Below are 288,358 nucleotides of genomic sequence, written 5' to 3'. Positions count from 1 at the left end.
CCCCCGCCCCTGAAGGAGGTCTGGCATCCCTACATGTCCCTGAGGTATTTGATACAATAATTTCTGTTCATACCTCATCCCTGGCTACTTTGAACAATGTTTGGAAAGAAAGTAGAAATGAGAAAAAAAACAAGAAAGCATGTTTTCTTCCTCACTCTGTGAGGTGGGTGGGGCTGAGAGAGCTAGAAGCTGTGACTGACCCAAAGTCACCCAGCTGGCTTCAAGTCGAGGAGTAAGGAATCAAACCTGGCTCTCCAGATTAGAGTCCCGCACTCTTAACTGCTACACCAAACTACATGCATGTATCCTATGCATGGTTATTATGATGGTTGAGGTTTTAAACTTTCAATATTTTAGTGACTGTAGTTATTTCTCTTGGGGCCCCAAATGGGACCAAAAGTTGACATATAAGTTATAGAAAGGAAGGAAAGAAGAAAGAGAAACATTCAAACTTACCTCCAATAGCAAAAGGCGAACATTAGTTGTGAATTAAAATTGGAGGCAACCTTCACTTTTTATCTTCAGAGGCGCCTACTGCTGTGTTTTTATCAGGGCTGAGAGGAAGCAGGTATGGAGTGTTGGTAAGATACTGGGTGAAGCTTTATCTCCCATCTTCTGCTTTGAACCTTCCTTGTGAGGCAGGACTGGTGGAAATTGAACTTGCTTCTACTTCTGTTTTTTGTGTGAGTCACTGTGTTTCCTCATTGGAAGGAGCAGTGAACCAAGCAGAGATGGACAGTGCAGTTCTAAGCAAAGTCATACCCTTCTAAGTCCACGGAAGCCAATGGACTTAGAAAGAGGACTGCGTGGGTAGCCTTCTCTGAAAGTAATGCTTCCAATCACATTTGATGCAGAGATGCAGCAGAAATGCTCCTATCTTATTCTGGCTTGGAGCGTTACAGGCCAAACAAGACGCGTGCTGGAAATTCCGTGTTTTGGTCCGGCCTTGAAGCATGCAAGGGAGAGCCTCTTTTGTGGATGGATGCCTTGAGCTCATAGAAACCACTTTGTAAATGAATTTTTCATGGCCTGCTGTTGTGCCCTGGCACGTAGTTTTAGAATTATCGGGTTAGATGACTGGTGAGAACTTTCTAGCCTAAAAGCTCTACAAGTGTAGGAGAAAAAAGATGTAAGGGGTACAGCTGATCCAGATCAAAGCCGCTGGAGATAGAGAGAGACAAATTCCTTTTGGCTTTGCGTGCTGAAAGCCATACAAATCTGCCCGCCACTGAGCAGCGTGCGACAGATCGAACGGAAGTGTGAGTGAGACGTCCTTTGAGCGATGAATGATATCGCTCGTTCTGAACACTCTTTGGAGCCGTTTTTATGCTTCTTTTGAAATAACACAGTGATTATGAGAGACCATCTCGTTTATAGAGGGGTGAGAGCCCCAACAAATCCTGACGGCTTGTCAAGAGCGCGTCTCTGCTTCCAGCCTCTTTGTCATACCATTCTCATTTTAAAGGAAAGGCAATTGAGAGAAAGTTATTGACCTAGCCGAGGGTCTGGGAAGGAATCCAGAAGATAATTTCCTTTCCTGTGGATGCAAATACCACACTCCAGTATGATCCCCAGAGAGTTAGGCAACAGCCTTTTCTTTCCAAGGCTATAAGTGCCCCTAAGAGGAAGGGGGAGATGCTAAAGAGAATCTGTATGGCAATCTCTAGTTAAGGATTTAAAGGGTTTCCCGATTAGGATCCAACATTGTTCCTGGCTCTTTTTGCTCTGCAGAACACAATATGCACCTCGGCTGCTTTAAACTTGCAAAGAAGTCCACGAAAAGTTACAAACCTAAGTAAATACCGGGTAATCTGTCATGTATTCCTAGGACTTAGCTCCAACCTCACACCGATGCATGGATTGTATTAACCATAGTTTGACTTCCTGCCAAATCCTAAGACCTTTTCAGAAATTATCATCACACGTACTCAACTCCTACCAAGTACAACAGGAGAGCACATGATACCTGTGATCCTTCCAATATGTGCAATCACTGTGTTGTGTGAATAGGGGGTGACACGTGTAATTACTATGCATGTATAACTTCAGGATATGTTAATTGGACTTTGCAGGGTTCATATGCACATATACCAAGGCTGGTATGTGTATGGTAAATACAAGTCTCGCCCTTGTTCATACAATATGGTGACCATATCAGGGATCGCAGGGAGTTCATGCTCCCATTATATGCAATTGGTAAAAAATTGTGTGATCATAACGTCTAGAAAGGACAGTACTCATTGTGGTTTGCAAACCCACTTACAAAACCACTGTACAGATAACATATTTGTGTATAGGACCAGTGCCTGCAGAGGGAAATGGAATCTATGGCAAATATGGATGGGTAGTGGTGGAATACTTTCAACCCTGAGAAAACTAGGTAACCACGAAGGTTAAAAAAAGAGAAACCTTTTGTGTACAAATAATATGGTGTGTGTGTGTATGCTAATAAATAAATAAATCCCCAAATCTTTAATTTTAAACATTAAAACCATATATTAAAAATCCAGCAATTTTGGATCCATATCTTCCCCTAGTATAATTTTTAATATAACACCTGTATGTTCCATAAATCTTGCCTATGACCAGGTAGAATTAGTTGGCCCATTAAATACATGTATACCAAAGCAAACCAAGATGCAGAGGAGTTAGCCGTGTTAGTCTGTGGTAGAAAAATCAAAAAGAGTCCGGTAGCACCTTTAAGACTAACCAATTTTATTGTAGCACAAGCTTTCGAGAATCAAGTTCTCTTCGTCAGATGCATGGTACAGAAACTGGTCAAATATAGAAGAGGAGGGGGGAGGAGGGGAGGAGAGAGAAGATGCCGCCGAGCAGCGCGGAGGGCAATCTAAACTCCCCTCTGCCTGGAGATCAGGGGGCGGGGCCACCAACCATGTGACCATTTTCTCTGAGGGCAACCCACTGAGTTCCACCACCTCTTTCCCCAGAAAAAAAGCCTTGGTGTGTAGTTAGGCTGGCCAATTCACAGTTGTGAAATACCTGGAGATTTAGGGGTGGAGCCTGGAGAGGACGGGGGTTTGAGGAGGGAAGGGGCCTCTGTAGGGTATGATGCCATAGAGGTCACCCTTCAGAGCAGCCGTTTTATCCAGGGAAATTGGTCTCTGTTGCCTGGAAATCAGTTGTAATTCTGGGAGATCTCCAGCTACTACCTGGAGGCTCGCAACCCGATGTATACAAAAATTTTAACCACTGAGAAAGGCCATATGGCCAAAAGACGTTTGGTTTGCTTTAGTATTCATGTATTTTATGGCACAGCTAATTGTATCTGGTCATAGGCAAGATTTCTGTAACATATGACATCCCTATGTGTGTTGGTGATATTGTTTTTATTTAAAAAACTATAGTAGGGGAAGGTACTGATCTATGTTTCCAAAACTGAAGAATATTTAGTATATGGGTTTAAGGTTTTAAATTAATTAAAGATTTGGAGTGTTTTTTTTTAGCTTTCTTTGGATATATACTTTATTATTTCTGCACAAAAGGTTTATCTTCTTTCGACCTTCGTGGTTCCTGAGGAATGGCGTGTATGATACCAGCTGTGCCCTCACTTGTGGTCCAGGCCGAATACAGAAATACTTTGTGTTGTCCAAAATAATAATGATTTTGGCAAACTCTTTCTCAGAAAGTATCATAAATTCATTAATGTTTGGGCTCCTATGCTTCAAATTTTATCACAAAAAGAGGTTTTACCATTCGAGCCCTGGTATGGAAATATGCTTTTATTTTAAATGAAGAAAATCATACTTATAGGGGTTTGAAGAATAACAATATTAAGTAGATTTCTTGGAGTATGTTGCCTTAGGTCTGCTAATTATTGTAGCTTTCACTTTGTTTAATTAGGTTTTCCCTTTAGGAGTCAAAAATCAGATGCGTAGGGCTATACCATTTGCACTAGGGGTATGAATAGATATGAGTTATCTTCTGGATAACTCATATCTATGGATTGTAACTTCTTAATATTTTTCTGTTATCTTCTGTATTTGAAATAAGTATTTTAATAAATATTTTTTAAAACTTGTGGTCCAGTGTAGTAGCCTCATCCCCTCCAACGTGCAGTCTCCTGAATGTGGTCAAAGTATGTCATGGCTATTGACTGAAAGATGGATTGAATTGTTGCTTCAGCTAGTTCATAACTATATTCCCTTGCATCTCCTCTCTCTCTTAAATATTTGCAGCTGAAGCGAACAGAAGAGCGGTGGGGGGGGGGGAGCCCACAGGGACTGATCTTATCAGAGAAAAAGGAAATCGGGTTTGTTTGCTAAGTAACGAAATAATGGTGTATAGGCTTAATTTAGACTTCCCAAAGACTCAGTCATGACCCGTTTGTTGCATCTAAGGCTTCTATAGCACGAAGGAATTTGCAGCTCGAGAAGAAAAGGAGCTGTACGCACAGACATTTGGACGTCTAAGATAAAACCTAAAGAACTATCATGTTTTCCCCTAGCTGAGCACATTTAATTTCAAACTGGGTCATACAATCACTTTGAGGTTTAAGGAAAGGAATTTAGCTAAAACAATATGAAGGGATTAGTGAAATCCAAGTAAACTTAAGATAGAATGATCTAGTTATTTGCTTTTGGTTGAGTGGGGTCATGTTAGTTTCTGTCTGAAGTTCAAAGATCTGTTTGTTAAAAAAGAAAAAGGATTCGGAGACTTCCTTTGTGTAAGTATTAACCATGACTTTTGCCGTGCTAATGAGAATTACGGTGGCTTGAATCCACCAGAGTGTCTGTGTAGATAGAAGGATTTCTGCCAGTGGAGTATAACTTTCTTGTCTCTCCCTGCAACTTCAATTACTCCACCCCATCCCCATTTGCTCCACTATACAATATTTAGTGATGAGGATGGGATTCCCCAGCTGCTAAAACCTCCAGAAGCTGTAAGAATCCGCTGGTTCCAGCTTCCGTTCCTTTCCATATCATTGCTGATTCATTACAGAAATGGTTCGCTCCGAGTCCTGCCGGGTTAGCCTCTAAAGAGGCAGTATACAACAACATCAGGCAACTCGCCTCTCCTCAGCTCTCCATCCCTGGCGTAGTTGATTGGAACCTGGCCACCCTTGGACTGTAGATAGGGTTGCCAACCTCGAGCTTGTGGCTGGAGATCTCTGGGAATTACAACCAGTCTCCAGGGATCAGTCCCTCTGGAGGATACATCTGCTTTGGAGAGTGAACTAGCATTGTATCCCACTGAGGTTCCTCACCTTTCCAAATCCTGCTCTTTCCATTGCCAAAATCTCCAGGAATTTCTCTACCTAGAGCTGGCAACTCTAGCCATAGGCCTCTGCGGTGGGGAATCCCCTGGCATGGGCATCCTCTGCTCTCTCTCTCTTGGCATCTTCTGGCATTGCCTGGCTGGGCCTGTCACAAGCGTGCTCCTCACTGGATTAATGCCTGGTCCTTTGAATCACTGACAAGTGTCCAACCTGTGTCAGGCGTCACTTGTAGCTTGGCTCTAAGACTGACCCAATGTTACCCAGCTGGCTTCAAGTGGAGGAGTGGGGAATCAGACCCAGTTCTCCAGATTAGAGTCCTGCCGCTCTTAACTACTACACCAAACTGGTGTAGTGTTTGTATGTATATCTAGAAAACTCGATGGCTATAGCTGTGAAAATTGTCACACTTCTAGAGTTGGCTACCGTCACCTGAGCAGTCATGACATGTTTCCTGTTTCTCATAAACACATTTGGATAGGAGAAGGAAGCTGAAACCATTTTATGTCACTATTTTGTCATAAAAATTTGACTCAAATGTATCCTTCAAAAACTTCATCACCATCAGTTTATTCAAAAGAACATCAGTGTCTCTTTTGATGTTAAACATCATAGATAGAACAAAGTCTTTTTGAAAAATAGAGAAGATACGGTTTCTCTTCTGTCGCAAAAGAGCTGAACGTTCGGTGAAGGAACCATTAATTGTTTTGATAGTAACAGAGATCTTGTCTTTTGGATAGAGCTCAGAAGAACTCGATTGTAAATAGACGGAGGCAACTTCTATTGGGCAACATTTTTCTCTGATGGTCTGAACTTAGTTTTTACTTTATTTGAAGGCTGTAAGACTTGATAATATAGAAAGGACTTCTTCTTTCCTTTTCCAAAAAAATAATGAAAGAACAATCATGGGATTGTTTAATTTGTACAATGCTCAGGACATGGTATACTTTAACATTTTCTTGTCATGTAAATGCAGAAGGAACTGCTGTCCGGCTTCCCTTACAGGGTAGAAGAGCGGTAATATTCAAAACTGAATTGCAGCACGAATGGCACCAAAACCATTTTGAACTGATGTGGCTCATATTGAAATCAAAGTTGAGCTGATTAGCCAATGCTCTTTGCCACATTAGAGAGCTAATCAATTGATGCGGGCGGATTTTTGGTGCAAAATATATGTAGCACCACAGGAGGCTAGCAAATGGAGAGAAGATGCTAATTGCATTATCTTTTATGATAACATGCAATACAATCCATTTAGCTTATCCCGGTTAATTTGAGAACTTGTTTAGTCCATCCAGAATGTGGAAAGTGTATCCGTTTTCCTGCCTTTCCAGAATAGCCTCCTGATTAGAATTTAACGAGATGTTATAAGAGACGAGGAGCGGGTGGCAGGTCTCTCTCACAAATGCTAGTTAAACCCAAGCAATAATCTAAATGCTTTGCTGTTTTAGCCGTTGATGATCGCGTTGGGCAAATCACCTTTTTGCCTTGTCATGTTGTGGCCTGTTAGAGGTGAGCAATTAGGGTTTGAGAAGCGAAGAATCACATCCTTGCCAGCTTTGCCGCATCGGCTAGGAAATTGTCTATTCGTAGGGCTGTGAAATGGAGAAATTCACAGACGAGGTCTGGGGTTCTAGGTTGTTGGAGGAGTCCCAAGGAACCCTGAATAATCCTGGTTGCTTGTTTTAAAAAAAGAAGGTGGCGGGGAACACACTTGCTTTTTGGATGTTATGAAATGTTGAGGAAAGTCAGTTTTTAAAAAAGGAAAACCAAAGGGGAGTCAAAATAGGCCCTCGAGGGACTCTTCAAGCCTTAGGTTGTAGGGTTGCTAGCTCCAGCTTAGGAAATTTTTTGAATTTGGGGACTAGTGCCTGGAGAAGGTAAAGTTTTGGAAAGGGAAGGGTTTCCAACTTCCAGGTGGAGCCTTGAAATCTCTTGGAATTACAACTGATCTCCAGACAACAGAGATAATTTCTCCTGGAGAAAATGGCTGCTTGGGAGGGTGAACTCCATTGTGCTACACCTCTGTTGAGGTCCCTCCCTTCTCCAAACCTCTTCTTCCTCCAGCTGTACTTCCAAATCTCCAGGAATTTCCCAACCTAGAGTTGGCAACCCTTGTTGACACTGGAATGCATGCTAGTAAAATAGAGCCAGCCACTCTCAAAGAAGAGTTTTATTTTCCATTTCACAACTGGTTTTTGCATACTCAAGAGTAGGGAAGTCAACAGGCCTGGACAAAAGTGCTCTGCCCCTTTAATAGAGGCTTAATGCATAGAAATGGACAGCTATGGATTTTCATGGCATGGAGGTAAATATTATCATCTGATTAACAACATTTTTCTCCCTGCCATTTGGCAACTCTGGTGGTATGTGGTTCCAGGCATGATGGAGAAGTGACTAGCTACTTCCTGCCCTCTTTCTGAGATGCTTCCACTGATACAGATGCCAACTTCCCAAAGAAAAATGTCTTGTTCCGTGCCATGAAAATCTTCAACTGTCCATTTCCACATATTAAGCCTCTATTTAAAGGGATAGGGAATTTTTCTCCAGACCAGTTGGCAACCCTATATACTGAAGATAAGCATGACTAAGCATTAGCTGAGCATGACTGTGGTGGAAGACGGCCTGCCTGTTTTCTGCCCTTCCTTTGATGGCTTCATCAATAGCTGTTCAACTCTTTAGGCTGATAAACTGCTAAACATTAATTTTGAAAAGAACAGCCCTATAAATTGTCAAGTCAACATGCCTTTGGGAGTACCAAATAACTAGGACAAAATATTCTGTTTTAAATTCTTATTTAGACTTTGGATTTTCATATGAGAAATGTACGCTGTGTGTTATCTTTTACAACTTTGTCGGAGCCTCTCTTTGAAGCCAAATTAAGCCATCTCATTTATATGTTAATTGATAGTGTGAATGACTGGATCTATTGCCTGTAAATTGTTTGTTGCAGTGCCATGTAGATCTAAAACAGAACCTTAAAAGAGGGCACAAAATTATCTAGCCTGTACAAATTTTGCATTCTCTGCTGGGGAACAATCAGATATAATGTAAACTGAAAGGCACCGTGTTTGAACTGAATAATCTTCACTTTGATTGTTGTTCATCTGAACATTGGAAGAAAAAAAGATGACAGCTGGGTATGAAGTTGTCTGAGTCTTGGATACAAGCATGCAAATGAGCTCCCTTGCTTTGCATAAAATCTGCAAAGCCAAGGTATTTCCACACAACAACAACAACAACAACAACAACATTTGATTTACATACCACCCTTCAGGACAAATTAATGCCCACTCAGAGCAGTTTACAAAGTATGTCATTATTATCCTCACAACCAGGGCTCATTTGGAGGGGGAACGCGCCAGAACGGCGTTCCAGTAGAGCTGAAAAGTGGTCACGTGGGTTTTGGCCCCACCCACGTGATTCCTTTTCCTCCCCTCTGCCTCTCCTCCAAAGGAGGCTAAGCTGCTTCAATTCATTCTGCTGCTTTATTTTCATTCATGAGAGCAAGCGAGCGAGTGAGTGAGTGAGTGCAAGCTGGACTGCTGGGCCAGGATCTCCAAAGGAGGGTAAGCTGCTTCAATTCATTCTGCTACTTTATTTTCATTCGTGAGAGAGAGAGAGAGAGAGAGAGAGAGAGAGTTGAATTTCCAAAGGAGGAGGGTAAGCTGCTTCAATTTCTGCTGCTTTGTTTTCATTCGTGACTAGTGAGTGAGTGCATCTGTGCAAGTAGGGCTGCTGGGGCTGGCTCTCCAGAGGAGGGTAAGCTGCTTTGAGTTCATTCTGCTTTATTTTCAGGAAATACCTGGAGATTTTTGGGGAAAGGGGCCTCAAAGGTGGGTGTTGCCTTCTGACACACTTCTGGTGATGTCAGGGTGTGTGGCAAATGCTAATGAGATATGCTAATGAGTTATGCTAATGAGTTCCTGCAGTTCTTTTTCTACGAAATGACCCCTGCTCACAACAAAACACCCTGTCAGGTGGGTGGGGCTGAGAGAGCTCTGAGAGAGCTGTGACTGACCCAAGGTCACCCAGCTGGCTTCAAGCGGAGGAGTGGGGAATCAAACCTGGTTCTCCAGATTAGAGTCCCGCACTCTTAACAGCTACACCAAACTAGCTCTCACAGGGCCTTCTGAATCATATTTTCAGTAGAAGAGGTTGGTTTTCTATTTGGTTTCCTTATACCATCAGCTATTTAAAGATGTTGTGTGTGGTATGCATAGTGAGCAACAGTCAATTAGACTTGCCTCTGAAAGATGAAGAGATGGCAATATATATGGTCATAGATTCGGGTTGCCTGCTGGCCTGGAAAAGCTGTTCCTGCTTCTTCTTATGACTTTGATCTGCAGAAATCCACCGGTGAAGCTTTTCTTAATAAAGAGATCCTACTTAAAAAAAAAAAGAAAACAAAAAATAGAATAATAAAAATATAAAAACATAAAACATAAAAAAATAAAAATGCAAAAAATAAAACATAAAAAATTAAAAAGATAAAGTTAAAAAAACCCCTCCCCCCAAGACTCTACTAATGACTTCAGATCTAGTTGCTGCTATAAGCACAGGAGCAGTGGCTTTTTAAAAAGTTGGCATTGAGAAAGCTGATGTGATGTTGTCATTAGCGTAGAATCCAGGAGGCCTGGGCTCAAACCTCCACTCCATCATGAAGCTCAGTGGATGACATTGGGCCAGTCATTCTCTCTCAGTCTAAATGACATCTTAGTGGTTGTAAGGATAAGATCAAGGAAGGGAGAATGATATAACCAGCCTTGAGCTTCTTGGAAGAAGAGCAGAATAGGGATGGCACCAGCGGCATATCTTTATTCATGGCCCACAGTGCCCTGAATTGCTGTCTTAAAGGCAAAAACACATAGTACAAAATCAATGCATAGAGATTTTGCTTGGATTATTTCGTCCTTAAAATCAATTGGGAGTCTTGAGACCTAATCAAGAGATTCTGAGACTCCGGCCATCAAAAATGAAGTTTGTCAGTGCCTGTGTATTGCCTTTCTCAGATGGTGATGCCAGAGCACTTGATGGGAACCCTCGCTGTTCTTCAAAATGGAGCAAGGATACTGATGGAAGCAGGCTGGATCAGTGTGTTTGGGCTGCATGCCTGTTTGGACTTTCTAAATGTCCTATCTTCACTTGCTTTCTGGTCTATCTGGAGGGGGTAGCTATAGTTTAAAAGAGGTGGACTGCACTGGTGCCTTTAGTAGAATCTGGGACTGACTAGAGGATGGATCTCGTGCCAGGAGAGGCAGCGAGGGGGGTAACTTTGGGATCTCCACCTCTGTATATGGCAAGAGAACTCTTTCAATGACCAGACAGATGTTTCAACTAAAAAGGGGATTTTTATTGAAAATAACATAGATCAATAGTACTCAAAACACACGCAGCACACGTTCAGAGCTAACTTGAAAGCAGTAGTGAATGTTGGATAGAGTTTAAGGGATTGGGTGATATTTACTGTCCAGAAGAGTGTGTCCGGGAGAGAGAATGTTGAGCGACTAGTGCATCGAGGTGGAAGAGCTCTAATGGAGGCTTGAGGGTGGATGCTGGATCCAAGAACATGCACACAGCAGGGGCAGTTCAATTATACTGTGGAGTCTACCCAGGGGCAAGACTGCATCTTCTGCCCCCCTAAAGAAGACTTAAGGGTTGTTCCTGTGGTGGGACAAAGGATTGAGAAGTTGTCTCCGGGCAAGACAAAGAGCTGGCAAACTGATTCCGAAGTGGGACCATGGACTGGAAAACCATCTCCGGGGTGTGACAAAGAACTAGGAAGGTTTGATTAGGTCTTCCTAGGCAGGACTAAAGTTATCAATAATGATTGACGATCCATGAAGTATGGATGGGTGAGGTTATCAGCTCCCTGAGTTGCCTAAGAATAGGGAAGTGGTTAGGGCAGATTGATAAGGGTGTGTTGTGGTGATTAATTCAGGAAGGCCCTATTGTATCTGGATCCTTAGCCCGTTTCTGAGGTGTGGAAGGAGGTGAGCTGGCCTCACCTGTCACCTCACATGCTAACAATGTTCCATCTCCCGGCCGGGATCTGGCTTCCATATTTCTGCCTGCTTGGATGGCATGTCTGTGTTTTAAACACAAGAGGAGAGGGGCTTATGATATTCCTTAATAAGTCTTCTTAATATTGTGAGGGCAAGTCTGACCAATAACCATTGTTGGTAGAGTGTTTGTAGCTCTCTCTCTCCCTTCCAAGGATGGGAATATGCTCTGATGAAGATCTTTCTCTATAAATATAAATATAAAGTATATTCAAGCGCAAAGTGACTAGTGCTTATAAATATATACTTATATACTTCTAATAAATATTCATACAAAATGTTCCAGTATTCAAAATAGGTATAAATATTATTATTAAAGACACACAAAACTGGTGTCAGCCGTATAAATTAAGTCCACAGATTCTCTTACGAATGTCTTTTTCTTTATCTTATGTAGCTAAAGCCGAGAAGACGACTGCAATCAAATTGGGAAGACCAATTGTTTCTGGCTGTGGCTCTATTTTAGAACCACCAGCCATCTATTTAGACTCCGTTTTACAACCGTCTGTAACCAATACACCGGCTTATATCAAAGATACTGGGGCATTTATCTCCAAGATAGAGGGATTTCTATTAAAGTCTAATCATATTTTTGTAACTTTAGACGTGTCTTCACTTTACACAATCCCTCATGAGGGAGCAAGGGCGGTTGTGGAGAAGGTTTTATATAAACATGAAGATCAGGTCCCTAGCACATCCTTCCTCCTTCAACTACTGGATCTAGTTCTAGAGAAGAATTACTTTAAGTTTCTCAATCAATTTTATCTACAAGTCAAAGGAGTCACGAAGGGCTGTGCTGTTGCCCCAAGTGTGGCAAATCTATATATGGCCAACTTGGAAGATATATTTATGTTCAATCAGGCTAATCCTTTTTTGAGCACATTTGCATTTATCAGTGTTTTATAGATGATTTGTTTGTCCTAATTGATGGAAAGGAAAATATAGATACATTTGGGGAGTGCATTAACAAATGGGATGAGCATATTTCTTTCACCAGGCATTCTGATTTAAACCAGATAAGTTTTTTGGACATAGTAGTATATCGAGACCTTGCTAATAAGATCTCAGTCAGACCTTTTAAAAAGGTTACTGTTAAGAACTCATACCTATCGTATCAACCTTTCCATCAAAAACATATACGTGATAACATCCCATATGGACAACTTCTGAGAATAAAACGTAATTCTACTTCTATGGAAGATTACAACAGGGAAAGCAAAGTACTGGAGAGGGCATTTCTTGATAGGGGCTACCCACCTCATTTACTGTTTGAGGCAAACGCCAAAGCAAATTTGAGATCTGGTTGATGGTAGGCAGAGCCCCCCCGTCCATTCGAGCATGGTCTGTGCCCTCCTCATTAGCGACATCCTCCATCTGTTGAGCTCCACTGTAAATGCTCTGGTGAAGGTGAAAGGGAGGTGCCTTGTGTATGCTTATAGTGCATTTTATTATGCCGCTGAGTATACGTGTATATGTGTATTTTAAATGTTAGGGTGTTTATATATTTACAGTTTTAAACTGTGTAAATTGTTAGATGTATTTTAAATGTATGTAAATTGTAATCTGCCCTGAGCCTGCTGGTGTGGGGAGGGCGGAATATAATTCTAATAAATTAAATTAAATCTAGGTTAGAACTGTTTTCAAATAAAAACCGGGAGAGAAAACTCAGAGTCAGGTGGGCTCTGGATTACACTCCTCTAGCACATAACATTAAAAGCATTGTCTACAAACATTGGCACTTAGCGTTAGATATTTCAAACGAACAAATGAATAAAGAAATGAATAAAGAAACGAAGAAACGAAGAAATACATTTATGGGAGGCAGACTCCTGGGAATTGGGCCTATTGCCTGCTGATGCTTAGCTGATCGACAGACAGAAGCAGGCTGGTCAAATGGGGGAGAGTGCGATTGTTGTCCCTGTGTGATCGCATAATTTTCAGCACAATCTGGAGGCAATGGCGTTGCACCAGGGATGTGCTTTAGGACACAATCCTAACCAGAGGTTTTGGCATAGCGCTAAAGTGTTGCCCCTGGCATGATTCTTTTGCTTCCGGGTCACTCTGGAAGTTGCATCTTCGAGCATGTATGATGATCATGCCCCCTGGTACGTTCCTGCCTCCTTCCATCTCCTGCTGATTGCCAGGACATGCCAGCAACCCTAGCTCTGTGGCAGGTCTTGGCCACTGGTTAAGCTTGCCAGGTCTATAGCAGGAGACCTCCTGGCAAACCTGCACTTTGCCTGCTAGAACCTGAAATGCCAATGGGAAGAAAAGAGGGGGTGGGGATTGGGAAGTGCGCCAGCGCCGGCCTCCAGGTAGTACAAAACTGACTGTGGAAACCACACTGGAGGATTCAAAATGTTAAGCACTGTTGTTGAAACTTATTTATAAACAACTTTCTTGTTATTCTACAACATTACCTTTTATATTCACTGTTTAACATTTAATGTTTACTGTTGTTTATTATTATGTTAATAAATAAAAAAATAATTAAAAAAACGTTAAGCACAATTAATCAACAGATTATTTTTTCAATTTAATGAAGTGTGCAGTGCTCAGTGAACTAGCAAGTAAATACTTAACGTACTACTCTATAATACAAAACTATAAATTCATGTCCATTTATACATTCCATCTACTCAATAATTCGTACAGTGATACTTGGTACAGCGTTATTGTAGCAACAGCTCTATATCCAGGTTCTTTTACCGAATCAAGACCCCTTTGATAATGTACAAAAGTCTCATCCATGGGGTATAAGTCCAAGAAGAATGCTGAATGTTTTGTCAACGCACACAAGGCTTGTCTAAAGATTGTTTTGTATATTTCAAGTGGCTGAGAAGCAGGGCTTTTTTTCAGCGGGAACGCGGTGGAACGGAGTTCTGGAACCTCTTGAAAATGGTCACATGGCTGGTGGCCCCGCCCCCTGATCTCCAGACAGAGGGAAGTTGAGATTGACCTCGGCCGCTCAGCGGCGCGGAGGGCAATCTCAATTCCCCTCTGTCTGGAGATCAGGGGGCGGGGCCACCAGCCATGTGACCTTTTTCTCCGAGGGCAACTCACTGAGTTCCACCACCTCTTTCCCCAGAAAAAAAGCCCTGCTGAGAAGATAAAGAAGCCCGTCACTGGCGTGGACTCTACAAGGGGCTGGCTGATGTCCAACTTGTTTCCCTCTGCCTCATCAGGAGTCCCCCGTCAGTGCCACCATGGACAATCCTATTAAACATGTAGTTACCACTAACAAGTTCTCATTAAATTACATTCAATATGAACAGGTTGCATCATATGCTTTTACCAATCTTGTGATACAAACTTTACATCTCTTGGGTATATCTGAAACGTCTCTCTGTTGCTAAGCCATGCACAAACTGCTTAGTCATCGTATTTAAACCTCCACAATTAAATGGTCAAAGTCAATTTAAAAACACAGGCACACTAAAAGTTATACATGTAGCATTTCAGTTACAAAAAACATGACAAATCCCATGAAGTATTCAGGCCTTGCGGTATCATAGTTTGCAAATGATGGATCCAGAAGCATTCCTTCTATAATAGGATGCATTGTCTGGCTTCTGGAGACCCGCTTTTAGCAACAAATAGAGTTGTAAATTGCAGCGATGCCTCCCCCTGATGGTATTGCAATAATGTTCGGTTAACTGTTCCACTGTCAGTTTGGTGCTTTAACGGAAGTTGGCTTGTCAGCTTTCTAGCCTCCAGGTAGTGGCTGGAGATCTCCCGGAATTACACCTGGTCTCCAGGCCACAGAGATCAGTTCCCCTGGAGAAAATGGCTACTTTGGGGGTGGAATCTATGGAATTATGCCATGCCAAGGTCCTTTTGCTCCCCAAACCCCACATTCTCCAGGTTTCTCTAGGTTTTACCCCCCAGATCTCCAGGAATTTCCCAGTTTGGAGCTGGCAACCCTAGAGGTCACAGTTGTTCTAGGATTTTCAAAAACTCTATGGTTTATGGGATTGTACTGATTAGGAGAACCTACAGATTTATCTTGTATGCACAGACTGAATAGATTTCTTTGGATAAATATCAGGTCAGGTAGCTGTCCAGGTCTCCAACTTTTTCTCTGGCTGGCTGCTAGACAGATAAATTTTTTCTGGTCCTTCCTTCTTTAGGCCTGCTTGAGCCTGCTGTTGTCTGATCTTGTTTCACCACCTCAGGGTTACAGACCTCAAAGCCTGGAGTTCTCCTGGAACTACAACTGACTTCAAGACTACAGACATCAGTTACTCTGGAGAAAATGGCAGCTTTGGAGGGTACACTCTATGGCCTCACAAACCTGTTGAGTCCTACCCCCGCAACTCCACCTTTCCCAGGCACCATCCCCAAATATCTGGGAATTTCTCAAGCTGGTTCCTGATCATCAGCATTGCCTTGTATTCTGTAGTCATATCATGGGCCTTGCCTGGAATTCCTGGAACTATGGCTATTCTCTCTGCAAATTCAGAAACAGTAATAAAAACTCCACTTACAACTTTTTTTTTTAAAGAAATCGTGCATTTGCAGCTCCCCCCCCCCCCCCGAAGAGTAGTTTATTACACTAGCAGTAACCAGCAGTAAACTCCTTCTCTTCTGCGCTGCCAATACAGCACCTAGTAAATTATTTCTGTGCTGCCAATACAGCCTCTAGTAAATGGGTGTATCCAGGCCTACTTTGATGAAATACTTTACTGCTGAAATTACTGCCGGTCTAAAGTATTGCTGTTTTATTGAGCAGGTGCAAACACCATTCAGTAATTGTCACTGTGCTCAAGTTTAATTCTGTCCACTCATCTACAATTAATCGCTTAGATGAGAATTCAAATATTAAAAAATGTTAGTAAAAGCTCAGGAAAATATCAATTGTTTACACAGCAGCAGCAACCTTTAATGGCATTCCATCCATGTTAACAAAAACACTCGATGCAACCAGAACTCAAGTCTACAAATACACAACTCGCCTCATAGATGCAAGATACAAAAATTTAGCTACAGTTTCGATAACTTTTTGGTTCTGAGTAGCCAATAGGAAGATAACTTTACATTTATCAGATTTTCCAATTTGCTCTCTCAACAGCGAGTCAATGAGCGTGGGACGTATATCACGGTAATAAGTACAATACAAAAAAACATGTTCCAGGGTTTCTATGTCTCGCTGAGCACAAGTGCATAACCTGTTAGCATATGGCATTTTATGGAATCTCCCATAAAGTATCGCAGAAGGTAGCACATTAAACCGAGCTAACGAATAAGCTCTGCGATAATGTGGGGCCACTAAACAAGTGAGATATTCTGCCCTGTACCCATGGGGTAATATCAATTGTTAGAACCAGCCACTTCCCAATGTTTGATTAGATGTCAATCCACTGCCATCCTAAACAGGATTATACTATTCTAAACCCATTTAAGTCAATTGGCTTAGAATGGTATAACTCTGCACAGGATTGCACTGGAAGTCTGTAGAAATGGTACAAGTTTTGTTTGGTTTCAACAAGTAAGAATATCACTGAGCTTTTTAAAAAAAATCTGTCTCTAATTATCTCTGTGTCCTAGGTATTAAAAAATAGAATTAACCGGTTCTGTATAATACATGTTGCTGTAGACAAAGCCAGAGCATTTTGTTCTAGATGACTCTGGCCAGGCCTGATTCAGATATAGGTGCGCACGTAAGAAGCCTTGAGCATCTAGTTAGCTTTCCTATATCAAATCATTTAACTCCTGGCAAGGGGCACATCACAGATAAGGACTTAAGTTCATTATCAGTTATTGTATACAAGTAATACAGTTATAGAATCTCTGTTTCCATTTTATGCCTTTATTAACAAAACCTAATTATTTAGCAATCTTAATATCAACTCAAGCAACAGAAAATCACATCCTCCGTTATAACTACATAGGTCATTGGTGGTGGAGAGTGCCCTCAAGTCATAGCTGACGTATGGTGACTCCCTGCTGGGGTTTTCAAGGCAAGGGACCAACAGAGGTGGTTTGACATTGCCTGCCTCTGCAACCCTGGTCTTCCTTGCAAGTCTCCCTTTCAATTACTAACAAAGACCAACCCTGCTTAGCTTCTAAGATCTCAAAGGGAAATACCAAGGGCAACCCTAGTACAAATTAGCAAAAACAACGAGCCAGGGCTACAATATAATTATAGTTAATAATTGGAGTATAATCTATTGTTTACAATACAAAGTGCAAAAGTGCTGAAAATACGTACAAGAATTATAAACCAATTTGTACAGAAGAATTCATAAGTGCATAGATACAGTTACCAGTAGTAAATATAATTGTGCAAAATATCACTGTCCGGAACAAATCTTATCCATTAAAGTGCAAATGCCAAAAAAGTCAAAGGAGAATCGGTAGGTGGGAGCTTGCGCCAAAGGGATATTAACAGTCCATATAGTCAAAGTACATATACAGAAGAAAACGCCGACGGGGACTTGCAGGCAAATAACATTAACCCGTTTCGTGAGGATCACCCCTCACTTCTTCCTGGGCGTGTAGCAGTTCGGACTGTATATACTGTGAAGGAAAATTAACAATAAACAAACATATATTCAATTTTAATGAATATTTAAGAACAGCAAACCACACACTCACAGTATGAAAGTAGCGCCACGAGTTCTCCCACCGTTCCTCCGACACGCAATTCACGGACGTGTGCCCATAAAGGTAACCGTTACTACTAATATAGCCACCGAAGGAGGAGTCAAACATGGTAAAGAGAAGGCTTTGCAAGAGCTGGAAAAACTTACAGGATTTAGACCTTTATAAGAAACAGGAAAAATTAATATCGAAATTCAAACCTTGTGGGGACAGGGAGTTCGTATGAAAGATCCATTTGGATTCTAAACGAGATAGTAATTTAGCCCGATCAGTGGCAAAGGGACATTCTAGTATATCTACCACTGAAACTTTGACATCTTGAGGATGGTGCTTAAATTCATGAAAATGACTCACAAGGGGTGCCTCCCAAACCTGATTCCTTATTCTCGATAGATGCTCTTGTATCCTAATCCTAAGTGGGCGAGTTGTGCTCCCCACTTAGTCCTAAGTGGGGGAGCACAACTCGCCCACTTAGGATTAGGATACAAGAGCATCTATCGAGAATAAGGAATCAGGTTTGGGAGGCACCCCTTGTGAGTCATTTTCATGAATTTAAGCACCATCCTCAAGATGTCAAAGTTTCAGTGGTAGATATACTAGAATGTCCCTTTGCCACTGATCGGGCTAAATTACTATCTCGTTTAGAATCCAAATGGATCTTTCATACGAACTCCCTGTCCCCACAAGGTTTGAATTTCGATATTAATTTTTCCTGTTTCTTATAAAGGTCTAAATCCTGTAAGTTTTTCCAGCTCTTGCAAAGCCTTCTCTTTACCATGTTTGACTCCTCCTTCGGTGGCTATATTAGTAGTAACGGTTACCTTTATGGGCACACGTCCGTGAATTGCGTGTCGGAGGAACGGTGGGAGAACTCGTGGCGCTACTTTCATACTGTGAGTGTGTGGTTTGCTGTTCTTAAATATTCATTAAAATTGAATATATGTTTGTTTATTGTTAATTTTCCTTCACAGTATATACAGTCCGAACTGCTACACGCCCAGGAAGAAGTGAGGGGTGATCCTCACGAAACGGGTTAATGTTATTTGCCTGCAAGTCCCCGTCGGCGTTTTCTTCTGTATATGTACTTTGACTATATGGACTGTTAATATCCCTTTGGCGCAAGCTCCCACCTACCGATTCTCCTTTGACTTTTTTGGCATTTGCACTTTAATGGATAAGATTTGTTCCGGACAGTGATATTTTGCACAATTATATTTACTACTGGTAACTGTATCTATGCACTTATGAATTCTTCTGTACAAATTGGTTTATAATTCTTGTACGTATTTTCAGCACTTTTGCACTTTGTATTGTAAACAATAGATTATACTCCAATTATTAACTATAATTATATTGTAGCCCTGGCTCGTTGTTTTAGCTTCTAAGATCTGGCAAAATCAGGTTTTCCAAAGCTATCCAAGTCAAGGCACATAGATCATTAAAGAGAGAGCAATTACATGAGTCCCAAAAAATCATATTACCTAAAGATACGAAGGTCACAGGCAAGGAGCCCTTTTAAGAAAAAGATTATCAGTTTAGCTTGTCATGTTTATAGAGTTTCAGAACCTTCTCGTAACAATAGCAGTGTATCCCACTTCGAAGGCTCAAATTCTTGGCTAACTTATTATCTTATGACTTCATACGCCAAACAAAGTTATCCATATTTGAAACATCTTCTTGAAACATATAACAATAGTTCATTCTCGCTACTTCCTGTGTTAACAAAATCTATGTAGAATTAGTGATAACAAGTTTCTCATACATCTGAACAGGGCTTTTTTTCAGCGGGAACGTGGTGGAACGGAGTTTTGGAACCTCTTGAAAATGGTCACATGGCTGGTGGCCCCACCCCCTGATCTCCAGACAGAGGGGAGTTGAGATTGCCTTCTGCTCCGCTTGAGCAATCTAAACTCCCCTCTGTCTGGAGATCAGGGGGCGGAGCCACTGGCCATGTGACCATTTTCGCCGAGGGTGATTTAAACTTTAAAAAACTCCCCCCCTTGTTCCAGCTGACCCAAAGTGACGTCATTGTGCGGTCCTGAGTTCCACCACTGAGTTCCACCACCTCTTTTCCCAGAAAAAAAGCCCTGCATCTGAATATCATTTTGCCATCCACCAATGCATATATCCTCAAATAATGTTGCCAGCTTCTATGAAGTTAGACATTCCTGCCATCTCAGATACTCCCTGCACCTGGGCCTTGGTACATTGTATGCCTTAGTATGAGTTAGATGGCTCTTCAAATCTACATATAGCAACACAACTGTGTAACTGGATTGTTTTATGCCCTTTGTTAAATTCTAGGCCTGTAGGTAGACTCCTTTCGCAAGGCTAGCCCTGTTTCTGTGTGCAAAGGTATCTTGAAGGACTTTCTCGGTCACATCCAGCAACTGTTCTCCTCTAGTTCTAGCTAGATCCATGACAATGAGATGTAAATCTGGCTCCTGATCTGCAAATTACGGACTGCCACAAGATGCTGCAAGTCCCAGGGGTTTCCTTATGTGAGCGGCCTTGCTTGTAGTCTCCAGGGACACCTCTTGTTAGGATGTCATAACAACAGTAATAACAGGGATCTCAAGGGAAACTACTCTGCTTGTCCTTCAAGTGGTAATAAAAGCCTGCTCTCTAGTTTTTGTGGGTGAAAACAGGAGGGCTCTTCCAGAATACTTTTGAGGACAGTGATGGCTTTCGTCACTTGGCTTCAGACTCTCAAGAATCTCTCTACACAAGACATCTTACAGGGGGACGCTCAAGTGACTGACTTTCTGTGTGGTCTTATATTCAAGTGTACTCTGTCTCCCTAGCACTGTGTGTGTATCCAAACGGAAGAGCAAGTCTTTCACTTGATCCTACTTGTGTAGAGAGACTCTTAATGCTCTTGCTGAAAAGGATAACAAAGAGCACTCTTGCTCTTATAAAACTGGTGTGAGGAGACAAAGTTCTGCTGTGTAGGGTTTAAGACCGTAAGACCATAAGAAGAGGCCTGCTGGGTCTAGTCCATCTAGTCTAGCATCCTGTTTCACACAATGGCCAGCAGGGCTTTTTTTCTGGGAAAAGAGGTGGTGGAACTCAGTGGTGGAACTCAGGACCGCACAATGACGTCACTTTGGGTCAGCTGAAACAAGGGAGGAGTTCTTTAAAGTTTAAATCGCTCTTGGCGAAAATGGTCACATGGCTGGTGGCCCTGCCCCTGATCTCCAGACAGAGGGGAGTTTAGATTGTCCTCCGCACCACTCCGGCGTGGAAGGCAATCTAAACTCCCCTCTGTCTGGAGATCAGGGGGTGGGGCCACCAGCCATGTGACCATTTTTAAGAGGTGCTGGAACTCTGTTCCACCGTGTTCCCGCTGAAAAAAAGCCCTGATGGCCAGTCAGTTACTGTGGACAGCCACCAACAGGGTGCAGTGGCAATTTTAACAGAGGAACTTGAAAACAGTGATCTGTGGAAGACCTTTATTTAAGAACAGGAGAAAGCTCAGAATAAACAAAGATACCCAGAGACAAAGTGTCGCAACTGTGGACCTATGCACCAGCAAGAGGGTGCTTAAGATACCTATAGACTGCACCAGCACACATTATATATCTTTTTCAGGCAAATAAGAGAGGCAAGGGGAGTGATAAATCACATGGTCTTAGCAGCCACACAGGCATGATATGGCATGTGCTTATTATAGGCTGAGGCTTCCCCTGGTGATTAGAGATGGGCATGAACTGGAAAAAAAACCAAACAGTGCGGTTTGTGGTTCATCACATTTCACGAACCATGAACCACAAAATTTCATGAACCTGCCCCGGTTCACAAACCGGTTCATTTGGTTTGTGAAAACATCACATCCAGGTCAGCAAATTGTCACTTCCGGGTCAGCAGAAGGTCACATCCGAGCCAGCAAATGGCCACTTTTGGATCAGCAGAAGGTCTGCAGGAAATCCATCCCCTGTTGCCTAGGAAATTGATTGATTGGCGCCAGGCTGTCTGCAGTGACGAACCAAAAAATGAACCAAATGAACCAACCTAAAGTTCGTGGTAGTTCGTCAGAAATGAGCTCTGACGAACTGCTGGTTCGCAAACCACAAACCGGCCCGGTTGGTCCCAAACTTTGGTTCGTATTTCGGTTTGTGCCCATCTCTACTGGCGATGCCTCCAGGCACTGCCATTCAGAGGCTGACTGCTTCTGAATGTTGAGGTTCCCTTTAGTCACCATAGCCACTGATAAACCTATCCCCATGAATTGGTCCAATCTCCTTTTAAAGCTGTCTATGTCTGTGACCGTCACTGCATTCTCCGGCAGTGAATTACACATCTTAATCAATTCTTATATAAAGAAGTGTTTCCTTTTGTCTGTCCTAAGCCCACTATCTATCACTTCATTGGATGCCCCCATGTGCTAGTATTTTGGGAGAGAGAGAGAAAGTTCTCTCTGTCTACTTTCTCTACTCCATGCATAATTTTATAAACCTCAATCATTTATAAGATTCCTTACTTCGTTGTTTTTGAACCTCTAATCATCTTGGCTGCCCTCTTCTGAACTTTTTCCCAGCCACACAATATCCTTTTTGGGATATGGTGACATACAGTATTCCAAATGAGTTCTTGCATGGATCTATAAAGTTCTTCTATGGATCTATAAAGGGGCATTATAATATCGGTTGTTTTATTTTCAGTCCCTTTCCTAATAATCCCCACCGTAGAGTTTGCCTTTTTCACTGCTGTGGAAAATACAAAAAACTCACTTGGGGAAATGAGCCTAATGATACCTAATAATGCCTAATAAGCAATCAATAATTTCACAATCAGTTTTATAAAGGAGTGCTCAGTGAATTACAAAATTCAAATATATACATATATACAAGAATCCATCATACTGAATCAATACAGGAAACAACATATAACTCTTTTAACAGACAGTAGTCTCCAAACACTCTCTCAACATTAAATATAGTCTCTTGTTAATAATATAGAAATGTCCACAATCTCCAAATAAATCAAATGTTGAGGAGCCCCGCGTCACCGTCTATTCAAGGGAAAGCAGGTATCTTGCAAGGTGAGGGAAGTCCATAAAAGGTAGCAACAGCTTCTGATTAGTTTTTTCTCTTTCTCTCTCTCAGCAGGTGGGAAAAGGTGGATGAAAGGGGGAATTCCACGGAGTCCCCCAAACGGCCCAACAAGCGGCCAGGCTGTTGGAAATAGCAATGTCTGGTGTACTGCAGCAGCAATGGGAAGATGAGACTTCTATGCAGGGGGCAGCAAGGATCACTTAGTTAGGACAGTGAGAGCAGCATCTCTCATTTCCTGGGGGTCATTTCCTTGTCTTGTCTCCTATTGGGCTAAACAGGGCAATATCCTGCTTCTTCTCCCTCCTGCTTTATTCATTCTCTCTACAAGATGTAGTCAGATAGCAAGGAATCTATCCCTATCTCTCCTTCTTCACTATCAAATATGTATTTCCTCAAATAAACTTTTTGCCTCTTTAATCAGCACAGCATAACTTCTCTGCTCTGTTTTGCACTCAGCTAACACAGGCAACGTTATTCTGCTTGTTTCATTCCACAAGAACTTCCTCAGGAGCCAACAGGGAATCCACCACTCAATATTCTAAAAATAAAGAGTTTTGATATCACATATAGTTGTCTCTCATTTCCATCTCCCCCCTCCCTAGATTGAAAACACCCACTCACCAATTACCACAACAGAGAATCTCATGGGCGGTTCTTGAAGCTGGAATTTTTTGTTCCAGTGTGCATCACCTTACAGTTGCATATGCTGAACTTGATTTGCTATATTGTTGCCCACTCATTTAGTTTGTGAAGATCCTCTTGGAGCTCTTCACGGTTGGCCTTGGTTTTCACCATCCCAAATAGACATCTGCAACTTGGCCACTCCACATTCACCCCCAGTTCCAGGTCATTTATGAACACATTAAATAGCACTGGCCCCCAGTACGGAACCTTTAGGGATCTCACTGGTTACTTCTCCGCATTGTGAGAAGAACTGTCCATTTATTCCTACTCTTTGCTTCCAGTCATTTAAAACCAGTTTTTAATCCATGACTGCTAAGCTTACACAGGAGTTTTTGGTGAGGAACTTTGTCTTGTCTACACAATCATGATTATCTATATGCTTTTTCAAAGACTGGTGAGGCAGGACTTCTCTTTACAGAGGCCATACTGATTTTCCCTCAGCAGGCTTTGTTCCTCTTTACCTAATAATTCTGTCTTTGATTATAGCTACTACCAATTTGCTTGGGACAGACATTAGGCCATTTGGCCTGTAATTTCCTGGTTCCCCTCAGGACCTGTTTTTAAAAATCAGTGTAACATTTGCTCCTGTCCAGTCTTCTTGTATAGTGGCTGATCTTAGTAGATCAACAATCTCACATTTGAGTTCCTTAAAAACTCTTGGGTATATGTCATCAGGACCTGGAGAATTAGTGGTTTTTAATTTCCCCAATAGGTCTAAAACTTCATCTCTCATCACCTTAATTTGCCTCAGTTCGTCAGACTCTCTTCCTGAAAATTGTGCCTGCAGCGTGGACGCATACTCCATACTTTCCACAATGAACACAGATGCAAAGAATTCATTGAGCTTCTCCACCATCTCCCCATCTTCCTTTAGCAGTCTTTTTAGTCCTTGGTCCTTCCTTTAACAGTCTTTTTAGTCCAGCTTCTTTAACTGGTTTCTTGCTCAGGATATCTTTAAAGAAATGATAATTGTTTGTCTTGATGCTTTTAGCAATATGCTCCTCAAACTCTCTTTCTACATGCCTAATTATTAACTTACACTTCTTTTGCCAGACACGGTGCTCCCTTCTGTTCACTTCATTAGGGCAGACCTTCCAGTTTTTAAAAGAAACCTTTTTGCTTTTTATGGCTTCCTTCATTTGGGTCATTCATTAACCATGCAGGCATGCTCTTAGACTTGGCAGTACCTTTCCTAACCTGGGAATGCATTCTACTTGGGCTTCAATTGCTTCCAAGAGTCCTATAAGGATTTGACTCTCTTGTGTTTACCTTTCAGCTTCCTTTTAACTATTCCCCTCATTTTTGTAAATTTCCCTCTTTTGACTTTAGGGGTAACTTTCCATTGACAAGAATGCTGAATAGCATTGTATCCACTGTTCCCAACTGGTGCAACAACATCTACAACTCTCACCAGGTCTTAAATCCCCTCTCAGAACCAAGCCCAAGACCACTGCCCCTCTGGTTGGCTCTATGACCAACTGTTCCAGTGCACAGTAATTTCTGATGTCTCACAATCTCATTTGTACAGCATGACTTGAGCACATGTTTACCCAGTCAATGTGCGGATAGCTGAAGTCCCCCATTACTACAACCGGGGCTTTTTTTCAGCTGGAACACAGTGGAACGGAGTTCCGGAACCTCTTGAAAATGGTCACATGGCGGGTGACCCCTGATCTCCAGACAGAGGGGAGTTTAGATTGCCCTCTATGTGGTGCACCATGTGGTGTGCCGTGTGGCACAGAGGGCAATCTAAACTCCCCTCTGTCTGGAGATCAGGGGGCGGGGCCACCGGCCATGTGACCATTTTCGCCACGGGCGATTTAAACTTTAAAAAACTCCCCCCTTGTTCCAGCTGACCCAAAGTGACGTCATTGTGCGGTCCTGAGTTCCACCACTGAGTTCCACCACCTCTTTTCCCAGAAAAAAAAGCCCTGACTACAACATAGTCTGTTTTAGAATCTCTCTACACAATCTCTCTACACAAAACATCTTAAACGGGGACGCTCAAATGTAAGGAGACACAATGTTAGCCAGGAAGTGTAGTTTAAAAAGCCAAAGGGGAGATGAAATTGACAGAGCCTTCCAGAGGCGAAGATGAAATTAACAAACACTCTGAGGAGCGATGTCTGCAGGAATATAGGACCCTGTCCCTAGCACAGGGAAGCAGTGGAAGGGAAGAGCTGGTAGTTCATCTCTCCATTGAGACTGCAAGAAAACACTTGCAAAGTGTTTTCAAAGACAGCGATCCCGCATGGTTGTCTTTGAAAAGCCCTTCCCCTCCTCTGCCTTAGCAAAGAGTGGGAATTCAAACCTGGGGCTCCCAGATTCTAGTCCAACCATTACGTCATGCTAGCTGCATTAATTAGTGGGAATGGGTGTGTCACGAATTCTACAGCTTTGGCATAGCCAGTGTGGTATAAGAATGGAATTCGCATGGCAAATGATACTTCTCTTGGCCGTAATTGCACTTCAGTGTATGTAATAAGAGAAGAACATGGTTACAAAGATAAGCAGATTCAGAAACTAAAAACACTCCAACAACTTATCAACAAAATTGCAGGACAGGAAAACAAGGTTTGGAAGAACATTTAGAATCTTGATCTGTATTTCAAACATTTTTCTTCCCCACTGCAATGCGGAGAAACTCAAAGATGATGATGAAAGACATGTTCCTTTCCTCTGGCTACTCCTGAGATCTCATTTTAATGATGATAACATGCCAGAAGTATTACTACAGTACTTCAGTGTCTCACTTGAAGAGATTAATCCTGCGTGCTTTTTTCCATTAAGAATTATTCGGAGCGCTGAGAAATTCTGGTAGCCCTACTGCTCCTTTCCAGGAAAGCATAGATTCTCTGGTGATAGTCTGTCAGTATTCTAAGGACATTGCTTGTAACAAGATAGAAAGACCCTGAAGCAATTGTCAAGATCTTTCAAGGGAGCTTGACATTGAATTTTGAAGGTTTAGAAGCTAAGCTGGTCTTGCCTTAGTGTTATTTTCTATATTATATTTGGAAGGCAATAAAGAAGGTTGTGAAAGTATCACATTCTTTAGTGCAGTTGTGTTCATCAGCTGTCCTGGCACAGGTGTCTCTGCATCTTATCCCAATAAACTGAAGATTAGGAGCAAACAACAACAAAAACAAAACTATGAAGAAACAATTTTGTTAATCTATGAAGATGGTAGATGACCAGCCATGGCTAATTCTGGGATTTTCACCACAATTGCCTTCCCACCCATCTTGGAAGTGTCCAAAATGCTTATACTGAATAGTTTGTGGAAGCAAAGAATCACTGAATGTAAACCTGGGGCCCCAGTGACACGTATGTTGCCTTTCCCATGTCAGCTCGTGTTCTATATGCCAGGGCAGCTAATGGAGTACATTGGTTGGAACAGGCGTGTCAAACGTAAGGCCTTCCAAGGGCATTCATGCATTGTCCAGACGCTGCCATCTCTCTCATTCCCAGCCAGTGTGTCTGCTGCCACCATACTGTGTGGTTTGCTTAGGATGAGACAGCAGGGTGCTGCTGCATTCACTTTCTCATCCTGTGCAAACAAATGGTATGATGCTGGCAGCCAGCAGACAGGGGATGGGTAACTTGCTGCCTGCATCACCAGAGCTAAGAATAAGCACATCACCACAGGGAAGCAGCTCCTACACGGCTCCATGTATGTGCACATATGTACACTTCTCATACATTCACAGACACAAAGGTATGCATGAGGAGACCTCTGGTCTCTACCTTCTGGGCTCACAAAGTCAAGAAACCACCAGCAGCTCGGGCCCCATGGAGGCTTCTGCTTATGCCATATCCAGTGGGCAGCTTGCCAGAAGCCCTCTTCCTATCCTGGGTTCTCATAATAGCATTCGATTTATATGCCGCCCACTTCGAGCGGTTTACAAAGTATGTCATTATTATCCCCACAACAAAACACCCTGTGAGGTGGGTGGGGCTGAGAGAGCCCCGTCTGGCTTCAAGTGGAGGAGCGGGGAATCAAACCTGGCTCTCCAGATTAGAGTCCTGCCGCTCTTAACCACTATACCAAACTGGCTCTCATGGTGGTGAGACAGATGCATGACAATGACTGCTATGTTATAAGCTGAAACCTGTGGTTCGATAGAGAATGTAAACTAATTAAAAAAGAGCTTCTATAACAGGCCAGGGATTTTAAAAAGAAAAATGATCTTGAGTCACTGGGTATACTCCTGGCTTTTAAAAAATATTATAAATTCATGTTTTATCAGCATAAAAATCAATTTATTTGTAATGGCTGGAGACACCTGACTTTGATGGTCAACGATAATGATGCATCTGCCTTTTGGTCCATTCTGAACTTGGGAATGAGGGTTCATTGTAATATTCCCCACTGTATTGCTCCAACAGAGTGGGTTAAGTAAACAGGGTTGCACTTGCCTGTAACCACTGTTCATCGAGTTCTTCTATGCAGGCACATATTGGGCCCGCATGTGTGCAGTACAAAGTCCCCGTTTGTAAGATTCATCAAAGTCCTTCACCTGACTAGGTAGAAAAGTTTGTTGTGTTTTACTTTAGAATCCAGGATTTCCTCCACTTCATAATGAATACGTCCATTCACCAACATTTGGCAAGTGCCCCCCCGTTCTGGATGCTACTGGCCAGGTGGGGGAGCTTTTTTCAGAAGGCTAAAATGAAATACTGGGTGGATTTGTCTTAAATTCTTGGGGAGTTCAATTTCTACAGTTACTTTGCTGATTAATTTCTTTACAGGAAAATCTCCATCCTAATTTCTTGCTAGGTTGTTCTCCTTTAAAGTTTTTGGTGGAAATGTATACAAAGTCTCCTGGTTGTAGTTTCCATTGTTCTGAGCGTTTTCTGTCAGCAAATTCCCTCAAGGGAAATTGTTTTTCCTGAGTCTCTTCCCGACTGGCCTCCAGTGGCACCCAACGTTGAGGCGCAGCTGATTTCTTGTCTGCATTCTGGGAAAGCTCCAGGAGCAAACTTAATTCCAAATGACTTATTTTAGAGTCAATCTTGGTTGGTGGGCTCAAGTTTTAGCTCCAGTTTTTAGTATGATTATAATTAACTCCTCGGGCCTTATTCTATATACATGGAAGCAGACTGTTGTAGTTCTTATATTCAAAAAAGGGACTCACTTTGGCCTAGCACGTTACTGCCCAGTGAGCCTGCTTTCTGGTTTAGGAAAATTATACTCTTATTTGTTAAATCTTTTGTTGGAATGAATGGAGCCTACCAATATTTTAGGGCGGGGACAAATTGGTTTCAAAAGAGGATGGTCCACTTTTGAACACTGTTTGATTCTCTCCCATCTAGCTGAGAAATACATCTCCCCCACCCACCCCACGTGTTCTTTATGCAGGATTTATGGAGCGTTTGACAGTGTTCCTAGAACCAGACTTTAGAATAAATTAAGGCAATCTAGTATGGATACCCTGACCAGGATAGCTCAGGTAAGCCTGATCTCATCAGATCTTGGAAGCTAAGCAGGGTTGGCCTTGGTTAGTAATTGGAAGGGAGACCTCCAAAGAAGACCAGGGTTGCAGAGGCAGGCAATGGTAAACCACCTCTGTTAGTCTCTTGCCATGAAAATCCCACCAGGGGTTGCCTTAGCTATGACTTGACGGCACTCTCTACTACTATGGATAGATTATTATTGTGGCTGATTGAAAATCTTCATAATGGCCAGAGTGCTCAGGTCCTCTGTAATGGTGGCTTGCCTAAGAGCTTCTGAATTAACAAGGGAGTTCAGCAAGGATGTTTATTAGCCCCTTCCTGTTTCATATATATTTCAATGATATGTCTGCTTCTCTTGATAAAAACTATTATCCTCCTCGTTTAATTAATCAAGAGATTTCACTCATTACATACAGATGATGCAGTTTTGTTGTCTTGCTCGGCATTGCGCTTCAGAAGTTATTAAACAGTTTTCTTAATTATTGCTACTCTGAAGGTTTAGAAATCAATTATAGCAAACACAAAGTATTACTATTTTATAAGAAAAGGATCACTCCTATATATCAGTGGTTTATTGATGGAATTCAGATTTGACAAGTGAAAGAGTTTATGTATCTTGGGATTTTTTTGTCAGTCTGAATTGGTTGTTTCATCAGAAGGCCGTGCTGAAGAAGGCCAGACCTTGTATTGATGTTATATTAATTTTTTAAAACTATTGTGGGGGGCATTATATACCTGGGGCAATTCAAGTTTTTAATTTGAAAATTTTTCCTATTTTGGTTTTTGGTGTAGCTATTTGGATTCAATTAGTAAATGAGTCTTCTGACCTACCTTTAATTCGTTTTCTTCGCAAATTGACTAATGTCCCTAAATGTGTATCTGGAGTGTCATTATGAGCTGAATCGGGTCAATTATCCTTGGAGGCTAGAGCTTGGCTAATGGCCTTTCCTTTTTACTCTAAAGGGTTCTTTACTGATTCTGGATATTTAACTTTGATAAAAATTGACTCTTTTGAATCCTCCTGTTTTAAGATTTTTGACTCAAAACTCCTTCTTATTGGTTTAAGCCCTGATGTTTTTAAGGGACTTGGACCTACATCTGTAAATTCTTTTATTCGGAAATGTATCCAGGAGATAAACAATTTAAGTACATGTTTCATGCCTGTAGGGTTTATTCTTCCTTATTTTTTGGAATCACTCCACCTAGATCACTGCCTTCCTACGCCTTCTACTTGACTGACCCAAATTATTTCAGAGCTTTTTTACTGTTTCGGTTGAATGTGCAGTCCACCCTGTTATGAGTGGCAGGTTAATGAGAATCCCTTTTACAGAGCATTTGTGTGACTGTTCAGAGAAGATTGGTATGTTGGCATATATTTTATTGGAATGTTCTTTGTATGCGATTCTTAGAAACCAATTTTTAATGCACTATTTGGATAATATTTCTTTTTTTAATTCACTATGAGATAATCTCACTCCTTGTATCAGATAGATCTCCTAATATTATTATTGCTGTTGCTAACCTTTTAAACAAATGTTTTGGTATTAGATCTAAATGATGATAGTTATCTGACAAGAGTTGTGAGTGCTCAAGATATTTGATCAAAAGAGGATTAATCAGAGGAAATGATAGGACTGCTATAGCATAACAATGTGTGCATGCAGGCTTTGTTTTAATTATACACTATTTATTTTGGCTCCAATCTTTACTCTTCATGTTTATATATATATATATCTTACTATATAATTGAGTAAGCGTATTTCAGACAACTCACTTTATACCCTGGTGTACCACCAGAGGGTGCTGGCATGGAGGGAAGCCTAGACAAGGCACCATGTCCCTCCAGAAAACATGTAATGGTGGGAAGCCCAGGCAGGGAGCAGGATGGGAGCAGGTGGCAATGCCCACCTTCCACCTTCACCCAGCTCATATTAGGAGTGAGGCAGTTGGCAATGCCCGCTACCAAACAACCCAGCTGATATTAGGAGTGCAGCAGGTGGCAATGCCCACCCCCTGCCTTCACCCAGCTGGTATTAGAAGTGGAGAAGGGGGCAATGCCTACCCCCCACCTTAACCCAGTTGGTATTAGGAGCAGAGCAGGTGGCAATGTCCACCCCCACCTTAACACAGCAGGTATTAGGAGCGGATCAGGTGGCAATGCCCTCTCCCCGCCTTAACCCAGTTGGTATTAGGAGTGGAGCAGGTGGCAATGCCCACCCCCTGCCTTCACCCATCTGGTATTAGAAGTGGAGAAGGGGGCAATGTCCACCCCCCACCTTAACACAGCTGGTATTAGGAGCAGAGCAGGTGGCAACACCCACTCCCCGCTTTAACCCAGTTGGTATTAGAAGCGGATCAGGTGACTGCCCTCTCCCCGCCTTAACCCAGTTGGTATTAGGAGTGGAGCAGGTGGCAATGCCCACTCCCGACCATCACCCATTTGGGATCAGGAGTGGAACAGGTGGCAATGTCCACCTTGCGCTTTCACCTGGCTGGGATCAGGTGCAGAGCAGATGGCAATGCCCATCCTCTTCAACCTACTGGAATAAGCCACTGAGCAGGTGGCTATGCCCAACTTGTCTCCACCCTAACATAGTCAAGAGCCAATGCTTGCCCCCTCTTCAACCAGCTGGGATCAGGAGCAGAGTAGGTAGTAAAGACCACTGCCTGCCTTCACCTCTCAGGATCAGGCGTGGAGAAGGAGGCATTGCCTGTTCCTCCCTTCACCCAGCAAGGAGCAGGTGTCAATGTCCACCCCCCCTTCACTCAGCTGGGATCAGGCTTGGAGAAGGTGGCAATGCCTGCCCCCCTTCACCCAGCCATAGTCAGGTGCAGAACAGGAGGCAATCCCCCCCTTTACTTGGCATTTATCAGTCATTGAGCAGATAGCAAAACCCACCACCCCTTCACTTGGCCGAGATGAGGCAGATCAGACATGGAGCTGATGACAATGCCCACCCCCTTCCTTCACCATCTGGAATCAGTGATGGAGGAGGAGCAAATGCCTGCCGGCCTGCCCTCCCCTTTCTAGAGCCTGTTGTATTTTTTCCCCCACAACAGGCTTTGTTGCTAGTTTATATATATAGTGACATAGATAAAATTGGTGCTTCTCACCCACTTCTGTTGAAACCAATTACTAATATAGCCTATCGAGCTTCTGCCCATAATGGTGTCTAGTAACTGTGTTGCAACTCCAATTTATACTCATCTATTTATGACCAAAAAAGAGCTACAAATGAGAGCATATTTTCTCTTTCTGAATAGCCCACACAACTGAGAGCAACAAGGACCTTCTGCCTGTTGAAGGATATATACTTCTAATGTTTTAGTATTACACTTATACGATCTTTATATTGAACTATCTATCTTGTGTCTGTTCCCAGTTTTAATAGAAATTGAATTCTTTTTGGTTTGCACTGATGACAGTCCCACATTTGATGTTGGGGGAGGAGCAAAAGCCCCATTGCTAGGTGACAGATACATTTCCAAGTCTCATGGGAAAAGTTGCCCGCTATCAGTCTGGGAAACTTATTACCAAGTGTGCTGTCTGGTTTGGATGAGAGATTGGATCCTATTGGAAAATCCAAGGGTTTTAACCCTTGAAGGTCATGATCCACAGTTAGGATGGCATGCATTTATGTGGTATGAGAAGACAGCTGGACATAAATATTTCAAAAATCACCTGATAAGGAAATCCCTTATAACAACATGGGAAAGAATCTTACCGCAAATATATGTGAAGACCCCTCAATGGGTCTCCCCATTAGAGGCATTTACACAACCAAATGTATGTTCTGCAAATAAGATTATTAGATATAAAGAATTGTTATATGACAAAGGAATATTAGAAACAAAAGAGGAATTGCTAAACCAAGATATTAATTTGGACTGGTGGTCAAGAGTATAGATTGAATCTGGATGTAACAAAGATTTAAAAAATGGGGAGTTTCTATCTAGAACAAAAAGATTTTGAAAAACTGCTATGTGATTCTGATGAAAAGTTGATTAAGAAAACGTATATCTTCCTAATGCAAATGAAAGAAAATGAAGGGGTGGAGAAATGTAAAACTTTATGGGCACGGAATTTAGGTAATAATATTGACCCGGAGCAGTGGAATAAGATATGGAAAGTAAATATTAAAATAACTAAATCTGCTACGTTTAAAGAGAACTTGTATAAGATGTTTCATAGATGGTACCTAACACCAGATAGATTGGCTAAAATGTTTAAAAATATGTCAAATAAGTGCTGGAAATGTAAGAAATGTATAGGGACGTTCTTTCATATGTGGTGGTCCTGTAAAGAGGTGCACAGATACTGGATAATGGTACACAAACTAATACAAACTATTTTGCAGATATCAATTCCTCTCAAACCAGAAACTTCTTTACTAAATTGTATGCTGGATATGAGTAAGGAGCAAAGACATTTGACAATTCATATAGTAACAGCAGCTAGAATTTTATTAGCGACTTACTGGAAGCAACAAAGAATTCCACAACAAGAAGAGTTAATAGTGAAATGGAAACTACGGAAATGGATAAACTAACTTCGCTAATGAAAGGACAAATGGAAGAAGATTTTTCTGCACCATGGGATCCCTTCTACAAACTGATGACAAATAAATATAATGATTAAATGTAATATAATAGTAAGGGTTATAGTACAGGATGCAATAGAATTCACAGTTAATGATGTATTAGGACGAAATACAGGAGGTGAAGAACCAGACAATGGATAGAGGCAAGCATAACGAGAACTGTCTCATGTCTCTTTTATATATATGTGAAAAACAATTTAAAAAAAAATTTCTTTTTAAAGGAAAAGTTGTCCGCCGGCCAGACAAATTTTAATCCTTTCTGGTAAGTTGCCAATAGGTTTTATTCATATTGTGGAAGAAATAAAGCAATTTTAAACTAGTTAGTGCCAGGTCCCTCTATCCTCCTGCTGGAAGGGTTGGGAACACAGGACTTACCTTGTGCTGGCAGCGTGTTGATCTTCGAATGTGTGCGCTCCAGAACTGGCGTGATGATGTCACTTCTGGAAATGACGTCACCACACTGGCCACGAGAGCACTCCCGCGCTCTGCATGGGGCCGATTTGGGACCCAAATTGGCCCCAAATAAACCGCGGGAATGCTCCCATGGCCAGCATGCTGTTGGGAGCATGCATGCGGCATGTGTTCCTGAGGTTCCTGCTGGTGGCAGGCAACCTCCAGGAGTTTGCAGTCAGTGGTCAAGGGGGCAAATCCCTGAGAGTTTGCCCACCACCGGCAAGCACCTTGGAACCGTACTCTTTTTTGACTTTTGGACTTTTATAGAATTAAACTTCTAACCAATTTCAACTTTTGTTTTCATCCCAGGCCTTCTTGTGCTTCAAAGGCCTCTTCTCTAAACACTCTTGTGTTTCCATTGTCCTACTGTTATCTCTCCATTGAAACACAGACAGCTAGCTGTGCACTTTAGATGAACTAGGATTTTCTGTTTGTTCTGCCCTTTGCTCTATCCTCAGCACAGTCCCAGGGCACATGGGTTCCTCCCCTTAACGTACTGATCTCTGTCCTGTGAGGCCCTGTTCGGTGGTCAGCTCCCTGGCCAGCTTCTACATCTGGGTGGAGCACCTGCTTAGAGTTGGCAACCATGAGAGATGACAGTCATGAGTGCTGAAGAGGAAACAGTAAGTAGGAGTCAGGGCTGTTTCCACACGGCTTACCTTCCCTCGGAACGATCCGGAACATTACGCAAAAACTGCAGAAGATCGTGTTTTCTTGCGCGAGATTTGCGCGATGTCGTGCAAATCTCACGTGAGAAACTGTGATCTTCCGCGGGTTTTGCGCAATGTTCCGGATCGTTCCGAGGGAAGGTAAACTGTGTGGAAACGGCCCAGATACGGAAAGCCATGTTTCAAGACTAGAAACTGCAGGTGAGAAAAGATACCTTCAGAGGTCGGCTGGGTACCTAGAAACTAAACTGGTGAGTAAGAAGGAAATTAAATGTGGTTAATGGAACCCCTGGGCCAAGCATCAGATTCTCTTTCATGAACCCTGCTTGTTTTAGTAGTTCATATGTCCATACACGTTTTGCTGTCAGTGGATATAGTATTTTATTTATTTTCTTGTCTCCTAAAAGAGGGGTCTCCAGCCTTTTGGGGCCTGCAGGCATCTTTGGAATTCTGACACAGGATGGTAGGCCCAACCATAAAATGGCTGCCCCAAGAGACTGAGTGCGGAACTACAAGTGACAAAAGGCACAGGTTGGACACTTGTCAGCTCTTCTCAAGTTTTGATGGGAAATGTAGGCAGCTTGGCGGAATGTTGGACAAGTGACAGTTGAAAAGTCCACTGGACAGCAGTCGGAGAGCCAAGCTGCAAGACCAGGATGCCTACATTTCCCATCAAAACTTGAGGGAAGCTGATAAGTGTCCAACCGGTGCCTTTTGTCACTTGTAGCTTGGCCAAGAGCTAACCACAAAATGTTATGGAGTGAGGTTATGCACAACAGCAACTCTTCAACATTTCAGGCAGAAGCTCTGTTCAACAGGATGCCTTTCTATATGAACTGTCCAGGGCCAGCACGCCTGTCCCCACACTCACTTTTTGACTGGAAGCAGCTCCAGCCAGCGACTGCGGCAGCACCGACGAGGAGGGAGAGTCAGGCAGCACCGTGCCCAGCCATCTGCAAGTGAAGCTGGCAGGAAGTCCTGCTGAGGCGGGAGGCGCAGCTGACCATTGCAACCTGAGCCATCCTGGAAAGCCGCACCCAGAGGCCAGATGCAAGGCCAAAACTCCCCAGTGCTGGGGGAAGTAGCAGGGAAGACGCAGCTAGGACCGATGCTCCAGCTGTGCCGGGAGGAAGGGGCGAGCCCTTGTTTATCAACTGTATTTGGAGAACGTTACGGCTTATCGAAAGCTTTCCTATGTAGCCTGACATTCAGGTCCTTTTTAAAAATTTTATTACTGTGTACATGGTATAATAAATATTTCTTTTGAACATATTTCAATGGTTATACTGAGTCATACCATTGGTCTTACCAACATCAGTATTGTCTATTGATGCGCAGTGGTTCTCAGAGATATTTCACAGCACCTACTACCTGGTCCTTTGGAGATGCTGGAGCTCGAACTGGGACCTTTTGCATGCAAAACAGATGCTCTGTGACTGAGCCAAGGCCCCTCCCCTGCAAAGTGCCTCCAGTACACACAAGGTACTTGGGGGATGACTAGAATCCATTCTGGATGCTGCAATCTTCTCTGGGTTCTTCATGGAGCACAATGAATTCATTCCCTGCAGAAAAAGTTCTTCCTGCTGGTTCTACAGTAGGGGTGGGAGATCCCCTGCTTTCACCCTCTGCCACCACTTGCCTGGCTGATGATGGGGGGGGGAGGCATAGGACCAGACCTCCTGGGCGTGCTCTAGGGGCGGTGCGAAAACTTACAATTTCACTCCTGGGAGGGACATCATTACCCCACCCAGAGAGCTCTTCTGTGCTTCTCTGTGGGCCAATTTTGGCCTCAAACTGGCCCATTTTGGCTTGCTTGAGGCCAAAATTGTCCTGTGGCGAAGTGTGTGTGCTCCCGCACTTGTGCGATAACATCACTTCCTGGAAGTGACATCATTGCACAGGTGCAGGGGTGCGCATGCGGGAGGAGGATCATGGGTAGGCCAGAAAGGTAAGCACCAGCTTCCCTGCCTCCCACTGTGAGGCTAGGGGGACCTGGTAACCCTATATCATTGAGCTCTACGTGAATAGAAAATCAGATGTATACCCCCTAATTCAGCACTATTTATAGGCAATTCCACACATCAGCAGAACTTCCTGGCTTTTAGGTGAAGTTTAAATTCAATTGTACTATTTATTTGTTTAGTTAATTAATCAAAACATTCACATCTCTCTTTCTCCATGATTCTTGAAAATACAATAAAAGCCCACATATCCCCCTTTAAAAATGCCCACAGTCTATGCCCCGTTAAAAACTCTAGCAAAATTACAGAACCTCTCAAACGCCTCTAGGGGTATCATTGCCCTCAACTCCCACGGAGTTCATTCTCATAGAGCAGGAGCTAGGATGGAAAAGGTAACGACTCTGGTTGGGGGCAGGTGGGTTATCCTAAGCAAGGACAGATGGCAATCTAACAAATGGCAAATTGAGGACCAAAGCTGGAACAAGTGGCTATGTGGGAAGAGATGGCCCCTTCAGTAGGGCTGCCCCAGTCAGCAAAGATTTTTAAAGGAATCTTGAATTAAACCGGCAGCCAATGGAGCTTTCCTTTTAAAATATACTATACCAGCGAACGAATACTTTGGAAGGATTATACGAAGAACTATTTCTATAGCTTCATCATGCAGCATTAAAACACTTGTTGAATTATTTACAAGAATGGTTATGAGCAAACCCTAGAGCACAATCTTTTCTCTGATTGCTATTTCTAGTACTTAAAAAAAAATTCACCGTACTTCATGACTTGATTTAATAAGAAACTCTTGTTCCTTGTTTTGCCTACAATTTGGACATTATTCTGTGTAATACAACTGAAGAATTGTTCAACGTTATAAGTGCAGTCATTGGGCTCTCTGACTCACAAAAATGTAAATTCACAAAGAGATACTGAACAGGCTGGAACCATGCGCAGTACTTGAGAGTGAGTCCCACTGGTGTTAATAAACTTTATTTCCAAGTACATATTCTTAGATGCTTTATAGCCAGGCAGTCTGATCTGATAGACCAGGTTTAGTTGCAATTTCAACTCAAGTGGAATCAGATTGCCTTCAATGCAAACTGACTCGCTAAAACCATCCTAAAACTTTTCACCATTCTGTGAAGCAAAGCTCAATGTGGCTCAGTACGGTGCACTAAAACAATTGCACTGAGTGCTTCTGTGTATATTTGGTGAAAACTTGTATGCGCCACTTCCTCATAAAGGTGATCACACAGATCTTCAGTCACGTGACTGAAGATACCAGCGCTGCTTTCCAGGTTGTAAGAATGAGTTCTTAATGAAATAGTAACTGATGCTGTGGACTAGATCCATGCCCCTGAGGAAGTCCATTGTTGGACGAAATCTGTGTGATCTAATAGCCGGCCCCAGTTTGGGCTTGGAAGATTTTGCCACCGTCCACTGGAACATCTGTGAAAAGAATTAAAGAGACAGCATTTAAGAACTGGATACGAGATTTTCTACATTTATAAAGGACTTACCTGCTGGATAACTTTTGGACACACTTGGAATTGTCAGATATTGGGGTGAACTGTGTGTTGTCCATTCCTTGTTGAATGTACTGAGATTGTATGCTTGTACTATGATATATTGTATATGAACGGTTCTAGAAAATTAGCACTTTGGCACTTTAACTTTGATAAACGATTCTCTTTGTTAACATTGTTGACTAGTGCAATTCCTCCCGATAAGGTTTTCCTTTCCTGTTGCACATTATTATCACCGTTTTCATTCTTTACTTCCTCATAAAGGGCTCGCAACCACCAGTGTTTGGGATCCAGAAAGTTTATAGATGATGAATCAGAATGTCAATGATCACTAATGTTAAGATGCAATTTTTCAGTTATGCAAATAGGCTTTCTGATTCGGATCACTATCTCTGAATTTGGATACAGCTTGGATCTTTAATAATATCATTTGAAATGTGGTGCTGGAGGAGAGTTCTGCAGATACCATGGACAGCCAAAAGACAAATAAGTGGGTACGAGATCAAATCAAGTCTGAATTCTCCCTGGAAACTAAAATGACAAAACTAAGGTTATCATACTTTGGTCGCATCATGAGAAGACAAGATTCTCTGGAAAAGTCAATTATGCTAGGAAAAGTGGAAGTCACTAGGAAAAGAGGAAGACCTAAAATGAGATGGCAATAAAAGAAGCCACATCCTCCAGTTTGCAGGATCTGAGCAAGTCTGTTAATGATAGGATGTTTTGGAGGTCTCTCATTCATAGGGTTGTCATAGGTCAGAGGCGACTTGACAGCACATAACACACACACTTTAATAATAAAAGGCAGGTGATTCCTGTATGTATAGCATAAGGTACCCATGTTACCTAGTCTACTGCCTCTGTTTTGAACTTGTCACATTCAGGGGAACTCTTTCCATATTAACTTGCTTGGAAGGAGGGGCCATGGCTCAGTGTTAGAGCATTCACTCTACCAGAAGAAAATCCCAGGTTCCATTCCTAGCATCTTCAGCTAAAACTCTCCTAAGAACCGGGGGTCGGGAAAAGCCCTTTTCTGCCTGAGACTTATTAGGTGAACTGCTGCCAGTCAGCATGGGCAGGTTTGAGCTTGATGGACTGGAGGTCTACCTTAGATTCAGGCAGTACATGTGTATGATAAGCTTCTAGATAACTGTAGCAGATCTCCATTGCACGTGGCACCGGATTCCATGCTAGGATTGTAACTCCTACAGTCAGGGCATGGGATCCATGGCCAGCAGCAGGCGCTTCCTGCTGCAAGTCAGTGGGCTGGCAAGTGAAAAATGGGCATGGAAATGAGGACCAAAGGGGAAGTGCTTTGATGTGCTGACATCACTCCTAGTGCACCCAGAAGTGACGTCAGCATATTGCTGGGGGATGCGGGGAATGCTGTAGCATTTGGGCAAAACTGTATGGCTAAATCTTCTGAAGAGACTAAGGCCCGGCAAGATTTGTTATCCTTTTGCCAGGCCTGCAAGGCAGAGCTGTTCCGCCAGGCATTTGGGTGGTGCTAGGTGGAGCCCCCCTGGCCGGTTGATGAGGGATTGGTCCCTCCCCACCACCAATAGCCCCATTTTTAAAAACACTAATGCAGAGGTACTCTGAAGTTGTTTTAAATTTGATCAGTGGAATTCTGTGCCGCTATGTCGATATTAATAATTGTATTTTAACTGTGTAAATTGGATGTTTTTAGAATTGTTAACTATAATAACTTAATACATTTTAACCTTTATGTATTTTGTAATCCGTCTTGAGCCTGCTGGAAATGTGGGCAGGGCAGAATAAAAAAAAGAAAGAAAATAAATAAATAAATAAATCATGGTAGTGGAGATTGCCCTCAAGTCATTGCTGAATTATGGTGTCCCCTGGTGGGGTTTTCATGGCAAGAGGCTAACAGAGGTGGTCTGCCATTAGCTGCCGCCTCAACCCTGGTCTTCGTTGGAAGTCTCCCATCCAATTACTAACCAAGGCTGACCCTGTATAGCTTCTGAGAGCTGACGAGATCAGGCTCACCTGGACTATCCAGTTCAAGACACACTTAAAACATTGACTTGCCCAAAAGCTAGAACATCCTCAGCAGTGTTCTGGACTCATGAGGAGTGACATCAGCACGTTGTCAATGATGTCATTAAGTCACCAGTGTGCTTCCTACCCACCTAAGTCCTCCACCAGTTGCCGGGCCCTGCCTGTCAGCCATATTCCATGCTTATGGTTTAGGTGGACATACATGCAGTTCATTCAGGGCAGCAGAGAAGTCTATTGGGGTCTCCCGATTGCCCAGCCTGGGTGGATGTCCTAAGACCCACTCCTGATTATTGTAGAGGACTGGAAAGAGTGGAATTCAGCTGTCTCTCAAGAGAAGCTTGCCTGCCATTCTCAAGCTTCTCATAAAGGAGCAACTTAGGCCAGGATCTCCAGGAATGCGGCTTGAAAAACTTCCTTTTTAGGCTACATTATGAAGCCAAATTATTCAGGGGAGCTTAAGTAATGAGCTTTTAAAAGCCACTGTAGATAAGCTGTTTCTGCAAACACCCCCCTTTTTGGTGTGTGGATTAATACACTCATTTTAAAAGGCTTCTGTTTCTAGCAGAAGAGCTCCTGCTCCCAAACATATTGGTTTAATTCAACAATCCTCTGAAGTCGTATCATTCTATAATACTAAACTTGAACTTTCACTGCTGGTGCTAGAGGCTAATAATAAAGAGGCATTTGATTTCAAGGAGCGAGATATATGTGGGGAAAAGAGGGCATTCCATTCGGTCTGCTCTGCTAAACTTCCACTGGAGAGCATTTGAGTGCGCGCGTGCACATGGCGTATTTTAAGCCATGCAACTGCTGCAGAATTTCCGAAAAAGCTGCTTTCTGTAATGGAATGTCAAAAGGCCAGCGCTCCCTGGAACACTGTGGGCTGGAGGTTACTGCTCAAATGGCATGTCACCTTGTCAGTCGATCCATTACAGCATTAAGGGGCAGGAGGAACAAACTTCCATCGGTTAAAAACAACATTGCGTTGACCATAAACAGGAACAGCACTTCCAGTCTGAGTGACAACTTTTGTTTTCAGAACTATCCAGGCTGATTGCTCATCTAGGGAGAACAGCAGTGAGCATCGATAGACATTTGCCTGGAAGGCAACACTTGTTTACAGACTTTCTTGAGCCTCACAGAAAGAACTCACTTTAACATCTTTAAGAGCCGAAACAGACGTGACGCATTTCACGTGCCGTCCACGCGATTGCACTTACACGTGTCTCCAGCGGGTTTTGCTGTTCACGTGCTGCCCGTGTGTTTCGGCACCCCCCCTACACGCGTTCGCGGTCGACCGTCCACGGGTTCTCGGCTGTACTTCTGTGACACGCTTCCCTTGGCGCATGCTCACAGGAAAATGGCCGAGAAATAGGCCATCAGTTGCTGCACCTGAAGTGGCCGGCAGGTGGCGTCATGCATTGATCGTCACTATAAGTTGGCATCGCGTCATAGCACTCTATGCGCGCTGTCCGGGTTTGCCGACGCTTGTTGGGGTTTGCTGAAAGGGCTGTTCGAAGTGACGCGGGGTGCCAGCCCCAAGAGCAGCGGGCAGGTCCTGCACCCGGCATGACCAGAGCCCGCCACACGCTGACTGGCCGCATGTGTGCAGGACCCACGGCTGTGCAGACACCTGTTGGCGTCTCTGGCCTGAAGGACTGGGCTCCCCGGTCCTGTGCCCGCCGATTCTGTTACGTCTTGAGGGCCGGCTCCCCGCCTGCATGTCCGCCCAATGAACATTTTGCTGACATTCAATTCCCTGGATGGTCCAATCCACCTTTCTTTGTGGTGGGGGCGGATCTTGGGGTTGCCGAATCGGGGCGCCTCGTGATGATTGATGTGTTCCGCATCCCCTCGGGGTGCGTGGAGTGTGGCTGTGGACCGTTCGCCGAGGGGATATAACAGTCCTTCCAGACGCGAGCGCGCCGCACAGCGTGGAGCGATGCCGCCTCGTGTCCGAGCGCGCAGCCCCTGGCGTCGGTTCGAGGTCCACATGCTGCTCACAGCGATCCTGCGCATGGGCTACGCGGGGGAGCTCATGCGCGGGGCGCGGGCACGTGCACCGCACGCCTGGGAGGCGCTCTCCCGCGGCCTGGCGGTGTCGGGCGTCGCGCGCTCGCCACAGGAATGCCGTGGGAAGTTCCGCCAGCTCCGGGACCGCTTCCTGCGCTGGCGCCAGGGGGGTCAGCTCCGACCACCGCCACACCACCGCGCAATGGAGCGCCTTCAGGAGGAGTCTGAACGGTTGGCGGCGGCGGGACAGCAGCCGAGAGGTGAGCAGCTTTTCCGCTTTGCGCGCTTTGCGCCGGCCCTGACTTTCTTCGCACGCCCCCTTTGCCGGTGGGGGACAAAAGAGTGCGCGGTGCGCCGGCTTGGCGGGCCAGGGGAGCGCGGCGCTGGAGCTCTGTGTCTTGACTGTTTGCTCTTCTGCAGGGGAGGAGCACGGGGCAGAGATCATATCCGTGACCAGTGGAGAGGAGGCGGAGGAGGTGCCGGGCGCGGTTGTCCTCCGTGCGCCGCCATCATCGCCCACCGGAGTGGTGGCGGATAGCCCGATCCGCCCTGAGTCCGCCACAACCATGGAGCAAGGTGGGTCTGCAGGTGTGACACGGATGTGCGGATGAGGGCGGGGGAGGGCTCCCCCCCTGCCGCGGCCAGGGCGCTTGATGGGCCTGGCGTTGGCAGAAGTGAATCTTTTGCCCGCCCTTGAAATCCCTGAACACATAACGTTTTGTACCGGCACAGACTCATCCGGTTCCAGCGCGGGGACTTCGCGGGAGGAGGGGCGCAGGGCAGAGCTGGAGCGGGAGGCTGTGCCCATAGCAGTGCGTGGGCAGGTCGCGGTGGAGGCCTGCCTCAGAGTGTGTAAGCGGGGTGCCATTTCTGCTTCGAGAGGCGGGTGGGCCATCAGGGTTTTGGGCCACTGGCGACGGCGAAGATCTGTGGCTATGTGGTGGCCGCGGTATTGATCACCGTGCCGGCAAGATCCATTGTCCTATGTTTCCCCAATGGAGACAGGTGGGGGGGGAGGGAACCCATTACTGGAGATGGGGTGAGCTGCCGGGATGGCGGGTGCGTGGCTCTCATTGTGCTCTCTCCTGCAGTGAACCGAACCGAGGCGGCGGTGACCAGGATGGCGGAGGAGATCACGGCTATTGGTCAAGCGGTCCAGGACATGCGCTGGGACATGGCCACACTGCTGGGGAGGGGGGGGGGCGGGTGACGGTGCACACTCATAAAGAGAGCCTGCTGTGATTGGGGTTTGTTCAAGCACGGTTGCGTTGTAAATAAATGTTTCTTGTATCCCTGTTTACAGTCGTTTCGTGAGGAGACCCCCCCCACCCCCCACCTCCAGGGGCCACACTACCCTGCGCGTGCCTGGACATGTCCCGAGCTGAGAGGGACAAGGGGCTGGGGAAGCCTTCAGGTGGCTCTTGCCAGGCAGAGGGGGCACACATAGCACCCATCTTTGGCATGCAGGCTTGCTCCCTTCTCCTTTGAGGCCTACTGGCTCTTGCCAGGCAGAGAGGGCACACATAGCACCCATCTTTGGCATGCAGGCTTGCTCCCTTCTCCTTTGAGGCCTACTGGGTGGGTGCCTGGCGTGGGACGGGCGAGAAGCGTGCCTGGACATGTCCCAAGCTGAGAGGGACAAGGGGCTGGGGAAGCCTTCAGGTGGCTCTTGCCAGGCAGAGGGGGCACACATAGCACCCATCTTTGGCATGCAGGCTTGCTCCCTTCTCCTTTGAGGCCTACTGGCTCTTGCCAGGCAGAGAGGGCACACATAGCACCCATCTTTGGCATGCAGGCTTGCTCCCTTCTCCTTTGAGGCCTACTGGGTGGGTGCCTGGCGTGGGACGGGCGAGAAGCGTGCCTGGACATGTCCCAAGCTGAGAGGGACAAGGGGCTGGGGAAGCCTTCAGGTGGCTCTTGCCAGGCAGAGGGGGCACACATAGCACCCATCTTTGGCATGCAGGCTTGCTCCCTTCTCCTTTGAGGCCTACTGGCTCTTGCCAGGCAGAGAGGGCACACATAGCACCCATCTTTGGCATGCAGGCTTGCTCCCTTCTCCTTTGAGGCCTACTGGGTGGGTGCCTGGCGTGGGACGGGCGAGAAGCGTGCCTGGACATGTCCCAAGCTGAGAGGGACAAGGGGCTGGGGAAGCCTTCAGGTGGCTCTTGCCAGGCAGAGGGGGCACACATAGCACCCATCTTTGGCATGCAGGCTTGCTCCCTTCTCCTTTGAGGCCTACTGGCTCTTGCCAGGCAGAGAGGGCACACATAGCACCCATCTTTGGCATGCAGGCTTGCTCCCTTCTCCTTTGAGGCCTACTGGGTGGGTGCCTGGCGTGGGACGGGCGAGAAGCGTGCCTGGACATGTCCCAAGCTGAGAGGGACAAGGGGCTGGGGAAGCCTTCAGGTGGCTCTTGCCAGGCAGAGGGGGCACACATAGCACCCATCTTTGGCATGCAGGCTTGCTCCCTTCTCCTTTGAGGCCTACTGGCTCTTGCCAGGCAGAGAGGGCACACATAGCACCCATCTTTGGCATGCAGGCTTGCTCCCTTCTCCTTTGAGGCCTACTGGGTGGGTGCCTGGCGTGGGACGGGCGAGAAGCGTGCCTGGACATGTCCCAAGCTGAGAGGGACAAGGGGCTGGGGAAGCCTTCAGGTGGCTCTTGCCAGGCAGAGGGGGCACACATAGCACCCATCTTTGGCATGCAGGCTTGCTCCCTTCTCCTTTGAGGCCTACTGGCTCTTGCCAGGCAGAGAGGGCACACATAGCACCCATCTTTGGCATGCAGGCTTGCTCCCTTCTCCTTTGAGGCCTACTGGGTGGGTGCCTGGCGTGGGACGGGCGAGAAGCGTGCCTGGACATGTCCCAAGCTGAGAGGGACAAGGGGCTGGGGAAGCCTTCAGGTGGCTCTTGCCAGGCAGAGGGGGCACACATAGCACCCATCTTTGGCATGCAGGCTTGCTCCCTTCTCCTTTGAGGCCTACTGGCTCTTGCCAGGCAGAGAGGGCACACATAGCACCCATCTTTGGCATGCAGGCTTGCTCCCTTCTCCTTTGAGGCCTACTGGGTGGGTGCCTGGCGTGGGACGGGCGAGAAGCGTGCCTGGACATGTCCCAAGCTGAGAGGGACAAGGGGCTGGGGAAGCCTTCAGGTGGCTCTTGCCAGGCAGAGGGGGCACACATAGCACCCATCTTTGGCATGCAGGCTTGCTCCCTTCTCCTTTGAGGCCTACTGGCTCTTGCCAGGCAGAGAGGGCACACATAGCACCCATCTTTGGCATGCAGGCTTGCTCCCTTCTCCTTTGAGGCCTACTGGGTGGGTGCCTGGCGTGGGACGGGCGAGAAGCGTGCCTGGACATGTCCCAAGCTGAGAGGGACAAGGGGCTGGGGAAGCCTTCAGGTGGCTCTTGCCAGGCAGAGGGGGCACACATAGCACCCATCTTTGGCATGCAGGCTTGCTCCCTTCTCCTTTGAGGCCTACTGGCTCTTGCCAGGCAGAGAGGGCACACATAGCACCCATCTTTGGCATGCAGGCTTGCTCCCTTCTCCTTTGAGGCCTACTGGGTGGGTGCCTGGCGTGGGACGGGCGAGAAGCGTGCCTGGACATGTCCCAAGCTGAGAGGGACAAGGGGCTGGGGAAGCCTTCAGGTGGCTCTTGCCAGGCAGAGGGGGCACACATAGCACCCATCTTTGGCATGCAGGCTTGCTCCCTTCTCCTTTGAGGCCTACTGGCTCTTGCCAGGCAGAGAGGGCACACATAGCACCCATCTTTGGCATGCAGGCTTGCTCCCTTCTCCTTTGAGGCCTACTGGGTGGGTGCCTGGCAGAGGGGGCACACATAGCACCCATAGCGAGGGGTGCGGCAATGCAGCCTGCATGTTTGTGGAACGGGACACGCGGCTTGCAAGCTTGCTCTTTTCTCCTCTAGGGCCAAGCTGGGCACCAGGGGGGGGGCATGGGTGGACCTCCGTCAGGAAAGGGGGGGCTCGTGGGACTGGGTGGGTGCCTGGGTGGGGAAAAGGACAAAATGCGCATGCGCGGTCGGTTGATCAGTACTCCAATCGCCCACGTATGCGCACACCGGGTTCGAACGCGGGGCGCCATAGGCAGTGGGCGAGCGCCGTGCGCACTGCCCGTGGGGCCCCGCTAAGGGTAGCTGGTGCTATTCGGGCTTATCTCTCGCCCTGTAAGGGGGGGGGCGGCCTCGGCCAACAGAGACCCCGGGGAATGGGGGGGGCGTGGCCTCGGGGGGAAAGGTCCAATCGGTTTGGGGGGGTGGGAGGGTCTGCAAAACATTTGTTTGGATTGCCGGGAATTTGGGGGCGGGAATGAAGTGAACCAAAAATGTTTCCTGCAGCTTAAAAGTGGCAACCATTGGGCAAATAAACGGGAAAGGAGCCAATGGGCAATGAGCCCGAGGAAGCCATCACATCACCCCGTGATGGGGCTTTTGGGGGTCGGTGTGTGTGCTTGCTCTTTATTCTCCCAACCGCGTTCCCTCACTGGCCCGGGGGGGGGGCCGTCACGGTGCAGGGTGGCGACTGATAAAAGTGCACACGCGTGGATGACTGCTTGAATGTTGCGATCATCCACGTGTGTGCACTGCGGATTCGAACGCGGAGCACCGATGACAGTGAGCGGGCGACTTGTTCACTGGCCGCGGTGCCCCGCCAAGGGCAACGGGTCTATTCGGGCTTATGTCATGGCCGGAAAGGGGGCCGTTCCCTCGGCGAAGTAGGAAACATAACTTTACATGTATTGTTTTCTGATAAAATGGGCAGGGAATGGGGGGGGGGAGGGCGCGCTTCCTTGCAGAAGGAGGTGAGGCAGCGTAGTTTGGGGTGGGGCGAAGTGAATGTAAAAGGGAGGAAAAACTTGTTCCCCTTTACCAATCCCCAGTGTTTGCTAAAAAGACAAGCAAAGCGGTCGTGAAAGTGTCTTTATTCAGGAAAAAAAACATGGTGCACTCAATTCAAGCGAACATTAGAAGTGCTGGAGCACAAGTCAACGAGGGTGGTGCTGGATAACAAGCAACCGCCCCCCAACCAACCCCCGTGGACCGTGACCGGCACAACTGGCCGCCACCCCTCCCCGGCCGGATCTCTCGAAAGGCCGGCGTCTCCCACCGCCCAAGCTCCCACCCTTATGCGTCCGAAATCCGCCCCACAGCCGCCACCGGTTAGAAACAAAAAGTAACCCCCCCAACATTGGGAAAACACATTAATAGGAATGCCCGATAAGACGATTAGACCCCGGTGCAGAGGGGCCTCATACACCCTACAGCCGGTAGCGTCGTGGTGGGCAGCGCTGCCTTTTTGCAAACAGGTAGCCCCTAGGAAGGGGTTCGGGGTCGGCCCGGACACGGAACCTCTTTGGGCGTGGAGCGGGCGGCTCCGGCGGCCGGTTCTCATCTGCGGCGGGATCCGCCATGGGAGCGTGGTCGGGAGCGTCGGCTGTGGGGGCCTCACCGTCTGCGGAGTCCCTGGGGCCGGCAGTGCTTGATGGTGGGGCAGCGGGGGCCTCAACCGCGGAGACCATCCTCTCCAGGAGGCGCACCATGTCGCGCATGCAGCTTTCTGCCGTGGCTGCTTGGCGCTCTGCCGCTTCAACCGCCCGGCTAAACAGTTCTTTTTGCTCGCCTCGGTCAGCAGCCTCACTCTGCCGCGCCTCCTTCTCCACTGCGCAGGAGTCGGTCAGCTCCGACGATATTTTCTCCACCGCACGCCGAGTCGCCTCCATGCACACGATCGCCTCGTTGCGCGGGCGCTCCCGGCGCCGAAGTCGGAGGTTCGACATTCGCTCCGCCGGAGACAGACGGCGTGTCCCGGCGGCCGTGGTGTCGGCTGGGTAGCGTGTGAAGAACGAGGGAGACGGTGTTAGATGGGGGCCTCCCTCCCGCAGGCACCCCGCATTCCCGACCGCACAACTGCCCACGGGACATTACTCACCGACGGTCTCTGCCGCGGAGTGGTCGCCGGCCGCTGCTGCCACAGATCGATCTGGGAGGCAATCGCCGGCGGGCTCCTCGAAGGTGTCCTCGGTGTCCTCCGTTCCAACGCCGGCCACATTGTCGGTATCCCCCTCCGGTTCCCCCTCAGTGGCTCTGGCCGAACGTCGACGCCGGTCAACGACGGTTGGGGGGACGCCAGTGCCCATCACCCGTGGCACCACCAGATCCTGCTCCAGCCGCAGGAACCGGTTCAGTTCCTCAAAGAAGGGCCAAACCCTCCGCCCGTGTCCCGAACGACTGTTCCCGTCCACACACTCCTTGTAGCCCCTTCTCAGAGTCTTCGCCCGCTCACGACACTGCTCCCAGTCCCTGGGGAAACCCCTGGCCGCCATCTCGTTCGCGATCCACTGGAACTGGCTCACATTCCTGTAGCTTGCGGAAAGCCTGCTCTGCACAGCGTCGTCCCCCCAAATCTGGATGAGGGCTCTCGTTTCCTCGTCAGACCAGGGGGCGGCCTTTGCCTTCTTGCCTCGGGCCGCCGGGACCACCGAGAGTCTGGCACCGGTGCAGGACGTGGGGTTGGTGCTGAGGGTGATCAAGAGAGGCAGACTGCTTGCGGGTTCGGGAGGCGCGGTGGAGTCCATGTTGCGGTTGGCCGTTCTGGGTGTCCTTTGCTGGGCTCGGGAGCAACAAACGATCGTCAACGGCGGTCTTCGCGGTCAGTTTCGGGCTGCCTTTACAGTAAGTTGGAGGGGGGCGCGACGCTGACGTGGCCGGCAGGGGACCAATCGCCTGTCGACTCGCTGCAAGAGACGGCTGCTCGAGAGCGTCTGGGCGTCACACTCGCGCGGCATTGGACAGTGTCGGCTACGTCACGAGGGGGCGGGGGGGCGGACGTCTAAGGAGAAGGGGCCGTTGTGGGGCGGGAACCGTTGCGGTCGCCGTCACGCCATGGCGCCCGCTCACGGGAAGAGGAGCAGCAGGGGCCAGCCGCCGAGAGAAACACTCCGTGCCTTTGCGGTCGCGCTCTCCTTGTTCGCGCGGTCGGTCATCCGCTCTACGGCTGCCACAGCTGACACTGTGGCCCTGCTCGGGAGGCGGCTGGGAGAGGAAGTTAACGGCCGCCGCGCGCGACAAAGAAGAAGACTGCGGCAGTTGGTGGCAACACTTGCGTCCGTGGAGGAGATGGCGCAGTGCTTCATTGTTGCTTTCCCGCCGAGGAAGGCATGGGTGCTTCCCCGGGCATGCCCTCACTGGTGGCCGTGGTGGGAGCGCTACGAGTTCAGTGACGGGCAGTGGCTGCAGCAGTTCAGAATGCGACGTGCCACGTTCGAGTACATTGTTGGGGAGCTTCGCGAAGATCTCGTCCGCGAGACGACCCACATGCGCGACCCAGTCCCTCCCGAGGAGATGATCGCCATCACCATCTGGAAGCTTGCCACGGGAACCACAAACTCCGCGACACTGCCCGCATTTGGCCGTGGCGTCTCTACCGTCTGCGGGATATTCGACGAGGTCTGCGAGCTCATCGCTGCAAAGCTGACCGAGAAGTGGATCTGCATCGATTACCTCGAGGACATTATCTCCGGGTTCGAGGAGAGGGGATTCCCCAATGCCTGGGGCGCCGTGGACGGGACACACATCGAGATCCGTTCTCCGCCTTTCTCTGGGGACAAGTACATCAACCGCAAGGGATACTGCTCCATGATTCTCCAGGCGGTGGTGGACAGCGATGCACGATTCCTGGACATTTTTGTGGGCTTCCCGGGAAGGGCGCACGACGCGCGTGTGCTCCGTAACTCGCCCCTTTTCAAGAGACTCGAGGATGGCGCCCGTCGCCCGAAGCGGCCGGTCACTCTGGAGGGGGTCACATTCGACCCGGTAATCATCGGGGACCCCGCCTATCCTCTTCGGCCCTGGCTCATGAAGCCCTATCCGGCGCCATCAACGCGCGCCCAGGAGCGCTTTAACTACAGACTGAGCCGGGCGCGCATGAGTGTGGAACGCTCGTTCGGAATTCTGAAAAATCGCTGGCTTTATTTACAGCGGCCCCTACTTGTCAGCGAGCGCCTCATGGTCGCGGTAATCACCACCTGCTGCATCCTTCACAACATTTGCCTCTCGCGCGGGGACATCGTTTACGGGCCGTTCCCGCGCGAGCCGCTGATGGAGCCCGCGGATGAGCGGCCGCAGATTCCCTGGTCCGAGGCCGCTCTTACCGCGCGGGCAGTATCGATTCGTGCCGCCATAAGTGCGCACTTCCAGCATGGCCGATAATCCAATAAAGCTGTGACCGGTACAGCCGGTTTCAGACTGTGTGTCTCTATCCAGGGCGGGGGGCGGGATGGTGGTGAGGCGGGCGGAGGGACAGCATCTGTGTGTTTGGGCGAGCACGGGGGAGGGGGGCCGCGTCGAAGGTGGTGGTGGGCGGGGGGCGGGCGGGCGGAGGAACAGCATCTGTGTGTTTGGGCGAGCACGGGGGAGGGTGGCCGGGTCGAAGGACTGCTCTTTGGTGCCGTTCGGTGCCGTTTTAGGCAGAGGACCCCATGGGCACGAGGATAGAACGACGGTTTTGTGCTCATGGGGATCCTCGCTCGATCCTGGGCGACCCATCACGTTCGCGGTTTTTTTGTTTATTGCCGGGGAGGGGCCTCTAGAGGCTTGGCTGGTGCTTGGACCGCCCGCCTGACCGGAGTTAGGGCAACCCTCTACATGCTCTGACTTTTATTTTTCAAGAGATCGTGCTGTTGCAGCCTGGCGGTTGCTCTGGCCTGGGGGCGGGAACCGCTTCGAGTTGGGGCTCACACGGCATACCCCGGGTTTGGTTTGCTGTGTGTTCCCTATCCCCAGGTCCCATTCCGACCGGTGCATACAAATGGAAAGAGGCACACACAAAAAAAAACCATCATGGAAGACTTCACCCCAAAATGTGTCTCAACCTATAATGATGTTTAAAATCGTCTCTTGCTAAGCAAAGTCCAGCTCCTGGGTAGCCGTTCTTAAAATTACCCCACCCCAAAATTGCTTCTAGTCTGGCTTTCACTAGATTCCAACAATTTCCTGAAACTTTATATACCATTGATAAATATCTAGCAGTCACTCTTTATAACACCTAATGAGTTCATTGCGCTGTTTGGTCACCTGAATTAAACATGACCCCCTCATAGGGTTGCGGCAAACTGTTGTGTGTGTGTGTGTGTGTGTGTGTGTGTGTGTGTGCGCGTGCATGTGACATTTTGGTTTAATAAAACAACTATAAAGAATTGGCTCAACTGCATGAGGAAATCATATTTTCTTTGGGCAGAATCTCCCACATTTGGTGACATGGAAAACCAGCAGACTCCTCACTAAAGGCAAATCTGGAAGCTGCTTGCAGGGAGAGTTTTCACAGGAAGGGCCCGGGGGGAGCCTTGACTGTGCTCTGGGCCGGGAGCGGGAGCACACGCCTGGGATATTTTCCGGGGAATAATACAGAGGGGACCCTGGTTGGCAGGCCTGGGAGCAGGGACACAGAGCTGGGATTACTGGGGGTGGCACATACAGCCTACTGGGCTTCGCTTTGTGTGCGCCTTTCAGGATGCCTGGTGCTCTGCTAATGTCCTTTACCAAGAGATCGGGAGGGTTGCGTGAGGGCCCTCCCTTATTCAGAGCCAAATTCGAAGGCCAGGCTATTGGATCTTTAGTCTAATCCGGCCTGGTCCGGGCATTGCCGCACAAAATTTAACCACAAAGGAGTGCAATGGTGAGAGTCCCGGTTCCACGTGGAATCGGGGCCCTCCACCACCCTGCCGGCCACAGTGTGGCAGCAGGGCCATGTGGGATTTCGGCGGCGCCCATGGAGATGTGGCGACTACGCCGCCAGCACACCACGCAGCGATCGTGACGTTTCAGTCATGGTGGGCGCCAAGGCAAACCGCAATCCAGCCTCTCCGCAGCCTTGTGAAAGCCCAGGTGTGCTTGCAGCGGGGAAAGAATGTGCTGACTGTGCCTGCTCCTGCCCGGCGCCCGCCCAACCATTGCAGCTACTCTGCTCCCATGCTCTCTGCTCTCAATTTACATACGAATAAGCGGGTTGGCCAGCCAGTCATCCAGGCTCCGCTCCACCCACAGGACTTCCCCACCCAGGCCTACTCATGGTGATGGCTTGCCCATTGTCTGCGCCCTTCCTTTTGTCACTGTTTTGTCGGGCCCCCGCGGGGGCCCTAAGCGTTGTTTCGTCTCAGCAGAAGCTGAGTTCATGGGTGGGCATATGACCGCAAGCATTTTTCGAGCTCGCGAGAAACCCTGCTCCACGTGGAAACGGGGCTCTCACCAAACCGCCACATTGCGCGGCGGTCGAACTTGGCTCTGAATAAAGAAGTCGCCCTCATATTCCCGGTTTTATCGCCCACAGGCTCCATCCCAGCCCTCTTGCGGTCAGGTCACGGGTGCTCGACGCTGCGTGGCGGATGCCAAGTTTCAGCATCGGGCGAAGACGAGGGGATGGTGCTTGGTCGGTTATGGGCTGAAAAGCCTTACTTTTCGGGGCGCACACCGGTTAAATACCGGCAGTACCGGGCGGATAGGCGTGCACAATAGGAAAAATCTGCATATTCCTTCCCAGCCTGCCGTTTCTCGGGGCAGGGGGAGGACTTTCCCCACCACTGTTCCAACGGAGCAGGTTTCGTTCGGGGGATCAAATGGGCGCGCGGCAAGAGGGATGGCTTTGAGTCCATTGTGATCCCCGTTCGATCCTTGCCTGGCCCGCGTTGCCTACTTCTTTTTTTCTGGGGCCCAAGTTGCTGTGCAGGCAGTGTGATTTGCACATGTTTCCGCGACAGGCATGCCCTGGCCGCGCCCCGGGGACCTCTCTTTTGTCCTTCAGATCACTCCTGCAAGAAAACACTAGCCTCTCATTGAATTTGAACGACTGGCCAGCCGCGGCCTCTGTTCTCCAAATCTTCCTTGTGTCCTGTCCTGCTTCTCCCTCCCTGCCCCCCCCCCCCCGATCTCAACATGGAGGACACAGGCCACTTCGGGGAGACTTGGCGAAGGACTCCCCAAACCCCCCTGCCGTTTCTGTTCTCCTGACTTTGTGTTTGAGGCACAATTATAGGACTTGCAGGAGAGATTTGCCTTGTGCCAAGAGTGGCGGAGGGTTTCCGGTGAGGCCTGCCGCGGGGCTCCACCCTGAATAAGCGACCTGGCACCTGGTTCCAACACAGCAGGTTTCGTTTGTGGGATTCAATGGGCGCGCGGCAGGCCCCGTGGGGGCAGGTTTTGCATGTTCTCCTCTCAGGGCCCCAAGTTGGTTTGCGGGCCGTTTCATTTGCACATGTTTGCGCGACAGGCATGTATTCGACGCGCCCCAAGCGCCACTCCTTTGTCCTTCATATTTCCCTTTTGTGCGATGCAAGGGTGAAGTCATCCGATGTTAAGATGCGCTCTGCCTCCCCCCCGAATTCCCTCCCCGAAGGTCGCAGCCGAAATATGCATGCTATCAGAGGGGGCTGCCGCACAGGAGTCCCGTAGAGCAACAAGCAGGAAGGCCTGCTTAGTGCCCTGGGACTCCTTGTTCGAGCCCCGCATCGCCGCCCGCCCGGCCCGCCTCCCTTTTTCGCGTCTGCTGAGACCGACGGGTGGGAACCGCGCTGGCGGCCGCCGGTGTCCCCATGAATTTTTCACCGACCGGGGGGGGGGCGCGACCTGCGAGATCACTCCTGCGAGAAAACACTAGCCTCTCATTGAATTTGTACGACTGGCCAGCCGCGGCCTCTGTTCTCCAAATCTTCCTTGTGTCCTGTCCTGCTTCTCCCTCCCTGCCCCCCCCCGATCTCAACATGGAGGACACAGGCCACTTCGGGGAGACTTGGCTAAGGAGTCCCCAAACCCCCCTGCCCCCCCTCATGTGTCAATATTGAGCCAGAAAAGGGTTTGCTCCAGGCCTCCCCTGCCTGTGGAGACACGGCAGGGCCGTGCATGGCTCTTCCCAGCCATGGCCCAGCGGAGAAAGGAGCAGCCCTGCCAGATCTGTGTTCCTTCCCACCCCCCCCCCCGCCCAAATCCAGGGTGCTGGTTCCAGGCCCTTTGGCCAGATCACCCCCCAGGTGTGCCCTGGACCTCATGTGTCAATATTGAGCCAGAAAGGGGTTTGCTCCAGGCCTCCCCTGCCTGGGGAGACACGGCAGGGCCTTGCATGGCTCTTCCCAGCCATGGGCCGGAGGAGAAAGGAGCAACCCTGCCAGATCTGTGTTCCTTCCCACCCCCCGCCCAAATCCAGGGTGCTGGTTCCAGGCCCTTTGGCCAGATTTGCACATGTTTCCGCGACAGGCATGCCCTGGCCGCGCCCTGGGGACCTCTCTTTTGTCCTTCAGATCACTCCTGCGAGAAAACACTAGCCTCTCATTGAATTTGTACGACTGGCCAGCCGCGGCCTCTGTTCTCCAAATCTTCCTTGTGTCCTGTCCTGCTTCTCCCTCCCTGCCCCCCCCGATCTCAACATGGAGGACACAGGCCACTTCGGGGAGACTTGGCTAAGGAGTCCCCAAACCCCCCTGCCCCCCCTCATGTGTCAATATTGAGCCAGAAAAGGGTTTGCTCCAGGCCTCCCCTGCCTGTGGAGACACGGCAGGGCCGTGCATGGCTCTTCCCAGCCATGGCCCAGCGGAGAAAGGAGCAGCCCTGCCAGATCTGTGTTCCTTCCCCCCCCCCGCCCAAATCCAGGGTGCTGGTTCCAGGCCCTTTGGCCAGATCACCCCCCAGGTGTGCCCTGGACCTCATGTGTCAATATTGAGCCAGAAAACGTTATACCTCAGCCTCCCTTCCCCCCAAATCCAAGTTGTGTGTGTGTTCCAGCCCCCCGGCAAGAGCACCCTCCAGGCTTCCCCAGCACCTTCTGTTTAAAGACTATCCCAGAAAATGGGTTCCCAAAACATGCAGACATGCTCAAAGCGCAACCCGTTTCCGGATCCAGGACATGTGTATTCAGTGTGCGGAGCCTGTTAAGTTTAAACAAAGCTTTATTTTGCCGACAGACAGGGCTCACCATGGCAGGCGGGAACCCCAGGCCCCCTGTGTCCATTCACTCAACTGTCCATCGAGCCAGACGGCCCCCCCCTTCGACGGCCAAGCACCTGGGCAAAGCTCGGGACACGCGAGAATGCCCTCACTCTTTTTGGCGAGGGTGGACGCGGGGTCGAAGTCCCAGGCTCTTCGCGGAGTTGCTCGGGTGCGTGCGGTCTTCCATGCTGAGTTGCCGTGAGAAAGGCGGCAGGAGACATCCCACCATCCAGCAGGTCAATCTCCTCCTCCTCCTCCTCCTCTTCCTTCCCCGCAGTGGGGCCTGCTGGCGGGAAACCAATTGGAATGCAATAAGCAGTCTTTGCCCCGACCAACCATACCACTGAGCATTGTGGAAACACCGACCAAAGCCCCCATCTAGGCGCCCTCTGTCGACCCAACAGTGACCTCGCAGCGCCCAGTGGGCCGCCATTAGCCACTTACTCCAAAACTGGTCCCGGCGTGCCTGGATTCTCTCATGGGCCAACCCCACAGCCTCCATCCGTCGCTCGGTGTCACTGGCTGAAAGACAGGCGGTGTAACGATTAAGGAATTTCAATCGATTGGTGATGCCCATCCCCAAACCTGCAAGCCGTGTGTCCCTTCTCCCTGGCAATCGCCACCCCCAGCCTTCCCCAGCACCTCTTCTGTCATATTGGGGGATGACCGGGCCCGCTTCTCTACTGACCGTAAAATTGTCTGGACACGCTTCTCGCCCGACCTATGCCGAGTGCAAAAGTGGAACTTGCCCGGGCATGCTGCCGGCCAAGCCCATGCTCCGCTTTAGCCAGCTAGGCCTAGAGAGGAGAAAGGAGCAAGCCTGCAAGCTATGTGGACCCTCCCCAACCATGAGTGCTATGTGCGTCCCATCTCCCTGACAGTTCCCCGCTCCAGGCTGCACCAGGACACACAGCGTGCATATCCGCTGAACTCTTGTTGGTCATATTGGGACGTGTCCGCGCACGCTGCTGGCCCAGCCCATGCTCCCCTTTAGCCAGCTAGGCCTCAAAGGAGAAGGGAGCAAGCCCACAAGCTGTGCGGCCCCTCCCCAAACATGCGAGCCGTGTGTCCCTTCTCCCTGGCAAGAGCCACCAGTAGCCTTCGCCAGCACCTTTTGTTGACCTATCCCCAGCACCCAGAGTATAAAAGTGGAACTTGCCCGGGCACGCTGCGAGGCCGCAGGCCAATGTCCCCCTTTGGCCAGCTAGGCCTCAGTGGAGAACAGAGCAAGCCTTCCAGCTGTGTGTACCATCCTCAAACATGAGCGCTGTGTTTCCCAGCTCTCTGGCAGCTCGGCCTGCGCCTGGCGCCACACAATCGGCTGTACAGTTGGTTTGTTGATGTAATATTGCCTCTGACAAGCAGAGCTGCAACCTTTTGTTTATGTTCACTTCTGTATCACCATCAATTGCTGACCATAATCATTATAACCATTAGATATCATTTTAATATTTCACAGTTTATTCAATCCTGTTAAGAGCAAGCACAAAAAAATCAGCTCTTTAAAAGTTCTCCTTTTGGAGGTTGGGTGTATAAAAAACATATAAAACCTGCATTGGTACTGCTGCATAGTCCTTTACCTAACCTCTTTCCAAAGTGCAGAATCTTGTGATCTCAATCACATTCTTCAGATGGTAGATGCTAAAATAGCATGCCACACTCCAGAACTTCCTATATAGCAAAATGCACACAAAAGGTTTAACACTGGAAGCTCTCTATCTTGCTTCAGGAGGTAGAACCATGCAGGCAATGTACTGTGCACTGAGCCCGGCTTCTACTGAAATCAATAGAAATGCTTTTCTAGGTTGTGGGACACTTGGGTGCAGACAGGATTTCTAGAACTCAGAGGAGAACCTAACTTTGGAGTGCTGACCAGCCAAATACCAGCTGGTAGAGCTGTGACTGACCCAAGGCCATGCAGCTGGCTTCAAGTGGAGGGGTGGGGATTCAAACCTGGTTCTCCAGATTAGAATCCCGTGGCTCCTAACCGCGCTGTGCGGCCGCAGGCCAATGTCCCCCTTTGGCCAGCTAGGCGTCAGAGGAGAACAGAGCCGGCTTGCAAGCCGCTAGGCTAGGCCTCAGAGGAGAATAGAGCAATAGAGCTTGGGCCGCCCAACAGAGAATATAGTTTGGGCTGCCCAAGCTCCTGGAGTTCAAAGGTGGAACATTCCTGGGCCCGCTGCAGAACACTGCACCCATCGAGGAACAGCTTCCGGGGGCCGCCGCCCACTCGTTTCTTGACAAGACTTACTTCGTGGTCGCTCGCCCAGAAACTCCTTCTCCACCATGTCGACCTCGATGTCCTCCACAACAGCGGTCAAGTTCCTGCGGACCGTGTGGGCGAGATCGACACGGTCAGGGAACAGCGACTCCAGGCGGAACGGCACCATGGTCTCCTCCGCCGCCTCCCGCTCGTGCTCCGTCAGCCCCTTTTCCTCCATGGCCGCGGCCGCCTGCTCCGCCCACTCCTCACGCCAGTTGCTTGGCACCCACTCCGCCATGCTTTGCGACGATGGCGGAGGCACGTCTGGTCGGCAGGGGAAGCCTCACGAGTTTGCGGGGGTTTGCGCGGGCAAACCAACTGCACAGCCAATTGCGTTGCACCACGCGGAGGCCGAAAGCTGGTTGGTCGTAGCCGAAAAAGCGGGAATCGGAGACACCGACCGGGTCAATGCGGCAGGTCAAGAGCTGATCAAGCCCCCCCTAATTCCTGGGGCCTCTGAACGGAAAACCAGACGCAGCCGTGATGGGGTCCACCCGGAGGCACCAGGGGCAGTGCGCCCCTGGATTTTTGGCAAGAAAATTTTTTTTGACAGACATGTCTTAGACCTCGCCCGTGCACTCCCCCCAAGCCCTGGGCGGGCCCTGGGATTTCGGACAGTCCCGTGTGTGTTTCTCACAAACATGTTCCCCCCTCCCCAAGTGAAGACATGTCTGTGTTTGCCTGTGTTTGTCAAAGGCATGCCCTCCCCCAGTGGACAAGCACCAACCAAAGGACAGGGCCCCCCGCCCCGCTTCGAAGCCCTCAGGCAGCCGGGCAAGATCCCGGAGTGCGGGGGGGAGCCAGGGGGGCCATCTCTGACACGAAGCCAAACAGTCATCCAATCTTTTGAGGCCCGCGTTGGAGGCCCCCGGACCAGTCCATTGCGCGTCACCTGCTCGCTCGCAAGCTGCAGGCAATAGCGCCATCTAGCAGTCATTGAGAGGTCCACAGCCCCCGGGATGGTAAAAATAGCCGCTCTGTTCTGGGAACTCGCTGGTCGTCAGGAGGGGCACGTGCAGACGCGGACACACAATCACAGGTCTGGTTCGGGCAGGACACGCGCCGAAATTCTGAAACAGCCACGGGCGGGCCGAAACAGACGGGAGCGCGGACACGTGCGCAACCACGTGTAGTTCTTAACGTGTGTTTCGGCTCTCACTTTCTTCTTTTTCACGGAGACAGAATGAAACTCCATACAATGCTACATTAATCAGACTGGAGGGGCACAGGTCTGTAAGGCGTATGGCTCCCCTCTGCTGGGAAGCAGCAGGCTAGTTGTGTAAAAAGAGATCCTCTTCGCACAAGGGGTAGTTTTTACATTGCTTCTGAGTACCAATAGAAAAGCTACAGGAGCGCAATATACAAGACTTCAAGATCCCCACCCCTCACCTTCTGATATCAATTGGGGAGGTCCTCCTCCAAGTAATAATAATAACATTTTATTTATATACCGCCCTTCAGGACAACTTAACACCCACTCAGAACCATTTACAAAGGGTGCTATTATTATCCTCACAACAATCACCCTATGAGGTGGGTGGGGCTGAGAAAGCTCTAAGAGCTGTGACTGATCCAAGGTTACCCAGCTGGCTTCAAGTGGAGGAGTGGGGAATCAAACCTGGCTCTCCAGATTAGAGTCCTTCCGCTCTTAACCACAACACCAAACTGGTACCGTCTTTTATTCAGCTGAACTTGGTAAGAATAAGGAGCAGGGCTTTCGCAACAGTGGAATCCACTTTATAGCTCTCATCCCCAAGGAAATTTGCCCAAATTCTTCCTTAACCAGTTTTGACCTTCAAGTTAAGATCTTTTTTTAAAATGTATTTTGAGAGACATTATTATTATTATTATTATTATATTTCTAACCCACCCTTTCTGCAAGTGGGCTCAGGGTGAGGTACAGCAGTTATAAAAATATAATACAAATATTAAAAACAATTCATAAAAGTTCATCATAAAATCAACAAACAGAAAATAAGTGTCCCAAGATGGGCTCAATTCCAGATTCCTGCCCATCAGCATACAGGGGGAGGGAAGCAGACAGATAATGTACAGCAACCCATACATGGGTCAGCTAACAAATGGACACTACATAGCCTCATGCTGTACCCATATGTTGGGCAGCTGGCCGGTGGACACTGTATAACCCCACACTTAGTGGGAGGCTGGTGGGAGGCTCAGTCAGGATCTTATGCTGGTCTCAATCATACACCTGGTGGAACATCTCCGTCTTACAGGCCCGCCGAAATGATAGAAGATCCTGACGGGCCCGGATGTTTTCAGACAGAGAGTTCCACCAGGTTGGGGCCAGGACCGAAAAGGCCCTGGCCCTGGTTGAGGCCAACCTAGCCTCCCTGGGGCCAGGGACCACCAACAGATGTTTTCCAGCTGATCGGAATGTTCTCTGGGGCACATACGGGGAGAGGCAGTCCCTTAGGTATGCTGGTCCCAGTCCGTTTAGGGCTTTATAGGTCAAAACCAGCACCTTGAACTGAATCTGGAATTCCACGGGGAGCCAGTGGAGCTGCTGCACAATTGGTGTAATATGTGTCCTATAAGGAACACCTGTCAAAACACGTGCAGCAGCATTCTGGACCCGCTGTAGTCTCCGGATCATACACAAGGGCAGCCCTGCATAGAGCGAGTTACAGTAATCCAACCTGGAGGTGACCATTGCATGGATCACTGTCATTAGGTCCTGGACTGAGAGAGAAGGGGCTAGCTGCCTGGCCTGCCAAAGACGGAAAAAAAGCAGCCTGGGCAACCGTCGCAATGTGGGCCTCCATAGATAAGGAGGAATCCAGGATCACGCCCAAACTCCTGACCGATGGTATGGGCACAAGTGGTGCTCCCCCAAAGGCTGGGAGATGGATCTCTTCCTCCGACAGCCCACAGCCCAAGTACAGGATTTCCGTCTTCATGGGATTCAACTTCAGCCTGCTCTGTGCCACCCAACCAGACACAGCCTCCAAAGCTCTCAACAGGGCATCAGGGGCAGAGTCAGGTCGATCGTCCATCAGCAGATATAACTGGGTGTCATAACTTCTGATAAGGTCTTTTGGGGGGTGGTGGTGGCTTGAGGGATTGCCTGTGTTGACATTTAGAGTATTAATTATGTTGGTGACTGATAGATAAATCTAGAAAATCTGGATAGCAGGGCATGAGGAATCGAGGGAAGCGAGCAATATAGAAACCTTAAGGACCTAAGCAGGCTGATTTCTCCTTTCAGTTTTCCCATAACTGACACTCTGATATTCTCAATATTTCCTGTTTGTGACTCCTTTGGAGATGGTGGGAGAGGTTCCTTTTTCAGTTGATCCGTTTATGACACCAAAGTTTTCTACACACTCAGCAAGTGTGTCATGTGTGGTCTAATTTTGCTGCTTCCATCATCTTAACGGGGGCCAGTCATTTTATTATTAGCTCATAGTAGTGAGATAGATAATATTATTATTTAGTGATTATATAATATATGCAAATATATAATATATATTAATATGGATAGGATGGGATTTGCAGATTTTTTGTCTTCCATCAAATTGCTTATGTTGTTTCAGCATTTCTTCAATTTTGTTTTGGATTCTTGCTAATGCTATGTCTTGTAAACTTGTATTTATTTACCCGTGGCATTGTTTATGGAAACATCCTTGATACTGACTGTACTAATCTCACACTAATTCGCCTTGAGTCTCAATGAGAAAGGTGGACTATAAATGACACAAATAAAATGAAAAATAAATAAAATTACTAACCCATCCTGATGGAGAATAAAAAAAAATTGGAAATCACAACCCACTTCTGAAAATCTCCCCCTCTTAAGCTTTTATTGAGCAGGTTGATTTTCCGCATCTCATGCTTCTTTTACTAAGAGCTAAACTACAAGAGACGAATTACACGAGGATGCTCATGTGAAGAGAGTCGCAATGTTAGCCAGGAAGCTGAGTTTTAAAAGAGATCAGAAGGCTTTGTCAATTTCCCCTCTCTACAGAGCCAGGATCTAGAGGAGTTAGCCGTGTTAGTCTGTAGTCGCAAAATAGTAAAGAGTACAGAACCATGGAGATTGCTGCTCAGAGGGTTTATTTCCTCTTCACCTCCTAGAAGGGGAGGTGAAACTGACAAGAGTCTTCAGGAGGCATAGGGGAAATAAAAAAACCTCTGAGGAGCGATCTTTGCTGTTCTGTAGAGAGGGGTAATTGACAGAGCCTTCCAATCTTTTAAAACTCAACTTCCTGGCTAACATTGCGACTCCCTTCACGTGTGCGTCGTCGTGTAATTTGTCTCATGTAGTTTCGCTCTAACACTAAGTTGCTTTCAAGCAGTTCTTTGAGGTTGTAGCAGAGAGACCAGCAATCCCCAACGTGACGCCTACGGGAGCCATGGTGCTTGACAATGTTTCCTAGTATTTCCTTGTTCTTGTTCCCCCAAATAAAGATCCAGTCCTGGTTTCCTCCAGTTCACTGGACTAGGAGGTGTGTTAGAAGATCCCAGCAGGGATTGACTTTGAGTTCAGGGAGCACCCATTTGGAAACAGTTACCTTCATCGTAAGAAGATGCTTGGCTTGAACCAATGTTTTGCTGAACCTTTGAACATCTTGTGATTCGATCCAATTCCTGTGGCAGCCATTTTGTTGCGGAACCCACTTTCTGTTCTCAACATTCCCAGTGCCTACAAGCAATAAGGTAGGGGGGCCCTGTAAAATTAATAAAGTAGATATTTCATTTGTTAGCTTAAATTTAAATATATTTGAAGTTAACAGATAGTAATAGATAATAGATTTTAAGTTAATAATAGATTTGAAGCTAACAGATAGGGCTTAGTTTAACAAAACAGAATGTAAACATGATATAATGAGTTATAGAAAAAGGGGATAGATTAGGAATAGATTAAGATATAGGGTTGGAAAGCTGTTGGAAGTCCTGAAAAAGGGGGGGAGGGAAAGGGTGGGGGGAAATGATATTGAGATGTTATTTGAAAGTTGTATTAATATTCTCACCTAATAATTTTTTTTTTAAAAAAAGGTAGGGGGGCCCTGCTTTAGGCTGTTTCACTGACACTGATTTACTTTTTGCTTCTTTACCCAGGACATCTCATGTTTCAGCAGAAGCGCTATGCTTCTCCTCCCCTTGTTCCTTCTTACAGAATGTAACAAGCTCCTTTCTGAAGATCAAGTTATATAATAATCCCTGAAAAAGGGAAGGGCACAATGAATTGGTGGTCAGTGGGAAAGTGGAACGTCAGATAAATCTTTCACATATAGCTTAGAACCTCCTGTGTGGTTGGAGTGAACATATACGGAACTTTTGGGGAGCTAAGGAGAAAAGGGGGCAGGGACCCTAGTAAGGCAGTCTGCAGCTGGAAGGGGGTGAATTTCATATATCAATCGTAATTTACAAGTCAGATCTTTGGCTACTAGTAAATACTTTTGGGAGAACAAGATGTTTTTTTTTAAATGTCGTTGTTAAGAAGAAAAAGCTACCCCAAGGAAGGTTAAATCTGCAATCACTGTCAACTTAAAAAGAAAAAGCTACCCCAAGGAAGTTTAAACCTGAAGTCACTGTCAACTTAAGAAGAAAAAGCTACCCCAAGGAAGTTTAAATCTGCATTGTCAACTTAAGAAGAAAAAGCTACCCCAAGGAAGTTTAAGTCTGCAGTCATTGTCAATTTACGAAGAAAAAGCTACCCCAAGGAAGTTTAAATTTGCAATCGTCTTGGGAAAATTCAGGCTGAATAACGTAAGGGAAAACTATGAAGCATATCTTTTGCATAGGGTGGAAAGGTGCCCCTCTCATTAGCTACACACCTACTAATCATTCCAAAGGCATTAGCTTGTGCAAAATGTAGCGTGCCATGACCCACAAGCACAGCAACTGATGGGAGGATCCAGATGGCAGAAGTGCCATTTATTAAGACTGTAATTTCAATAAATAAATACAGCACAAGCCACCCCATCAGCATTTACATGTCTCAATACTGGGAATAAAGTGGAGTCACCTTGCATAGGCGATTCTGCAAATCAAAGCACAAGGTATTTTATCAGACTAGAATACTGAATGAATATTTCATGCATTCTTCTTTAACTGTCACTATGTATTGTCAGGTTTTTACAGAGAGTGACACCTCTGGATTTAATTTCAATTTATCCACTTAAGACTGGGTAACAGATTTGTTCATGACCTTGTCATTCATGCCCAGTTAGGTTCTTAGCTTCAGTTACTTGAGGCAGCTCATATTTCATTAAACCTCTTGTCTGACCTTTGCAGTTCTGCTAATGTTAAAGGTCAGGAAACATTATGGCGAGCCAGAACAATAACTGAATATTCTGCTTGGAAGGACAAAGAAATAAGCCACAAAACTTAAATCAGAACACGATGAAATTCAAATTAACTACTTAGTATTCCAGAATCTATTTGAATATGGTGGCATCTTCCCAAGAGGATTTTCCAAAATAAATAAATAAATAAAATCAGTCAAATATGTGCTGTAAACAAACTCTCATCTCAGCTGCTGCTGTATACTAGACATATCCCATCTCATGATTCCAACCTACTATATACTGAACATAAATGTTGTGTGGATCTCTTTGGAGAGGGTAAAAATGAGATAATTAGACGAAGAGATAGGCACATTAGACAGAGAGACGAGCAGGCAAGACATACAGGCAAATAAAATGGGCACTGTCACTGACGAGAGGAAAACCTCACCGAGGGACTGCTACTACACATAAACAAATTTTTATAAACTTTTAAAAGGATTTTATAAACCCTGTTGGTGAAGACTGGAGTCTGATATCTGCAAAAAAGAAAAGAACATCTATTAATGAAAACGTTTGTCCACTACAAGACTTACCTGGTGTTCTGTCCATTGCATGCTTACCCTGTTGGTTAAAAGGACTGGATTGGAAATTGATTTCTCCATTGATACAGTAGCATATTGTCTAGAGTTTATTATACAGCATATCTCTGTACGTTGGATTATTTATTGCTATTTATTGTTATTTACTGGGGTATTTATTGTATATAAAAGTATGTATTGGATAGTTGCACTTTGACTACTTTAATACATTGAGTAGGGTTTATAAAATTCTTTAAAACGTTTTATAAAATTTGTTTATGCGTAGTAGCAGTCCCTTGGTGAGGTTTTCCTCGTGACAGTGTTTAGACACTCAAGGTACCTCCTTTTTGTTTTGATAAATAAAACAGACATAGTAAACCTTCTGGGCTGATCTGTGCAGTGCACAGTGGTAGGACTAAAAGTAGCGATCCTGTGCGCCATCTTGACCCTTTCATGTTGGGAGGGGTGCTTAGCTGGGGGCTTTCCATATAACAGCTGTTAACAGAGCAATCCAAAAGTTACACCTTTATAACCCCAACGACGGTGATGGATACAGAAGGACGTAATTGTTAAGGATGACACTGTTAAGGTGTTGCTGTAGACAGAAACAAGAATCTACAAGCACCTTAGTTTTATTCCAGCATAAACTTGTGTGAAGGAGAACTCACTTGATCTTCACTAGGCTACAGACGAAGGTGTGAGAAATAAACAATAGGAATAGAGTTGCCAGCCCCCCTTACCTCCAGAGGAGGTAGAGGGTTGCATTGCAGGTGCCGGGGACTGAATCCTCGTCCTTGTGCACCTGCTCCAGAAGCCCTGACTTAATGATGCATATTTTAGGTAATGGTTTCCTGTAAATATTTTTGTTGTTGTAGATCTTATTTTGCTGGTCTGTGACTTTAATAGTTCTATAGTGTACAGCCAGTGTAGTATAGTGGTTAGAGTGCCAGACTAGGGTCTGGGAGATGGTGGAGAGTGCTAAGCAGGGTCCACTTTGGTAAGTAACTGTATGGGGGACCTCCGAAGAAGATGAGGGCTGCAGAGTAGGGTTACCAGCCTCCAGGTAGTAGCTGGAGATCTCCCGTAACTGCAACTGATCTCCGGGGCACAGAGATCAGTTCACCTGGGGAAAATGGCTGCTTTGGAGGGTGGATTCTATGGAATTATGCCATGCCAAGGTCCTTTCCCTCCCCAAACCCTGCTTTCTCCAGGCTTTACCGCCCAGATCTCCAGGAATTTTCCAACTTGGAGCTGGCCCTGCCAGGGGTCACCATAAGTCATCTATGATTTGAGGGCACTCTCCCCCACCACTAAAAAGGGCAACAAGCATATAACACAGGCCCTGACCAAGATAGCCCACAAGAGCCTGATCGCAGAAGCTAAGCGGGGTTGGTCTTGGTTAGTAGTTGGATGGGAGCCCTCCAACAAAGACCAGGGTCGCAGAGGCAGGCAATGGCAAGCCACCTCTGTCGGTCTCGTGCCTTGAAAACCCCAGCAGGGGTCGCCCTAAGACAGCTATGACTCGAGGGCAGGATTTCATTCCAGATTTCTGTTTCGTTTTGCTTCCCCAGACGAACCCGGGAGGAACAAGGGGATCAATCCCACGTCTTGAAGAATGAGAACTGTGACTCCAAGAGGCCAAGGTCAGCCTCCTTCGCGGTAGGCCTGGAGGGACCGGAGCGCGGCCGCGAGCCCCACACGCCTCAGCCTCGCTAACAGCCGCCCCGCCAGAAGGCTGCCGCGCCTGGAAGTCCCGCGAGAGGCGGAGGCGCCGAAGTGTGGAGGCGGAACCCTCTCCTCGAATTCCCATTCGCCACCCTGTACGGCCCGCCCCAATAGGAGCCGCGGGTCTTGATTGGGCGACGTTTTGTTTCCACTCCGCCGTCCGGCAGTCAGCTTACTTCTGATTGGGCGAGAGCGGCGGCTGATCCCTAGTAACCAATGCGGGCCGTCTTTGTTGCGGGGTGTCAAGATGGCCGCGCTCTGCTTTCTGCTTCGGGGAAGAAGGGCCGGGATGGAGTGAGGCCCGAGGAACTGGGCCTGGGCGGAGGAGAAAGTGGCGGCTGCCTGCCTCGCGGCCGAGTCCTTCGGGTCGCCTCCTGTTCGGCTGCTGAAGCTCCCGCTCCGCGGAGGGGCGGCTATGAGCTGACGGGAAGATGGCGAGCGACGCGGGCAGGAAGCAGTTCTGGAAGCGGAACGTCTCCCGGGTGCCCGGCAGGTGAGCGAGCGGCGGACGAGGAGGGGAGGTAATGGGGAGAGCCCAAGAAGGTGCTCGGCGAGGGCTTATGGGGAGGCTGCGCTTCTCCTCTGTCTCGGCGGGGCTGATTTCTGGATAAGAATGTATATGGAGGAGTGTGGAACTCACTGCCACATGACAGCTACTGGTTTGGAGGGCTTTAAGATCGCCGAGGGAAGTAGGCCTACCTCAGGCTGCTCTTGTGGTGATCTACAGTCACGTTAGCACAGGAAGGTGCCTTATTTTTATCTCCGTGGCGGCCCTTGTCCCGTGGGACAGCATGCCTGAGGAGGTCAAGAGAGCCCCCACTCTCCTGGCTCTCCTCAAACGATGCAAAACTGAATTGTTCAAAAAGGCTTTTTTTATTCAGATAAGAGGGCTGTATTGTAGTGAGGGGTCTCAAATTTTTTGCTAATGAGTTAGGAACCATAGACTTCACCACTATGTTTCCTTGCATATTACTTGTTGCTTTGAATATGTACTCCTATGCTTCATGTTGTCTAATGTCAGTTGTAGAATTGCTTATGCTCTGTTTCCTCATTTCTTCAACTCTGTATTGGATTTTTACTAATGTTATGTATTTGTAAATATTTATTTACCTTATGGCATTGTTTATGGAAATGCCCTTGACGCTGTATGTAAATATCCTTAATATTGACTGTACTAATCTCACACTGTGTAATTCACCTTGAGTCTCAGTGAAAAAGGCAGACTATAAATTATTTAAAGAAATAAATATTTGGAGTCAGGGTGTTGGTCTGCTAAGTCCTGCGTGGTCTATTTTGACAGGCAGTGGCTCTCTAAGGTCTTGGGTTGAGGTCTTTGATATTACTCACTACCTGGGTATTCAAAGTAGACGCTCTTCCACTTAGCCTTACAAAGGAAACTTGAACCCACAAGCTGCCTTATTCTGAGTCAGATCATTGGCCTGCCTGGATAGTATTTTCTGATCTGACTGACAGTAGCTTTCTAGGGTCTCAGGCTGTTTTTTCACATCATCAGAGAGTGGCTTGTACTGGGGGTATTAGAATTGAGCTTGACACCTTCTGTGTCCAAAGCAGATGCTCAACCACTGAGTCACAGCCCTGCCCCATAGTACGCTGTTCAAAGTAGTTGAGTTTTCCAAGCGCTTTGTTTAGTATGGTGAAATAGGATTATTGCTGCGATATTGCAGGACATGGCAGCTTAGCTGTCGTGGCCTCTTTACATGGTGTGGTGAAACTTGAACTGGGACATGAGTATATCTTCAATCTGTGGTGTGTTTTTTAAACCACTTGGCTAGACCATCTAACTAGAGTTGGTCTGACACAATGCACATACCTGTGCAGTAACTAATACTAGGGTTAAATAACCGTGTATGTGTCTATGTGTGAGGGAGATAATTGAGTTCATGCCCTGCTTGTAATTTTACTGGAAATATCTGACCAGTTACTGTTGAAGGTGATGCTGAATTAGATAGACCCTACTTAGAGACAGCCCTCCCCCTTTTGGGAAGCTTCTTGTATGAGCTAGAAAAGGGACAACTTTTCAAAAGTTCATCTTTGTGCTGGATTTTGTGACTTTTTGGCTATCATACCAGCTGTTAAGGAAAGATGACAGTTCTGCTTTGAGACTACATTTATGCTAGGTAAGTTAGTGGTTGCTTGGATTTCTCTGGTTGTGGAGAATCTAATAAAGAGAAAATGTAAGCTAAGGGGAAGGAAGCCCTAGATAAAACAAATATGTCAAGTGAGTAAGAATAACTAAATATTCTGAAATAAATACAAACTCAAGCATTCTCCCAACAAAACTTAATATGCAATAGATTGCACGTGACAAAGTAATTAGCACAAACCTTATAATATATACAAAATGTACCATATTAACATAGTAAAAACAAATGTTAGGTCTAAAGGTTTTTTGCCATATTATACACATTCATAAGAACAGAATTGGCAATCACACCACAAATCTTCATCAGTAAGCACACAATTACTAAATTAAAAAATGGATACATTTAATTGTTTACAAGGCTGCAAACATAACTTGATCACGGTAGGATAACGTGAGTCTGTTATAGTTTACCCAATAGGCCTATATCCAATGCTGTATTGTGAAAAAACTTGTACATATTAGCCAACACATTGCAGGCATTCCATGCATGCTACATAATGTCAGATACTGTTCTCATATATTAATATTGAATTGCTAACTAGTCTCTGGTCCTCAATGGTAACTAGTAAATTGAATTAGAATCCTCATGTAATTATCAAAGAGTTGTTTAAATAAACTTGGAGAATCTTTAACCCCTTTTTGTGATGTTATCAGGATGGCTAAAGGTGTTAAACAGAAGCTTCACTTGGTGACACTGAGAATTTATCCTTGAATTGTCAGAAAAACATTGAACTGCGTAGGATACCTGAGGTTGTTGATGAGAGAGATTGTAGCAGTGGGTGGTAGAAGCTTTATTGCCCTCCACACCCTTGAAGTTCATAAGCAGGAGGGACTGGAGAATGCATGATAGAAAATGGCTGGTTGGCTTAACTTGAATGCATGTGTGCCAGAATTTAGGTTGAGTGACAGTGTGATGTTTATTTCATACGTGAAATATCTCTTGAGAGTAGAAAATGGTGTAGGCAGATATCTGCATTTTTCAGCAGACCAGGAACAAATCTCTTGCAACTCCTGGCAGCCTACAGTTCTTGTACGGCTGTTTCCCACACATCTGGGGAAACCTCCCACCATTGGCATATTTTGTCTCTTGCAAATGCTGTCACAGGTGGTACCTACTTCCCTTATTGGGTTGATTTGATTACTCAATTCCTAGTGGTTAAAAAAAGAGAGCCTATAGAGTTAGAGTAAACAACCTGTTTTTTTCCACAGTCAGACTAAACTACAGAAAAGGGAGTTGGTTTTTTTTACTGGCACCACTTTCAAAATGGCTTCAGTTAAATCTGTGGTTGCAAGCCATGCCTCTTAAAACTTTTGAGGTGTTATTCCAGTCCAGCTTGGTTGACTTGGATGTTATTTGCTTAGTCTCCTTTCTGCTGCTAAAGTGGATGCTGCATAGGTGAAACTACAGCATTTACTCCAATGAAAGGTCTAGGTATGCAGTAAAAAGGGGGAGGGGAAGTCCGTCTCACATTTTTATTCAAGCTACAGTTACGTCCAGTAAAATATAATTTTTGGTGTATAAAAATGTTTTTTTTGGGGGGGGGCGGGGTCATCTTACATTCAGGGTTGCCTTCCTTTAAGTCACTGTGGTAGCTCACTTGGAACCAGAGTCCATGGTTTCTCAAGCTGGCTGGTTTTTCAGGAGGGCGTGATTTTGTTTGTTTTTCACTTAGTTGTGGTATACCTTGCTGATGATCCTTTACTGAGCCATTGAATTTGGAAAGTCAAGAGTGAGTGTTGCAAACAGTAGAGTCCACCCTGTAGTCCATCAAAATAATCTGCTGAATTGAGATAATTTGGGGGCAGAGGATGAACTTGCAGGGTGCAGTTAGTAGGTCATTCTCCTTGTCCCTTGAAGTATGTATTATCCAGAAAGTTGTCTGTTCAAGTGGGCAAATCTCTTCCCATCATTCTGATGATAAACCAGGAGGGTTTTGTAAAAAGGATGCAGTAGTTTCATTATTAAGTATGATGTGTCTGCAAATGCTTTAATATAGGTAGGGATAACTTTTTGGCTATTTTGTCTTTGAAAAAAGTTTGTGTCCATTCAAAGGACTCTTCAAAATAAGTAGTAGTTGTTTGCTAGTCTTAAAAAGATGTATGATTTCTGGAATTTTTACAGTCATGGAAGTAAAAAAAGGTTTTCTGGAAAAAAAAACATGGGGAAATATTGAAATATATGCAACACTGGTTCCCCACTTTAACAACAGAAAATGCATCATTTATAACAATGTATAAAATTGTATTCGTTTGGCATGCCCTGGTTGTCCATGAGCAAAACTACAAATATGCCAAATACTAAATCGAGAGATTTAACTGCTGCACCCTCTGCTATACTAGCACATTTCAATCATTAAAAGAAAAAGAGAGGCGTATTGCGAAGTTATTTACTAGACAATTTTATACGCCTCCATTCCATGAGAAGCAACATCCTATACATTGGGACAGGTCATTTTTTTCCAGGCCAGTTAGCAACCCTGGATAGGATTCTTGACAGCTGGTACACTGGGAGTGGCCAAAGTATTTGGATAATACTGCTGACTTACTTACAGGATGGGCAGATGGGCCACTGAAATAATTAATGTGAAGCTGTTTGAATGCCAGAGTACTATATCAGTTCTTACTACTGTTAAGTATCAAGGCATGAAGGCTCAAGTGGCCTGTTCAGTTCTACTATTCTCTGAAACGGATGGTAGTAACCTGTAAAAAATGGTTTACTTGAGAGGCCAATTAAGCAGCAATCAGGCATGTGTGTAGTTGCTGTTGCATTCTTGCATTTTTTAAAAATAAACATAATCCTTTACTAATTCTCTTTCCCCCTTCTTTTTAGCATTCAACACGTGTATGGTGCTCAGCATCCTCCTTTTGATCCGTTGTTGCATGGAACGTAAGTTTTCAACAAATGGAGAAGCTGCAAAATCTCCTCGCTTTCTGCTCTTCTGTTGAAGTAATGCTGTTAAATGTTTCCCCTTTCTGCTTCTGACCACATCCCTCTCTTTTCCTTCTTCTCCCACCGGCTTCCTGAATCATGGCAAGAAATACATAAAAATATTTTGTCTCAGCTTAAAGAACCATTTGTTATGTCAAAATCAGTTTGTGTTATGAAATGCTGCGCTTTCTTAAACACACACAGGAATCATATTAGCAGAGTTACGATTAATGAATTTCCGTTTTCAACGCACAGCCTGCTAATTGATCCATAGTCGTCAATTCAGTTAGCACGTATTTTTTTTAAAAGTAAACTAATTAGCTGTGTTTAAGCTAGTTTATAAGTGGAAGCTAAAAGAATAGTTCTCTGTACACAAAATTAATATTTCGATCCTCATGATTTTCGAAGTTTTGGCAAGAGTTGCTTACTATTAGATCTAGAGCTGAAAGCTTTGCTTACTCTTGATAGGGATGAAAATGTTATTGGTTTCACTTTTTATTGACACTAGCTGTGTTCTTTCTGGCCACACCATGTTATCTTTCCGTCATGGGTTTTGTATCTGGACTAATTTGCCATCAGTGGGACAGAAATTTCTTCTCCCCCCACCCCCAGCCCACTGATCACCACAGAAAGCTGACGCTGGGGGACGGGAGCTCTGCAGTGGTGCCCTGAATCCGAATTTGTCTGGATCCAACCCATCCTGTCTTTTACACAATCTGTTTATTACAATTGCATTGTGTGTTTCCTCCAGGGAACACAGAACAGAATTTGTAGGGTTATCCCGTAATACCGCCCCCTTCTTTGGCTACAACTCTGTGAAGTAGGTTAGACTGAGAAGAGGCTCGTTATCCCAAGATTAGAAGCAACTTCACGTGTTGAATTCAGCCAGCTTTTCCACTGCTTCTTTGTCTACCAAAAATGCCATGTGGGGGTTATGGGGTCTGTATGTTTGATAAAGGTAAGAATTGAACAGGATTGAGTGTTAAAGCTGGCTGAATCCACCTCCATGATTGTGGGATTTTGAACCCAGCGTTGTGGGTCCCTCTAGTATTGGATGGCTGGTTGCTTACTTCCAAACATGTGCATTTCCCATTGACTCTTTTATCTATGTGCGAGAGCCTGTTCACATTTTATAAATGTATTGCTTTACATGAAGCAAAATACCCAGCCTAAATGTAGGTTGAATCCTAAGTTGATTTCTGCATAGGAAATTATGCAAGCTACGTGTACGGTAAAAACCTGACATGCTGTCTTCTAATGAATTCAGTGTTAACTTCACTATTAATTTAGCTTAGGGATGGCATATGCCATTGTGTATTGGGAGTGGGGGGGGGAAGAGAGGCACAAAAGAGACAATAGAGTAGAATGAAATAGTAAAGAGTCCAGTAGCACCTTTAAGACTAACCAACTTTACTGTAGCATAAGCTTTCGAGAACCACAGCTCTCTTCGTCAGATGCAATTACTATTTCGTGACTACGGACTGAGTGCTCTTTGTTCTTCTGATCTCCCTGATGATAACCAGATATTGCCATGGCTTGCCTTCATGGGTGGCTTGAGCAGGTGCATTTGTGAAGTATCAAGAAATAAACTATTTTAGAATCCTATTTTCTGTCACCTGGAGGAGATACTAAATTTCTGAGCCATGAGAAAAGCTGTTGTCTGTACATTTTAAAGTTGCAAGGAGCTTGGCTAAGGTGGCTTTTTAAGCACTTGCCATTCAGAAGAGCATTGATTTGATGATTGTGTTTGGAATTGGAAGATTTTTGGGGGTGGGATCTAACGCTGCTTATCCCATACTCTTTTTTATGAGACCACGAAGAGCTCCTTTTTCCTCCCCAGTCTTACCCATAGCATACTGTTATGTTTCCATCCCTGCCACCCATGGTTGATACTGGTCAAACCTGAGACCTTTTTGCAAACCTTGGTCACGTGGGGAGCTAGCTAGCCTTTAACTACAAATAGTGTCAACATTCACTTGTAGTGATTGAGGCATGGAAAACTCTCACGAGACAGGAAAGGGAGCACATGAGGTTGTCGCAGGATTCCCATTTGCCTGCTTTGAGTGGGCAGCCTCCAGTGGGTGGGCCTTAGTGGTATTACCATAGAGTTTTTGGGAAGTCTAGAGCATTGCCTGACATGCTGATGTCACATCTGGGTTTTCACCCAGAAATGACATTAACGTATTGTGCAATCATTTCCTCCTTTTGCCTCCTCTCCAGATCTTCTGGGGGTGCCAGATAACAGCCGGACAACCCTAGCTTGCAGCCCTCTCATGATGTCTTAAGATACGGTCTGCGCTGAGTGGCCAGCACACTGGGCCATGCCTCTTCCAAGGCTCTTTGGCCATATCGCTTGTCTAACCTCTTAAGTCACCACCTGCATGGTTAAAATCTTAGGCATGAAGGAGAGGAGGGGCTGGTTCTTAATTTTAATTCCTCACAGTTCTGGCTATTATTTAAAGACTAAGTTGAGGGAAAGTGACTTCGGAACAAGAGAATGTAGCTTAAGGAGAGCCTGCTGCTTAAGCAGATGGCTGTCTGAGGTGGGTGTTTGTTTTCCATCCTGTTACCTGAAGTGCCAATTGACGAGTTATTCGTTGTCTGCTGTATATTGTTATCTGCAACCCAAACAATGAAGTATTTGGATGCAATAACATGCTTGTAGTTGAAGCCTTGCCTGTCTAGCAAAAAATTTGGCTTAGAATAGTCGCTTTTTTGTGTATTAGCCCTGCTAAGTTCTTTGATTTCCCTGAAATAGCTGCTAAATATAGGTATGCCTTCTGGCCTATGTAGAGAGAGTTTGAGTTTTTGCTGGTGTAGCTTTGACATAGAAATGCCTTTTTTGTTTGCCTTAGAGTTATTAAAGAATTAGGAGTAGCATTGATGTATCTTCCTGTGTGTCAGAAAAGAAATCTCCTGTGTAGAATGACAGTATAGCTTTGGAGTTGAGTGTGTAGTTTTAAGAGCTTGATGAAGTCAGGAAGTGCTTGGTTTTATGTGTTTGTGTGTACTTTGTAGGGCAGTAAGGTTAAGATAATGTGGATGCCTTTAGTAGTTTAAGACAAGTCTCTTTCTTAAAATTGTGGTTGGACAGAGTGTTGGGCATTTTGGTCATATTGGTGCCGGTGTGAGTGCCGGATGCCTGAAGGAACGGATTGTAGCTGTGAGTGTATGTGGGCAGGTGTGGTGGAAGTTCTGAATCTCTCTGGGAATAGAAGAGACACTCATCCTCTCTACATATAGGTGCCTGTGTCCGTTACCAGATTTTGTACATTCAGAATTGTTAAAAGTACATGAACCACATCTTTTATGTAAAGCTTCTCTTGTCCAGTCATCTCTGGAAACCAGTAACTCCTCCAGATGATCCGGCAATTGAGCTTTATGAAAGTTGGCTTTCTCTTCATTTAGTTGGCAAAAGTATTAAAGTTTATATGTTTGGTAGGTGGGTGAGTAACTTCTGTGAATGTGTTTGCAAAGATGAATTGTATTCTCAGTTTCATTTTCTTTTTTTGGTTTAAAATGCATGTAATACAGTTTCTTCCTTGTCAGAAGTTCTTACTTCTCTGGGGCTAGCAAGTTGTCACACAGAGCAATGAAGAAAACAAGCTAGGGCTTGAAAGAGATGTTACTGTTCGGTTGTCTCTCTCCTTGAGCATGGCTCGTTCCGTTGTTCAAGTCTTGGTTTTCATGTTTGTGTTAAAAGGATGTGGAGGATGCATGTTAATTTTCCATGCAGCGATATTTCATTATCTTTGAAGAAGCTCTTTCTTTACCCAGATCTTTGCTTAAACAGATGAGCCACAGTCAGCTTTAAAGAACAACCTGTCCTTTCCAACCTCACTGAACAAGATAACCTTCTATAACTTGTAGAGCATACTTTCTTGCAAGCTCATTTCTTTTTTTCTTTAAAGTACTTTATGCTTATCAGATCTGTGGCAACAGGGTATGGAGAGATGAGGATCTTTCGAATCTACTTGTTGAGAGCCACTACATCTTTTGGCATTCAGAATAGTTGAAGTGAGTTTTCTTTATTCAGTTTGAGTTAAGGCAATGTTGGATGTTAAACCATTCAGCTCTCACAGTATTCAGAGGGAGCCCCAGACTGACTGCCAAATATACAGTCAGCTAGGAGCTCTCTGGCAAGTGTATTTGTATAGAATGGGAGTGTCTTCCCACTCATATTTTTAACATTTTTAGGTGTATACATAATTCTTTGTATGCGTATGCACCTGTAAACATAATGTATGAAGTAGTCATTTATGAGTTTGATCCCTTCTATACAAAATTCTTTCAAGATGCAAATTTTTCAGCTCAAAAAAACAGATTAAAGAGCTAAAATAAAAACAATAAATAAAATAGGGTGCTTTTAAAGTTTTGGGAAAGATCACAGCTAGGGTTGCCAGGTCCCCTGGGTTCAGACTGGGGAACGAGGGGTGTCTTTGGGTGGTACGCTCAGGGGAGTACTTACTGTGTGCTAGTGTAAAATACACATATGCACCGAAGCCTTTGTTGTCATGCTAGGAATTGTGTTTGTGTGTGTATAAAAATATGGTATATATATATGTATATATGTATATGTATATGTGTATATATATATGTGTGTATATGTATATGTATATGTGTATATATATATATATGAATGTATACATATGTATGTATGTATACATACATGTGATATACATGTCTATATATATACATATATGTGTATATACATATGTATACATGTATGTATACATGTATGTATGTATACATGTATGTATGTGTGTGTGTGTGTGTGTATATACACACACACACACACACACACACACACACACACACACACACACACAGGGGTCATTCTGTAAAGAGCTGGAAGAACTCATTAGCATAACTCATTAGCATATGCCACACCCCTTGACATCACCAGAAGTGTGTCATTAGCATAACTTTAGCTCATGTGGCATATGCCACATCCCCTGACACCACCTATCCTGGCTGTTTTGGACTCAATCCTGGCCATTCAGGGCCGAAATTGGGCCCAAAATGCCAAAAAAGGGCTGAAAATGTCTGAAAAGGGGCCCAAAATAGTCAGAATTGGGCTGCTGTTGAGCGGGAGAGTGATCCACCACCTGTCAGAGCCCCGATCCGGGCCGTTTTGGCTCGAATCCAGGCCAAAACGGGCCCAAAATGGCCAAGAGTCAGGTGGGCGGTGCCGCCTGTTATGTGACCTCTTTGGGGAACTGCCGGAACTGTGTTCCTGCACGTTCCTCCTCAAAATGAGCCCTGTATGTATACATACACACATGTTAACAATTATGGCATAGCTTTAATAAAATGAAAACTTTGAAGAGTTCAGATTAGAATCTTGTACACATTCACTCAGAAGTCACTGAATTCACTGGGCTTGCTTTCAAGTAAGCATCCAAAGGGTTTCAACCTTAGGCTGCAAATCTGTTCACCTTGGTAATAAATGACACTGCACACTGTGAGCCTTACTTCAGAGTAAATATGTATAAAATTAGGCTGTTCAGCAGACTGAAATAAAATTCAGTCTGTAGCACTAGCTAAACCTTACATGGGATTGTATGACTTACTTCAAAGTTCAGACAAAGGCTGTTCTAAGGCCAGCGGGCTCCTTTATCTTGACAATTCATCAGTTTATATGATCTTTTAAGACGGATATCTCATAGTTTCCTTTACTTATTAACAAATAGTAAAGACTTTTTTAATGCTTAGGTGCAAAAATGCATTGTGGATGAAGCTGTAGGTTTCTGAAATGTGGGGAAAGGAAATAAAGACTAAACAAAGACCATTTGGCCTACATACCTTTCCCTCCATTCTTGGTTTAGCTCATAAAACCTGCCCTATTTCTCTTTGCATTTTTCCCCTTATTACACTTGCTAAAGTTTTCCTTCCCCAAACTCTAAAACACAAAGGTACAACACAATGGAGGCCTCCCGGTAGGTGCATGAAAAGGAGTTTACTCAGTTCCCATGAGCTTTAATGGGCTTGCACCAGAATTCTTAGTGGACTGTGTCCAGAGTAAGCACAATGTCATGCTGTGAGAAGGGGAGAGACTATTAAATACTGGAGAACAGACTGAAGGGAAGGACTTAAAACATGTCTGTGTACAGAGCTGCATGTTGTTCTGGATGACCTGGGAGAAGATATAGGCATGTTCTAAAGAAGCCCGAGATGTCTGGTTAGCTTTGTCGTCATCCATCCATCCATCCATCCATCCATCCATCCATCCATCCATTCATTCATTCATTCATTCAATTTATAGCCCACCCTCCCCGCAAGCAGGCTCAGGGCAGGTTACAACAACATTCAACAGGAACACTCAAGGCAGTTAACAAATATAAGCATGGACATCCTATAAAATGCAACTCTTAATCATTATCATTAATCTACTTGAATGTAATCCGCCCTGAGCCTGCCTGTGCAGGGAGGGTGGAATAAAAATCAAAATAAATAAATAATAAATAAGAGAGACACTTCAACAATGTTTTTTAATTTGTTTTGGCTACAGCACATAAGTTAAAATATTGCTGGAGAATATTTCCCGCACTTTATCATTTTATTAAGTCATAAATATTTATACGTTTAACACAAAGTAACTTAAGTATGTAATACACTCCATTGATTCTACATGGATAATTAAAAGACAGCAATTCCTTGAACTCATTAATCATTTCTTATCAAAAGTAAGCTGGTTACAGGCAAGGAACATCTTCTTTGAAGATCAGTTAGTATCTCATATTTATATTTAGTATTCCCATATTTATAGGCTATCAAAATCATCTTCTGACAGTACCTGCCTATCTCACTTGATAGGGCTAACATTCATAGCTGTCTTATAACCTCAAATGCCATACAAAGTTATCTATACTTAAATATTTTCTTAACATCTATAAAAGCTGTGTATGTTAATTTTTGCTGCTCCTTCTTATAATAACAGAGAACATTAAAAATAGCTATTGGATAGTTCTGTGAGCGGTGTCTCAGGGTGGTGTGATGACTCACTTCCTGGAAGTAACGACATCGCACAGGGGCAGGGAGGGGTGCAGAGAGGTCACTCCTGGGAGTGATGTCATTGTGCTGCCCCCAGAGCAAACCCGAGAGGCCTGTTCCCCTGTGTTCCCTCCCTGTCCAAGTGAGTAGTGGGTGGGAGGGGAGATGGTGGGAATGGAGGATCCTCCACCCGTTCCAGAGGACCTGGGATCCCTACTGGGTATTTTTGCTGTTCTTTGATGCTTCTCACAAGCTCTTTTCACAGCTAAGCCTCGACACACATTATATCTAAAGGCTATATTATTCTATTAATCCTTTCTTCTTTACCTAGAGTTGGCAGGTCTCCCCTGGCAACTGGCGGGAGGGCGAGAGAGTGAGGGGCAACTTACACTTGCCTCTGAGGTTGTGTTTGCGCACTATTCTGTGTGGTGGTGGTGATAATAACAGCAACAACAACATTTGATTTATATACCACCTTTCAGGGCAACTTAACACCTACTCAGAGCAGTTTACAAAGTATGTTATTATTATTAAGGCCTGCCAAGACCTTGTGTCCTTTCGGCGGGCCTGCAAGACAGTGATGTTCCGCCAGGCATTTGGTTGAGGCCAGTATTCAGATCCACCGATTGGCCTTCCTGCCTGTCTCCTATTAGTGGGGGGCTATATGAATAATCTGCCCCATGTAGGAATGGTGGCAAATTGCGCACCAACTCACACCTCCACCCCTCTCTTCCTCTTATGGTTGACAGAGAAGGGTGAAAATGAATCTTGCCTTGGGATATTAAGAACATGGTACAGAGTTTGTTTTTATGCCCTTAAATCTGGCTTTTGTCATTATACTGTTTTATCAATATGTTTTTATCTGTATGTTGTGATCCGCCCTGAGCCCGTTTGCAGGGAGGGTGGACTATAAATCCAATAAATAATAATAATATCCCTGTGAGGTGACTGGGGCTGAGAGAGCTCCTAGAAGCTGTGACTTACCCAAAGTCACCCAGCTGGCTTCAAGCGGAGGAGTTAGGAATCAAAACTGGTTCTCCAGATTAGAGTCCCGGCACTCTTAACCACTACACCAAACCGGCTCTCACTTTGGTCGTGACTGGAAGTGATGTCATTGTGCTGGGGCCAGTTCATTAAGAATTGGCTCAATATGTGCTCCAGAAGCAACATCACCATGCAAGGCATGGGACCACACAGCCATTTGCCCAGGCTGCTTGCTGATGGTGGGTGATCTCCAGGTGGCCTGCCTCCTCCCATTGAGCACCAGCAATTGGTGGGCAGAGAGGCACATCGCTGGGAGTTTGCCTGCCACTGGCAGGCACCTGGCAGTGCTATCTTTACTAGGGATGTGCACAATGAAACTCCTGAGCTGAAGATATACACAGAAATCACCGATTCGATTAATTATCTTGATTCTCTAGAATGGTAACACACGTACATGAAGTTTGTGAATACTGAAAATCTCTCTCTGAAAAAATCTGTTGACTCCCGAATTGGTAATATCCTTCCTGGAAATAACCAATAGTGGTAAAAAAATTCCTCCTGAAGTCTGGATCAGACATTATAACAATTTTCTCAGTACACACCCCTAACCATTACCCCTGTTGTGTTCTGTGTTTCTTGATTCCCCATTTGGCGTGTTCAGCATGTGCCTCCCAGATTGCAGCCTGCAGAGGCCTCCTCCATGTTTTTTTCATCAAGTCCAGAAACTGTTCCGTTGTATCTCAGGTCATATCTGTGATAGCGCGAATGGCTTTATGACACAAGTGAAATAAAAATGTAGAATACTCTTGGAAAACCGATTACGTCATTTTAATTTTTTTTTCTAAGGGAGGCTGTGCACGTGAGCAGTTTAAAGCTGAAGGAAAACGGCTTGCTTAAGACCGAGCAGATATTTATGCCCAGGGCTCTTGAAGGAGATGTCCAGTGATCTGTCTGCTGAGACTGATTAGCAGGCGGGCTTCATCAGAAATGAAGGCCTTAAACACCTTTAATTGGCATGATACAGAATTAGGGATCCTAGGTTCCCTGGTGAGGGGTGAGGAATCCTCTGCTCCCACTCTCTGTCCCCCCCCCCCACTTACCTGGCTGGGGGCGGGGAAAGCCTCCTGGGTGCAGTCCTGAGGTTGTGCAGTAATGCCACTCCCAGAAGTGATGTCATCATACAACCTTGAGAGTGTTCCCATGCCTCGCAGTGGGTTAGTTTGGGGCCCACTGAGAAGCATATGTGCACTCCTGTGTGATGTCACTTCCTGGAAGTGACGTTATCATGCAGGTGCGTGGATACTTGCGCAAGAAGCACACAAGGAACAAAGAGAAGGTGAGAACCAGGTCCTGCCTCCCTCTGGGAGGGCAAGGCAACCGTATACCGAATCATTATGGAAGGGTATAGATTGTGTAGAGTTTGCATGTTAAATATTTTGTAGATAAATCTGTTATCTGGTTTGAGACTTTTTAAATAAACAAGTTTGTGTTGTGATAAAAAAAATTACCTGCTGCTCCAAAACTTAAGACAAATAATGGATTCCAGAAGTGAAGTTTCACTTTTTACACAGCAGAAATCCCAATGCCGTGGAAGTAGCTGCTTATCAAAGTTTGGAGAAGTCAGCTTTCTGCCAGGATTATAGATTTATATATTTTTTGCATTGGCTGAACAGGTGCAGGTATCAATACTAAATATTTGTGTATTTAAAAACAGCTTAAAACCAGGAGCCAAGCCACCGACCACTCCAGTGAAACTGAAGAAAGTGAGCACCTTCCAAGAGTTTGAGAGTAACACCAGCGACGCGTGGGATGTTGGAGATGACGATGACGAACTCTTGGCGATGGCTGCAGAAAGCCTTAACACTGATGTAGTCATGGAAACGGCTCACCGTGTCATTCGGAATCACAGCAAATTGCAAGAGCAGCACAAGCAGCAGGAGGGGCAGGTGGTGGAGAAGGAGCACCCTCCACAGCTTCCAGACCTGCTCCCAGCTGTGTGTGGGGACAACAGGCTGGTTAAGTCTGTCAGCGACAGCAATGCATCGAGTTCTGCAGGTAAAGGTTTCGGAAGCTCCATTGCCTCCTACCATCTGTGTCGGTGTTTTGTTGCGGTAGTGTGTGTGTTTGTGAGCTGTTTTAGGGGCCCTTGTGGTGGTGGAGAGTGCCCTCAAGCTAACTTACAGCGGCCACTTACAACGTTTTCTTGGCAAAAGACTGGCAGAGGTGGTTTGCCATTGCCTGCCTCTGCAACCCTGGTTTTCGCTGGAGGACTCCCATCCAAGGCTGAACCTGCTTAGCTTCTGAGATCTGGCAAGGTCAGGCTCACCTGGGCTGTCCAGGTCACAGCTTAGGGGCCCTTAACGTGCTTTTAAGTCTTCATTAAAAAAATTAATTCATCATATTGCACATCTAATACACGTTTTGAAAAAGTAGGAAAATAGGTCCACCATTCTCAGACGTTGTATCTATCTTACTGATTTCTATGAGAGTAATCTGGTGATAGCAAATGGTTGGCTTTGGATCAGTTATCTTAGTGATGGGGGTTTCTTAAAGAAACTAGCCAAAGCCATTGGCAAAGAGTCCGTCAGTGGGACAGACCACTGAACAGTCGCAAGCTTCACAGGTAGCCTGTCACTTTCCGATTTCTTGCGTTTCTGTGTTCCTTTGTGCAGCCGTGAGTATTGCCCCCTGGGCCCACTAGAGCTTATTTTAAAGGGAACACACTCAGTATTAAAGATACTTCTTAATCCTATGCAGGCATGCACAAGAAGTTGGGATTCTTCACATTACTGGGTAATATTGATGAGATTTTTCTAGAGTTTTATGGGTAGCTTTAAAATTGAGCTGGTTGCAGTTTAAATGTTGTTGGGCCCAGGAGACCATTGTTTTTTCTTGTGAAGAAAAACAGGGAAGTTCTTGTAAATTGACCAACTGTTCAGTTTAAAGACTTTTGCAATGAAGTGGAGAATCATTCTTGGAACTGTTTAAGACATTGCTACTTTGGTCCTGAATTCTTCATTACGATTTCTAACATAATACAGGGCTCTCAAAATTGAGCTTTCACTGTGGTCCTTGATCGTCAGAACTGGAGGGCTTTTGGTTCTTCGGGCACATATATTGATTAGATAAGTTATACTTCACTTATTGAAAAACATGTAAGCAGCAGAAAATCATAGGATTGGAGCCACCTCATTTTTGCCAACTTTTCTGAGAGTGGAGCGGATTTCTTTGGGTCCTCCTCCCACTGCAGATCTTAACATGCAACTCTGTTCCTGTGGGTCCCCTGAACTCTGGAGCCAGTGTTACAGGGCGTGTTTATGTAGTTGGGCTTTGGGAGTGGCGGGGTAAGGCAGGCAAGTTTAATTACTTTAGATCTTGCCTGTGTGTTTGTGTGTGCTACTAGAGATTAATATTCTCACAACATTTGGAATTAAATTCCAATTCAGCCTTGAAGTTTACTGCATGATATTAGATTATTTGGGAAAAAGTATCCGTTTCAATGTTTTGAAAGTGTGGAACGAAAGAATACCCTGTGGCCTTGGGATATGATGGGGAAAGAACTAAAAAGTAACCTATGAGTATGTAGCATCCATTTATTGACAAATGTTAATTTCTGTGTGTCCTTCTGATGACAAGACATGCCCCTCCCCTGGTCCCCTGGTCTGTTTCTGAACAAAAAGGATATAATGTAGTACTTTATCTATGACAACTACATGTACTTTGTTTCCCAGGATTTCTGTGCCTTTTAAAATGTAATATTTGCGTGTTTTTTTCTTTATACTCTGTTTTTTTAAAAAAAATCTTGGACTGGCTTATATGGCACTCCCAGTGCCATATGAGAGCGGACTTGGGCAAGTCCATATCTCTCAAGCTTCACTACTGCTCATAGGATTAGTTTCTTCCTAACTTAATATTCTCTGAGTTACTATTCCCGAGTCATGGCTCCAGGCTGTCTTTCCAATTAAACTGAAGTAGGTGAGGCTAATTTTCACTACTTTCCTCTGCTCTAGATAGTTCTAGTGAAAATGCTTCCATGCCAAGATCTCAGTCGCTTCCACAGTCCTCAGCAGGTGTTCTGGTGGGGAGAGCAGCAGACCTTAATACTTCAGGTGGTCTTGCACTGTCAGAAAGAGAGGCATCGCGATTGGATAAATTCAGGCAACTCCTTGCTGGCCCAAACACAAACCTTGGTAAGTACTTTTTAAAAAAGTAAACTTGATTAAGATATGTGTGTGCATTATTGCCGTGATGGAGCAGTGGTATCTCTAATCCTACAGAAATTGCTACCTTGTTAAGTTTGTATTTGTGCATGTGAAACTCATCTGTTTCTAGCACAGATTTCAATTGTGATTCTTTTGCTTTTGTGGCCCAAGAAGGGAGGGGGGAAGGAGGCAGGGAAGGGCGGGGAAGTGGCTAGTCCGTGCAGGAGCTCTTCTTGTCTGGCCAATGAGATTCTCTGAGAAATAGAGAGCCTTTTTTCAAACTGCCTGCAAGGGAATTAAAGAAAACAGACTTGTCTCAGCTTCTGTTTTGTGTGGCTTGGTCTTGGAGAGAGACTGCTGCTGGCTCTCTTGCCTGGCCTTCTCTCTTCTCTTTGCCTTTGGGAATGGACTTGCCAGGGGATTTGCTGCCTTCCTACTGCTGTATTATGCTCACTGTTTTTTTTCTGTCCTTTGGGGGCTAGGGGCTGGCCTGGTGTCTGGGAGGGATAGGGTGGGATGGTGGATGGGAAAGGACAAGTTTTGTCTTACAGGGAACCTTGTATAAATGTCTTGCTGTTGTGGGTTGTATGCGCTTTGGCTTTTGTCAAATTGGTTGTTTGAACTTTGATGTTAGTATTCTAGACAGTTGCTGTTTATTTATTTGCTCTTTGCTTTTCCTGGCTTTTTTGAGTGACACTGGTTTTGTCGAGCTAAGTTGTGACAGTCCGTTGCTTCAGGTTGGTTTTGGTGAAGTTTGCTGGTTTGACATGATTCTCTGGTTTGATGTTAGTCCCTTCATTTTGGTTCTGGAGGGATTCCATTCCCTTGATTCACTTAGGTTCTGTTGGGGCTTCTCTGGTTTGAGTTGAATTTGGGAGTGTGCCTTTGGCCAGTAGCAGCACTGTCCTGTGAGTTTCTGCTGAAGAGTCAACTTGGAAAGAAAACAGTGGTGAGTGGCGGGGGGGGGGGGCACCTTGTTCAGGGGTCCAGTTTTCCTGAGGGGTTCTGTAGAAGATGGTCAGGAGTAGGTTCCCTCCATGTTTGGTAGAGTTTGCTTGAAAAATGTCCTGCCTAGCACCCCCCCCCATAGTTTTCCTCATAGGGAATAATGGCCAAATAAATTTAGGATTCTCTAATCTTGCTGAACTGGATTAGAGAATCTTACCTTGATTCCAGGGTTTCTGGATTCATTTGGGATCCCTGAAATCCAGATGTCAGATTTGGGCGGGGGGAGGTGCATTTTAAATCAGTGGAGGACAGGCTGTTGAAAAAGTTATAAAAACAGCATGCAACTGCGTATCAATGACCCCCTAAAGATTCTGTCTCATTCAAATCTCTTGCGTAGATAAGGAAAACCATGAGTGATAGCACAGAACCCTGTGGAACTCCCCTAGATGGATCTTTGGAGTTCATATTCCTAATCTCCCTATTACAACCTTCTGAATGTGATGCAGTAGCCTCAAGCACCTTTCCGTTAACCCCCATTCCAGCTTCCGTGTGCTTCAATGGGATTGAGTGATCATTGGTGCTGAAGGCTGCTAAGAGATTAAGTGACGTTCATAAACACTGTGCACATGGAAACCTGCCAGAGCACCCAAAGCTGTTCCATACCGAGTCCTAAAGCCAGATGGAAAAGAGTCTAGGGCAGATGAGGCTCTCAGGAAGTCTTGGAGTTGCTTTTCCTCCACATTCCAGATTCCCCATCTTGCATCTTGGAATGCAAGTGAAGCTGTCTTCCTCTGAGAGCATGCCATTCTCATCAGCCTGCCACCTCTGCAGGGAAGGGCTGCCATAACCATCTGCACCTTCCCCAGATAATGGTCCAACCATGAAACAGGTTGTCTGTCTAATACCATTCCCTTCTCTGCCATATCTCCCTAACCTGTGCGCCCGTCCAATGTTACTTCATATTCTTACACCAGTCAAGAGAGAAGCCCCAAAAGGTGAAAAAAGAAGCTTCTAGGGTACCCATATCCCCCAGGAAAAAACCCTGCACACCATCAACTCAAGGCATTCTTGTTAAGTAGCAATATAGCAACACACTGAAGTCCAAAGTCCCATACTTAGAGGAACCCACCAGTGATGTGACGCTTCTCTTTGACCTCTTCTTCTGGCACTGCCAGAAGGAACAGGGGCTTGAACTAGAACTACTGTTTCCTGTACTTGCCTAATCTGCCAGCTGGCAAGTCCCAGTTGAGGGTTGGGGAGCATTTAGGCTTTGAAGGCAAATGGATTGAAGGCAAAAGGCAAAGGGAAGGTGTACAGGAAAGTTCCGATAGTACCCAAGGAATGTGCATTTTGCCCAGATACTTACACAGTTACAAATGTGTATCCTGTCTCCCTTCTGTTCTCAAAACCAAGCCTACTCAGCAGTGGCATTCACACCGTTCAAAGTGGCAAAAGCATCTTCAAACTACCTGAGTTAAACAAATATGGATTTGATGTCTGATGGATTTGATGTCTGCATGAAAATTTCCCCTTGACAAAATTAAGAGAATTTCATGCCAAGGTCTGGTTACGCATATCTGTAGGTCACGTTAGCATTTAATGTGGCCACTTGCATGGCGTTAATTGACTTGCATGTGCTGAAACTTTGCTGTCCAGGTGTCTTTGGTACCTTTTCTGCAACTTAAAGAGCGAATAGGAGATCTGCCCTGTAGCTTGTCCTGTATTTTTTTTACTGGCGATACCTGGGTGTAAAAAGTTATGTTATTAACTTCTGTTTGTTTTCCTGGGTCATAGGGTGTAGTAGAAGAGGACAGAATTGTATATTTAGTGAATTACTGCTAAAATATAGCTTCAAGAGAAGTAGGATCCCAACTAAAATGTTCACAGTATACAGTTTCATGACCGTTTCTCCATGGAGGCCAAAATCTCTTTCAGTGCCAAAAATTCAGCTTTAAAATACATTTTATCAGGGGTCATTTCGTAGAAAAAGAGCTGTAGGAACTCATTAGCATCACTCATTAGCATATGCCATGCCCCTTGCCATCACCGGAAGTGTGTCATTAGCATAACTGATTTGCATATGCCACACCCCCTGACATCACCTATCCTGGCTGTTTTGGACCCAATCCTGGCCATTCCGGGCCAAAATTGGGCCCAAAATGGCCAGGATTGGGACGCTGCTGAGCAGGAGAGTGATCCACCACCCGTCAGAGGCCCGATCTGGGCTGTTTTAGCCCCAATCCAGGCCGAAACGGGCCCCAAATGGCCGAAAATCAGGTGGGCAGGGCCACCTGACCTCTTGGGAGAACTGTTGGAACTGCGTTCCTGCGCGTTCCCCCTCAAAATGAGCCCTGCATTTTATGAAAAAGAAATCTTCTGGGTTGGCAACTTGGTAAATTCAGATGTGCTGCTGAGGCGCCTTGTTTTTAAGAGAAGGTTTGAGGATGATAATGCTGCTTTCTTATTTAAAACGCCGAGGGCAGCTCACTAATCACTACTAAGACACATTTTTACGATGCTTGCCGTTGCTGGAAGTTACATGCCATTTATAGATGGTTTGGTGGCCGTGCTCTGGGGAGAACTTACTTGTCTACGGAAACATTACTGTTTGCGCATTGAGAAGGTGTGCGGAGATAGTTGTGTTACGCAGAGGCATTCCAGAGAGATTTGTTTAATGTAGCAGATACATATTTCTGGACTTTGATGGTGTTTTGTTTTTAGAGAATTTATGGATAAACTTTCATCAGATTTTCTGTCCTTTTACGAGTTATGTTTGCAGTGTTCCCCCATCCTCCTTTCTTCTCAAATTCTTGTTATCTTTGGGTTTGATCCTGTGACTCCCTTCTGCTAGGTTGGATTCTATGATTCAGTTGTATTATATTTTCCTTCAAGCAAGAAAGATTTCCTCCAGTGGGGGAAAAATGTTTCTTCTTATAGAGAAAAGTCTGTCTTTATGGAACGAGACCTTTCTCTGTTGGAGGAAAACTTGGCGGGAAAAGAGTCATAAGATCTAACCCTTTTTAACATAAGGGTTCCTCTTTTTAGCGTTCCTTCTTATAGGAACAAAACTTTTGACTAATGTATTGCTTTCCTTAATGTGACTATGTAAGGGCCTGAATTTCCCTGACTTCAAGCTTTGTTTTCCATTATGTATCCCCCCTCCCATTTTAAAGTGTCTTTTTATATGTTCTCCCTGATGGAATAGTATTTGTCATTCCTTACTCTTCACTTTATCTTCTGTCTGAGCTGTGAAAATGGTTCTACTTATTTTTAGTTCCTCTGAGTTCTCCTTCTCTAGGCTTTCTTAGAAAAAGTTATTTCTTTGCCCTGTCACCTCTGATACTGTCGAGCCTGTGCTATTTATCTATCGGTCACAATCTGAAATCTTGCTTTTCCTGCCAGGTTAAACCCATGATACCAAAATTCCATCTGAGCTCTTCATTCACGTGTCCATATTTTATAGCAGTCACTCCGATTTTGTGGTGGATGCCTTTCCCACTCTTCCCTTTGATTTTTTTTTCTGAGAGCTCTTTCTAGGACGGCTGTAAAGCTAATTATTAAACCTACACACTAACAAAATAAAGAGCAGCGTGGGCAAAAGTGTGGTATATGGCAGGTGCTGCAATCTCAGAGGAAATGGGTGATGATGAGGCAGTACTGTTGAAGACCGAGGAACGGAAGCTGCCTTATGTAGTTTCTCAGGGTTTTGGAGGAAGGCTGAAAAAGGGCTAGGAGAAACTCATTTGAATATTGGGGCAGACTGGGATGTTAAAATGGCCAAACTGAGGGCCTCCCACCCCTGCAGTACTACAAGGTAAGCACTGCAGGCACCAGCCAGCTCAGACCTGGCTAGGTGTCTTGGTTTGCAAGAATAGGTGGTGGGTGAGCAGACAGGCACCCTTGGTGCAACTGGCCAGGTCTGAGCTGCTTGGCCCCTGCAGTGGTTGCAGCACTACTGATTCACAGCTCAGCTTTCTACTGGCTAATTTATATGATTGGTGTTCCCCTGTGTGCCCTGACCTGGATAGCCCAGGTGAGCCTGATCTTGTCAGATCTCAGAAGCTAAGCAGGGTTGGCCTTGTTAAGTAATTGAATAGGTCCCACGAAGACCAGGGTTGCAGAGACAGGCAATGGCAAAGCACTAAGTACCACCTTATCAACTCGCCAGTGGTCAGTGTCCCACCTGCAAGTTCTGTGAATGGCAGGTGATGCTTTTATCTGGTTCTGTAAACTCCTGAGATTCATGCTGCTTCTGCAGGAGCTCCTCTGGAACTAAAACAAGGCCCAATCCCTAGCTCTCTGGTGGCGCATGCAGAAGATCAGGGGGAGGCTTGCTTTGGTTGTCCGTCGTATGGGAATTTGGAGAAGGCCCAAAGCTATGCAAGTCTTCCTTGCAGCTTTTCTCTTCCCTGCTAGCTCCACAGGCGTGAAGGAACAGGGGGGAGGGAAGAGAAACCGGGGCCGTTTCTGGCCTGCTTGGAAACCATGTAGGGATGGAACTAGGCTCCTGCCTGGCTTGCACAGAGAGTTGAGGCTCAGGAGAGGGTAGTAAGCCAAAGCAAAATGCGTGTCTAGCCTTATTGGTGACTCATGGTATGGTACTAGTTGTGCAATAGCAAGACACGCCCCCCTCCCCGGTTACAGTTAAAATTGTTTCTTACAGGATATCTGCACTGATATTTAGGTTATTTAATAGAATTAACAAGAAGATCCCTTGGAAGAGAGGCTTTTCTCATGTGGAAGAGGAGAGGTGGAAACAATAGAACATATTTTACTCTACTGCCCTCTCTGTCAATCGATTTGTCTAAAGTACATATCCCCCCTACTTGAAAGATTTCCAGGCCACTCAAACCAGGCATATGTAAAAATATTGCTTATGGGAGAAAATAAGCATGTAACAGTATCAACCACAAAATTTTGTACAGCTGTTTGTAAAGTTCAGCAAAATACCTGAGATGAATACATCAAGCTACTGTTACTTGAAGGGGATACCAATTAGTGGACATAATTTTAAAATGATTTTTGCCATATTATTGCACTAATCTTTCAAAATTATTATATGTAAATATTCTCTTCGTAGTATTCTCTTTGGTAGTAGCTTTTAAACTGAATGCTGAGAAGTGCAATGGGTTGTTTTGTGTTATGCTGATCCAAAGACCGTAATAAATTCTGGTAGTAGTAGTAGGTTTAATTGTATATGGCCAAAGGCCATCACAATACAAAGTTAAGAACAGTAAAAATAGAAATCTATCTTACGAGCATAAAATACAGTTATTAAAATAATAAAAATAAAATACAATTAAAATGGGACCTTAATAAATACCAGATAGTTATGAAAAAGTTAGGTTTCTGAGGAAACAATCTTGGCCCTAATCTTTTTTGCAGCTAAGGCAAACAGGGATACTCTGCTAGTGACAAATGAATCAGTATCAGATGACAAAAAAACTAATTTGTCAATATCAGAGGTAAAGTCAAGCCCCACTAACAAGTTAGCAAGGAATTTAGCTCTAACCTCTGCATACATAAATTCTGATAGATTGATTGATTGATACTGATACCAAACAAAAATCCTGTATAGCCATTTTTGGAGACGGAAATCAGGGGTGAACAATTATATACTAACTGCACAGACTCTTACGTCTTAGAAGGATCCCCACTTTTAAACGCGCCTTGCTCCCAGGAATTCGTGCAACTTAATGCTATGCCGTCTTCAGTTGGTTGCATACAGGCATATGATGCCGTTGGCTTTCCGGTCAGTCTGTTGGTTGATCGAGTGTCATGTACTCTGACTTGTCCCAGCATCTCTACTACCTGTGATCTTTTATCTGGAGATGGTAGACGACCTTTATTTGATGTATATAATGTACAAGTATTACTGTGATGCTTTGAGGATATTTATTGAAGGCCATTTTAAAGCCATTGCATATCAGAAAATTAAACCGATTATTCATAGAGCCTTGCTGCACGGTCTGAGTGCAGCCTCAGAATGCAAAAGCTCTCCTCTTGAACGTTCTGGCTGCTCCCCTACCCAAAGGCGATGGAAAAAGCTGGCAGCAATAGAAGTCATGCAGAGTTATGTACACAGTGAAGGAGGACCTGCTGGCTGCCTCTTTCTGTCTGTCTTTATTTCCCTGTGGAGGAACTGGGAACAGTTGCAATAAAGGGAGAATGACAACAGCTGGCTCCTCTTGCTCATGGCTATTGCCGGTGTGGTTTAGTGGTTAAAGTGTCAGACTAAAATGTCTGAGCCAGGTCCAAAGCTCCCCTCTGCCATGAAGTGCTCTGAGTGCCCTACCTCACAAGGTTGTTGTGAAGGTAAAACAAAGACGGGCTGAGGTGGGCTTCTTGGAGGAAGGGTGGGCCACAGTTTTATTTGTTGCATTTTTTGATCTTGCTGTTCTTCTGAGATGCTCAGAGCAACAAACATGGTTCTGTCTTCCTCGCTTAATCTTCCCAGCAGCCTTATGAAGAAGGTTAGGTGGCGAGAAACTGGCCTAGGGTCACTCAGCAAGGTTCATGATCAGATTTGAACCTGTGTCTCCCACTCTGTATCTGAAGAAGTGAGCTGTGACTTACGAAATTTTGTTAGTCTTATAGGTGCTACTAGACTCTCGCTCTTTTCCTCTGCTGTACAGACTATCACGGCTACCCATCTTGATCTATCCCAGATCCAAATTTCACATTCTTTCCACAAGACCACATCGTATTAGATAGTCCACTCTCTGTCTCTGCCTGTTGCCCATTGTTGGCAGAGGGCATTTCTATAGTGTGTGCAATGTATAGCTAGGCTATTAGAGAGTTACAAACTACAGCTTGTTCTTCTCCTGTGTTTTTCTGAAGGCCTTGGCAGACTAGACTCTTTCCTGTGATCAAAAATGCAATAACAGGAAATAGCGATGGAATCCCTTGCAAGCCTCTCTTTGCACCTTTCAGTTATCCAGACTTTTTTGGCTTAGCTTGGCCAAGCAGAAGAAATATTTGGAGCTTTCCTGACATGAGGATTCAACTGGCTTTCTTGGCACATTTTTGTCACCCCCCCCCTGCCCCCTGCAAAGGCAATGGAGATTTGAGTGGTAGATTTTGCTGGCATTATGTTGTCAAGGGAATTTGTGTTCCGTTAGCTGAGATGCAGATTGTGATTTTGAAAATGCTTCACATAAGCTAGCACTAAAAAAGCTGTAAATATTTGCAGGGGCTGAGTTTTATGAAGTACTCTTGCTATGCAGATGAACAGTCTTCATTTATTTCTTTTGCCCCTTTGACCAACCATATCTGAAATCTTGTCTTAATGGTCTTCTAAATAGTCCCTGCTGTCTTTCATTTCTTAATCCGCGACACACTTATTTTCTATTTCTTTCAGATCTCCACCTCATCTATTTTACTACTTATTAATTTTTCCAACTTTCTGCCTGAGTTAGCTGATCTCATTTTCCAAAGGGTTTAACTCATTCGGAGACTGTTTATACTGACTTATTTTCTATTTCTGCATGCTTTCAAATAACACTTTTGTTCCATTGAAAAGACTAAGGACAGTATTTGCTTGGAAAAAAAATTAATGAAGCACCTAACAGAGCTATTACTCATTTTTTGAAACTGGTTGCTGTGGTTACCATAGCAATATCAAGTCCTTTTATTAAAACCGCTTTCTTCATATGCTGTGTCTGGCGTCCCGGAGGCTGTTGGGGGAGCTGCAGAGCCATGGATCTATTGTCTTGGAAGAATATTCTAGCTCTTTATAGCTAAATTATGCTAGGAATTTTTTTTAAGAATGTGAAGCTTATAAATCTAGTTTACCATGTCTATCATTTAATTGTTCATGCAAGCCATTACTTCATGTAGCGATTTACAGTCATCTCAGTGAAATAACCGCTTTGTGTCACAAGATGAATAATGCATGCACAGGAATTGTGGGTCCCCTTAAAAATTACAGCGCTAGAAATATTGTGGTTAAAAAAAAATGGGAAATGATACAGGGGTCTGTATTGGTTCTAAGCCAATATTGTGAACAGTTATTTAGATGGATTCTAAGAAGTGGTTTCCGGGTTATAGCTGGGTCTTAATTTTTGATACAAGTTCTCCCAAACATAACTATATAGATTAAAATATAGTGGAATCAATTTGCGATCTGTATTAGAGTAAACATCAAAACTTGGCCTCAGAATAATTGAAGGCAGAGTTGCAGAAAAACCAAGTATTTTACTTAGCCTGTAAATATAATCTGAGTCTGTAGCTACTCAGGTACAGCTGGAGGTAAACTCAAGTAAGTGAGTAGGGCTTATAATATATGCCCATGGATCGTGTGTCTCTTTCTGAGAACGTATTTCAACATAGCCGTAGGTATGGTAATCATAGAGTTCAGCATTGACTTAGAAAGACCAGATTTATAGCAGGCACCCCCTACCCTGGCCTGACCCTCAGCACCATATCGGAGCCCCCCCCCCACCTTTGGCTACTGGGAGCAGACCCTACTCAACAGACAGATCAGGCAGAGATCGATGGAGAATTCAGATCAATTAACTGAAGTGCTGCACTCTGTGTCCACTGCAAAGCCATTTCTCAGTGGTACTTGTGGACAGTGGTGCCTTCTTCTAAGGAATTATGTGCCATGTATATGTATATATTGTGCTTTGATTTCGAGCCATGGTGCAAAAGTGCTTTCTGGAGAACCAGTAACTTGAGTAGCCTATGAGCGTAGCTACACTTTATGACTGCTCACATAGGAAGCAACTGGCTTTGGCTGCTGGATCTCCTCCCACAGCCATCCCAGTATGCATGGACAGCTCTTGAGGATTTGAAGTGCTATTTCATCTCTTGCTTTTCCCTAATTTCTTCAGGAATGGAAGGAGTTGTGTTCTTCCCTCACTGATGGTGAGGAATTTTCCATCTTCTCTGTTCTGAGGAACATCATGACCTCCTTCTTTTCCCAATATTTTGCTAGGACACTCTTCTTTCTTGGAAAAGCAGGAAAATATAAGGGATGAATGAGCAAATGCAAATAAATAAATAAATAAGCTCCTCCAGACTTCTCTATCTTTTGGGAGAACAGTAGTGTGGAGTTTGGCTTTCCAGATTTTCAGACTTACTGACTTCCCATATGCACATGTAGCCTGGTTCTTGATAGCTTCAAAATGTGGCCCTTTCTTTTCTATATTTTTAATCGGAGAGTAGTTAGAGTTTCCTTCTGTTTTTAGCTACTATGGATTCTATTTTATCTGACTCTTGATACTGTTCTTTTAACATTTTAAATTTTTTAAAGAAAAGCTTTCCAGTAATCTGTCTTTTGTTCAATAGGGTAGAAATATTACCTTGTTCTTTGTGTTATAGTTCATCCATGTGTGTGCTGTCATGTCTTTCCTGAAATGTCTTTTCATAGATAACCTGAACTTTAACGGTGGTACAGATGTGTACTTAGTAAAAGCATCAACCAGTGGTATGTGTTTCAGCAAGGGCTACATCAGTGACTCACTCAGTGGCTTGGGAGCCACAGGTGGCTTTGACATGACACCTGTGGCTCTTCTGAGCACCGTTGCCCAGTGTGTCAGCCATTTCACGAGGCTTGTTTGCGAACAGATAGTGCCCACCATGAGTCATCTACCACCAAAGGGACTGGAGGATGGGTGAAGCTGCAGGCCCTGTGCTAGGGATAGATGAAAAGGTCCTGGAAATCATGTGGATGTAGCCATGGCTCTATATAACTGTGTATTTAATGGCTCTATATAACTCTGTGTGTGTGTGTGTGTGTGTGTGTGTGTGTGTGTGTGTGTGTGTGTGTGTGTGTAAGAGTGGTAGGTGGCGCATGGGGCATGCATGTTATGTGGCTCTTCTGCTTGATAGTAAGTTTGGTGTAGTGATTAAGAATGCGAGACTCTAATCTGGAGAACCAGATTTGATTCCCCAGCTCTCCACTTGAAGCCGGCTGGATGACCTTGGGTCAGTCACAGCTCTTTCAGAGCTCTTTCAGGCCCACCCACCTCACAGGGTGATTGTTGTGGGTACTACCGGCGCCAGGGTTTCTGGCGCTCGCAGCCACCCCCATGTGCACGCGCACGCATGTGTCCCCCGGACTGCGTGATGACATTACCACATGATGGTGTCATCATGCAGCAAAGCCGGGCTCATTGGCCAGCAGGTGGCTGGGGCAGCGCATGGAGGCTGCCCGCACTCCACACGCTGCCCTGGCCGCCTGCTATGCCGGGCCTGTGGCTGCTGCGCCCAGCTGGGGGCATGTAGTGGTGGTGATGGCACGGGGCTGGCCTGCTGCAGCAGCTGCGAGCCAGCCACGCCAGCTCCATGGCGCATGCCTCCACCACAGCCTCAATGGTGACGCTGGCCCTGGTTGTGAGGATAATAACATACTTTGTAAACTGCTCTGAGTGGGTATTAAGTTGTCCTGAAGGGCAGTATATAAATCAAATGTTGTTATTATTATTGTGGTTCTCTACAAGCCATGGACTGAGCACCACTGGTCTAGATAATACTGAACCTCCTTGAACATGCTGTATTAAACAAAATCTGCTTCTGCTCATTTTTAGTTTCCTTAGTGCAAAAGGTCAAGCTGAGAACCCTGAGCACATGTAGTGCTTTTTATATATTTGAAAACCTCTTAATTCGTATCCCTTATTGATATGAAAAGAAGGGGTCAGTTTGCACTGGCTACTGTTATAGCCATGCCTAGACTAGAGATATCAACAGTTTGTTCCATTTGACTATGCACCTGGATAACTATAAATGTGATCCTGTTCTTGCATATTGAGAAGTTCCACTGACATTAATGTAATTTTCTTGCAAGTCGCTGCACCAAGGGAGCAAGAGGCTCAGTTAACAGCGTGCTACCCAGATTGCTTAGCTGTAGCAGCTACAAGCCCCAGGACAGAATGACTACTACAAAGGTCAAGTTGGCATTTATCCAGCATTATAAGTCATGTTAAGCTATTGAGAGTGGGTGTGGGGCAAGGAGAATGTAAAATGATTCTGTGTAGTGATCTAACATAACATCCAGGCTTTTAACATCCAGGCTTTTAACTAATCGCTTTCCTACTTTCAGATTCATCCATACTATTTCAAACGCAGGGCAGTGCTGTTTTAAGAACTAGGTGGTTGCTAAGGAAGATTTAAAAGGCACGGAACAGAAGCAAAAATTTACAATGCTCTGGAAGAACAGACAGAATCAAGAGATATATTAACCTGTAAAAAAAAAAGTTGCTGTGTTACACTTTGTGTAATCTCAGCTCTGAATGGTAAATATTATTTTTAAAAAGTTGTTGATACAATACTTGTTCAAGAGGCAAACTTCTGATCCTAGCCCCCTGTTTGCTTCAGGTTTGTGGTGTTAAGTAGGAATAACAGATTTGACTCCAGTGGTATCTCAAATCCTGCTATTCGACTGCAGACCGACATGGCTAACTAACACACCTAACTATCCTCATGGAAGTGTGAAGTCCAGAATTGGTCTTTATGGTGTAGTGCCTCCTTGTTCCTGTTACCACAATGATTTTTCTTTCCTGATGCTACTTTAAGTTAAGCTTGCCTGTCCTAAAATTCAGTATCATTTAGGAAGTACCTAGTGTATGGAACAGAAGACTGCATGATTTTTACCTTTCTTTGTTCCCTCGTTTAGCCCAAATTGCTTGAATGGAATGTGTGTATTCTTTTATTTATTAAATGTTTTAAATGTTATCAGCCTGTTCTCTGGCCTATTTGGTCTTCCTGTCTGGAGTGTGGTAATGGGAAGGGGCAGCAGAGAAGCACACATTCCTTGTAGCGCAATGGCTTTAAATCGCAAAGATGCAATAGATCTCTCCCATGCTGGCTTGTAGAGGCATAGCGGGAGGCACAGTCACTAGACAGAGCTTCTAAAGGGCAATACCAATACAGAGTGCTAGACCTATGACTCTGTCTGGCAGGAGAGGCTCCGAGTCACTGGTGGCACCTGCGGATTACCCAGTTTGTAATTGGCACCCTACGGGAGCAAGAAGAAGGGGCACGTTGCCAGGGGGAGACTTGGGGAGGCTGTGGGATTCTTCTTTTTTTAGTATATATTTTCTATTTTCTAAACAATAAAAAGGATACAAAACAAAAATGGAAGAGATATACAAATTATACTAAAAGAAGATTAAAGTACCCATTACAAAGATTGTCCAGAATACAATAACCTTATATCATTTAGATATCATATTTGGATTTATAACAACTGGAAACATTTCCTTTCTCTATTTTACTTTATCTCACTTTCAAATATTGAAGATATAATATTATATTTTAGAGTATTTAACAATATTCGTTGTTGTATTTTTCTTACCTCCGAACTAATTATTTAAAACACATTATGATCTAAACATTTTCTAATAGTAACAATAATAAGCTATAATATACCAAATTATGCTAATTATACTTTATTAAACAGATTAAATAATATGTTTCTATACCCTGTTTCAAAAAATTTGAAACTAAAACCTTTGTTAGTCAAAGCTCACGTCCAACTTACGGAGTTCTTCTGACCTTCCTAGGAGTCATTTTTAGAAGGAACAGGAAATCCATTCCTTCACATTCTTCTTTTTTAAAGAGCTGCCATGCTTGGCCGGACCAAATGCTATTTGAGCAGTTTGTTTCCCACAGCAGCCACCCAAGTACCTCTGTGAAACTTATGAACAGAGCATGATGGTCCACCAATATCTAGTAGATGGGGGAGAATATATTGCTTCTGAAAATGAAAGCTCCATCTAGCAATCATGGCTGATGTTAGATTTATATGCTAGCAGATTCTGTCAGAGAAGTGAGGCGTGAGTTGATTACTGCTGAGGGGACTGAAAGTGAATGAGAAAAGAGAAGAAGCCCAAGCTGGGTTGCTTTTGCTATCAGTGCTGGAAGAAACTGTGAAGGGTCTGAGACAAATCAGCGGAGGCACCCCTTCACGCACCTTGCCTGGAGACTTGACCTGCAGGGAAGCCAAAAGATATGTCGAGGCAAAGGGAGGTCTTATAAACAACCACAGAAGAAGACAAATGGCTTGAGATGATGCTTCCTTTTTTTAAAAAAAAATGCCTTTATATATCGCCTTTTTGGTGAGAAATCCAAAGTGATTTACCATTTAAAATCTGAAAAGATAAAACTAATAACATGAAACCAGGGAGGTCCAGGAAGATGTACAAGAGAGAATGTGTTTGAGATGGTTTTCTGGCCCTTAAGAAATTGACCCTTGGTAAAGTTAAGTTAATCAAACTTTCGGGCCAATGTTTTTGTAGTAGTAAGATGATGAAAACAGGATGATCTAAAACGAGATGGCTTGACTCAGTAAAAGAAGCCACATCTTCCAGTTTGCAGGATGTGATCAAGTCTGTTAATGATAGGATGTTTTGGAGGTCTTTCATTCATAGGGTTGCCGTAGGTCGGAGGCGACTTGATGGCACATAACACTCACACAAGATGACGACGTATGCATACCTTCCTGGATGCTACAGAATATATGAATAAACTTGCCCCTCAGATAATGGGTACCCAACCGTTCGTTCCTTGAGGGACATCCTGATGCAAGAGTTTTGATGTGTTTCTGCCATTGCTCTCTACTGATATTGGGTGATCATCTTCAAGGCGGGCATCTCTGGTACAAGGTGGTACTCATTTTAGATCAGTTTCTTGTGTCTGACATGGATTTTTTTCTTGTCACTATTTTGAAAACCAGGAGTTCAGCAGTTTGCCTCCTTCTCTTGTGAGCGTAAATCTGTCTGAAAGGATTTTTACCCATACACAGTCTTCCACAATACTGTGGGTTACCTTGGTATGGCATATGGGCATTGACCAGTACCCAGGACCATCTTTAATTGAGTAGCAATTGCTTATTAGAAAGCAGCTCTCTTTGTACTGAAAACGTATTCCTTCGTAATGCTTCTGGTATGTTGACCAATACTGAGATTTTTCCCCCCTCAAAGAAAACATCAGTATCCACCTATAGGTTCTTACTAGTTCAGTCACGGGGAGAAAAAGCCAGTCCAAATAACACCACACGGTATTAACCTTTTCCTAATTAAATCCTGTAGAACATTTGCTGTGAAATCAATGATATTGAGAGAGCGGAGTATGCAATTAGATGTTTTGGAAGTGTTCCTTTAACATTGACTCGGAACCAAACACTTCATTTCAGGCACAGCTGTTTTTGTTTGCGTGAAGCGTATGAAGTTTGGCAAATGATTTGGTCTTTGACATCAATTGTTGCACCACCTTTGCTAAGCCTGTCAGGTGTCCTAATTCTAAATCTTTCAACCCTTGAAATGAAAGAATGTGCTGCGTACTGTATTCTCAGTTTGAGAAAGGACAAAGTGCTATCGGGGATGGGCAAGCTAATGTGGTGCGGTTGGAGTCTGTGGCTTCCGAAGCAGGAGCTTCGGTGCGCTAAAAGCAACGTATTATGTGGTAAGTAGGGCAGTGTGGCAATGTAGTATGTGGGTGAAAGCAGGCATTGAGGAGGAGTTTTGACACTCATTCCTGTCAGTACATCCTGTGCGGCTATTGGGAAGGATCAATCTGTGGGAGAACTAAGAGAGACCCAGTGAGGAAACATTGTCCTATGACTGGATGCAAATATCCACTTGCTGGACTTGCCTTTGCAGACTCTTTCTAGTGTGGGAGTTGTTTCTGCTGTTGTGGGTGGGGTGCTGCCAAGGACAGAATAAAAACCTTTCTGGAGTTTTCCCTTTGGTAGAATGAGAGTGGCCATCCCACCAGTCCGCTTGGTGACTGTTGGCTTGGACTGGAGGAGTAAGAAGTCACCTTATCATGCCACATATCGTCTCTATTGTTAGAAATACATATATTTGTAAGTAGGGTTGCCAGTCCCCTGCTGGGGGCAGGAGATCCCCCGCTCCCACCCTTCACCTCCACACCCTGCCCCGACTCACCTGGCCGGAGGGGAGGACGCTCCTTTTGGGGTGCGCTTCCAGGCTGTGCAGTGCAGTGGCCTAATCCAGGCCCGAATTGGTCCAAATCAGGTCAGATCAGCTGTGCTCTGCAGTGGCCTGATCTGGGCTGAATCGGCCCAAATTGGGGCTGAATTGGCCCGGATCAGGCCTGAATCGGGCCACTGCGGAGCACAGCAGCACTCCCGGGCTCCACAGCGGCCTGGATTGGGCCTGTTTTGGCCTGGATCGGGCCCAGTTTGGGCCTGGATCGGGCCCAGTTTGGGCCCCTGAGGACTGCTCCCAGGGTGGCCCATGGGTCATGCGATGATGTCACTTCCTGGAAGTGACATCATCACACAGGCTGGGAGTGCGGGCACATGCAAACAGTGGAGAAAAGGTGAGTGCTGGGCCTCCCACCTTCTGCCCCGGGGTAGGGGGGACTTGGCAAACCTATTTGTAAGGATTGGGAGACCCGGTATGATGCAGTGGTTAGTGGGTCAGTCATGAAGCTTACTGAGTATCTCTCAGCCTGTTCTTCTTTCTTACCCAACTCTACCTCACAGGACTCCTGTGAGGATAACTAAGGGGGTCATCAGTGAAATACATGCACTGCCTTGTGCTCCTTGAAGGAGAGAGAGCTTAAATGTCGTAATTACATGTTTCTTATTTATGTTTTAAGAGACCAAAGGGCGATTAAGATAGTGTTTAATTCCTTATCTTTAAAAAAAAGCATTTCATTCATCAGGGATTGGCTCTGAAGAGGGAGGCCCCTCATTCAAAGCTTGATTTTGCCATGAAAAAAACCTCTGGCCTCAGACATGCCCCTTTCTCAACCTTATCCCCTCCCAATTGGCAACATAACACTGACCTACCCTACAGAGCTGTTGTAATGATTGCAGTAAAGTAGTGGTAATGCTCATGAAGCCCTTTGAATGCTGAACAGTCTGTGCCGATTCTAAACACTGTTAATGGAATAAACATCCTATTTTTTTCTTAAAAAAATTGTTCTGTATTGTGTGTCTGAAGCTGTAAAACCTGAACATCCTGGCCCTCCTAATGTTTGGTTTTTCCTTAGGAACCCGTTTAAAAGGTCAGCCTGGCTTAGTAATTCTACGGGGCGTCCAGCTCCTGAATCGGGGTCCCAGTGCAGTACTCTGGCAGCTGGGTCTCGGTTACACACGGGCACACTTTCTTCTCCGGGGGAATGTTTGTTTTTGTAAATGTAGCATGTCAGAAAAGATGCTTCTGAACGTCGTGCTTTTCCTGGATGCTGTGCCTCCTTCTGTCCTGCGCAGCTTGTTTACAAACGTTTTAAATAAAATGTAAAACAAAAGTTACATATTAAAAAGAAAACAAGAACCCGCAACACATGCGTAGTCTGTCTCTTCTCCCCCATTCATCCAGAATGTGTGCATAAACAGAGCAGGTAAACAATACATATTCATACATATTCTGTAATGATGCACAGCGGTTGGAAAACACAGCCACGGCTCGCGTTAGACACTCTGGAGACGGTTGAGCAAGTATGGGAGTCTTCAGAATCTTTTGTGGCAAAAGCCTTTTGCCGTAGGAGAGCAGTGACTTGTTTTAGTCTCCCTGCATAATAGAACACAGCGCAGATAGAAGGGTGAGGAAGGTGGGCTCTCCCTGATCTGTTTTAGAATGTAGTGAAAATATATGGGGGCCAATTTTTAATTTAGTGGGACTCACAAGTAGGTGGAGATCTGTTTGGGTTAGAGTTGCCAGGTCCCTCGACCCCCGGGTAGGAGGTTGGCGGCCCAGCACCTACCTTTTATCTCCCTCCTCACGCGCTCCTGGCCCACAAATAAGTGGGTATGTTTATGGCCATTCATAAACATTAGTCCTTTCTGTGGCTTAGATAGTGTGATATGACACGCCAATTCCTTATGCGCGCGCGCACACACACACACACACACACACACACACACACACACACACACTCTTACTTCACAGGCACCCCCCTCCACCTCAGTAAATTGCCAGTTTGAGCTTTTTGGAAGCGAGTCTGCTGAAGTGAACAACAGAGGGGGAAAATCCAGTGGCACACGTCTCATAACGTTGATTTTTGCATCATGGCCACATGCTTTGTGAAGTCACATGTGTGCAGATGGGCTGTGACTGGTCCTGCCGGGAAGAGAGCAAAGGTTCCTGTCGTGCTAAGAGATGGTACCAGGACACTTCAGAAAGGTGGGCCGCTGCCTAATTAAAGTACAAGTGGCCTGCTGAGCGCTTGGCTTGCTGCCTTATTATTTAAATGGGAATTTGAGAGACTTCCTTTTATAGTTCTATGATTTTGGCTTGTGACAAAGGCTCTTCAGTGTGCTTTAACTCTTATCATGGATGTCTCTTGGCTATAGTTAGTGATATTGAACTACTTCTTGGGGTATTCTCAGAAGAACGCTACTAGGAAGAAGCAATTAATTGAATAGGCCACTTTCTAGAATGGATTTTTAGAGTTGCCGCTAACAGTTAATGCTTTTGAGGCTTGAATAAAGTTCGTAGTCAACCAAATGTGGTAAAAAATCTCTCTCTGGAACAGGAATCAGCAGTATGGCCATTTGGGGAGGGGGAAACTTGAAATGGTTCTAAAGCCAGAAGAAAACCAGTTAAGAAGTAAAGTTCTATAGCATTCATCTGGATATGTTTGTTGAAGACCAATATTCTTGTTTGGGTGACGTGAAATAAGTAAGAATAAAAAGCTTTTCTCAGGAAGACGACAGAATTCCTGTCAGAATACAGTTTCACATGTGCAAGCTAGTCATATGTGGTAGTGCTTACTAATTAACTACTTGGCAGCGAAACCTCTGCTTCGGTAAGACCAGACAGTGTTTTGCTCAAATTTGATTCTAAAGATTGTCTTTCCAGGCTCCTTCTGTGAGCCTTTGTTGTGGGTGTCAAAGTAATAAATGTTTTTTTTAAGGTTGTGAGATCTCTGCTTCAGTTGCGCTATAGAATCATGGTCACTGTGTGGGCTGTCTTGGTTGAAGTGTGTGTGAGAGCAGAACCACAAGTGACAAAAGGCACAGATTGGACACTTGTCTGCTTCCCTCAAGTTTTGATGGGAAATGTAGGCATCCTGGTCTCGCAGCTTGGCTCTCTGACTGCTGTCCAATGGACTTTTCAACGGTCACGTGTCCAACATTCCGCCAAGCTGCCTACATTTCCCATCAAAACTTGAGGGAAGCTGGCAAGTGTCCAATCTGTGCCTTTTGTCACTTGTGGTTCTGCTCTGATATAGATACAGGGAAACACCGAAGGAAATGTGGAAATAGCCATATTCATCCCATGGCCAAACCAAGTGGTTTTACATGCTGCTGCTGCTGAAGTATATTTTGAGTGGTAATAGTGGTAGCATATTGTCAGACAGCTCTCATTGTTAACCAAAAGAACAAAATAAACACTGTCTTGTTTTTTAAACAGGCTGTTGCATAGTAAATGAATACAACGTGCACCATGTTCGAGTCTTCAGTGTGTAATAGAGTAGAGCTTGAGGACTGATCTTCACAGGAGAATAGGGAGCTCCTTTATTTTGGCATGTGAGATGGCCGGGGATAAGCATGTCCATTCTCATGGGTTTTTTGAATGTGTCCCAAGACATTGTGGTGTGGCCAGACCTCCTCCTTATCAACCCGAAGAGGAGTGCTGCTTTGATATTTGGAGAGACTCTGCTTGTGTAGCCCCAGTGCTGAAGAGGGGACCCCATTGTGCTGCTGTAGCTTTCTTTGGGGACCCCAAAACTGGTCATTTGTGCTGCCTGCCTGCCTGTGCACATGTATCTATCTCTTGCTCTCTTCCATGATTACATAACAATTGATCACTTGAAGCTTTTTCTTTTTAAGTGAAAAAGAATGTCTAAATTGGTATCTGTGAGGGTGTTCCTTTGTGAGGACACAGAGTGAACCCTTCCTATGGCATCTTGATTTTTTGACAGCTGAGCCATCTCAATTTTCCAGGAATAGGATCGGGGCATTTCCCCCTTTCCCCCCAGAAGCTCAGAGCGCTGACGTTGTTATTTGCAATTAGGTCCCCCAGATCTTTGCCTTAAACTGTAACCACTGTGATACCGCGGCTTGCTCTTAAACAGTGGTAAGCACCTGGGCCTGGATGAGTCATGGAGTTCAAATGGTATCAGGTCACCTGATGATTACTATCAGGTAATCATCCCCTATGACTCCTCCCTCAAAGGCCAAAAGAGCCCTGGAAAAGCACCCCCCCCCCCTTACTGACAGAAACTAAGTCTTCAGCTGGTAATACTGTTGTGGTTATTTAGCAGCCCCCACAATGGCCACTGCTGAGGTCATTCATTTCTTAAAGCTGCAGGCATTGCTTCTGATTTTTTTTTTTAAACCTTCAGTGTATTTTTTATTCGATTTCAGATTTTTTGGAAAACTTGGGGCTTTTTTTCAGGTTCACAGAAACATCTGTCTTGTCTGATCATGGCCCCAGTGTCTGGATTTAAATATCTGCAGGTTTGGCCGTGGTGAGAATTAGACATATTGATTAGCCAGTGGCGTAGCTGAATAATGAAAAGTTCCAGTTTTGTGTGATGCTGGTCCCCTTCTTTGACTGTAAGCTGCTGTGAAAGTTTTCCGGGCCCCTTCCTACCCCTGTGTGGCTGGCCTCTAACTATTGGGGTGGACCCAACCATCCTCCGAGTATCTGCTCTCCAGCCTAAGGAGCCGTCCTCCAGTTTAAGCGGCTCTCTCCCCAATGGAAGAGCCACTTAATTTGGAAAAAGTCTCCTTAGATTAGAGGAAGAATTCAAACTCGAGCCACAAGGAAAGATAGGGTATATTTGTACTATTTGTGGAGCAAAGTCCCTTCTAATCAAAGAACAAAAGTGATTCAAAGTTGGGTCAGGGCTGCATGAGTTGTGGCCCTATAGAACTGGCTATCCTCTGAGATGTGGTCTTTTAGACCTATACAAACAATAAAAAACCTTTTTCCTAAGCTTGCTTTTAATGTCTCCTAAATCTGTTTAAATCGTTACATACTCGCTTTGACTGTCACTGTGTTGTTTTGAGGGCGTAATAGTATGAATGCTTTCACAGGTCATATGTGTATTGCCACGCATGCTTTGAGAAGAGGCCCCCCGGCATCTGGTATGTGCTAGTGAAGTAGAAAGAGTGGGAGTGAGAGGTGTGTATGGGGAAAAAAGGTTAATCAAGAAAGATGATAGTCCTTAAATTGCTAACATCTGAGAATCGCTGATCCTAGGTGCTTCAGATGCTTGCAATTTGGATAACTTTGACCAGTTAATATAAAAGTTAATTTTTTGAAGGTGCACGACACGAGCCTAAACATATTTCGTGCTCTGTTTTCTTACTAAACTCTGCTCTTTCTTTTTGTTCTTTTTGTGGGGGAGCAGAAGAACTGCGGAAACTGAGCTGGTCAGGAATCCCAAAACCAGTCCGGCCAATCACATGGAAGCTGCTTTCAGTAAGTACTCCGGGTTTTGTGATAATGCTTTTATTCCTGTCCACACATCACTTTGCTTGACTCATAGCTAATCAGTGGTACTTCAAAGCAGTGTGACAAAAAAAGAACACACTTCTGCTCTCAATTTCAAGCTTGGTTTGTCATAAGAGAATAGAGCAGTAAATCAAGACAGTGCTAAATTTTTCCATTCTTCTCCCCCACACATGATGGGGGAGGGGATGCATTTCAGTGTACTGCAGCAAAACGAAATATATTCTGGTCATGAAAGTATCTTTTGTAACAATGTATAAACTAGAGAGTCTGGTGTTTATGGATATTGGCATTTAACTAGGATTGTTTGTTCACTGAAGAAAGCAAAAGTTGTGAGGAAGTTTCATGCACGCCCATAGCATGTGCCCCAGAGAACATAGCCGTTGCTTCATCGGTAACTTTTAGCATTTTAACATTTGAGGTCACGCATCTCAACAATTCAGCACTGTTGAATTGTTGAGAAATTCAGACCTTTAAACAGCTTTTTTCTCCTTCTTTTTTGGGGGGTAAAATCTGTTGGGAATGTGAAGTGTTCACTTCAGAAGATATCTGTTTTTTTTTAGCATTTAAAAGGTTTTCAGTTACTAATGAGTCTTGTTAAATTTCTGAGTTTAGTGCTTTCTAATCCCAAATTCAGATGCAGCTCTTAACTGTGAATATTTAATAAGTAGTCTCTTGCAATTAAAATTAAGTATACAAAATGCAGTAATTATTATTTTTTTTGTAAAAGTATATTTAAAATTCTAATATCTGTGCCTGAAGTACAAGCAGAGTTTGACTACCCTTTTACCCAGGAAGAACAATAGTTTAAACCATTTGAATATGAGATTTCTACTTTAATTCGGTGTGTGGGGGTGATTTTTAGGAAACAAAGTGAAAGCAGTTTGCATAAATATTCTTTTATTGTTCCTTGTTGATGCCATAATTTTTGTGCCCAAATCAAATTCCAAAGACGTTTGTGACTTATTTAGTACTTTTGCTGCCTTTTCCTCCCTGAATAAGTCTATCAGGGACTCTGCAAACGTTGGATAATGCACTTTCAATGCACTTTATCAACTGTTTGAAGTGGATTTTTTGTTCCGCACACAAAAAAATCCGTTCCAAATGATCTATAAAGAGAATTGGAAGTGCATTATCCAATGTGTGCGGAATCACTCTGTGTTTAGTGGACCAAAACAGTTTCAGTTATTCCACCCGCCCTCCCCAGTTCAATAAAGGAAATGTTTTAAAATGTCTCTAGTCCTCAAGCTCCTAAAATAATCAGTAAAAATAAAATCCTTTGCAAGGACAGGTTACTAGAAGGGCTTGACATAAAGGTAATCAGAGCATCCTTTCTCCATGTATTCATTTTTTTGTTTAAATGTAGCAAATGGGATTGGCAAAGAATGTTTTTAACACCTTATTTATTTCCTGCACAGAACTGTGCTGAGAGGTGCTGAGCTCCACCAACACCCGCCCCCCCCCCCGTGCCATACAGCCGCTAGTGTTCCGTTGAATGCTGACCAGCACCAAGGGACCACCCTCTCCATGCCGCCCAGGCCATAGAGCTGATAAACGACTAGTTTAGGATTGCTAGGCAGTGCTACCTAGAGCTAACTAGAAGCATGGTAAGAACTTCTGGCTTTAACGTACAGCGTTTCCTAGAGAGCTACCCTTTGTTACTTCCAGGTAGCTCTAGAAATTGCCAGAACTCTATGGTAAGAACTTCCTGTAAGTAGATGAGACCTTGTTTTTCATCTTAATTTTTCTCCCACCGCTGCTTCTAACAGAGAAACCTGGGGGCAGGGAATCCCCTACCCCCACCAGGGGCTTGGCAGCCCTTGGCAAATTCCCTTCATGAATAGATGTCACAGGATGCTCGCCAAGTTTTCCTGCCCATATATCTTTTTTTAAAAAAATTCTTTTTCTTAAAATCCATTTATTCACAATACTTCTAACAGCCGTACATGCAAATGGACCTTTGCAGAATTACTCTAAATAAGGTTGAAAAGAGTCCAGTAGCACCTTTAAGACTAACCAAATTTACTATAGCGTAAGCTTTTGAGAATCACAGTTCTCTTCTTCAGATGCAGAGAGCTGTGATTCTCGAAAGCTTATGCTACAGTAAAGTTGGTTAGTCTTAAAGGTGCTACTGGACTCTTTTCGATTTTGCTACTACAGACTAACACGGCTGACTCCTGGATCTAAATAAGGTTATCACATTTTTTTGCAAAGCAAAGGGCTATATCAAGGAATTAAAGCATGGGCCTAATGTAAGTGCTCTTCGTTGTAGAAATAAAACTTAGCCTGGAGCAGGATATTGAAACTGTCCAAAAGGGAGAATGTTTAGATTAATCTTTTAAACTGATTAACAGCAAATATCACCGATCAGAGAAAATATTGGTATCCCTGGGACAGCTACATTTAGTGACATAAAATAAATTGTTTTCTAATAGGACTAATAATGTCCTACGGAAAATGCAACCCCTTGATGAGAAATGCAGCCCAGAATTCAATATTTAACTCTACACAAAAGGCTTTGGATCTAGGATATTAAATATTAGAAATTGAATCAGGAGCCATAACTTAAAGCTAATGCAGTTTTAAATACCTGGGAAATGGTGGTTTGAACAATCCCAGCTGTGGTTTGAACCATACCAGCTAGCTACCAGTTAGAATGGAAGGCCCAAGGAACATGCCACTTCTCTGCTCATGATCATCTCTATTTCCTCCCATGTGGTTGTAGTGTATTGGGTAAAATCTTAGATCAAGGCGATGTGGGTTCAGATTTCTGGTGAAGCATGTCAGCTGCTAGTTGGCCTTGGGCACTTCACTGTGTCCCAAATCAGTCCTTTGTTCTGGGCTGCATCTCTTCTCCCTACTTTCAATTTAACTATGACCTCATAGATTGGGTGTGGGATACCTTCATGTTTAGTTTGGTTTAGTTTAGTTTAGTTTATTAGGTGTTTAACCCGCCCTCCCCACAAGCGGTCTCAGGACAGGGTACAACAGTCATAAAATACAATTGCATAACAAATTTGACAATAAAATTCAGCAATTAAAATCATATACGTACAAAAACATGTGTGTTATCATGGACTCCCTCAAGGAAGGGGCAGGATTATACAAATATACAAAGTGCGTTATTATTATCCTCACGACGACCACCTTGTGAGGTGGGTGGGGCTGAGAGAACTCCGAGAAGCTGTGACTGACCCAGGGTCACCCAGCTGGCTTCAAGCAAAGGATAATAATAACACACTTTGTAAACTGCTCTGAGTGGGCGTTAAGTTGTCCTGAAAGGTGGCATATAAATGAAATGTTGTTGTTGTTATCTGAATGGAGAGAGGCAATAAAAATGGATGTGGAAGAACACAAACACTTGCAGTGCCAAAATCCCTGAAGCTAAGTTTTTGAGGTGTGCTGAGTAGCAATTGGGCCAGTCCCTGCCCTCCATGAAGTGATAAACAAATGCTACAGTTTTAATATTTCCCCTTATTTTCTAGGGTTACCTCCCTGCCAACGTAGATCGGAGAGAAGGTACTTTGCAGAGAAAGCGGAAAGAGTATTTTGCATTTGTCGAACAATATTACAACTCAAGAAATGAAGAAACTCACCAGGATACATATAGACAGGTGGAGCAATAAATCTGAAAATGTTTGTGCTCTGATAGTGACTTCACTTGAGTGTTTAACATTTTTAAAGTGGTTTTTTCCTGCTAAGGTATATTACTAAATGGCATGCATGTCCGTATACATTAGAGCTTGACGTTTTCTGCTGATCTCGTGCTGAACATCAGAGGCACATGAGTCATGCCTGCTTAGTTGTTTGCTGGGTGAAAACAACTAGCTTAGCGCCACAGCATAAAGCTGCCAGCCTATTTCAATACTGATACCATGAGTATGCTATTCCTCATGTAGGCAGATCTTTCTTTCTACCTGAGTCTTCACTATATGATGCCGGATTTCATTGGCCAGCTTCCAGCGATTGTGGCTTTTTTCATTTGGTACATTTTGCATTTGAGCCTCTTTGCTCTTGGTATGGATATGTGGACAGTATTCTTCATGTAGTAATGAACGGGGAACTGCTGGATGAAGCAGAAGCTTGTAAGCCTGTGAGTGTCCAGTGGGCCAGGCTTTCCAGCCACATCCACTTGTGATACCATCTAAATGGGTTTCTTTTGCCCTGTATTTACTCCTCACTATGCAGTTAACATTAGATATGGATAGGGCCTCTAGAACTGAATGCAATGCTTTTCAAACGGCTTGCTTTCAGGAAATGCTTTGCTGTCGAGGAACATCAGGACACTTGCGCGTTTCAGAGGATTTGGGGCCATGTTTAAGGCTGCACTCTATGTATGCACAGAGCCTTTGTAGAGCCTGTTGAGCCTCACCGTTTTCCACCCAAGTCCTGGAACAAGCCTGAGATTCTCCTGTAATAATGTTGGACGAGCTGCTTTTCAGAGTCTGCAGTTATGTTTTGTTTACCGATGTACCCCCGATAGGCTTCCAAGGTGCTTCGAGGTTTCTAGGAACAGAGTTTGAAAACCATTGTTTTAGACAATAGAAGGAAACGGATAATTCAAGTCTCTGGGAAGTCTTTGAGGAAATGCTGGTCTGTTTTGAGAGTCTGGAGAGCTGATACACCTTTTATGTACTACAAAACATATCCTCTTAGCCAGGGGTTGCTCTGTAAACCTGATCCTCCATTAATTCCTCTGTAAACCTGATCCTCCATTCACCTTCTGGGTATGTCTTTTATGTGTTTCTTGTGCTTTATCTTCATCTTGAAGGAGTTTGTGTAGGCAGCAGCTTTTATTCCCCGCATTAATAGATCAAAAAGAGCAGATTGAAAGCACCCTCCTGCTTTTCAGTTCTTGGAGAGTGGGAACAAACTGGCTTCTTACATGGTTCAGGAAATGTAGAGTTAACACAGGATAAATAGCAACTCCATCGCTGTTTTTGTACCTGTGCGTTGCTTGCCAGTGTAGAAAGGCAGCATAAAGTAGTTCAGGGAGCTATTAACCTGTCTCGTTCCCATTTGCTGATAACTGTTGTTGAAATATATTTCTTATCTTTTCAGTAACATTATATCTTGGTGTATCTAGTTCTCATGTCCTGTATGAAACATAATGCTTTTAAAAAGGACAAAGCCCGTAGAGGCTTATGGTGAAATCTGGCAAAGAGAGCCAAGTAGGCCAAAAACTGACATACTTATCCCTATTGGTAAATGAAAGTTTTAACCGTGGTACCGGAATGGCTTTTTAAGGTTTCCAAAATAAATGTGTTTCTCTTTCAGATTCATATAGATATTCCTCGTATGAGCCCAGAGGCTTTAATTCTTCAACCCAAAGTAACAGAGGCAAGTATTATTGTCAGATCATAGTTTCCTGCTATGTGATTAAGTTCGAATTGTTTACCCTGGGGATGCCCTGAAAACTGCTGCCTGCTGGGCCTGTAATGTTTCCAAGTGTTTTCCATCTTGCTTGTCTCTTCATCCCCTTCCTCCCCCCGCCCCCTTTAGCTTTCAATTCCACATCCTAGGCCTTCTGTCCCGGGCAAGAATTATTCTCAAGAGAGATGCCCCTTTTGGACACCCCACTGATGATCCACCTTGCTTGTTTTAAGTATCTAACACATTTATGCCCTCCTCTTCCTAAAAAACCTCAGAGAAGTTCACAGCGTAAATTGAACAACACAATCGTTGTGCTTAAATATAAAAATAACAAAAAGAAAACTAAGACTTGCCCCGTAAATATCAGGCTATGGATGACAGGATATGGCAGACAGATCCCTGGACCATTGCAGCAAGACACAGGTTCTTGGTTAAATGGCTTTTATTCAGAAATCAGATCATTTCCATATATATGTCCATAGAACTACTCAGAAGCAAGGTAAGCATCTAAGCAGCAAGAGTGAAAGTTGACAGGAATGACATCATGTGAGAGAGACCGCTCTTTTAACATTCAAGTCTGCTCTTTTCCCCCCTCCAAATCATAAACAAGATTTTGGCGCTCTTCTTGTGTGAGAACGTTCCACATATTTGTAATATCAAGTTGAGTCACTACGAAACAAGACATTGCAAAGTTGGAGAGGGAGTAGCATACAAGGCCAGAAACACTGGAAGCTGTTGCAGTTCGTTAGATAAACTCCTGTGAAAGCCTGTGAAAGAAATAGTTATGGCATTGGTAAAATGACATCGAGTTACAGCAGGATACATTGGTTCAGAACAAAAGGATCATTAAAATTGGCATGGATGGGGCTCAGACATGACAGTAATAAAACAAACCAAAACATTTTTACAACTCTCAATAATAACTCAGCATCTTCTTCACCATCCAGCAATTGTCGGTGAGAGTCCCTCTTTCATAGTTCACACTATGAAACTGACAAGAGACAGAACAGACAAGAGAAGTTCTCCTTCACAAAATGGAGAGTTGTCTTCGGGAACTTGCAGCCGTTATGAGTTGTGATGGCTGCTGGCTTAGGTGGATTCAAAGAGGTTAGACAGTTTTATGGAAGATCGATCTATCCTTGGCTGTCAGCCATGATATTATTCAGAGGCAGAGGGCTCTGGTTGTCTGGTCTTGGAGAGCAGGAGGCTGATGAGGGCTGTTGTCTGTGGGCCCTGCTTTTGGTCTTCCTGAGACGGCTGTCTGACTGCTGTTGGGAACAGGATGCCAGTCTAGCTGGACCATTGATCTGAGCTAGCAGGACTACTATTATACTCTTACTGTTTGGTGGTTAACAGGTTAGGGTTTTGTTTATTTATTTCAAGGAGGCTGTCTCATAATTGAGGCAAGCTACAGAAAAAGCCCACTCTCTCCCTGAGGCCAGATAAACTGCCTTAGAAGATGGGTGGTCAAGAGAGATTGTTCTGAACTAAGTATGAGCATGGGTCTAGGAGGGGTCATTCCTGAGAAATGAGGGCCCCAAGTCATGAAGGGCCTTGAAGGCACTAACCAGCACTTTGAATTGAACCCAGGAACCAACTGGAAGACAATCTGTTTGCTTCAAAATTGGTGTTGTGTTCCAATCTACGAGTTTCAGTAAGCAGACAAGCAGCTGCTTTTGTGTCACCTGAAATTTCCAACTCATCTTCAAGAGCAGCTCCACATAAAGCACCTTACTTTAACCCAGCCTTGAACTCTCAGCAGCTTGAATCAGTCAAGTCTAGAAGACAGGGCAGTTCTTTAACCTCCCCCAAAAGACACTCTGCTACAGCCTTGGCTTTGGGTTTTTTGGAGAGTGGTTGAAGATCCAGAAGCACCCCAGGGCATTTTAATGTGCACAGACACTTTTAAGCTGTCCATAAAAGATAAGTTGTTTTCTCTCCCTTGAAAACAGCAGCTCTTCCCTCTTGACTGGATTTGCTTTCACTGTGTTCCCTCCCATCCACTTGACCATTGCATCCAGGAATTTGTTCCCTGACTATTTGTATTAATGCTTGAAAGAGGTCAAATTATTTTGGGGAGAAGCAAAGCTTGATCTTACATCTAAACGTGATATGCTGATATTCATAGATGATTGGAACACAGAAGTAGGAGACAAAGCAGAATCAAAAATTGTCGGAAAATTTGGACTAGGATCACAAAGCGAAGCAGGAGAGCGACTCATAGAATTTTGTGAAGCCAACAACCAGTTCATTGCTAACACAGGCTTCAGGCAACCAAAAAGACAGTTGTATACATGGAAATTGCTGGGTGACCAATACAACAACCAAATATATTACATAATTGGGAGCAGAAGATGGAGAAGCTCTATTCTCTCGGCTAAAACAAGACCACAAGCTGATTGTGATACAGATGAGTTGCTAACGTAATAGAATAAAGCTGAATCATAGTGCGAAAATACAATCTAAATAATATTCTTGAAGAATTTAAAGACCAAGTAAAGAACAGATTTACAATGCTAAGTTTAATTGATCGTGAACCAGAAGAACTATGGGCTGAAACCAGAGATGTTATCAAGAAAGAATGTGCAAAGACTGTTCCTGTAGCCAAAAGGAGGGAGAAGCCTAAACTCTTAAAATTATTAAAGGCAAATGAGAAACAAAAACAAAAGGTGCCAGAAATAGATTGAGAATTCTAAATGCAGCTAAATGCAACAACTTCCTCACACAGCCAAAAAAATCTGTTATAATTACCAGTGCAAAGAAATAGAAGACAACGACAAAAATGGAAGAAAAAGAGATTTGTTCCACAAGATCCAGGAAATCAAAGGGAAATTCAACCCACGGCTCGAAATGCTGAAAGATCAACATGGAAATACAGTATTTGATCAGGGCAAAATAAAGAAAAGATGGAAACAATACAGTGAAGATGTAGAAGAGATGGAAGGATGACATATCTTTGAAGAAGCATTTTTTGACAAAGAACTAGAAATCTTAGAAAGTGAAGTAAAAGCTGCACTCAAAGCGCCAAAGCATCAAGAAGACAAAAATAATGACTACTGGGGAATTACACCATTTTAAAGTTTACAGAGAGAAAATTGAAATTGCTCAAGATTTTCTGTTCCTTGGCTCAATCATCACCCAAAAGGGAGACTGCAGTCAAGAAGTCAGAAGAAGATTGAGACTTGGAAGAGCAGCTGTGAGGGAACTAGAAAAGATCCTTAAAGAAAAAGACGTCTCTCTGGGAACCAAGATCAAGATAATTCAAACTATGGTATTTGCCATTATTATGTATAGATTTGAGAGTTGGGGCAGTGAAAAGAGCTGACCGGAAGAAAATTGACTCATTTGATATGTGGCCCTGGAGGAGAGTTTTGCAGATACCATGGATGGCCAAAAAAAAAAAAGTGGGTTCTACATCACAATTCTCCCTAGAAGCTAAAATGACAAAACTGAGGCTATTATACTTTGGTCGCATCATCATCAAGACAAGATTCTCTGGGGAAAAAACAATAATGCTAGAAAAAATGGAAGGCAGTAGGGAAAGGGAGACTCCAAACGAGGTGGCTGGTCTCAGTAATGGAGTTTGCAAGATCTGAACAAGTCTGTTAATGATAAGAAGTTCTGGAGATCTTTCTTTCATGGGGTTACTATAGGTTGGAGATGTCTTGATGGCCGATAACACCCAGAGGCAAAGCTAAAGCAACAGTAAAGTGTTACTCTCCTTAATTACCTGTTGACTTAATCCTGCAGTCCTAGGATACGATTTTGTTTTCCTGAGTTTACTTGGTACATTCTGAAAAAATTAAAGTGCTCTGACAGACTTTGAGGCCATCAAGAGGCCAACCAGCCAACCTCTACGCAAAAGAATAAATGGACACAAATCTGACATTAGAAATGGAAACGTCCAGAAACCAGCGAGAGAACACTTCAATCTACCAGGACATTCCATCAAAGACTTAAAGGTCGCTGTAGTTCAACAGAAATCTTTCAAAAACAAAATCCAACGGGAGGCTGCCGAATTGGAATTCATATGCAAATTTGACTCTGTCAAGCTGGGACTGAATAGGGACTATGAATGGTTATCACATTATCACAGGTAACAGATTTCCTTTATGGAGGCGGGGTCTGGGGGAGCCCAGTGGCACCTGGCGTGGACTTTCGGGGACCACAGTTCTCTTTGTCAGATGCATCTGATGGGGAGAGCTGTGGTTATCGAAGGCTTATACTGCATTGGAATTGGATGGTCTAGCTGTTTTACTGCTACAAACTAACACGGCAAACTCCTTTGAAGCCTCACACAAGCCAACTGATCCCCACGCCAAAAGGAGATGTTTACATTTACTAGCAAAGGAATGTTTTGGTTGCATCTTCCCTCTCCCCCACTAATTGCATCTTCTCTCTCCTCCCCTCCCCCCCTCTTCTATATTTGACCAGTTTCTGTACCATGCATCTGACGAAGAGAACTGTGATTCTCAAAAGCTTATGCTACAATAAAATTGGTTAGTCTTAAAGGTGCTACTGGACTCTTTTTGAAGAGGGTACATAGTGTAGGACAAATACCAGGTTGATGCAGTAAGCAGGGTCTAGTCTCTAAGCCTGGAATTTCTGAGCACTATTTTATAGAATCAAAACTCAATTCTATGCTATTCTTTGCCTTTTAAAAAAATCTCCATAGCTCCGAATAAATCTGGTGATGAGGTCCTCAAGTTAAGACCAATGAAGGTGGCATGCTCCTAGTAGCCAAAGTGCCACAAATAGCCCATGCATCATTATACGGAAGATAGGAAGATGGCTGCTTTCGTTTGGTTCCGAATTTAGCAGTCTTGTTTGCTACAGTGAGTGTGTTCATGTGCCCGTATTACTCTGGTTTTAAGATCCTTTCGTTGGTTGTCTGCCTGTTTCCAGGTTCCGTTCAAGTGTTTGTTTTACCTTCATGAACTAGAACCCCCGTACTTGATGCATTATCCCATGCCACACAAGCCTGAGTGGCTGCTTGGTCATTGCAGCAGCTCCAGCCCCAAACATACGAGGATGTGAATGACCACTGACTGTTCCTGGATCTTTTCTATCACAGCCCTTGCTTTGTGTGGTGGCCTCCTTCCAAGCGTGAGGGACGCCCCCGCTTTGAGGATTTTAATCTCGGTTTTTAAGTAGAGACTGCTTTATTTGCCGGCTTGAACTTCTTGGCTTAGGTTTTTAGATGTCTTGGCGTTGTGGTTAATTTCTGCTGTTGCCTCTTGGAGTCCCAAGACCAGTTTCGTTTTCAGTAACGAAATAATAAAGGGTGGTAAGCATGGCCAAGAATGGAAAACGCACCTTGAACTGCGAAAGCATATGGCCTGCAGTTGGTACATCAGTGTCTAAAGAAAGCAGGAACCAGTGAATCTGTCTTTTTGGCTATTCCAAGCAAGGTTTGCAAACAGGCCAGTTTTCTGGCAACCAGCAGCAGAGGTGAAATGCCTGCGTCTAGACTGTTTCCTTTCTGGTACGGGCTTGTGTAATTGAATATATCTGTATACACATACTTCCTGTAAATGGAAAATAAGAACCTGGAGCGAAGGGGTCTAGCCTAGCACGTCCCTGTCAAACCGATGTGCTGGGATGATGATAATCTTATTTAAATGGAAGAGTGCTCAGTTATGTGAATCTCCATCTGTGGCACAAAATAGCACAGTCCACATGCGCTCCCCACGATGTTCATGAGAACCTGTTAGTAAATTCTGTTATCAAAAGCACCCTCAATTTTTACGATGCTATTGTGCACTTGAGTTTAGAGGGTTGTGCACATTAGAATTTTTTTCCTCTGCTGCTAACATAGATGGGCAGAAAACATCTTAATTTTTTTTTTATTTTGCTGAAGTTCCTGCCTTAAAAGGCCTATAAATCCCTCTTGTACCTCAGGCTGTGGTTTTTGATAAATGTCCTAAATGTGTGTTTTTCTATGCCACGTGTACGGTCCATCACATTTTAGAGAGGAAGAACCTCTCCCTTCGTGGTTTATGCTAATAAATCACTTAAAAAAATTATTAAGAAACATAATACAACTACAGAAGAAACAATAATAAGTTGAATAATAACAGTAAAATCATGGAGTAACAACAGCAAAAATAAGATACACTTAGAACAGTCTTAACTATATATACTAACAGATGGAGTGATTAACTATCAAGAATTGTCTGGTATAAGTCATTCAGAGAAGACATATCTTTACTAGCAATAAATTCAAAGAAGGGCCACCACTTTTCAAAGAAAGATGATTTGAGAGAGAGATTCTCGTTTTTGCATGCAACATATGTTATTTTTTCTAATATGAACTGATCCCAGACTTTAACATACCATTGATCTACATTTGGGATGGTTGTTGGGGGTTTTCCGGGCTGTCTTGCCGTGGTCTTGGCATTGTAGTTCCTGACGTTTCGCCAGCAGCTGTGGCTGGCATCTTCAGAGGTGTAGCACCAAAAGACAGAGATCTCTCAGTGTCACAGTGTGGAAAAGATGTAGGTCATTTGTATCTACTCAGGAGGGGTGGGGTTGAGCTGAGTCATTCTGTAAGAGTTTCCCAGGGTGTGGAATGCTAATGGCGGGAGGCTTCACTGTATCCTGAGGCGGTTCTTTTGCATATGGATTGGTGCTTGATGTGCTAATCTTCTCTGCAGGGCTATTGTCGGGTGTGGAGTGTTTTGTTGGCCTGGTGTTTTTCAGAACTGGAGCCCATGCTCTGTTCATTCTTAAGGTTTCTTCTTTCCTGTTGAAGTTTTGCTTATGCTTGTGAATTTCAATGGCTTCCCTGTGCAGTCTGACAAAGTAGTTGGAAGTGTTGTCCAGTATTTTGGTGTCCTGGAATAAGATACTGTGCCCTGTTTGAGTTAGGCTATGTTCAGCCACTGCTGATTTTTCAGGCTGTCCAAGTCTGCAGTGTCTTTCATGTTCTTTTATTCTTGTCTGGATGCTACGCTTTGTGGTCCCGATGTAAACTTGTCCACAGCTGCAGGGTATACGGTATACTCCTGCAGAGGTGAGGGGATCTCTGCTGTCTTTTGCTGATCGTAGCATCTGTTGTATTTTTCGGGTGGGTCTGAATACTGCTTGAAGGTTATGCTTTTTCATAAGCTTTCCCATCTGATCAGTAATTCCTTTGATATATGGCAAAAACACTTTTCCTGTGGGAGACTGTTTTTCTTTGGTTGTTTGATTCATCCTGGGTTTGATTGCTCTTCGGATTTCATTTCTGGAGTAGCCATTTGCCTGAAGTGCGTGGTTTAGATGATTAATTTCCTCATTGAGAAAGCGCGGCTCACATATCCGTCTTGCACGATCCACTAATGTTTTCATTAGTGGATCGTGCAAGACGGATATGTGAGCCGCGCTTTCTCAATGAGGAAATTAATCATCTAAACCACGCACTTCAGGCAAATGGCTACTCCAGAAATGAAATCCGAAGAGCAATCAAACCCAGGATGAATCAAACAACCAAAGAAAAACAGTCTCCCACAGGAAAAGTGTTTTTGCCATATATCAAAGGAATTACTGATCAGATGGGAAAGCTTATGAAAAAGCATAACCTTCAAGCAGTATTCAGACCCACCCGAAAAATACAACAGATGCTACGATCAGCAAAAGACAGCAGAGATCCCCTCACCTCTGCAGGAGTATACCGTATACCCTGCAGCTGTGGACAAGTTTACATCGGGACCACAAAGCGTAGCATCCAGACAAGAATAAAAGAACATGAAAGACACTGCAGACTTGGACAGCCTGAAAAATCAGCAGTGGCTGAACATAGCCTAACTCAAACAGGGCACAGTATCTTATTCCAGGACACCAAAATACTGGACAACACTTCCAACTACTTTGTCAGACTGCACAGGGAAGCCATTGAAATTCACAAGCATAAGCAAAACTTCAACAGGAAAGAAGAAACCTTAAGAATGAACAGAGCATGGGCTCCAGTTCTGAAAAACACCAGGCCAACAAAACACTCCACACCCGACAATAGCCCTGCAGAGAAGATTAGCACATCAAGCACCAATCCATATGCAAAAGAACCGCCTCAGGATACAGTGAAGCCTCCCGCCATTAGCATTCCACACCCTGGGAAACTCTTACAGAATGACTCAGCTCAACCCCACCCCTCCTGAGTAGATACAAATGACCTACATCTTTTCCACACTGTGACACTGAGAGATCTCTGTCTTTTGGTGCTACACCTCTGAAGATGCCAGCCACAGCTGCTGGCGAAACGTCAGGAACTACAATGCCAAGACCACGGCAAGACAGCCCGGAAAACCCCCAACAACCATCGTTCTCCGGCCGTGAAAGCCTTCGACAATACATTTGGGATACTTCTCTAATTCCATCTTGCTGCTATTAGTGTTTTAGCCACCACCAGTAAGCTATCAGTTAATTCACGCCTGATTGTTGGAACGTTTATATTTTGCCAGAAGTCAAGGAAGATAATTTGGGGATCAAATTAATCGCTTTTTTTAAAAATCCTTTTATTAATTTTACCCTGAAAATGTGGGTTCTTTTATAGTACTAGTTCTGCATATCTGATAATGTAAGATTTAGCTGAAGCTTTTGAACAGCTTTTGGCCCACATTTCTATTGTCTGGAAAAAGACATAAGCAATTATGACTGCCATAATTGTGTAAAACGTGGGGGGGCGGGAGGGGGTATCCAGTATCCTCAACCAATTTTATGCTCTATGTATTTACCAAAGCTGTTTCAAGTGGATTGTAAACATAGTAAATTAGTTCCTGTCACTGCTTGGCTGCAACAGTTTGGCTGCAGCCTTTACGTGTGCTTTCTATACTTCTGTGCCTCTGCGCCGGCTCAGTAATGCAGCTTTGCAACTTAACAGAACGTCACCCACTCTCTGCTCTGCCGGGCCAGATTCTTCTCTTCCTCCTTCTCCAGCTGTCCCACAGTGCCATTGGCTTGTGTCACAAGTTGTGGCACCCTTCTGCCTTTCCCCCTGTCACTGTCTCAGTCACAAATCCCTCTCTATGCACTCTGTACCAGTGGCTTTCTTGCAACCACTTTCCTTTAAACCGCCCGGAATGAGATGTCTGGGGAATGTTACACACGTTTAAGTACTGAGCTTTTCATGATCTGGAAAATATGCCTTTCAGTGGAAACACAGGCTAGAGACCCACAACAACAAAGGTGTGCCTTTATTGCACAACAAACCGTGTACAGAAAATCTGGCATTTCTAGCAGAAACGGTAACTTGTTTTCGGGCTTTTCTTACTCTGCAGCAGTCATAAGAGTTAAGAAAAAAGGTCTAAGTTTTTCAGGTTATGAGGCCACATTCTGCAGGGTACATTCTCATGAAGGCAAAGCTTCCTTGACCCTGCTCCCCCCCTTTTTAATTTCTGTGTATTGTCCAAGCATATACTTGGAGTTATTTTTGAGACACACAAATGAATCTCCTGTGGTATTGTGACGTGCATTTCTCAAAAATATAAGGAGTTAGAGATGTAGGAGAGGACTGATAGTATCCATGATTAAAGGAACCATGCAGTTAGTTCTTATCACTCAAAGGAGCGCAAACAGCAGCCCCCCCACCCACCCCGCCTCTTTTCCCAATGGCAGACAGCTTTTGAGTTCAAGTGGAGGTTTAGGTTCAGTTTGGTGTGGCGGGGGGATTGCTTTCAATGAAGAAAAGTCCAAAATCCCTCCGGTAGGGGGATTGCTTTCAATGAAGAAAAGTCCAAAATCCCTCCGGTAGGGGGATTGCTTTCAATGAAGAAAAGTCCAAAATCCCTCCGGTAGGGGGATTGCTTTCAATGAAGAAAAGTCCAAAATCCCTCCGGCAGGGGGGATTGCTTTCAATGAAGAAAAGTCCAAAATCCCTCCGGTAGGGGGATTGCTTTCAATGAAGAAAAGTCCAAAATCCCTCCGGCAGGGGGGATTGCTTTCAATGAAGAAAAGTCCAAAATCCCTCCGGTAGGGGGATTGCTTTCAATGAAGAAAAGTCCAAAATCCCTCCGGCAGGGGGGATTGCTTTCAATGAAGAAAAGTCCAAAATCCCTCCAGTAGGGGGATTGCTTTCAATGAAGAAAAGTCCAAAATCCCTCCGGTAGGGGGATTGCTTTCAATGAAGAAAAGTCCAAAATCCCTCCGGTAGGGGGATTGCTTTCAATGAAGAAAAGTCCAAAATCCCTCCGGCAGGGGGGATTGCTTTCAATGAAGAAAAGTCCAAAATCCCTCCAGTAGGGGGATTGCTTTCAATGAAGAAAAGTCCAAAATCCCTCCGGTAGGGGGATTGCTTTCAATGAAGAAAAGTCCAAAATCCCTCCGGTAGGGGGATTGCTTTCAATGAAGAAAAGTCCAAAATCCCTCTGGCAAGAAAAGTCCAAAATCCCTCCGGCAGGGGGGATTTCTTTCAATGAAGAAAAGTCAAAAATCCCTCCGGTTGTGTGCAAAGGCCCTGGTTTTGTCTAAATTACCTATTTGTATTGCTGCCATAAAATGTTGGCAGGAAAGCAAATTTTACTGTACTGAAAATGCATTTTTCTTTACAATGTGTAACTTAATTTGTATACAATTAACACATTGCTAGTAATCCTGAAAATATTTTCCTTAAATTACCAAGAAACTGAATTAATGCTGGTTGATAGTTGCGCTTGCTGATGCTCGTTTGCTTACATTTGAATATGCTTTGTGTGTGTTATGCCTTGTTATCATGTTGCTTCATGTTTCTCTTCATTTTCTCTTTTGCCAGATCTTTGAAAGAATTTTGTTCATCTGGGCAATACGTCATCCAGCCAGTGGATACGTTCAGGGCATTAATGATCTGGTTACTCCTTTCTTTGTTGTCTTCGCTGGAGAATATGCAGGTAAAATAAATCACATTAATATTCATGTTACTGAACCCTGATTGAAGTGTATCTGTTCCTGATGAGCGACTTAAGCACATTTTTGTGATGTTAACCTCACGTCACAAAATGGAACTTATCAGGAAAAAATGTATTAAAAACAGCTTTGCATTTCAAGGATGTATTTGTGGACTCTTAAAACCATGATCCATGTATCTATCACTAACACATTACTTCCTTTGTGTAGATGTATGCATATTGTGGTGAGATTTTTTTTTTGCTTTATGTCAATATATGAAGAAGACCAATTCCGTTTAGCAGAGGACAGATTACCCTTGAATGGATGAGGGACCGTTGGTTTACTGATTTGTGCTGAGACCCCTGCTTTGCTCTGCTTCATTTCACTGGAGGTCCTTTTTTGACACGAAGCCACTAATGAGAATTACTAGTACTATGCCTCTAATAATCTATTAAGTAGGGTAGGGGGCTACTCTAGAGAGCATTTACCGTTTCCAGCTCTTACCCCTTCATTTGACAGATAATGAAAATGTTCTTAATGAGCCTAGAACAGTAGGATCTGTGTTGGTATACTTTGGAGTTGTTAATTGAAATAAGTTGAAATGAGATGTGATTAGAGAATTGATATTCCGTGTTAAATAGGCCATTTAATTAATACAGTAAATACGTTTGTTTTTAAGTATTTTATCACCAATTTACATTGCAAGACCTGAGTAAAATACGCTTTTTCTAAAATTGATTGGCAAGTGGCCACACGATGACTGGTGGTTGCCACTGAAACGTGGGGTTATGCAGCTCTTGGAGAAAGAAGCATTATTGATGTGCTTGACCAATGGATAAGTGCACATTGGAGTACATGGCTGGGTAACTCGCCTTTCTGTTGATTACATCGTGTGCATCTCATGGTTCCCAATAAGTCTTTGCTGGATGGAAGCGCTTGCCTTGGGAGGTCTCGGCAGCACAATGGGGGGTAAAAATGGATCAGGCGCTCTCAGCTGGTGAAGCTGGTAGGGCTAATTGCCTGAATGCTGAGCTGTAAATGAGAAGTGAGACGGAACGGGGGCTCAGGGTGATCTCCCTTGAAGAAAATGGCTATCATTTGCAAATTTAACAAGTAATCTGCATGAAAGAAGCATGTTTAAAGCATCCTGTTACCTTTTATTTTAGACAACAGCACCTATCTTAACAGGCAGCCAGTATTTTGTGATGGTGAAAGTGTTGAGAGCTTGGACACAGAAAAGTCGAGTTCAGAGTCCTAATTGGTTATGACATTTGTTGTGAGCCTTGGATAACCCAGTGTTGGTATTTTTTGTGTAGCAGTCATAAACTGCCCATTTAAGCTTTTTTGGGAGGAAGGGTGATAATAACTGCGCTTATACAGCTCAGTTATTATACAGCTCTTCTCAACAGATTAGTGCCCCACTCAGAGTAGCGAACATAGTGTTTTATTATCCCTACAATACAGCTGGGGAGCGGGGGCTGAGAGGAGTGCCTTACCCAAGGCCACCTGCTAAGCTCATGACAGTAGCGTGATTTGAACCAGCAGAGAGCTGGTTCGCAGTTCAACCACTTAACCACCATGCTACAGCAGCTCTCAACAAAATATAAATGCAGCAAGTTTGTTATTTTATGAACTTAAAGGGTAAAGGGTTTGACAACAGACCACAGTATTGTTTCCTTCATTAATGTCTCTTGAGTCTTTGAATTCAGATTCTGATGTTGTACTAAACCAGGAGTCTCCAACCTTTTCGAGCTTTCGGACACATTTGGAATTCTGACACCAGGTGGTAGGTGCAGCTGCAAAATGGCTGCCACAAAATGGCTGCTGCAGGACGCAGAGCCAGCTACAAAACAGCTGCCTCAGCTTACTTCTCAGTCACACAGTGAAGATCCTTGTGCTGTGGAAGTAGCTTTTGCCAAAACAATTTTTTTAGAAACCTGCACAGCCAATCAGAAGCCTTGCTTGGTAAAAGCCATACCTGGCCCCAACCACTTTCTAAAAACACTTGGTGGGCGCCAGGAAAGGTGGCAGTGGGTACAGTGATGCCCCTAGGCACCATGTTGGAGACCCCTGCACTAACCATGATTTGACCATACCCAGGCTAATTGATGTCTAAATACATCAAACAGATCTCAGCTGTAGTGCTTGTTGTGACATCTGGATTCACACACCGTTTGTTGAGTTGCAAGGCCCTTGTAGTCACCTGGTCACAGAGACTGCAGCATATAGCAGGAAGGAAGAGGAGGCAGAGAAGAGGCGAGAAGAAACAGTTTGGTGTAGTGGTTAAGAGTGTGGGACTGTAATCTGGAGAACTGGGTTTGATTCCCCACTCCTCCGCTTGAAGCCAGCTGGGTGACCTTGGGTCAGTCACAGCTCTCTCAGAGCTCTCTCAGCCCCACCCACCTCACAGGGTGTTTGCTGTTGTGGGGACAATAATAACATACTTTACAAACCGCTCTGAGTGGGTGTTAAGTCATCCTGAAGGGCGGTATATAAATCGAATATTATTATTAACAATTCTGGGTTTATGTGTAAAATGGGATTTGTTGTGTGTATCTGGTAAATTAAGCAGCGTTTGTTGCATTAGCCACAGTTCCTTGTGATATCCGAAGCATCAAGGTGGAAAATTTCCTCTGCAACCTACTAAGGAAGTGAGAGCAGAAATAAGGTATAGGATCCGCGCCATAGACTCCGTTCCACTGAAAAATCATTTCTCCAGAGGAGGAAGCTTTTTCTTCAAGAGAGGAAGGCTCTCACTGAGTTGAAGCAAGTCTTTGTAAAGAATCCAGCATGGTTGTTGTGTAGAAGTATCCCCCCCCCCGATATTAGTGAGGACTTGAATAGTTAATGGATGCTCCTGAGTAAAATGGTAAAACCATACACATAAAATACTCAGATGAGGGCTATCTACCGTGGTCATCACGAGCACAGTCAGCCACTTCCCTTGGGCCTCAGATCTTTCCTCATTCTACAGTGTTCAAAGCCGTAATTTCCATTTTTCATTCCTTCAAAAACAATGTAATAGACTACAGATCTCAAAGTTCAAGAGGAGAGGGTTGAGGAAACACAGAGAATAGGAGTTACAAGGCTGAGGTGAATCCATGACAATTTTATCAGTTTTTGAGATGCCTTCAGTTGCAAGATTTGTATTTTGTAGTCACAGAATTGAGGGGGTTTTGCACAGATTTTCTCAGAGGTTCTTATTGAAGATTGGCTGTAAACTCATTGTAATGCTAATGTCATGGCGCTAATGTCATGGTACTGGTGATACAAGTTTAGAGGCTCCATTATAAGTAAAATAGTCACTGTTTGAGTTGGCTGAGTTTTTAACTAATCCCAAGAATGGTGCATTAATAGAATGCTATAATCTTTCCTATAGTGGACTGTTCTGTAAAACAGATTTTTAATTCATGTTTTAATGATACTGGAGTCTATTTGGCATAAAGGAGTAGTAGATAGTCAGCACTAATTTGAGCAGGAGTCAATTACCTACAATATCTGTGCTCTGTCTTGTCCCCATCTGTTTTATTTAACTTTTCTTCCTCCTCCCTAATATTACTAGGCTAGAATTTTATACCTAGCAAAAAAAAAATAGGTGTGTAGTATGCAAAATCAGGAAACTTCACACATTCTGAAAAGAAAATAAGCCTGAATCTTACAAATTTGTACATCCATCCCATTTTGGTTAAACTCCATATCGACTTTTCATCCTCTTGAACTGATGCCTCTTGGAACTTGAAAACCTTCACAAAAATATCATTTACTTTTAAAGGTAAGGAATTTTATAAATGAGTTAAGTGACAGGCTTTGTTTGTGTTTTTGATTTCAAGCCTGAGTTACATTACCTATTGAACGTTAATACTTTTAAATAAAGGAAAGAATTTGTAACAGTGTCTTATTAGCATGTGTGAGAGACTCTCTCTCTCTGCTGGGATTTTGAATGACTATTTTATGAAAGCTTCCACTAAGGAGATATTTCCAGGCTATTCAAAATAATAATGCGAATGAAAGTGAAACGCACAGCTAGGATTTGAGCAGAATCTATTGTCCCTTGTTGATGATTTAAAGAATTTCCAGATTTCCTCTTGTGTTAATGGAAGTTCTGGAGAATGTTTCCAAATACACCCTGCGAAGGCTAACTTGATGACAGAATAGTAATGAAAGTATCACTGTGATGAGAGAGATAAATATTTAGTTGGGCCCATTGAGGCTGAACAATACACTAATGCATAGTGTTTACTATTAGACGCATTACAGAGATGCAGTTTCTTTTACATACTCCAGCTATCACAGTGTAAATTAAAATTGCGTGACATTCACAAGACGAGCAGCTATCATAGTTAAGACATTGATGCATTAGATCTTTATGAGGCTGACCGTGTAACTATTTGCATTTAATTTGCATTTGATTGCTTTCTGTTTTCTGTATCAAGTTGTCTGGTCTGTTAAACTCTATAAGGGTTCGTCATTATTCTTTGACTTTCTCATTTGCAATAAAGATGCCTTTTTGTGTTCTTTAAACAGGATAAATGTGCTGTAACTTTGATTTCTGAGATTCAGCAACTTTGTATGTTTGTGTGTGTGGTGGGGGGGAGGGGTGATCCAATCCCACACTGCAACGTTTTATTCCATTCCTGTCTCACTGCTATCACCTTCTTGTGTTGGGCCTCCTCCTGTCCAGAGCTGTGCAGATGCATTTCTGAGTGCAAGAGAGACCATTTTTTTCCTATGAGTGGGAACAAAATTTAGTGGACCATATTTTAAATCTTTCATTTCTGGATAATTTAGTGTTCAGAATGATTGCTTGTTGTAGCAGATTGAATCTTTTTACTAAGTGGTTCAATTTTACTCTAGATTAGACATGGGCACAGAACAGGGAAAAAATGGACCACGTTCATTTTCACGGAACATGAACCGCAAATTAGCCAAACTTGAGCCGGTTTTGAAGTGGTTTGAGGTTCAAGGGAGCCCAGAACGGGCACCTTCACACTCACAGCCAAACTAAATAAGACTTTCCTAATGTCCAATACCCACCAAATTTGCAGGTGACCTAGTCTTCACTGTCCTCTAAAGACACCCCCCCCCCAAGTTTCAGAGAGATTAAACCCCAGAAAGGCATGATCCATGGGTCCCTCCCCTTTCTGTCATTTTCTCTTCACCATGGCAAAAACTGGAGTGTCTGCTGGCAGCTACTTTGAGGGGCTGGCCCTTTTCCTGGCTGGATGGGCCAGAGTGGGAGCTCTCTAGTTCGCAGGTACAGCTGCCAAGCAAGCGTGGAGTCCTCAGGTTGGGGGCAACCAAAAGACTGCCACCATTGCCTGGGCGATGGATTGAATGGAGCAAAGTGTCTGGCTTCCCATACCAGGAACAGAACGGAACGGTGGGAAAAGTCGTTTGTTCTGTAAAAACACAGACCCACGGAACGCCTTTCTTTGAAAATGAACCAGCTGTTCCGTCCGGAATTTTGTTCCGTGGTTCATTTCGTGCCCATGTCTACTCTAGACTGTTCTACTGGATACTGTCTGGATGCTCCTACTGGGTAGTTTCTGTATTGTTAAAGATGTCGTGTTCAGCAACGTTTTCATTACTGTGATTGGATTTCTGCTTGTTTTCAAATATCTGCAACCCATACCCTATTGTATTTGTTCATTGAATGTCCTGACCATTGATCATAATGACTTGAATTGTGTAATCTGCCTTGGGTCTTAGCAGGAAAGGCAGACTATAAATAGCAATAAAAATAACATAAAATTTCTGCAAGGTGATATGTTATTTATATAATTATTTTTATTCTACATTTCTCCCACACTGGGAACTCCAACTGGCTTACAAGCAAAATGTGTATAAACAGGCCCTCAGTCAAATTTGAAACATCCTGAGCCATGAGGACATATCTGCTGGTGCTGGTTCTGCTGGCAAAATTTATATGGCACCACAGGCTGCAAGCCATGGCCCGAGACCTCATACTTCCTAGCCCAACCCAGGCTCTGTATTACCTGCAAAAGAGGGAGGGGCAAGTGGTCAACCCCGGCCTTGCTCAGATGTTCCCATATCCTTCCCTCCTGCAGTTGCACAACTTGGTTTATGATGCTGCAAATAGAGGGGGACTAGCTGGCATCTCCCTATCATTTTTCCCTTACAGGAAAAGAGCTTGGTGACCTAATACCTGCTCCCATTAAGTCGCAGGACAAATATAAGTCTAGGGCTGCTGTTTTATTTTTATTCTTTAAATTCATCATGATGGTGAATATTTCCAGGGTGTTCTAAGCAAAAGATAATCTTTCAGGAGTTTAAGCTTTCGTGATGTATGTATTTACATATAGGTCCTTGCTTAAGGTCTGTCTTCTTCCAGGTATAACCCTACATTCTTTTACCTCATTTGCCTAGGCAATATTTTTCTGGTTAATCTTATTGGAAGACTAACCTTCCAATAACCCTGTTTGGAAGTAAATTCCATTGTGTTCATTCAGTGGACAAATATTTAAATATATTTTTTAACCCTCCTTTTCTTCCTGATAGGGATACAAAGTGGTTTCCAAAGAGCTTCAGCCCCAGACTTACCTGGGGCTCCGGTTTATGGCCCACGGGGGTGTGGGGATGCAGCACATGGCAACCACCATTGTTTCTGAGGTTTGGCAGCTCCGACCAGTCTCCTTGGGGTTGCGTGGTTAGCCTGCAAGTCAAAAAGCCCAGCTGGCCAATCAGCAGCGGGCTGACCTGGCTTCGGCTGAGTAGAGCTTTTCAGTCTTCCCTCAGGTCTGCTGGCCAGGTACATCTTCAAGAGCCTTCAGGACTCCTTAGCACTTGGCTTTCGACCAGCTTCCCATCCACCCCTCCCTCTCTGCATTGCTCGTTGTTGGAGGTGTTCTGCACAATTGTTTCAGTTTTCAATGTTATTCCTTGGTGGCTTTCAATTTCCGTAACTTGCATTGGGGTTGTGGGTCTGCTAGTAGATTTCTTATTTTGTCACAACTTGAGGTTGAGTGGTTTTGGCGTTGGGCAGGGATCCCTTGACGGGGAGAACATGGCTAGTAAGCCCAGTTTCCCCATAATTGGGGATCCTGTTACGGGAGCTAGGGGTGATGCAACATAGGGACATGATCATCTCAGGGGCTTTTGGGACATTCTCACTTGTAATGGACTATCTTATCTGCGCCTCACTAAAGAGCCAACTGTCTCAAAAGAAAGATTTATCTTTGACTCTTGGATAGCTTTCAGCAATTAGTAAGGCCTGTCAAATAGGGCAGTTCTTTGAACAAATCTGCTTATCAGTACATTATTTATATAGGGTCCTTTTTGCTTTGCCCTTTTCATCAAAGTACACAGACACCTTTCTAGAGTTTATTTCCTTTATTGAAATTACACCCTAGTTTTTTAATGAAGCAAGTTATGAAAATATATATGGTTATTAATATAAATCCTATAAAAACGGAACACAGAGTAAAAAATAGATTTGCTAACATTTTCTGATTAACTCTACGTTTAAAACAAAGTTTCTATGAAATGTATTCAGATTCCCATAGCATACAATGCAAAGATAAAATTCTCATCTAGATTCTCATGAGATTTCTTCCAATCAGAACTCTAACATACTATCTGAATTTGCACATTTTATAGGTTATCTTAAAAGCCCCGTGGTGCAGAGTGGTAAGCGGCTGTACTGCAGTCTAAGCTCTGCTCACGACCTGAGTTCGATCCTGGCGGAAGCCAGGTTCAAATAGCCAGCTCAAGGTTGACTCAGCCTTCCATCCTTCCGAGGTCAGTAAAATGAGTACCCAGTTTCCTGGGGGTAAAGTCTAGATGACTGTGGAAGGCAATGACAAACCACCCCGTAAAAAGTCTGCCAAGAAAATGTCATGATGCAACGTCTCCCCATGGGTCAGTAATGACTCGGTGCTTGCACACCTTTACCTTTATCTTATAGGTTATCTTATGCAAATATATAAGATCTTTTCATGTGATAGGATAAGCAAACTGTTTGGTTTGATGATGCTTCCTTAGATATTCATAATTTCTATTGTATAACCTTCTAATTTGCCAAAAAATGATGTTATATCCAACTCGCAAAACAAAACTATAAATCTGTGAGAAACGACAGAGTTAAATTGGTCGATTACCATTGGGCCATTCTGTAATAGTGGACTCTGTCTAGATTAATGTTCTTCTATTTTTAATTAGCTGTCAGAGATTAAAAGGACCTGTTTTAGTTACCTAACATTCTGAAAAAACACACAGACATTTCATGCAAAGTTGAGAAGTTCACCCAGAATACTAGTGTATTGCTTTACTGCAGTGTGCTTTAATTTATATTACTGCAACACACTCCCAGGCGGCAAGGGATCCATGCAGAGGTGTGCACCCATGTGGAATCCCGCTTCTTGTCATCCAACAGTTTCCCCCTTCAGCAGGCGTACTGAGAAGGTGAGGGGGATCGTCAGCTGGCAGGAGGGTCAGCTGATGCTTGGACCCGTCCACATATGCCAAGGCTCCATAAGCTTTAACCCAGTCGTTGGGGCCTTTTTCATTCCAACAAGTAGTCTTGTGTCTTCTGTTGGTTTGCCCTGACCTTCTCATCCCTTTTTATGCTGGGTCCACAAATACACTTTTAAATGAGTTTAAATTCAATGTAATGTTATATTTTTTTTAAAAAAAGACATCCTGGGTTGATGTCCATCAAGCTAGTCCACCAAGCTAGTCCATGGATGACAGGGGCTGTCATCCATGAGCCAAGGGGCCTTAGGCTCCTGCTCTTTGGCTCATGCCCCTGGCCATGCCCAGGTTGATGAATACCGGCCGCAGGGGAGAGAGAAAACATTCAGGCTTGAGGATTCAGGTTGGCACTTCTCTTTCCTCAATTTCCCTCCTGCTGTATGCATAGAACAGTAGTTCAAGGCTTTGTAGATTCAGCTCCTTTGGGAACCCAGTAGGGATTATAGATGGGATATAATTTGAGATTGGTGGCCTAATGTTAATATGTCCTTCCATGGTTTTCTGTTATCTTCTGCAGCAGTATAATTAAGTCCTGTTCTTGCTTATAATTATTAGCACTGGGTTATCTACACGAATACTTTGAGTAGTCAAGTAAGAGTCTCTTGAAGCTTTTACTCTGTTCTGTGCTCTGTTACTCACATGAAAAAGCCTATTTGTCTAAATGTTCTGTGTGTGTGTGTGTGTACACATACATTCAGCTTCTGATCTGTGTGTTCCTTGTGGAATTTCTTGTAGGAAAGGAGCCAGTTTGGTGTAGTGGTTAAGAAGAGCGTGGGACTCTAATCTGGAGAGCCGGGTTTGATTCCCCGCTCCTCCGCTTGAAGCCAGCTGGGTGACCTTGGGCTAGTCACGGCTCTCTGGAGCTCTCTCAGCCCCACCCACCTCACAGGGTGTTTTGTTGTGGGGATAATAGTAACATACTTTGTAAACCACTCTGAGTGGGCATTAAGTTGTCCTGAAGGGCGGTATATAAATTGAACGTTGTTGTTGTTATGTATAAGAAGCATCTGATCTATATGTGTATTATTGTGAAAGGAACTATTTTCCTATCATTTTCTGTTTCCGTGCAGCAAATGCTTCCTATAAAATGCAAGCGTTGTACTGATTCCAATGTGTCAGTAAATTGGCAATGCACACATGAATTACATATATTGTTCATATGCATAGTGTGTACAAGAAACAAAGATCCATACCAGCACGGAAAACAAGCAAACGGAAACGGTTCAGAATAACAACATATATGGAAAAGATCTAAATAGTAGCATCTTGCTGAGTCTGTCCTATGTTGCTGCTTTGGTTGAAACTTGAAGTAGATGCGGCAGGACAGAAAAGGAGGCAGCTTAGCGGACTAACTGCTGATGCTTCTGCCAGTTTATTTGGCTGTGGTAGAACGTTACAGAAGCAAACAGCCTTTAGGCCCCTGTGGTATTCCTACAGAGGCATTGTTAAAGTTATCAGCATTGCATTTTTAAAAATTAACGCCATAGCTTCGTGATAAGCTGTGCTGCTTACACAGATGTTAAACCCACTGATAAAAAAAGTTGGGTTGTTCAAGTAAATACTAAACATATTTAACAGTATTTGACTAGTCAATAGACCAAATCCATCGTTGGTTGGTCAAATGGCCAAGTCTATAACCGACCCATCCAGTATGTGCCGAATTTAGAATCTAAACCAGATACTTTATGTCCTGAAACACTGTGCTCAGTGTCCAAATACGGTTTGTGCTGCCAGTGAGAGTAATTTCATACGCTTCTAGCAGAATGTTCTGCTTTCCAGTGCATCTGATCTGTAGCATGTGTGAGGATTGCCTGAAAACCCAGCTCTTGCAGGGACGCAGCTTGCTTTTGTGGCTGTTCAATCGAGCACACAACAATGTTGAAGGATAGTTTGAGCTGGGACTGATTTCCTTGTCTTATGAAAGAGAAAAGCAGATCCAGTCTTGGCAGATTTATGAAAAGATGAGCATGTACAATGCCTGTTGAAGTTAAATAAGACACAAGTATACCAAGATGTTCTGTTGGAGGTAAAAATTTTAATAAGGCAAATAGCTTTTGGAAAGGCCATCTTTTCTAAATGCTACGTTTTTAAAAAAATCAGTGTGCTTATGACCTAGTGGTAGTATAACCCTGCCTTTACCCCCACCACCGCTGGGTCAAAGGGAGTGGAACTGAGCTGTTCTGCCCACGTGCAAACTAGTTTGTGCCATTCCAGATCCAACCACTGGAATGTTTTATTACAACCTGTAGTTCTGCAGCTATGCCTCTCCCATTCACAGTGACCTCATTTCCATATACAGAACTAGATCTCAATCTGGCATCTGATTCCAGAGAGGAAAAGGCACCTTTTAGACCAGACCACAGTTCTCATATCTTTTTGGATCCATCCCCAGATAAGATGGTGGCAGACCGTCACCCAGTATCTCCATCTGATGACTTGAAGTTGTATTCTAAATGGTTTGTGAGAATGGCGAAGTCATTGGAGTTAGATGTTACATGTTTGGATCCGAAGCCCTTGGATCTGATTTTGAAGGTTCTCTACAATAATGATGCTGGGCCTGTTGATTTCCCTGTGTTTCAGGGGCTCCTTGACATGACATCTGACATTTAGTTAAAGCCAGCCTAGATGATTTATGAAGAAAAATATATTCCTTGGGTGCTATAGCCTTCAAGGTAGCTGATTACATGGCTATCATGAATAGGTGCCAAATGTTCCTACAGGAACACATGCAGCAGCACACGGACACTCTACCAGAAGATCAGAAGTCCCTGACAAAGGTGATAAAAGCTGGATAGGATGTGCAAGAACAAAAACCTGCGAAATCTGTGGGCTGACTGCTCCACCTGCTCTTCCTTTCCAGCCCAGGTGTTTTTCGAAGCTTACATATCAACCGTCATTCCAAAGGCCATACATGTACCAATCACAACCGCTCAATCCCAGGCCGTCTTCAGTGCTCACCAGCAACCCAGCCAACCCATTTCTACCCCACTTACTCATTAACTAGGTCTGTAACACATCACTAAGTTCTAGCGGGAAATTAATCTATTAAACCAGAAGTCCAGTGGCACTTTAATATATCAGTTAAAAATAATAAAGCAGAGCTAAAATCACAATAAAGACAAAACAGCAGTCATATGCCCAAAAGAATGAAAAATAAAGCCAAATATCTCCAAGGTCCTAAAAAAAGACCTGATGCTTGCACAAAAAAGACCTGATGCTTTCACTGGTAAAGTGAAACTGATAAGACAAGGCATTATTAATATATCGTTGCATCACATTTTCATTATATTTAAGTTGCAGTAGTTTCACTGATGCTGGTGCAAATGTATCAAAACATACTGCGATTAACTGAGAATTGCAGAACATAAGATGGGAGTTATGGCTGGTTTTATGTTAACTTGAAGTCTTGTATTATGATAGATGCACACAAGGGATGACTAGAAAAAGATATGTATGGGGAAACTACTCTCGGTCCAACTTCTCAGCGGACTACATCTAAGTGACCTTTTGAAATTTCAAATAACTAGAATCCATTGATGGGGTGGCCATATTTCTGATACATGTGCCTTCGCCATAACAAAAGGAGAGATGGACAAGGGCCCCTCTTTGATCACAAGCTGGCCTTTGCAGGTAGTTGAAAGCAGAACGGAATTTTGTTGATTATCTTCCAAAACTTGGCATAACTGCAGGGTTGACCCAGAAGAAGATTTGAAAGGCTCGAGTTCCGCTACATGCCGAGTGTCTCTGGATGTATGCTCCCTCTAGACTGGGTGAGGAGTAGGATGAATAGTGACTGGGTACCAAGGCTGACCTTCCGTATTGATGTGATCATTGCGAAAGGTTCGTCTGCTAGTGCTTCTGTGTAGAGTATCCCATTGAGTTTGAAATGTTTCCAGATGCACTTATGACAGATGCTCTTGTAGGAAAGCTGAGTATATGATGTTGCCACACAGCCACTATCTTGTGATAGCTTAAAAAAAGACTGTTGTAAGGAGCTTTAAAAGCGCCTGTGGAAAGGAGCCACCTCTCTGCCAACTTCGATTGCCATTGTTTCTATATTTACATGCCATATTAGTTTCTCTTCTGAGATGAAATGTCCACAGTTGTACACAAAATAGAAAAGAGTGCAGTAGCACCTTTAAGACTAACCAATGTTGCTGTAGCATAAGCTTTTGAGAACCACAGTTCTCTTCTTCAGAGAACTATTTTGCTACTACGCACTAACATGGCTAACTCCTCTGGATCTGTGACCACAGTTGTACACAGTATTCTTCGTGTGGATGTAAGTTAGTGTACTGCTTGCTATTTTGTGTTTTGGTCATCTCCCCACCGAATTGTAGCATTGCATCATTCATGCTTAAGTTTTCAGCGCCTAATTCTGTAGTATGTTTTGAGAAAAACAAGTATGATATTTTTTCATTAATGTCAAATGGCAAGGTCAAGTCAATGTAATATAGAAACACTAATTGAATAGGTTTTGAAGAACTTTGCGTTTTGCAAAATCATATAAGCAAATTGACTGTTACCTCGCTTTTGACTTATTGTAGATTATGCTGCTGCTAATGGGGGGAAAGTTTATATTGTGTGTTCACCGCATCTTAATCAGGCTGGGAATGTCTTGTTGATGAAAAATCAGGAGGGTCTTGATTCCAGAAATATAATTTTTCTCCTTGTTGCCAGATCTCCTCCTTTTCAGAAAATCCAATTAAGTAAATTATAATGAATACGGTTGCTGCCGCCGCCTGTGTTTTGTGGGCCTATTTACTGCTCACACACTAAATTACTGGTATTGCATAATGCAGTTGTGTATAAATGGATTGAACTTGTCAACTGAAAGGTATTCCCCCCCCCCCCCAGGCTTCTCATCTTTTAAAAAGTATAGCCGACTTTCCTATTTTAATGTATTCAAGGTGCTCCTTTCTGTTTAAGGCTCATCAGTATGGGCAAAAGGTGCCATTTTTTGGCATTAACTGTTGAGGTTTCCACCCAAATAGTGAGATGGTAGACAAGGGATTGCCAGTGTCTTTCTTTTCTATACGTTTTTTTGTGTTCACTTGCCTTAATTACTACTGCCAATGTTGGTAGTATAAACAGAATGCTTTGTACTACTTTGTGCTGAAATACTCATTTGTATTCTTGGCATCTCCTCCAGCTAAACAGGCACGCATACAAATGTAGGTCAGGGGGCAAGGACCTGTGGCCTCATTTGTTTTTGCATTTATTTCCTTGTTGATTTCTAAGAATTAGCAGAGTCTGGGTGATTCCTTGGGTGGTTAGCTTTGTGTGAGAGAAGGGGGTGCTGAATTAGCATATGAAATTGGAAACAACTGTGTGTTTAAGATGATGGGAAGAGTATAAGAAGAACAAATTCTCTGGAATATCTTTGCTGCGCTCCAGGATGTGAATGCATTGTTAGCTTCTTCTGCTAACATCAGCACTAGTAAGGGGACTTCACCCCTGCCGCTTCGGATGTGGAGAGGTGTTGCGGAAGTTCCTACACTCTGAAAACTAGAATATCATAGAAAAGGTCTCAAATGTAGCTGTCTTCCTTAAGCAGGATATTCAAGAGTCGTTGGGTAGGTCTCATTGCATGTGGCTCAGTTCCAGCTGAGAATCTTCCCTAAGCAATTCACATCAGAAGTTACTGTAGTTGGAGGTAAGGGAGACGTCTGCCCAGCTTCCATCTCTTGCCTGAACCTAGCTTCATCCGCTTGTTTAAAGGGCTGATACCCTTTAAACAAGCCCCAAGCAGCGGCACTGCATCGTCTCTCCTGCAGCTCTAGCCTTTGCTTCTGTCTGCGGCTTTAGGTGTGGGTGAACCTTGGGGAGTGGAAGCCCCCGGCTGGGCTTCCCCTGTGGCGTTGGACATCCCTGGCTGAGCTTCCCCTGTGGTATTGGGGCTGAAGGGTGCTGGCTGTGAACTCTGATCAGCCAGCAGCTGTTGTTCCTGATCACCGGCTTCTGCTGAGACTCAAAACAGACGTGATGAAATACCTAGGTTCAGCTCGTGTTCTCTTACCTCAAGGTTTGTCGGGAAGTGCAGGCGTCCTTGCAGCTTAAAGTTTAGCATTTACAGTGCAGGCGTCCTTGCAGCTTAAAGTTTAGCATTTACAGAGCAGCAGGGAGGGAAGTGCAGGCATGGGGCACCTTTCCTCCCGCTCTCAGGGTGCATCGCGGCATTTTCCCTTCCCCTCACCTGACCTGGCCCTGCAGAGCGACGCCTGGCTGCACTGGGAGACTTTAAGCTGCAAGGACGCCCACACTTCCCTCCCTGCTGCTCTGTAAATGCTAAACTTTAAGCTGAAAGGACGCCTACACTTCCCGACAAACCTTGAGGTAAGAGAACACGAGTTGAATCTAGGTATTTCGTCTCGTTTGTTTCGGCTCTTAGTCAGGCTAGGGCTGGCTACACGGAGCTCCTCTTCTCCTGAGGAGTCCTGACTGGTTAAACGAGGCTCCTCTCCTCCAGAGGAGTCCTCACTCTCCTCGAGTCCAGACCATGCTCTGTATAAGTATATTTATTGATCTGTTTTTACATTAAATGACATGCTTGAAAATGGAAAGGTGAACAAATACATTATTGAAGTTGCTTCCTCAAATAACTTTCTCCCATGATGATGGCAATATTAATATTCTAGAACCAAATCTGTTGCAATGAGTTCCACCTCCCTCCTATTCATAGATTGGAGCAATGGCATATTGTGGGAACAAATGGAAAAGAAGTGTGTGAGTAATGGTGGCAGCAGCAAAATTGAGTTGAGCCAGTGCCAGAAGAATTTTTCAGGTGCCAGCATGTAAAGAATTATGAAAGGGTAGAAAACTAATTGCAATTAATGTAATTATGAGGAGAGAGATGTACTCCAAAGGGAGCCGCATGCTTCAGTTTTGGCATGAGCACTCGAACTCCCCCAGTCTCTATATAGTTATAATTAATTATCTTTTTTATTCTCTAGAATACAGATGCAAAGGGGCTGTTTTGCTCTTGAAACTGGAATTTTCTTGCACCGCTCCTGTCTAAGGATAAAAGATTGTAGCTTGTTTTGGCAAGTGGTCTACTCTCTCTATGGAATTTAATTATGGAAGAACTAGTACCAAAAAGTAGATGATGTTTTTCTAAGCATTTATAGCATTTGTATTCATTTCCATGGCTGCACTTATTGAGCTGCTAGTTTACTAGACTAAAAAAAAAAATACAAACATTGCATCTTGAAAATAAGAAGAAGCTCAGTATAAACAAATGTTTGTGTTTGCTGTTGCTTAATTTTAAGGGATGTCATGTCGTTAACTGGCTATATTTTTTTTCCAGTTAATAACATTTGGTGAATATGCAGGATTGCTGAATGTCCATCAAGGCAACTTTTGGAGTGGTCTGTAGTGATGCGAAACTTTGATACATTTATTTATTTAGGCCCCGTTGCACCCCGGTGTCCTACAGCAGGGGTCTCGGCACATGGCTACTGGCCATCTGCTGTCCTGTCATCCCCCTCTCAGGACTCCCTCAGGACTCAGATAAGGAAGGCAGGGTAGGGTCATGTCATCCAGAACTTCCGTCGCCTACCTGGAAGGCTGCTTGGGCATGTGTGTGTCTCTCTCTCCTCTCATGCACCTCACCTGTGCTGCAACTCCTCTGGTCTCCTTTCCAGCCAGGGTGCTGAGCCCTCCTTTTATACCCATCCTGAACTTCCTAACCCTGCCCTCAAAATGCTGGCCATTCCCAGGGCTAGAGGGTATAGCCCTTCATAGGATAAACCCTACCCCTTCCGAGTGCCTCCCTGTCCTCTGTGCCTTGCACGGGCTTGAGGACTCTAGACGGGGTGTGGCTCAGCTTTGGCCCTTTCCTGCCTTTGCATCTCCATTCCCTGCCTGAGGGCTGGGAGAAGAAGGACATAGCCGAGCTCTGGCTCCTGAGCCCAGCAAAGCTGCACGCAGTCCTTGGCTGGCTGAAGGGGGCGGGATCCCTGCTGCCTATTTCCACTGTGAGGCTGAGAGGCATGGCTGACTTGTGCCTGGGCTTACTGACTGCCCTGGGATCTGGCAACGCAGTTCACCTGGCCAGCAAACTTCCACAAGGGGACATCTCCAGCCATCCTTGCAGCCATTGCTCACCCTTGGTTCCCTCCTGCCTGGACTGCTTGGTTGCTTTGTTCTTGGATGGTCCCTCCATCTTGGAGGCTTCCTTCAGCAATTGGCTTCCTGCTGGCTGGTCCCTCGCTCACACCCAGCTTTATCTGCTGTGTTGGGTGAGCGAGACACGATTGTGGCAGGCCTTTGGATGGCTAGGAGCTCTGGAAGGGAGGCGGGGCCTCTGAGTCTGGGTCAGGTGGCAGTGCTGCTCCTGGACATCCAGTTTGGGTAAGAACTAGTGGTGCTCGGGAGTGTTCCTAAGTGAGGCTGCACTTTAGCTACCAGGAGGAGAGGAAAGCAGGACTGGGGCCTGGGGGCAAGCAGGGTCAGAGATTGCTTGTATTAGCCTCCTTGGGAATAAAGGCCGACTGATATGTAGGCTTAAAAGAACTGGGGAGTACCCTGGTGGGAGGAAGGCAAATAAAAGGCCACGGGGTGGGTGGGGGTGGGGGCAGAGATAGCTGGTTAGCAAGACCAGGAAGCCAAAGGCCTTGGAGGTCAGAAAGGACCAGGCCCGTCCCTGGATCAGGGAGGCAGTATTCCTGGCCAGGAGAGCAGCCTTACCCTATGGGAAGGGCGCCGTGACTAGAGATAGCTCTTAAGGCTCCCTTGGCTGAACCCCAAACCAGCGATGAACCCAAGGCTTTCTTAGCAATCTGTGCAATTAACCAGAATCTTTGGGTTTTTTTGGAGAATGAAGGAACGCCCAGGTGAAGAAGGAGCCCCTGGGCAGGATGACAGGGACGTTATATGCCATCTCTCTAGAGACTTGTTTGAGGCAACTTACAAGTGAAAATAGTACCCTAAAACCATAAAAACAACAAACCATCAATATTAAAAACAAATTGCTTTAGACCCTACACTCATCAGTATCAGATGGTCAGCTACCACAAAATATAATCAAAATCCTTTTGCCGGCATAAGAACAGAATGGAAGACTAGTATAAAAAGCTGAGCAGTGGGGATGGATAAAAACTAAGCAATTAGAAGCATTTTGAAAAAACTAAGTTTATAAGAGAACTGTTTTTAATGGCAAAAAGAAAATTGACAAATAAGACCAGCCAACAAAAGCTTAATTTGGTGGCAAAATACCTTCTATGCCTTGATATAATAGAATCCTGAACATTTCTTTAGAGAGGTCTTATTCTCAGAGGTGGGCATGAAACATTTTCTGAATTAATTTGATTATCAAACAACCATTGCACAACACAAGTTCCAGCTGAATCATTGCACCTATTAATGGACACATAATTATAGATAATATTTTAGGAAATGATGTAAAGAACCTTTTAAGGTGTATAACTGCAGCCATATTTTGAATGTTAAGTGCAGGAAAAAAACCTCCTTTGTGAGTAATATTCACCTCTGCTGGATAAATCTAAATAACCTACTGCGTTCTGAGAAGCTTCTAAATAGCATTTGGAGAGTTATAGGGAAAAATAAATATGACGTACTTTTTCCTTCTGGTCAAGAAGCTTGCTAGACTCAGATAACCTTACCCAACTTGATCTTACAGCAATTCTGTTCTATTTTTAAAAATAAAAATCAATTAAGTATTTCCTAATTCTTCCTTTGAACGCATGTAGAACAAAGACAGAATCACAGTGTTGTGTAGAATTAAGATCAAATATATGGCTCACGTTTACTTTTTAAAGTCTTTTACACTTCCAAGCCTGTAGACATTTTGTGGAGTCTATTTTTAAAGGTATGAAAGGATATGAAGCATTTGGCATTACCCTGTCAAGTTTAAAATGCTGAGCACAGGGACATTTTGATAGTGCTGTAGTGAAAGCTAGTGACTGAAGCGAATGTGTACATTGTGAGATTAAATTCTTGGTTTGCATTTCCCTTTGAACTTTGAGGCTTTTTTTTAGCCTTGAAGATCAGTTCAAATTCTAATCAGTTAACAGACCTATACAACCATGGGTCCCTTAGTTTGCAAAGCTCAAGGAGCAGGTTGTAAAAACTTCATGCACCATAAAGTGAGAACTAGAAATCTTTAGACTCTGAGCATAGAAGTAAAGAGTCTCTCAGATGAATTTTGGCTCACCAGCCAAATCTGCTTCCAGAAAAACTGGCCCCTCATAGTCAAATTTAGGATTGAATTGGGTTATAAATAGAGATGGGCATGAACCAAAATACAAACCAAAGTTCATCACGGATCGGTTTTTGGTTTGCGAACCGGCAATTCATCAGAGAGCATTTCTGATGACCTGTGACGATTTTTAGGCCAGTTTGATTTGTTTTTCAGTTCGTCACTGCGGACAGCCTGGCGCTAATCAATCCATTTCCTAGGCAATAGAGGGCGCGGGGGAATGGGCTTTCTGCAGACTTTCTGCTGCCCCGGAAGTGACATATTCACGAACCAAACGAACCGGTTTGTGATCCAGCCAATTTCATGCCAGTTCGTGGTTTGTGAAATGCGATGAACCATCATGAACTGCCATTTTCCTGGTTCATGCCCATCTCTAGTTATAAACAGAGTTGAGTGCACATTGATCAGCATAATGTTTTGGATACTTCTTCCTCTACTGCAAATGTAGACGGTTAATTCTCTAACAGTTTTCTGTCCCGGCAAAATTATATACAAGAACCCAGAATGGCCCAAGCATGATACGGTGCCACACTCTTACCTTTTATCAGAATTTTAGAAGCGCTCACATAAACTCAGCAAGATTTAATGGATTCTGTGACAATGCTTCTAGCATTATTGACTAATAACTGTAAAAGGAAAAGTAGCATATATTTTATGATCTGGTTCTAATTAGAGTGGACGTTGCTTATATAATAGTGGTTACAGAACCTCGTGTAGTAAAGAACTCTTCCCAAATGGGAATACTTAATTATTCTGTTTGGAAAGAAGCCAAGATGTTTTGAAAAAACAGTAAATAAGTAATTGTGGCTATGAAAGTGTTAGCTTTGTAGTATTTAATTGAACGCACAGAATTGTCGTTTGTAGCTTGCGTTCAGTAGTAATTAGCACAGATTGATTACAAAAGTTTAATATTGAGAAAAGTAGCAAAATGTAATTCTTGACGGATTCCCCCCCCCCCCCCCCGGCCACTAATCTTGTAAACATATTTATAATCCTAGTAACAGTATTAACAGTGACTTTTGGAATAATGAGTTTCTGTGTAATTGGGTTATGCTAATGAAACGCAGTCTGTTGCAAGCTGCATGTTTCCTTATGAAAAATTAAAATCCAAATTATGATGCTTTGATTTCATTGTTCATACTAAAAGAGCTTTTCACTTATCCAAAGGTGCTTCAGTCAGTGAAGTACTGGCTGTAAAGTGGATCTGCTTCTAGTCAAGAAAATCCACTGCTGGGGTAAATGACACCTGAACACAGGTTGCCTCTCTTGTTTGCATGCTGCCCCATGTCTTCTTACAGCCTGTTGTGTCAGTCAGCATCATGAACTTGGAAATGGCATTTTGCTCTTCTTTTAAATTCTTCAGTCACATCGAATTTGGAAATACTTTACAGGTTGGATTTTTAGAATGAATTAGGGAGTTGAATCAGAGGAGCACGTACGTGGATTTTTTGACATGCCTTTCCTTTCAGGCCAGAACTAGATGTTACTGAAAAGATGGTTGCTGCTGCCGAAAGCCAGACCCTTTAGCTTCTTCCATCTTTTTCTCTCCCTAGTAGAACAATGGCCGCAACATGACACACATTGCAACTTCACACATCGCCGGTCATCTTTCTTGACTGCTGCTGGGGGGAGGGGGAGGGTAGAGAAAACCACAAAGCAAGATATCCTGTCATACATTTCATAGCACTAGGCATTCTTAGCGAGAGGGAAGGAGAAATCTGCTGTGTTCGGCAGTAGCTGCTCAAAATGTTCATGCATTTTAGTCTGAGTCAGCCGCTAAAAAAGAATGGGTTTCAAGGTACATTTGTAAAAATTATGATGTTACAGGTCTTTCTACAAATCTGGCTTAAATAAAATCTAGTCTAAACAAAACTGGTGCCCCCCTCATGCCCCTGGTGCGCCATGAGGAGAAAGGGGGTAATTTCACATTCACATGCTATTTGGATGTATGCAGAGTAACAAACTTCTTTTAAAAAAGGGTGGCTCATCTTACATTCAGAGTGATGTTGCTTTTGGCTAAATGTGGTAATCTGCTTGTTGCACATAAACTCCACTTTTTAAAAAAACACCTGTCTTACATATATTTTGCAGCGACTTTATTACAAGAAATACTCACCTTTTAAAAAAGTGTTTGTAGGTTCGTTCCATTTCATACGGGGTTTTTAATTTTTAATTTTTTTGTTTATGACTGGATTGGGCAAACTATAGTCTCTCAAAATGGGGTATTGAAAAAATGTTCATCTCTGGCTATGTGAATCCATTATTTGGATGCGTGAATGACCTTCACAGATCTAATAGAACTAATGCAAGCAGTTAAGAATTCTAGTTCCAGAAGCCCATCAGAACAAAACTGAAGCAAAGAATGGATGGAATTCCCCCAGAATCAAAGTGAATCAAGGGGACTGACATGAAACCAGAGAATCATGTCAAAACAGAGAATTCCACCCAGTTTAGTGTAGTGGTTAAGAGCGGCAGGACTCTAATCTGGAGAGCCGAGTTTGATTCTCCACTCCTCCGCTTGAAGCCAGCTGGGTGACCTTGGGTCTGTCAGAGCTCTCTCAGTTCCACCCACCTCACAGGGTGATTGTCGTGAGGATAATAATAACGCACTTTGCAAACTGCTCTGAGTATGGCATTGTCCTGAAGGGCAGTATATAAAACAAATGTTGTTGTTACTATTAAACCAAACTGAAGGCAGGGGCACTGGTGCAACTTAGCCTAACTGAACCAGTGTCACTCACAGGAGCTAGGCTGCACGGATTGGCCACTCAGTCCCCCTCCCTCCTCCCCTCTTGGAAAAATAGGGAGAGAAGATGAGGAAGGAGCCAGCCACAGACTGAAGCCACATTACTTGGATTTCTTGGGATTTATCTTGGGGTCTGGATCCAGATTTCCAGATCAGATCCCGGATTCTGTGATTTGAATCAAGAAAGCTGGATTTAGCTAGATTAGCAAAAATCTGACCTTTTCCCGAATCCTGGATCCAGATTGCACACCCCTAGCTCTAATGGATGTTTTCAAAGCTTATATCATTGGACCACTCCCCGAGTTTAACATTTAGTAAAAATTTGTTTATTTAGAACATTTGATAGAAACATTTTAAAAGCTATGTAATACATTTCAATAAAAGGCTTTTATTAAGACCAACCAAAAAAAAATACAGAATAATATTGAAGCTTTTGAGCTGTCAGGAACTTTTTATTAGTTAAGATGCTTTTAAAAAAAATGAAAAGGGAGAGAGTGTCTTAAAGCCTCATGTCTGCATCTTGAATGAAATATGAGGCAGATCTGAATAGGCAGAGTGGTGCCAGGTGGAGCTAGCTTACTTTTTTGGCCTTCTGAGAAGGAAGAAGTATGACAGTAGACTCCATTTGGAATATAAAAATAGTTAGTTGATCAGATGTCTCGATGCCGTGACCTGAATAGCCCAGGTGAGCCTGATCTTGTCAGATCTCAGAAGCTAAGCAGGGTTGCCCTTTGTTAGTATTTAGATGGGAGACCTCCAACAAGGACCAGGGCTGCAGAGGCAGGCAATGGCAAGCCACCTCTGTTAGTCTCTTGCCATGAAAACCCCACCTGGGGTTGCCATAAGTCAGCTATGACTTGACGGCACTCTCAACCACCAGATGTCTTGATAACACCAAATGGAGTGTACAACTCCTCTAAAAGACTTGGGGCAGAGAAAAAACATGGTAGTTAACTGTACTGGAGATCCATTTTAGCTGATTTTTAATTGGTGATTGGTTGCCAAATTGGGTGATATTTGCCATGGATAGATAACACCTCTGTTGTGTTAGTCCAGGGCCTTTGAGAGAACATTTTTGATTCTCCTGTAAGTTACACCTACAGCTAAAATCTTTTTTTTTAAATTAAGTCTTTGAATTCATTGTATGTCGCCGCCTTCTTATTTTGAAATATGTGTTTGAGAGAGAGATCATATGTGAGATAAAGATTTGTCCTCATAAACATGTGGAACATTGTTCTTTGAAAAAGAATTAGAAGCTCCTGCTGAATCAGAGCTTTGAGTTGTGCCTCATGTATTTAATCTTCAACAAAGCAGATGCTTTGCTAATAAAACATAACTAAGCCCCAGAGTCACTTTTGTAAAGCAGTCTATTCCAGCAACAAGACGTGGAATATATCTTTCCCATCTGTCAGTAACTGTGGCCACGCTGGAATATTGATGGAAAGACCGTTTTGCGAGGTCTGTGAGTAAGCCACAACTCAGTGGTATGATTGAAGTGGCAATTCCTTCTGCACTTACCACGGAACAAGCCCCATAAACCTTGGTGGAACTTCACCTCCGACTAAAGCTGTTTAGGGATGCATTAACAGTTCTTGAAACCAACCCGAAGTCACTCACTGGTCGTCTTCTGACCCTTTGGTGTCAGAATACTACATCGATGTGATACAAACTGTAATTAATTCCCTTTTCATATCATCGTGGCGCCTGCAGAAAATGTATCTCGTTAGAGCCTTTCTAAGTGAATTACTTTTCTTTGCTTGGAGGAGGCTTTTTACGAGAGCAGGATAATACGCTGTGAAGGAGTAAACAGCAGCTAATAGGGAGGCTTGCGGCAGCCTTTGGATCAACACGTCACTTGCTTCATGTCGCAGCCATTTTTCTTCAGGCAACTATTTTGCCATCTTCTACACTTACATAGATGAGAATTGCCATAGGAAACGGAAGAAAATGAGAGAAGTTGCTGTGAGATATTGTAATTGGAGACTTTTGTACATTGGTGTCTTTCCCCCTCCTTCCAGATATTGACAAAGATGCATGTTATCCCCTTAACTTCCCCCCCCTTTCAAAAAAACCTGCATATTGTTTGGTACTTTATGCTGTAGCCCTTTGTGGACACCAATTTTCAAGTGTTGCTTATGATGATCTGCTTGATAATAAGATTATATCATACATGTACTTGCCATAATAACAGCTCTGCACTCTTTTTCAGAATGCTCCCTTATTCTCTGTTTTTATCTGACCATTATTATTATTATTATTATTATTATTATTATTATTATTATTATTAAAACTATCCAAAACACAATCAACAATAAGCAGAGGTCACATGTTATTAATCGGCCTTGCTAAACTGATACAGGTTTCCACCGGAGACCTAAGTATCAACCGGATAGCGCCGTAATATGTACGCTGTTCCAAGTAGCGCCGTCTTTTGCAGTTCTGTAGGTGTTATGTCAGAAAGCTTCATTTTTTCCATATGAATTGCAAAGTGTTTTGAGATGGTTCCAAGTGCCCCGATGACAACGGGGACTACTGTTGCATTCTTCTTCCATAGTCGGGTGGTTTCTATTGCCAGCTCTCTATATTTAATCATTTTTTCTTGTTCTTTTTCTTCGACTCTGGCATCCCCAGGAATTGCAATGTCGATTATCCAGACTTTTCGATATTCCACGACTGTTATGTCTGGTGTATTATATTCAAGGTGCCGATGATGATGATGATGAATTCAATTTGTAGTCCACTCTCTCCGCAAGCAGGCTCAGAGAGGATCACATCTGTTTAAAAATACAGGAATAAACAAAACTGGCAGCCTAAAAGCAGCGGTTGCCAATTTCACAACCCACCCTCAGAGGCACGTATGGCACAATCCTGCATGTAATCATTTAGGCCCCCGGTGGCCAATGGCAAACAACAAATAAAGAATGAATTTCTGTAATTGTTCTCCACAAGTGAGAACCAACCTTTTTGGATTTGCAATATTTTATCATTGTTTGATTTTGTAACCCCACCCCATCCGTCTTCCCTTTTTCTCTGTAATGTTCAATACTAGCTTTGTAACTCAGTCAAGTTAGGGTTCCCAGCTTCTTTATAGCAAGTCAGATAAGGTGAGCAAGTCAGATAAGGTGAAGCTTTTTCTTATCACTGAATATCTTTGCCACAAGTTGAAAAGTCTCACCTGTAGATTATTGCCTGTTATGTCAGGGTGGATTTGATTTAAATCAAACTGATTTAAATCATGATTTAAATCACGATTTAAAATCACTAGTCATTAAGGCTTGATTTAAATCATAGTTTTCTACATAAAGACTAATTCTTGCTGGTGTAACTTTAATATGCAAGTAGATGCCTGCCTTACCGATAGGTAAAAGAACTTCATTAAAGTATTCCCAAACTGGGTCTCTTTTACGGCCTGCTGCCATTATAGTTTTTTTCCTCCAAGGAAAGAATGTGATAAACCTCAGGTCATACACACAAAAGATCCAAAGACTTGTGCAGTATTGTGCTCAAAAAGTTTCACTTTCATTTTGTACTGCTTGCCCCTCCCTCCTCACACTTAGTTTCTTCTTGTGCAGATCTATTCCACTCCAAACAATCAAAAAAATATTGTTTCTATTCACTGAACTTCTTGAAACTTAGCACTGGAGGGGTTGATTCTGTCTTCATAGGTTTGTAGAACAATAGGATTAAGGTCTTTTTCTCAACTCTGTTCATGTTATAACATTTTTGCTGTGAAGAAGAGGCATGTGATCTCTGCTGAGCTGACACAAATTCAGTTTTGAGAACTGCAAAACCAAGCATCTGTGATAATATCTTGTAGGCAGAGAAACTGCCCAATAATCTTACAAAAACCTCTAGAAGAGCATTGACATTGTGAATGGATTAATGGAATTTATTTACCAAAAAAATTAAACATATACAGCCTTATTCTACATAATTAAAAACTAATCTTTATTTCATGATGGAATAACCTTTGGGTGGTAATATATTTTCCTCAAAAAGCATTTTATTTAAAAAAATCTGATTTAAATCAAAAAAATCCGATTTAAATTAAAAAAATCCGATTTTTTTGATTTTTTTAAAAAAATCATTGATTTTTATCCACCCTGTGTTATGTACATGTTAGAGGCACAGAAGCCGTGTTGTTGGGAGCAAAGTTGGCAACACTTACTGAGATGATTAGCAGAAAGCAAAGCAGAAAGTAACATTCTATTCAGCACAAACTCAGGGTTTTGTTCTGTAGGAGTGCGAATTGTTGAGGTTTGTCAAGGTTTTTATGGTCAGAAGAATATTGTTTGCAAATTTTAATCATGCATACGAAATATATGCCAGGTATAAAATCAGACTGGCTCTAAAATATTCCTGTGTGGAATATCTCAGAGCATCTAAAATTTATATTTTCTTTCCTCTTTAGTGAAAATTAAGTACAGTTTGTTCTTTGGCATAGTTAGAAATGGTGACTGCCTAGTCTTTGTGTTGTTGAAATGCTGGTAGTTTGGAATGGTGCCATGTAGTGATTGATGACAATGATAGGATGCTCTTTAATGAGATCCAGACTGGAAGGTAGGGCCCATCCTGCTCATTTCAGGACTGATTCTTCATCGGCTTCATAAACACAGCATGGGAACCCTGCCGGGCTAAGCCCCGGGTCTTTCTGGTTTAACGTCCTGTCTCCAGCAGTGGCCACCCAATGCAAATGGTGTTGCTAAGTCCGCTGATATCTTGCTAACCTGTTTTATGTCTTCGTAACGTGGGGTGCTTTTTCATATATTCTCACTGGAACAAGTTGGACAGCTGAAGGTTGTACCTGCTAAATCAGATTTATGTCCAGGTAAAATTCTGGACATAAAATTCTGTTGTGTCCTTATTCACAGCAACAACTTTGTTTGAAGACCTCAGGCAAAGCATTTGAATCCTCTAATGGTGTCTCCTGTTTCACTCTGCATTAACATAGAAACAGGGTCTGACTAGCGTGCGTGCGTACGCGCGCGCACACACACACACACACACACACACACAAACCAATCTGGGAAATCCAAATCTGGGTTTCAGGGATTCCAAAAAAATCCAGGATTCTTGAGATCTTGGAAGAATTCTCTGATCTGGGTGGGACAGATCAGAGAACCCCAGATTTATCTAGCCATTATTCCCAATAGAGAAAACTATCCAGAGTCTAGGGGGGCATTTTTCAACAGACCCACCAAATTTGCAGGTAACCTATTCCTGACTTTGTCTAAAGACCCAAGTTTCAGGAAAATTGAACCCTAGGGTCCAATTCTATGGGCCCCTGAAAAAGGTACCCCATAGCCACTTTTCTATGGGAAAAAAGGTCAAAGCTGATTTCCACTGCAGAAACACACTGGGGCAACATCGTGGATTCCAAGCCCGGTCGGCCTTGGTTTGTAATTGAATGGGAGACCTCTAACAAAGATCAGCGTCTCTGTGCAGAGGCAGACAATGGCAGACCACCTCTGTTAGTCTCTTGCCTTGAAAACAAAAGCATGCATTGCCATAAGTTGACTATGACTTGACTGCACTTTCCACTACCACCAAGTTGACCTTCAGAAAGACCAACTGCTCAACTCTCCATGGAATGCGATGATGACAATTCTGCTTGAATGGGAGAAGACTCGCTCTACATACTCGCCAGAGCACATGAGAGAAACTTCTGAGCTATGAGAGACAGGTCTGGCCAGACCACTTCTTCCTTGGCCCAGTAGCTCAGAGGACAGGTGGTACACAACTCGCTGGCCTCTGCATGCTAGTCCCTAACTATTGCATCCACTGTATCCTGGCTCAAGCTCCTTGCATTACCAGAGGGGCTAAGTGCACCCCAGATGGCCTCTGTCTCCAGGGACATCTTGGGGATGGCCATGGGGGGGGAATGCTGAGAAGGGGTGGTGCAGGAAACAGCAGACCTGGTCCCCTCCTCCATCTTCTCTGGTGGCAGGGTGCCTCTCTTGGCCCGTGAATTCTGCACTCACCAAGAGAGCTCATCTCTCAAATGGTGAGCTTCCCAGCCCGCTTGGCAAAGGTGCTGTTGATGCATAGGTTGCACAGAGTTGCAGCTGGAGGTTGCACATGGTTGCAGCTGGGATGTTTTGTTCTATTGCAGCCGTCTCACAAGTGCATGCACTACTAGTATGAAGTCTGCTTGTCTGCATCTGGGTCCAGGAAAGAGGCCTTTTTCCTCTGAAGTATCTGGACCAGACCCAGGGCCACTGTATCGGTCAAAACCATGATGATGAAGTCCTTAAAGGGCCTAAGAACCTCCACTGCCTAGGAGATAGTCAGCCATTTGTCTTGGCTGAACACATTCTTCCCCCTCCAAGTGTCACTCTCCAAGAGCCATAGTGTGAGGGCAGCCTGCTGCTCCAACAAACGTTCGAGCATCCCATAGAGTGGACAAGCAAGTGACATCACTGATCATGCAATGCTCTGCCATGTCTGCCAAAACCTGTTTTTGGCACAGTTGGTGATTTGCTTTCATATTGCGCAAGAAATTACTCATGAGGTGCCAGCATCTGTGGCAAAGAAACTGGAACTTGCCAGTCGCAGCGTCCTATGAAGGTTCCTCAAGAGAACCCAGACCCCCTTCGCTAAGAGGCGAAGTTTGTGGGCCACGCTTGAGACCCACTTGTGCTGCTACTGCCTTGAGGTTTGCGCTGTCATTGGTCACCATGTATCCTGTACTGATGACTCTGCCTACCCTCTCCAGTAATTGCATCTCGAGGGGGCAGCAATGTTGTTTGCCATATGTGCCTTGTCAAGAACCTCAGCATGGAGCAAGGCCTTGCTATAGCCAGCCTGGTGCCCCTCCATCTAACCCTGCCTAATGCCGGTTGGCCCACGCCCATCCGAAAGGACATCGGGTTGCTACCACTGCTCAGTCATCAAGAGCTACACATGCGGCATACCTTTTGTTTGGATTGAAATTATAATAAGTGACAGGACTTTTTTTCTGGGAAAAGAGGTGGTGGAACTTACTGGTTTGCCCTCAGAGAAAATGGTCACATGGCTGGTAGCCCCGCCCCCTGATCTCCAGACAGAGGGGAGTTTAGATGGCCCTCCGTGCCGCTGAGCGGCACGGAGGGCCATCTAAACTCCCCTCTGTCTGGAGATCAGGGGGCGGGGCCACCAGCCATGTGACCATTTTCAAAAGGTTCCGGAACTCCGTTCCACCGCGTTCCAGCTGGAAAAAAAAGCCCTGGCAAGTGATCCTTTGCAGCAAGATGCCTCTGCTGTATGATTTCAAGTCAAGCGAAGGATTAAAATGAGTGGTTGAGGACACCTAGAGGGGCTTTCCTTCCTCTTTTCCCATCAAGGTTGGGGAATTTATGCCCTTGCCTTTAAATGGGTGAGGGTGGAGCAGAGGGAATTTTCCCATGGATTTGAAGAGACTTTTGGTCTTGGGAGCCTTTGGATGAAGCGCTGTCTCTAATTACCAGCTACCTTTCTATATCCATATGGGAATAACCAGAGAAAATGCCCCGTTGCAGTTGGAAGTAAAAGTACATGTGGATGGATGCATGGAATAACAAGCTCTTACACCATAGTCATGAATTAAGCTACATAGAGTCTAAAACAGTCCATGTTCCATCCCTGTCTCTTTTGCTGACTTGAGACTCAATCCTCTGGCACTACTAAGCAGTAATTGTTTTGAAAGGTACTATAAAGTTGTTGCTTAGGAAGGCTTACTTAATTGGTGATTGCCTTAGTTTCCATGCGTGAAAATTGAAACACTAATTTTTATTTTTTGCTTCTGACATTAAGACAGATTTAGGATTATCAATCCACTTAAATACAGAACTAGGTGCACTGCAACCTGTTGAAATCAATAGGCTTGAGCAATTATGTTGGTCATTTCCTTAGTTGGGGACAAGGGGTGTGCACCCCCCCAATCCAGAATTGCCAGAATCCCGAAGCGGCAAGCTGCTGCTGGTATTTAGCTCGCTTCGGTATGCTCCGTAAAGATTCGGAGCATACTAAAGTGAGGGAGAGCCAGGTTTCATTTCGAGGGGGAACGTGCAGGAACACAGTTCTGGCAGTTCCCCAAAGAGGTCACATGTCAAGTGGCCCTGGCCACCTGACTCTCGGTCATTTTGGACCCATTTTGTCCTGGATTGGGGCTGAAACAGCCCAGATCGGGCCTCTGACAGGTGGTGGATCACTCTCCTGCTCAGCAGTGACCCGATCCTGACTATTTTGGGCCCCTTTTTGGCCATTTTCAGCCCCTTTTTACCATTTTGGGCCCAATTTCGGCCCGGAATGGCCAGGATTGGGTCCAAAACAGCCAGGCTAGGTGATGTCAGGGGGTGTGGCACATACAAATGAGTTCTGCTCATGACACATTTCCAGTGATGTCAAGGGCCGTGGCATATGCTAATGAGTTATGCTAATGAGTTCCTCCAGCTCTTTTTCTACAAAATGTCCCCTGGGGGGAGCATTCACAAAAGCGCCATGAACAGTTACACTTTCCTGATGCGTGCATACTGCTTGTTTGGGGAGTTATATTTTTATATTCTAATCATCAACTGGTAGGCTTGGACTAAATATGCTGCCTGTTGTATATAGTTAGATACCAGGAAGAAAGCATGGTATGTGAATGAAGTTGCCAATGTAATTATGGAATGGCAACTGTGCACTAATGTGTATGTACTTGCATAAGATGCACAAAGAATTCCGCCTGCCACGTTTCCATCTTTGTTCAAAGTAGTGTACTTACTATAACGATACGTGTGTTCTTTTACCTGGCAAGCATCTGTTTGCCATTTCAGGTGCCCTTGCAGTCCCAACGTGGCATATGAATAGTACTCTTCAAGAGGACAGTGTTGGATGCTCTTGAAGAAAGACTCGAAACATCCTCATCTTTGTGGATTCCTGTCTTTTCAGTTTTGTTTGTCATCCTTGAGTAACTTGTTCCAGCGGGTTTAGTGTATTTCATATCCCGTCTGCCTTTCTGATACCAGGTGTGCATGAACAAACGGAATTGTCTATTAACTGATCAGATATCATCCAGCTTCTTCATTACCAAAAGCAAATATTAATTAACACTCGAGAAAATTAAATAACATGCAACTATGTAATGTTTTCAGTACTTGATGAGGGGAAATGCGTACTTGACATTTGTGGAAAAGGTCTACCTACCTCATCCTCGAGCTTTGTGGAGTTAACCTTTTGTTTTGTGTCCTTCATTGACATGTCTTTTCTCCCTTTATCAAACAGAAGAAGAAGTGGAAAATTTTGATGTTTCCAGTCTGCCTGCCGAAGCCCTGCAGAACATTGAAGCTGACAGTTTCTGGTGCATGAGCAAACTGCTTGATGGCATTCAGGTAAATCGATTTTCCCCTCCTCGAACCAGGTTGGGGGGCGCGGGGGGGGGCGCTGATTATTGTTCTGTTGACTGCATTAAGGATGTTGTGGAAAAAAGGATACATGTGACTGGGAATAGATCTCACCGTATTGCAAAGTAATTAAACGTCTGTCACTACTTTTTAAAAGCAAACGTATAGTTTTCTTCCCAAGATATATCATGCTTGTTTTGTTGCTGATTTAAAAGTTTTCCTGTCCCATGATTTAGTGTTCGAGGCATTTGATCAACATTGGCAGGACAGTAAAGCAAAACAATATCTTTAAACCACAATAGATAACCAAGCTCGGAGTAAAACCCATGCAGTTATAGTGCTGGTTCAGGATGACTACCAGTGAGCAGGGGCAGATTGGAGTGGGGGTAATGGCCCTGGAAAAGGACCCCACCTCCCCAAAGGAGAGAGGGAAAGCCTCCCTGGCCACCCCAAATAGGAAATGCCCAGCCAAGCTGGGTAGTGGGTGGGGTGAGGCCGGATGGACACACCTTATCCTTTGCTTTAGCGAGTCCTCCCTCCCCACATCTCCAGCTCATGCCCACTCCTCTTTTGGAGCTGGTTTGGCCCCAGCGGCGAGCATGCTCAACCGTTGTCCCATTGGTTGATCTGTTTTTGAGCACTGGTAATGGTTAATGTAGGATAAGTTGGTTAGGTAAAAGATGAAGCAGGATTTGACTGCCTTATGAACATAACCTTAAGCTGCTATGCGTTGGATGCTGTTTTCTGCTATTTGTGTTATGGCTTCTCTTAATACTGTGGATGTGTGATTTTATTGTAGCATTTTATTTTGTAAGCTGCCTCAAAGAAGGGTTTTTAGTGGCGGCACGCACATTTTCTATATTAACAAATAAATAATTTTTTAAAACTCGCCAGGCATACAGGGGCCTGATTTGGTTTTTGGCTGTGGTATGGTGGGCAGGGTGTTAAAGGTGTACTAAAATGGTCTCAAGGCACCATTTGCTCCATTAGGAAAATGTATATGTACTGATAGCATACACATGTTTTTTTCCCAAGGAGGCAAATGGCAGCTCCCTGGGGTTGTGAAAGTGATGTAATGGAAGGGAAGGTTTCAACTGTTCTGCCTTCTTTGTGCACAGTTCAATTCTGAATTGGGCCCCCGTGTTCGAACACTGCCTCGAACACTGAATTGGGCCCCTGTTAAGTAATTTTAAGAACAGGGGGATCTCTGTACACAGAGCTCCTGGCTTATCATCTGGATTGACCAGACACGCTGGGAGTTAACTGCTCACAGAACAAGCGGCCTCTTCTTTACAAAGCACTGCTTATGCAAGCTGCCTGCTCATGTGAGAAGTTACCTGCCTGGGGTAGGTTGATGGCAGTAACAGTTAAACCAGTTCCCAGACAATTGGCAGGCCGAGACAGCTTTCTGGTGTCTTTTTGGTGCGAGTGTTAATGTACTGGCTGCTCTTCAGGTTTGCCCCTGACAATATATTGTGTTAAAAGGTACATAGGAGGGGTTTTGAATCCCTTCCGTGGATGGTTCTGTCCCCTCACCAAGTCACGGGAGAAAGTCTCTTGAGTTTCATACTGAGCCACTGCCTGCGATTGGCTTATTGCCTGAAGATTGCTCTTGTATTTAGAGGTCTTGGCTTGCAGCTGCCTGCCCACAGCTGGGTGGAAGGGCAGACAGGGCCGGCACACCCATTGAGGCCAGGTAGGCGGTGGCCTCAGGGAGCGAGGGCACCGGAGAGGCGCCGGAGGGAGTGTTGGGGGAGGAGGCGTGGCTGGCCTGCAGCTGCTGCAGCCAGCCCTGTGCCGCTGACGCTGCCACACGCCCCCAGCTGGGCACAGCAGCCACAAGCCGCTGCTGGGGCAGCATGTGGAGCGCGGAGCAGCCTCCGTCCACCACCCCAGCCATCTGCTGGCGAATGCCCCCGGCTTGCGCTGTGTGATGACATCATCATGCAGTCCGTGGCACGTGCGCACTGCACGTGTGTGTGGGGTTGCTGCAGGCGCCAGAAACCCTGACGCCGGCAGTGGGCAGGAAATAATATTTTTTTGTGTGTAGTTAAAAGACAAATGGAGTTTGACAGTTCTTTGGCATGTATGAGCGCATGCGCAAGTAGGTCTTATTTTAGGACCTTATGGGAGAAGAGAAATTGTAGCTATCTTAAGCTTCAGTGCCAGTCTTATTAAGTTATTTACAGGGTGTACCTTTCTGTCTTAGCTAACTGCTGTTCTCCATCAGTGACTGCTTAAAACATTTCCTCCTTTTCCCCCCTTATGATCCCTTTCAGAATTTTCCTCATTGTTGAAAACTGCTTCTGCTTGCCAGAAGAGGTGACAAAAATGCCCTGCTGAATTTGATAAGGATTTAAGATGAGAATTTGGTGTGATATGTTGATTGTGCAGTTAAAGCTTCAGCGAGGCTCATACGTTTTTGTATTCCGAAACATTTAAATGAGAATCTGGATTTACTATCTATTCGGGGAGAGGGGGGGCATACAGTCATCCTCAACGCCAGAGCTATCAGTTTCTTTGCAGGCATTTATTCTTTGCCGGAGCACAATTATTCAGCTGCTTCTGTTGTAAATAAAAGTGCTTTTCATAATGTTTAAACCTGTCAGATGTAAAGTTCTCAAGACTGACACATTTTGAAAAATCATAAGAGTTTGAAGAAGGAAGGCTCTTAATGGAGCTTTTTTTCTTCTTCTTCCTGTCAATAAAGCGTAGTTCTGCATTATGAACCCTGAGGCCCATTTAACTGGCTCCTGGATGCAAGGAACTCCTAGGGGGATAAATCTGGAGGTGGAGCCAGTGGGAGGGAAGCGATGGCAATTGTTAATTCAGTGCGGTTTTCTCGTTTTTTTACCCTAGCTGGGCATTGATCTTTTTGTAAGTGGTGCTTTCTTGGGAATTTCTCAGCTTTCAGTGTTGTTGACAGCATTCTTCTCTTATCTGCTAATCAAACATTTCTATTAAACATCTGGCCTTAAGGAAGCGACGCCACAATTCAAGTGGTGTACTGTCAGCTCCCCATTTAAAATCAAACATAGGTATAGCAGTGAATGCATGATACTTTTTGTATTCTTCAATTCAGTACTCAATTTATGAGACACATTAACTCTGTCACAAAATCCTCATATCGCCTATACCCTCCCTAACTTCATTCATAAATAAATAAATAACTATATAAATAAATATCTTGCCTAGTAAGAACCTCCTACACTTGAATTGGGCTCTGGTCTCCAAAAGCTCCGCAAGACTGTTCAGTTTTTCTTGGTATACACAATTTTCTTTCCTGTTTGTATCTGATGAAGTGAGCTTTGACTCATGGAATCTTAAGACCCTGAGAAATCCTGTTGGTGCTACTGGACTCACCTTTTGTTCGTTTACTACGGACTAAAGCATCTGCCTACCTGAAAGTATATTTTTTTCTCTTTTGCTACTGATACACAGAGACATTTTACCTAAATAGATCAGTCGAAACCCTTGCTATACGGAGATTCTCTCTAAACAACAATATGGCTAAACTTGCAAAAACTCACTTATGTTACCCTATGCTCTTCCTGCAAAGGGTGAGAGAGTCTGAAGGTTGGAGCTGTATTTTGAATGATACTCTTCAGCAAAGTGTTCATAAAGGACCTTTTCCGAGTTTCAGTGTGTAAGCTTTACCATTGTATCTCTTTAGGACAACTATACCTTTGCTCAGCCTGGTATTCAGAAGAAAGTGAAAATGTTGGAAGAACTGGTCAGCCGGATCGATGGTAAGTCTCAAAAGCGAAGTGAGACTCTAAATGCAGCTTGTCTGAAAGCACTTCGTTAAAAGCTTTGTAAGCTGCCCAGCCAGTACCAAGGCAGTGCTCTGCCCTGACCAGAATGCAGCCTTTCTCAGGCAAGGTGTCATCTCCTATCAACCTGTGGCACAGTGGCCTTTGTGAGATCCTAGCAGCGTGTCCCTTAAAGGAAAGCTGCTAGAGCGTGGGCCACTTTCATTAACTTTTATTAAGGCAACGTAATCAAAATTCAACGCCAGTCTCTTTGCCGTAGAGTAATGGCCACATACAAAAGGCAGCCAGCATTCATTTTGCATTAAGTTCACTGATTGTCTTAATTTGGGAGAGGCACAGCCATTGTTTATCGTTGTCCTTTGGCATCATGGTGTGTGCCTTTGCGCCTTGTTTTGCTATCAGGGCTGTCTGGATAATTTCTCTGTGGAATCCAATTAATTACCAACTTTGGAAATAACATCTTTAACATTAGAGATAAATTACAGTGGGCGCGAGGGTAATTTTAGATTATGCTTGCTTGTGTTTTAGCAGGGCCAGCCTGAAACATTTTTCTACCTTCACCCTTAAAACAATTCTCATCATGAAATGCTGACTGTCATGTTTCTAGAGCGGAGTTTAATTAAATGAAATTTGAGAGATAGTGCTTGCCCATTCTAAACATATTCTCTTGATAGTTCGTTAAAGTAACGAACAGAGCATTAACAAAATGACGTTGAGCAGAACTGAGCATATTTTTGTGACACGGCCTGTCAACGAGGGTGCGTGCGGAAGAAATGCTGTTCCTTAAATAGCTTGATACTGGGTAAGCTTCTTGGGAAGATAAACTCCATCTTTCATTATGTGCAGTGTCAGCTTTGTTGCCCCTAGCACTTAACACAGCACATTTTTATATTGGTTTGCTTGCATTTAAGATGCTAAGAAGTTGATACTGTAGATTGCTAAGAAGATGACTGTAGATTTTTAAATATTATAATAATGATGATAGTCATTAAGGGGCCACAGGGTTCCAGTATACTTTTAAAGGGTAGTGTTCAGATGTCGTGTAATTATCAAATGGGGGTCATATATTAGGTCGGGCCCAACCACCTTTTCCATTGTTGAAACAGGACAGGAATTTTTGACCACAAAAAAAGAATTTCTTAGGATCATAGACTGGCATGGACAAATGCCATGTGGGACAGAGGCTGTAGGAAGGAGGGAAATTAGGTGAGATTGAATGAAAATGTCGGCTGGATCCATCCCAGTGCTTAATATGATCCAAAGGCTAAACCTTTACAAACAGGATGCACAGCAAGGTTCTAAAGGAGACCATCTGAAAAAAGATACTGTAAGGATGTCTCTTAAGTTGCTGACTGTCCCCATCCACCTCGCTAGTGTTGTCCAACTATCTAGAAGAGGAATCAGCCTGTCTTGCCCTTGTGTCCTTAATAGCTGCTTGATCTGCATAAATCAGCAGGGAAGTGCTTTTCAGAGAACTGATAGAAGTATTCACCTGCTAATATCTGCAGCTCAAACTACCTTTGAAGGTATAGGTGCTGTTGTTTTTTAAAAAAAGAGGATATTGCACTTAACTCTACCCTTTTCTAGCACTGAATGTGCCTTTCTCGTCTCATTATAGTATTTTCTCTTTCTCTAATTCTATTTTACATTCATTCATTTATTTAAAACATCCCTATACTGCCTTTCTGTTCATCATGGAGTCCCCAGGTGGTGAACAATCAAAAACATTAAAACAAGCTTTTTAAAATATAAAAAAACAAAACACATACACGTGTAAACATGTGCCTTTAAGTTTTCTCTGTACTGAAGGTTTTTTAAAAAAATGAACCCATCAAAGTTGTTTGAAACAGTTTCATATGCACGTTCTTTCCTATCTCTATATAACCCGACCACCATGACCACGTTCTCCGTAGATTTTCAGTCTTCCACGAAAATTCCTGTCTTCTAATGATTGTGAACTGGAAAACTTTGAAAAGCTGACAAAGTTTGAGTTGGATCCAAAGGTGTAATTCGTTCAGCAGAAAGGCACTTCCATTAGCAGAGGAGAGGAGGGCGATTTATGCTGACTCATTCTTCTTCCAGTGCAACTCCCCCCCCCCTTTACCACTCACACTAGTTTGGATATTACCCTGCTCGCGCCCCCCCCCCCCCCAATTCCCAGAGCAGAATTTCAAGGTGACTCACTGGACCGCAGCAAGAAAGGAAGTGCCACCTTCACTCTGTTGGCAGAGCTTTGGATCTAACCTTTTGCTGGAAATTTGGGGGGTCAGGGGTCATTGGATCCCTGACTTAAAAAGTGATGCAAATGAAGATAATTCTGTCTTCATACCATGACTACAATAAATTCCAGCTCTGCGTCTCCATTGGTTTCCAGTCAGTCAATGCAGTGGGCTACGTATGTAGTATAATAAATACAGGGTCTTCAAAATAACCTGTTCTTTTCATCTTGTAAGGGAATTGTTTTCCAGCTCTGTGGATTAAGCTTTCAATTTCAAAGGATTTATGATTTTACAATATTTATTAGAAATATGATTACAGTAATTCAGTAATGTTTCTATGTTATATACCAAGCATAAGAAAAACTATTTTAATTACTTTTCTAAGGTATGTGAAAGTTGTGTAATGTAGAAGCTCGGTTTTACAAAAAACAGATTCAATTTCTTGTGAATAAAAGCTTCCTCCCTCCAGCTTGTTCTTTGTGATCTTCCTACATGCTATTAAAATACCTTTGTCTTCTAGGGAGCTCCAGTTTAAATTGTTTGTAGTTTGAAATTTGTATAGAAGTTGTTTTCTTGGTCTTACGATATGTCATAACTGTGGATGTGCACCTGGGGGAAAAATAGCATTCTTTGGATAGGGATTTCACAGTGAGCATAAGTACTGGTACTTGATGGTGTTTAGGTTTTTCCAGAATTCTGGAATTATTTGGGTGCTTTTATTCCCTATGGAGGACTTTTTCAGGGGCTGGAGTGGCTGTTTTTCAACCAAATGACACCAAAATTACAGGGGAGCTATTGCTGTCTGTGCACTAAAGACCCTCCCCCAAGTTTTAAGAAAATTGGATCAATGGGTCCAGTTCAGTGGGCCCCTGAATAATTATCTCCAGCCATGAAGGATGCAGACTAAGAAGAAAAAACAGTCCTGGAAAACCTCCACAGAAAGAACGGAAGGAAGGCAGGAGGGAGAAGGAGCCAGCCAGACCCACAGCTCTGCAGGCCCCTATGTCTGGCTCATGCCTTCCCACTAGGAGTGTGCAGCCCGAAAAGATTCAGGTTTCGCTGCAAGCAGCAAAGATTCGGGATTCGCTGCAAGCAGTGGTGGGGCCCTTTAAACTCAGCCCCAAAGCTTTCCGAAGCTTTTCTTTTTTTAAAATTTTTTTTTTATTAGGTGAGAATATTAATACATACAGCTTTCAAATAACATCTCAATATCATTTTCCCCCACCCTTTCCGTCCCCCCTTTTTCAGGACTTCCAACAGCTTTCCAACCCTATATCTTAATCTATTCCTAATCTATCCCCCTTTTCTATAACTCATTATATCATGTTTACATTCTGCTTTGTTAAGCTAAGCTCTATCTGTTAGCTTCAGATCTATTATTATTAACTTAAAATCTGTTATCTATTACTATCTGTTAACTTCAGAGATATTTAAATTTAAGCTAACAAATAAAATACCTACTTTATTAATTTTACCAATGTCTATTAACTCCAAATCCACTTAAATTTAAGCTAGCAATTAGCTAATACTTCCCTCCATATGGTAAAGATTCCATCTCTTCCAATAAAAAGAAACCCATTCTAATAATTTTCGAATTGCCATAGTTCCCCTTTCACGTCCCACTTCTTTTCTAAATATGTTTTCAGTCTTCCCCAATCAGTAAAGAATTCTGCCAGGTTCTGATCTCTCAGCTTTATTGTCATTTTGTCCATTTCTGCCATGTACAGCAATTTATATATCCAGTCTTCAATAGTTGGTATTTCTTGCACCTTCCATTTCTGCGCATATAAAAGTCTTGCTGCCGTCGTCATGTAGAATAGTAATGTTCTGTATTGCATAGGAACATCTTCCATACTTAAATTCAGTAGCAATAGCTCTGGGTTCTTCTTTATTTGGGTCTGCAAAATCTCATTTATTACTTCTAAAATATCTCCCCAATACTGTCTAGCCTCATCACACGTCCACCACATATGATACAATGATCCTTCACGCTTTTTACATTTCCAGCATTTATCTGACATATTTGCATTTCCAAGCACGATTTTCTTAGGCGTTAAATACCATCTATAAATCATCTTATAGACATGCTTTCCGAAGCTTTTCAAATGCTTCGGAAAGCTTTGATTTGGGATTTCTGATTCAGGTATTTTACCCAAATCGGAAATCCGAAGTGCACAACCCAACTTCCCATGAGGGGTAGAGATGCCTCCCACTTCCTCCCATTGCCCAGGAGACCTATCAAAGGAGGAAAAATAGTCCTGGTAGCCTCAAAATGCCAGCCCTGGATATTCCCACATATTTTCAGAAATATACAGAACCCGAGTACCAGTATTTCTGAGAATCTGGAATACCTCTTCAGATTCTCAAATATCCCTCTGAAATATTGATAAGATATTTTCCAGGCACATATTCAGACGGGATATATCTGAGTGCACATCCCTTCTGGGGACTTGGAGAAAAGTTTCCTGTAAGTCAGGAAACTTCAGTCTTCAATGATAAGAATAATAACAACCACAGTGATAACAATGTGTGCTGGCAGTAGAAATTAGATGAAGACATCCCCTGTTAATAGAAGGTGTTCACACCCAACACCTGGTCATTATTTTGTCCAGTGTTTAGCATTTTCTGGACTGATCTTCAGCTAGCCTTGGGATTACACTTCCTTTTACAACACATTGGCACCCAGCAGAAAGATATAGGTGATCCAGTGATGCAGTCTGTTTTGGGTGCACGTTGGTGAAAGAGACTGGGTATAAATGAAGTAAATAAATAAACCAGTGGCCTAACTCTCCTGATGAGAATACTCTTATCCTGCAATAGCTTGATCATCTATATTGCATTGCCACGTAAAAGGAAATCTTTGCACTTTTGTCCTATTACATTGTTTATTAAAATGTCTTTGAAATTGACTATACTGACTCATGCTGTGTTATCTTCCTTGAGTCTCAGTGAGAAAGGTGGACTATAAATGACATAAATAATTCACTTTTTACCATGCATCAGGCGGAGGTGTATTGTGTTCTGAAGGCTGACATACATATACCTCCGTAAGTTTGTGGTAATTGCTAACCTCCCAAAGAGGTAGGCCAGTTAGTTCACCATGCAATAGATTACTAGTTGGTTGGATATTTTAGGATTAAAGGAAGCTGTGGTAGTGATAGGAAAAACTCACAACTATGAGCCAAGCTACAAGTGACTTTTTTCACGTGAAGAACACTTGATCGTTTTCGCAAGTTTTTCTGGGAAATGAAGTCCCAGTGTCCTTCCCCTCTCTGTTAGAATCACTGCCTGAAAAGCCAGAGAAAGCCAGCGGCAGCAGCAGCTTTTGCAAATCGTTCCTCCAGTCACAAGCCTGCTCTCATCGATCTTTGGGGGCAGGCAGCTGCAACTTTCTCCCTGGGCGTCCTGCTCTGCTTCACTGACATGTTGACTTTCTCCAGAGCAGCTCCCCGGGAGCAAGATGCCCAGGCAGAAAGTTGCAGCTGCCCGCCCCCAAAGATCATTGAGAGCAGGCTTGTGACTGGAGGAACGATTTGCAAAAGCTGCTGCTGCCACCGGCTTTCTCTGGCTCTTCAGGCAGTGATTCTAACAGAGAGGGAAGGACACTCGGACTTCAGTTCCCAGGAAAACTTGCGAAAACGATCAAGTGTTCTTCACGTGAAAAAAAGTCACGTAGCTTGGCTCTATGAAAGAGAGCACTTAGAGTGCTCCAGAGGTGACAAGTTCTAAATGTAGGGCAGAGTTCTTAATTTAGGAGCCGAGAAGGTTGAATGGATGTGCTTTCATAGAGGCATTTCAAGTAGCAGGTGAGATTTTCTTAGCAGTTAAAGGAGAATATAATGTTTGCGAAATACTGTTTCTTTTTTCGTTATCTACTTAGGAATGAAATATGGAATGATTTGCTAATCATTGGTGCAAACACAACTCATTTTGCATAAACATTTTGTTTTGATGAATTTAAGCAAGCATAAATCCACGACTGAAAAAAATACACATGTAACTTATTCAAGGGACAAGAAAATGGAAGGATGGGTTTCAGCAACATTTTTCAATTGGTTTCCTTAAATTCCAAAAGTGCTGAGAGGACTAAAAACAAATTCACCCCTTATTTCTTTTTCCTTTTGATACAAGAACCATTATTTCTTGAAGGTTTAGCATAATTTTATTATCACAAACTGCTGTATAAGTATTTTATGAAAAAAATATTTTAAATCTGAAAGATGGCAATAATTACATCTGCCGAGTAATTCATTACATCTGCATGCTTACTACCAGTGAAATGGAAAATTTAAATTTAGAATTATTGCCAGCTAAATTACCTTTATCAGTGAAATAACATCTGCTCACAATTACTTATAAAAAGGAGGAATGAATCTTTTCAGACTGTACATTTTCTTTTTGTCTCTTGCTGTGCATATATTATAAAATAAATTGCAAATAAAGCTTTGCACTTACTTGTCCATTTTTCAACATGTTGGAGGGGGAAAAGGCAAGCCCAGAGGAAAATCAGTATGCTTATTTTTTTTTAAATAAGAGTTGAAGTATTCTAAGCTGTCCCAGCATGTTGCTTTTCATTACTTTCAGAGGCTTTCTAATAACCTTAGATAAATACCTGGCTGCTATAGAAGTTACTGTTTTAAAATAGTTGCTGCATGTATCTGAATAAATGGTTCGATTTGCTTGAAATAACTTTTTAAAGTCTGTCTCCAATATGTTTGCTTGCTCAGGATAATTATCTGTTCCATTTTAAACCCATTCTTCCTCCATGGAGCTCAGGCTTGGATAATTAATAATAATAACTGTGCCTGTATACCGCTCTCCTAGACCGATTAGTGCCCATTCAGAGTGCTGAACAAAGTCAGGATTATTATCCCCACAATGCAGCTAGATAAATACCCAAAGCCTCCGACTGAGATCGTGGCAGTAGTGGGATTGAAACCAGTAGAGTGCTGATTCGCAGGCCAACCACTTATTCCCTATGCCACAGCAGATCCATACTAGATATTTCCATGCATGCAAGGATTGCCAGCCACAGAGTGTGATTTTCCTGCCTCCACCCTCGTGTGACGGTCTGAACTGTCCTATGCAATTCTGTTCTTGGAGGAGAGGGGGTCCCCCCGGAACAGGATTTCAGAGACCGTATTGGGCTGCCGAGGGATGGGGAAGGAGGCACTGCTTGGGTGGAAATCATTATAGCTGCAGAAAAGTTAGTCTGGGTCTAACCCTCAAAGTGTACATGCAGGGATCTAACCTTTAAGGACCCCACCTCTTGATTCATCCTCCAGAAACCTGTGAGGTAGACAGATGATTGTGAGGTAGACACCTGTGAGGTAGACACCTGATTGTGTCAAGATCACCCATGATCTGCAGGGTCTCAGCGATGAAGGCAGCCCCCTCCACTCTTCCCTAACCATAAACAAGGGGGAAGGGGTACAATTAATATCGTCACTGTGACTGCACATGTGGGATGGCAGGTGGTTATATAGCTCCCCTCCCGGCCAATTTGAAACCAGTAGGGAAGCATTTCTAAGGAATCTAAGACTGGCCTCAGCTATATGCCTGGCAGAACATCTCTGTCTTACAGGCCTGCTGAAAAGGTGTAAGGTCTTGGCAGGCCTGAGTATCCTCTGACAGAGTTCCACCAGGTTGGGGCTAGTACTGAAAAGGCTCTGGCCCTGGTTGAGGCCAGCCAGGCCTTCCTGGGGCCAGGGACCACCAGTAGATGTTTACCTGATTATCTAAGTGTTCTCTGGGGTACATATGGGGAGAAGCGGTCCCTCAGGTATGCTGCTCTGTTTAGCGCTTTAAAGGTTAAAACCAAAACCTTGAACCTGATCCAGAACTCCACAGGAAGCCAGTGCAGCTGCTGCAAGATCAGAGTAACATGTGCCCTGTATGGCATACCCATCAGGACATGCACAACAGCAGTCCGGTCTCGCTGTAATTTCCGGGTCAGATCCAGGGGAAGCCCTGCGTAGAGCAAGTTACAGTAATCTAATCTGGAAGTGACTGTTGCATGGATCACTGTAGTTAGGTCATGGGCTTGACAGATGGGTCTCAAGCTGCTTTGCCTGCGGAAGATGAGGAAAAAGCAGACTGGGCAACTGGCGTGACCTGGGCCTCCATCGATAGAGAGGAGACTCCTGACCAATGGAAAGGGCACAAGTGGTGCCCCATCAAAGGTCGGGAGCCAGATTCCCAAATCCAGCAATCCATGGACCAAGTACAGGACGGCCGTCTTTGTCGGATTCAACTTATAAACTTTTCAACATTTGAACATATCGCACATGGAGTTATTTTTAGATACTTGGAGACCGTTTGTGGAAGCTTATGTTCAGATTTGCCACCATTTTTAAAAGGGTTTTTTTGCTTTTTGTTTCTTTTTCCTTTCTTTTTTAGCTTTGCACAAATAAATCGTAACTAAAAAAATTAAAACAATACAGCCCTTTGAGTTTCATGGGTGAGTAGGGATTATAAACCTGGATTTCCCTGGTCGTTGTCTGGCATTCTAACCACTATATCACCCTGGCGTTCAGGGCCAGAGATACAGACTCAAGCGACAGCAGTTGTAGGTAGCTGTACTGGTCCAAAGCAAAATCATACAATTATTTTATTAGGACAAATCAAAATAACATAAATGTGTAAGCTTTCAGGTTCTCCAAAAGTTTTCTTCAGGCTGGATGTCAATATATAAATAAAACAAACACAGAAGGCAGTGGGGAACAGGGGGGGGGCTATTATTCTAGCCTTGTCTTCCACCTGCTGGTGGTGCATGGTGGAACCCTTATCCTAGTGATTTGAATTTCCTACTAAATATGCCTAGGACAAAGGATTATTGTTAAAGTTTATTATTGTTAATGTTACTGTTAATGATTTCTTTTTTGCGTAAGAGATAATTGGTAATTGGATAGAATAGGAGCCCCCAACCCTGTTAGGTATGTTTGGAATGTTGAGAATGGTTGGTTGATACAAATGTTGAGAATGGTTGGTAACTACAAAATGGCTGCCATGGAAGCTGAGGGCAATAAGCAAGTATTTGGGGGGTCCAAATCAAGCATCACTCTATGATGGAGGCGACTGTTTCCAAATAAGTATTCCTGATCTTCTGGAGTACTTCCTGCTCCAGTGAGATGGAGGAGAGCTAGGATTAATTCTTGGCTTTGGGGAAGAAGGAAGAAATGCATTGGCCAGGTTTTAACACTAGAAATCACCGGGCTAGTGGCCTGGTAAGCATAGACCCATTCGCTTGTTACATTGTTGTTACTGGTAGTGTGTCTTCGTGTGTGTTGCAAATATACTTCTTAGGTTAGCCTGAAAGACAGTGATGAGACTAAAATCACAAAGTCCTCTCAATCCAAGTTCAGTGTTTTATTTACCATGCGGAATAAGTTATTTAATAATTTGGTGAACGACTGCCAGTCGGAGTATGCAGTGTTGGACTCAATTATGGGATAATAGTCTGACTTGGAAGAACATCGTATGTTCACATGAACCATAATTGTGATATAGTGGTTAAGTTGCTGGGCTGCAAATCTTTACTCTGCTAGTTCGACTCTCACTATTTCCATGAACTCTGTAAGTGGCCTTGGCTAAGCCACTCAGTCCCAACTCCTCAGCTGTATTGCGGGGATAATAATAACACTGACTGTGTTAATTTCTGAGAGTCTCTCTACATGAGACATCTTACACAGGGATGCTGAACTGTAGGGAGACACAATGTTAGCCGGGAAGTGTTTAAAAAGACAGAGCCCAACGCTCTTGTCAATTTCACCTCTCCCGGAGGATAGTTTAAAAAGATAGAGGGTTTGTTAATTGCATCTTTGCCTCATGGAGAGAATATGAATTGAAAAATATATTAAGGGATAGAGAACTCGAAAATTGCAAGGAGTAATCTGTTGTAGAACAAACATTTCATGTTCTGAGTTCTTACTGGGAAGCATTGCCAAAAGAGACTCGGCTGGACTTTTTTCTTTGTTCACATTTCTTTGTCTTTCCATGGGACAGGAAAGAATGATGGTAATCAAGAAGTGGAATTTTGAGCAGGGATTTAGAGGAAGAAAAGGATTTAGCGGACGTTGTTTGGAACACTGGAGCAATATGGGAGGAGGCTGGAAGGTGGAAGTAGATAAAAAGCAAGCTGAGACCTGGAATGAGAATTGCAGAGATAAAAGAACAGATGTCTTTGGACAAAGAATTCTAACTGTTGAAAGTTCTTAAAGGAGTGCTGTAGGAAAAACGAAAGTTTGGAAATGCCCCATTGGGCACCTAATGTAATGGGGTGGATCCAGCCATCCTCCGTGGAGCCTTTCTCCAGCTTAGGTGGCTCTTCCAGCATAAGAGCAACTTAAGTTGGAAGGAGGCTCCTGAGATTGGAGTAAGGCTTCAGACTTGAGTCAAAAGGAAAGGTGGGGTATATTTCAATAAATAAACTTGGAGTGGTTAAAATCAACCCCGTTGTTTCTTATCACATGTTCTCACCTGTTTCATGGTACATTCTTGAATGAGTGAAAGAGAATGCAACAAATTAAGGTGGTGATACAGTAGCATGTTTTTTTTTAAAGAAAGTGACCCAGAGAGATGAGCTAAGTAATTCCTATAGTAATGTTAAATGATTCATGCCCAGTTGCATAAGTTAGTATATTCATTGTCACACAGTTCTAAATCTTGTTATAGCCAATAACAGCTCCATTTCAACATCTTTGCAATCACTGGTGTAATATGATTTACAGTCTTGCTTTTGTACCCATTTTAGGTGCTTATTGTTTAAAATGCATACGGATTGAACAGAACAGAACAAAGTCCACTGGAAAAACAGTTGTGTGTCTTGATTTTTTTTCTCCCCACACTTCCTTTCAGAACAAGTACATGGACACTTGGAGCAACATGAAGTGAAATACCTCCAGTTCGTTTTCCGTTGGATGAACAACTTGTTGATGAGAGAAGTTCCCCTGCGGTGCACCATACGGCTTTGGGACACCTATCAGGTGAACTGCTGCTTTTGTGCCTGCATAATAATGTACAGTATGAGACATTTTTTCACACCTGTACTTATTTGAGAAATGAACCTGGCTTTCCTCTTTTGCACTACTGGTGCCAGGTATTTTTGGTGCTTCTATACATTAGAACCCTATACTTTGCAGGGGAGAGCTCTTTTTTTAACCTTACTAGTTATTTAGTAGCTGTTTTATTAACCTTCCCTCCCTTTCAATTCCCATTCTGCTGCTTTTGTCTCTTGCTAGTCCAAACTTTGTATGAAAAATGGTTATTATTGGCAAAGCTGATCCCAGTCATGAGGTGGACCTCAGGTAGTGAATTTAAGGGGAAGGTTTCTGTTAGATTGCAAAGAAAGGGTGAGGAGAGACTGAGAATATATTGTTGCTTCCAAAACTGAGGTCAGCCCAGTGTATTGTTGAATAGAATTTTTATTAAATGCCTTATGCAGGTGGAAAGTTATTCAAGTTATGTTCGAATTAAATCTTTATCTTGGCAAATGTTCCAGTCTTTCTGTTTCCTGTTAATGGCTCACTAGAAAACAGGCTATCAAAATTAGCTCTGGTTTTTCAGCTGGCAGAAGAGAATGCTTGACTGTATGTTTTAGAACCTATCTGAATTACAAGCCTGAGTCATTAGAGAGCTTCGTAACCAATCATTAAACATCCAACCACCCTACCCAGTTATATAGACTTGGGCAGCCTCTGCTAGAATTGCAAGAACGAGTGCAGGTTTGATTTCATACAGTTTGTAAGAGACATGGTTAGGGTGGTCTTGTTTAATATGTGAGTACATGTTGTTTCCCCAGTTAAGGGGGCTGTAGATCGTTTTTAATGGTTTAAGGCTCATAATTTGCTAAGTGATTTAAAGGTAAGTGCTGGAGTAAAAATATTACTCTTAAATGGACAGTTAAAAACATTCAGCCGCTAATGATATGGAAAATGCAGTATATAAATCTGAGTGTAATTATATATACGTAAACAGCTATGCATACTTGTGCTCTTGAATAATTGCATCCATCAGTCCAAAGAAGAGCCAGAAATAAACAGAGAGGATCTTCTTTACCTTTACACCAGTTTTGGCCTATGGTGTAGAACAGCATTTCCCGACCTGTAGGTCTCGGTACAAAAGTGGATCCCAGGTTTTTGCACTTGTGTGGATTTGTGCATACTCAGTTTTGTATGTGTGAGTGTGCCTGTGCCACCATACCCAGTACTCTCGGACTTGAGGATCTCCGTACCAAAAAAGATTAGGAACCACTAGGATAGAGTGCTCCCTAGTTTGGGGTGGTAGACCTGATTTGTATCATATTTTTTTCTCATGCTGCCTATCTTCTTAAAGTGTGAGTTATTCTGTAAACTAACAGAGTGATTACCGCTGAACAGCCGATTACTGCTGAGCTGTAGTTGGCTATGGCTACCCATACTGAAGTCTCCCTCTCACACATGAACATGTGTGAAGCTGCCTTGTACTGAATCAGCCTATTGGTCCATTAAAGCCTGTACTGACTCACAGCTGCTCTTCAGGGTCTAAAGAGGAGAGCTTTCACATCACCTACTGCCTGATCCTTTTAACTGGAGATTCCAGGAACTGAATCTTGGACGTTCTATATGCCAACCAGATGTTCTACCCCCGACCCGCTGCCCCTCTTTTGTCTAGCCAGCACAGTGCCCTCATCTCAAGAGAGACAGGGCGGAAGATGGGGAGGGAAGAATGAGATACCAAGCGGCAACCTGTTAGCAAAAGTTTTAGGCCTCTGTCTGTGTTTTAACTTTCTTCCAATAGTTGAGAGTCAGAGAAGAATTGATTTCATTGTTTATCTTTGTGTTTTCACTTTGGGCTCTATTTTATTTTATTTTTTGTTAAGTTCTGTTAGCTTTCCCTTTCCTATTGCTTTATTTGCCCTGCTGCTGTTGTTATTGATCAACATTCTTTGGTTCTCTTTGGTTGTACTCGGAGTCTGCAGGAGGTGGCTGTAGTAGTGGTAACTCCCATCTGCTTTGCCCTCTCCTCCTTGCCTAACTAATACAGATAGAGAGGGAGGTTTGACAGAGAGAAACATGCTTGTTAGAAGAACATGGTTAAGCAGCAGCTAGAGGAAAGTGTTACCAGCTGTTGCTCTCTGGAGCAGTGCCTATATCAACAACCAGCGGTAGACAGCCATGGGCATGTGTTCTGACAGCAGCCTGCCATATAATTTTGCTTGACACACATGAGCAGATCGTCAACCAACAGGGACACTGCGATGAGGAAATCAGAAAGAGATTGAGACTTGGAAGAGCAGCTGTGATGGAGCTAGGTAAGATCCTTAAAGATACAGATGTCTCTCTGGGAACCAAGATCAAGATAATCCAAACTCTGGTATTCCCCATTACTATGTATGGATATGAAAGTTGGACAGTGAAGAAAGCTGAGAGGAAGAAAATGGATTCATTTGAAATGTGGTGCTGGAGGAGAGTTTTGTGGGTACGATAGACAGCCAAAAAGCCAATCAAGTGGGTACTAGATCAAATCAAGCCTGACTTCTCCCTAGAAGCTAAAATGTCAAAACTGAGGCTATCGTACATTGATCACATTGTGAGAAGACAAGATTCTCTGGAAAAGTCAATAATGCTAGGAAAAGTAGAAGGCAATAAGAAAAGAGGAAGACCTAAAATGAGATGGCTTGACTCAATAAAAGAAGCCACGTCCTCCAGTTTGCAGGATCTGAGCAAGTCTGTTAATGATGGGATGTTTTGGAGGTCTTTCATTCATAGGGTCGCCCTAGGTTGGAGGCAACTTGACAGCACATAACACACACGTGAACAGATCTCTGCCCAAGCAGCCCAGGGCACTCGCAGGGCCAGGGGTGTGGGAGAAGGCAACAGGCCTGGCCTACGCCTGTCACCCCTCCCAGACCTGCACAAGGTGAATCCTCGAGATGGTTATGCAAAGCATGCCTCGCTGCCACCATTTGCTTGCCAGCGCTTGGCCCCAAAAGATCACCAGACCCTACACAACACGTTCCAGACTTCCTTTTCCATCAGTATTACCCCTCTACAAGAGTAAGCAGTTCTTTCATCTTTCCACCTACACGAACTTTCAGTTGTCACTGCTAAGTTAATCTATAGTGTTAGAAACATGTTTGGCACGCTACTGTGAATCTAAAGAATGGTCTCCCTTAGTGGGACGCCCACAATACCCTTCCTGTTTCTTTTCCCTTGCTCTCTAGTCAGTTTTAATCCTGCCCTTCCTGCACGGAGGTCTGGATGGCACACAGGGTTTCCCTTTTCCCTTTTATTATTGTAGTAACCCTGTGGGGTAGGTGAGGATGAGAGAGAACGACTGGCCGAAGGTCACCTAGCAAATTCCCAGAGCATACTGGAGATTTGTGTGACACTGGGCATTCCTGGGTTGGAGTCTACAGCCTATGGGCTGCTGCTGGCCTGCGGACTCTTCACCCGGCACTCTAGGGGGGCTGCTTAAAGGGCTTGCTTGGCGCTACCAGCTTAGCCTCCTAAGCAGGGCTGTGGCACCACCTCATGGCTTTTGGCCTGCACAGGAGCGGCTGGATTGGCTGGATCCTGCCTGTGCCCAAAGCTCTAAGAAACAATGCTGGAGCTCTGCTTAAACGGATAATGTGAGGCAGCCCTTGGTGTGGGAGGGAGGGAGGGAGGGAGGGGGAGACAGGCAGAGGGAAAAGGAAATAGCACTTATCCTGGACAGATTCTGGACCTCTGAGTGTACAAAGTCACACAGAGTGCACTCAATCAGTCAGCCAATCGATATTAAAACCAACCTAACTAGCGCATCAGAGAGATCAAAGGGGCCTGCGTGTTCCAGTTGTTATATTTTTGTTTTGTCATATTCATCCTGAGGAAGGTCTGGCCCACCAAATGGTTTCTGTATGCCCCCTGACCAAAACAAAAAATTGACACCTCACTCTGACCCCTGAGAAACACTACTTGTGTGCCTGAGACTTTGTGGGTGACTCTGGCTGCCCCACAGAAACCTCAAGGAGAGTTTAATGCAGAGGGACTTGGCAGAAGAAACCTTGCACACATCCCTTGTGGTGGGTTCCAGTGACCCAGGCTGTGGGCTTGTTGGACTTTGGAGACTATTAATGGGACTGAAGCCCACCAGGAGTCACGTGAGGTTGGATTGTGGCATCTCTAATTATTTATTTCCATCATTTATGCCATGCCTTCATCCCTGGTGGGGATCCAAACCACCTTACGTTGTTCTCCTCTCCTCTTCTCATTTTATCCTCACAATGACACCTGTGAGGTAGGTTTAGCTGAGTGTGTGTGCGTCTGTCCCAAGGTCACCCAGCAACCTTCCATAGCAGAGTCGGGATTCAAACCTGGCTCTTCCAGATCCTTATCTGACATTCTCTCCACTATCCAACACTGGCACAGAGGGAAACAGGCTAAAAGGAGTCGTATTTTTTTCCAGCCAGATCTCCACACATAACAAAGTACTCACAGCACATGCGGTTACATGCATAGATCTCTATATATTTATTACCTAAAAAGGCAGAGTTGGGGCTGGGGGAGGCTAAAATGGAATAGCAAAATATATAAGTAAAATTTTCAAATTGGAGCAGGTTTCAAAATACTTGGGAGCATGTACTCTAAAGCAAAAAAAAAAAAGACAGTGAATGGCTTCATCACAGGCAAGGTCGCAGAGCCAAGCTACAAGTGACTTTTTTCACGTGTAGAGCACTTGATCGTTTTCGCAAGTTTTCCTGGGAACTGAAGTCCCAGTGTCCTTCCCCTCTCTGTTAGAATCGCTGCCTGAAGAGCCAGAGAAAGCCAGCGGCAGCAGCAGCTTTTGTAAATCGTTCCTCCAGTCACAAGCCTGCTCTCAACGATCTTTGGGGGCGGGCAGCTGCAACTTTCTCCCTGGGCGTCCTGCTCGGCTTCACCGACACATCGGCTTTCTCCAGAGCAGCTCCCCGGGAGCAAGACACTGGGACTTCAGTTCCCAGGAAAACTTGCGAAAACGATCAAGTGCTCTACACGTGAAAAAAGTCACTTGTAGCTTGGCTCTCAGTCAGTCAACACAATGCAGCTTGGAATAAAGGGCTTTGAAGGTGAAGGTCTTGTACAAAGGGGTCTCCACTTACATTTTGCTTGAAATCACTTATCCTAAACTCTGGAGTATCCAACCCTCGTTCTCCATATGCACAGCCTAGCTCTGTTGTATAGCAATTTGCAATTTTATTCTGTGTAAACCTCTTAACAGCAGTAAGAGAACGACGCTGATTTATTTTCAGCTTGCATTTCGTCGGCGGAATAACAGGTTTGGGGCTTTCGTTTTGTCCTCACACTTCTTAAGTATTCTCAAGATTTTGATAGCATTGTTCAAAACTTCATTCCATCTTGGTCTCTCTGACATTTTCCCCTTGGTTGATTCACGACGGGTTCAATTAGAATGAGTTAAAGTAGTCTCAGTTCTCCCTACACCCAGTCTCTTCAGTCCACCACCACCATCCCGTTTCTTTAATTTATAGTGGCAAAACATTCCTCTGCGTAGCTGAATTTCATAATCGGGGACTCATCTTCATAATCCATTACATTTGCAGTTGCATCTCAAGTGTATCTTAATGCTGCTGTTTCTCTTCCTTGCTTGGCTCAGCTAAGTATATTCTTTTTCCTCTTTTGATATAGAATAGTTAATTAACTTTGGCATGCTCTTCTGGTTACTTGGGAGAATTGAGAGTGCAGCAAAGCACTTAGCATAGAATGGGGTGACCTCATAATTAGTCCGGCAAATTCAAGTTCCCTGTAAAAGCTGATTCATGCAGCACCCTATGAAATCATATTGATTTTTATCCTATCCTTTTTCTAAAGTGGTCAAATAAGTGCATGCGACTCTTTCCCCTCCCCCATTGTATCCCTAGTATCAGGGTCCATTGCAGGTTTTGGGGGGGGGGCAGCAGAGAGTACCTGTGTTCCCCTCCCCTGCCTACCTCCATTCCCCCAGCATGTACTCCTCTTCCTAGTCACCCACAAACATGCGCCTCTCACACAGTCCACCTGTGCATCCTTCTCAACCCTCTTGCTCCCTTGTAAGTCTACCCACCACCCGTGCTCCCAGCCATATGCATCACACACAGCCCCCCCGCCCCTGTGGTGTTGCACAGCATTTGTTTGTGTTTTTTTAAAATTTTATTGAAACTGTATAACACACAAAACATGACAAAACACAAAGTCAGAATTAGTAACAGATAACAATGAAGCAAACAACAACTTATTAAAATACAAGAAGTTATAACGAATTAATTACAGCTTATAAGGAGATTATTCTTAGAATATCTAACATAATGATAAACTCACATATTTGCATACTTATGAAAGAGTTTTAGGCCAGGTAAAGAACCGTTACTTTCAAGATATTCAAAGAATGGAAACCATTCCTCTATAAAATTTGTAGTTTTTGGAAAGAGTTCTACTTGATAAATTTTTCCATATAATTTTTCTGAGATAAAGTGATCCCAAATTTTTGTATACCAGATGTCAATTGTAGGGCTGGATTTCGATTTCCATAGAGTAGCTATCGCACTCTTAGCAGCAACTAGGAAGTGGAAGTGGCAAGAAGGCTTGCAAGCAAGCAGATGAGTGGAGGAAGAGCATGCTTGCAGGTGGCATCTATGGCACTGTGGCACAGAAGTCCTGGGCCCCAGCAGCTGCCCCACTTCACGGTATGCTGGCACCAGCCCTGCCTACTGTAGTAGGTAGGTTAGACTAATAGTAGCTATTAAAAGAGCAAGAGCGCGATGGCACCTTAAAGATCAACCAGATTTCCAGAGTATAAGCTTTCAAGTCAAGCTCACTTTGTCAGGTGCACATTGATGAAGGGAGCTTGGCTTTTGAAAGCTTATACCTTGCACATCTGGTTGGTTTTTAAGGTGCTACTGGACTCTTGCTCTTTCGGTTTATGTAGCCTGCTATTCCGGACCTATGTTTTTAACTTGTTTGAACTTTGTGTACACTGATAATCAATACCTATTTGGAATGTTAATGTTTTAATATTTTAATATTTTACTTTGTGACTTGACCTCTTTATTTCCCCCTGTCTGTTTGGGTTGAGTCTGTGGAGGCTTCCCCCGCTTCTCTTCTTTGTTGTTGGCTACTGGACTTGAGTCTTGCTCTTCTACTGCAAACCAACACGGCTGCCCACCTGAAACTAACTGTCACAAGGTTACTTAGTGAGCTCCCATGGTGGAGTGGAAATTTGAGCCAAGCTTTCTCAGGCCCTTGTTTGAAACTCTAACCTCTATATTACACTAGCTATCCTATGATCAGTCCAACAGCAGACTCTCCAATCTTCCCGAAACTTAGGAGTCTTTAGTGGACAGTCAGGAGCGGGTGCTCTGCAAATTTGGTAGAGTTTACTTGGAAAATGTCCCCGGCCAGCCTCCTGCTTAGTTTTTCCCAGAGGGTATCAGGGCCGGATAGATCTGAGATTCTCTAATCTTGCCGAACCAGATTAGAGACTCTTACTCAGATTTCAGGTATAACAATTTTTTTGTTGGTGTCCCTGGAACCTTGATCTTTATCAACCAAATTTAGGGAGGGTGTGCACACCCTTATTGGCAAGTTTAGGTAAATTTTCTCCAGTGTAATGATTTTATTTCTGGAGTAAGAGCAGTTTTTAGTCGCCATCTCCTCCCCTGGAGAAGTAGGAGTGTTTCTGTGATTCCTAGAAAGTACATCCAAGGAACTCTGTGGTAGCAGCTCCAAAGATGTCCTTTATCAGCTCTCACATATAACTTGTACACACTGTTTTTGGAGCTATTGTATCTCCTCCCCACCTGAAAATTGCCTTCCATGTTGCTCTGCCAATATGTCACTTTTTGTCTTTTGAGCCCCATTTTCAGGCTTCCCCCTTCATCTTTATGCCCCCTCCCCACTGGCGGTTTTGCTATTGTTCTGTTACTGTTTCCTCTATTTCTTTCCTTTGCTTACCGCGCATTGCATAGAAAACATGTAAACTATTTTAGCCAGATACTGGGCTATCTGCTCTGCAGGAGCGTATGTTGTCACAAACCTGTGTGTTCGACTGATGCAGGCAACTCATTCTGGCTGACCTGAGAGCATATTGTGCTTCAGTAGCAGCCGGGGGATGTGAATGGCCTTTTAAAAATTTAGTTACAGCTTAAGAAAAGAAGCAACAATCAAATTAAAAAGAAATCGATGCTCATATAACAATGCTTTCAGACCAGTTCTATGGGAGCATGGATCAAACAACATGCCGTTCTTCAAACATGCTGGATCAATATTTGCCTTTTATGTTTAGGTTAGAAAAGTGAGGGCAGGCTGGCAAACAAAAAAAATTGGCAGGAAAATAGAGATGAATAATCTCTTAGTGCCTTTGGCCTCTGAGCTGAGCTTCCAGAACCACTTAGAACTGTCCACTGTCGGGGGCCTGAGTTGATGGGCCGGCAGTGCGGCGTGTGTCCTCTTTAAACTGCATCCTCCTGCTTTGAGGGATCTCTCATCTGTCTCCCTAGTCAAATGTCTGTTTTGTTGAGCAATAGAATGGTGACGAGAGCTTTGAGCAGCAGCTGTGGACGTAACTAGTCGAAATATAGCACTTGCTGTCTTTGCCAAGTTTTAACAATGCCTTTATATACTTGGTCACACCTTATAATAGAGTGACTGCCCCCCCCCATGATAAAGAAAGCAAAACCAGGCCATCCATCAACAAGGTCCAGATTCTTGTGTGCAGAATAACAGGCCCTTTGCAAACTTATGGGTGGGGGGTGCCTGGCAGGGGTTTAATGTGTTCTGGAAGCACCAAGTTTTGAGCGCAGCTGAGTTTTGGTTAAAGGGGAAAAATGGAAGTGGAGGGAGAATCTGTTGAAGCCTTTGAGTCCTGATAGAATCCTAGCGGGGGAGATTTTGAAGATGGTGGGTAAGGGTGGGGGGGTCCAGATTGTTCGTCTTTCTTACAGGTAATCCCAGGTTCTCAGCTTGTACAGTTCAAACACAGACACTCCCTTGTAAAGGAGCACAGGGAAAATGGGCAGATACAGTGGAGTCTTTCCTTTTCCTGTCCCAAAATAAGTGGGAAGAGGGGTGGATAAACCACATCTCAAAAATAGTAGTATGAAGTCAAGAGGAGCCATTCTTGATGACGGAAGAACCTTTCCATGTGCTCTTCTGGATTAGAATCAAAACAGACACAGTTCTATCTTCCTTATAAATCAATAGTAAAGGTCTCTTTGATTTGTCAAAATTTTATTTTCTCTGAGACCTTAAAACAGCAAAATGTGTTGTGTAAAATTTCCTTTTAATTTCTGGGCCAGGGCATTTCTGGGCTAGTTGCAATTAAAACACCATTTAAATTAAAAGCATAGGGAAGCCTAAATAAGGTTATCCCTCCTGTAATTATATGCCAGTATACTCCTTAGGTACAGTGTGTCTGAGCCTCATATTAAATTAGAATAAATACTAGAAGATAATTCCTCAACAGAGAGTGAGTTGCTACCAGTAGTAACATCTTAAAAGCCCTTTCAAATGAAAACAAAAGTTAGAAAATTGGCTTTGAAGTCTGGTTTTTCAAAAAATTAAAAATGCCCATTGTATTGGAACTCCCATCTACTTGCAAAATTATGGTTAAGGGTGCAACCCAGCTTTGTTAATGTCCGTTTGAGGTTGACTGGGTCTTTTGGGATTTCTGTTTCAAGAAACTAAGAAGACATCATGATGATGATGATGATGATGATGATGATGATGATGATGATGATGATGATGATGATGATGATGATGATGATGATGATGATGATGATGATGATGATGATAACATTAATTTTAATTCCGTTGTGGACCTTGCTGTTGGTCTTTCTCAAGGCAACAAACTGATTTGTATTAATCTAATCCTGGTGGAGTAGTACTCCTTCTAGAACATTCTCTCCCCCACCACCACCCCCTTAAATTTGTTAGGAATTGGAAAAGGTATGCCTATTAGTGTGTATACACATCTTTCCCAATGCACTGTCACAGTGATTGGTTTTCAAAAGGATAGTAATCAGAAACATTTAACTAGATGATAGATAGGAAACTTTGGGCAAAACCCAGGGGGGGGGGAAATCTCTTGCTTAATGCGGCTATCCTCTTCAGCAGCTGTATAAAAACCAAATCGAAAAGAGTCCAGTAGCACCTTTAAGACTAACCAACTTTACTGCAGCATAAGCTTTTGAGAATCACAGTTCTCTTCGTCAGATGCGATCTGACGAAGAGAACTGTGATTCTCAAAAGCTTATGCTGCAGTAAAGTTGGTTAGTCTTAAAGGTGCTACTGGACTCTTTTCGATTTTGCTACTACAGACTAACACGGCTAACTCCTCTGGATGTATCAAAACAGGGCTTAGTGCAGTTGAGATCATAAGACATGACTTTCTCCTATGTAAGCAAAGGATCTATGATAGGTTCTTGTTAGATGTGTGAAAGTTCACAATATAGTTATGTGTGTAGGTAAATGCTTAAAAAGAGACAGTTCAAATAAAATAAATACTTAAAAATTAATGGAAAATGTTCACACTTGGAGCGTCCACAGTTTGAAGTACAGCCATCGAGGCGGCTGTTGTACTTGTAAATGGGTGCAAAGACAATAACCTCTCGAGTTACTCTTAATTGTTACTAGAGATTGCAAGGGGGGAGATGAAAGACTTGTCGCTATCTGTTGGAGCGTAAGCTATTGAGTATTTTATGTCAGTGCTTTATCAGCACCTTGAGTTGAATCCCAAAGACCTTAGAGAGCTAGTATAGAAGCTGGAGCCGTTTGGTAATATGCTTCTGATGAACTCTTCCCATAGGGAGACAAACTGCAGCACTGAATTTTACAAACTGCCATCTACAGGCGGAGTGCATTACAGTGGTCTAACCTTCAAATTACAAAGGCATAAATGAAAGTAACTTCTTCTACAGGTGACTTTATTGGCTGCAAACCATCACAAGTTCCTTATATTCTCCTTACTGGCTTTGACCAGATGCGTGAGAGAGGTTGGTTTCTTGTAACCAGGGGGAGGGGTGGGGGACTTTTCTATATTTGTAGGTGGAGTTCGGGTTATATGGAGTTCCCCATGTTGCATTTCAAATTGTTCCCATTCCCAAATTAGCTTGTTATTCCTGGGGACCAAGGCCTTGTTTGTTCACAACTATAACTACCAAAAGGGAATGAGGGTTCAGGAAAAACCCATCTCAGCGACCTATGTCAGTTGTCTTCAGGGCTTTTTTTCTGGGAAAAGAGTTGATGGAACTCAGTGGTGGAACTCAAGACCACACAGTGATGTCACTTTGGGTCAGCTGGAACAAGGGGGGAGTTTTTTTAAGTTTAAATTGTCCTCGGCGAAAATGGTCACATGGCTGGTTGCCCCACCCCCTGATCTCCAGACAGAGGGAAGTTTAGATTGCCCTTTGTGCCGCTCGGCAGCCAGTCTAAACTCCCCTCTGTCTGGAGATTAGGGGTCAGGGCCACCGGCCATGTGACCATTTTTAAGAGGTGCCGGAACTCCGTTCCACCGCGTTCCCGCTGAAAAAAAGCCCGGGTTGTCTTCATATTAAGAACCATGAAAACTTATCTGGGAGTCACCCCCATAGCTTTACACCTGATGAGATATTTTAGTAACTACAGATTGACAAGGCCTTTTCTACTTATGCATGGTACTTCTGCCAGTAGATTTCCAGTAACTCACACACCTCTTGCTGTTCCCAGGGATTCACTGTCCTCAGGAAGCAAACATTTCAGAGAAGCTGCTACCAAAGGTAGGGGAGGTGGGGGTGTTCCTTTCTGGGAGTGCTGCTGTGGCCATGTAGTTTAGGACCTAAAGGCAATGAAGTTTGCTTAAAATCCTGAGCTTTCCATTGTCGAGTGACTAAATATTCAGTTGAGGATTCTTCATTTGTACCTGTTTCAGCGTTAAAAGAAGACCTGTCAGTTTTCTCTTTTATGAGACTTCATCACCTTTATCCACTTCGGACCCTTTCCTTTTAAACTCGGTGACATGCACTATGTGATACATTATTTATAGGCTTCTCTATCTGCCTCAGCATCTGCACCTGAGCAGGATTTATTTATTTATTTATTGCCATTTGAGCATTCATTCTGCAACAAGTGAGCGAGCGCTAAAAAGATGCCTTCAATCAAGTTGGCTCATTGCTATTCCGATGGAGCGGCGGTGCTTCTTTTGCAGGACTATTAAAGCCTTGGCATTCATTCCCTCATGTGGATGTGATAACAGAATAAAGGAGCGTTACAGCTGGTTGCAGTCAAGGAGCAAGGCCATTGTAAAAAGCTCACATGAAAATCACTGATGAATGCCATTTCATTTGGAAGCAGATTTAGCCATTGGGAATATCTATATTTTCCCCTAGAGGGGAAGATCATTTGAAGCATGCCTAAGGGCTTATAAATTGCAGGATGCACATTTAAAAGGATGTGTAAATAATAATTTGTTACATTTGAAAACGTAATGCAACCAGATAGCTGTCCTTTTCTCCTGAATGCGAAATAAAATGCTGTTAATATTTGGCACAATTACTTTGAATAAAAATGGAGGGTACTTGCATTCTTAACTCATCATATGCCCTCTGACCCTTTCTGGTTACAGTATCACTGTATTTTTCCAAAGTAAAACCTCAATTTTGGCTTCATTCCAGGATCGTAGGACATTTTGCCAGAGTGCAGAAATTCTTTGAGAAGTTTAAAAGACCTGTCTTTGGCAAACACTATGAAAAGAGCTTCCCATCAATGTATTCCTTGGAATACATGTGGAAGTGTAAGGACATAACAATCTTATTAGGCTTTTAAGGTCATTTCATTCATGCACTCCATGCCTCTTGTATCACTCTGGTCATGAAGTCAAGAATATGAGGGTGGATCCAATCATCCTCCAAGGATCCTTTCTCCAACTGAAATGGCTCTTCCATAATTTCGAAAAGAAATCAGTATTTCTGTCTTCTAACACCTTTCTATGCTTCTATGTAATCTTGTGGAGTAACTTTATGATCAGGGGTCATTTCATAGAAAAAGCTGGAGGAACTTATTAGCATAACTTATTAGCATAACTCATTAGCATATGCCACGCCCCTTGGCATCACCGGAAGTGTTTCATTAGCATAACTGATTTACTTGTGCCACACCGCCTGGCATCACCTATCCTGTTTTGGACCCAATCCTGGCCATTCAGGGCCAAAATTGGGCCCAAAATGGCAAAAAGGGGCCCAAAATGGTCAGGATCAGGCCGTTGGTGAGTGGGAGAGTGATCTACCACCCATCAGAAGCCCGATCCGGGCCATTTTGGCCCCAATCCAGGCTGAAACGGACCCAAAATGGCCAAGAGTCAGGTGGGCGGGGCCACCTAACGTGACCTCTTTGGGGAACTTCCGGAACTGCATTCCAATGCGTTCCCCCTCGAAATGAGCCCTGATTATGATTATATTTAAAATATTTAAGCCTCTTCAACTTAGAACAGAAATTCTAAGTAGAACTTCCAGGGTTAAATGCTGTGACTTTTCTGAGGGCCAAGATGCTTATTTGAGTCATGAGCTGGATTCCATGGTGGCATTCTTGTTACTAGTCAAAGAGCTGCTTGTGAAACAATGCATATACTCCAGGGCTTTCCCAGTGCACCTCTTTACACAGAAACCCCTCCTGACGGTCATTGGACCTGTCCAGGATTCAGCCAGAAAGGAAAGCCACACACATACATTCACAATCCCAAGGACACACATGGAAGAAAACAGGGATGCACTTACCTGTAACTGTTGTTCATCAAGTTGGGACTGTGTAGGTGCAGGCCAGCCGCAGATAAAATTTCCAGAGCTTTCTTCTGGTGTTTTCCTAGAAAACTTCATATGACCAGGAAGAGGGGTGCTCTTCCTTCAGTTCTTTCCATGCCGTCACCAGAGACCCCCTCCCCCCGAAACTAAGATTCCAGGGAGTTCACAGCAGGGCAGGAGGGGGGGATGTGTGCACAGAACAACACTCAGTGAACAACAGTTACAGGTAAGTGGAACCCTGTTTTCATCTTCCTTGCTTCTGTGTAGTCCCACATAGGGAGAGTAACAAGCTCACTTACTGAAAGAGGTGGGTGTGAAGCTCTCAAACTAAGAGACCATGGAGGACCACCTTTCCAACAGTTGCTTAGCATCTCATTTGACAGTCATGCAGAGGTGCTCCTAAAGAAGTAGGGAGCTCTCTAAAAGTTTCCCAGCCAAAGTACAAGCTGGAATGCAGCAAGGAAAAAAGAGCTCTCTGGTGGGCAAAGTCGTGCTAGGTAAAGGACATTGAACAGACATGCACTCTGTCTAGGAAAGAAGAAAACAAATTTAGATATCCCTTGAGGTGTGAAACTGAAGACCAAATTCTGCTAAGGTGACACAGGTATATAAGAACACTGAACTACAATTGTGAAAGTGACAACACTGAACAATCTTAGTAAAATGTGGATTGACTAAGACTGAAAAGACAAAGGAAACTCTTTTTCAACTAGCAGAACAAAAAAGGGGGCTGCCCTGGAAAGGGTCGGTAACTATCAACACTAGCAGTCTGCTCCCCCAATAGCAGAGACTCTCTCTGCAGGAAGGGTAGAGATATATATGAATAAGATAGCCAAGCACAACTGTAAAGGCTACAATACACAAAATTAGATGATCTGGACTAAAATTGGTTTTTCCACTTGTCTTCCTAGACAAGTAAGGAGCACTCAAAATAGCACCCTTTTTCAGTCTCAGAGGGAATACTGAACTGAATAGTTCAATTAATGGGAGGAGAGGTGGCGTAGACCTTGGGTCTTCTGAGCACACAAAACAACAGAGACGCGGAAAAGAATTGTAGGAAACCAGTGAGTGGTGGACATGGCAGCAGACCGCTGAATATTTACTTTCTCTTGTAGAATAAATCACCAATGAGGAGAGACAAATGAATTCAAGTGTTTTCCCTCTGGACTGAAGAATTCAGTCTCTGTGTAAAGTCATAGCAACAGCCACTACTTTAAAAACACAACAAAATACTAAGTCCTAACATGGAGTAGGGAAGTCCAGTTCCAAATTAAAGGGACAGACTTGTCACATACACTACAGCTACAGGATGTGAAAGACACAGATATCTGAAGGTATAAGCTGAACTCACAACAGCTTGTATCAAATAAATGTTAGTCCTTAGAGAGTCACTGGGCCTTTATCTAATTATACGAAAAGGCAATCTGCCATTGGATATATTCAATGATTTCAGTTTTGTAACACTTTGGCCAATAACCTTTATTCTGCATGGTGGGGTTAAAATGTGTTTCATGCTCCCTGCAAAGGAGATGGAAAAAGGATAATAATGACCTGTTGATTAATTGCAGCAGGAGAATTCTTCCCACTTAGGCCAGCAGCTTATAGCATTTACACTCTACAGTCACTGAATTAGAGATGAAGTGCTATTTAATCTGCAGGCCATCAACAACAGTAACAATGACAACTGAAATGAAGTATAAATTTGCTGAAGGATTGCAATAGGGGCCCTGACAACAGCCAATTTAATGGAAGTTTGTGTGTCAAGGACTTCTTATCTTGAGGCACCCTTTCTGAGTCCCTAAAGTCCCCAGGTATTTTCTGAGTTAGACCTGGCAAACACCAACATTTTATTGAAAATACGAAAGTCATGGAAAGAAAGAATGAAGGAAAAAAGGAAAATAGAGGGAAAGACATGGAAAGGAAGAACTAAATGGAGGGAAATAAAATAAAATATATGGCCACGGCAATAAGACCTCTGGGAGCCACACAGCATGTCTAGAAGAGCCAAATGTGGCTCTCGAGCCACAGTTTGGCCACCCCTGCACTATATCAAACTGGCTCTTGTTAGAAATGGTGTCATATAGGAATGAACCCAGAGATACAATTGCAATAAGAACTCTCTCCTAGCAGTGGCAGTTGTAATGCTGTGAAGTCCGTTTCATGTTTCATGTTAGTCCCAGGATACTAGAATCTGGAGCAGTTCTAGTTCAGGCTTTACTCATGTCTGTGCAAAGCAGCTGAAGAACTGCTAGGGAAGGCCCGTGCGAGGCCTTGTGTTCTTTCCTCCATCCTCACTGCCTTCTACTTTTGCTGGCCAAATTCTAACTCTGCCTCCGGGTTGATCTACGTTTAACTGCTAATGCTTGCTCCCAAGTTAACCCCCTTTCTGTTCAAGTATAGAATTCCCTTTTTACCTAGAGGAGTGTTACATAACTGCTTCCTTAGAAAATATTTTGTGTTCCTGCTCTCAGAGGGTAGGGATTTTTGATGATGAGAAATTATTCAGAGCTGGAGGTATTCTATTAAATATTTAATAACCACAATGGTATTGTACTTTTTAAAAAATGTTGAAAGGATATTGTTAATAATTGATGCCTTTAAGATTCATATTGTGGATCTAAAACGTTATTACTTTAAAAGTTGCTGGAAATAATCTAAAAGTGCTGATAAGTTTCTGGCCCTTCTGAGGCTGGGTATTGACCCTCTTACTAGAAGCTACTTAAACCAAACAATTTCCACAGGAAAACCGGCTTTGGCGCAAATTATAAATGGATGCAACTTTTACCCTAATCCTCTAAATAAAAGCGTTTCTGCTTTTCATGATGGAGCGCTGTCCGTTCTTCACTCTTTTCCCTTCCTCCTCCCCCAGCGCCCCTTGACTAATTCTCAAGAGCAAAGTCTGAAATAATAGTTTCAATTTTGGTCGCAGAAGCAATCGGGGGTTTTTGCAAAGCAATGTGATATTTGTGATGTTAACCGTCTAAATGATTTTTATTGATGGTGGCAGATGCTTCTGTGATGATGTGCTCCGAGTCACGCCTAATATGTTCAGAATAAGTCTTCTGGAAGGCTGTACATCTGTCTTAAGATCTTTTGCTAAAACACTGCAATCAAGGTCATTGTTTATATTTGATTTTCGGCCTGCAGTTTTTATACGTTTTGAAGATGAGACTGGTTGTAACTTGGAGAGTTGCAGATGGAAAGTTGTAATAGGCAGCAGGTGTTAGGAAAGGCAATTATGCGTTAGGTGTTTTGCTCAATTTCCAAAACTGTCCAAGGCCATCCATTTGAAATACTTTGTTGCCTGTTTTTATCTGAGCCATGATGAATTCTTAAATCTAAAGGGAATATGCATTTTTCCTTTAATGAATTGAATACTTAAGTCTATTTGATTTAATTTAAAAGAGCCTTGGAAAACTGTATTGGACAGCAGTGTGAAAGAGGAAAATACCAAGAATAAATTCAGATCTTGGGCATGCTTTCCAATTTTCATCGTGTTTTCAAGAACCACCTTGAGACATGGTTTTTCTCTGAATTTTTGTAAAAGTTATTCCATTTCAGAGTTTTTTCTTTTTTTTTTCTTTTTTTTTTTTTGCAGAACGAATTTGCTAGAAGTTCGTTATCATCTGATTATATAAATATGAGGCACCCATATTCATCTAAGTGTGCACGGCTGAGGACTGTCTAGAAATGTTCTACGTGAACAAATATTTTTGTTATATTGACACACATTCATTTTAGACTTTAGAGGACTGAGTCGTTCTTTTGAGGTTGATTTTCTCCAGTTATTGGAAGCCTGATACTTCTCCTTAGATACAGCAGTAAGAAATTAAAGGAGATGTATTCCTTGATCAGATCTACTACTTTTCAAAGTCACACAAGTATCAGGAAAACAGACTCAATAATGGTATCCTTTAGTATGTTGGATGGAAATAAATGGGACTTAATTCCTTCTTGCTCTTTATTTTCTTCTGGAAGGGGTTATAATGGTATTTTAACAAAAGGAATATTTTTGTAATTTTGATGGCTGCGCTGTATGTTTTTCTAACTCTTGTTCTGTGTTCAGCCATGATTATTTTGTATCTCAACAGACTGTGACTTTGTGTATTTTAAAAAATTAAGAAAGAGAATTAAGCCTTTCCTGACAGTGCATACTACATAATTTCCTTACGGGCTTCTCTAAGAAATCATGGTAGACATTTAAGCCTGTCATCTCCTTGCATATTGGCAACCCGTATAGCTTCAGTGGTGGATCCAGACTAAACTGGCAATTTCTACCAATTCCTCTTTCCTGATGCAGAACCCCTCATGTTGTTCCTCAGGGTCCCCTGTCCCCCTGAAGCAGCATTTTGTGGTGATCAGTGGGCTGCAGTGGACAGAGGGAAGAAGACACCATTATGCAATGAGAAAATGGATGTCTGTGGTCCATATGCAAAATATTTTGCCCATTTTTGAACTGTTCCACAGTCTCTCTGTATGACAGCTTCTTACGTTCCATGATACAACCTTTTGAGAGTTCAGAACCCTTCGTCAGATACAAATGTATTTCTGATGAAGGGCGCTTGACTCTTGAAAGTGCATACCCTGGAAATCTTGTTGGTCTTTTAGGTGCTATTAGACTTAAATCTTGCTCCTCTAAAGTTCACTGGTAAGCAGAGCTCTTCCAATGTAAACCTACAAAGGCGTAAAATCTCCTGGAAGCACAAAAAGTTGGAGGGGAATCAGAGGAAGTTATCATTGCCTTTGCTTCTATCTGCAACCTTGGTATGTTGCAAGCGGGGGCGGGGGGCTTGATGCTTATTGCATATTTGATACTGCATGAACCAGCCTGTCCATATCATGGGATACATGCATTCCGAAAGCGCTTGCTTGCTAATGAGCAATTTCAGCTTTTTCAGTTTCAACAAAGATCATCTTCTTTGGACTCAAGTTTGGAAGTTGGGTTTTTAATAGCTGAAGTTTTATTTGTTTTTATTTATTACTAGATTTGTAGTCCGCTCTCCCCACAAGCAGGCTCAGAGAGGATCGCATCGATTTAAAAGACACAAAAACAAACAGTTAAAACTGGTAGCATAGAAAGAGCAGATACAAATTGCCTCTGCAAATAATTATTTCAAGGGTAACGAGAACAATAATAGCAGAATGTTCCTGTTAATTTCTGATCATATAACTTAGTGCTTTCTCTCTTCTGTTTTTGTTTTTGGTAAACAGTCTGAACCAGAGGGGTTTTCTCACTTCCACTTATATGTTTGTGCTGCCTTCCTTGTCAGATGGAAGAAGGAGATCCTAGAGGAAAAAGACTTCCAGGTGAGTAAATAGCTCTTTCCTTGAAGTGAAATATAATATGAATGAGCCTCTGGATCTCTAGATGCTTGATTCACAAAGCTCCCAGCTTCACACAAGGGAAAACTTTGCTGCTTTAAGAGAGCAGCAGCAGCGCAGAGGTGGCTGCCAGGTTATCAGGAAGAGCCGGGAGAGGGCTGTGTGCCCTCCACCTTCACCATTCTTATAATTCACCAGCAAAAAGTATTTTGGGAAGCGTCTCAGCCTCAAGAGTTGGATCCAGCAGTGTGTGAGAAGGAAAAGAAAATTTACTTGCACGAGCAGTAGTGCAACGGTGGCAGCTCAACCATGGTACTTTAATATATTTTAAAATGAAATAAGAGTGTGCATGTGGAGCACTGGAATGTCCAATGGATCTTTCACATAGTTTCATTTAATTTGGTTGTGAAATTGTATCAGAAGCGACATCTTGTGTATGTGGAAAAGATTGTGGGGATACAATCACTTTCACTTAGCGCACGCAGACTAGGAGGATTAACTGTAGTATTTGCAGTTCTTCGCATGGAGTGGGATTCCATGAAAGACTTCTCTGCGATAAGCAGGCCTTGCAGAAGTCCTGCCACCTTCATCTTTGTCACCCAGTTGCTGAGCTGTTGCTTACTCATCTCTGGAAATTACTACTGTTTCCATTGGAACCTCTGACATCAGTGGCAGCTTACTGGCAGCAGGCTGTGTTAATCTGCTTTTGTTAAACCCCTTTGAATTCACCATTTGGGAATGGGATGAACATGAGAGCACCAATCCTATGGAACTATTCGACTATGGAACCAATCCAGTAGAACTATTTTACATCACCCTTGGCAAGTGAGAGGAAACCAGAGATGGCCCCAAGTTTGGGGAGCTCTTGCCAAGATACTCTCTGCACTCTCCCTTAGTATATTTCCACTGCTGACACTTTGTCCCTACTCCATTTGTCCCTAGGGTTGTGAAGCCGTGCCTGGCAACCAGCAGTGGAGACATGAGAAACTGCAACTTTGTCTGTTCTGCTCTGTCACTTCTGGGGTAAACCTAGAACTGACATGGGGTAGCTCCAAGGATCACCAAAACCTCTATGGTAAAATCATAGAGTTTCTGGTGATTCCTAGAACTACCCAGAGTCAATTCTGGATTTCCCTCAAAAGTGACATGGTGGCACAGCTGCCTCCACCATCTTTAAAAGCTTCCTTTCTTCCGCTACAGCTTAAAGTGGCTTTGGACAACTAGGGCTGTGGCAGCAGCTGTGGCACTTGGAGCTGCCATTACCACTAGCAGGGAAGCAATGATGGCCACTAGGAGCAGCAGTAGCCACCTCCAGCAGAGTGATATAGAGCAGGCAAGTGAGTGAAGATACTTGCTATTCCACGTTTTCATTGCTGCCTACTTTCCCAGGCAGGCTTGGGGAGCCACAATATAATAACGGCAGACAACAACTGTGGAGTTGGGAGCATGAGACAAGCATTTGATTGAGTCCATTCGCTGCTTATACTCTTCTAGAATGAACCGACTGAATTGGTTTTGGCGCTGATGATGTAGGCTCAAGTGAGCTCAAAGATTTCAGAAGTCCTCTTTCTCAAGGCCTGCCCAGGATTTCTTGAGTCTGTCTCAATCAAACCAAGTGGCATATCTTCAAGATGGGGGGCTGGGGCTGGGTAAGTGTAGGAGTTCCAAGTACCTTTTGTCATAGGCACATCTCTGTCGAATGGGGCTTAGACTTATGGGACTCGGGTATGAGGAATGCCTTAATGCCGTCTTCTGCCCTCAAAAACTGGCGGATTCTGGAAGGTTTTTGGATGCTAACATTGGCTGACATTTTGATGCCTGGAAGTGCTATAAATCACTAACAAGGGTGAGTTGAGGCATGCGTGTGGATTCTGAAGCCCCGTTGCTGTTATGTTTAAAACGTTCTACTGTATTTAATGCTATTAAAATGTAGAGTCATTTGTTCTCATTGTATTTTAGCATCGGATATGTAAAATTTCACGCACTATTATTTTATTTTCTGGCTCCGTCAAGTACTCGCATCTATTTTTCTTCAGTTCTTTGAAAATCTTAGAATTATAACTGGAGTGAGGGAAATGAACAATAAGTCAGCATCAGAGTCATGGAGATGAATGCAAAGGCAGCCATCGCTTAGCTCCATGATCAACTAAGCATAGACAATATAAATTAAATGAATTTTTACATCTTGCATGCAAATCAGGAGGCAGGCTGTCCTGTACTTAGAAATGTTCTACATTTATCTGCATTAAGCCTTCCTTTTAAAAGCCTAATTAGAACTGGCACGATGGTTCAGAAAGGAAAGGAGATTCTGACTTAGAAATGTATCTGTTGAATGGTGGTTGCCGGCAACTATTTAAGGTAGGGTTACCATCTCTGGGTTGAGAAATTCCTGGGGATTTTTAGGTGGAACCTAGAATGGAGCAGATCAGGGAGGGGGGGGGGAAACGTGTGTTATAATGCCATAGAGTTTACCCTCCAAATCAACCATTTCCTCAAAAGAACTGATCTCTGTAGTCTGGAGATCAGTTGTAATTCTTGGAGACCTCCAGGCACCACCTGGAGGTTGGCAACCTTAATTTAAGTGAATACTAGCTCCCATCTAAAAACTAAAATGGAACTCTGACAGGCAGTACTGTAAGGGCCAAGCTATAGCCAACCGTGGTTGCCCATTCACATGCAAAAGCGTGTTCTATTTTATTAAACAAACAGAACCCTCGGAAAAGGGGTTTTCAGCTCCTCCCTCCCTACCCCTTCTCTTCACTTTACCATTTTGTGGGGCTTCTGGGGCTTTTCCCTCCAACCCAGCATACTTTAAGTATCTAATTCAAGCTGGGAGAAAAACATTTAAAAGACAGAGTTCAGTGAGCAACTCTTGTCTTTACCCTTCTGCTTTCGCTGTGAACGAGCAGACTTGTGCCTAAATGAAAGATTCCCCCCCCCCCCGAATTCCACTGCATTTCGAAGAGAGGCTCCTGGTTGCACTGAGCAGGGCTTTTACTTTTTAGTACTTACAGCACAAGGGAAACGAAGAAGTACTGGCCTAGTGCCTAAGACTAATCCCACCGAGTCTCAGATCCTGCGGTCAAGGTGTCACCATGGGAAAGGTTCCTTCTCAGGTGTCTGCCCAACTGAAGACAGCACGCTAATGGCTCCTTTAACACTGTTCCTGAAAACAAAGTGCTACAAGAGGTATTGATAATATTGGTTCTAATGGGGATGTGTTCACAGAACCGACATTTTTAATGTGTGGGTGACATGCAAGGCAGCACACGAAGAAGGCGGCAACCATCAGCTGATCAGTTAGGCTGTCGTGCTGCAGCATCTTGGGAAGAATCTCTGGGTCACCTTCCTTGTTGAGGCTTTCTCCCAAGGAGAACGGCACCTCCCTCTTCTCATTCATCCCCACAGAACCGGATGAAGCCTTGTTCTTCTACTGCGCAGGCCTTTTATAGTCAGGAGGGGGCCATCCCACCCACATCAGTGCCACGTCACATTCAGCTGGCCATGGTTACTTCCAAATAGGCCAGTTATGCCATGGAGCCCCTGCCCAGCCCCCTTCCCCCACATCTTATTTTTAAAAAATTATACCCAGGACAAAGAGCGTTAAATAAAACAACTTTGTAGGGCCAGCCTAGATGTGATAATTACTAGGACCAGATCTTGTGTCCCAAGGCAGGGATGCAGCTAGAACTTCAGGCAAAGCAGAGCAAAATTGCTACAGGCTGTAGTAGAAATGTGAGCCTCCTTCTGTAGATATGTATAAGAGTTCCCCCAAGTGGTGATGCTGCATAAAGAGTCCAACCTAGGGTTGCCAGGTCTCCCAGAGGCCAAACCGTGTGTGTGTGTGTGCGTGCGTGCGTGCGTGCAGTAGGGTACTTACCCTCGCACATGTGTATACTCGCTCCTCCATTGCACCACAAAATGACATTTTCTGGCGTGATGAGGAAGCCTGTGTGTCATGGGGTGATGCATTAAAAATTGCCTTCAGACACTAAATTTGGGGGTGATTTTTAATGAATAGCTTTCCATAGCTTCCTTTTCATGCCTGAAAATGACATCATTTTCCAGCGAGATGGGAGAGCACGTGTGCGCCTCCCCCTCAAGTGCCTTCCCCCCATCAGCAGGTGAGCAGGGACTGGAGGCAGGGGATCCCCTTCCCTAGTGGGGGGATAGCACTCCTAGTCCAACCCCACCCAGAACCAACTGTGACTAATCTTCGATCGGCAACATTCTCCATCATTAGCACTTCAGTCTTGTTTGGGCAAAGCTCCTGTTTATGCCAGACGTGAGTCTAATGGCATTTCAAATGGCAAACTCTTGACAGTAACTCAGCAAGATGCATTAGCGTTGCTCTTTCTTAGTTGGATTTCAAATAAACCTACCTTGAAGCTTGGTTGAAAATGTCTAATCCTTGTACATGCCAAGTTGTGGGTCTCTTCTTCCCCCTTTTTAACTTTTATCTACTTTAGGAAAAGATGCAAAAACTGCATTAATGTTTTATTATATTAACTTCCGTTTATCAACACTTTCAGAAAGTGGGACTTGCTTTCTTGACCGATTAAATGGCCGCACTTAAAAGATTGTGTTGTGTGTCAGCATTTGCAGTGCCTGAGACCTCTATGAAGCTGCCCAAGCATATTTTCGAATGCTTCTGCTCTCCACCCGTATTTATAAAGCCTGCGTTTGGGCCTGCCAAGAACTGATGGGATGTATTTTATTGATTTGTTTTAAATGCTGCCATTATTATTCACTGCAGGCAGGTAGCTAATTGGATAATCACTGTAACACAGGGATCTAAGAAGCATATCACCAGCATATTACTTCGCTTTGTTTCTAAATAGCTGCAATTATAGCCATTTCTAGGGCAAAGGGTGATCTGAAAGAAAACAAGGGATGGAAAAGGGGAAAAGTTGCGTAGTCTAATCTGCACCTCAGGGCTGAGGATTGGTCTGTAGCTTGTGCAAGATACACATTTTCAAGCTCTCTCTGTTCTACAGTGTCTGTGATCCTAACATTTTAATCCCATAAAGCATAAGTTTTAATATGTAATGCCATCTTTATGCCGTGTTCAGCAGTCTAATAAAATGCAGATTCCAATAGACTCTCTTCAAAATGTGCATATTTTTTAATATAATTAGGTCAGTGCTATTAACCTTGTCGTGTCATTGGTCAGCTCTTGGTATTTGCCCTAGGAAGGTTTTCTGGATTTTTGAAATGGGAAGCCATGTAATGAAATTCAGGCTAACCGAAAGAGTTTGCGTCTCCACTAATGATTTCATTTTAATTGAGGCAACGTGTTAAATATGGGTTAATATCTGACATGATTGTGTTTGGCCAAGGCTTTTCTTGCAGTATTTGAATGTCCTGACACGGGATTTAGAAGGGGAAGAAGTCCAGGCCGTAGCAATAAAAAGCGAATAACAAATGGAACTCTTGGAGGAAGGTGAGAGCAGACAACGGATCAGGCACAGTTTGTTTTGGTGTTACGGAATATTTCGGCACAAATAGGTACAACTGGATCATTTTTCTCTGACTCCCCTTCCTCAGTTACTTTCGTTCGGATATGTTGACAAGCAACAGCGGCATTTGGGTCATTGGACTCAGCTGCTGCATTTTTGCTCAAGTTAACACTGTTGCAGTTCTATTTCTGGGGGGGAAATCTTCACATTTGTATTCTGAATCGGTTTCTAGAGAGTACGCGCACCGTCCCCTAGTGATTACTTGTACTCTATTGTGAAATGCCATATAATTTTGTAGTAATAAAGCTTTTTTTTAACCAATCAGGACATGAATACTAGCAAATAAACCTGCTGCAGAGTCAAGTAATTTGACATTTCCAATTGTATTATCACTCTTGATTAGTTTTTCTGTTAAACACTGATCTGCAATTCTGACTTAGCTTTTAACCACATTAGCATCTCTTTATTGGGAAGCTGCTCCATTTGAATCTCCACAGCGGCTGCTGACAATGCATATATACAATTTTTTTAAAATCCCCTTTTTTACAAACTGTATTGGGGAAAGATTATAAATTAGCATTTCACCACTTTGAATTTAGTTCATAGCTGAAAGAACTAGAAACAGCCCTTGTGTAAGAACGGGCTATGGCATCAGCTCTGGTTCATTACTACTTAGTTTCTGGGCTGTTTTTGTGGCAGATTTCCAGGTGAGAGGATGTGGAGTGCTGTGGGGCCGCTAGTTGTATTTGTGGCAAGTCTTTGCAGCATTAGGATGTGTGGTGAAGGCACTATTCCCATACAAATAGGAGCAGGCAAAAATTCTGGAAGTTGGAGAGATATAACTGAGTTGTTACTTATATAATCAGCTCATCCCGATAGACCCTGGTGCAAGGGCCCGATTGTCTCTACTTCTTCACTAATACTGTGCAACACCAGATTGGTGAGGAATAAAGCTACACTTCTGTTTGGGTTGCTTCAGGAGGAGAAAATGGATCTAGCTTGTGCGACTGAGTCCTAGTTGCAAGGAAATGGAGTGCATCTGTCTCAGTTAACTCCACTGGGTTATGTGGTCCTTCATCAACCCTGAACTGAAGGTCTTGGAGGGATGGTAGTTATCGTTCTCCATGAGCCTTTCCCTTTTCACAGATTCCCCATGCAAATTATTTCTGGTATTGATAGTTTGTTCTCGTACACTGTGGTTCCCCGTTTTTATTTATGGAACTAACTATATATAACAGAATAAATGAGCAGCATTTCTCAAACTTCTCGAACATAACTTCGATTTCTAAACTTTACCTTTTACAGGGTTACATTCCACAGATCTGTTCTAGTAGCAGAGTTGCTTTCCTCTGGTGGGAGGAGTGGTGCCTCTGATGCAGGGGTGTGCACTAACCCCCCCCCCCCGGAAATCTAGGATTCCGGAAATCCAGGAAAGATTCTCTGATCCAGTTAAGACAGATCAAAGAATCCTGGATGTGTGTGTTTGCTCTTGTTCTCTCCTTATACTTACTCAGAGTGAGAAAAACAGAAAGTGCATTCAATCAGGCATTTAAGATGCGGACTTTTCTGAAATGTTCATAGCCAGGCAGTTTTTTTAAAAAGTAAAACTGCTTTAAAAATAATAGAATGCGTTGTAAGTGATAGATCTTATATTGCAGGAGATGAGGTCCTTCTTGCTCTTCTTTCTTCACACAGAAGTACTGCAGCAATAATTATGACTACATAGATATTTATCAAACATTTTATGATCGCATGGCCAAAATAAATATTGTTAGGTGTATCTTGACTGTAAAAATAGCTGTCTTGAATGGAAGATTATTTAATGTGAAAGATTCAGCTTATTCCTGAACTGTTGGTTGAAACAGGTTGGCCTTTTCCCTTTGAACTTCCTCCTGCCTTTTGCCCAGACATCTCAATCTATTGTCATGGCCCAGCCTGGGCTCAGTGAGAGCAAGGACTCCTCCTCAGGAGGAGAGGGGCTTCGTGTAGCCAGCCAGGACTCCTCAGGAGAAGAGGAGCTCCATGCAGCCAGACCTGACTCAGCAGAGGCTGGTAATCAGGAGCCACAGCTGTTGGCTAATCGGAGCCTACAGCCAGCAGCTGAAGCAGAGCCATCAGTACTCTCCAGCCCCAGCACCACAGGGGAAGTGCAGCCAGGGACTTCCACAGGGGAAGCTCAGTCAGGGACTGCCAGCACCACAGGGGAAGCCCAGCCAGAGGCTTCCACCCCCCCCCCCCAGGTTCACCCACACCCAGAGAACGCTGCAGACAGCGCCAGAGACTGGAGCTGCAGGAGAGACGGCGCAGTGCTCGTCTCCTGAGCCAACGCCAGCTGCTGGAGAGTGATGATGAGTAGCTTCAGGATGGAGCCCCAGCAGCTGGCTGAAAACCATGCCTGGCTATAAAAGCCAGTCAGGAGCAACAGCCAGGCGTGGAAGCAACGTCTTTACTGCCTGCAACCCCTCCGTGCACCTTGCCCGTGCCTACTGTTGGACCTGACACTACCGGTAACTGACCTTGGACTGTGCCTGACCTTGCTCTTGGACTCTGGACTCAACTCTGACCACTGCTTTGACTTGGCTTTTGGCTCCTGAAACTCCCTCTGGACTTGGTATCAAGGTTTGGACCTGCACCACCCTGCTTGGGCTGGCCCAGCCCGTGACATCTATATCTTGGGTGATATGTTGCTAATTTTCTTAGCAGGGCCTTTTCCATTCCCCCGCTTGTCCTCAACAGCCAATCTGTGCTAAATGTCCTTTGTTAATTCCAGCCAAACCTTTCTTAGGGGAGCCATCAACACAGATTTAGGTGATGTCTCTTTACCTGAAAAGTTTTCTTGCATCAATAGAGGGTTTCTTTTTTCTGACGGCAGCATCAGGTTTTTCGCGCTTCCTGTATACCTACTTTCATCTTGCGAGAACTTGGCTTGTCAAAGACTCTGGCGAGCGTGTGGGTCTGCCTGCTCCCAAGTCAATAGGCTGCCCCCAGGTCCCAAATAAAAAGGTACAAAGGTAGCATGCGGTCAAAATTAGGCCCAGGCACTATTTGAGATTGAAGCCATGAACCAATAAATCACCACATAGATGTAAAAATATAATTTATTATAAGGCGAATAAAATATTACATCTAGAAATAATAACAACAACATTTGATTTATATACCACCCATCAGAACAAAACACCCACTCAGAGCAGTTTACAATGTGTGTTGTTGTTATCCTCCTATGAGATGAGTAGAGCTGAGAGAGCCCAGTCGTGGGTAAAGCAGCATGAATTTTCTATGGTAAAACAACCTTAACAACAACATTCAATTTATATACCGCCTTTCAGGATGACTTAACACCCACTCAGAGCGGTTTACAAAGTATGTCGTTATTATCCCTACAACAATCACCCTGTGAGGTGGGTGGGGCTGAGAGAGCTCTGAGAGAGCTGTGACTGAGCCAAGGTCACTCAGCTGGCTTCAAGCAGAGGAGTGGGAAATCAAACCCAGTTCTCCAGATTAGAGCCCTGCCACTCTTAACCACTACACCAAGTTGCATAGAAGGATAAATAAAATAACAAAGATTAGTTTTCCTGAGATCTAAACATACCTTGCAGAATCAAATTGTAAGTATAATAGAGTTCAGTATCACAGGCTACCTATACCCTACTATATAAAAGGCTAAACATGTTCCAGAGTCCAGACAACAACTTCCTACCCTGGTGCGCCTCCAGAGGGCGCTGCTGTGGAGGAAAGCCCAGAAGAAGCAGCCTGTCCCTACGAGAGCATGCTGCAGAGGGAAGCCCAGGCTGGGAACAGATGGGATCAAGTGTGAAACGTGGAGTGATACCCGCCCACCACTTTCACCCAGCTGGGATCAGACGCCGAGCAGCTGGCAATGCCAGCCCCCCCGCCTTCACCCAGCTGGAATCAGGCACAGAGCTTGTGGCAGTGCCCAGAGCCCTGCATCACCCTGCTGGGATCAGGAGTGGAGCAGGTGGTAATGCCCGCCCCTGCCTTCATCCAGCTGGGATCAGACATGGAGCAGGTGGCAATGCCAGTCCTCCATTCATGAAGTGGAATCAGGAACAGAGCAGGTGACAATGCCCACCCCCCCACCTTCACCCAGCTGGGATCTGGAGCAGAGCAGGTGGCAATACCCACCCCCTGCCTTCACCCAACTGGAATCACGCACAGAGCTTGTGACAATACCCACCCACCCCCACCTCACTCAGGCACAGAGAAGGTGGCAATGCCCACCTCCTGCCATCACCCGAATTGTGGGAACTCACAGTTTGAGAAAAAGAATAATAATATATGTCTGTCCCAGCACACCCAGAACCAAGCCATGTGCCAGGACATACACACAGGAGCATTGCAAGTGTGTCTGCCAATCTCTGATGGAACTGTTGATGGAAGCCCTGATGAAATGATTCCATATGAAACAAGTGTATTCTAGCCAGTCACTTGTCAGGTTCTACACAGGATTGTGTCCTGTCCTTTCTGGATCCACCTATAGGAAGAAAGAACAAAAGATACAGATTTGAGAATCATATATTCAAGACAGCAGTCCTTGACCTGTCTTTTACATACCTGTGAAAGTTATGCATACCTTTTCTGGAACACCTTGGATCCACGCACCTATAAGAAAACAAAAAAAACATCAGAAGGTGTGGTTGGACTAATTTATATGAACTTTCCAGCCGTTGCTCATATTTGAGTAAATGTATACAGAAGGATATATTTTTGAATTGGGATATCGCTTACATCCATTTTGTACAAAATATTTATTGTCACCACAATAGTATATTTATTTATTTATTTATTTATTTGAAAAATTTTTATTGGGTTAGGATCAATTATTTTCACATTACAATCAATTCTCCCATTTTCCAGTTTCTAACCCCCTCCCTTTCCCCCCCTTTTTGTTGACTTCCAACAGTTTTCCAACCCTTTGTCCCTTTTCCCTTACTCCTTTTAAATTCCTCTATCTAACAAATGTATATTCTCCCTTTATTCTAAGCAATACTTCTTTAACTATTTTTAATACTCTGTACCCTAACTATGAGTCCTTATTTCCATATTGGATAGACAATTTATCCCATTTTTCATAATTCCAATTTCAAATATTTCTATAGATCATAAACCATATAAACCATACATTCATATAAATCAAGCAATTTAACTTATACTCTATGTGTTACTCATTCTATCTTCTTCTTTCTGTTTTAGTTATATTTGATTACATTAGTATTTCTATTCCCCTTCAATAGTAAATCTATATAACTGTCATCATATGATGTCAATCAATTTGACTCATATATATCTTCAGATAAACATATTCAGTTTGGTACATTATACAAATCTTACCAGAAAGAAAATATTATTAGTTAGTCAATCCTTATAGTTAACCCTTATGGTTAGTTATTTTCTATCAATATTCTATTTGTTATTCTATATATATCAATCTAATAACATAACTGCTTAGAGATTCACGTTTACCTCTTCTCCCCCCCGGTAAAGTCACCCCTCTCTGCATTTTATTGTACTTCAATAGTTCTCAAACTGCCACAGTTCTCCTCCCACCTCCCATTTCTTCACCAGATATTGTTTCAGCTTCTCCCAGTCTGTGTTAAACTGTCCTGGGTCAAGGTTTCTCAGTTTTCTTGTCATTTTGTCCATTTCTGCCATATACAGCAATTTGTAGATCCAGTCTTCAATAGTTGGCACTTCTTGTACTTTCCATTTTTGCGCATACAAAAGTCTAGCTGCTGCTGTCATATAAAATAACAATGTCCTGTGATGAGCTGGAATGCCCTCCATTCCCAAGTTTAGTAGCAGGAGTTCTGGGTTCTTATTGATTTGAAATTGTAAAATCTCACTTATTACTCTTATTATTTCCCCCCAGTACTGCCTAGCTACCTCACACGTCCACCACATATGATAGAGGGAACCCTCATGTTTTTTACATTTCCAGCATTTGTTAGAAGCGTTCAAATTCCCTAGCGCAATCTTCTTTGGTGTCATGTACCAACGGTAAATCATTTTGTAAATGTTCTCTTTGATACTAGTGCACGTCGTAATCTTCATTGTGGTCTTCCACAAGTATTCCCATGCCTCCATTGTTATTTCTTTGTTAAAATTTATGGCCCACTTCACCATTTGTACTTTAACTGTTTCATCTTCAGTATACCATTTCAACAATACTTGGTATACCTTAGATATTCCCTTCTTGTCATCTTTTAAAAGCGTCTGCTCTAGTTCCGAATTCTCTGTTCGTATACCTCCCTTTACAGAGTCCGAGTTATAGAGATCCTTGATCTGTCTATACTGAAACCAGTCGTAATTAGGTGATAGCTCTTCCTGAGTCTTTATTTTAAGTTTAGCTGATTCTATTCGGGTTATCTCCTTGTAAGTTAAACATTGTTGCTCAGTATCGACAGCTCTCGGATCTATCACCTCATATGGAACCACCCACAAGGGGATTCCTTCTTGTAGATAGGCTCTGTACTTCTTCCAAGTTGCATATAGACTTCTCCGTATATAATGGTGCAGGAACATCGAGTTCGCTTTTACTTTGTCATGCCATAGGTATGCGTGCCATCCAAATATCTTTTTATATCCCTCTAGGGCCAATAGTTTCTTATTTTTCAGCATCATCCAGTCTTTCAGCCACACTAGGCAGATTGCATCATGATAAAGTCTTAGATTGGGCAGTTGCATTCCGCCTCTTTCTTTTGCATCTTGTAAGACTTTCATTTTCACTCGAGGCTTCTTGCCTGCCCAAACAAAGTCTGATATTTTCCTCTGCCATTTTTCAAACTGCTTGGTGTCCCTGATGATTGGTATTGTCTGTAGCAAAAACATTACTCTTGGTAACACATTCATCTTAACTGCTGCAATCCTTCCCAACCATGACAAGTTCAATCTATTCCATTTAATCAGATCTCGCTCTATCTGAGTCCATAATTTTTCATAGTTATTTTTAAATAAGTCTATGTTCTTTGCAGTCAGTTCAATTCCCAAGTATTTCACCTTACTTGTTACTTCACAATCCGTTATTTCCATTAGCAATTGTTGTTTTTGCTTGGTCATGTTTTTGCATAATATCTTTGACTTCTTTTTGTTAATATAAAAACCTGCCAAGTCTCCAAACTCCTTGATCTTATCTATCACTTTTGGCATGTTCTCCATTGGGTCCTCTACAATTAACATTATATCGTCCGCAAAGGCTCTGACCTTATAAGAATAGTCCTTTATTTTTATTCCACGAATTTCTTCATCTTGTCGTATTTGTATCATCAGGATCTCCAATACCAAAATGAACAACAGCGGAGACAACGGGCAACCTTGTCTTGTTCCTTTGCTTATTATCAATTTCTTAGTAACCTCATCATTCACCACAATTGCTGCATTCTGGTCTCTGTAAATTTCCTTAATTGCTCTAATGAATCTTTCTCCCATTTGTAGCTTTTCCATGGTGGCAAACATAAAGTCCCAGTTTAAATTGTCAAACGCTTTTTCAGCATCAACAAAGAAGAAACCAACCTCTTTATCACAACGCTTATCATAATATTCAATAGCATTGATCACTGTCCTTAAATTGTCTCTAATTTGTCTGTCTGGCAAAAAGCCTGCTTGTTCCTCCTCAATAACTTCCGAAAGCCACCCCTTCAGTCTCTCCGCCAGTATCTTCGCAAAAATTTTGTAGTCATTGTTAAGTAACGATATAGGTCTGTAGTTTTTCACATTAGTCAAGTCTTGGCCCTCTTTGGGGATCAATGATATATTCGCTTCATTCCAGGTATCTGGAATCCGTTGATCCTTTAAAACTCCATTGATCACCTCTTTTAGGAATGGTGCCAGTTCGTTGGCCATTACCTTATAAAATTTAGCCGTAAGTCCGTCTGGCCCTGGCGCCTTTCCCAGATTTGCAGATTGTATTGCCTTGCTTAATTCCTCATCCGTTACTTCATTGTTCAGTCTATTTCTCCAAGCTTCCGAAATTACTGGGAGTTTCACTTTCTCCAAATATGTCGCTATTGATTCTTTGTTTACCTCTTTCTTGTTATACAACTTAGCGTAAAATTTGTAAAAGGCTCTACTAATGGTAGTCTGTTCCAAATACGTTTTATTATCTTCACAAATTTTATTTATTATTTTCCTTTCCCTTCTCTTTTTCAATTGCCATGCCAAATACTTCCCAGGTTTATTTGCACCTTCAAACATTTTCTGATTGAGTCTTTTAAGGTTCCACTCCAATTCTTTATTATTCATTGCTGTCAGCTGTTCTTGAAGTATTTTGATATCCTGATATAGTTTCTTTTTCCCTGGTCTCTTTTTTAACTGTATTTCTTTGGCTTTTATTTTCTCCTCGATCTCTTGTCTCTTCTCTTCTTTCTTTTTCCTGGCTCTACCATTTAAGTCCATTAGTATGCCCCTTATTACCGCCTTGTAAGTATCCCAAACTTTATTAGTTGGTACTTCTTTGTTCAAGTTATATTGTGTGAAGAACTTTGTCTCTCTTCTCAGCATCTCCATATTCTCTCCTTCCTGTAACAAGTCCTCATTTATTCTCCATGCTTTCCTTTTTCTCCTTCTCCCTAATTTCCACATGATTGGATTGTGATCTGAGCCTACCATCGGCATTATTTCTACCTCCTTAGTCCATAACGCTAAGTCCTTTGAGGCCCAGATCATATCAGTTCTCGATAGTGTAGAATGCCTTGCAGAATAAAAAGTAAATTGTCTGCTTTTTGGATTTTCTCTTCTCCATACTAAAGTCTCCTGTTGTATCAGCTCAAAAAAGAGCTTTGGTAATAGTCCTCTTTTCTTTTGTGCCGTTGATGTCTTTTTATCTAATTCCAAGTTTGTCACTCCATTGAAGTCTCCAGCAAGAATTATCTGGTCGTATGAAAGGTCATCTAATTGCTTCCTCAAATCCTCAAAGCTTTCTTTTGCCCCATTAGGTGCATAAAGTCCGACTACCAATACTCTCTTTAAATTCCACGTACATTCCACTACTATAAATCTAGCTTCCACATCCTTCATTACAAATTTTGGCTGTAGCTCCTCTTTTATATACAACACCACTCCTCTTTTTTTCTTATTAGAGGCCGCTGCAAATTCATTGCCCAATTTTTCCAATTTTAGATATTTTACATCCTGCTTTCGAATATGGGTCTCTTGTAAACACACAATATCACATTTTTGTTTTAATAGCCAGTGGAAAATACTTTTTCTCTTGTTCGGTGAATTTAGTCCATTTACATTCCAAGATAGGACTTTACACTCCATATTCATGGTCTTATTGCTGGTAAGTCCTTTTCATAGTCCCTTAAAAATCTCTCCATCTCCCGCTCAGATCTAATCCGCTTTTTGGCCCCTCCAAATTCGAAGGACACACCTTCTGGTAATTCCCATCTGTACCTGATTTTCATGTCCTTCAAAATCTGAATTAGCACTTTATATTTTTTCCGATCTAGTAACACTGATCTGGGTAGTTCCTTCATTATAATAATCGTCTTGCCATCAATCTCCAATGGATCTTGAAACTGCTTAGTCACAATCTTCTCTTTCATATTTCGAGTCGTAAACTGCACAATACCTCTGGGTTGCAATTCTCGAGTTTACACGATATACCACGTCTAGGATAGCCACAACTTCCTCCTCCTCCTTCCCCAGGTATTCAGCTAACACCTCAGTCATCTGTTCTTGCGCTGTCTTTCCTTCCACTTCCGGCAAGCCGCGAAACCTCAGCTGCTTCTCCATGTGTTTACTTTCCGCAACCGCCATTCTTCCCCTCATCAGTCTCATCTCTGTTTGTTGCGTGTCTGCTAAATTCTCCATCGCGCCTTCTACTGCTTTAACTTTCTGCTGCGTTCCTTGTAATTCATTTTGTATTGTTTCCATACCTTTCTTCACTTCTGACAGCTCCGATTTTACTGTCTGTTTAACCTCTTTAATCAGCTCCAATTTCGTGTCTTTAAGTTCTTTAATCACTTCTAAAAGTTTTTTATCCAGGTTTTCTATTGCCAATTGCCACTCTTTTTTCGACATCGTGGGGCTTGCTTTAGCTCGCTCCCACGAGTCCGCTCTCTTCCTTAACTCCGTGGCGTAAAATTTAATGTCTTTTTTAGTTCAAATATCCCGGTCTTCTTGCAAAAACTAATTTTTAAAGAGTCCAAAATGTCGGGCGTCTTTTCTCTATGGTTCCTCTATGATTTTTGTAATCCAAAATGGCTTGCTTCCTCTTCCGCTGAAGCCGCGACCCTTCCCCTTTCAAAGATGGCGATTCCCTTCTTCCTGCCCTCCGGCAAGGGCCGCTTCTCTCCAGCAACTCTATTGTTATTACGTACTTCCTGTCTCCCGACTTCCCACAGTAGGTCTCGCGATGGTATCTTTTTCTCACAGCTCCATAACCGCAAGTATTCAAAACAATAGTCCAATTTCTTTAATAACTTCTTTAAACTTAGTCTCTTTTCTAATACAACTCTTGCCGAGTCTTCCCCTCCTTGTTATTAGCCTGTTGCAGTTTGAAAATCTACTTTTATTCTTCTTTACTTTTAACAATCTGTCCCGTATCAGAAGATAGTGATCTTTACCTTCTCATTCACTTTTCTTGGGTTGTAGTCGCTGTTTCGATTTTAATTTCTCCTCTCCACTTCTTCCCCAAATCGAAGCTTGGGTATGTAGGTCTTATGCCAACCAGGTTGGCCCCAGAACTGCCGCAGAGATCGTAGCCGACCTGTCGCAGGGTGGGACCTCAAGGATCGGGAGGGGACCCGTTGCGTAGAGCCCCCCCTCGTCCGAGATCAAACACACCCTAGGGTCTTGAGCGTTCTTTGCCTGCTCTCCGCCTGAGAGCAGTCGGCCGCGGGCTATATTTCCCCCGCCGGCCACTTAAAAACAGCAGTCCGGTCAGCTCCGCAAGTGGAGCTGCTTCAGACCTCCATGAATCCCGAACCGGAAGTCACAATAGTATATTTATTGAGCACTTGTTCACCTTACTTAAATACAAATAAGTTTCGTACAATTGTGCATAATATTATTCTTTTTCCCGAATTGTGGGTTCCCACTTTGTTTACTAGTTCTGTATTCAGGAAGGCTCCGGTATATGGAGCAGGTGGCAATGCCCGCTCTCTCTTCAACCCGCCAGAATCAGGTGCAAAGCAGGCAGCAATACGCACCCTCCCTTTCCCCGTCCAGGATCAGGAGCAGAGCAGGTGGCAATGCCCGCTCCCCCCTTCACCCTGCTGGAATCAGGCATGGAGTAAGAGTCAATGCCTGTCCCCTTCACCCGACTGGGATCAGGAGCGGATTAGGTGGCAATGTCTGCCCCCTGCCTTCACCCGGCCGGGATCAATCATGGAGGAGGAGGCAATGCTTGCCTGCCCCCCTTCCCCTTTCTAGAGCCCATTGTATTTTTTCCCACAACGGGCTTTGTTACTAGTTATATTATATTACCTTAACAGTGCAGTCCTATACACATAAGCCCATTTGACTTCAATGGGTTTAGAGTGGAACAGCGCTACATTAGATAGTGCAGTTTTAGATATGTTTGCTTCTTAAATTCACCGTGTCACCCACTGTACACCCACTAAAAATGAGAGAGTTCTGGCTCTGTCGACATACCTCTTAAGAACATAAGAGCGTTGCTATGTCAGACCAGTGGTCCATCTAATCCAACATCCTGTCTTGCACAGTGGCCAACCAGGAATGCTGAAGGGCCAACGACATGGTACAGAGGTTAAGGCCTCCCCTCTATTTTGCCTCCTAGCATTGGTATTCAGAAGTTTACTGTCTCTGTGGAAAAGAGCTAGAGTCCAGTAGCACCTATAAGACGTAACTAAATTAATGGTAGAGTAGGAGCTTTCGTGAGCCACAGCTCACTTCTTCAGATACCAGTAGAAAAGAACAAGAGTCCAGTAGCACCTATAAGACTAACAGACTTAATGGTAGGGTATGAGCGTTCGTGAGCCACAGCTTACTTCTTCAGATATCTTTTCCACTGCTACGGACAGACTAACACGGCTACGCTTCTTGATCTATTTACTGTCTCTGAATGTGGCCGTTTCTTTTTGTCACGGCTAGCGGCCGCCAATGAACTTACTCTCCATGAATTTATATCACTCCCTTCTTACTAGTTGCCATTCAGTCTCCACTTAGAATAGGTGTTTCTGTATCCTTCCTTACTTGATTTACATTCATAGTTCAGCAATATGTTACTCAGAAATGTCATATAGAAAGTGCACTGCTGAACTGCCTTTGAAATGTGCAAGTTGCATCTCATGTTAGCCCTCCTTTTCCAGGAGGGCAACCCCGCCCCCCTTGTTTTTCACCAAAATATGCTTTATACCCAGTGAGATGAATCAGTCTTACTTTCCCTTTCTTTTGTGTTGTAATATTTCCTTCACAAATCCATTGTATGATAAAAGCAGAGGCCCTCTTTGGCATTTCGGTAATAGTGAGGGAAAGTATCAGTTGTATTTTATTCATATATTTCAGTTTGGAACAATCTCCCGTATTGATTTGCTTTATATTTGCTAACAGAGGGGAAAGTTGGATTACTTCACGTGTTTATTAGAGGCCTGAACATCAAAACAGATTGAACCTCGTAGTAGCTATTTAATAAAATAGCCATCCCTTTTTTTAAAAAGTCATTACAAAGATGTTCTAAAATGTGCAGGTTGGCATTAAGCCAAGCCAATAATAAAAACAGCTTCTGGAAATAAACTAGGAAAGTACTTACCATACCTTCCTATTTACTATGTTAATGGTAATTTGTGCCGGCATACTGAGGGGAAATTAGACCTACAATAAACATGGGTCTAATTTAAGAATTGCCCCCAGTGACCTGGAAATATTTAATTTGGCCAAGACCGTGAATTTAAAGCAGTTCATAGAATAAATTGGAAGCAATTGCAGTGATTAAAAAGCAGGAACTCAGCAAGGAATTCCGTATTGTAGAATGGGATACTGTGTGATAATTCAGTGTGGGCCAAAAAGATTATTCTTCCCTATGCAAGTAGAAAATTGTGTTTTTCATCCAAGTATTGTGCTGCTGTAGATATGCAGGGCTGAAATGCTGAAAGGTACACTCGGCTGATTGGTACGTATCTGGTGTTGTGTTCTGTTGTTGGGATCTTGTGCCACAGCGGCAACATCTGTACCCAGAAAACACCTGGACTTGGAAGGTTGCATTCCCCCCTCCCCCCGTGGCAGTATCTTTCTATGGGCCTGTGCAAAAAGTAAATACATTATGCCTCATGAACACATTGCCCCATTTTAGACATTAAGCACTGCAGCAAGGTCTCGAAAGTGTGAAGGGAGCAGAGCGAATCCATTACCATAGTCGCAGCACCACATAAAACGGCAAGATTTCACAGCTATCCGTGGTGGCATAATTTTGAAAAATACAGATGGTCGCAGAGGTTGCCTTATTTTCTCTCACTGATGTGTAAGAGCGGAGCCAGGTTTAAATAAAAGTTCAGCTCTTTCTCGCTATTTGATCATATCTAACCAGCTTGTCCTTTCAAGCAGTAAAGGTCAGCACTCTAACTGTTCTGTAATCGGCGAAGCAGTTTTGTGCACACGCGGATATTATTCTGCAGCTGCATGAGGTGACGGTAGTGTGAGTTCTCCATATTCCTTGGCAAATCCACGGACTGTGGGACACTTTCAAGTCACTCTTCCAGGACTGGACTTGCTCTTTTAGCATATTGCCCCCCTGCTTCCGATGAATTATGGCTCATATTTTCCCTCCTGATGTTTTTCCATTCTCAGTGGGGATCAGGACACTACGGGCTGTGCAGTCTGTGATTGATTTCCTATTGTTAGTCTGGGAGGGGCTGGATGGGTGGATGAACGCTTACTGAAGGGAAAGGGGTTTTTTCCTCCTTCCTTTTAGAATATCCCTGAGCTCCTGGTTGTTTGGCATGGTGTGTTGGGGGAATGTGCCATCCAGATAGGAACTTCTGATAGCTCCGGCATACTCTTTCTGAACTAGAGAAGTTAGCCGTGTTAGTCTGTAGTCGCAAAATAGTAAAGAGTCCAGTAGCACCTTTAAGACTCACCAACTTTTTTGTAGCATAAGCTTTCGAGAGTCACAGTTCTCTTCGTCAGATGAATTGCATCTGACGAAGAGAACCGTGGTTCTCGAAAGCTTATGCTACAAAAAAGTTGGTGGTGCTACTGGACTCTTTCTGAACTAGAGGAGTTAGCCGTGTTAGTCTGTAGTAGCAAAATAAAAAAGAGTCCAGTAGCACCTTTAAGACTAACCAATTTTATTGTAGCATAAGCTTTCGAGAATCACGTTCTCTTCGTCAGATGCATAACGTCATGCATCTGATCAAGAGAACGTGATTCTCGAAAGCTTATGCTACAATAAAATTGGTCTTTCTGAACTGACATTTGAAATTACACCACTCTTATCCTCATTCTTAGAGTGTATAAGAGGTATAAATACTGAACTTTATAAGGAACTATATAGCACTTTATAGGGGCTATATAGAGCTACCATGGACCTCTGGAAAAGTTTCCTTCTACACGGCTCTCCTAATATTTAAAGGAGTAGCAGGTAGGAAGGAATTTATCAATGTGATCCCCAAATCTTCTCTAAGAGTCTATAAATTCACATTTTAAACTCACTCTTAATTGGAAAATACCCCAGCAATTGGTTCCAAGCAATTGATTCTAACTGTTGCTGGGAGTCCCAAGCACACAGGCATCTTTCCGGGTAAGATCACAAAAGTAAAATGTGGCAGGTGGGTTGCCTGGTTTTTTTTGCAGCCCCCTGAGTGGACTATGTTCAAATCAACAGACACTACCAAACCTCCACTACAACGACCTTTTGTATGGGTTTTAGCAGCTGGTACTGCAAAGAGACGATAGCTCTGAAGAGTGGGAATACCAGACTCCTGCGCTCATGTTTCCTGTAGGCATTGCATATCAAACCTACACAGGAACCAGAAAAATTCAGGGCCGTGGACTAGAAAACTGTAGTACCCCTGGTACCCCCTCCTGGCGGCCCTGGCTCACTCCTGCCTTTCTGTGTGAGTCATGGAGCTGCCTGCACCTCCGTATTGGGAAGAGGCGAGCCTGTCTCATGATGCACACAGGACCTCTGGAAGCAGACAATGTTTCTGCCTCATTGCCTTGGTTGTGTGACTACATCATTCCAGCGCTGACTGCAGGAATACAGCAGAATTACTGGCCACCGGAAGAGGCTGATTGAAAGGAGGCAAAATAAGACCAGAGCAGGGACTCATGCAGAGAAGTAGCAGGAATCCTTCTCGGTGGATGGGTATTTGGGCTCAGTGGCTAAATAATAAAGTAGTTGCCTGTTTAGTTGAGCGCTGTGACCCTCTAATTGGCTCAGGGTTTTGAATGGAGCTTTCTGGGGTTTCTCAGGCGTTGTTGCCCGATAACTCCTTACTTGGAGAGGGTAAGTTTCCAAAGTTGGTTCTCAGCCCCTGATCTGTGTCCCTCCCCACCACCACCACACAATAGGAGCCCTGCCTGAAGCTAAAAGAATAAAGATGGATCAGGCTCTCTGGATTCTTAGATACCATGTTGAAATCTTTTATTATCGCAACATAAACTTTGGCAAAGAGCCCTTGCAGGAAATACTGGAAGAATCAGATAACCTTGTGTTCCCCACAACGCCACAAAGAAACAGCTTTGTGTCGCTGGGTTGGCTTCAAAAGGGATAACTGTCTTTAGAAAGTCAGCTTTAACTCTGGTGGCTCTTCTTGTAGTAAGAGCCACATCATTATGGATTTCCTCCTTGAGAGAGAGAGATTAAACATGCTGTCCTTTGATAGAATTGCCTCTTGTTGAAATCAGAGATAACGGACGCAGGGAAGCAAGTGTGTGTTTTGTCCTGACATGTGCTTTATCTTCTGGGTTTCTTCCCTCATGTTGAAAGTAACGGAAGCCCTCTCATACAATAATGTGAGAACAGCACAGACCTAGCAGAATAGCCGCGTGAATTGCCAGCGTGACTCAGCACGTGGACGGTTTTGGCCCACCAGCTCAGTAGTGCGGTCTTCTTGTCTCTGTCGAATGTACCTCATTTATTTCTGTAGTGTTGTGTTTGGAGTGGTTCCAGCCATCCTAAATGAACTGAATTCACGCTCTGCTGATGATGCAGGCACGCTATCTTGTCTCTGTGCAGTCTTGCTGTATATATGCTACCATTTCTGGCATATCTCCTCACCAGTATGTAGTACGTATCATAAACTGCAGCACACTGTTAAAAAATAGATACTTTTCTTCCTAATTGTTGGAGAGGAACCATTGAGAATTCTTTTTTTTTTTTATCGACTTTGAGCATCCAGCGCTTTATTTACAAAAAAAAAAATGATTTAAGAACATTTCCAGGAACCAAAATGTATACTTTTCTTAAATCTAGCAATTTAATTATTCACTTGTGTAACATTTGCTTCTAAATAAAATTGCAAATTAGATTATCTTTACTAAATATAAGCTTCAGTCAATATTAATGAGCGGTTGTAGCCATTTGAGACCTGTCTCTTATGAAAGCTTAGGTCAAGGGTCCTCAACTTTATTGACCCTCGGGGCACTTTAGGATTTTCAGAATAGATACTGGGCACCACAATGAATGACTGCCAGAGCATGCGTGCTTGTGTGTGCGTGCAGCCAACCACAGAAGGTCTGCTGTGGGAGCTGGAGCCAGTCACCAAACATCTACAGGCTAAGCAACCTATGGTGGAAGCAGGTGTTTCTAAACATGGGCTTCTTGCCCTCACAAAGTTGATGCTTCCCGGGTTCTTTTGAAGCACCTCCTGCTTCAGTGATTTTCAGGGCAACCAAGGCTGGCTCTTTGGTTTGAAGAAGAAGCAAGTGAGCACCAGGGAATAAGGCCATGGCCTCTGTGGTGCCCACAGGCACCACTGGGGGATCACTGGTTTTAAGTATTCACTCGCTCATGTGGCCCTTGTCTGCAGATGGAATGTTAAGAGAACTGAGGCTGATCTGCTAAAGTCCAGTGACTTCTTGGGCTCCCCTGTACACTTCAGCTGTGGGGAGGGGGTAGTGCACACACGTATCCACTTCCTCCCTTCTTTCTGTAGGAAACCCTATTGAAGTGGCAGCCAAAGAGCTTACGAAGCTCTCAGAACCATCACTATTGATAATTAATAGGTAACTAAAAGGAAACTTTGGATTTTGATTCACAGGGGGAAGGACAGTGAAAACCCTGTCCAGTAGAAACCCTCCTCTCCAAACTCTGTTGTATCCCCCAATGTATTTCCTAATGTCCTCCATCTACCTTGAAGATTAGAAACATAAGATGAAATCAACAGGGTTTTTTTAAGCATTCAGTGAATGAATTTCATACCATGCTGAACAACATGTATTGTTCTGGAATCCTTGCTTACCAGTCGTTTGGGATGTCTCTGGTCAGGTCTGATTCAGATATAAGCATGCACTTAAGAAGCCCAACCTGTCTAGTTAACTTTCCAGTATCAAGTCATTTAACTCCTGTAAAGAGGTACACCACAAATAATGTTTTAGGTTCTTTGCTGGGTATAGCACACAAGTAATATTATCGCAGAATCTCTGCATAAATTCTAAGCCTTTATTAATAAAAGATGATTATTCAGCATTCTTAATCATACTGTCCATTATAATAGCTACATAGATTATTAAAGGGGAACATGAAATGAGTACAACAAGATATTTTACCCAAAGATAAGCAAGTCACAGGCAAGGAGCCCCTTCTGGGAAGAAGCTCCTGACCAATTCAGCTTCTCATATTTTTAGGGTTTCAGAACCATCTCCTAATAATAATTCACTGTTCCGCTTCAAACGGGCAACATTCTCGATTCACTAATTATCTGATAACTTTGAACACCAGACTAGGTTATCTATATTTGAAATATAGTCTTAAAGTATATAAAAACGTTAATTATTTCTTGCTACATTTTATCTTCACCAAGTCTATGGAAAGTTAGTGACTACAGGTTTCTCATACCTATACATCTCTCCTTGAATCGTATCTTCAGCTTATATGAAGTTAGACATTCTTGTCATTCTCAGACTGTCTCTGCATGTGGACCTTAATGCACAGTATATCTTGATATGAATTAGATGCTTTTCTAGTCTACACAAGTGCATACAACTGTGTTACTCCTCTGTTTCATATCCCTCTCTGAGGTTGTTCTATTATAGGCCTTTAGACTCTTTTTATGGCCCATCTAGTTATGGTGCCAGGCTAGCCCCGTTTCTGTGTGCAAAGGTATCTACTATGACTTTCTTGGTCAAATCCAGCAACTGTTCTCCTATAGTTCTAGATATATCCATCACACAATTGTGAGAAAGGGACTGCTGCAGATTTTTTCTTTTATTGACTTATTTCTGTCTCGCAGTAGGATACAACAAAAGTCCTCAGAGTATCTAACTTGGGTGTGTATGTGTATACATAATTAAATTAAAGCCATAGTCTAGAAAATCTTACAAAAGACTTCAGAACAGCATACAAGAACTAAGGCATTATCTTAATCCCTTAAAAGGTTGCAATAGTGTTCACCATTTTAAAAAAATAGAGAAATAGCCTGTTTGCTTCTCTGCAGTGGGAATCCTATGTAAATATATCAGGAAATTTGAAAATGCTGATAAGCCAGGAAATTTTCAGACACTCAGCTCTAGAAAGTGGCTGCTTTTCCTATTGAGTGGTTTAGTTGAGTGGAATTCAGCATAAGAGATTTGATGTGCGTTTAACTAATACAAAACAAGGGGCCACTTCAGACACTTAAGAATCTTAGAAAGAATCTGTAGGTTCCAGCCATATAGGAAAGTAATGCAGGAGTTCCCATGCATGGCCCCCGACATCTCCCGTTAAAAGGAACAGATTGCAGGTAATGTGAAAGAACACCCTAATGAGGCCCTGGCAAGGTACTGCCAATCAGATCAGACAGTGTGAACCTGATAAACCAATAGTCTTGACATCTGGTAATACAGCTTCATATGTTCACATGTGTTGAAGAGTGAAAAGTCCTGCTCCTGAGTGGTGAGTCACCTAAAGCCTATTCTTTACATAGTGTACATGTACAAATCACTACCAACACCACATTCGAAGTCAGATATTAATGCATCCATATGGCTACTTTCATGAGTGCTTTTTGCATAAGTCTGTGCTCCAGTCTTGAGCTCACTCCATTGCAATTACAGCTGTTTTGCATGTAAAATTATGAAGATTGCTTGTAACCCGTGTAAAAATGTGTATTCATTCATCACTCTCCCCTTTGTATTTAGGCAAGCAAATGCAAACAGATCCATCCATTAACCTGGGTCCCTCCGTTGGGTTCCATCTGTTTTGTAAAACCAACCTCAAGTCATTATGTTGTAAGTTTTCAAATCTGTGGTTGGAAATGATAGAAAACAAGTAGAATATCTGGTAGTCATACTTTTTTTTTTGATTCAGCGCTGATAAGTATCAAAAATCAGTACATAGAGATAGAGACTTGGTTTCAACTGACAGAAAGTTATGTTTGCGTATGGCTCCTAAACTAGAAATTGCTACTGAGAAAGAGGCCTTATCTATAAATATAAAGATAAATGTCCTGACTGACTTATCAATGCCCAGCCCAAACCCCTGGACCTAGAAACATGAAATTTGGGGAGAACATTCCTTTCTTGATGTAAATACCCACTAAGAAGGGATTTTAAGAAATTTGCCCCCTAAGGGGGTAAAATGTGTTTTCCCAAAGAGAGTCAGCTTCCCTGTGTGGCTGGCAGGCTGCTACCTGCTTGAACCCTTGCCCACTGCCAGCTTGACCACTCTTCCCTGATCAGGCCAGCCTTTTAAGGTCATTTGCATATGCAGGCTGATTGGGCCTCACAACATTCTACACATCCTCTTCCTCCCAGAGACAGTTGGAACACAGAGGTCATTTGCATATGCGGCCTGATTGGTCCTCACCCCACCCCACCCCACATTCTAAACAGTATGCAGTTGCTATTGGGAGTTGTTGAATATGTCCTGAGTAGGGCTGTGCTATTCGGGTTTCGCTTTGGGTAAAGGTACCCGAAGCGGACCCGATTTGGTTAGCTTTGGTATCCCTGAAGCATGCTGGCCGTGCTTCGGAATACTGAAGCAAAACTTTCTGAAGCATTCGGAAATGCTTCAGAAAACTTCGGGGCTTGCTTAAAGGGCCCCACCGCTGCTTGCAAGCAGTGGCAGGGCTCTTTAAACAACCCCCCACCTCCCCCACCTACCTTGCGGTGGCTCCGCCAGCTCCTCTGCCGCTGCCATCGCTGCTCGAGCTTGCGAGGTGGTGGGGAAGCCCGGAGCCTCCTCCTCAAATGGCCGTGGTGTGCCGGCGCCGTGGCAGCCATTTGAGGGGCAGGAAGGGCCAGAGGAGGTGGAGAAAGCCCTTCCTGCCCCTCAAATGGCAGCTGTGGCGCCAGCGCACCATGGCCATTTGAGGGACAGGAAGGGCTGGAGAAGGAGGCTCCAGCCTTCCCCACCACCTCGCAGGCTTGGGCAGTGGCGTGGTGGCAGAGGAGCTGGCTGGCTCCAGGTTGCACAGTCTTGTGCTGCCGCCGCCACTGCCATGGTGGCAGCGGCCCGCCACCCAGCTGATAACCCTCCCGCCATGAGGTAAGTGGGTGGAGGGTAGAGGGGTTGCCCCAGGGAGGGTGGTGGGTGGTGGTGAGGAGTTTCCCCCCTTATCTTCAGTATGCTCCGAATCTTCACGGAGCATACTGAAGCAATCTCCGGAACCCGAATCTGAAGTGGCTTGCTGCTTCGGATTTGGGAGTATTCCGAATTCCCTCTTCAGGTAAACCTGAAGCAGGAATATAAAATCTCCCCACCCATGCACAGCCCTAGTCCTTAGGTAAAATGCATCTCCCAGTCTTCCCCTAAAAATTCGCTATGGTTGTAAAAAAAAAAACACCCACAAACTAAAAAAATGTTACATACCCGTAAGTATTATAACTGGATTTAAAGTAGTTAAGTACCGTAGCAAAGCATGGGTATCAAGCTAGTATTGTCGAGGAGGAGACTGTAGTATGTCACCCACCAATGTCTCTCCTAGTGCCACCCAAGTCTTTTTTAAAGGAGATGCATCCTGTCCTGCTGGGGCTTTTGTTGGTTTGACAGCAGCTGCCACCACAGCACAAGAATCTTTGCTGTGTGATAGAAGTAAGCTGTTCGTATGCAAGAAAATGTTTTAAAACAGTATGTTCGTTTTAAAAGTCATCCTGTTAAGTAGACCTTCTGCTTGAAATGCTGAAGAATTACTACTAAAGTTAGGCATAACCTCATTCTCTGACATTTTGTGACTTTTCCGTCTCCTGGGGCAGCCATTTTCTGGTTGTGCCCTCCATCCTGTGTCAGAATTCCAAAAGTGCCCACAGGCTCAAAGGTTGGGGATTCCTACAATAGTGTGTCAGAGTTTAGCATAGTACTTATAGGAAGAAAGTAACATCAGTTCAGGTAGTCCCAACAGCTGGTCACCTTTCTTAATAATAATATTTTTTTAAAAAAACCTCCTAATAATACTGCATCCTAATTGTATGCACCCAAAAAGAAAAGAAAAGAATCTGAGAAATCTAGATCTGGAATTCCCAAAATCTGGGAAAGATTCTCTGATCGTGTTCAGACAGATCAGAAAAAAATGGGTTTATTTGGCCACTATTCCATGCCTGAAAATATCCATGGGCTGGCTGGGGGGACATTTTTCAGGAAAACTTCTCCAAATTTGCCAGGAACCTACTCCAAGTCCTGACTATCCTCTAAAGCCCTCCCTCCCAAGTTTCAGGAAGAGTGGCCCTCAGAGTCCAATTCTGTGGGCCTCTGAACCAAGATGCCTCCAGATTGGAGGGAGGGAGGTTGAAGTCGAATTTCTTTTGTTGGTGGGAGTGTCACTTACTCTTGCATATACTGTTGGACTTCTAGTGTGTACTCAAGCAGACTTTTCAAAAACATGGAATATGCTATGGATGCTTGACTTGTACATTGATAGTTTGAATATAAGGCACTTCCATTTGTTTTTGTTCTCTGAAAATATTATCAAAACTGAGTTTTAAGACATATCTATGTTACGTGGGGGTTAGATTAACCTACTGACCATAATTTTATATACGTTTAATTTTGTAGTGTGTATGTTATTAAAGTATAAAAAGCTTCTTAGTATGCAGGGAACTGGCCTCGCTTGTGGCACTTAAGCCATCGAGGTGACCTGCCCAACAGAAATGACTAGGCAGCACGTCTGTTTAGTCAGTAATTCATAGCTGTCACTGGAGATGCCTTGGTCTGAAGAAAATTGTTTTCTTTCCATGTTTCTTTCTTCAGTGGAAACTGAATAACAATGTCAATTATTGGCTTTATCACTGTGTAACCTCCAGAGAAGATGAAAATCGCACTTAACTACCAAATTCAATCAACACAGCTGATGAAAGGGCAAATAGGAACCAAAAAGAAAAAGCTTATGTAGTATGAAATGGATAATATGGTATGGGGTGACAGATGTCCTTCTTTTCAAACAAGCGGGTGAGGAAGGAGGAGTAATTTTTCTTTCTTTGTTCACTTCTAGTCTGCTGGTGTATGTAGACTTTGTTATCTTATGACAAAAAATTGTCATACTGCTGCAGCATGAGCAGAAAATGAACAGAAATATAAATATCTATTATTGTTTTGTTTCCTGGCTCTAAATCAACCAGATTTAAAATTCTTCCCAGGTATGTCATTTGATGTTATAAGACCTGTGTGGCCCTTTCGTTCATAACACGGAGAGGATAAGGTCTTCTTCTGGAGCCCTGCCCTTTGTACCCCTCTTGCAGTGATGAGTCAGGTGGTGAAAAGAGACAGGACTTTTTCAGTGAGGACATCTCACTTTTGGAATGTGCCTACTTTTCTTTTGGGCACCAAGGCAAAATCTTTTTACCCATGTGTGACAAACCTGAAGCCTCCCTTTTCAGGTTCTGGGCTACACGGGCGGTTCAGGGAAGTCCCAATATGCCACCTGTCTAGTTAGGTGGCGGGCAATCTTCTGGAGTTTTGCCACATTGCCTGCTGATTGCTGGTGATTGGCAGAAACTGGCAAGCCCTGCAGAGATTGCCCGCCACCACCAGGCAACCCACAAAAGTGTACACCGGGCGCACTCCCGGTGGGGGGTGATAACGTCACTTTCTGAGGTCATTATGCTCCCATGCTTCGCTGGGGCCAATTTTGTCTCCAAATGGGCTAGAATTAGTCCCGTGCAAAGCCCATGGCCTCTGTGATGATATCACTTCCCAGAAGTGACATCATCACACACGCACCAAGAGCACACGCAAAATCAAATACACAGAAGGTATCAGGATCCGGCAAACCTATGTCTGGTCCATAATTATCAGGCTGAGAGCTCTGAGTCGAATCCATGCAGGGACCCCTCTCTCTTCTTCCCAGGGACTTCACCAGACAGGTAGGCAGTTCTCTCAATTTACTACCTCTTGCCCAGCTGAATTATGAAGGGAATTGGAATCAGGAGCTCAGAATTCCCCCCCCCCTTATACACTGCCTCCATTTAATTCCTCTGACACTTTGGTCGTGGCCAGATAGAATGAGGTGTTTCCCTAAGCCAACAACTTTAAGCCAGCCAGGGGTAGAACAGAAAAAAGAATAACTTTTATTTACAAGGTAAACAACATAGGAGTGAGTGATTCAAACACAAGGACATGTTAATAAGATAGGAACTTATATAAACTTCTCAACATCATTTTAGGCTGCTCATTGTTTGTTTTTCACTATTTTTATGACCTGGCTGGTTATTAATGGCTGTTTCAATTTGCGGTTGCCATTGCAACCTGACGGTTGGGGCTTCTCGAGGGCTGCAATTGTTTCATTTTTAGTTGCAAGCCATCTCTGACAGGTCTCTGGAGACCGGCCTGCAGTAGTGCAAAATGAACAGCTGCCCACACATGTACTTTCTCTGTGGTAGCCTCCACCTTATGGAATGGCCTTCCATTCTCCTATGCAAGACTGAATTATTCAGAAGGGATTTCTACCCAAGTTAAAAGGCTGTGTTGTAAGAAGTAGCTCGGAGGGATGCACTGATGGGGGATAGGGACTATATGCTACTCTGCTGGATGCTGGCTGTTGATATAGACATACACCTGATAGGGAGCTTTTACATCGTTAAACATGCCATGAAAAGTAATTTGCTTTGTTTCAGTAAGATTTCATCTCTGTGGTTGGCTTTTGTGTTTGTTCCTATTATTCATTATTGTACTTTGCTCAGTGAATGTCCCAGCTATTGATTATGTAATCCAAGAGAAAGGTAGACTACTACTGATGATGATGATGATGATGATGATGATGATAGGCAGCATATGGTTTTTCCATAGATAGATAGATATATCTTTTTATATCTTGGTTATATATTGATTATGTATATTGGTTCTGTTTTTTATCTTTGGCTATGCGCGGAAGAGGGTTGTGAATTCTCACAAAAATGCACGCCTTCCACCTAAGCATTTGACAGCAATGCTAGGCTTTAAAATGGTCTTATCTTGATTGCAAATCCTCCTCTTCTACTCTGTAACTGCAAGGGAAATCTAGATTTATATGCAGACCTAGGGCTTCCACTTTGACCTTAATGACCTGGCTAGCTCAATCTCAGAAAGGTCGGTCCAGGTTAGTTCTTGGATGGGAGACCCCCAAGGAAGTGCAGGGTCACTACATAGAGGCATGCAATGGCAACCCACCTCTGTTCATCTCTTGGTTTGAAAATCTTGAGAGTTCACCATAAGTTGGCTGCAGCTTGACAGTCTATGTCAGTCTATGAAAGACAGGATACGTTGAAGGTGACTCCCAACCCTTGCAACAAGAAATCCAAGCTCTCTTGAGTAAATAGGTCTTTATTGAGATATCACAGGCTTCTCGGTACATATGTCTATAGGTTACACAGAAGCAATTACGGGCATCTGGCAGTACACAGGTCTCTTGTTAAGAGTGACGCATTGAGCATAGGATACATTATATCAATCCGTTCACATGTCCGTATGTTCCCTCCGGCTCTTCTGACCGAACACAGTCAGTAGCGGGACGGAAGGAGCTGTCCCAAGGCCGCTGCAGCGGGCCATCCGAGATAAGGGGCTCACTGGTCTCGGAATCTGGAAAGCAACGGGGAGCAGGTGCAAGAGGCTATTGCAACACATCATAAACTGAATAACAATATGGAAGGACAGTGGTCAACAGACCTGACAGCCCTTTAAACATACTGTGCTAGCACTCTCGAGATACTTCAGTCTGTCTCAAGCAACATACGGGATTTTCATTGAGGGGGTGCAGGTTCACTTTGTTTAAACAACACCTACTGATAATCCAGCTCAGATCATTTCTATATAGAGCATTCTTTTTCCTGTGTGCGCTTGCATTTAACGCTTGAAGTCTGTTACGCAAGTAAGTACCTTGGTGAACTTTCCCAAATGAATATGGCTGGCACACAGCCCACACAGATATATTTTGTTTTCAAACTGCCAGTATTCGAAATGTAATTTCCAGTGAGCATTTACCAAGACTTGTGATGTAAATTCAGCCAAGGACTTCAGCACCATTCCTAATGGAAACCACGTTTTTTTAAAGAGTGATGTTAGTCATGTTTACAGGAAAGTAGAGATCGCTGTATTTATTAGGAAGATAACAGTGGTCCATTGTACATTAGCCCAGCCATGTGGAAATTGATTTTCCATGATCATCCTTGTGCTGTTGAGTAATGTCTAAAGAGACCAATTGTCTCTGTATTCGTAGTGTTTTGACATGAACTCTTCTGCAGTGTCCTCCAATGTGTAAAGAAAGAAAAGATGTCACAGGCTCACTAGCATTAGGTCCCTACAAAGAATATATCATAATCCAGGTGGATCCCATCTTCATCACACCGTAGCCCGTTCTTGACATAACACTCAAGCCCTTCTTTTTCACAACTCTTTGCCCTCTGCGGTTGCAGTCCATGGCATGCTTATGGATACACACACAGTCACTGCAACACAGTGTAGACAGTTAATACAAGTTGGACATCGGTGTTCATCCATTGCACAATTCACACCCGAATTAGAGCTAGCTTGCAATCACTTTCCTGAATGTGTAAGATGACACCGTTCAGCTTTATACTACTTCAATACATGTTAACGTCAGTGAAGCTTCGCAGTTCTGCTTCATAGCTGAAAATCATTTTGTTGATTTTTAGTTGTTTCCCCCCCCCCTTCTTATTTCATTATTGGTGATCCTTTTTTAAAAATTTCCTTTGATTTGTCAGGCAATATTAAAGAACTCCTAAAGGGTATGCATATAGAGGAGTTGAGTTGCGTGCTAGGAATACTGATAATGTTCAAAATCATATACTTTCATGGTTATAGCTGATAGTAGAGAACACAAAGGCTACCTATTCTGTTAAATAGCATCCTATATGTACATGTTTTCTATAAGAAGGGAAATAAATTAGTATTTTTGGCTACAGAATGTCATTTTTTTCATGTAATTAGAGGAAGAATAACTTGTCCAACTGCATTCGTGCAAGCATATTATATGAGTGGTAAAGTAGACATTCAGATACCTTGTAGATGGATTTCTGTTACACAAAATGGGTATCTGTTGTTTTGCTGTTCAAAGTAGACTGAAGACTCATCTGAAGTCTGTTACTTTATATGCAACATGAATATTAAAAAGGGACTCAAAAAGCTCTGTCTGTTAGCCATATTTTATGGCATTTCCTTCCATGAAATTGTTTTCTTCTAAAAGAAATTTGGAAATAATCACATGGACGATATATCTCCCTATGCTATCAAAAGATTAGTGAAAGATTGCTCTGTCAAAATGTCATTTTCTCAGTTTCACCTTGTTGAGAACTGTCAGCCCTACTTGACCAATCTCAAAAACTGGCAGTTGAGTTCTGTCTATCACTTATTTTTCTATTTTTAGAGGCTGGTTCTTCCAGAATGTAACAAGATTTTTTCCCCAGACTAATAACAAAATTGTCAAAGAAATAAGCTATAGAATACTACCATTTACTGATTCATTTGGGGTTGAGGCTCGGAGATCAGAGGTAATTTTGCAGGAGATGGGCAAAAAGTCACGTTTGTAGTCCTAGCTTGGTGTCCAAAAACGTTTTAAAGAGTGGTGACATTTAAAAGACACCCTAAGTGTGCCTGCATGAAAACAAAAACGAAATGCTTATGTTAAAAAATCAAGTTGCTGAATCCACAGAAAACTCTTTGATTTTTAGTTAAAGGATTATTTTTTTAAACATCTCTGTCTTAAATGTCTTAAAATGTAACCGTTATTGGTGTGGACTGACCTTTTTTGTCTACTCAAACTTTAATCTTTTTGGTGAATCACACTTGTGTTCCTGTTTGATCCATTGGTTAAAAGGTCACAGAATGAGAAAGAAAGGTTAAAAATAAGATAATAATGTTCTTTTTATAGGCAGTGGGCTTGCAAGAAACTTTTGTGAAAGATCTAACTATTAAAAAATCTTAAATCTGACTCCAAGTTTATTTGTAGCCTGTGAGAAATGAAAGTGAACTCTGCATAAAACTAGATAGCTAAGATGTTTAAAAGCTGGCTGTTGAACCATTCAGCAGGTACAGAGAGGGGCGATTCCTCTTAAATGAACAGGAGGAGTTCATCAGCTGCACTGATTTATGGCATGTCTAGAATAGGTGGCTTCAGATCCTTTTAATTCACTTTACCGTTGAAAATGTGAAGTGTTTCATGAATATGCATTGCATTCCTCCTGAAATCTTCTTCCTTCATGCTTCACAGGTGTATCATTATAGTTTTGTATTGCATGTTAATGTTGGTGTCATGTGGCATTGAAAAGCAGGGCAATAACTTCTGAATATTTTTGTATTAATGAAATAGTATATACAAGCAATGGAACTGCAAGGACTTGCAAGGAGCATCTCATTTTCCCTGCCCCCACTCTTTCCCGTCTCTGGCAACCCCCGTAGTATCTCTCTTTCTCCTGCTTCCTTCTGTCCTTCTCACCCATAAGCCAGCCTACTTTTATCTGCTCTTCAGTCTTCAGTTTTCTCATGTTCCCACCCACCGGCAAGCCTTTGCTTGGGAAAAGTCTGGCAGAGTTGTGTGGTGATCACCACCAGGTTTGAGCCTGGTTGCACTAGGTGTTGTTGCCAGGGGCTGCCAGGTTGGGCCAAGTGACGTTGGTCTTCAGTGGTCGCTGCCAGGCATGTCTATAGCAAATCCTCCATGAGGGGACATGACAGGCAAAGGGGGCAGGACCTTTTCCAGGGCTGTTTTGGTCTCCAAGTGCTCCCTCCAGGGCTTTGCTTTACAGGAACCAAGGCTTGGAAAGCTCAGCAATATTGTCGTGGTTGTCTAGCAACCTCCAAAATGGCAACTGAGAGCTCAGTGGGCTTTTTCTTCTTAACACTACAGACATTGTTTCTATTATTTTGTGGATCTGCTAATCCATATACTGAAGCTCTGTTCAGAATTAGATATATGGCAAGCAGGACTTGTGGGGGACATCTCATTTCACTCTTTTCTTCCTTTTCATCCTCACAACAACCATGTGAGGTAGATTAGGCTGAGATTTTGTGACTGGCCTAAGATCACTGAGCTTCCATAGAAGAGTGGGGATTTGAACCCAGCTCTCTGAAATCCTAGTCTGATACTCTAACCACTACACAACATTGGTTTTCATGGAATGAAAGCTGTTGAATAATAGCTAGCCGCCAGGCCTGCATGAATCATACAAGTGGGGTAGTACCAAGTTGCCCAGTGGTTGCTGGTAGTCCTGGTCCTGATGAATCCTCCCCCAAAGGCTAAAACACCCCTGAAAAGGGTCCTGCCTCCTCCCCCTCCATTTTACTGACAGAAACCAGTGCTTGAAGGCTGGCAATACTATATGGTTGCCTAGCAATCTCCACTGAGGACAAGCTACATGCACTTCTTCTGTTACTTGGGGTTTTTTTTAACCTCCCAATGTTTCTTTTAAATTTTAGTTTAAACTTCAGATCGTTCTGAAGGATTTGTCATGTCTGTTCATGGCTTCAGTCTCTGGATTTAAGTAATCCACAGATTTGGCAACATTGAGAATTAGTTGTATTGATACTTTGGTCGTGTCATGGAGATTCTTCAAAGAATCAACTGATTTGTTAGGTTAATTTGGTATATGTATACACACAGATGTTTCAAGATTTGTATGTGTATACATCTGATGTTTGATCAAAGTGATTTATTTATTTACACTCCACCTTTCTGCCACCAAGGTGTCTAACAGATAAAAAAATATACATGCTTTGGTCACGCTGTTAAGTTATTGTAAGAGCGCTTGTAATGATTTGCTTAATGATTACATCCTGTAATGATTTGCTCAGGTTTTAAAGCCTTTAAACCCTTTTTAAACCTTTGCCTTTGAACCTTTAATTCAGCTCCTCCTTATTTTACCTTGAACTCATACCTCAGGAGGGCTCTCGATCTTTTTCTTTTAGTCACACAGACCTTCAAGCGTTCTCTATTTTACCCAGGCTTCTACCTTGAGAACACCTTTCCTTTTTTGTTTGTGTGACCTATATATTACTGCCTCCACAAAAGGTTTGTGCTGCCACCAAACACTTTCTGCCTTAGATTTCTTCTGCTTAATTGGTATTATAGGAAGGCTTTGTCACAGATGGTAGTTTGACAGAACGATCAGCACATGAGTGTGCTTGTGAGTTAAAAAAGGGTCTTTTTTAAAAAATAGAATTTATTTGTAAGTACATAAGCATGACGGTTGCAATGTATCAATTTCAGAACAGTTCTTAAGCTTGGTACTTTGAAAGACAGTTATATATTCACATGTCCAGTCACACAGATCTTCTCTAACAGAATAAACTTTCATCTAATACACACAGACATATTTTCACACCCAGGCCTTCCTACACAGCTTGCCTGGACTAGATAGAATAATTTTTCTCTCAGATATACACAGACTGCACCAAGTGCGCACACAGTTTGCCTGATTTAGCCAGAATTTCTCAGAACATCACACAGATTCACTGACCTTGACAGTGAAGTCCCTTCAGGCCTCCACACAGGTTGCCTAACTAGAATAAATATTTTCTCTCAGAAACACACAGACATAGACTATTGTACAGGCTCCACACAGTTTGCTTACTTTGCCCAGAATGAACTTATCTCTGAGATATACAAAGGGTGACTGAAAAAATTTCCCTCAACACTGACTAAAACTGTAGTTCATTCTGCTCCCTAGGGTACAGCAACGACTTTTAAAACCCCACATTAGCAAGCAGAAATTTCAAAGGCAAACTTAAATCACATTTCATGCAAACCGTTAAGGTGCTGTATGTGAGCTTTTTTAAAAAACAAAAGTATTCAAAATGTGTCAGGAAAGCTGCAGTCAGATGTTGACCACAGACAGCTTATCCTACAAGTTCTTTAAAATTGTCACTGCCTGCCTGTTAAGTTCTGAGCTCAATTCAAAGTGCTTGTTTTGACCTTTAAAGCAATTGATAATATGGTATCAGGTGTCTTAATTTATTTATTTTATTTGCATTATCGTCTGCCTTTCTCACCAGATTACACAGTGTATGCCAAAACAATCAACAGGATGAAACATCCCATAAGCACTGTGATGGGTATAAGACTGCAAAAATTAGAAAGAAAGCTGAAATAAAGCATAAGTATTAACATTACATGTTAAGCAATGCAGACATTTCATAGTGGGATAACATATATTGCAATGGGCTTAGACTGGAGTCACTCATCTTGAGATTTTACTTTAATTGACCTGGATTTGTCCAAAAGCTCTTTGTCCAAAGCACATCTTGATCAGCTTTTAAATATCAAGACATTTTCTGTTCTGATTTCTCTCTCTTTTCCCCCCTTAAGGAACTGCTAATGTTTTTACAGAACTTGCCCACGATGCACTGGGGAAATGAAGATATCAGTGTTCTTCTTGCAGAAGCCTACAGACTGAAGTTTGCATTTGCAGATGCCCCCAATCATTACAAAAGATGAAAGAGCCAGAAACCATACGCACAGATGGTCTTCCTTGTTGTGGCATGGTATCGTTTTAGCATTATCGGGTTGTGTCGACATAAATACGCACCAGTGTCTTGAAATAAAATGCTCCATTATAGTTCAGCGAAAAGCTAGACAATGAGTGGATTACCAAAGAAGTGGACAAACCAAGAGATTGAGAAGAACAAGGTGGACCTCAAACTGGACATTTTTGCTCAGTGTGCATAGAAGAGAGAGATTTATATTCAGTCTTGGTTTCATTCAGCTTTTTCCTTTGGTAATTCTATGACTGAAGAAAGTATTTTCTGTTCATTGGTATCTAATGACTGACTGCCCTGTCTCGCTGAGCCTTGTCCCTTGTCAGTTATATCCATTATTTCGACAGAAGCGTTGCTTGTCTCTGATGTCCTTGTTGGCAAATAAAAATACTCGACCTTGCATAGAAATGAGGATGGGGTTCATCAGGCAGCAAGGTCAGGTAGGGGGTCATACAGGCTTGCTTTATATTTATTTTGAGAAATATTTTTTATCCTTTAATGTGATCTTTCGTTACATACTGAAGCCCAGTAACACAGATCTCAATATAATACAACTTCTAGAATTAGGTAAAGAATGCTACTTGATAATATACCTGGAGAGACCCCAGATGTGCTAAGGAGTGCAAATAGTGTTTAATAAATTATTTCACTTTAGAGTGTCTAAAACGTACTGATTAAAATAAGAAAAATAGATCTTTTTTCCTGCCGCAGTAATGTATTGATAATTTAAACGTGTTAAACCATTCAAATACTTGTTAGGATGTAGGCCTCTTATCTTGAACAATGATCCTCCTCCCCAAGTGTCTTGGTTTACAGTGATACATATATTTAAATATGTTTTGCCTTACTTTGTTGAGAAAGCTTAACTGAGACATTATCCTCAGCTCGCACCTTCAGACATAAACTGAGTATGGAGGAGAAACAAAGAAGAGGACAGTTCCCAAGTTGATTGGGTTTCTAGACTATTTACCTGAGTCATCAACAGCCAAGATGCTGTTCCATATAATCATGGGAAAAGCACTAATTTTATACTGCCGGGGTGGGGGTTGGAAGATGAGACAGTTAAGATCTCTCCATTCCCCTCCTCACTAGTATGGCTGGTGAATCAGTCGACAGTCCCAACTACTATGTATAATGGATTATCTAGCATTTATTCACCAGAGCAACTAATCAAAACTATATGTTTGCTTCTATGAAAAGCGTAATCCAGCAGAATGTGTTAGTGCATATTAATAGGAGTTATATGAGAAGTTTAGGTGGGAACTAATTTACATACATCAAGATTGTGTGCAAATTTAAACTCAAAGGCACAGCTTCCTTCAAAACAATGAACAAAATGTAACAGACTTACATTTCCCCCCCAGATTTTATTTATAGAACTTAAAGGAAAAGTTCAGTCTATTAATCTCTTACCATAAGGGGGCATTTTATACAAACTGCAGAACTGAGTAGTAGAAAACTCTTCCTGAGCGTCAAGCTGCAGATGAGGATCTAAGTGTTTTGAACTTCCACACAGGAATCCGGCATTCCCAAGAGAATGATCCCTTCTTCCTGAAATGCTAGACTTGTATGAGCAAGGAGTTTTACTGCTGGATGAGCAGTTGTGTAAACCTCAACTTCTGCCTGATCTGAGGATAGTCCAGGAAAAAGAAGTTTACAACGTGTAGCTGTTTGTTCATGTGAACTTGTCCAGAGTTTTGTTAATATACTCTGAATGGAAAACTTATTTTCAGGAACTCCTCGCGATTGCCTTTTTATGTTTAGGCCTTTCAGCTGTTTTGTTGTGTCACCTTGCTGCCTGTCCTATTTATGGATCCATGAATGGTTGAGAACTACAAGCAGTAGAGCTGCTTCTTTGCTTCTCTCCCCTCCATAATGAGTTTGGAAACTTGACCTCAAGGAGTGATGGATGCATGCACCTAAAAACAGGCATTAAAGATTCTCAAGGTTTATTTTTCCTTGAGGTATTATGACTAGCGGGTTTAAAAGTGTCTTGCTACTTAACCCTGCATTTGAATTGTCTTGAGATATTGACTGTGAACCATGGTATTAATCCTAAATTGGAGTCTTCATGTTGCCAATACGCAGTTGGTTGATAATGGCATTAATTTCACATCAAAGAGGCTTAGCCGCTTTCATGGGAATAAAATTTTCTAGGGATTTTCAAGCAACAATAAGGTTCATCTGGTGGAGCCACAGAACCTAGGTGAAGTTCATATATCATTCTGTGATGGGGTTGAGTAACAACATACGTTGCCACTACTCCTGTGTTCCATACGTTGATGTGCTTGAGAACTTTGGTGTAGAGCAACTTCAGTCAGTATTGGCTTTGGTTCTCAACATTGTAGAATTCTTGGGCACCGATAATATAAGGCAGATTAAATTAGATCTCTTCCATTAATGTCAAAATATATTCATGGAATCCAGTCCATATCTTTCTCAAATATTGCAGAATTTTATGTTCAACATATGATTTCTCTGTATCTGTGGTATTTTAAGTTTACAATGTCATGTAGTGCCTAACGAAGCAACTGCCCATTGTGTGTGTGTGTGTGTGAGTGTGTAATGTCCTTATTTGCATAGGAATTAGAATAATAAAAAATCTAGAGACACTTGCTGGGTTAGATGCTACACACATACATTGTGTGTGTGTGTGTGTGTGTGTAAGTAAAACTATATTTAAAATTCCTCTGAAGATCCAGTTAAGTTGAGTTATCATGTCTTCCGAGTTCAATTGGGATCTGTATTGCTTTCTTTAAAAATTAAGTACTTCTGTGCAGAAAAAAGAAATCTGAATGGGTGTGGTGGGGGCAGAAATAGCACTTCGGTAGATGAGGGTGTGGAATTTCCTAAATGCATAACTTGCATTTTTGTTTTATAAAAATGGGGTATTTTACAGAAAATCAATATAATTTCATGCATACTTTCCCCTATATATACATATTATATAGTCTCTAAATAACTTTTTAAAAATATAGTTGGTTTTTTGATAATTTTGTATCTCAGGTAAAGTGCCATCCCAACCAAATGTTACATAGATAGAGAAACATTTCTGCCATTTTGACATCTACTTGTTATAACTAAAAATCCTTTTTAAAATGGGTATCAGCTATAGATATTCTTATGAGTTAAATGGTTTTCAGCATAGAACTGTTATCAGGACACCTCATTATTTAACATGACTTGTAATTTCATGAGAATCCATAGGGAAGTCCTGAAGGCGGTGTTGTCTTACATGCAATATTAAATATTCTGTAACAAAACAATGTACAGTGCAGATAACCAATTATATCTATGGCATATGCTTAGAAATGTAAATAGCAAGCCAGGTAATCAAATATGTAAATATAATAACAGCAGAAAAATATCACATTGTATCATGCAGTCATCTGTATATCTCAAATATGTTAACTGGTTGCACTATGCTTTAATTTCATATGGAGAAGCTCATAGATTTATATTTAACTTGAGAACTATACAATAAAATGCAACTACTCAAGATTGTGGTTTTGTGTATGTGTGTGAGATATATACAAGCATGTAAGTGTCAATGAAGAGTTTTAAAGGAACAGTTCTACATTATAAATTGCAGTCATTAGATGTAGCAGATCATGTAAGCAGTAGAAAGACTGGCTTGGAGACTGGAACAAAACAAAGATCGCAGTGCAGACAAATATTTAAATAGCATATGGTTAAGTGGGTCCTGGAAAGAGGTGACACTGTAAAATCAAGCACTGGCAATAATGGCAAAGTCTTGAATGCAATGTTTTGATTATAAACTAAAATCCCATGTATATTGTGCCCTTTATGGCAATATCAGGTAAACAATAATTCAGAAAAAGGAGGAATTTACGGGACTGTAATCTTGTTGCAACTCCTCATGCTGTGCTGTTGGATATGTTAGCCATATCAATCCTCCTTTAAGATTTTTTTTTTAAATGGGGAAGGGACAGTTTAGCATTTATGCAGCAGCAAGAGTTAAGCTTAAAAATCAGTTTTCTAGAAGCTCGAACAGAGAACTCCATCTGTTTGCGAAAGCAGCTTTCATGCGAGGAAGCGGCAAAGGAGAAGACCAACGGGCGCCTCCCTCATTAGGCACTGGAGAACCTTCATTTATCAGTAATGTGCAATCCGGCTACAGTGGAGTGGTGACATCAGTGCAAAGTGGACAAGGGTGCAATAGAATATGGGGATCCCTCCCACACCTGTTGAGCTGCAGCGCTGCAGGGAATAATACTATCTTTTAAACCCATTTTCTGGAGAAAAGAAACTGAAAAAATGGTAAGGGTGTCGGTCACATGTGCATGGCAAACGCTCTGCACACGAGCATGACCAGAATAGAAACAACTTGATGCAGGCATACAAAATGTCTAAAACATGTCAAGCACAAGAAAACAACTGGTCCACCCTAATCCAAAGATGTTCTTTTCAACTAAAAATGCTTTATATAAAAGCCACAATAAGTTAATCTACTTCTGTCTGGAACCCTGCAGAGATGAATCCGAGGAGATATATAAGTTTATCAAATTCTGCGGAGAAAATAATAGCATTAATCATTTATTTGTGTCTCCTCATGCATATGTTGATTTATTATTTTATGGCCTAAGCCTTGTTTATTAGGGATTGGTATATTGATAGCAAGAGTCTCTGTGTCTAAGATAATGACAGTAGTCTTTCAATTTCAAATTATCTTATCCCCATTAACCAGCGGGGTCACATCAAGGAGATCCAAAGGGAACCAAGATTTACTGGGGTGGCTTGATCTAGAAAAAGGCACTTGTTCATTTTAGATGACTTTAAGAGGGAATCTCTGAGGAACCTTCTCTGATATATTTGTTTCATCGTAGAATTTATTTGGACTGGCAATTTATATTTACTAGCTTTTTAATTCCATGGGACTTGGAATGTCTTCAAAATACTGCTAGGGCATAATAAGCAAAGAGGAAAGCAGCTATAAAGAAAGAAAGTCAAATGCGATATAAGAAATGAAAGATTTGCCGGGAAATTTGAAGGGGACACTAGCAATTTCGGTGCAAAAAAAAAATGAAGTGTACATCTTCTATTGATAACAGCATACTCAGTGTGTGTAATGTCTCAATCTGTGTCCAGGCTGCAGCTTCACACACAATTTGTTGTGTAACTGGGCATTAAAACAGTATTCAATCTGTAAGCATCTGAAGGACCACTCAGTGATCCGGGGAAGTCAGCATGGTTTTGTCCCTAACAGATCTTGCCAGGCCAACCTGGTTTCCTTCTTTGATCGAGTGACCAGCTTACTGGATCGGGGGAACTCTGTTGACGTGACTTATCTGGATTTCAGTAAAGCTTTTGATAAAGTCCCCCATGACATTCTGATAGGCAAACTGGAAGACTGTGGACTGGACTATATGACAGTTCGGAGGATAGGGAACTGGTTAGAGGACCACACCCAAAGAGTGGTGGTCAACGGCGTTTCATCAGATTGGAGGGAGGTGTCCAGTGGGGTGCCACAGGGCTCAGTTTTGGGCCCGGTACTTTTCAATATTTTTATCAATGATCTGCATGAAGGAGTGGAACGGCTGCTCATTAAATTTGCTGATGATACCAAATTGGGAGGAGTAGCAAACACCCAAGAAGATAGAATTAAAATTCAACAAGACCTGAATACTCTGGAGAAGTGGGCAGCTGCGAATAGGATGCAATTCAACAAAGACAAATGCACAGTATTACATCTGGGCCACAAAAATGGGAAGCACAAATACTGGATGGGGGATACACTTCTGGGCAGTAGTATATGTGAAAGGGATCTTGGGGTAAGAGTGGACTGTAAACTAAATATGAGCAGTCACTGTGATGCAGCGGCAAAAAAGGCTCATTCAATCTTGGGTTGTATCAAAGGGGCCATATCGTCGAAATTGCAGGAGGTCATAGCTCCTCTGTATACTGCCTTGGTCAGGCCGCACCTGGCGTTTTGTGTGCAGTTCAGGAAGCCTCACTTCAAAAAGGATGTGGACAAAATTGAGAGGGTGCAGAGGAGAGCGACGAGGATGATCAGGGGTCTGGAGACTGAGCCCTACGAGGAAAGGCTGAGGGCCTTGGGAATGTTTAGTTTGGAGAAGAGGAGGTTGAGGGGGGACATGATTGTTCTCTTTAAGTATTTGAAAGGCTGTCATTTGGGGGAGGGCAAGGAGCTGTTCCAGTTGGCAGCAGAGGGTAGGACCCGAAGCAATGGGCTAAAACTACATGCACAAAGGTACTGGCTGGATATTAGGAAGAACTTTTTCATGGTCAGAGTAGTTCAAAAGTGGAATCAGCTGCCTAGGGAGGTGGTGAGCTCCCCCTCACTGGCAGTTTTCAAGAAGAGGCTGGATGAGTATTTGTCAGAGATGCTTTAGGCTGTTACCCCATTTCTGTCAACTTTCTCTTTCCATCACTGTCTGCTATACATGTGGGATTAAACAGTTCCCAACAGAATAATGCCACAAATGGAATCTATAGGTTTCGTCTTCCCTTGAGGGAAATTCTCTTTGGCATGTGGGTTTGCTATAAGGGATGTTGGGTTCCAGTGTTCCTAGTGCTTATCTCTAATGTATTCCTGAAGGTCCCCCCTTCCCCAGAACAGCATTAGAGGGGCATTTTGAGCTACAGCAGGAGCAGAGATGTGGGGAAATTAGGCTTCCTCTGATAGAAATCCATCCATGAAAGTGGGATCCAAGCCAGTATGTCCCAGGGTAATGCCGATCGCCACTTTGGGGTCCGGAAGCAATTTTCCCCAGGCCAGTTTAGCTAGGGATCCTTCCTTTTAATATTTTTATTCAAGTTTAGAACTGTAACAATAATCAAACAACAAACCAATATAATACATTGCATTTACAAATATTAACACAGTGCTTCAACTTTAATACATCAACGAGTGGTATGAAGAGGGAGGTTGCAGATCTCTTGCTTCTATGAATTCGTAAAATTGGCTAGGGATCCTGATGGTGTCTTGCTAGCTTCTGGGCATGGAGCAAGGATCACTGGGGCTGTGTGTGTGGGGGGGGGGGGTTAGTTGTGAATTTCCTGCATTGTACAGGGGGTTGGACTAGATGACCTTGGAGATCCTTTTCAACTCTATAATTCTATGTCAGATCACTGCATTTCTTCATGACAGAGAGGGTAAATTTGCCAACATTATAGTTGCTGATCTATCAACCGCAGGTAGTCTCTTTTTTCACCAGGTAACATCCCAATGGTCATGAATTCTGAAGCAACAAGCAGCCTTCTGCTGGTGAAGGAGGTATGTTTTACCTGCCGAAGGCTCCTTGTACCAAAAGGAAGTTCCGCTGTTAATGGTACAGAATCACAGTATGCGTTTTCCCTGCTTAAATACATCTGGAGCCTTTGTTTTTTGATACGTTGGTGCAAACACTTTATATTCTGATGGGAAATGAATAGTTTAACGTGTATTTAAATAAACGGCCCCTAAGGTGGTTCTTTTCCAGAATATTAATTTTTAATCTAAGCCACTGTATTTTTTCCCCACTGTTTTGTAGCTTTAGGGTGTTTATAGTAAACTTGTCTATCTAGCAATCCATTGTCTGCTGTAGGCATTAATTTTGAAGTTTTGGCATCTTCAAATAATTTGATTGTGGACACTTTATTTATGAATTCTTTATTAGTTTTTACACATCACGTGCCTATCTCTGTTTTACAATAGCAGAAACTAAACAAATGTGACTAACTTGGGCTTGGATCCAGCAATGTGCAAATGGAAACATAAATGGACTTAGTGCAGTTCTGTTTGTATGATCTCGTGCAACACCTAGTGCATTCATCCTTATATATTACAGTGCCCAGAAACTAGCTGCACAAGATTTTGCATAACCAGGGATTTGCATGGGAATACAAATGAGAACACACCAAACTGAGAGCCAGTTTGGTGTAGTGGTGAAGAGCGGCAGGACTCTAATCTGGAGAACCAGGTTTGATTCCCCAATCCTCTGCTTGAAGCCAGCTGGGTGACCTTGGGTCAGTCACAGCTCTCTTAGAGCTCTCTCAGGTCCACCCACCTCACAGGGTGATAGTTGCTGTGGGGATAATTATGTACTTTGTAAACTGCTCTCTGAGTGGGCATTAAGTTGTCCTGAAAGACGGTATATAAATCGAATGTTGTTATTATTCAAATTATCCGAAACACAATCAACAATAAGCGGAGGTCACATGTTATTATTGATTAGCCTTGCTAAGCTGATACAAGTTTCTGCCGGAGAACCTAAGTATCAACCAGATACCGGCGTAATATGTATGGTGTTCCAAGTAGCACCGTCTTTTGCAGTTCTGTAGGTGTTATGTCAGAAAGCTGCAGTTTTTCCATATGAATTGCAACATTTTCTGAGATGGTTCCAAGTGCCCCGATGACAATTCGGACTACTGTTGCAGTCTTCTTCCATCATCATCATCATCATTATTTATGAGGAGCCCCGTGGCGCAGAGTGGTGGGCTGCAGTACTGCAGCCCAAGCTCTGCTCATGACCTGAGTTCAGGGAGCCAGGTTCAGGGAGCTGGCTCAAGGTTGACTCAGCCTTCCATCCTTCCAAAGTCGGTAAAATGAGTCCCCAGTTTCCTGGGGGTAAAGTGTAGATGACTGGGGAAGGCAATGGCAAACCGTAAAAAGTCTTCCAAGAAAACGTGATGCAACGTCCTCCCCCGCATGGGTCAGTAATGACTAGGTGCTTGCACAGAGGACTATTATTATTATTATTATTATTATTATTATTATTATTATTATTATTATTATTATTATTACTTAGAACAAGAAGCTACTTGAAGTCTTTTTCTTGCATTTCCTTGTGCAAGGGCTCTAGCAATTTTAAGCTGGATCCAAGCCTTACAGAAACTTTGCTTAAGATTTCACTGTTAATCACTGCATTGGTTTACTTGAGCAAAACATAGCTATGGACTCTAATTATTATTTTGAACTGAACCCTTCCTAGAAGAGAATCTGGAAGTCATATTTTAGAGAACATATCTACCTGACAAATGTAAACTGTATTTGAGAGGGAGAGAAGTGGTGTGATTGCTGCCAGAGGGATCCTAGCAATTTTAAATCAGTGAGGAGACATACGATGCTTATTAAGTCGATGACAAGGAGCCCAAAGAAGACAACCCATTGCCAGCCTCCGACGGCAATACAAAAAACTTCTGGCTGAACCCTTGAGGAACTAACTCAGGGCGAAGCTACAAGTGACGAATGACACTTGAACAGCAAGTGGATTGAGTGGAGCGCAAGTGAACAGGGAACATTCGTCACTTGTAGCTTGGCCCTCAGAATCCTATATTTTAGGTTATTGCTGATCCTACTTTGGCCTACTGAATAAAAAAAGTCTTCCTCGTGGGATTTCCCTGCAGTTTGCCACATCCAGAAAACACTGGTAGTGCACACGCCTTTCAGTCTATCAGTCTCACAACCAGAGTTATGGTTGCCAACCTCTAGGTGGGGGCCTGAGGATCTTCCAGAATTACAAATGATCATCAGATTACAGAGATCAGTTCCCCTGGAGAAAATAGCTGATTAGGAGGATGGACTACATGGCATTATACCCTTTTGAGATCCCTTCTCCAAATCCTGCCCTCCCCAGGCTCCACCCCCAAATCTCCAGGAATTTCCAACTTGGAGTTGGCAACCCTACAACCAAGGGGAGCCTTATGTCCCAATACAAAGGATGAATAATGGAGAATTCACAGAAACTAATAATTCCCAGCAGGGCTCATTTTGAGGGGGAATGTGCAGGAACGCAGTTCCGGCAGTTCCCTAAAGAGGTCACATGTCAGGTGGCCCCGTCCACCTGACTCTCGGCTATTTGGGGCTTGTTTCAGCCTGGATTGGGGCCGAAACGGCCCAGATCAGGCCTCTGACGGGTTGCGGATCACTCTTCCACTCAGCAGCAGCCCGATCCTAACCATTCGGGGCCCCTTTTCAGCCATTTTCAGCCCCTTTTTGCCATTTTGGGCCCAATTTCGGCCCTGAATGGCCAGGATTGGGTCCAAAACAGCCAGGATAGAATGATGCCAGGGGGTGCGGCATATACAAATCAGTTATGCTAATGAACCATTTCTGGCGATAGCAAGGGGCGTGGCATATGCTAATGAGCCATGCTAATGAGTTGTGCTAATGTGTTCCTCCATCTCTTTTTCTACGAGATGACCCCTGATTCCCAGAATTCCAAGGCGGGAGAGGCATGCTGAGTTTACAAGCTAAAGTGAATAAGATCTTTCTCCACCACATCTCCTTGTCTAAATAAATGTTATGGTACTTTTAAAGATCAATATTTTCTCTGTGGCGGGGGGAGCTGTCCTGCTTCACCTCTTTCCCTTAACAGTCATACTTGATCAACCATATTTGACATTGAGAGGTAAATAGCAGAGGTGTTGCCAGGCTAGCTTTCTCAAGGGCAGCATCCAGAGGCAGTGTATTGTGTTAGCTGATTAAGCCAAGCACAGTTTTTTAAAATAAAGCTCGAAATGGCCTTGCTAATTTCAGCTGGAACTGTGTGCAGCTTGTACCACTTTGAAGAACAGCTGTCTTCTGTCCTTTCGCTTTTTGGTTTTGAGTCTGTGCGGCAACTGTTTGCCAACTCCCAACTCCTGCATTCCAAACAGAACAAAACAAAATTAGCGTCTCTTGCTCCCTCACTGTTTCCCTCATGGGGAGACCGGACCTTATTAACCTATCTGAAATGAGTGGGGAGGAGTTTAAGGTCCTTTGGGGAGAAGAAGCATATCCTTAAACTGTGGCCTTGATTTTCCTTCCGTCCTCTGGCACTTCCAGTTCTTTTTTAGAGGCAATATGAAGGAGATGACCTGTAATAAAAGCCTGGAGACTTCCCAAGCAGACACCACTGAGGTAGTGATATTGAGCTGTTCTCTTTCCTTCCATTAAGTGCATTCAAACTGCTTAAGCAGCCTATTGTCACAGGCTTGTTCTCTGAGCACCAAGGCTCAGAGCCAAGCTACAAGTGACACCTGGCACAGGTTGGACACTTGTCAGCTTCCCTCAAGTTTTGATGGGAAATGTAGGCATCCTGGTCTTACAGCTTGGCTCTCCATTTAATTGAAGTTTACAGAAACCTCCTACACACACACCCAGCGGAGGGGAAGGGGGGCACCCAGTGAGAGCCCGACGCCTGCACTCCCCTCCCGACTGCATGTTCTCCCTCCCATAGATTGCCGCTCTGTAAATTTCAATCAAATGGAGAGCCAAGCTGCAAGACCAGGACGCCTACATTTCCCATCAAAACTTGATGGAAGCTGACAAGTGTCCAACCTATGTCAGGCGTCTCCTGTAGCTTGGCTCTCAGTCTGTCCCACAGCACAAAAGGAATGGTAATGTTTCTCAGAGCCAAACTGCAAGTGACTCCTGATACTAGTTGGACACTTGTCAGCTTCTCTCAAGTTTTGATGGGAAATGTAGGTGTCCTGGTCTTGCAGCTTGGCTCTCCGACTGCTGTCCAATGGACTTTTCCACTGTCACTTGTCCAACATTCCGCCAAGCTGCCTATATTTCCCATCAAAACTTGAGGGAAGCTGACAAGCATCCAACTAGTGTCAGGCGTCACTTGTAGTTTGGCTCTCAGTGACTACATATATGTCCCTTCATGGATCTTAATGGCTTTGGTCAAGTAGCCAATGAGGACGTGGGAGAGGTGACTTCCTCTGCCAGTTTTATAGACTGGGTTTATTGGGGGGGGAGGGAGAGAGAGCCCACACACACAATTTTAAATTTTGGAATCGAGTGAAAGTAGGCCAGTACAGATACTGGTATGAAAGTTACCAAAGTGGTACTGCCTGTCTTCTGCTCTGAGTTCCCCTGAGAGAGATAGTACTGGTAAAAATCTTTTTTATACAGACTTTATAAATACGATCATCATTGTATCAAATATGGTATTAAAAAAGCCTCCAATATCAAATTAATTTTCATTCAAAAGATTAGAATAGTAGTCAACTTTCACCTATATCTAGAAGAGATCAAGAAAGAAGCAGAGTTTTTCATGACAAATAGCTTTATGTCTGTACATCAAGGCTATTTCCACATGTCCTTAAAGGGACGGCCGACTTACCAAACTCTGGTGGCTTTTCCCTTTCAGTTCAAACATCTCTGTTTTCAAAACCATTGCAGGCTGTTAGGCTCCTGTTTTTTCAACATCTTTTCTGGAAATGCACTTTCCCATGGTCCCCGAAAAGGTGCCGGAAAAAAGAGCCAAACATCCTGAAACGGTTTTGAAAACGGAGACATCTGGAGTGAAGGGGGAAAGCCATCAGCATTCGATGAGTGGGCCGCCCCTTTAAGGACATGTGGAAACAGCCCAAGTTACTTTTTGCGTATTCAAACAGTAAGGTACAGTGCAGTTAGCAGTGTTCCAGGCACAAGCATTCTTACGCAGCCCAAAGAGCATCCTCCTTGCCCCCTCTTCCCCAGATCTGTTGTTTCTGCATGCCGGTTGGCAGCCAAACCAAATGGATAAACAGTAAGCAAGTCCATCAGTCAACCAGCAGCAAGAAACACTCTATATTCAAAAAAGTCTTGCCATTTGGTGTTAAGTCCGTGTTACCATGTTAAGTCCATGTTATTTTGCACATGGACATTATCACATAGTCTTATGGGAAGCATTGTTCACCCCTGACATTATTTAATTGCCTGATCCTGTCACCTGGGGAAAGTCATCTCAGCTACTTCACAGGGGCAAAAGCCCCTGCAAGGCAATGGCCACAGCAGGGAAGCTGCTTGGCAGCTATTTGAGTCAGACTGCAGACATGCAAACAGATCCGAGGGTCAGATAGTGGGTGACTGCAGCAATCCATTACGGTCCATTAATCTACCAAATATGTTCGTTGCGAAGTTTTTGGCATCTCTGCTTACTAATAATATTTCTCCTCGGATGGCACTTTTCATTTGGCTGATCAACTCACAGGGCCTTCAGAGATCACATGCTTTTATTTCAGATCTTGTTGAGAACTGGGAAGCTCAAAGTGTGACAATAATTTGTTAGAAATTATAAGACTCAGAGAAGGGGAAAAAAGCATCACAGCGGTGACTTTCAATCAAAGAACTATAGCCCTTGCAAAAGGATTTTAAAAGACTTTTGTACAGAAATAATGGCAGGAGGAGATACAATAGAGTTGGAAGTGGATCAAGAAGAGGGGGAAATTGCTCTTATTCACAAACAGAAGAAAGGAGAGGGTGGCAAAGGGAGGTAGAGAGAATGTGGCAAAGGGAGGTAGAAGGACAAAGGGGAATCTTGAACCAAGGAGCTAAATCAGCTTTAGAAGTGGGAATGCAGGAGAGTTCTGCATCTTCATCCATTGCCAGTAGTAGCTGAACTGTATCCATAGTTGGGCATTAGATAGAAAATCCTAGAGACGAGGAGCACCCCATCAACAACAGAAACCATGTAGAGCTATAGATCAGAAAAGAAGGTATAATTTCTGCTAACTTTCATGAAAATGGGGATTCACTTTGAAAATTGTGAACTTCCAAATCCTGACTGGTGGGGGGCAGCTTCTGAATGCTCAATGTTCTGGCATTATCCTTAAATGAAAAGTTTAAGGTGTACTAGCTTTTCTCTTGGATTCCTGTGGCATCTCCACAATGCTGCTTTTAATCAGGGTGACTTATTATTTGTTTTTACATAATGCATTTTGTCCCATCCTTCCAAGGAGCAGAGGGAGCATACAGTTTTCCTCTCCTCTGTTTTATACTAATAAAATGTCACCTTATCAAGTAGATTGGGCTGAGAGATAGTGACTAGAGATGGGCATGACCCAGAAAACCCCCGAACCAAGCGGTTCGTGGTTCGTCAAATTTCATGAACCACAAACCATGAACTCTCATGGACCTGCCCCTGGTTTGCGAACTGGTTTGTTTGATTCGTGAAAACGCCACATCCAGGTCAGAAAATAAACACTTCCGGGTCAGCAGAAGGTCACTTCCAGGCCAGCAGAAGGTCTGCAGGAAGTCCATTCCCTGTTGCCTAGGAAACTGATCAATTGGCACCAGGCTGTCTGCAATCACGAACCAAAAAACGAACCAAATGAACCAGCCTAAATTTCGTGGCGGTTCATCAGAAATGGGATCTGATGAACCGCGGTTTGCGGACCATGAACCGGCCTGGTTCATGGTTAATTTTGGTTCACATTTCAGTTCGTGCCCATCTTTAATAGTGACTGCCCCATGGGTCACTCAGTGTATTCCATGGCAGAGTGAGAATTGGAACCTGGATCTCTAAACCTACACCATGCTGGATTTGATGGAATCATCACAAAGTTAGCATGTTATCAGTTTAGTTGAGATAATGTGCTTCACACAGACACCCCTCGTATGTGATTGTTATGATGTCATGGTACTTTTCAGTTTGCATACCTTTTTCCTGCTGTGATAAATCCTAGGCTGCTACCATATGGAAGTTCATTCATAAGTTATGTGAAAGGTTGTTTGATTATTTCTGAAGCAGACAAACTTGATCATCCACCATAGAATTCCTAGGAGATCCAGTGACTATTCAGTTTTGGAATGTAATATACTTGATTTGCATTTTTCCTTTTGAGTCAATCATATTTTAGCATTCTGCATCCATCTCTTCAATATTCTATTAGTGTGGACATAAACTCATTATCAAGAGATTTGTTTTGTTTAGGAATTATCCCTGCCAAATTTCAGATAGAACAGAAAGGGTCTCAGTTTTACAAGCAATTAAAATAAAGGCTGGTGTACCTAGAACTATTGAACACTGTAACATCTACTAAGTGGGAAATGCATATTTGTTACCCATGTAAGCGGTCTTCTTAATTAGTTGGAGGAATTAGTATTAAGGAGGCAGCAAGAGTGGGTAACTGGGATTCTCTGCCTATGTCTACGGGGATTGTTTCTCAGAGAACTCTCAAATAAACAGGCAGATGTTCAACAGGAAGGCCCAAACAAGTTTAGGGGCATGTGTTTGGATCCAAAAGCACACACACACTGTGCACATTGCTGGAAAGCCCAGTTATAGGGCAAAATGTTCCCTGGGGCAATGTTGGTGTTTTGCTCCCCAAAACAATAACTTATTTGTCTGGGGATATGCAATGAGATGGAAGAGGTTTGATATGACTATCTGGGATGTTCTAGAGGTTAAAATATCGCTTGATAACCTGGTAAGTACCAGATGGAAAGGCTATTAGGCTTGCTGAATAGCTTTGATAAGGGTAAGTGGATGAGGGGAAGTAAAGGAAGGCGTAGATGGAATTAGACAGGGAGTTTTTACTCAGGAAGCCTCATTATCTCTGCGTCTATCTAGGGCATGGAGGGTAGTCAGCCACCCACTCACCTCTGACTCATGTCCTGGTAACCTTCAAGTCTCCAGGCCGGCTGGCATCCACTCTGCCTTGGGCCAGGCAGTTCCTTAGAGTTATGCATATGAGGAAGGGGTTTATGATATTTCATCCATAAACTGCCCTCTCAGGGTGCAGAAGAGTTGGACTGATATTTGGAATCCAGTTAATCAAAACCTGACCCCAATATTTCCTGCTTGTTAAGCTTAAGCACATAAGATGAGCTCTGCAGGGTCAGATAGTGCTCCGCCCACTCCAGCATCCTGTTTTGTGTGATGGCCAACCAGTTGCCCTGAAGCACTTACAAAAAGGGCACAGAGGTTGAGGCTTGCTAACTTCCAGGTGAGGCCTGGAGATCCCCTGGAATTGCAACTGATCTCTAGACCATGGATATCATGCCCTTGGAGAAAATGGCTGCTTTGCAGGGTGGACTCTCTGGGATCATGCCCTGCTTAAGTCCCTCTCCTCAGCACCCCTCCCTTCTCTAGGCACCACCCGCAAATCGCCAGGAATTTCCCAACCCGTATCTGTGCTTGTGGACATCATCACACCCACTAGCAGTGAAAGCAAAAGTTAATTACACATGGAACAAAGAAGTATTTCCTTTTGTCTGTCCTGAATCTATTGCTATTCGGTGCCTCTGGGTTCTAGTATTATTGGAGGAGGATAAAAAGTTCTTAGAATTCACTTTCCCCATTTTGTGCATACTTTTATAAACCTCTGTCATGCCCTGTAGTCATCTCTCCTCTAAATTTAAAAACTCCAGACGTTTTAGTCTTTCCTTGTAAGAAAAGGGCTCTAAACCCTTAATCATCTTGGTTGCCTTTTACTGCACTTTTTCCAGGGTTTTTTCTTCTTCATTGTGAGGAGGCCAAGATTCTGCAGGAGTCCAGCTGCGGTATGAGAATTTTCCCTCAGGGCAAGATTAACAATATTTCTTCACATCCTGGAAGATAGACAGAATCTTTCAAGGAGTTTGGCCAAGGTTTTGTTGGCTCCCAAATGCCCTGCCAACATGGGACCATGGATGACTGCTAATACTTGCTCCCAATAGGCCCTAGGTACCAACAGCTGAAACATTTCCTCTTTCCTTCTAGCTTGCTGAGTTACCCACTACCAACTACCGCCATGCAGGGTAATACATGGGCAACACCCAGCCTTCTGAGGGGTCTTTTATCTCCCCTTCACCCACTTGGTCTTGGTGCAGCCATCCCAGGGGTTCATCCTGAGCATCTTGAAACTGAGGATTGGCTGCCCCATTTTCTCCCTTTCTAACTACCAACTGCGTTGGGGCAACCACGATGAGGGCTGTGGCCTCATACAATAAAGGCACGAAATTTGAGGTGTCACAACCCAGCAGAATGGGGTAGGCCAACTCAGGGACTTGGAGCAAAGATTGCCTGTGAACTTCTCCATATCGAGCTGTCAATTGGACCACTAGCCAGCGAGTCTGATGTTGATGGTAACAGACCATTGGGGTCCATCTGATTGATCATCTTCCTTGGGGTACCTAGGATCATGGACACAGCACTTCCTGAGTCTAACAGTGTGTCTGTTTTTCCATACACTCCCTGGAAGGTGCTGAGATCAGCCTGTAAGCACCTACTAGTGGTTCCTGACCCCCGGGAGGCTTGATTGGCTTCAGCCAGGGCCAGGGCCTTTTCAGTCCTGGCCCCGACCTGGTGGAACTCTGTCTGAGGACACCCAGGCCCGCCAAGGTCTTGTCTCCTTCCGGCGGGCCTGTAAGATGATGTTCCACCAGGCGAATGGTTGAGGCCATCAGAGTTTCCACCAAATTTCTATTTATTTATTTATATCATATTTGTATTCCACCCTCCCGGTCTCCTCTATGTCTTTAGGGGGTATTGACCATCTAACCCCCATATATGAGCAACCATGCATGGTTAAGCTGCACCTCCACCTCCGTCAGATGTTTTTATACGGTGAGCAGGTGTTTTATTAGAAAGTTGTGTTAATTTATTGTGATTTTATCTTGTATATTTTATCTTCTGTTGTAACCTGCCCTGAGCCCGCTTGCAGGGAGGGCGGGATATAAATATAAATAATAATAATAATATTTCTACTCCTTCCGTTATTTGGACAGATATGTTTAGTGCTGCCCAACGGTGTTGACTGGAGCAAGGTGGGGTTCATCCCGTGTCACACTCGAAGTACGGGCATTCTCGTCGGTAGTGGCCCCATTGCCCACAAGTGAAACATGCTCCCCAGGTGGGGTTTCCCACCTGGGCAGACCTGAGTAAGGGTAAGAGGTCTACCCTTAGGATGGTTATTGCCCTCCCAGTTGTTCCCTGAGGCCATCTGAGAGAAATCAGCTTCCAGCCCCAGTGTGGAGTGAGGGAATCATCCAGCCTCCTTTGGAGTCCCTAATGATCACTGCCTGACTTGGGCTCGTCCTGTTTCTAACTTTTCTCCTTGGCAGCAACTGTAGAAGGTCTCATTCAGCCTCAGGTACAGGACCTGAAGCTCTTTGGTGGAAAAGCAAGCACCAGAGGCCACACCTTTGGAGGCGCTTGCTTTTCCACCAAAGAGCTTCACGGTGGTGATCTATTATTTTCAGGTGTTATCTGTGTTACGACTCTTGAGGAAGACGTTTTGAAACAAGTTCTTTGCCTGGCTCCTTGTAGAGTCGTTGGGGTCTTTCTTCCTGACACCTGTAAAAAAGAACATAAGTACTTTTAATATGAAAACAATGTTCTGACTTTAGATGTAGCACTCACCTTGTACTCCATTACCTTGGTTGGTTGTATTGGTTGCCGTTGCCTGTTCTGATTGTATTAATATGGTACTGTAGCATGTTGCACTTTAATTGACTATACATTTGTTGTTACTTTTTCAATAACACTTTATACTATTTTTTCACTATGTTGCCCTCATATATACTCCCTGAAAACCAGGCTCTGAGCAGATCATAGTAGAAATATAAAACAGGCAGCATAGTACTTAAAACAGTCGAGAAAAAACATCATGGCAATCTTATTGCACAATCCCTCTATGTACAAAAACCCCTGGGGGCGGGTGGCAAGCTGCTTGATGTTCAGCAGACTGGAGGGATCATATCCCCCTTTGGTGGGAGACCAGTTGGGGGAGGGGACACTCTCATCAACCCCCGTATGCCTGGCAGAACATCTCCGTCTGGCAGGCCCAGCAGAAAGATAGTAAATCCTGCCAGTTCCGAGTCTTTACAGAGAAAGAGTTCCACCAAGTTGATGTCAGGGCTGAAATGCTCTGGCCCTGGTCAAGGTGAGATGAACCTCTCTGGGGCTGGGGACCACCAGCAGATGTTGGTCTGCCGAGCAAAGGGCTCTGCAGGGAATGTCTGTTTCACCTGCACCTGGCCAAAACCTGTCATATCAACCAGGTTGGGCTTGGTAGGACTCACCGACACCAGTGAATTGGGCCCCACATTGGTCCCAATGTATGAGGAGGCCAAGATTCTGCAGGAGGCCCGCTAGTTCATCACAAGCCCTCGGTGTTCCCTGCTCCTCTTCCAACTCCCAAGGCCAGGCGCCCAGGCTCCAGGTCCTTTCAGCTTTCTATGGCCTCAGAATGGGGAGAGGAGGAGGGTTCAAGTCACTCTATTCCTCCCCCTCTCCTTTGGGGGCTGCTCTTTGTCTGCTGCTTTCTCTGGCCAAGGAAGAATCACTGGGGAACTCTGCTCACCAGCAGAGAGTTCTCCACCCGTTCCTCCTTGGCCAGGCTCAGAAAAGCCTTAAATAGCCTAGCCAATCTCTGGCCTCCCCCTTCCCCCTCCCCCTGGCCCAATGGCAAGATTTGGGCTTGATTGGCAGCCTCTCACCTTCCCCTCTGAGCCACCTGGGGCCCAGTGTGTCTGGGAGGCTCAGCCACCCGCTCCTACTCGTCTGTGGCTCTATGGGGCCACTGTAGCCAGGGCAGGGTGGCGCTACTGAGGCCTTGACCAGGACGCAGTCTTTGGCTTCAGCTGCAGTCACGCTGCCTGCATTGCAGGTGAAGCTCAGCTGGTCTCGGCTCTTGTTCAGCCTTGGGATTCTCTGCTCATTCTCGGACATCATGGAGCCTCAAGAATGGGAGCAGGTACTGGTGGGAGGGACTGTGGAGCTGGGGGGGGGGATGTGGAGCTGAGGGGATCTCGGAGCTGCGGTGTGGGCCAGAGATCTCTGCACACCCGTATTGAATCTCAAGAAGATCTTTGAAGACCAGGATTGGACATTGTTAAGATTAAGCAAGGGGTGCTGAAATAACATTAACACAGCATATTTGTGGCATAAATATTGAGAGCATGAGAATTTTTTTTTGCTGTTGAACAGATTCACAAATGTGAGAATATTGCAGGCTGGCAGCAGATTTACTGCTGTGGCAGAGAATCTTTCAGCATATTCATACGGCTGTCCCTTTGGATTTTAATGAACAATTGGATTTACATGTGTCATTGAGTTATTGCTGTTCAGCGTCTGCTGGATGATGTCTTCTTTGGTTTTGATATAATTTAAGATTCTTAAAACGGGACTGTAAAAATTGGGACAGATTTCCTGTTTTTCTTTAGGAAAGGCATCTCGTCTTATAAAGCCATCAAAATTTTTGTGCCTTTCTGCATTATTGTAAGGTATTTTAGACACGCTGACATGTACCATATGTTATATGTGCTGTGCTCAAGTATTTCCCATACTGAGATGGCGGACGGCATTTTGAAATTAACTCAGTGTTTCGATGTATTTTTTAGGTCTGAAGAGGAAGCAAGAGTGGACTTGACCCTTGAATTTACAGGGAAAATTCCTGATGGGCTGCTGCCCTAGAAAACTGCCAGTAGCCAGAAGCATTGAAAAATACACCAATGACACCATATGATAGATATTCAAAGTAAAAGCACTAGGTTGACTTATGCCAACACTTGAATATGTATTACTTAAATATAAATGTACCGGTGTATATTCAATAACCAAAATATTGTGGTTATTGTAGGGGGTGGGGTGGACATAGGATGCACGAATCATGAATCTGCTAGTGAACGTTGTGGATGGGAGACTTTGGTTAACCATGGGTGGGAGGAGGAGGAGGAGGAGGAGGAGGAGCTGGACACAATAACAGAGCACTAGGGTGGTATTACTGGACTTGGTGCTTTTCAGAGTTACTCTTTGAACTTGCAGAGAGTGAAAGCCCATGAAAGAAAAATGTGTGAAGTCTTTCTTAGCTTTCAAGTGTATTGCAGCTCCCATGATCACTTAAACAACAGTGGATTGTTTCTCACAGTGCAGCGGGCGGGGAGATCAATAGAAAGAAAGAACAGACCGGCATGTACTTCCAATGCCGCCTTGCCTGTAATCGCCTGTTGGTCCTCTAACGTTTCTGTAATTATATATTTCAGCCAAATTTCTCTCTAATTTGCATACCATGATTCTTAGCATCTGACAGTCGTGATTTAATTTCTTTATGTTTCATTATGTGTACATCAACCAGGGCCAAAATGTTTTGCGCCTGCATTGGCCAACCCCTCCCCCCTCCGTTGTTTGTGGCAGACAGAGAATTATTTGCTTGGGAGTCTGAGTGCTGCAACTCAGAGTATTGCTACACGAGACTCCTTGATGCATGTTCATCAAGTGTAGGGAGACGCAGTGTTAACTCGGAAACGTAGTTTTAAAAGAACATGGCTAGCAGAGATCATTCATCAGAGGGTTTGTTAATTTCATCTTTGTCTCCCTGAAGGCTCTGTCAATTTCACCTCTCCAGTCTAAAACTGTGTTGAATCGCAACCAGAGGGCAGTGAGGAATGGAAATGGGCTGGAGCTGCATTCCAGCGCCGGGCTTGGACCTGGAATGGTTATAATGGGCCAAAGTTTCCCTTCTGGCATTTCACAGCCCCTTCATACAGCTCCAGTAACTAGCCAAGCCTTTGCCCTGCTGCTGGCTGTCTTTTAAAACTACCCTTCCCGGCTACCACTGCATCTCTTGACACGTGTTCTTCACATGTCAGCTATCTTGTGTAGAAAGACTCTCAGACTGGTGTGCAAGTGTAGTTTGATAGCTTTTGAGGAGGTTGATGGATTGTTCTCCAGTCCTTTCCCCCCCTATTCTTGATCAAACATTTGGGAGATTGGCAGCCCCAGTCACCCTTTCCAATTAAAAGCATAAACCAAACATTAAAATAAAAAGGAGTTGAATTGGATCCTGCTCATTCACCATATTTAACAGATTGGTCATCCACACGGGAAACCGATCCGGAAGACTACAGTGCTTGAGCAGCAGAGCGATGAGGAGTTTACCTCGTTCTCTAGCATTCAATTCAGTGTTAACCTAGTCAACCAAAGAGAGCCCCAAAAGACCGCAGTCTTTTTTAGGTAGATCCACAGCTTCTGTTGATGCTCTGCTTCTTTACTTTTGATTGACTTTCACAGTCAGCTAGAACTTGGGAAAATCCAGAGCACACCCTCAGAACACGACTGGATGGCCCACTTAGCCCAATTCCTCAGCCATTATTGTGGTTCTCTCCATTCAAGAAAACAGTCATTCATTTCCAAACATCACCCCCTTTTGCATAATATGATTCTTTGACATTTAGAGACCCCTCCCTCCCCAAGCTTCCAATGCCTCATGGTGCACGGAGATGATTCAGGGCCAAGCTACAAGTGACGAATGACACTTGAACGGCAAGTGAACAGACTCACAAGTATTCCTCCCTGTTCACGTGCACTCCACTTGTGCTCCCATAGTGATCGAGTGGAGCGCAAGTGGAGTGCAAGTGAACAGGGAGGAATACACATGAGTCTGTTCACTTGCTGTTCAAGTGTCATTCGTCACTTGTAGCTTGGCTCTCAGATTCCTTTCCTTTTTGTGCATAAAAGTGCACAAAAACTTAAAGGGCTGGCCAGCCATAATGGCACATGGGTGGGTCTTATGGCCCGGAGCAAATGGAGTGTTAGCTATACCAAACAGTTCAAACTCAGCTTCCTACCGGGGCCATGTGGTGGTAGTGGTGGCCCTTCTGGCAGCATATCTACAGGACCGCCTCTCACCATATGTTCCCCAGAGGCCGCTTCGATCTGCTGGTGATCCCTGGCCACAAGGATGCTCACCTGGCCTCAACCAAGGCCATGGCCTTCTTAGCAAAGTCTCCTAGCAAAATTTGCTATCCTTTCACTGGGCCTGGAAGACCGAGATGTTCTGCCGGGCAAATGGATTAGGTTGGGGTGGCAGAGGGCTCTTTTGCTGGCCTCCTGTTGAGGGGGGATTGAACCCCATACCCTGGTCTTCACTGATACATTTTAATGCTGTCTACCAGTTCCCAGTTCATGGGATAATTGGCCGGGTTAATGCAATATGGGCTACCACCTAAGGTCTATGTTTACTGAATTGTATACTTTCCTTCAATGTGATTTTATTGTGATCACACAAGATATGATGTTATCCACTCTGAGTTCACCTGCAGGGAGAGTGGACTATAAATTTAACAACAACAATAACAACAAAAATATTAGGGATACATTTAGCAGAGCGGTGAGTGTTGGGCAGGGGGATATAGTGCAAAAAGAGAATGTTCTGTCTTCTCTGGCACAGCTGCTTTCAAACTGGTGTTGTTGAGGGTGGATGAGAGAGACAAGGAGCGTCTTCTCTGTTTTCCTTTATTTCTACCTTGGGAGTAGGAAGGGGTTGAGGTGTCACATCCACAAGGGGCAGAACCATCTCTTCCTTGCACCCAAGGTGCCCCTCCCTCCCCACCTCAGGACTACCCCATAACAGGAGCACTTTAACCCCCCTTGCTCCAGCTGATTGGCAGCCCGCCAATCAGCTGGTACAGGGGGAGGGGATTTAAATGTTAAAGTGCTCCTGGCACTGCTTGTCAGCGGGGCAGGAAGGCTTTAACAGACCACGGACCAATGGACTGGTGAAAACTCCATAGGATCTTTGGAAAATGGGTGTCCCTCAACCCGCCGGTTAGCGAACACCGAACCGGCCCAGTCCACGTTAAATTTTGGTCCATTTTCTGGGCCGTGCTCACCTCTATTTGCCACTGTATTGCCCAAATGAGGGGTCTTCTTGTGAGTTGGGGAAATTAACGTGCAAGAAGAGGCTTTGAGAGGAAGGTTAACTGGGATCTGCTCTGCCAATGTATACCAGGTCTCTTCCCTCAGAGGACTCTCCAAAATGACCAAGCGGATGTTTAAAGAATAATTTTTATTAAAGGGATATCAAAAAGCAATTATACAAGAACATATACCTCACCCATACAGCATTTGCTAAGAAAAGCAGAGAGGAGTTTGGGTAGAATTTCAGGGTTTGGGAGTTATAGTTACCAGTACAGAAGGAAAATAGCTTCAGTGTCCCAGTGCTGCATGGCAAGAAGGAAGAAAGGGGCTCAGACATGCCATCTGAGGGTGTGTATGTCTGAATCCGAACCACACACACACACACACACACACACACACACACACTGAATGAGGCAGCAGGTAGTTCAGTTATACTATGGAACATACCCTGGGGCAGGGTTGCATATTCTGCCCCAAAACTAGTTTTGTTAAAGCCTTCCTGGACGACACGAAAGTAAGCAGTGATAAATAATGACCTACAATAGCTGGATCGGTGAGGCTATAAGAACCCTGAATGGGAGAGTGGATAACGGAAGATTAAGGTGTTTTAAGGAGATTTATTCAGGAACTCCTGGAAGACCCTATTGTCTTAGGATCTGTGCACATCTCCAGGGTGTGGGAGCTGAAAGCTGGTCTTGCCTGGTGCCTCACATTCTCCTGGTCGGGATCTGGCTTGCATTTTCTGCCCTGCTAGGCAACATTTCTGTATTTTAAACACATACAGAGAGGGGCTTATGATTAGACATGGGCACGATCTGAATTATGATTTCAACCCCCCCCCCCCAATTTTGGCGTTTGCGCCATCGTGACTCAGCTAATCAGTTCCGTCCATGGCAACCGATCCAGCAGTTGGGGGGTTGCTTGTTCGGGACTTGATCGGATATATCGGTTTCTGTTCGGAATTGCAGACACTCTGGCGCCAGTAATTTATTCCCGGGGCAACAGAGCCAGGGGAATGAGCTGTGTTTGCCCTCCTTCTGTTGCCCTCGAAACATGAATGGAAGCCCAGCTTTCCTTGATTAGCAGGCTTCCTTCCAACCACGGAGCAGCAACCCAGGGGAGGGAGGGGGAAGGGGGTGGGCACAAAGGAAAGGCAAAAGGCAGCGCGGGAGGCTGGGAGGCCACCCATGCCGTTCGTCTTTCCCCAGGACAAGGGGTGCGTGGGCAAGCTGGCTGCCCCTTGTCCTGGGGAAAGGCAAAAGGCAGCGCGGGAGGCTGGGAGGCCGCCTGCGCCGTTCGTCTTTCCCCCGGACAAGGGACGCACGGGCAAGCCAGCCGCCCCTTGTCCTGGGGAAAGGCAAAAGGCAGCATGGGAGGCTGGGAGGCCGCCTGCACCATTTGCCTTTCCCCAGGACAAGGGGCGCGCGGGCAAGAATAAATAGGGAAATAAATAAACACAAAGCAAATGCTTTACCACTAAGCCATGGGCCTTTAAAAGCCTGGCAGCATTGTTTTGAGGATACAATGAATGGAAGAACCAGGTCTGAGCTGTTTGGAAAGGGATGGAGTAAAAATGCATCAAATAGAAAGTGATGTTCATTTTTTTTCCACTGCAGTTTCATGCATTGAACTTTGATCTTGACGCAACACCCCAGAGAAGGAAATCATTATTGGAATAATCTCTTTCTCCCTCCCCCACATCGCCAAATCACCATAGAAGGATAATAGCTTCCCCCTAGTCACTACTTTTGGGGTTGGGTCTTGTCACTTGCAATATGGACTGCAAATCATCAGCTTGCTTTGGGTGGGCAATATGATGAAGATGAAGGTATTCTGGTTCGGTATACCAGCTTAATGATTTTGTTTACTCTTTAGCAGGCTCATTTCCAAACCATGACTGATTATCCTCCTTTTCGAAATGATTCTGTAATGATTTTTGAAGCTCAGAGGAGAAAAAAATACCCTTCAGTGGGATTCCTAATGTTTGTCTGCTATCTCTGTGTACTTTCTACGGAGAGCAAAGTTGTCAGTAAATAGCACTAATAAAAACGCAGAGCCTATATAACTATTATTTTGAAAGAGGGGGCAAATGAGACACTTCTGAGAACTTGTTTACAGAACTCATAATTCAAAGGACATTATTGCAGGATGATCGTTTGGAGATAATGTCCCCCTGTAGAATTTCAAAGAATTTCTGGGTATTTCAACCTCACTGTCTTACTTAAGTATATGAATGAATGTACTTGAATGAATCTGGGCAGCGAATGAATCTGGGCATATATGCATTTTCACCCTAACATAAGGCAATACTACCCAACTTGACTCCTATTGACTTTTTACCTTGTGCACGGACTAAACTTTATCTCCAATATTGTTAAATTCCTGAAAATACTCTAGAAGTGTATTTCTTTACACTGGTTGTACTTTTTTGGTGGAATACAGAGAAAAGTGGGTCTGCAACTTCTCCTTGTTACGACATTGGCCGTTTCCACACGTCCCCCCTTCCCCCCCAAAATGGCGCAAAACTTATGGAACGGCGCACCTTCATCATGCAATTTTCCATCATGAATTCTCTTTGTGGAGTGTCTTCTGACATCATCGCACCAAGAAACAAAGTCATGTCGGGAAATCGTGCCATGAAGGCGCATCGTTCCGTAGGTTTTGCGCCATTTTTCTGGAGGGGGAGAAGATGTGTGGAAACAGCCATTGTCACCTGTACTTTAATAAGCAATGTCCCCAAGGCACAACTAGTTACAACTTATGGTTTGTTTTCTGTAAACAAAAAGCACTGGGGGGGGGGGGAACAATTCCAGAAGTCTTTTTTTTTTGGCCATTTGAGTAATTTTTCTACCCCAAACCCATTTAACAGATTAAGAGGAAACTGATCCATGGAACCATTTTAAGTGCTCTGGAGAGATACAGCCCTTCCTGACAATCTGGAGAGTATTTCCTCACAACAGAGAAATATATTTGTGGGGTAGAAAAATACTTTCAAGTACAAAATCTTAGAAATTATTGATTTATGATCTTTTAAAATTCTTTCCTTTAAAATTCGCAGAAATTACTCAGCCTTGCGTCCTTCTGAGGTCAGTAAAATGAGTACGCAGTTTCCTGAGGTTAAAGTGTAGATGACTGGGGAAGGCAATGGCAAATCACCCCGTAACAAAAAGTCTGCCAAGAAAACGTGATGCGACGTCCCCCCATGGGTCAGTAATGACTCGGTGCTTGCTCTGGGGACTACCTTTACCTATATTAATTGTTTAATATGGTAGGTTCAAACCATACTTTTGTTGTTCCATTTTTTAAAAAACACCATAGCTTTATAAAAGAATCGTACTTCGTGTGACATATTCACTATGCAAAGGTGACTGAGTGAATCTATGCCCGAGGAACATTCTGTCTGATGTCAAAGTGTGGTTTCAAGTTCTGGATGTTTTAGTACTATGAAAGACAATGCTTTCTGCCATCACAAACAAAAACACAAACTTTTCTATTCTGATATATTGGAATTTGGCTTGAGGTAGAAATATTCCTTAAATACTATGTGTATAAAAGGTAAAGGTAGTCCCCTGTGCAAGCACCGAGTCATTACTGATCCATGAAGGGACGTCGCATCATGAATCACGATCTTTTCTTGGCAGACTTTTGTTATGGGGTGGTTTGCCATTGCCTTCCCCAGTCATCTATACTTTACCCCTAGGAAACTGGGTACTCATTTTACCAACCTTGGAAGGATGGAAGGCTGAGTCAACCTTGAGCCACCTACTTGAACCCGGCTTCCACCAGGATTGAACTCAGGTCGTGAGCAGAGCTTGGGCTGCAGTACTGCAGCTTACATATACACTCGTAATATAATATAATAGCATAATATAAACATAATATAAATCTGTTTAAATTGACAAACTGTCTTTTATATATTTTATAACAGATCCCCTGATGAAGCTCAATAGCAAATCGTGTAGGGATCAAAAAAATCTTAATAAATTATTTCACCTTGCACCTGGCCCCCCTCTTTCCCCCCTGAATGCTTTAAATGCAGTGGTAGAAAAGGTGAGCCTCTCCTCTTACCTGGCATATAGGAAGACTCTATCTCTGTTATGTGGTAACAGTGTATTATCCCATCTGGGGCTGCGTCAAGGCCCGGCAATAACCTATAAAAAATGAGTTTTGTTTGTTTTGTTTTGCTATTTGGAAAGGTCTTAAATGATGTTGACTCACCAGATAACAAACTTCAGGATGATTAGTGATCTTGGTTTTAAGTATTGCTCCTCAAATACAAGGATTAGGAGCCAGAAATTCTCTGCTGAGAATATCATAGACCGAATCCTTTCAAGCTGATTCCTTTTCTCCCCAGATGTTTCTTCTGTAGGGTGATTGAATGTGCTTTTTAAATTCGAAATTCTGGACAGGAGCTTTTCTCAACTGGGGGATGTTTTCTTGGTAAATTCAAAAAATACTTTATGACACAATGGCATTAATACAAAATAACTAGTGGAATAAAATAGTTTTAGGTCACCTAAACATATGCAGTGTATATCAGTTAATGTTCTTGGTTAACCTCCATATACCATGATGCAATATGCTGCGTGCATTTCAATTGGGTATCTGCATTGCAGGTTGTTGGTTTTTTTTGAGGTGAACTCTTCCTCTCAGTTCTAATTTTCATATTTGGGGTAGTGCAGGTGGGGAGAGAAAGGGGCGTGTAGTATTTCACAAGGTTCCCCTCCGATTTTCTTATACAGGCAACGGTGTTTGTCTGCCTGTGAGCCATGCTACTTACATTATAGAATTGTGTGCGGATGGGCTGCAGTTTCTTAACAGCAAATAAATAGCATTCTGCACAGGCTCAGGAGCCACTAATCTAAGTATTTCACCTCTTTGGGCCTGACAGGTTCTGTGCCTTTGCAAGATTGGAATAATATCTTCTGATTCTTCTCTGTCTGAATTGTCACATTAATAGGCACCCCCTCCTCCTCTTGAAGGCAGTCAGTCAAATTTCAAAGCAGTCTTTCCCTGCATAAGAATAATATTCAAGCATCCCTCCTTTCAATGCTACGCAGTATTTGCTGCCCCCACCCCTTTCTGCAGCCATAATAGAATTTTTTCTCCTCCTCATTCTCTCTGTGAGACTTTTTTTAATGCGCTGATACCCTCAGGCTCTCTCAGCAATCCACCAGAGAGCTACTTTTCCCTCCAATTTGTTTCTATGAGTCTTGACAGCTTTCATTTACAAACGTAGATGGTGTTTTAAACATTACCTGGGCTGCTTCTCTCCTACCATCCGTACCTCTGGAGTGGATCTCGGTAATTCCATTCCATTGACTGGCAGAAGAGGCATTGCAGACGTCAGGCACCGTATGTTGTTTTATATCAAAACCTTGTTTATCTCAGAAACATCCAGAGAGACCAGCTGCAGACAACTAACCTTATAAACCAAATAGGTTTATTCCAGGAAAAGGCAGCCAGTTTCTTAAGGTCCACCTTCTCTGGAAATATTATTGGTGTGTTGAATAACGAAGTTACTCAATTTTTTGTGAAGAAGAGAACTGATTTCTAAATGAGCGCGTGAAAGGGTTTCTGATGGTGTGTGTATGCCATGTTTTGCAGCGAATGGAAAAATCCCTGTCCCCATTTAATTTAATCTGAAAAACTTTTATTATTATTTATTTATTAACAAGATTTTTATCCCGCCTTTCAGCCGTCACAGGGCCACCAAGGAGGCTAACAAATTTAAAATATACAAATTAAAATAGCCTCGTAAAAGCTATTAAAACCAAGATATAAATAGGTCATCAAAACAGTTTAACAGCGCAATTCTAAGGGAGGGCAAAAGTGCTTAGGGAGCCAGCTAGTCCCTAAGAGCCAAGCTACAAGTGACGCCTGACACAGGTTGGATACTCGTCAGCTTCCCTCAAGTTTTGATGGGAAATGTAGGCATCCTGGTCTTACAGCTTGGCTCTCCATTTAATTGAAGTTTACAGAACCCCCCCCCCACACCCAGCGGAGGGGAAGCCCCCCCGTGAGAGCCCAATGCCTTCACTCCCCTCCCAACCGCATGTTCTCCCTCTCATAGACTGCCGCTCTGTAAACTTCAATCAAATGGAGAGTCAAGCTGCAAGACCAGGACGCCTACATTTCCCATCAAAACTTGAGGGAAGCTGACAAGTGTCCAACCTGTGTCAGGCATCACTTGCAGCTTGGCTCTAAGACAGCGTATCTTACACTTAGGTCTTGGAGCTCCTTTGGTGGCACCTTGTCTGGGTTTCACAGTGGTGGGGGAACACGGGGGCCCAGTGGTGGTGGATCTGGAGTGTAAACACTCAAGGAAGTGGGGTAGGTGGTAGGGGGGAGTTAATTGGCTCCCTAAGCCACTCAAGCCATGGGAATGCCCCCAACTGCTGTGGGAAGTTATGACATGAAAAAAGTTGGCATAGCCCATAGGTGCCCATTACAGGACAATTTAGTTGCCCCTCTCGTGTATGGATGCACCCAAATGGCCCAGAGGAGCACAGGATGCAGGCTAAAGTTGTGATCAATCTGCTTGCTCCCCTGCAGCAGCAGAGCCCCCTCCCCAGCTCCCAATCATGGCCCTCCCACCCTGCATAAAATCCGGCCAGGGTACCCATTAACTTGATAAGTAGGGGCGCGGCATGAGGTTCTGCCTGAGAGCCCTCTGCCATGGGGACGTAGAGTGTTATACACAGAGGTGGCTGGGAAAGCACAGAGTGGACACTTTGCACAATTGGGCAAGCACTTTGCACTCACAAAGGGGTGTGTGTGTTAGTCCAGATTATTTTACATCCCCTATTCCAGAACACTAACCGGTACCTTGCACCAGACTCTCTGCTCAAAAGAGCAAGGATGTATTGACAGGTAAGAAGGAGCTGGGGAGCTGGCTGCCTCACCTTGCTCATCCACAGTTGCCTCTCCCATTCCCCTTGCTCATGGGCCAGTGCCTCCCCCCAAATGCTGCCCTCCATGCCCAAGGCTGCTGCTGGTGGTGTGTGTGACTTTGCCCTCTACGCACAATGGCCCATGCCTGACAAAGAGGGAGCCACCCAGGCAACTGTGCTTGAGAGAGTTCCTCAGTCCAGGGAGAGGCAGGGGATACTTGCAGCTCATGACAGGGCTGCACACGTAGACAGACTTTAGCAGACTCCCCCACCCCCTTTGGGCAGAGGACAGAGCACAGCTGTGGATCAGGATGTCTGGCTTAGAGATGGGCACGAATCGGGAAAAAACCCGAACCATGAACCACGAACGTTCACGAACCTGCCCCTGGTTCACGAACTGGTTTGTTTGGTTTGCGAAAACATCACATCTGGGTCAGAAAACCATCACTTCTGGGCCAGCAGGTCACTGCTGGGTCAGCAGAAGGTCTGCAAGAAGTCCATCCCCTGTTGCCTAGGAAACTGATTAATTGGCACCAAGCTGTCTGCTGTCACGAACCAAAAATGAACCAAATTGACCAGCTTAAATTTCGTGGTGGTTTGTCAGAAATGGGATCTGACAAACCATGGTTCGTGAACCACGAACCAGCCTGGTTCGTGCTTAATTTTGGTTCATATTTTGGTTTGTACCCATCTCTCTGGCTCTCTGTACTCCCCTGGCCAGGCAACCCTTGTGCTCATTTTAATGCAGTATCAATGCTCCAAGCAGCAGGAGCAAAGCAAACTGACGCAGTCGAGAAGTACTCCTAGCTGGCTAGGTAAGAGCCCTTTGGATGCTTGTCATCTTTGCCTACCACTCATGGAGCTGTCAACGGCAACCATTGGATAATGCCAGAATTTTAATGGGATGCTCTGCCAGTGTATTTCCCTCCTGAAAGTCCTTTGGGGGAGAACTGGCGGTTCCAAAGTTACATGGGCGACCACTGCTGTGGCAGGGGTTAGGATTGCACTGCTCGTCATTCTGTTTATGGATAAGTTGTCATCTTTCCTTGGTGACTGAAAAGAAACTTCAATAACGGCACTTCAATTAAGCTTCAATAAGAGTAACAAAGAAGCTTTAATCATAAAGGCTGGCAGCCACTGGAAAATTTCAGAGGATGGGACCTAGCAACTCTGGCACTGGGAGGTCACTTCTGGTGTGATCTAGAAGTGATGTCAATGTGTTGGGGCAATGCTCTAGCATTTCTCTGAAACTCTCTGGTTAATGTTTGCTAGTGCATCACTGTGATCCATTGATGCCACTTCCAGTTCTTGCCAGAAGTGATGTCATGACACCAGAGAGAAACACTGATTCTTACTGGCCTGTTGAGTGATGGTAATGGAGGGCCCAGGCCAGGAAGTTTCTCACCATACTGGGAGACCTGCTCCCCCTCTCACCAGCTAGGCTTGCCAGGTCCCTATACCCTTCTGGCGGGAGGGGAGGACCTAGTACTTACCTTGTGTCACTCACGTGGTCTTCCACATGACATCACACTAGCCCCAAATGAAGTGCAGGAATGCTCCCGCAGCCAGCGCGACAATGTCACTTCTGTAAGTGACGTTGCTGCGCCCCCTGGGAGCACACGTATTGTCCGTGTTCCCAGGATGCCTGCCAGTGGCGGGTGACCTCTGGGGGGCTTACCACCTCCTGCTGATCAGTGGCAGATTGGTGGGTGAGGGGGAAAATCCTCAGAAATTTGCCTGCCTCTGGCAAGCACCTGGAAACCCTATCCTCAGCTGAGGCACAAAAAAAAATTATAAAAAATGCCGCAGCAGTACAAAGCGCCACTTTTGGTCCTTGAGGGTTTGGTGCCCTGTGTATCTTAAAGACTAGTTTTGTTCCATCATAGAAACAGAAATGGAGAATATCCCCTTTAATGTAATATTTGTGAACAAACTTCAAATAGTAACTGCACACGGAAAGACATTTTCTGTAGCTGTTTCACAAGAGAACTCCCTACGCTTACTGGTCCATCAAGGTCTAACCATAATCTGAAAACACTGTGTATGGAATTTCAATAGCTGGGGTTAAGGAGGCATGCCATATAAGTTCAATTTCTAGATAACTTTATGTGTACATCAGGGATTCTGTTTTTTATGGCACATGTTTTGTTCTCTCCTGAGCCTTTGAGAAGGGATGTAAAAATAAATGGACACTAAAATAACTTATGAAGAGAGCAAAGTGGTCTTTTGACAGTATGCCCTAAATGTAGCAAGTATAAACTGGAAGGGTACGCTCTTACTTATTACTTTATGACCTTTTCACCACTTTCTTCTAGGGGAAAAGGAAGTTTAAACAGCCCCCCCCCCCGGATATGAATGAGTTTATTTTAACTGTTTTTGTGTTGTTTCTATTGGCCTAGATTTCAGTTTGCATTGCATGTTTAGCATGCAGGGAGTGGCATTCTTGGGAACATGTCTGTGAATGGTATAAGATCTGGGTAGGGCTTTTGTTTCCCTTCCTATAGATATTTAAGCCTAGGCATAAGTCAGAAGTGTGAACCTTTCTGTGTGGGCAGGGTCCACTGGTGGGAGAATTGGAGGTGGGAACATGAGAGTGAACGATGTCAGTGATTTTGCTACGTCACTTCTGGGGAATGTCACTATTTTTTAAAAAAATCTCTCCCAGCTCCACTCTGAGTAGCAGTGGGAACAGAGGGCTGCCAGCAGGAGACTGCCTACCACACTAGGAGTTAGGTTGCTGTCCATTCTAGGAATGGCAGTCCATGGCAGATAGACCCCCAAGCCCCGCACAGCAAGCACTCCAGTGCATTGGTTGGAAGACTTTTATTTAGAGATCCATTAAGTTCATGGGTACATCCATAGATGGGAAAATTGGCAGGAATGATTATGCAGGCAAAGGCACTATTGATATAGGGAACATCTCCCCCCCTTCCCTTGAGCAGTTTGCATTTAGGCGCGAAAACCTAAGAAGTTACATGAGAACACAATAGCTTTGTCTAGGCAAGATTACAAAGATATCGAAGTCTCTTTCTCTCTCCTGTGAAATGGTTACATTCTTGTTTTGCAGCTGCAAGGTCAACAGACAGCACACAGTTTAAAGATAGCAGGCTGAGCACGTATCTTTGTGAGAAGCGTTAACAAGCAAAGCACTTTCGGTTTTAGACAGGCTAACTTTGGTATGAACTTAATATGTGAATGCAATGCAACTTAGAACAGTATTAACATGGCATGAGATCAGAACATCAGAGAACACATAAATGGCATGGATGGGTGCATACATGACAGTTGCCAACCTCCAGGAGGGATTGACATATCTGCATGACTGTCTCTATCCCTATATTCCCCAGAGGCTGCTTCGATCAGCAGACAAACTGCTACTGGTGATCACTTGCCTCAGGGAGGTTCACCCTGTCTTATACAGGGCCAGGGTTTTTTCAGTCCTGGCACCTACTTGGTGGAACACTCTGTCTGTGGAGGCCCGGTCTCAGCAAGATCTGTTATCTTTTCACTGGGTCTGTAAGGTGGAGATGTTCCTCCAGGCTTATGGTGATTGAGGCAGAAGAATCACCAACCAGATCCTCCCAATGGGGGGGGGGGAGATACACCCAAACTATACTTATTAAATCTTGGTCATCTTGCCCCATGGACCTTGAGGATGTTTTGAGATGTGGAGTGCGATAGGGGCCGCCTTGCATGTTTTAGTGCAGTATTTTTGTGTTGTATTATATGATTGCTACCAACAATTTACTATATGTTTTTATTATATGTATTTATATGTTGTCAATCTGCTCTGAGCCTGCTTGTAGGGAGAGCGGACTGGGACCAGCCTATCTGTGGGACCACCTCTCCCTATATATGCCCCGGAGAACACTTTGATCTGTAGAAAAACAACTATTGGTGGTCCCTGGTCCCAGGGAGGCCTACCGGGCCTCAACCAGAGCCAGGGCCTTTTCGATCCTGGCCCCAGCCTGGTGGAACTCTTTGTCTATTGAAACTTGAGCCCAGCAGGATTTGCTATTCTTCCATCAGGTGTGCAAGACAGAGATGTTCCACTAGGCATATAGTTGAGGCTGGGCCAGGACTTCGCCAGCCCTGCAGGGGGGAAGAGAAGGAATGATCTAAATCTTCCCATCAGATCTGTCCACCACCCTGATTCAATTGTTTCAGCTGTTCAATTGTTCCTGATAATTATATCGGCTATTGCCTATGGTCCTCACCCAAAGTGAAGTTAAACAAATAGCCAAGCAGTGATTGCTGCCATCTTAGTAACTTATCTATTATTATTATAAACTGATTAAGAATTTTTATACTGTTATAATTGAATATTGATTGATTGATTGATTGATTGATTGATTGATTGATTGATTGATTGATTGATTGATTGATTGATTGATTGATTGATTGATTGATTGATTGCATTTGTAGACCGCCCTCCCCGTCAGATGGGCTCAGGGCGGTGTGACAACATACAATTAATAACATACAGTTTTAAAACAATCAAAACATTATAAATATTTCCTGCCTATTTGTGGCAGGATAAAATAAAAGCTGACTCTATGTTTTTGCACCATTATATTAGAAGGAGCCTCTTCACGGTCTGGAAAAAATATAAAAAATATCTGGGTGAAGGTATTCCCTCTTGGGTGGTACCATTTGAAGTGATCAATCCGAGAGCTATCTATAATGAAGAACAATGTTTACCATATAAAGAGATATTGATTATGGAACAAAAAACAATAAGAATCAAAACGGAGGAAGAGTTATCCTCCTGTTATGGATGGTTCCAATATAGACAGATTAGAGACCTTTACAACTCGGATTGTTCAAAAGGAGGAATCAAATGGAAAAACTCAGAGTTGTAAGAGACTATACTACAAGAAAGTAAAAAGAAGGACTTCCGGTTTGGGATTCATGGAGGTCTAACGCAGCTCCATTTGCGGAGCTGACCGGACTGCCGTTTTAACCGGCCGGTGGGGTGAAAATAGCCCGCGGCCGACTGCTCTCAGGCGGGGAGCAGGCAAAGAACGCTCAAGACCCTAGGGTGAGCTAGATCTCGGACGAGGGGGGGCTCTACACAACGGGTCCCCTCCCGATCCTTGAGGTCCCACCTTGCGACGGGTCGGCTACAATCTCTGCGGCAGTTTTGGGGCCAATTCGGCTGGCATAAGACCTACATACCCAAGCTTCGATTGGGGGAAGAAGTTGAGAGGAGAACTTAAAATCGAAACAGCGATTACAACCCGAGAAAAGTGAAGAGAAGGTAAAGATCATTATCTTCTGATACGGGACAGATTGATAAAAACAGAGAGGAAAAAAAGTAGATTTTTAAACTGCAACAGACTAGCGAAAAGGAGGGGAAGACTCCGCAGGAATTGTATTTGAAAAGAGACTAAGTTTAAAGAAGTTATTAAAGAAATCGGACTATTGTTTTGAATACCTGTGGCTTTGGAGCTGTGAGAAAAAGACACCATCGCGAGATCTGCTGTGGGAAGACGGGAGACAGGAAGTGCGTAATAACAATAGAGCGGCTGGAGAGAAGCAGCCCTTGCTGGAGGGCAGGAAGAAGGGAATCGCCATCTTTGAAAGGGGAAGGGTCGCGGCTTCAGCGGAAAAGGAAGTAGGCCATCTTGGATTACAAAATCATAGAGAAACCATAGAGAAAAGACGCCCGACATTTTGGACTCTTTAAAATTTAATTTTGGTAAGAAAACTGGGACATTTAAAATAGAAAAACATTAAATTTTACGCCACGGAGTTAAGGAAGAGAGCGGATTCGTGGGAGCGAGCTAAAGCAAGCCCCACGATGTCAAAAAAAGAGTGGCAATCGGCAATAGAAAACCTGGATAAAAACCTGGACAAAAAACTTTTAGATATAATTAAAGAACTTAAGGACATGAAATTGGAGCTGATTAAAGAGGTTAAAGAGGTTACACAGACAGTAAAATCGGAGCTGTCAGAAGTGAAAAAAGGTATGGAAACAATACGAAGTGAATTACAAGGAACGCAGCAGAGAGTTAAAACAGTAGAAGACGCGATGGAGAATTTAGCAGACATGCAACAAACAGAGATGAGATTGGTGAAAGGGAGAATGTCAGTTGCAGAAACTAAACATATGGAGAAGCAGCTACGTTTTCGTGGCTTGCCAGAAGTGGAAGGAAAGTCAGCGCAAGAACAGATGACTGAGGTGTTGGCTGAATACCTGGGGAAGGAGGAGGAGGAAGTTGTGGCTATCCTAGATGTGGCATACCGTGTGAATTCGAGAATTGCAACCCAGAGGAAACTACCAAGAGATGTGATTGTGCAGTTTACAACACGAAATATGAAAGAGAGGATTGTGACAAAACAGTTTCAAGATCCATTGGAGATTGATGGCAAGACAATCATTATAATGAAGGAACTGCCCAGATCAGTGTTATTAGACCGGAAAAAATACAAAGTGCTAATTCAGATTTTGAAGGACATGAAAATCAGGTATAGATGGGAGTTACCAGAAGGAGTGTCCTTTGAGTTTGGAGGGGCCAAAAAACGCATCAGATCTGAGCGAGAGATGGAGCGATTTATTAAGGACAATGAAAAAGACGTACCAACAAGATTATGAGTATGGAGTGTAAAGTATTATCTTGGAATGTAAATGGACTAAACTCACCGAACAAGAGGAAAAACATTTTTCACTGGCTACTAAAACAAAAATGTGACATTGTTTGTTTGCAAGAGACCCATATTAGAAAACAGGATGTAAAATATTTAAAATCTGGAAAACTGGGCAAAGAATTTGTAGCGGCCTCTAACAAGAAAAAAAGAGGAGTGGTGCTGTACATAAAAGAGGAGCTACAGCCAAAATTTGTCATGAGAGATGTGGAAGCTAGATTTGTAGCAGTGGAATGTATTTGGAATTTAAAGAGAGTGTTGGTAGTCGGACTTTATGCACCTAACGGTGCAAAAGAAAGCTTCTTTGAGGACTTGAGGAAGTATTTAGACGATTTTGCATATGACCAGATAATTCTTGCTGGAGACTTCAATGGAGTGACAGACTTGGAACTAGATAAAAAGACTACAACGGCACAAAAGAAAAGAGGACTATTACCAAAGCTTTTTTTTGAGTTGATTCAACAAGAGACTCTTGAAGATGTATGGAGGAGAGAATATCCTAAAAGCAGACAGTTTACTTTTTATTCTGCAAGGCATTCTACATTATCAAGAATTGATATGATCTGGGCCTCAAAAGACTTAGCGTTATGGACTAAGGAGGTAGAAATAATGCCGATGGCAGGCTCAGATCATAACCCAATTATGTGGAAATTAGGAAAAAGGAGAAAAAGGAAAGCATGGAGAATAAATGAGGACTTGTTACAGGAAAGAGAGAATATGGAAACATTGAGAAGAGAGACAAAGTTTTTTATACAATACAACGTGAATAAAGAAGTACCAACCAATAAAGTTTGGGATGCTTACAAGGCGGTTGTAAGGGGCATACTAATGGATTTAAATGGTAGAGCAAGAAAGAAGAAAGAGGAGAAAAGACAAGAGATTGAGGAGAAAATAAAAGCCAAAGAAATACAGCTAAAAAAGAGACCAGGGAAAAAGAAAGTATACCAGGAAATTAAAATACTTCAAGAACAACTAACAGCAATGAGTAATAAAGAATTGGAGTGGAATCTTAAAAGACTGAATCAAAAAGCGTTTGAGGGCGCTAATAAACCTGGAAAGTACCTGGCATGGCAATTGAAGAAGAAAAGGGAAAAGAAAATAATAAATAAAATTTGTGAAGACAACAAAATGTACTTGGAGCAGACTACCATTAGTAGAGCCTTTTATAAATTCTACGCTAAGCTGTATAATAAGAAAGAAGTAAATAAAGAATCAATAGCGTCATATTTGGAGAAAACCAAACTTCCAGAAATCTCGGAAGCTTGGAGAAATAAGTTGAACAGTGAAATAACTGATGAGGAAATAAATAAGGCAATACAATCTGCAAATCTAGGAAAGGCGCCAGGGCCAGATGGACTTACGGCTAAATTTTATAAGACAATGGCTAATGAACTGGCACCATTCCTAAAAGAGGTGATGAATGGAGTTTTAAGGGATCAAAGGATTCCAGACACTTGGAGTGAAGCGAACATATCATTGATCCCAAAAGAGGGCCAAGACCTGACTAACGTGAAAAATTACAGACCTATATCGCTACTTAATAATGACTATAAAATCTTTGCGAAGATATTGGCGGAGAGATTGAAGGGGTGGCTCTCGGAAGTTATAGAGGAGGAACAAGCAGGCTTTTTGCCAGACAGACAAATAAGAGACAATTTAAGGACAGTGATCAATGCTATTGAATATTATGACAAGCGTTGTGACAAAGAGGTTGGTTTCTTCTTTGTAGACGCTGAAAAAGCGTTTGACAATTTAAACTGGGACTTTATGTTTGCCACTATGGAAAAGCTACAATTGGGAGAAAGATTCATCAGAGCAATTAAGGAAATTTACAGAGACCAGACTGCAGCAATTGTGGTGAATGATGAATTGACCAAGAAATTGACGATAAGTAAAGGAACAAGACAAGGTTGCCCGTTGTCTCCATTGTTGTTCATTTTAGTATTGGAGATTCTTATGATACAAATACGTCAAGATGAGGAAATTCGTGGAATAAAAATAAAGGACTATTCATATAAGGTCAGAGCATTTGCGGATGACATAATGTTAATTGTAGAAGACCCATTGGAGAACATGCCAAGAGTGATAGATAAGATCAAGGAATTCGGAGACTTGGCAGGTTTTTATATCAACAAAAAGAAGTCAAAGATATTATGTAAAAATATGACTAAGCAGAAACAACAATTATTAACGGAAACAACGGACTGTGAAGTAACAAGCAAAGTGAAATATTTGGGAGTCGAATTAACTGCAAAGAACATAGATTTATTTAAAAACAATTATGAAAAACTATGGATTCAGATAGAGAGAGACTTGATTAAATGGAACAGGCTGAATTTGTCATGGTTGGGTAGGATTGCAGCAGTTAAGATGAATGTGTTACCAAGAGTAATGTTTTTGCTACAGACAATACCAATCATCAGAGACTCTAAACAATTTGAAAAATGGCAGAGGAAAATATCAGATTTTGTTTGGGCAGGCAAGAAGCCTCGAGTGAAAGTGAAAGTTTTACAAGATGCAAAGGAAAGAGGCGGAATGCAACTGCCCAATCTGAGACTTTATCATGATGCAATCTGCCTAGTTTGGTTGAAAGAATGGATGACATTAAAGAACAAGAAACTACTAGCCCTAGAGGGATATAAAAAAATATTTGGATGGCACGCATATCTATGGCATGACAAAGTAAAGGTCAACTCGATGTTCCTGCATCATTTTGTACGGAGAAGTCTATATATAATCTGGAAGAAGTATAGAATTTATCTACAAGAAGGAACTCCCTTGTGGGTGGTTCCGTATGAGGTGATAGACCCGAGAGCTGTTGATAATGAACAACAATGTTTAACGTACAAAGAAATAACTAAAACTGAAGCATTCAAACTTAGAATTAAGACGCAAGAGGAACTATCACCTAACTACGACTGGTTCCAGTATAGACAGATCAGAGACTTATATAATTCGGACTCTGTAAAGGGAGGTATACGAAAAGAGAATTCGGAACTAGAGCAGACCCTTCTTAAAGAAGATAAGAAAAGAATATCCAAGGTATACCAAGTACTGTTGAAATGGTATACCGAGTATGAGACAGTTAAAACACAAATGGTGAAATGGGCTATAAATTTTAATAAAGAAATAACAATGGAGGCATGGGAATACTTGTGGAAAACTACAATGAAGACAACGACATGTACTAATATTAAAGAGAACATTTACAAAATGATTTATCGTTGGTACATGACACCAAAGAAGATTGCGCTAGGGAATTTGAATACTTCTAATAAGTGCTGGAAATGTAAGAAGCATGAGGGCTCCCTCTATCATATGTGGTGGTCGTGTGAGGTAGCCAGGCAGTACTGGGGAGAAATAATAAGAGAAATGAGTGAAATTTTACAATTTCAAATTAATAAGAACCCAGAACTCCTGCTACTGAACTTGGGAATGGAGGGAATTCCAGCCCAACACAGGACGTTGATATTTTATATGACAGCAGCAGCTAGACTTTTGTATGCGCAAAAATGGAAAGTTCAAGAAGTGCCAACTATTGAAGATTGGATTTACAAATTGCTGTATATGGCTGAAATGGATAAGATGACAAGAAAACTGAGAGATCTGGACTCAGGGCAGTTCAACACAGACTGGGAGAAGCTGAAACAATACCTGGAGAAGAAATGGGAGGTGGGAGGAAAACTGTGGCAGTTTGAGAACTACTGAAGTACTGAAGTAGAGGGGGGAGACTTTACCGGGGGGAGAAGAGATAAATGTGGATTAATAAGCAGTTAGACTAATAGATTGACATATATATAGATATATATAGGTTAACAAACAGAATATAGATAGAAAATAACTAACTATAAGGATTAAATATAAGGATTGATTAACTAACAATATTTTCCTTTTTTGGTAAGTTTTGTAAAATGTACCAAACTGAATGTCTGAAGATACAGAGGAGTCAAATTGATTGACAACGTGATGAGAGATATATAGAATTATTACAAAAAGATAGAATGAGTAATATATAGAGAATAAGTCAAATTGTTTGATCTAAATGAATGTATGATTTACATGGTCTATGATATATAGAAATATTTGAAATTGAAAAATGGGATAAATTGTTTATCTAAGATGGAAACAAAGACTTACAGTTTGGGCATACAATGTTAAAAATAGTTAAGGATGTACTGCTTAGATTAACGGAGAATATATATTTGTTTTAGATAGAGGAATCTAATAGAAGTAAGGGAAAGGGGACAAAGGGTCGGAAAGCTGTTGGAAGTCAACAAAAGGGGGGGAAAGGGAGGGGGTTAGAGATGAAAAAATTGGGGAAAATTGAATGTAAATGTAAAAATAATGGATTCTAACCCAATAAAAAAAATTTTCAAAAAAAAAAAGTAAAAAGAAGATATCTAAAATTTATAAAATACTTTTGAAGTGGTATACAGAGGATGAGACAGTCAAAGTACAGATGGTGAAGTGGGCAATTAACTGTCACAAAGAAATATCAATGGAGTTATGGGAATATTTATGGAAAACTACATTGAAGATTTCAACTTGTACCAGTATTAAAGAGAATGTCTATAAGATGATTTATAGATGGTATTTAACGCCTAAGAAAATCGCGCTTGGAAATGCAAATATGTCAGATAAATGCTGGAAATGTAAAAAGCATGAAGGATCATTGTATCATATGTGGTGGACGTGTGATGTAGCTAGACAGTACTGGGGAGATATTTTAGAAGTAATAAATGAGATTTTGTAGACCCAAATAAAGAAGAACCCAGAACTATTGCTACTGAATTTAACTATGGAAGATGTTCCTATGCAATACAGAACATTACTATTCTACATGACAACGGCAGCAAGACTTTTATATGCGCAGAAATGGAAGGTGCAAGAAATACCAACTATTGAAGACTGTACATAAATTGCTGTACATGGCAGAAATGGATAAAATGACAAGAAAGCTGAGAGATCAGAATCTGGCAGAATTCTTTACTGATTGGGGAAGACTGAAAACATATTTAGAAAAGAAGTGGGATGTGAAAGGGGAACTATGGCAATTCGAAAATTATTAGAATGGGTTTCTTTTTATTGGAAGAGATGGAATCTTTACCATATGGAGGGAAGTATTAGCTAATTGTTAGCTTAAATTTAAGTGGATTTGGAGTTAATAGATATTGGTAAAATTAATAAAGTAGATATTTTATTTAATTGTTAGCTTAAATTTAAATATATCTGAAGTTAACAGATAGTAATAGATAACAGATTTTAAGTTAATAATAATAGATCTGAAGCTAACAGATAGAGCTTAGCTTAACAAAGCAGAATGTAAACACGATATAATGAGTTATAGAAAAAGGGGATAGATTAGGAATAGATTAAGATATAGGGTTGGAAAGCTGTTGGAAGTCCTGAAATTGGGGGGAGGGAAAGGGTGGGGAAAAATAATATTGAGATGTTATTTGAAAGTTGTATGTATTAATATTCTCACCTAATAAATTTTTTTCAAAAAAAACCCCATTATAAATAAACTTTAAAACACTATTCCATATACAATAAAAAATTCTCAATTGGCGGATATAAATATTAAAATACAACATTTTAGGCTCAGGGCTTGGCTCTTACATCAAGCCCTGTGTCACGCTTATGAGCTCCTGCATGGATAATTTTGAATAATTATGGATAATTTTATGTAATTATGTTTATTGTGTGTTGAATGATGTAATCCACCGTGAGCCTGCTTGCAAGGAGGGCAGAATATAAATCCAACAAACAAACAAACAAACAAAAACAAACAAACAAACTAGAGATCTCCTAGAACTACAACTGATCTCCCAACTACAGAGATGGGTTCCTCTGGAAAAAATGCCTGCTTTGGAGCGTGTACTCTATGGCATTATACCCTACGGAGGTCCATTTCCTTCCCACCTCTCCCCATGGCTCCATCTTCCAAATCTCCTGGAATTTCTTAACCTAGAGCTGGCAACCCTACCAGGAGGGCCAACAAACCTAACCACCCATTCCAGCACAAGGTCAGGAGCTGGAATTGTGTTTTTCTTTGTTTGCTGAAATCATATTTTTCTTGGTTTGTTTTGTAAACTGCTTCGACACCCTGGTGGGGAGAACAGCAGGCTAAAAGTAAATCAACAGCTGTGATATATTTATATCCATAACCACTTAAGTGTCAGGAATGTGGTGGAAATCTAAAAGCGTAACTGAGTTCAGTGAGCGCTGTAGGAACATCAGTTTGGTCTGAACAATCTCTCTCCTCAGGGCTTCACATTTGCTAAGGCAATGAAGTCTCTGTTGGATGTTTAGCTAACAGCATTTCTGAGCTTAGATTAAAAAAAAACAGACTACGGGAGGCCTTTCAGTAGAAACCATACAATCCTTCCTCATAACAATGTGGCAGCCACAGTGAGGGGACCTCTTGTAGGATAGAGCTCTTATGTTCCACAGTGAGACTCCTTTTCAGCAGGCCTCTTTTTAAGGCCTCAGCTTTGAAAAGTAGAAGGAGTTTAAGGTTTACCCCAACCTTCCCCGTTACCCTACCTGGCTCCTCTACTGCCTGGAGCCAACACCAGCCCATCCTCATTGACCTCTCTCTGACTTGTGGCTTGGAGGATTGGCCTACCCCCAAGAACTGAAGAGCTGATTGACTGGTAAGGTCAGCCCCTATTTTAACTCTTTCCTTACCTGTTTTTATCTAGGAGACTGGAGGTGGGGTTTGGGACATGGGCATCAGTAACAGCATGACATTATGTCTGGAAAAACCCTGTTAGTGATAATCATGCATCTCTAGGAATTGCCTGAAATTCTTTGGTAAAACCATGAAGAGTTCAGCAATTCCTGGAGAGGACTAACATGACTTCTGGGGAAAACCTGAAAGTGTGGTCAGTCCTCTCTAGGAATCATTGGAAACTTTATTGTTTTACCATAGAGTTTCTGGCAATTCCTATACATGTATGACACTTACTTTGATTGATTGATTTGACTTATAGTCTGCTCTCCCTATGAACGAGATCAGAGCAGATAATGTCAGTATTAAATATACATTAAAATTTTACATTAAAACTATAAATAAGCATACAATCAGTCATAAAACATCTCTAGAGGGCAGCCCAGATTACCCAGCCCCAGTAAAACATTTCCATGGGGTGGGAGGTGAAGAACCGCAGTGGTCCAAGTAGTGGAAAAACTGGGGGGGGGGGGGAGTCACATTTCTCCCCAGCAGTAGACTAGCAGGAAAGGTTTGGTCACCCATAGCCCAGCCTTAACCATATGCCTGGCAAAACATGTCTGTCTTACAGGCCTGGTAAAAAGATAATACATCTTGTTGGGCCTGGGTTTCAGCAGACAAAGAGTTCCACCGGGCTGGTGCCAGCACCGAGAAGGTCCTGGCTGTGCTCAAGGCCAGGCGAGCCTCCTGTTTTCCCACGAAGTGACATCATGCCATAAGCCCAGTGACCATTTTTTATTTTATTTTCCTCCTGTTGCTACTCAGTGGTGACAAGAAATAGAAACTAGGGATGGGGGATCCTCTGCAAGCCTAAGTTTTGACCATAAAGACCAGGGGAAATTCCTAGAGTGTCACTATGTGGAGGCTTTCCTTTTGCTCCTCACTTTCTGAGGAGAGGAAATTGGGGCTGGGGATGAATAATGCCCTACCAAGGGTAGGTAAATGGGAGGCCAACCCCTTGTGGGAGTCAGAAGTACCCCCACAGCAACAGTAACAGAGCTGTTTGGTTCATTCTCTTTTCTTGGGGTGCATGCAGAAAAGTACCAATCTCTTAGGCAGAAAGGGAGGTCAGTGTGTGCCAAAGGACTAAGCCCTAAGTTCGGGTTTAAATAACATGGAGAAATACTTTGAACATCAATTCCTGGTGGTTCCTGAAAACTGCATTCTTGATAATCACCAATCTTTTCTTTCTCCATCAGTGGTGCGCCTACTAGGAAGCATTTTTGATGAATTCCTTTTTTTACTGGGGAAAAGAATTCATCTGAAATAGAAAGTTTGACATCAAGCCTGCTATTAAAATAATTGCACATCTTTTAATGGGTTTGAAACAAAAGTTGCTTGCAGTGTACATTACGATGTGCATTACATCCACTTTGTTTCCATAGTAATGGGGAAAAAATCACATACACAAATAAGTTGCCAAGTAATCTTGCAGGGTATTTAATATTTCTAAGTGCTACGTTTATAGTCTCTCAGAATGGGGTGAGACAGTGTGAATGAATGAGTGGTTTAAGTTATAATGTTAATCCACATCCTAGAATTACATCTCATAATCAAGGTATTTTCCACTTTTTTGTTAGAGTTTTTCTGCTGCTCATATACAAAGTACTAACTAAACAGAGCTTCCTGTAGGCAGGAAGGAAGTCCAGAGTTGCTTGGTCAGTTCAAAACTTTTAGTGACTGTCCATCTGTTTATTGATCCAGAGAAGTTAGCTGCGTTAGTCTGTAGTTGCAAAATAGTAAAGAGTCTAGTCACACCTTTAAGACTAACCAACTTATTTGGTTAGTCTTAAAGGTACAAATAAGTTGGTTAGTCTTAAAGGTGCTATTGGACTCTACCATTTTGCATCTATTTATTATTTGTGAGAGGGTGACACAAATAGAGATGAGCACAATCTGCATTACGATTGAAAAAACCCCACGATAATGGCGATCGCGACCTGGCAAATCGTGATCGTCCACGGCCAACGATCCAGCGATTGGGATAGGTCTGGATCAAGGTGATCGAGCTCGGATCAGGGATCCAGATACTCAGGCACCAGCAATCTATTCCCCTGGCAAAGGAGCCAGGGGAATGTCTGAGCTGTGTTTGCCCTCCTTCTGTCACCCTGGAAACCTGAATGGAAGCCCAGCTTTCCTTGATCAGCAGGGCTTCCTTCCAACCACGGAGCAGCAAAGCAGTCACCAGTTGGGAGAAGACAGCCAGGGGAGGGAGGGGGAAGGCGGTGTTCTGTAGCCATGGGCACTCCAATCTCATCCCTGCAAACCCTGATAGGCAGCTCTGACAGCCAAACACAGACCTCCTGTGTTGCTGAATGGGACCCATGCCATAGGCTCCCAGGCTGGGTTTCACTTTCTGCGAGCAGTGCAGTGGGACAGAGCTCTTGCTTGCTACTTGCTAGCCTTTGGAGAGAGAGAGAGAGAGACTGAGAGAGTCGGCCACCACCACAACCCACCTTCCCACATAGCTGGGAATACTAGCGTGTAGGGGTGTGCAAGGAAAAAACTTTCGGCTTTCTTGTTTCGGGATTACCCGAAACAAGATTCTCTACCGTCATTAGCCGAAAGCCGAAACAAGAATCTCTTTCGGGATTCGGGATTCGGCATTATTTCGGCATTCTTTCGGGATTCTTTCGGGTTTTTTTGTTGGGAAAATGCCTCCGTCTTTCAGGACGCCTGGAGGAGGCATTTTCCCACCAAATAAGCCCAAAATTGGTGGGGACCTTCCTCTAACCCTTCTCTAACAACTACCCAAGTTTCAGACAGATTGGACTTTGGGGGGCCATGTTATGGCCCCCCAAAGCAGGTCCCCCCATCCTCCCCATAAGAAAGCAAAGGAGCAGCATATTGTTAGCATGCTGCTGCTGATCTCTCTTCATTATTTCCTATGGGGAAAAAATGAAGAGGCAGGCTTCCTTTGCCAGGGGTGGCATTTTGCATGCAAAATGCCCCCCAGCCCTCAGGGGCCCTTCTCCCACCCCTCCTCCCACCCCCCACCAAGGCTCAGCCTGCTCCCACTTGGGGGGGGCATTTCATGGCCTCCCCAAGTAGGTGCTCTAATCTCTACCACTGACAGCTGGGGGAGGCTTGTGTTGCCAGGGGTGGCATTTTGCATGCAAAATGCCCCCCAACCCTCTGGGGCCCTTCTCCCACCCCTCCTCCCACCCCCCACCAAGGCTCAGCCTGCTCCCACTTGGGGGGGCCATTTCATGGCCTCCCCAAGTAGGTGCTCTCAGCCCCTAAAGTCCACCCCTCACAGCCCCACACAAACCCAGTTCCCCCACCCCAGCTGCCACACACAGACCCAAATCCCCCCAGTAGCCCCTCACAGACCCAAATCCACCCCCACCTGCCCCACACCCACCATAACCCCAGGAACAGGCTGGCCTGCCCTCCCCTTTTGGGAACCCCTAAACTCTCTTTCCCAGGGCAGTTCTGCACAGACAAGGGGTGCCACAATGGTGGCAGTGCCAAATCGTCCCTGGGAAAGAGCACCTGCCCTGGCACACAGACAACCACCCCCCTGACCCCCCCACCACCCGCAGAGAAGGCTGGCCAGCCTGCCCCATTGTTCCCTATGCTGGGAACCAACCTCCCATCAAAGAAGGGAACACAGACACACAATCATTAAGTTTAAAAAACCTTTATTTTCTCATTTTCAAATTACAAGTGGTCAACAAATCACAACATATTACACTTATTGTCCCTCATAGCACAACACAACACAATTAACTACACATCAGAGAATCTTAAACACAATTTTTTTTTTGAAATGGACAAACAGTAAAGTTTTGAACATTACAACAGGTCACATAGTGAGCGGGCACAACAGGGCATGGAAACAGAAGATGATCATAATAACTACCAGCCTAATACAACTCTCCCTCCATAACATGACTTAATGGGGGGGAACCACTGCAACAAAATCCCCCCCCCAACCCTCTGGGGCCCTTCTCCCACCCTTCCTCCCATCCCCCCACCAAGGCTCAGCCTGCTCCCACTTGGGGGGGCCATTTCATGGCCTCCCCAAGTGGGTGCTCTGCTCTCATCTCTACCACTGACAGCTGGGAGAGGCTTGTCTTGCCAGGGGTGGCATTTTGCATGCCAAATGCCACCCTCACCCTCAGGTGCCCTTCTCCCACCCTTCCCCCCACCCCCCACCACATGCATTCCTTAACAATCAAGAAATCTGGAGTTAAATATAATGTGCATGTAAGTCCCTCAAAGACAGAAGCAATATGGAGGTAATGACCCATTTGATTTCCACAACCTCAGACACAATTAGGGATCCGTTTCCCCTTGGTGGGGGATCCCCCACTCTCACCTATCACCCCGAAGGGGGAAAGTCAGTGAATGAGCCTTCAAGGTACGCTCCAGGGGCTGCTGCCGTGATGTCACTGATGTCATCTGGCTGCCCTGAGAGTATGCCTGTGCTTTGCAGTGGGCTGATTTGGGCCCTACAGGCCAAAGCAGGATCCCTTGTGGCCCAAATCTGCCTGCTGTGAATTGTGCGTGCTCCCCAGCCTTGTGTGATGATCACATCACCTCCTAGAACAGACATCATCATGCCAGAGCATTGCCATTAAATGATCATGCGTGTGTGAACAGACCCTAAGTATCCTGTAGGCTTCAGTGATGGTATAGTAATGTTTTCACTCACATTATAGAGAGAGAGAGAGACAGAGAAGGGGGGGAGGCACTGAAACTAGATTATTTCTTCTATTTTACTGTCCCCTTCCAAAGCCAGGGTGGCATTGGCACAATGCCCCCCTCCCCCCGGCCAGAGCCTTAGTACCAGTATGCATTGACAGGCCCATGCATCATAGTCCTTTTTGAGACCCAGCCAAGTTGTGCCTTTTGGAGAAAAATGTTCAAGTTGCTGGTGGGGGTATGAACAATTTTTAGATATCCACTGTAGTGCAATGGCTAGAGAGTTGGTCTAGAATCTGGCAGACTCTGATTCTGTGCCTTGTAGGCTTGATGGATGTTCTTGGCTCAGCCTAAGTAAACAATTGTGTTGTGTTTTCCAGAGGCAGTCTAGGTGATTTTGGGGCCCTGGACAAATGTTCTGGACGGGGCCCCAGAACCAGTGCCGCCCCACCACTGGCTCCTTGCCAAGGCCAAGCAATTTGGTCACCTAGGCCCCAGATAGAGTGGGCAGGAGTGCGTTGTTTCCTTCCTCCCCCCCCTCCACCCCCTCCAACAACTAAGAAGGCCATCGGTGGAGTCACTCCAATGTGAGGCATGGAGCAGCTGTCTATTGTTAGCCTGGTTGTGATGAGGGTGAAACAAATCAAGGGAGAACAGCAATGTGTAAACCACTCTAGGTTCCCATGGGGGAGAAAACCGGGGCATAAGATAAACCTTTAATTTGGTGGGGAGGGGGTATATACATTTTATGTGTATGTGTCTGTATGTTTTATGCATTCAAATCACTTGTGGTGTACTTTAGAATTATATTGAGCTCCACAGTATCCCAAAAACCTTGTCCATGTATTGCAAACCGAAGTCAATCTACCACATCTAGGGTATTCTTCTTTTCCCTACTGCCTTCAATTTTTCTTAGCATTATTGTCTTTTCTAGTGAACCTTGTCTTCTCATGATGTGACATAAGCACTATCATCAATTGATATCTTCAAGGGAGAAAGCAGGCCTGATTTGGTCTGGATGCCACTTACATGTCTTTTTCGGAGTCCATGGTACATGTAAATTGAAACTTTCTTCCCACTTCACAGTGTGAATGCTTTTTCCTCCTATGAGCTTTGTCTAAATTTTACTGTACTGATACTGCTCATTTGGCCAAAAGGCCTGCCCTTGATCAATGCCACATTAAATACTTCATAATAAAAAAATGTTTTTAGAACCATTTAAAAGTGTCCTTAAGTGCCATACGCTGATTTAAAAAAACATAAGCTAAATGTTTGGGAACACAACCAGATATGTGAATGACTGAAATGCAGCCCAATCCCACTGCTACTTAAAATCCATTTTTGATGGAGGTCTGGATTGTCTTACATTGGTGTCATTGGGCTTGGAATCAGGAACCTGGAAGCGTTCCATGGGGGCTACAACTTTCATGCCAAGGCTAAGAGGGTGGGAACAGGATCTCTCTGGGGTGGCAAACTCTGGCCTTGGAAGTTACTGGCAATTTGGGGGTGGGACTTGTGGAAAGGAAAATCTGAGTAGGGATCTCCCCCAGAATCCATGGTCCGCATTTGCCCTCTAAAGAGATTGCCCTTGGAAGCAGCCAGTTTCTCTGTAGGGAACTACTCTCTCTAACCTGAACTCAAGCCCAACCAGGAGTTTGGCAGCCCTAGGAAAATTTCAGAAAAAGATGGCAAAGGAGGGCCAGCAACTGATAGAGGCATGGAAGCCCACACCAGGACAGTAGCAGGGGCCTACTTGGGCACAAGGGACAACCAGTGCTCTCATCCCCCATAGTCCACTCCTTACAGCCCCACACAAACCCAGTTCCCCCACCCCAGCTGCCACACACAGACCCAAATCCTCCACTCAGCCCCTCTCAGAACCAAAACCACCCTCAGCTGCCCCACACCCAGTACCCCAGGAACAGGCTGGCCAGCCTGCCCCATTGTTCCCTATGCTGGGAACCAACCTCCCATCAAAGAAGGGAACACAGACACACAATCATTAAGTTTAAAAAACCTTTATTTTCTCATTTTCAAATTACAAGTGGTCAACAAATCACAACATATTACACTTATTGTCCCTCATAGCACAACACAACACAATTAACTACACATCAGAGAATCTTAAACACAATTTTTCTTTTGAAATGGACAAACAGTAAAGTTTTGAACATTACAGCAGGTTACATAGTGAGCGGGCACAACAGGGCATGGAAACAGAAGATGATCATAACTACCAGCCTAATACAACTCTCCCTCCATAACATGACTAAATGGGGGGGAACCACTGCAACAGGGTCCAGCAGAACCTATGTCATTTCCTGTGGCTGTGCTTTCAGTTCAGACACACAAAGCTGAACTGGGCACTTCCAAGGCACTGGACAATGGTATTTCTGGAGCAGTTCTGCAGAGGTCTCCCCCCACCCCCACACCAGCCTCAGAATTTACCTGGGAACATCTGTGAGAGATCATCATTGGCCGGTGCCCATCCACCACTCTACCCGCATCCCCCAACCATGCAAACCCAACATTAACATCAATTTTTTTTTTTAAACATGAACATTCAATCAACTTTTAAAAAACATAATCACAACATTTTTTTTTGTTTTTTTTTCCTTTTTTTTACATGAACAGAACATCAACTTTTAAAAAACATAATCACAACATTTTTTGGGTTTTTTTTTTTTCATGAACATTCAATCAACTTTTAAAAAACATAATCACAACATTTTTTTTTGGTTTTTTTTCCTTTTTTTTACATGAACGGAACATCAACTTTCAAAAAACAGTACAACAATTCTTCTACAATTTTTTTTTACAAGGATTTCATCTGATAAAAACACCTAAGCAATCCCTATCTAACCTGTTTCTCCCTCCAGTAGCAATCCATGTTTCTGGGGCATTATTTTTCATAATAAATTTGGTCCCACAGGGTATGTCTCAGTGATGGGAGATGTTTTGAATACCCTGGGGGGGGGCTTTCAAATTGCTGGGTGTTTTCCCTTTGCCACTGGTTCCTAACCACCCTCCCTCTACTGGCCGGTTTTAACTGTATATACAGGGTTTTATACAGGGGAGAGCGCGATTCCAAAGGATTGGACTCATAGAGGATGCAGGCCACAAGTTGGGCTCACCTCAGTCACTCTGGAAGTCCAGTCCTGAGAAATCGAAGAGGCGAGAGTTGACCTTCAGGAAGGTCAACTGCTCGACTCTCCATGGGAGAAGGCGAGTGCGATGTGGGCCGACAATGTCGCCCGCATGTGAAAAGACGCGCTCGCTCTCCACGCTCGTCGGAGGGCATGAGAGCAGCCGCTGCGCCTCGAGGGAGAGGTCCGGCCAGACCGACTCCTTCCTGGCCCAGTAGCTGAGCGGATCGGTGGAGAGCGACTCGCAGGGCTCCGCGAGGTAGTCCCTGACCATCGCCTCCGCCGGATCCTCTCTCACGGTCCTCACAACCCCAGAGGGGACGAGGGCCCACCGGAGCATCTCCATCTCCATCGGCACTCCGGTGGTGGCCTCGGGGGGGGCCTGCGCAGAGGGGGCGTCAGAGGGACCCGCACGGCAGGGCCCCTCTTGCGTCCCCCCTGTCGACAGGCGTCCCCTCTTGGCCTGCCTGCGCCTCACCCAAGAGCAGAGCCCGTCTCTGGCTTGGGTGAGGTTCCCGTCCCGCTCGGCGAAAGTGCCCTTTATGCGCGGGTCACACATGGTCGCCAACATGTATGACTCTTCCTTAGTGAGAGGAGTTAGCCTGGCAGCTATGCCCTGCTGCAGCCTTCTCACTAATGCGCGCACCGCTGGAACAAGGTCAGCACGGGGCGCGACCCGGTCTGCAAGGGTGGCCAGATTCCTCTGGAGCGTGTGCACCAGGGGAATGACCAGACCGAGGGTCGCCGTGTCTGACGAGACCGCCACAGTGAAGTCCTTGAAGGGCTTCAGGACCTCCACTGTCTGGGTGATGGTGAGCCAATCCTCCCGGTTGAACTCACCCACCTGACTCGCACCGCGGTGCTCGGAGAGCCACGCGTGGAGTGCGGCCTGCTGCTCCACCAAGCGCTCAAGCATGGCGCAGGTGGAGTTCCAGCGAGTGCTGACGTCAGTGATCAGAGCGTGCTCTGGCACACCTGTCCTGACCTGTGTCTGGCGCAGTTCGTGCGTGGCCTTCACGCTGCGCGAGAAGTGACCCGTGAGCCTCCGACATTTCTGGACAAGTAACTGGAGTTCACGGGTCCGGGTATCCACGGGTTCCTTCGAGGAGCCCAACCCCAGCGCATCTCTCACCACTAGGTGAAGCTTGTGAGCGGCACAGTAGACGCTCTCTCGGCTCACTAGATGCGCCGCTGCCCTCATGTTCTTGCCACCGTCCGTCACCATGCATCCCACGGTGGCGGGTCCCTGGCCTATCCACTCGTCCAACTGTCTCCTTAAGGTGGCAGCGATGTTCTCCGCCGTGTGGGACACGTCGAGCACCTCGGCGTGAAGCAAGGCCTTGCAGTAGCCGGCCTGGCGGTCTCGCATCCTTCCCTGTCTAGCTGTGCTAGGCACCTCCCCCCGGCCCCCACCCAGAACCGACTCGGGTTCCCACCAGTGAGCAGTAAGCGAGAGGTACGCTTGCTGCACACTTGGGCAGGTCCAGATGTCCGATGTGAAGTGCACAGTTCTCCCGGCAACCCGGGACAGCTGTGCCTTCACATGATCCCTGGCAGCCCTGTAAAACGAGGGCACCACCGATCTGCTCAACGACGTGCGAGCAGGGACGGCGTACCAGGGAAAGCAATCTTGGAGCAGCCCTGAGAAGCCGAAGTCTTCAACTACGGAATACGGTTGCCCATCCACTGCTATCATGTTGACGATGTGGCGCGTGATGCGCCTGCTCGCCCTCCGGATCCCCTCTCTGGGCACACTAGCGCCCTGCATACCAAGCATCTCCAGGAGAGAGGCTTGGCGTCCCTTTCCTGCAGGTACCCTTGGGGGGAGAGCACCAGAGGAGCCTGCCTCCTTCTGGCTAGCTGGCGGCCGTGCGGCGCCACTAGAACCCTCCTCCCGAAGAAGCACCGCCTGGTGGTGCCTCTTCATATGGTACCTCATCCCAGACGTGGAGAGATGCCACACATCTTTGCCACGGCTGACGCGCTGCCTACAATGCAGGCACAGGGCTGCTCGGGGATCCTCCGTTGTCTGGAAGTGCTTCCAGATTTCGGAGGAAAAGGGCATCCCACGCTTCCCAGGAGAAGCGCGTTCGGGACCACCCTGCGGCACCTCCTGTGAGGTGCTCTGGCCGGACACACCGTGTCCCACTCTCGGCCGGGCAGGTGGGGATGGACGAGGCTGAAGGGGCAGAGATGTGGGCTCTTCCACCACAGTCTCTGCCTCTTCCTCCCGCGTCCTCTCCTCCTGCACAGCCGCGAGAGGCCTGCTGCTGGCCTCAGAGGAAACTGGGGTGGACCGCCCCAGGGGGGGTCTCACGGGCAGTTCCTCCAACATCCTCCGGGTTCCTGGGGTGAGCGGGAGCGCAGGGAAAGTCATGTGCTCCGCGCCCATCCCAGGAGACACCACATGCTGCCCCTCCTCCAGCAGCTGGCTCGCAACCACTGGAGGAGGAGGAGCCTCAGCAGCAGGCCCCTGCCCAGTGCCAGCCCCTGCCTCACGCACCCGGGTTGGGGGTGGCCCTCCAGCAGCTGCCTCAGGAAAGAGAGTCTTGCGAACCCTCTTCCTGTCACCAGAAGCCAGGCTGGTGAACGGCAGCAGCGCAGGGGAGGGCCTCCTCCGCTCAGATGGAGGGGCTGCCGCAGCAGTCCCCCTCCCCCTCCCCTCCTCCCCTCTAGATTTCTCCCTAGCCTTTCCCCCGGGGCCCCTCTCTGCTTTCCTCTCCGACATACTTTCCCCTCCCAAATTCAACCCTAACTAATCAGAAAAGATTTAGAAAACAAAGGTCAACTTTGTTTTCAAGACCTAACTAACCTGCTCTAAATCTGTGCTTCTAGTGGCTCTGTGACTTGGAGATGAACAATCAAGTGCCTTTTTAAGCAACCCTATTTATGTCAGGGAACCTGAGCCTGCCAATCAGCTGAATTCCTCTGGAATTGAGCTGGCCCTAAACCCCAATAACAGGTGACAAAGCCTTAAACACTCACACACTAGTATGCCCGGGCCGGCCTGGCACCACCACGGGTGCCAGAGATGGGCAGTGGAACCCTAGTTATGGGGGCACTAATGGGAAGCCTATTGACAGCTATTACAAATTTTTATATATATATATATATATATATATATATAGAATTCAAACCTAACACTCACTCACTAATGCTTTCCCTGCTGAGTCCCTATTTAGTTTTTTAAAAAAAACTAGGCTCGGTTTCCCTAATAATTATGTTGAGGGCAATTATCCACTGATCACCTACCAACTGGCCTACCTACCTAAGAGACACTATTTAGCGGGACCGATGTATCTGTGGTATGTCGGTGTGGGGTGTGGATGTGGTGTTTTGAAGATGAGCCTCCCCCCTCCCAAGCTAGCAAGAACCCACCCCCAAGGCCACCCAAATGTGAACCCGGACTCGCTCACAGTAACACCAGTCCTGCAGTCCAGCGATGTTCAGGCGGTCTTGCAGCTGGTCCTCCTCTCCTCCACGATGCTGTCAAGAAAATTGGAAATGTTAGCAGAGTCAACACCACACGCCGCACACGCAACCCCAAAATTCAAGGCCCCGTTGCACAAGCCAAGTCAGCCCCCCCCCCTTAAAGGCTAGGGCCAACCAGCAGCAAAACAAAACACATCCACCCAGCAGAGCTTCTGGCCTGTGCAGGCCAGAAGCTGGCACACTCATTTTTTAGTCCTGTGAAACAGCAGTTCATGCCCACCCCACACTCAAACTTGAAAAATGAAACATGAAAGAAAGCAGGCACTGCGATCAATGCTGGCCCCCCTAACCCCCAAACAATATCCTCTTGCCCAACCAGAAAATGCCCCCCCCCCCCGGCCCAAGCCATAAAGACAGAGCCAAAGCATATGCTCGCAGGTAGGCACAGCAGCAGACATAAGCTCAAAAACCAAATTTAACAACAACCCTACCAGTCCACCAGTGCAGATGTCCAGCAATGTTGATCCTCCACGCAGAGATCTGCAGGCCGATGTCCACCAAGTGCAGTCCAGTCCAGAAGAGGTCCACCAACGATAAACAACCTGAATGTGAAGCAAAACAGTGAGTGCCAGGCCAGCAAACGGGAAGGGTTACCAAAGCCGGAGCAGCAGGCCTGTGTGTGGGCCGAAGGCTGGCACAGTTGATCAGGACGGAGCCTGTTGGGAATCCTTGCAAGCAGGGGACCAGACACAGAAACGCAAGCCACACCATTCCAGATTGTGGAGCACAACTGTGAGTGCCAGGCCAGCAACCAAAAAGGGTTACCTTGGCCAAAGCAGCATACCTGTGTGTGGCCCACAGGCTGGCACAGTTGATCAGGACGGTTCCTGTTGGGAATCCTTGCAAGCAGGGGACCAGACACAGAAAAGCAAGCCACACCATTCCAGATTGTGAAGCACAACTGTGAGAGCCAGCCAGAAGAAAGGCTTCTGGCCTGTGTAGGCCCAAAGCTGGCACACTCTTGTTTTAATCTTAAAACAGTGGATCAAGCTTAAAGAAGGCAAGCACAACAACCAATGCTGAACCCCCCCCCCCCACCATCAAACATTGTCTGCCCAACCTGTCCCCCAGGCCATACCTGTGTGTGGCCCACAGGCTGGCACAGTTGATCAGGACGGAGCCTGTTGGGAATCTTGCAAGCAGGGGACCAGACACAGAAAAGCAAGCCACACCATTCCAGATTGTGAAGCACAACTGTGAGAGCCAGCCAGAAGAAAGGCTTCTGGCCTGTGTAGGCCCAAAGCTGGCACACTCTGGTTTTAATCTTAAAACAGTGGATCAAGCTTAAAGAAGGCAAGCACAACAACCAATGCTGAACCCCCCCCCCCACCATCAAACATTGTCTGCCCAACCTGTCCCCCAGGCCATACCTGTGTGTGGCCCACAGGCTGGCACAGTTGATCAGGACGGAGCCTGTTGGGAATCCTTGCAAGCAGGGGACCAGACACAGAAAAGCAAGCCACACCATTCCAGATTGTGAAGCACAACTGTGAGAGCCAGCCAGAAGAAAGGCTTCTGGCCTGTGTAGGCCCAAAGCTGGCACACTCTTGTTTTAATCTTAAAACAGTGGATCAAGCTTAAAGAAGGCAAGCACAACAACCAATGCTGAACCCCCCCCCCCACCATCAAACATTGTCTGCCCAACCTGTCCCCCAGGCCATACCTGTGTGTGGCCCACAGGCTGGCACAGTTGATCAGGACGGAGCCTGTTGGGAATCCTTGCAAGCAGGGGACCAGACACAGAAAAGCAAGCCACACCATTCCAGATTGTGAAGCACAACTGTGAGAGCCAGCCAGAAGAAAGGCTTCTGGCCTGTGTAGGCCCAAAGCTGGCACACTCTGGTTTTAATCTTAAAACAGTGGATCAAGCTTAAAGAAGGCAAGCACAACAACCAATGCTGAACCCCCCCCCCCCCACCATCAAACATTGTCTGCCCAACCTGTCCCCCAGGCCATACCTGTGTGTGGCCCACAGGCTGGCACAGTTGATCAGGACGGAGCCTGTTGGGAATCCTTGCAAGCAGGGGACCAGACACAGAAAAGCAAGCCACACCATTCCAGATTGTGAAGCACAACTGTGAGAGCCAGCCAGAAGAAAGGCTTCTGGCCTGTGTAGGCCCAAAGCTGGCACACTCTGGTTTTAATCTTAAAACAGTGGATCAAGCTTAAAGAAGGGAAGCACAACAACCAATGCTGAACCCCCCCCCCCCACCATCAAACATTGTCTGCCCAACCTGTCCCCCAGGCCATACCTGTGTGTGGCCCACAGGCTGGCACAGTTGATCAGGACGGAGCCTGTTGGGAATCCTTGCTAGCAGGGGACCAGACACAGAAAGGCAAGCCACACCATTCCAGATTGTGAAGCACAACTGTGAGAGCCAGCCAGAAGAAAGGCTTCTGGCCTGTGTAGGCCCAAAGCTGGCACACTCTGGTTTTAATCTTAAAACAGTGGATCAAGCTTAAAGAAGGCAAGCACAACAACCAATGCTGAACCCCCCCCCCCCACCATCAAACATTGTCTGCCCAACCTGTCCCCCAGGCCATACCTGTGTGTGGCCCACAGGCTGGCACAGTTGATCAGGACGGAGCCTGTTGGGAATCCTTGCAAGCAGGGGACCAGACACAGAAAAGCAAGCCACACCATTCCAGATTGTGGAGCACAACTGTGAGAGCCAGCCAGAAGAAAGGCTTCTGGCCTGTGTAGGCCCAAAGCTGGCACACTCTTGTTTTAATCTTAAAACAGTGGATCAAGCTTAAAGAAGGCAAGCACAACAACCAATGCTGAAACCCCCACCCCACCATCAAACATTGTCTGCCCAACCTGTCCCCCAGGCCATGCCAAGAATAAACTGCAACACCTTTTTGCAGAGGCAGGCCACAGCAGCACATTGCCCAGCATCAAAAAAATTTACAAAAATTTTAAAAAGGCCTACCAGGTGTCCTCTCAGGATGTCCAGCACAGTTGATCCTCCAGGCAGATGTCCTCCAGGCTCCAGGTGCAGTCTCTCTTCTTCTCCTCTCTCGGTCACAGCTCAGCAGCAGCAGCAACAGAAGTGTTCCAGACAGTCTTGCTCCAAATTTAAATCCCCTGCTGCAGCCTCAGCCAAAGATTTAAATCTATTGGCTGGCATGAGAATGCAGCAGTGGGATTGGTGACTCCTAAAGTCCCCAGTCCCCTGCCTTTCCCCACCCACAATCCAAGAGCCACCCTCCTCCTGCTCCCCCTCCCCTACCTGTTAGTTTTGGCGGGAATCTCTGCTGCTTTGCAAATGCAAAGTGCAATGCAATGCTTGCACCTTGCATTTGCAAGGCAAAGCAGGATTCCCTATCCTCCTTTGCAAGAGGGGTGGGGGGTGACAGAAGGAGTGAGTGATTCACTCCTTCTCCCCCCCTCCCCTCTTCTAAGAGCCTGCAGGAAGCCTTTGCTTCCAGCAGGATTTTGCTAGCCGCTTGCTAAGGCAAACGGCTAGCAAAATCAAAATGGCGATTCTCGAATGCCGAAAGAATGCCGAAAGAATCCCGAAACGTTTCGGGTTTTTCTTTCGGCAATCCCGAAACGTTTCGGCATTCCCCGAAACGTTTCGGGATTCTTGAAGAATGCCGAAACACTTTTGTTTCGGCATTCTTTCGGCATTCTGAATGCCGAAACGCACATCCCTACTAGCGTGCCCTGCTTTGGCCTCCACGATCCACAGCTCAGGAACGGGAGATGATCAGTGTGGATCGTTAATTCGGGATCATCACCGGCGCTGATCCACGATCAGCTGGATCGTTAATTTTTTTTTGGATCGTGCCCATCTCAGGCCACAAACCCATGTCCAACTCAGGCTTGGGCTGACCTTCCCCTACCCTGAGGTAAAACTTCTCCTCTTTAAGCCTATGAAGCTGTATACTGGGCTGGGAAGCCTCTGGTAGCGCGGCTGATGTTAAGCTTCAACTTTCTTTCTTGTCCCACCCTTAAGGATTATGAAAAATGGTTACCCAGCCAAGTCTTAGTAGGGAACAGATCAGGGCCTTGCGCTTACCTTTAGCAGAAACTGGCACACAAGACTTGGGGAGGTTCAAAAGGTAACAGAAGGTTTATTTAATTTAATTTAATTTAATTTATTGTATTTATATTCCGCCCTCCCCGCTTCCTCAGGCTCAGAAGGTTTAAGTCAAAAGGCAGGTAGGCAGATGTTTGAACTTAAGTAACAGAAAGATTTTGATACAGCAATTTCACTGGTGTGAGGCACAAAACACTTGGTTTAACACTAGGTTGCTGGCCTCTTTCAGAGGTTGACACTGCTTCACAGATGTTACGCTTTATAGACTCAAACACAAACACAGCAGGACTTTGTCACCTAGGGGCTATGTCGGTCTGCGTTACGGCTAAATGATCACACCAGACACTTGCGTGGGTTAGAAATGGCCACAACTTTATTGATTACAGCTATATGGAGCATTGGCCTGGCATCTGGGCTGGATCCCCGTTGGCATCGTAGGCCTTCCTGCCGACCGATGCATCCCCCGCCAGCCTCCCGCTGGCCCATCGGCTCATTCTGCTCCGTCGCCGGCTCCGCCTGGCGACCCTTGCTTCCAGCTCCGTCGGGGTGAGCAGTCCCGCAGGCCAGCTCACCCTGATGGGATCCGGCCCAATGCCTCGAAAACCGCCACTGGAGGCTGGCCGAAGGCCCGCCTCCCGCCAACGCTCCAGCTGCTGTAACCACAAAGGTGGAGCCACCCCCAATCCCCGAGGGGGGCCCCGACTTAGATGCCCAGAGGGAGGCGAAAAACCCCAAGTGGCCTCGGCCAATCTGGCCCCTTGCGGGAAAAAATTCCTCCCCGGCCCCGAAGGCGACCGGCCAAGTGGCCCTGGGGATCTCCGCCGGGGCCCTCCGGGGGGCCCACTCTCACCCCCCCGCCTGAGCTGCTCTCGCTGTTCCTCCTGTCATTCAGCTCCGTGATGCCTCTCTCCGGTCGGGGTGGGTGCTGCGCCTGTAACTGAATCACACAAGGTTAGTACGATCTTTCCTGACATAGCCCAAATAGGCTCTGGAAGTCCACCTGCCCACACGCTTTATCCTTTCAGCGGACAGGCCCACTTCTGCTGCTGTGGTGGCTGCTCCGATGCGAAACGAGTGGGACCCGTATGCCTCTGGTGGGAAGCCTGCCGCCTGTAGGCTGGTCCGCATGACTGCTGTGAACTGGTACCTGGTAAGTGGCCTGCCGTCAGCGTGCACTAGGAGCTGACCCGGGGTGGCCGGGCGCCTGTCCAGGTATGCCCTGACCGCCCGCACTGGGCACCCCCGCCCCACGGCGTGGAGCTGCACGATCGCTCCACGTCCCAGCTGATCGGTCTTGGACTGCCGGACCCTGATCTTAAGTGTGCCCCCCTTGATTGATACGTCTACTCGCGCCAAGGCCCTGTTGGACTGATCCCTGGAAGAGGCCGCCGCCAGCTCGCTGACGCGAAAGGCCCCATAGAACGCTAGGCTGAAGGCTGCCTCGAACAACGTGGCTTCGAAGGGTGAGTGGCATACCCCTTTCAGGTGTTGCAACAGGCCCTGCAGGACTCCCGCTGTGATGGGACGCCGGGTGTCCCTGCGGGGCGGCCCCCGTCGGGCCCATCCCGCCACGGCCCTCCGAGCCAGAAAGCTACCTGTCGGGTCTGCCCTCCCAGACGCCTTGCAAAAGAATGAAATGGCTGCCACGTGCATCTTGATGGTCTTGGGTGCGTACCCTGCTTCGTCCATCCGAGCCAGGTATTCCAACAGGGCCTCCTCCGGCACGTCGCATCCTGGCTGGCCTAGCCTCTCTGAGAGGAACGTTGTAAATGCTGCGACTGCGGTCCCATAGGCCCGCCTGGTCGTAGGCGCCAAAGACTCAAGAACTCCCTGTACTCTCCGGTGCTCCCAAGCTCCCACAGCTCTTCCGGGAAGGGGTCTGGCTGTTGCTTTGCGTCTGGTGCCATCTCTCGAAACCTGTCCTCCTGAAAGCGAGAAAGGGCGTCTGCTATGTTGTTGTCCACTCCGGGAATGTGGCGAGCCCCAAACACAATGTTATTCTGCAGGCACCGGAGAACCATCCTGCGCACCAAGCGCATGACGCGCTCTGAGCGTGATGTCTGCCTGTTCACCACCCGCACCACTGCTTGGTTGTCGCACCAGAAGAGAACCTTCTTGTTGCTAAACTGGTCGGACCAGAGTTCTATGGCTGTCAGGATGGGAAAGAGCTCGAGGAACGTGAGGTCTCTGAGGATGTCCCGCCCCAGCCAGGCCGTGGGCCACCTCTGCGCGCACCACTGGCCCGCCCAGTACACCCCGAAGCCCACGCCTCCTGCCGCGTCGGAGTGCACCTGCAGTGCCGCCCCCAGATCGAGGGGCTCCCGCCACCAGGACACTCCGTTGAAGTCCTTCAGGAAGGTGTCCCAGACGTGCAGGTCAGCTTTCAGCTGTTTCGTTATTCTGATGTGGTGCTGTGGCGCGGTGATTCCCGCTGTTGCTCTGGCCAGGCGTGCGCAGAATGGCCTCCCCGGCGCCACTACCCTGCAAGCAAAGTTAAGGCTCCCCAGGAGTGACTGCACCTCTTGCAGTGTTTTCTTCTTGGCTTTGAGCGCCGAGCCAACCTTTTCCTGCAGGCCTTTCAACTTCTCCGGGGGCAGCCTGCAGGTGCCCCGCAACGAATCTATCTCTATCCCCAGGAACGACAAGCAAGTAGTGGGGCCTTCCGTCTTCTCTTGGGCCAGCGGCACGCCTAGCTCCCAGGCCAATCCTTGGAACAGCTCTAAGAGCCTCTGGCACTCCCCTCCCTCCGCCGGCCCCGACATGATAAAGTCATCGAGGTAATGAGAAATGAATGGGGAGCGTGCCCGATCCTTCAGTGCCCATTCGAGGAATGTGCTGAAAGTCTCGAAGGCCGCGCAAGCCACCGCACAGCCCATTGGCATGGCTTTGTCCATGTACCATTGTTCCCGGAATTTGAACCCCAGGAGGCACCAGTCCTCTGGGTGGACTGGCAATAGCCGGAAGGCGGATTGTATATCACACTTGGCCATCAGGGCACCCCGGCCGCAGGCCCGTACTAGGTTCACCGCTTGGTCAAATGATGCGTAACGCACGGTGCAGAGCTCTGATGGTATTGCTTCGTTCACTGATGCTCCTTTCGGGTAGGACAGGTGGTGAATCAGTCGGAATTCTCCTGGTGTCTTTTTGGGGACTACACCCAGCGGGGACACTCTCAGGTTGTGTACCGGGGGTGCATCGAAGGGGCCAGCCACCCTTCCAGCCTGCACCTCCTTTTCGATCTTAGCCGCCACCACGTCCGGCATGTCCCTCGCTGACTTGAGGTTGGGCGCATCTGTGGCGACCCGAGGGCCCGTGTATGGAATCCTGAAGCCCTCGGTAAAGCCTTTCCAGAGCAATGTGGCGGCCGCCCGATTGGAGTAGCGCTGCAGCCAAGGCTGCAGTGCCGCTGGGGAGACTGGCGTTCGGGCGAGAGAATGCCAGTCCCCCGAGCCGCCAGTCTCATTTTTTTCCTGGGCCCGTGGTGACACTCTGGCCCCCGGCTGCCGGTGCTCTTGCCCCATCCTCCCCCCTGACTCCGCTTCCGACTGTGCCTCCCCGAAAGGGCCGCTGCGATCCGGAGCCCTTGTGGCAGTCCCGCCGAGGGTGACGGCCTAGGCAGTCCTCGCATACGTGGTCGAAGCGGCACCGAGCCTTGCGGCAGCCCCCCGCATTGAACTCCCAGCAGGGGCGCTTGCCGGCGTGGCGCCTGTATCCTGAAGCTTCGGCCTTGGCACGCTCCCCCATGCCCTTGCTGTTGACTGCCCGCAGCCAGCCCATGCTGTCCGGCTGGTCCCAACGGGTGAGCTCGTTGCTGGACGCCTTCTTCCGGAAGTTCTCGTCATACTTTAGCGCCGCCTTCTCGCCTGATGTGGCCTTGATGTGCGCTACCTCCCTCATGTGCATGGTGAGGTGCCACGCGCGCTCGGGGTATGCCGCCTGGACCACTCCCGCATATTCGCAGTACCCCAGGACCCAGTTCGTGAACGTGCGCTCTGCCGGCCTCTCCCTATCCTGACGCCTGCGCTTTCTGGGGGAACCCATGTCCCCCACTGGCTCCTCTGCTTGCAGTAGAGTGAAAACATCTACGTAGTATCCATTTAAGATCCGCTCCCTCACGCGAGCCGGCAGATGGTATCCGATGGGGGCTTCCCCCGGCCCTACCTGTGGCGGAGACTTCTCGCGCCGGGCTGCCGGGGTATGCTCCCACGCCGCCCTGGCCCCTATGTGGGCTCTTCCCCGGTGCCTGCGGCGCCGGGCCCACTCAGCTAGTCCCGGGACGTAGGCCGCCGCCTCCCAGTAGTCCCTTGCCTTCCTTTCCCAATCCTCGTCCCCGGAGGACTCACCTCTCGACTCCCTGGACGACGATGTGCAGTGGCTCCGGCTCCTACGGCGCGACTTCCGTGACCGTCGACCTGAGGCTCTGGACCGCCCTTTGTTCCGTCCTCGTTCCGAATCACTCTCCCAGCTGCCCTCTGGGCTTAGCTTGTCCACCTCCTCGTCCACCACGATCGTGTCCCTGGCCTCCTGCGATGGGCTCCTATGCGTCGGGCGCCTGGCCTCCCGCCGCTCAGGCCCCCTTTGGGGTGAGTGACCCCTCCCTCGCTTGCCCCCCGGCCCCTTCGGGGGGCTCTGGCGGGCTGGAACAGGAGGGGGGGCGGTGGCGGCGGCCCCAGCCATGGCGGCCCGGGTGCTGGCAGCTGGTGCCCCGCCCCCGCCAAATGCCGCGGAAAGCACAGCCATGTTCTCCTGCATGCTTATCCATGCCGCTTGGATGTCGACCCCTTGCAGAGGGGGGGACGCCCTGCGTGAGCCCGGCTCCCCGGAGGGCACCAGCAGCCCCCCACTGGTGCCTTTGCTGGGGGCCCCGGCCCCCCGGGGGACCCGGCGGGGTTCCCCCCACACCTTGCGAGGGGCCCCTGCCGCACCCCTCGTGACCGGGCCCTGGCGTGATGCCTTGGCTGCTGCCTTGCCCTTCGTGCTCGCCGCTGGAGACATTCGTCCTGTAAAGTAAAGAAATGCCCGCCCTGCGAGGCGGTCTGTTGGTCAGCTCCCGGGCGACGCTGGGGGGGGAATTCCGGGAGGCGGCCCCGATCGCGCCGCCGTGGGCGCCCAGCCCGGCTTGCGGTGCAGGCTGGTCCCGGGAATGCCCCGCTGGGCCCGGGACGAGGGCCCAGCGCCGCCGTAGCGGCAGACTCTGTGGAGGGAGGCCCGGCTCGGGCAACCCGCATCTGCGGCGACTTCCTTGGGTGGCGGCCGGGCCACCCACCCGCAATTTCACTGGTGTGAGGCACAAAACACTTGGTTTAACACTAGGTTGCTGGCCTCTTTCAGAGGTTGACACTGCTTCACAGATGTTACGCTTTATAGACTCAAACACAAACACAGCAGGACTTTCCCTCCTCTCCATACTTAAGGGTGCTCCACTGAGACAAACCCTCACTAGATACTGGGCAGGCATTATAGTTATGAGCCATAACCCTGTTCCTGGCACTGAAGGGGAGACTCCACTCTACCCACTTCCTTGGCCCTCTATAATTCCCAGATCTCTCAGGTCTAAGCAGGAGTTAGTGCTGGTTTTTCCCATTTTAGTCCAAGGAATAATAGTGCTTCACAAACCTTATTTCTTCTCACAGAGGATTCTCTGGCTGACCCTCCCTGGTCTACAGCCAGGCGCCAACTCTCCTTCACTCTCTCGTTTTCTCTCCCCAACTCCAACTGCCAGCTTCCCCAACATTCCATCCCCAACTGCCATTTCAGGCTAGCCTCATGGGCGGGGGGGAACATGTCAATCATACTTTCACTTCTGGAAATCTCAGCATCTGAAGCTGAGTCCATCACAGAGGGATATGGTTGTTGCTTTCCCACATGTTTTATTTAAAAGTGAGAAAGTACCAAAGGAGGAAACCCATTCTAATAAAACCATATGTTTTTGAGTTCTTGGAGTGCATAATGGGGGAGACGTATATTCTGCAGGGGTGAGACTGTACTGTAGAAGTGGTTGAGAGGATCAAGTATCTAAGAAATGATACACAGATAGAAGAATGAAGTCAATTTACACAGAATTCAGATTTCAAACAGGATTTCAGTAGGCGTAAAACACAACCTCTTCCTACAGAAGCATTGCCAACCTCCAGGCAACTGGTCTCTGGAATAGAGATCAGCGCTCCTAGACAAAATGACTGCTTTGGAGCATGGACTGTGTGGCATTATAACCCACTGAGATCCCTCCCCTCCTCAAATCCCAGGCTCTACCCCCAAATATCCAGGAATTTTCCAACCTGAAGTTAACAACACTATGCTATGTCCATATCATATTATCCCACAATGCATCATGCTTTCTTCATTAAGGAACTCCAGGAGGATTGAGAAGTTTGTTAGGACCTTATAACTACGGTTGTCAGACTCAGCATGCCATCTAGTGGGAGACCGGAGGGGTAGGGTTCCCAGGTGCCCACCAGTAGCGGGCAGACTCCTGGGGTTTGACTCCTTGCCTGCTGATCCACCAGCTATTGGCAGGAGATGGCAAGCCCCCCGGAGGTTGCCCACCACCAGCAGACACCCCGGGAACACGTGCAGTGTGTGTACTCCTGGGGCTGGCGGGCGATGATGTCACTTCCAGGAGTGATGAAATGCCAGCCATGTGAACACTCCTGTGCTTCATTTGGGGCCATTTTTGGCCCCAAGTGGGCCAAATCAGCCCCATGCAAAGTGCAGGAGTGCTCATGTGTCTGGCGCAATGACTTCACCACTGGAAATGATATCACGCATGCTCTGAGAGCACACGTATGAGTCACGCACGCACGATGGGAGATACACTGCTGGTATGAGGTAAGTGCCAGCCCCCCCACCCACCAGGAGGGAAGAGGGACCTGGCAATCAGTGACGGCATAACATAATTTCTGGGGAAAACCATGAGTGATGTTACACCTCTAGGAATCACATCTCTCTAGGAATGTGATGGTTCCCAGAGAGGACTGGCATCGCTCCTGGATTTCCCCTGGAAGTGACATCACACACACCCACGAAGGACATTTTTTATTTTTCTACTCTCACTGCTCTGAGCTTTGCCATTAAATAACAGGAAGAGACTGTGCAGGCCTGGTGATCAAGGGTGG

At 44.4% G+C, this 288,358-nt stretch overlaps 2 protein-coding genes and 1 long non-coding RNA gene across 3 annotated transcripts; all 3 read left to right on the top strand.

The window, feature by feature from the left end:
• The first annotated feature begins 42,704 nt into the window (after positions 1-42,704).
• LOC129335966 (uncharacterized) lies at positions 42,705-43,495 on the top strand. Its single transcript, XR_008597646.1, has 3 exons — positions 42,705-42,904; positions 43,061-43,180; positions 43,420-43,495. It is a non-coding gene; the product is annotated as an uncharacterized LOC129335966 (long non-coding RNA).
• A 6,095-nt stretch (positions 43,496-49,590) lies between these two features.
• Positions 49,591-50,553, top strand: LOC129335357 (uncharacterized). Its single transcript, XM_054987793.1, has one exon. The coding sequence runs from the start codon at positions 49,591-49,593 to the stop codon at positions 50,551-50,553; it is 963 nt and encodes a 320-aa protein (XP_054843768.1).
• A 15,828-nt stretch (positions 50,554-66,381) lies between these two features.
• On the top strand, positions 66,382-225,792 carry TBC1D22A (TBC1 domain family member 22A). The gene is made up of 13 exons (XM_054988947.1): positions 66,382-66,627; positions 71,129-71,185; positions 80,919-81,259; positions 83,215-83,394; positions 104,635-104,705; positions 108,221-108,349; positions 110,013-110,075; positions 120,835-120,949; positions 151,625-151,731; positions 155,417-155,492; positions 166,592-166,719; positions 185,706-185,801; positions 222,124-225,792. The coding sequence occupies exons 1-13, from the start codon at positions 66,566-66,568 to the stop codon at positions 222,250-222,252; spliced, it is 1,554 nt and encodes a 517-aa protein (XP_054844922.1). The 5' UTR covers positions 66,382-66,565; the 3' UTR covers positions 222,253-225,792.
• The last annotated feature ends 62,566 nt before the right edge of the window (positions 225,793-288,358 follow it).

This window comes from Eublepharis macularius, chromosome 9 (genome assembly GCF_028583425.1).
Source record: "Eublepharis macularius isolate TG4126 chromosome 9, MPM_Emac_v1.0, whole genome shotgun sequence".
NCBI classification, from domain to species: domain Eukaryota; kingdom Metazoa; phylum Chordata; class Lepidosauria; order Squamata; family Eublepharidae; genus Eublepharis; species Eublepharis macularius.
Note: the sequence above shows the minus strand (reverse complement) of the source record. Positions and strands in the feature narration are given on the sequence as shown.

Bases quoted from the DNA above. Each gene is read 5' to 3' on its own strand.
- TBC1D22A (XM_054988947.1), top strand. From the start codon at position 66,566: ATGGCGAGCGACGCGGGCAGGAAGCAGTTCTGGAAGCGGAACGTCTCC. The intron at 104,706-108,220 runs GTAAGTACTCCG...CTTATTTTCTAG, and splicing joins TCACATGGAAGCTGCTTTCA to GGTTACCTCCCTGCCAACGT. The intron at 155,493-166,591 runs GTAAGTCTCAAA...ACTTCCTTTCAG, and splicing joins ACTGGTCAGCCGGATCGATG to AACAAGTACATGGACACTTG.
- LOC129335357 (XM_054987793.1), top strand. From the start codon at position 49,591: ATGCGACGTGCCACGTTCGAGTACATTGTTGGGGAGCTTCGCGAAGAT.